Here is a 288,358-nt window from a genome sequence, read left to right as displayed (position 1 = left end):
GATAATCTGGACCATACAGAATCATAGGTGTTTCTTTTCACATATACGCCTTTCTTGGCATTAAAATTCACCAAACTGAAAATCAGTTGTATATGGGCAGGTAGTTTTTTTTTTTTTAACTTTGTTTTACAACATAGTAAACAGCCCCTCCTTCCACTCTCCCTCCCTCCCACCCCAGTCCTGTCACCAGAGCACCAGCAGTTCCTTGTCCTGCTTACATCCTCCCTCAGAGGATCATCAATGTAGATCTATGAATTTGTCTTTGTGGGCACCATTGAATCCTGAAGTCCCAAGTCATGGTCTCGCCCCATTCTGCAGAAAGTTTCACCAGATTGTTGTTCAAGACGTATGTGGCCCATTCCAGAGCCACTAGCTCCCATGTCTTCCTCAGACATTCTTGTTCTGTTGGTATTGTAGGCCATTTCCATCGTTTTGCTATGAGAGCCATAGCTGCTAGCGTAAAGACTACCTTTGCCTTTTCACGACCCCTCTACTCCCTTTCTATGCCAATCTCTAGCATTCCCGTCAGGACTAACCTGGGATCTTTACTTGCTCCCTCTCCAAATGCTTGCTCCTGTGCCTGCTTAACCTCCCTCCAGAAGGGCTTAATCCCAGGGCATTCCCACCAAATGTGTGCTGCAGTCCCCTTTTCCCCCACACCCTCTCCAACATTCCTTGGACACCTCTGGGTAGATAGCGTGTAGGCGTGCGGGGGTGTAATGCCAACCGTATAGGTACTTGCACCATGCTTCCTGGAGTTGTACTGCCCTCGCCATCTTCAGTATTCTTCGCCATAGCCTCTCCCAGTATTCCCTCTCCATGCCTCTCCCCAGCATTTGGTCCCACCAGGCCCTATACGCCCAGTTTTACCTTGGTGTGGCATTTTGCTGTAACCTGTACAAGTCTGAGATCAACACCTTTTGTCCCTTCCTTTATCCGTAGGAATCTTTTGAACGGGGTGACAGGGCTGGTAGCCACCGCCCTGACGTCCACGTTCATCACTCAATGCCTGATCTGGAAGTATGTGTGTCTTTCCCCCTTCCCCTATTCCGAAATCTTGCTTGCATTCCTGGAATCTTTTCACTCTGTGATCCTGGTACACATCCCTGATTTTCCTACAGCCCCCTCTCTGCCGAAGGTCAAATGCCCCTTTTTCCACACCCGGGGTGAATTCTTTATTCTTAAATATCTGGGTGAATGGGGAGTGGCGAGCCAAGCGTGACTGCTTCCCTTCCCAGACATTCTTTCGTTATTGTTGCTAGTTCCCTAAAGAAACTTGGGGCGGGTTGCCAATGGGATAGCCTGAAACAGATAGTGTAGCCAGGGAAGTGTGAACATTTTAACCGCTGCTATCCTCCCCGGCCAGGAAACTCTAAGATTCTTCCACTTCTGGAGGTATCTTTTTATTGTCTTTATCATGGGGAGCTAATTGGATGCATACAAGCCTTCAGTGTTGATGTTGTCCAGCATTTGATCTTTCATAGATTCACATGTTGTGAATATTCCCTGTCGTCGGGCCTGGAATGCTTGGTGATATAGAGCAGTTTTTATTTTTAAACTGAAACTTCAGTGCTTCATCATTGTCATTTTGGGTCATAGCGCCCACAGGTAATGGAAAGGGCTCCCTTAGCTCCACCCCTGGAGGCCGTCTTCAGATTTTTTTACTGCACGTTTCGTGTTGAGAGTACTCAATTTACTCTTTCGCTTCGTTCGAAGATATTATACAAAAATCAGTTTAAAGGTGTTTCGACAATGTTTTTGGGAACCTCGTTCAAAAAACTCCACTCGTCATTCCGGTCTGTGGCTTATGAACAGACCATTTCTCTGCAGACGTATGACTTTGGTCCTACTACAATGTCAGAGGTCAAGAAGAAAAGTCTTTTCACGGCCTGCACCCGCTGTACTCCAAAGAATGTTTTCATAGAAGACCTCCATAAAAAGTGTCTCTACTGTCTCCATTATGTCATTGAGGAATGCATGATTTGTCAGTCCTTTTCAATCACAACCTTATGGGATCTTCATCAGTGACTAGTGGCATGGCTCAAGGATACCAGTGGGGCCTCTGACTTTGCTTCAGTACGGAGTCACGCTTCACTGTGGCAGGATATCTCTACCCAGCAAACCACCTCTTCAAAGAGGTCAAGATCACACGAGATACAAGCAAAAGGAGGGTGCATGGTGCCTTTCCCATGACTTCCCAGTCAGTGTCGGCCATAACACCGACCCAAAACAATGGAGAAATCTCCCACCTCGTCCACGACACTCATACAGGGCAAGCATGTTTCAGGTTTTTCAGCCGGGAGAAGCCATTCACCTGCATCCACACCGCCTAGCTCGTCAATGCCATCGTCGGCCACAGTTGATGCACCACCAACAACTGCAAAAGTCCAGTCTATGTCTAAGACCTTATAATCGTCCATGACACAGTAGACGACCACAACTCCCCCCTTCCAGGTCAACAATACCATCGACGACCAAGACACTGTCTTCGTCAGCTACACAGTCGATAACCAAAATGGCCCCTTTGGTGACCCCAAAATTGTCCAATACCAAAACCCTCCTCCATGACTACATTGCATCCGACAGGAGCATCAAAGACCATAGTGCTGCCACCATTAAAGTCATCATCATTGCTGGCTCTGCCGTGCCCAACTCACCAGTTAGCCCTGGGCTCCATACTGCAACTGTTTTGAAGCTGTTAGAGACACTAGAACCAGAGGAACCACTATCTGCCTCTTCTGAGGGTGAAGAAGGAAAATGTAGACCTTCCAATCTGTCTCCACAGATGAGTCCTCCACCATTGGTGCTGAAAAAGATAGCCTTCACCAGGTGGTCCCAATGCCTATACAACCGGTTCCTAGAGATGTCTCTATAGACATTCGACACACTGAAAGCTCTGGCATCAGAATTTCAGCTATGGTTGCCAGCCACACCGGCTCCATGGCAGGCCATCATGCTCCCTCAACCCGGGCCTATTGGGGTTCCTCCTGCCCCCTGTTTCTCAGGGAATGAGGATTGGCTCCAAAGGCCACTGCAATTAACATGCAGTCTGAACATGAACCTGACGACCAACAGTCTGTTCACACCACTGACGTGTTTGATATAATACTGGCAGATGGCCACCACCAGGGACTCTCTGCCTGATGAAATTGTCTATTTTCATGGTCTTATGGGAAGCGGCACCAAAATGTTTGGGTTGATGCCGGAGGAACAAAAGAGATGTGTTGCTTTACCAGCGGCGTGAGCAGCACAAGAAGTCGGTCCTGGCAATACCCCTCCTAGATGACATATGGGAGGAAGGTGACCAATCTATAGTCAACGCCTCCCAAGAAGGAGCGTTTTGATAAGTACAGGGTACCAGACTCTGCACATGTATGCCTACGTACAAAGCTAACATCAAACTCAGTAGTCGCAGCGGCCGCACACAGAAGATCAGCAAATTTGTCTTCTAGCAGTTCTGTCCCACTGGATAAGGAGGATAAATGCCTCAACGCTTTGGCAAAATAATTGCCACCGCAGCCACTACCAATAAGGCTGCAAATGCCATGCCCATCCTGGCCAGATATGGTTTTTTTTTTCTTCAATTTTTATTAATTTTATAACAACCAATCAACAAAAAACAAACCCAACAGTGCATAACATATAACTTCAAGCATCATATACAGTATCGTACAACATCCACTGCCTCTTCATTACCCTCCCCCTTAACTCGAGCCTACTCCACTTTGCCCTCCGCCGTTGTTTTCTCTAGGGGTGCCTCCCCTTCTATATTACCAGAGGAATCATGATCACTTAGGCAGGCCTGGGTGGACCCTGAGCGTGTGGCCACTAATTGTCTCCAGGCCATCAAGGATCCTGCTTCCTCATCCCCCTCACCTCCTATTTGTCGCTTCATTCCATACCGCCTTTTCCGCTTCTGCCCATTTCTGGAGATCATGCCAGCAGACCTTTAACTTAGGCCTGTTGTTTGCTTTCCACCCCATGGCAATTCTGCCCTTGACGAGTATGTAGGCCAAGTCCTTGAGTTTACTCACGTGTTTCAGTTTGCGCGGTCTAGAGAATCCCACTACCATGCATGCCCACACAGATTCCACATCTAGCATAATCCCCTTCTCGGTCAAGCAGTGGACTATTTTTCCCCAGAATTTTCCAATTTCCAGGCATGCCCAGAACATATGTATCATCCCTACATTCACTTCCCCACATTTGTATTTCTGCGCTCTTGAATCGAGCAATCCTCTGGGGGGTCATGTGCGCTCTGTAGGTAACATATAGCTGGATCTGTTGCAGCCTCGCATTCCATGATACTTTTTAATGGTATCACTGGACCCTCTCCCACAGCCCCTCATTCATGGGTTCCCCGGCTTTCTCTTCCCAGTCCAGTCTCAGCTGGGTCACTTCTTTTCCCACTTGGATATCAGTAGTTCATAGATTTGGGAGACCTCGTGCCCCCCTCTGAGATATCGTAAATTGTTTCTATGGCTGTATTGGGTTGGTCTTCCAGCACTATTTCGGACCATGTCTCTTTCACTCACTGTATTAATATGATGTAGGTAATATACTGTCCTGAGTGTAGGCCTGTTTCTTCTGCCAGTATGCGAAATTCCATTACCTTCCCATCTTGCGATACATCCCCCAGCGTTGCAACGCCCACTGGTTCCCAGTGCATGCAAATTGTCTTCCTCAATTGCTCGTCTCCTCCAGTCAGTGCCACTAACAGCACTTGCGAAGAACACTGGGTCGGGTTCTCCATGGCCTGGCAAGCCTTACGCCACATCTTCCATCCCAGTTCTAACATCCGCGCCCACCCTTTTAGCTCTGGTTTTGGCAGCCATATCCATTCTTTCAAAAAGAAAGTAACACGTTCAGACCCCCACAATCTGGACTTCGACGTTGAGTCGTCTGTTAACCACTTAGCCACATATTGTAATTGGCTGGCCAGATAATAGACCTCAAAGTTGGGCAATTTTATGCCCCCTTTGTCATACATATTCTGCAGTTTCCACAGGGCTATTCTATTCCTGGGATTATGCCATATGAACCCTCTACATATGCACTGAAGTTGTTCAACAAAGAATCGCTTGGGTATCATATATGAATATTCCCAAAGAAATTTAACAACCTTGGCAATACTACCATCTTAAGCAGTGTCACCCTCCCTACCATGGCGAGTGGGAGCTTAGCCCAGAATCTCATGCTATTCTCAACTTTTACCACTTGTTTATATTTAGCCTCCACCGTGTAATAGACATCAATCCCCAGGTATCTGAAGGTTCTGGTCTCCCAGGGTATTTGCAGTACTGGTAGATGTTCTTGTGGAATCCCCTTGTATTTCCCCAGGGGGAATATACATGACTTCTTGAGGTGAACTGTGATGCCAGAGAGCAACACGAATCGCTCCATTACTTCTAAGATATATTGCAGGTTTTCCTCTGGATACCTCAAGTATAACAGCATATCGTCAGCATACATTGATATGATGTGGCCCTCCTTTTGAGTGGATTCACACCTCCTCGTATTGCTGCCTAAGATATATCGCTAGGGGCTCTAGTGCGAGGATAAACGCCATCAGGGACCACGGCCAACCCTGTGTGGTACCCTTACTGAGTTGCCACGTCTCTTAGATGATTGCTCCCGTCTTGACTCTGGCTAGTGGCATACTGTCCAGCAGTTTCACCCACCTCGGGTACACAGGCCCTATGCCATATTCCTTTAGGGCTGCCATCAGCCAAGGCCATTTCACTGAGTTGAAGGCCTTCACCGCATCTAATGAGGCAATTGCAACTTCTTGTGAGTCCCCTTCCGTCTGCTCTATGACTCAGTGGAGCCTTCTGAGATTGTCGGAGATGCTCCTGTGCGGGACATATCCGGTCTGGTCAGGATATATAAGTTTGTTAATAACCTGCCGCAGTCTGTTTGCCAACACAGCCGTAAGTATCTTGCTGTCCTGGTTCAGCATGGATAGCGGTCTGTACGACCCGCAGTCTGTACTCGGCTTGTTAGGTTTGAGAAGCGGGATAATAGTTGCCTCTCTCAGAGATTCTGGCAATATCCCTATTTCTAATGCTTCATTCAACATTGCCAGTAGCGGGGTGATCACTTCCATCTTATATGTTTTGTAGAGCTCACTGGGGAGTCAGTCTGTTCCCGGGGCATTGCAGGTAGGTAATAGCTTAATTACTTCTTCTAGTTCCTCTAATGTGATTGGGGCCTCTAGGTTCTCTCTCTCTTCGCTACTCTGTTTAGGTAAGCCAATATCCTCTAGTGTTTCCATCATCTTTCTCCATTCGCCCCCTTCATCGTTTCCACACAGTTGTTGATAGAACTCAAGGAACCCTCTGTTCACGCCCTCTTGGGTATCATATATCTGTCCGTTCGCCACTTTTATTGCTCTGATCTGTAATCTGGGGGTCTCATTTTTATATAACCATGCCAGCAACTTCGATGGCTTGTCCCCGCCAGCCTGCTGCCTCTCTATGTATTTTTTGGAATTTAAGTTGTTTAATCTCTCCCAGTGCCCTCCACATTCTAGCTGCAGTTGGCTTATGATTTTGGCCTTCTTGAGGGAGTTCTCACCCTGTTGCATAATTGCTTCTAATTTCGCCTCTGCCTTTTACAGCTCTTGCGTAATGCCTCCTTGTAGCCCTTTGGATTTGGAAATAGCTGCTCCCCTCACCACCATCTTAAATGCCTCCCATAGAATGCCAGCTGATTTTATGCTACCAGTGTTATTTTTGACGTATTCTACCACGTCCTTTCTCAGGTCCTCCCTGAACACTGTATCTTTCAATGCCTCGGCTCTAAGCTGCCACGTTGGGATCCTAGCTCTAGGAGGCGAATATTGCCATGTTAAAATCAGTGGCGAGTGGTCTGAGAGGACCCTTGCCTTGTATTCCGACCGCACTAACTCCCCCGTCAGCTCCGGAGTTTCAAACATATAATCTAGCCGTGTGTACAAGTTTTATAGGGGCCAAATAATGAGCATAATGTCCTTCATCTGAATGATGTAGCCTCCATATATCCTCCAGATGAGTCTCCCAGCAGGGCCCTCAAGGTTTTGGCCGCAGGGGTAGGTTTTTCTACCTTCTTGTCTGATCTGTCTATACTAGGATCCAGCGTGCAATTAAAGTCACCTCCCCATATCACCACCCCCCCCCAAGGTACGGACTAACCTTACTATATAAGGTCTTGAATATGTCACGGTGTCTTGGTTCGGGGCATATGTATTAATGACACACAGCTCTCTATTTTCTATCAATCCCTGTATCACCACCATCCGCCCATCTGGTTCCGCGCTGGACTGTAATAACTGAAAGGGGACATGTGGTGCTATCCAAGTAATCAGCCCGCGGGCATATGCAGAATGCCTTGTCCCTATGGTAGTCCCCTTCCATTTCTTTATTATCATATCCTGTTTTTCTTTTGTAAGGTGCGTTTCTTGCAATAGGGCGATGTCTATCTTTTGCCTCTTCAGATAAATCATGATCGTATTCCTCTTCAAGTAGCTATTGAGCCCCCTGACATTCCAGGTTGCTTTCTTGAGGTCTCCCATCTCTTATCCATATCCCATCGCGCCTCTGTCCTCTCTTGTCTTCCGCACCATGCGCAGTAGCACGTGGATGTAAGCTTGTTCCCTGTCCCTAACTTCTCCTCCCCCCACACACCCAACAAAACTCCCCCAACCCACCCTCCTCAACCCCAACTGTTGTTTCCCCCCTCCCTCCCTCCCTCCCTTTAATTCCCCTCAACTGTTGCCCGCATCTAGCCCTTATCTCGGTACAACTGATACTAGGTACTCAGCAGGGGGATACTGCCCTAGTGGTATCCTAACCAAACTACCTCCGGGGGGAATAGTAGCATGTCTCCTGGTGATGTGCCACCTGCATTGCGCTAACCGCATGTTGCCATGTGGGGCCACATAGATTATCGTATCGTAAGCTGTACTTATCTCTCAATTGTCTCCTTATGTGACAAAGCAGCATCACCACGGCGCTGGTTCACTTTTCCTTTCAGCTTTCCGTCTGGTCTTCTGCTTCCCTCGGACAGCTTTGCTAGTCACATCCTCCGGTGTTTCGAAGAACAGCGCTGTATTCTTATGCAGCACCTTCATCTTTGCCGGGTATAACAGCATCTATCAGTAGCCTGCTTCCCGTAGCCTCCTCTTTACTGCCACATAATTCAACTGTTGCCTCTGCACCAAGAGGGTGTAGTCTGGGTATGCAGTGATGGTTGCCGACGCTCTGCTTATCGTTCCTCCTTTGCGGAAATGCTCGAGGACCTTCTCTCTGTCTTTATAGTTCAAAATCTTAGCAATAATAGAACGCGATGGGGCCCCCGGTGGCGGTCTCCTCGTCAGGGCCCTGTGGGCTCTTTCCACTGTGAATCCCTGGCTTAATGTACCACCCGGTATCTCTTGCAATAGCATGTTTTTGACGTAGTTCGTCGGGTCTGATCCTCCTTTGCCTTCCAGAAGCCCCACAATGCGCACGTTATTCTTGTGGGCCCGCCCTTCTGCTTCTTCGGCTCTATTCTCGAGATTGCGCATCTGTTGTTTCAACGCGTGAACTTCTTTCGCATTGGTCGTGCATGTACTTGTGTTGGCTTTCACCTCCTTCTCTAGGATTCCTGTGCGCTTTCAGTTCAGCTATGGCTTCTAGTATCTATTGCTCACTGCGCGCCATAGTCTTGCTTCCTTTCATGCCTTGGCACTTTCTGCTGGCTTCTTCTGTCACCTGCAGAGACTTGGCAAACTCATCTATGGTGGGTTGTTTCCCTTTGCTTTTGGGCAGCCTTGACGTCATCCTAGCGTGCTTGCGGACCCACTTGTCAAGTTACCCCTCTCTGTGGGGTTCCCTCTGCTGTAGGGGCACTTCTCCTCAGTTCGGGGGCGTTGTCTGCTCTGTTTGTTACTTCGGGCCTCGTATTATTTCCCACCCTCTTCTGTTACGGAGCAAGGTACCTCGCCTGTCTCTTCTATCATGCGGCAATGCTTCCGAATACAGCTTGCAGGGCCCCGTTTTGGCATAGCTTGCTGCGTTGTTTCCAGGATCAGCAATTACTTCTCCTCAAGCAGCCAGGCCGCCCACGTCCGTATTCACCTGCCCCTCACCGTGGTTGCAATCCTGCATCCGAGGTGACCAGGCCTTAGGCTTTCCACTCCCACTTTGCGTGCCCCGCAGTCGAATGTCCTTTATTCACCCCTCGGATTCAACTTTGAAATGTTGTAGTGCACTTTAAATGCAATTCTTGGGCCCCTTCCCCCTCCATGGGCTGGGCTGCTGTCTGAATGTGTCTGTATCAGTTATGCGGGGCGGACCATGCTGTTAACCGCCCTGCTTCTTCAGATCTCTCACCTTGTATGAGCGAGGTTTGCAGTGGAGCTGCTGTTGTCCTAGACCTGTGGGTAATATCTCCGAAAGCCGCTTGCCTGTCTCTCCCCTGCAGCAGGCATACCCAGTGTGCCTCACATGCCTCCACTGCGACACAAAAACTCTTGTATTGTGGCTCCTCGTATGTTTCTTGATGCTTTCTCACATCAGCAAATGTTGGGGTGATTACTTGTGTGATGGCTGGAGTCCCCTCCCACCGCTGCTTAGACTACCTATTTTTGCAGGCTTATTATGTTTCTCAAACTCATGTGAGCTGTAGTCGGGCAGTTGTCACCTCGGCATGCCCTTGTATCAGCTGTGCCATCTCATGATGTCTCTTCCTCCGGTCATCTACGACCTCACGCTGCCATCTTCATGCTCCTGCATCTCCAGTTTCGGGCACCGGCCTGCTTTCATCTAGCATGCTGCGCTATACTCTTAAAAGGGTCTAGTATGCTGTGCTTTCCGTTTGGAAGGGAGGTCCAGCTGTACGGCACACAACCACATCCAGACAGTGCTGTACTTGCCAAAGCTAATGCGCATTGAGTCCAACATGAATTGTCCTCATCCGAACCTGGCGCGGTGCTCACTGCTATTCCGCTGCTATTCCGTGTGAAGCCCATGATCCTGGGCCACTCCTCCAGCGCTCGTCTCGCTGTTCTGCTGCATCCATCCACTTGCGTGCTTGTAGCATATTCTCCAGGGTGAGCCGCATTCTCACAGCAGGGACGTTATTCTATTATCTGGGTTCACCTGGACCTCTATACTGTGTATTACGGTATGCAGTTATTTATTGCAGTGTTCAACACTCGGCCTGCGAAAGTCTGCAGCAGGTACTTACGTTGCCTAGTCCCTCTGCGCACCCGGTGTTCGGGGTACATGTTGGTCAGGCATAAACATCATGTATCTTCTGCAGGTTTCTGTGCCGTTTAGTGTATTTTTGCCGTCTGTGCTCTGCATCATTCCCAGGCTTCACCCTCCGCCTGCTGACCCCGCACCATCGATGTGTGGGGTCTGTCTCGGCGTAAGTTGGTCTTGGTGTGTCTATAGCCGCTGCTCCTCCTCCCCCCTCTCATATGCGGCCTCGTGTGGCGTATGCAACGTACCAGCCACACAGAACACTCCTGATATGTTGCCTGGATTCTGCTTCCTCTGTTCCAATCCACTCCTTCGCCACCAATCAGCCAATCCCGCTTCATATAGCCACTCTTCGGTTCTTCTCACGCCGCCTACTGTTACATTGTATCTCTTTGTTCTGCCATGCCCGTCATTTTCTTAGAGTTCAACATCACCGGATACAATCTTACAAGAGTAGTATCTCTCGTGTTCTAGTTTTTCCAGGCACCAGCTTTTCTACGAATGCGCACTGCACCTTCCCACAACCTCTGGTCAGTTCCTAAACCCAAACTCTCAATATTTATTCTGTTCCTCGTAGGATCATCCCGGGTCAGCAGGAGCGCTGCAGCTTAAACACGTCCTACTTCTTGGCCTTGCAGCCACACCCCTGCCAGATATGACTGTGAGTTGTGGTAGAAGTTGAGACCCATCCTTGAATTCCTTCCAGTGAACAAGCAGCAGGAAGCATTGAACATACTCCAAGAAGGTGAAGCATCTTCTGACCAGGCTATTTTAGTTTGTGTCCATCGCTGACAGAGTTTCACTAGCTTGGGAATGGGGCTGTCCTGCATCCGCAGGGTTGGTTAAGGGTGACCAATTTCCATCCTGAGGTCCAAAGTAAAGTCATTGACATGACTTTTAACAGAGTGGACCTTTTTGGTCAGAAGGTTGATGAGACCTTGCAGACCATAAAAACAGACACTAACACTGCACACTCCCTGGGGATCCTGCAACAGCAGTCCTTTCATTTCTAGGATGTCATGAGAATGCAGCCCCTCCTACCAGTTGCATCATCGGCCCCCTACAGACACAAATCAGTCCAACAGGGTAAACCAATGCTGATGCGGCTCGTCCCAGTCCAGAGGTCAGTTGTCCAAAGAGCCCTGACCAGCCAGAGATGGTTTCCTCCCACTTCAGCAGCCCAGAGGGGGAAAAGACTTTCAGAATTTGTCCAGGCATGGAGAAAGATCAACGACGAATGGGTGCTATCCCTCATCCAGCAGAGCCATATGCTGGAATTTATCAAGACACCAACACACATTCCCCTGATCAAGAAAGCCGACATTTTCCACCATCTGCTACAATAGGAAGTCTGGTCGCTGCTTGCCATCCAAAATGTCCCTTGTGTGCAGTGAGGCAAAGGCGTGTACTCCAGATACTTTCTGTTAAGGAAAAAGACAGAGGTTTGGCAACCTATTCTAGACCTCAGATTGCTCAAAAAATATCTGAACACTCAAATATTCTGTATGGTCACCCTAAAGCAGGTACTGTCGCAAACTGCAGCATAAGTATTTCATGGAGTCCCTTGATTTAGAAGGCCCCTACTTCCATATTACTATTCATTGGTCACACCGCCACTACCGGCGTTTTCTAGTAGCAGGACAGCATTATCAATTCAAATCCTGGCACCAGATAGCACATCTACGTAGGGGCGGCATACAATCTTGTTTTCGTATCTCGAATGGTTAGTGAAAGCAACATCACACATAAAAGGCAGTGCACAGCAATGTGATAACAATACAATGTCTACAATCTCTGGATTTCTCCATTAACTACCCAAAATCCTGCCTAGTTCCTTTCCCCTTTTCTGGGGGATGTAGTCGCCTCAGAAATGGAGTCGAGGGACGTCTCAAAGACAACCCTGTGCCACGGCACTGAAGGTGCTGTGTGACACACAAAAAGAAGGGGCCTACTGATGTGGTGTACTTCAGAGTCCACAATCACAAAAACAGGTAGAAACACATAGCAAAACACAGGTAAGAGTGGGGGGAAAAGCTCTCACTCTTACCAAGTGGAAAAAAAATAAACTCCAGAAGTCCAGCAAAGCTGCTGGGGGGCTCACTAGGTTAGAGAAATTAGCCATAGATGAGAATTCTCCCGAACACTCACCCCCGCCCCCCCCCCCAGACTAAGGGACAGGAGGATTTCATCCACTCCTGGATGGACCTCATACCTCTAATCGGTTACAAACATCCTAGAGAGACCATCAGCATTTTGGTGGTAACTTCCTGCTCTGTGCTCAATGGAAAAATCAAACCCTTGTAGGCAGATTGACCATCTGAGTAATTTTGGGTTTTCCCCTTTCATTTGCATCAGCCATCTCAAGGGTTGGTGGTCAGTCTGAATGATGAAGGTAGATCCATACAAGTATGGTCTAAACCTCTTCAGTGCCCACACAATAGCAAAGCATTCTCTTTCTATTGTTGCCCACGTTGTCTCGGGATCCTTTAACTTCCTGCTGATGAAACAAATGTGGTGGTCCCTACCTTTCTCATCCAGTTGACTAAAGACTGCACCTATACCTACATTAGAAGCATCAGTTTGTACAATGGAGGGTTTGTGATAGTCAGGAGCTCTTAGGACTGGAGCTTGACAAAGGGCTTTCTTTAGACCTTCAAAGGCTTGATTGCACTCCTCATTCCACCTGACCTTTTTAGGAAATGTGGGAGAGAAGATGACATTCAAGGGAGAAGCTATGGTCCCATAGTTCTCTATGAAGTTCCTATAATACCCAGTGAGACCTAGGAAGGCTCTCACTTGGGTTTAAGTAGGAGTGGTGGCCCAGTTTTGTACAGCTTGTACTTTGCTAGGCAATGGCCTTATTTCACCTCCTCCTCCCTCATGTCCAAGGTAGACCACTGAACTCTGACCAATTTGACATGTCCTTGCCTTTATGGTCAGATGGGCCTGTTCAAGAGCCTGCAATGCATAACCTAGGTGTTCAACATGGTATTTCCATGTAGGGCTGAACACTGCAATGTCATCCAAGTATGCCATGCAGAAGGCCTTCATCCCATTCAGAAATGTAGCAGGTGCATTCTTTAAGCCAAAAGGCATTACCTTGAATTGGTAGAGGCCAGCTGGGGTGGAGAATGCAGTTTTCTCCTTGGCATGGTCTGTCAGGGCTATTTGCCAATAGCCTGATGTTAGGTCAAATGTACTGAGGTACTTGGATGCACCAAGTTTGTCCACCACTTCATCTGTCCTAGGCAAAGGATGGGCATCAGTCATGGTGACTGCATTAAGATCTCTATAGTCCACGCAGAATCTCAACTCCTTGGATCCTGCCTTTGGTACAAGCACAACTGGGCTAGACCATGGGCTAGTAGAGGGTTTGATTACCCCGAGTTCAAGCATCTTGTTGACCTCATTCCTTATGTGGGATCTGACATTCTGTACCCCCTGCTTTTGACAGGCAAACAGTCACCAATGTGTATGTCATGCTGGCCCCAAGGGGTCAAGCCTGGTGAAAGTGAGAACAGGGAGGCAAACTGATTTAACAGTAACTTGCACTCATCCTGCTGGTCAGATTTGAGACTGGAAGAGAGATTAACTCCTTCCACTTGCTCATCTAAAGGTAAGCCTCTGAGGAGGTCAGGCAGAGGTTCACTCTCCTCCCGAGCTGAAGCTAGAAGCAAAGCTCCTATGTCAGGTCTAGAGACATAAGCCTTTAAACGGTTGGTGTGAAAGACTCTGGGAGCCTCCTTAGAATTGCCTAAATCTACCAGATAGTTCACCTCTCCAAGTTTTCCCACAACTTTGAAGGGTCCTATCCATTTGTCATGCAAGGCCCTCTGCCTTGTGGGGACCATAACAAGAACAAGCTGGTCTTGAGTAAACTCAACCATGTTAGCCTTCTGATCATGCCAATGTTTGACCAGAGCTTGACCAGCCTTCAAGTTATCACTTGCCTCTGCCATCATGTGTGACATTCTCCTCTGGAGACCTATCAATAGTCAGTCGCTCTGCCTGGCTTGGGGGAAGGAGCACTCTCCAACCCCTCCTTAATCTGGGCCAATGGACCTCTGACTGGATGGCCATAGAGAAGTTCGAAGGGACTGAATTCTACTCCCTCCTGAGGGACTTCTCTATATGCAAAGAGAAGGCATGGCAGTAGAAGGTCCCACTTTCTTCTAAGCGGTTCTTCTAAAGCACCTATCATGCTCTTCATAGTTCTGTTAAACCTCTCTACCAGCCCATTGGTTTGGGGGTGGTAGGCAGTTGCGAACTTGTAGGTGACTCCACAGGTTTTCCACATGGTTTGCATGCAGTGGGACATAAAATGTGATCCCCTGTCAGATATCACCTCCTTAGGAAAACCTACTCTGGTAAAAATACCAAGTAGGGCCTTAGTCACAGCCGGAGCCGTAACAGTCCTCATAGGTATAGCTTCAGGAAATCTTGTGGTATGGTCCACTACAACCAGGATAAACCTGTTGCCTGAAGTTGTGGGAGGGTCAAGAGGACCAACAATGTCAATCCCAACCCTCTCAAAAGGAATTCCCATCACTGGGAGAGTCACTAAGGGTGCCACATTCTTGGATCCACTCTTGCCAGAGGTTTGGCAAGTGTGGCAGCTTCTGCAGAATGTGTCTACTTCTTTACCCATCTTAGGCCAGTAGGAGTGTAGAGATAGCCTTTCTTTGGTCTTCTTAAAACTTAAGTGACCAGCCAAAGGTACCTCATGGGCTAACTGCAGAAACTGGAGTCGGTTCACTAGAGGTACTACAAGTCTTTTGTAGTCTCGAGGGGTTGACTCAGTTGGTTCACTGTAGAAGGGGCCATCTTCCCTGTGCAACCGATACTTCCCAGGCTCAGTCCCATTGAGCTAAGAAGCTGCCTGTTCGCGAAGACCTTCCAAGGTAGGACACTCTTTGTCCCTTACTGAAATCTTCTCTGTTGGGTCCACCTTCTGCCAGTAAAGACTGCACCTCAGAATGGTCAACAGGGTCAAGATCTCCTACCAAGGTAAGATCCTCTTCTAGATCTGATTCCTCAGTATCTAGTTGGACCATACAGGGTTGAACCTCACACTCAGCCTCAGCTGGTGTGGGAATCACAGGTGTGACTTTGGACAGTCTTGGAGATTTCCTTCTGGACACCGGAGTGCTTGCTGTTTTCTTGCTGGCAGACTTAGGTTTCCCCTTTCTTTTCTTGTCCTGCAATGGCAGAAAGTAAATCCTGTGGACTTGGGGTGATGGCTTCCTCTATCATGTCGCCAGGAGAGCCTCTTAAGGTTCTCTCGCTTGCAGACCTTGTGAGCTCCTGCTTCCTTCTGCTGGGGACCCTGGGGGCGCTAGACACAACTCCAACAGTTTTAAGGTCATTACCCAACAGGACCCTCCCAGGTACGTTATTTTGCACACTTACAGGTATTCTGACAGTCATGTCATTAGACTGGATGAGAGCTGGTAACTGGGGAACCATTTGCACAGGGCCTCCAGCTAACTTGGTTAAGTGTTTGGGTGCCTTAGCAACATCCTCCACTTTGAAATAACATTAATCAACCACAGTTATGCTGGCTCCAGTGTCTCTGATGGCAGGGGTCTCCTGACCATTCACAAGAACACTATCTTTATAATACTCTTTAGTATTATCGGGGATTGAGTTATAGACATCTAAGTTCTGTTGTTCCCAAAGACCCAAGGACACTAATGAACCACTAGCTGAGACTCTCATGGGCTCATCAGCTAGTAGCTGAAAGTTTCCACTGGTTAGGTACGTCATCCACCTGGGAGAAGGCTAAGGAGACAGTGTTGATCCCTGAAGGTTTACACTTACACTTGGGATCTCCTTTCACATGGCCAGGCAACCCACAAACAAAGCATTTTCCAAATGCTCTCTGGAATGGGGGTTTGCCCTGGCCTCCATCTGGTGTGGAACCAGGTGGTAGACTAGTCTGATTCGGTTTACCTTGTGGCTTACCCTGGTTATGTTTGGGGCCCTCTTTTGGATTGGAATTATTGGAATTCTCTTTGTTGTCTTTCTTTGGCTGCTTCCCCTCATCCTTCTGAGTAGCCCCAGAATCCTTGTGAGTGGCCCTGTTGGCAACCCACAAGTCAGCAGCCTTAGCTAGCTTCTTAGGATCCATCTCCTTTGAATCAACCAAGTGCTGTCTAAGCTCAGGAGAGCAGACATCAAAAATAGACTCCAACATTACAAGATTCCTCAAACCTTCATAAGTGTTCACTTTGTAACCCTTAACCCAACCATCTAAGTGTTTCAAACATTCACACACCCAGGTAGCCCAAGGTGTACCATCATGCTTTTTGAGGGTTCTAAAACTCTTAAGATACTGGGAAGGGGTCTTCCCAAACCTAGCTATTAATGCTAGTTTCACACACTCATAATCCTGTTTATCCTCCTCCCCCAACTCCATTACAGCATCACTTGCAACAGGGGGGGGGGCTAGAGAAAAGCCAAGGAATCAACTGATTCCCTGAGATACCTTGAATCCCATGATTGTACTCAAACATTGCTAACCAATCCAAAAATATTAAGTTTAGTCTCATACATACCAATCATTTCCTTTGGCATACAGGGTCTCTTAGGGCTGGAAGACCTAGAGGACACTGGGAGAGAAGCATTTTCTAGAGACAATTTCTTAATTTCTAGTTCATGGTTCAGCTCCATTTCGCTGAGCCTTAACTCTTGATGTTTCATGGCAGTTTGTGCATCAATACGTTTCACTTCTAATCAAGTCTCATTTTCTCAAGTGCAATAAACTCAGGAGTAAGTGTAGGACCTGTGGGGGTCCATGTGGACAGAGGCTGTGCATTCTGAGCAGGCAAGGGAGTTGCAGGGTTTCCTAGCAAGGACTCATCTACTTCTTCACAATTAACACTCTCAGAATCAGAAACATCAAAATCCACATTTGCTGGAGTGGTAGGTCCTTCTGACCCTCTCTGCAGACTTTTTCCCATTAACTTTGCAACCAGTTCAGATTTCTTTCCTTTACCAGAGATATTCTTATCCCTACACATGGTTCTCAGAACCCCAGTATAGAGTAAAAGACTCTCTTCAGTGTAGTTTTCCATATTTGACATGATTTCTTAGTTAAATAGAATTAGTGGTGTTAGCCTTGTGGTTAGTTGAACCCAAGCAATAGCAGCACTCGTGTAATCACTCTACTTCCAAATCCTCACCGCTGTACACCACTGGTAGGCAGAATCCTGTGCAGTGCCCTTAGGGACCACTACACACAATTAAGACTACAGATGGCAATACAGTTTTACCTTTGGTACAAGCCTGTACTACTATGTCAGAGTGGTAGCAGTGGCGGAGCAGCCAGGCTGATGTCAAGAGTATATGAGCAGTAGCAGAGATTACACAAAGGGACCACAATTACTGTGACTCAAGCAAACACTGACAAGTGCATTTATTTTTAAACCATTTGTTATAAACATAACACTTCTATTAAACTTAAATAAAAACCACACGTTAAATATACTACACCTAACCCATTCACTTTGTACAGTAAGTCTCAAGGTAATTACCCTGTGTTTGAATGAACCGGTGTTACGAACAAAACACGTTACTGCGAATACGATTGCGATCACTTTTTGACAGTTCGGTCTACTAAATAAACGCGTATCCGTGACATGAAATGATACCGGGGCAAAAACACACTTAGCACCTGAGATACCCAGAGGGAGTTGGAGGCAAACATCACAGGCAATATTTTGGTTAGGCAGGCAGAATGAAAAAACACTCAGAGACATGAGTTAAAAAGTCAAAGGGCCGGAGCCAGGGTTGAAAGACACGGGGGCCTGTTGCCGAAGATCACTCAGACAGCTCACGATTCAACGTAGCCAAAAGTACTTCGATATTGTCAATGTTCAGAAGCAAAAGTTATAAGAAGGAGGGAAGACAAGGGCAAGCCTTGGAAATGAAGAAAAGGGGTTCACCCAGTTTCCTCAAATAGAACACAGTACCTTGTTCCAATGGGGCAGCTGGTGCCCTGGCAGTTGTTCCTGTTGGTTTCCCGCAGACCCGTGATTCCTGGAGCTTCGTTGTGAAGGAGGACGTCTGAAGGGGGTCTGCACCACACAGGGATGAGGCCGGCAGCAGTGACGAGGAATAAAAGGTGTGCTCCTTAAAAACAGGAGAGGCTCTTCAGATGGCTATCCGGACCACTACAGCAGCGTGCAGCGATTTCGACCAAGGAAGAAGATCCTCTGGCTGTGGAAGATGAGCTGGTTATCCCCACCAAGCTCAAGGGAAGAAGACTCTGGACTGGATCTTCTCTGAGTCGTTGAAGGGAAGGTAGCTCAGGACTGCAGCAGGGCTTCACCGGGGCGGGGTAGTTGCAGCAGCCGTCATTCTCTCCGCTTCTTTTTGGTCCCTTGTAGTTCCAGTGGCGACTCTCTGACTTCTAGCCCAAGAGACCTGCCTTTTATGCAAAAAACCCCCATTCACAAAACCTGGCTGTCAATCACCCAGCAGGGGGGTTGTTCAGCCCGGACAACTACCCTGGCCAATCATGACAAAGTGCGACTTGGATTTCCTAGGATACCCTGTGCAGGGGGTGACTACACCCCTCCCTCACATTCAGCCCACCTAGACACCTAGGCGCCTTGAGGAGGGATTCTGAGCAGAAGCCTGCCAAAAGACAGTGAACAAAGAAGACAAACCTAGTTTGCCGCGCAAAGTAAGACACATGAAGGACTTTAACAAAAAGAAAAGGCGAATAAACCCAACCAGAGCCAAAAGAAAGACGATTTGGTCAAGCGGGTTTACGTTCGAGGCTAATATAATAGCCAAGAACAGTACCACGTTTATCTAATATAATCGCAGTAGAAAAGTTACGGTAGATACCACTGCCACCAGCCAAGTCTAAATGTGAAAAGAGCAAAACAATGCTCTAGGAGGTACAGATAAAAAGGGATACGAATTAACCCTTTGCAGTACTCCATGGAATATGGGGTGTACTGGATCTGTGGTAGATGGACTAAGTAAAGTTAATGGTAACTTTACCCTTTTCTGGGGGACGGTAGTTGCCTCAGAAATGGAGTGGAGGGAAGTCTCAAAGACAACCCTGTGCCAAGGCACTGAATGTGCTATGTGACACACAAAAAGAAGGGAGCTACTGAAGTGGTGTACTTCAGAGTCCACAATCACAAAAACAGGTAGTAACACATAGCAAAACACAGGTAAGAGTGGGGGGGAAAAGCTCTCACTCTTACCAAGTGAAAAAAAATAATAAACTCCAGAAGTCCAGCAAAGATGCTGGGGAACTCACTAGGTGAGGGAAATTAGCCATAGATGAGAATTCTCCCTAACAAGCAGCCAATGGAAAAGGTTTCAAATATGGTGCAAGACCAATAAACTCAACCCTTTCACCATTCAACTGGCCTTACTCCTTCATTACCTGTTGTCATTGATACAATCCGGATTAGCTCACTCCTCCATAAAGGTTCATTTGGCAGCTATCACATGGTATACCCGTTTACCTGCCTTGCCTTTGCTTTGGTCTCAGAGATTGATCAAGGGGTTTCTCAGAGGTCTCGTCCGTTCTTTCCCGTTCCTTTTGTGATCCATCAGGCTAAACATATTGCTCTGCCTCCCAAACCAGCTGTTCCTCAATGGAGCTGGAATAAGGTCACTAACCAGCAATTAGTCACCTTGTTAACATCCCACTGTAAGTCGGACCTTCCTTGCTCTCTGTCTTTTGTTGAATCCTCATTTATTGCAGTAGCTGATGCACTTGCTCCTCTAAAAACTGGTAAAAAAAAATCTGCCTTCTGAGCCCTGGTTTTCAGAAGGGCTAAAATCTGCTAAACTTAGATGTAGAAAAGCTGAGAGGAAGTGGCACATTGACTACTCCCTGGAAGCTAGGCGTATTTTCCGCCTCACTCTTTCAGATTATCGTAAAGCTGTCACTGAAGCCAAAAAGCTTTCTTCTCCCACAAGGTGGAATCAGCAATAAATCAACCTAGAGCCTTGTTTGAGCTGGTACAGTCTCTTTCTGCTCCTACCAAAACTGGCCCGCAGGCTCCCCCCTGTCAAGATCTGTGCAACTCTCTTCTTTCTTTCTTACCAAGATTAAGGATATTCGTAAGAACATTCAGGTCGGTACCTGCCCTCTTACCGCACCTCTGAACCCCGTAGATTCCATTCCCGCTGGTAATAACTGGTCTGATTTTCCACTTTTCTTTGAGCCTGATGTGCTAGCTGCAATTGGACGACTCAAATCAGCCTCTCCGGCTGACCCTATTCCTTTGACCCTTCTTAAAGAAATCTCGGCTGATTTCATCACTATGCTTACCTCCACTGTGAACGCCTCTTTTCGGGATGGCGTGATTCCTGCAACCCTTAAATATGATTTGGTGATCGCTGTTCTCAAGAAGCCGTCCCTTGATCCTGCAATACTTGCCAACTTTCGTCCCATCTCGATTCTCATGTTCCTCATGAAGTTTATGTAAGCTTTGGTGTCCCCTCTCCTCTCCTCCTTCCTCGAGACATCTGGGTTCTTTGACCATTTTCAATCCGGCTTCCGCCCAGGAAGAGGCACTGAGTCTGTCCTCAATTCTGTAATGGATGACCTGGCTCGTCTGGTTGATCAGGGTGGAGTCTGAGCAGTGCTGCTCCTTGACCTGTCCTCCATATTTGACACGGTGGACCATTCCACCCTGATCTCCCGTCTATCTTCAGCCAGTCTATCCGGACAGGTACTGAGATGGTTCATGTCATTTCTATCTGATCGCTCTCAATCTGTCTATCGCCCCCCTTTCAGTCCAAACCGAGGGGGCTTAACTGCAGTGTCCCTCAGGGATCCGCTATATCTCTGATACTTTTCAATGTCTACATTCACCTTCTCCTGTACCTCATTTGCTCTCATGGCTTTCGCTATTATTCTTATGCAGATGATACTCAGATTTTGCTAAGTTTAGATTTTACCTGCCCTGACAGAGCCGCCCACCTCAGGAAGTGTCTTGAAGATGACCGCAATCTGGGTTAAGCTTAATGGAAGCAAAACAGAGATACTGGTTGTGGGCACCAAGACCCTCCTTCTGTTCTGGACGAATGATTTCTGGCCCTCCTCCCTGGGCCCTTTTTCTCTCCCATCTCCCTCAGTTCGGAACCTGGGGGTGCAAATTACTTCTTCCCTGTCGATGAATAAGCAGGTTGCTGCTGTCTGTAAAGGTGGCCACTTCAAACTTTGCATCCTGTGCAAGGTGCTCCCCCTACATCCAGGAAACATGTCAGTCACCTGTTGTAGCTGCTCTTGTGCTGAGTGCAGTAGACTACTGCAACTCACTATACGTAGCCCAGCCGTGATTCCTTATAAAACGTCTTCAACTTCTGCAGAATGCAGCGCCAGGGCCGTGCTGCACCCCTCGTATAGGGCACACATGACCCGCTTACTCAGACAACTCCACTGGCTTCCAGTGGAGCACCGGGTCTTGTTTAAGTCACTCTGTCTTGTCCATCGTGCCTTTTCTGGGGTAGACTATCTTCAAAAGAAATGCTTACGGTATGTGCCATCTCGCTGCCTGCGCTCTGTCAGCCTGCGTAGTGGCGGTGCCCCGCATCAGACTTTCTCGTGTTGGTGGCCGGGCTTTCTCAGTGGCCGCCGCCAGAGCATAGTACTCCTTGCTTGTGGCCCTTCGCACTACGGGGGACTATCTGCTATTCCATCGCCATCTTAAAACCTACCTTTTCTAGTTCCTTTGTAACATGCTCAAGCGGCTAGTGCCATGATGCCTCCGGCAAACGTGCGCTCTAGAAATTCCGATAACATAATATAACCAGCACCAGCATGGGAGTTCAATGTTGTCCTTTGTATCCTAACAAAACCACTGTTTGACCCAATGCACAAGTCCCAGTTTTAGTTCCTCTCTTGGAAGGCTGCCTTCCTGGTGGCCATCACCTCTGCCAGGCATGTAGGTGAAATACAGGCACCTACCTATCGTTCTAAAGTCCAAGGTTGTTCTACGCACCAACCCCTCGTTTGTGCTCAAGGTGCCATCCACATTTCATCTCAGTTAACCTTGGTGTTGCCAGCATTCTTTCCATCGCCAGGTACCCCGGCAGAACGCCCTCTGCACACCTGAGATGTCATGCTAGCATTGAAGTACTAAGTCTCCCGAACCAAGACCTTGCAGCAAACTTCACAGCTTTTCTTAACATTTGTCCCATCTGGAAGCGGAAAGGCTCTATCTAAACCTTCTATTGCCAGATGGATTAAATCCTGCATCTCATTCTGCCACGAGCAAGTGGGCAGGCCTCTCCCTGGATCCCCTACAGTACTCCTTTCTGGTGTCCCACTTCTGGACATTTTTAGAGCAGCGGCATGGAGGTCGGTGCACACGTTCACAAAGTTCTACTGCATCAGCAGAGATTCTGCTGCAGTGTCTAGAGTCTGCCAGGCGGTACTACCTGTTTGTGTGAGGTTAGTATCTCCTGTGGTGGTTGCTATAAGAAGCTTTTCCTCCACCCTTTGATGGTTATATACAGTGGTCGAAGTGTACGAAAAGAAGTAGTGGAACTATGTTCCCTGCTGGCCTGCCCCTGCTCCCCACAAACCCCATTGCCACAACCCCTCCCACACACAATACACCTGCACCTGCTGTTTAAGGGAACTTTCAGTGCAGTGCACTGAAAGTGAAGGTTTCAACTTCTTCCTAAAACTTTTATTTTAAAACAAAACCATTCTGGAACAGTTTCATTTTAAAATAAAAGTATAGGAGCTGTACAAGGTAATTTAAAAAAGTATAGGAGCACCGCTCCTGACCGCTCCCGCTCACTTCGACCACTGGTTATATAGTACTGCTTTGTAGTCTATTTGCAGTATGTCAATCTATGAAAGATCAAATGTTGGAGAAGGAACTAGCTACTTACAAGGAACTCATGTTCTCCAGCATTGGTATCTTTCATAGATTCACATGCAACCCTCCCGCCTTCCCCACTTATTGCTCTTCTTGGTTCGTACTTCCCCTTTACGTGTGCTCGAACAACTTCTGCGTGCAGTTTTCATGTGCAATACTGACTGAGACACTGCTCAGGCCACGGGCGATGGCCAAGAGGATTTAAGTCCTGATACCATGAGGGAAGCTTTATTGGAGCTTCTGCAGCACTCCAACGTTGCCGCTGCCACCTGCAAGACTTTTCCCGGGCCTTGTGTGTCTTCACCGCTCCACCCCTGCTCGCTTCCGACTGACTACATCCAATCACAAATACAGGGGAACATGGGTGCCGGGCCGGCAGGCAAAGTCGCCCTCCCTCCCCTTCAAGGACCCCTTTTAAGGACCGTAGACCCTGTCTGGGCCTATCCGGGCACGTGCGGCACATCGGAGCACCCATCAGTCATGCACAGACTCCTGCAGTATCTTCCACAAACTTGAAATTTTGTCATGGAAAACGTGAGACGCACCTGTTCACTTCACCGTGCAAACCATTAAACAAGAAGGTAAAGTGTTTAATACATCTGTACCTTTTGTACTGTGCTATTCTTGCCTAGCAACATGTTTCACTCCCCTGACCCCCTTCTCACCTCGGGGGGAGGGGAGGACACCCTAATCACCCTGAAACAAGCCCCCCTCCCCGATGTATATCTAAGAGCAGATGACACACCCTGCAGCAGGCTGCAGGTAAAGAAAGGGGCCCGAGCACAGGGGCCCGAGCACACTATTCATCGACAGCTGCCTGCAGAATCTGATCAGGTCACATCCTCTGCCTCTAAAGGCAGAGGCCCATCCTACATGGCTCGCGCGCATTCCTGCGCCTCTGGAAACCTCAATTCAGGTTGTCATCTAACGACTTTCACATCGATCCTACCACTCTGTCTGTTCATACGGGACAACCTCAAAACGTATGTTAAGACCGCTCCAGGCTGCCTACTCTACCACCTTACCTTTACTGCATAAAATAGGTAGACCCTGCTACCTGTATCTCTCTTGAATGATCACACCTGAATCCTGCCGCTGATGTAGTCCCCTGCCCGAGGCATTTCTGGCTTGTACTGCGGTGAGTGAGCAATGACCGTACTGTTCCTGTTCCCTCTTTGGCTGGATTTTTTTCGCACATTCACTGTGTTTTATAGTCAGAGCTAGCGGGTTTGTCGACAAATTATTTACCTGCAGACTCATATTTGTATCATGCAGTGCTCGTTAAATGCCTTATTATATACTTTTGTAATGGTTTTTCAGCAACGCAACGTGTCAGCATTTTACTCCAACTGTATTTACTTGAAACCTACCTATTATGTATGATGACCTGTCGGCATTTTGCTGCAAATGTAATTTACTTGCAACGTACCTTTTATGATCTGTACTCGCAACCTACCAATTCTGACCTGTCAGTATTTTGCTGCAACTGTTGCTTACCTATTTGGCCTTTCAGCATTGTGCTGCTATTGTAACCTTCCTGCAACCTACCTATTATGTCTTTTCAGCATTGCTGCAAATGTAATTTACCTGCAACCTAATTATTAGGACTTGAATACCATATCAGCTGTAACTAGTGCCTATATGCCTCAGTGCTGTGTGCAATGCTATACATGTAATAATAAATCAAATCTGAATATGGCCACCAGGGGTTGAGCTAAGGGAGACCTTTCCATTGGCTGTGGGCAGTATGACCCAAAACGATAATCCAGCACTAATTAAATTAATTAAACTGTTCAATGGTAATGAGGATTCCCAGTCTGACAACTGGGTATATTCAGAGTATGTGAATATATTAAAGATACCAATGCTGGAGAACAGGAGTTACAGATAAGTAACTAGTTCCTTACAACTGTACTCAAAGAATGTGATGATTATGCCATACAAAATGAAGAGTATCTTATACTGCTGAGCACTATGGACTTTGGATTTTGCCTGATTGAATTTTAGTTTTTTGAAAGTTTTGTATTAGTTTCTGTTTATCGTGATGTTTTTGAATATTTTTTATGTAGGTGTTTGTATTTGTTTTATGGATTCAATGTCCAAAATAAACATAAATTGATGATGTTAGCCATTACACCCTCCTTGAATATGTGTAACAGGATTGCAGTTCCCCTTTTCTCAACACTAGTCTTGTCACTGTATTTCAGCAATCTAAATCTACGATGAAATCAGTTTTGCGTTCCACTATGTCACAATTTGATATAAGACATAAGACTAACCTAAATTACATTTCTGTTTAATTTGTATTCAACCCGATCAGGCATTTAACCACCAAATGTCCTCTAGCTCTGTTGTTACCTCTGAGATCACCATAGTCTTTCATTGTCTAGGGATATGATATTTTCTTCTGACCTACTTTCCAAGGTGCTGCTTACTTTTTTGAGGCTCTTGCTGTTTTATCTCCTCTCCCCATGCCTCATGGTACCCCACTATGTATGAAGGACCTTCACATCATCTAAAAGCTTCTCTGACCTTTCATGTGTACACTCTATTCAGTAATTTCCTCCCCAGCAGAAATCGGACAAGCTTCTGGTTTTGTTCAATGGATTAACCTAATTTTTAACTTTAGCCAGAAATGTAGGTAATTTTTATGAATGAGACAAAAGTGTCTAATCGTCCCAGGGAATCATTTTGCTAATCCATAGTGAATTTTCAGATTCTCAAACATCTTGTCTAGAGATGGGAGATACTACTATCCTGAGCTAGCCTGGGCACTCATATATGTCCTCCGGTTTCCATAAATGTCCCTCAGAAACAGTATTGTGCTGCAAAGCCCTTTGGCCATAATTCCAACTCATTTAAGGAGATGGTGTCTCTTGGCATATGGTTCGGTTCTCAATCTTTTGGTCTCAAAATACATCAGGTACCTGCTTTCCTTGACTGTTTTTGTATATCTCTGATATTTTCACACACTATAGGGAGTTGGATGATGTCAATGGTCTTCTGAAAATGTCCCTTCATTCTGTGTTTCCCCACTAGCTGTTTTACAAGTAATATAGACAGTGGGGAAACACAGAATGGGTCAGGATAAAAACATATAATTGTATTCAACCATTAAAAATTAGCATGAAGCAATTTCACAGCAACATGCAAATCCCCCAATGTTTCACCACACCATGGCTAAATCATGCAGGAATCTGCTTAATCACAAAGGAAGTTACAAAGCTCTGAATATATTGGGGCTAGTACTGAACAGTTTAACGGCTGCCAAATCTAACCATTTGAGGTCAGTATCCTCATGTCCTGAAGTCAGAAAATGCTAGTATAAGGGAGCATTTGGCCGTTTCAAATGGGTTTTAGACCAATGCTCCTCAATGAGTATGTTTGCTGCTCTGCACACAACAGTCCACATGGAACAATATCCTGTAGATCACATTCTTGGTCCGACAGGCTGTTTTTTTGTTATCTCCATGTCATTTCATGTTTTTCAAATTGCTTCATGCATGCTTATGGTTAGTGAGCATACTCTAATTCCCACAGGGAATATTTCCCACCACGGGGTGGTAGTCCCCATACAGCTGTAATGGCATTCAGCATCCTGTCCTCCTTCCATAAAGAGTGCACTTTCTGGAAACACTTTTGTGAAGGCACGTTATAAATGACGTATCATGTCATATATATCACCACCCAGCCTTGGATTCCTCCCCCTTTAGAAAGCAAATTCAGATTTGTTGTCCACCGCTCCTGTTTGTTTCTATTAGATTTTAATTGCTCAACATCATTTTAAGAATCTTTTGTAAAGATTTGGAAAATGTGGTCTCTCTCTCTCTCTCTCTGTCTCTCTCGTCCTTTTTTCTTGATCCTGCAAGTAGTTCAGGTGTATTTGAAACTTGGGCTCTCTTGGTGTCCATCTGTACCATTCTGGACAGATAACCGCTAGCAATAAGGAATTCTTGCCTTTCCCTAGCTTGATCAATGAAATGCTGTTTATTTGCAATCTTTCTGTTTCATCACACACATTTTGTTTGTATACTATTTTTATTGCTTTATCAACCATCAGCAAGTTACAAAACAAAACCCCCTTTCTCCGTGCGCCCACCACCCCTCCCTTTGTGGTCGGAGAGAGTCAATTTCTTCTTCTTTTCCACATATTCACCACGGGTTCATTAAATGTCCATTGCAGCATATAGTCGCATTGTAAGTACGACAGGACTGAATCCGTAGGCCCTTTAAGACGAGGTAACACTCTACAGGGTGGATGGGGGTGGAAGAATTACTCAAACATCAACAATAAAACTGACTCAGGAAGTTGGCAAAGACTTAATCTATTTTTAATAACAATTATCTAAAATAGGGAGTACAACAGACATCATCGAATGTCTGGCAGTAAGATCTCAGAATATTTCATAAAAAACACACTTGTATACTAAAAACGTGTCATCATTGACCTCACACTATGTGGCAAACTAAGAAAACCTATGTGGGATTGTGATTGGGTAACTGGAAACATCTAGGTATACTTTCTATGGGGGTTGGTGTTGTGAGTGGGTCTCTACTGTCAGGTGGACAACTCTGCCCACCCATAGTGCAAGTCATTGTGAGCGTCATTAAATGCACAACGTCTCAATGGATCTCTAATGTATCGGGCTTTTTGCAAGCTAGTACTCCAGGTGCCAGTGGGTCGGACTTGACCATGCCTCCCCACCCAAATTAGCCCATCATCTATCATCACTTAAGCTGTCTGCGATGAGAATAGTCTTTTGAACTTGGCCTTGCAAGTATCACTGCTCCTTGGAATAAAAGGGAGTGTGAGCATGGCTTTATCTTCTGGTCTCTGTGTAGCTTGCCACAAGTCTATTTTCATCTGACCATGTGACTGGAGACCCCGTTTTGAGCTTCTTCGTAGTATTTAATACCATTTAATGAATAAAACTTGGCACTCATTGTCCTTCCGTCACACCTTAATAGGAGCTCAGCTCTCGCCTTCTCGTTCATTGTATCTTTCCATGATAGATAACCAATTTCTTGGCTGCCCCAATCCTTGACACTGGGCCAGGCAAACCTTCTTGATTCTCCTGCCATCTCCACCCAGGCTTATTCTGCTGCGCCACACTTCGTCCTTCTATTCACAGGGTTTTCAGTTTACTAAAGTACAATGTGGAACTTCCAGATTCCTTTGCATATATATATATATATATATATATATATATATACACATACAACTTGGCGGCACCACCTGCACTATTCATTATGTATAGCCAGCCTTATGATTACTCCGTCTACTTGCATTACTGCATCTGTACAATTATAAAATGGTTTTCATTTTCTTCCGTGCTTTTACACGGGCAATCTTCATTCCGCATATGAAAGTTTACTTGATTCTTAACTTTGTCTTCAGATTCTTTATGGTCTATCCACCTTCTCTCTTGTCATCTCTTCTGAGGTGTGTCACTTTCTTCATGTGACATCACCAGTCTCTTTCATCCATCTTCACATGCTCTTCAGGGATCCTTCCCAAGAGGCTGTCGGCTTTTCGTGGATACATAAAGAATGGTTCCCTTAATGGATACTTTGCTTCAAAGGGTGCTCGTGTTATAGGCATCATTACAGGTGTCGCCTTTATCACTATTTCTGGTTCTCAGCAAATAGGCAAGTTAGGAGCGGAACTTCCGGTGGCGGCTTTTCGCACCTCCTCTACAGGACAATACCCCAATCCTGTTTAAAACTTCATGATTCCCTTGTAGCTTGTATGCAACCCATTTAATTGCTACCACATCCCAAACCTTCTGATGCCACACCTGACTCATAGGTCACTCCTGCTGTTTCCATCATTGAGCTATTGGCAACCAAGCTGCTATTATTGGGGTCATAATACTGTTTCTGGGATTTAGTGTACGCCCTTGACTTTGGGTCCCACATATCACACATCCACTTCCTCTTTCCCATTCCCTCCACCCCTTGAAACCTCCCCTACATCTACCATTTCACCTCCTTCCGAAAGAGTTGCAATACCGGGCAGTCTCATCAAATGTGCACCCAGACCTCCACAGTCCTACATGCCCTCCAGCAATTCCCTGAAACCGATGGGTACATAGTGTGCAGCTTGTCCGGCGTGTAATGCCACTGAAATAAAACTTTAATCCACATCTCCCTCATCTGAACAGAGTGTGTTAATTTCAGGATGGCTCCCTATAGGTGTCCCCAATAACCTTTTTGGATAGTCTCCATCAATGTGTTCTCTCATTTTTTTCATATATTTCCATTGAACTATCTCTTCATGGTCATTGAGATAATTGTAAAGTGTGGCCACCAATTTCCTTGATCCTGTGTGGGTCGTGACATATTCCTCAAAAAGGGTCACCTGTCTTGTGGCAGCAGCTCGAATCCATGGGTCATTAATCCAATGTTTCAATTGATTACTGAAACCTATCCCTAGATCATGAGTGCACTCCTCGAATGTGCAAAGGGTCTGTCCCAGAAGCATATCCCATATTTTCTGACATCTAGACCCTTTAAACATTTGAAATGCCCTTTTATCATTGCCGGCAGGAAATCCGGGTTCTCAAACATTGGGAAAATCAGAGAGGGATTAACTGTGAGAGCCCCCGCTTTACTGCCAAATCCCACACCTCAACTCCCAAACCAACTATTTCACTGATCCTTACATTAGGATGTCTGCATTTTTTATTTAGCCACAAGAGCCCCAAAAAGGATGAGCCAGCCACTACCCTGTCCTGTTGGGCCCACATTTCTGTGGACTGTCTGCAAACCCCTCCTGCATAACCCTCAACTGAGCTGCTTCAAAATATCTATAAAAATGTGGAAACCTAAACCCCCTAAATTCCTAGGTGCCGTCAAGGTAGACATCGCCACCCTCAGTGGTTTATTACGCCATATATAAGAAGTCAACATTTGGGTGAGTGAGCGATAAAAGACCGTAGGAACCCTAATCAGCAATGCTTGAAAATAGTACAGTGGACTTGGATGCACTACCATCTTTATTGTAGTCAGTATTCCCAAACAGGAAACTGTTAGTGGGCTCCATTTCATAAGATCGGTTTTAATCTTGGCCAGAAACTGAGGGTAATTCGCCCCATACATCTGTCCCAATGTTCTGGTGAGAGTTATTCCCAAATATAAAATTCCCTTATTTGCAATCCACACTTGCGTATGAGAACTCAACCTAGTCAGTATGTCTGGATTGACTGACAAGTTCGGCATTTCCAACTTCTGTCTGTTTATTTTTAACTTTGATACTAATCCAAACCCCTCCAGTTCCTTTAGCAATGCCGGCAACAAGATGTCTACCAAAATGTCGTTGCCAAATGCCTTATGCTCTTCTCCTGCCATAGCCCTCTCTGTTACCTGAGCAGTTGCCCAGACCCTAGCCAGCAAGGGTTCTAAATATTGGAGATAAAGGACGTCCTTGTTTTGTGCCCCGCCCAAGATTCACCTTCTTTGACAGAGTCTGATTAACTGCTAACCGAATTGTAGGGAAAATATAATTAGCCCTGATCATTTGAATATACTCCCTACCGAACCCCATAGCCTTCATTTTACTGAATTAAGACGACCATTCTACTCTATCAAATGCCTTTTCGGCATCTAATGACACCAGTGTCACTGAATTCTTTGAAGTTTTCTCTATCAGTACGAGTATTATCGGTTTAGGTGTACTTGGTGGAAAATATTTGACCTTTTCCAATTCGGCCTAATTTGTTTGGGTTGTTTTTTTGGTCGAAAATGCGGGGGGGGGTGCAACCACTCCCCCCACCATAACTATTCACTTACCCCTCCCCATATATTTATTTAATTTGAAAAAGATCAAGAAAATTCAGTCAAATCAAGAAGGTTAAATCTTTTTCGATCAAGTATACTAATACTGTATTATCATGTTTTGTCTCAGCGATCTAATCCCTGATTGGTCTTGTCTTATTAGTTGTGGCAACAGTTCAGTCAACCTGTTTGCCAGGATCTTGGTATATAATTGGGCATCGAAGTTGATTGGTGCTATCGGCCTGTAAGAGCTTGGAGAGGTGGGTTCCTTGCCCTGCTTAATAAGCACTATCATCTTGGCTTCATTCATTGTCTGTGTGCTATGTCCCCTGTTTTGAAGGTAAGGTATTAAATAAGCTTGTAAGCCCGGGTGTAATACATCCTGACATTGTTTATAGAAGCCTTCTGTGTCCCATCTGGGACTGGGGCCTTATTTTTTGGAAGGGACATTATCACTTTTCTCACTCCTTCTTCTTTGATGCCCTCATCTAATTTCCCTTTTTCTACCTCAGAGAGTTGTGGAAGTAAGACCCCAGAGAGAAAAGTCTCCTGCCCAGAGCTCGAGGGGTTGTCCGATTTATACAAGGTTTGGTAGTATTCCTGAAAATGTTCTATATCCTCGTTTGTAGTCCTATCTACCCCCGCTGCATCCCTAGGTTTTCATGATCGTCCTAGACCGGGCCTTACCCATCAACTGTCTCACCAGAAGCTTATCCGCCTTGTTGATCTTAATGAAGTACCATTGCTTCTTATGTAATGGCGCTTTCTCTGCCTGCTTTGTACGAAGCGCCTCTAATTGACCTTAGATATGACTCATTGTTCTCACCAATTTATTATTCGGACCCTTTGTTATTTCTTCTTGAGTCTCCTTTAGTTTCTACTAGTTCCTTCTCCCATTGTAGCCTCTGTTTTTCCCTAACTGCCTTAATTGCTATCACCTGGCCCCTCAGTACCGCCTTGAATGTGTCCCATACCATCTCTGGTGACGAATCTTCGGTCTCATTTTCTTCAAATTACTGTTCTACCTTTTCTTTGATTAGCTCAACCTATACATAATTTTGCAATAATTCTGTTGGGAACTTCCACTTCCATAAGCCCCTCTCGGAGCACCCAAATGTAATCAACATTAAAACAGGGGCGTGGTCTGACATGATATTGATCCCACCTCCATTTTATTTACTTTACCCACCAAACCTGTAGAAGCCCACATGTAATCTATCCTGGACAGTGATGAATATACATGTGAATAGTAGGTGAATCAATGTGCCTGTCCATCTACTTCTCGCAATACATCACGGAGGGCCACCGTAGTAATTTTTTGCTTAAGAGCCCTGGAAGAGGCCATAGTGTGTTGTGTGGATATGGTGCTCCTGTCTATTTGAGGCTCCCACGCCATATTGAAATCTCCTGCCAAGATGATGTCCCCTCTAGCAAACTCCTCCAGTTGGTATAGCACGCCCCTCAAAAAGCCATCCTAACCCGTATTTGGGGCATATATTGTGGCCAGCGTAATGTCGTGCGACTCAAAAATGACAATCATAAATAACGATCGCCCCTCCTGATCTACCCGGGTTTTCAGGACTCTTCCCCCCAGACTATCATGCAACGCTATCAGCACCCCTGCCTTCTTTTTCCCAGAGCTCGCCTGAAACAGCAGAGAAAAACCCCTGATCCTCAATTTCCCTCTGTCACATTTGCATATGTGGGTTTCTTGGTACGTAATAATATCTGGGTTCTCACACTGCACCCATCCTTCTAGTTTCTTCCTCTTGACTTGGGTATTGAGACCCCCCCTCATAAGAAACAAGACCTCCCTATCATTGTGGTCCCTGATTCTCCCCTCTATACCTTGACCATGAAGCTCTCGTACCTCTGACACCTCCCCCACCCCCTTGCCCCCAACTCCCTCAACCAACTTGTAACACCCTAACTTGAATCCCCCTCAATCCCCTACCCTGAGGAAGGCCTGGACATATCATCCACTGCGCCTCGCCCTCAATATTACCCAGAGAAACATTGTGGAGAGTACTAAACCTCACTTTGGATTCCAAATATTTCCCTGGGGCCCCAAGCTTCATGATAACATGTTTAAGTCGTATGCCAACCCCGGGGTTCACAGAATGTCTGCTTTTCCTCCTGTTCTCGCCATCCTCGGTATCTGTTCTTTCTGACCATACAATGGTATTGCCACCAAAATATTCCTAGGTCGCAAGCCTGGTTCCACAACCCTCCTAGACCTATTCGATGTATGCGGTCCATCTGAACGAATTCTTCTGAGCTATCTGCCAAAATGTCTGCAAAGAGTTGCTCGTCTGTACCCTTCAAATCTTTGTCCACCACTGACTCCGAGAGATTCTTTATCCTAATATGTGATCTACATGAGCAGTTCTCCAGGTCCTCCCACTGGATTTCCAAATTATGTGATAAACGAGAGAGTTGTCCCAAAGTTTCATCATTTTTCTGCATATCCTCCTCCATATTTTGGACAACCTTTTCCAAAGTATCTGCCCTCTCTTCTAGCTTGACAACGTCGATTTTTAGCTCTTGCACCGATTGTTTCATTTCCTCTTTCAAAGTCTCAAACTGGGCTTGAAAGGAGGCCATAAACTGGTCCTGGAATTCCTTGAACCAGCTCTGCATACCCTCTTTGCCTAGTGCCATTGCCCCCATCCTCCCTGGTCGTCAGCACAGATGTGCTTTGAATAGCCCCCCTGTTTCTGGTCTGCGAGGATGACTCTGAACTCCACAGCTGTTTGATACTCATCCCTTGTCTCGCCTGGGGTATTCTGGGATGCTGGCAATGCCTTCCCCTTATTTTGGACATATGGACACAACTGGTGTCTCCCCGGGTTGCGGCAGGCACCAGATCCCGTGCACATGTTCTTTACTGATGCAAGGAGTCTTCTTAGTGGTTCCCCCCACCATTTCTTCCAAAAGCCAGCCTAATTCCGTTTTCTGGGAGTGTCCTGAATGCTGTCTCTACTCAGCTCCTTCCACTCCATAGTCTCATGGGACTCCCTTTAATCCAAGCACTAATATATAATTTCAGGTGTGGACCCTCCCCCTCAGTCTCCTCTGAGCTCTCTTGATCCCCAAGGACATCTTTTATGCCTGTGGTGTCTTCCTGGGGGCATGGGCCTCCTCTAGCTCTTCCCCGGACAGTCTCCTCTGACACCCCGCTGTATCGTGGGGTTGTTCGCTTGCTCCTTTCCCTCCTCTCCTCCATCATCTCTGCTCCTTGGTGCTGGCTCTGCTCTAGTTCCTTTTTCCCTCTGCTTTAAAGCTGACTGGGGTCCTCCCCTGTTGTCTCTCATGCCTGCCCGCTACTCATCTCCCCTCTTCTTTTGCAGGGCTCAGGTGCTGCCTCATTGTCGCTCTCCACCTCACCAGTACATGGGTACCTCTCCTCACCGCACCACGACCCAGGAAGATTCACGCCGTCCCTCTTTCACACGGCGTCAGAGCTTCGTCTTCCTCGCCGTCAAGCTGGCCTATTCCTCACTTCACCGGCAGCTTCCTTTACCTTCTTGCAGCCACCCAGAACACTTTGCTTGCTCGGAACTTCACTTTTTCCTTCTCTTGTCCCTTTTGTGGTTCTGACTTAGCACTCTCCTTAGCCACGTTGCAGTATTTACAGCTTTGTTTGTTAGTCGCGCACGTCCTCCTCCACCGGCTGCCATCTTGGAATCCCTAATCACACACATTTGGCATATCGGACGTTGTCAATTATAGTTTAAGTGTGCTGGCTGCTGTAATGAAGAATAATATTAATTTCAATTGTTTTATGATAAAGCTTGTTCTTCATAAATTATTAAATTCAGAAGGTCCACCTGCCCACTATTAGTAGTCCTGGTGAATTCAATGTTGTGATCTAGTAAATTCAAACATGCTAGAAAGGGTCCTAAATCCCTTTTTACCCCATTAGATCAAAATGGCGTAATCAATGTATCACTGCCATAAGTCTAAACGTTGCCCTTGTGCAAAAATGCAGTGAAAAAATACCTATTTGCACATCCGGATGTAATAAAATAATCAATCACTAAAATGTAATCCTACATACAATTATAAAATAACCTTTATGAATCTAATAGCAGCAAGGGTCAATAAAGCTTGGTTACTAGAAATTAGTCTGAGACAAAATTGCTCATTCGTTAAAAAATAAACATCATGTACATAAGTGTCAAAGACTGCGCATCTAAGGACTAAAGAACCATCAAACTCACAAAATAAGTGTTTCCAGGATTCTGGTAATGAGGAGCTTTGAAGAATTGACACTGCACAGTTTCCTAGTTCTGACCTGACCAAATAGACCTACTTTCACCTGCAAGTAAGATTTTGAGGTTAAATATTAGAAAGATCTCTCTATAGCGGGTATTAGGAAATGTGATTAAATAAGTTGGTAAGAAGCACAGCTTTTAAAAAAAAATAAATTATTTAACCTCTAACACCAGATGTTTATACAACGTATACTTTGGAATGGACTCCAGAGTCTCTAGCCAGTCAAGATCCCATAACTTCGTCTTCACGGAACATGGATTGGACATACATACAGAAAACAAGAGCATGGATACATCATTAAGAGTAAGATAAGAATCTGAATCCATGCAAAGCCTAAGATTCTCATACATGGAATTTATAGGTTGGTTGAAGATTTTAGAATGAAGGAGGAGTAGGTTCCAAGACACTTGTGTTTTTAAGGAGGTTATGCCAAGCTCATAACTGATCACGCCACACAATTGGGAAGTAACAACACGTTCCTTCACAGCATTCGATTAAGTTGGGAGGTTCAGCCCAATCACTGAGGTGCCAGAGGTCTAGTCTGTAGGTGATACACAGAACCATCTTACCGGAAAAGAATGTATGGAGTGGTGGTGATGAGAATTGACACAAACTCATCTTTAGGCGCTTGGTTTGGGCTATGATTGAATGATAGGTTATTTATAATGCGCTTATACACAAGTGTTTCAAGGCGCAACCTCTCAGGGAGGGGAGAACAAGACAAAGGATCTTATTACGCCTAGTATTATTTAGATCACTATGAAAAATTCCCAATTTATTTTTAAGAAGAGTATAGAGGAGGGTCAAATTGGGCTTATTAAAGATTTGGGAACCCATATCAATCAAATGAGGGACTGTTTCAGTCTTGTTTCTTGAGAGAACCCAGATGAACTTCTGGTTCTTTTTTATACTCGCAAATTGTATTGTTTTAGTTTTTGTAGTATTTATCACTAATTTTCCATGAAGTAAGTATTTTAAAATATAAGTGCTCATTGTAAACCTCTAGGAGTATGATTGACGGCCATGTCATCAGCGTATGACAACCATTTTTAGGTGGGAAGAATTTTGGTTCTATTAGTGCCATCCGTAGGTCTGAAATTTAAAGATGGAACAAATATGGCATGAGCGTGCATCCCTATATTAACCCTCGAAGGGTAGGTACTTTTTCAGCGTGTGGGGGGAACTTCCCCAGTCAGCAAATGTTTTTCCATAGACTGGAACCGTTAACATGATTGAATGCTGCAGTAAGATCAATGTTAGCTGCGTAAATAGGTTCAGTATTCTTAAGCCAAGCTGATTTCTGCAAGCATAACAGATTCCTATAATCGGGTACCAATCTGTCTCCTAGAGCCTATCTGAAACCGCTCAAGTCTATCAGCCTCTGAGGCCCACGTATCCAATTCATTACGAATCTAACGAGACAATAGCCTTGGGTGTATGATCTTTACATCGAATGAAATGCATCGAAAAACAAATGCATCGATGAAAATCCATTGAATGGAAAAGCATCGAAATGCTCTCTTTTACATGTAAAAGTACATATCCATTGAAACATGTCCATCGAATATAGGGATGGACAAGTTTCAAGGGATATGTGCTATTAAATGTAAAAGATAGCATTTCAATGCTTTTATTTCCCACGGTAAAACATTAAATGGAGCTGTCCAGTGCTGAAATTTCGCCACTGGCCAGCTCCTTGTAAGGTTTTAATGTTTATTGTATATTGGGGTGGGGGAGGTTCCCACCCAACCCCCATAACCCCACCCTCCCTTAACCCTAACCCAACTCCAACCCTAACTGTAACCCCAACCCTAGCCCTAACCCTAATTCTAAACCTTACCCTAACCCTAATTCTAACCCTGCAGTAACCCCAACCCTAATTCTAACCCTTGCCCTAAACCTAATTCTTAACCTTACCCTAACCCTAATTCTAACCCTGCAGTAACCCCAACCCTAATTCTAACCCTTGCCCTAAACCTAATTCTAACCCTTGCCCTAACCCCAACCCTAATTCTAACCCTAATTCTAACCCTTCTAACCCTTCCAATAACCTTAACCCTAACCCTAAAATTCTATCGAATTTTATTCAATGAAAATGCATTTCGATGGAAAGTATTTTCAATGAATAAAATCCGATGGAAATGAATTTGATGAATTCATTTTCGATGGAAAGTCCAGATACCATAGTTTGTAATTGGAAGCAACCAACCTTTTGCCTTTTATTAAATATAGGTACAATGTGGGCCTAATGCCAGGAGACTGGAAAGGTCAGAGTGCCCATTATCTGTTTGAAGAAAGTTATTCTGGACCAGGGGCACAAAAAATGTTTCAAATTTTTAAAATTAGCTGTTCAGTGACATCACAGACAATCGGTAGAGACCAGGGAGCTGACAACCAACCTATGGTAAGTTAAAAAGTATTTGAAGGTGAATATGATTCGCGAAAATGAGCAATAACAAGCTTCCTCTACTATAGAATTGGTTTGGAGAGTGGGTTGGAAAGCCGCCTCTTTATTTGTAAGCAGCCAAAAGTCAGAGAATTGTTTGCCAATAGGTATTCTAAGCATGCGCTTCGACTGTCCTCATGTAACATTTCCATTTTATGCATCTTTAACACATTTGTCTAGTGTTGGTTTAAGGGGGAATCTGCTTTAGGATAAACCAAACCCTTGAGGTTTGAGAGAACTCTCAAATTTCTACATAATATTCCTTTCCTGCAAGCTATTTCTGTGTCAAATGTGTGCTTCTCGGTTAGTTTAGTACATTTGATTGATTGTTTGTTTTATTTGTACGGCGCACCAAACCTGGAGGTAAATGGGCGCAACGAATACAAGAATACTTTAAGCTTAGGTTACAAGGTACATCATATTGCTAACAGGATTATACAGGCAAGAATGCAAAATGATACAGTAGGTGAAAAATAGTAAAGTGGATGATGCATACAAAAGGACAAGGATACAGCAGAGTCAAATGTCGTTGGATCGCAACCAGTTCAGGGTATTGCATCTAAAGCTAAGGAAGGATTGGTCCACTCTGAGTGAAAGTGGAAGTGTGTTCCAGGTCTGTTCAGCTTTAACTGGGAAGCTACTGCCACCAGATGTTTTTAGTTAAAATCTAGGTATGTTAAGTCAAAAAGAGTTTGCAGTTCTAGAGGGGCGGGTGGAGGATCTTCTGACTATTCTCTTGGTTAGGTAAGGGGGTGCCGCTTTGTTAAGGCACTTGAAGGTAAAGGAGGCTGTTTTAAGCAAGATTCTGTCATTTATCTTCAGCCAATGGTATTCCCTCCTTAGCTCTGATGCATGTTCTCTATTGGGAATATTCATAGCAGTTCTTAGAGCATTATTCTGTAAAATTTGGATTTTGTCCAGAATATACTTATTTGTGCCTTGGTAGAGGGCGTTACAGTAATCCATTTTTTAGATATTAGCGGTATTGGAGTCCAAATATGCAGAAGTTCTCTCAAGAAAAAACAAATTAAACAGTTTGGGTGATGGATAGCAAATTGTTTTGTTGTTCTCTCGTAAGGCTTGACAACATTTTAGAAACAGGACTGTTATACGAGGTTACCTTTTTAGAATGCCAAATAATGCACTTTCCTTTCGCTGAAGCTGTCAATAGAATGTTGTTTTTAGTTACTGTTTTACATTGTAATCTGAACATAAAAGTTGCTTCCAGATAGTTGTGGTCACGTAAGGAGGTATCCACTATTTCAAAAAGGAAATAGCGTGAATGCAGGTGGGGGTTACAGAGATGTAGTCAATAAAAGAGTAGTCATCACCGTTATGCCACATAGGGACAGGTGGACAGTCCCCCACTACCGTCCTGTTCAGTATCTTCCAAGTATTGAAAAAAGATATCGGTTGAAGGTCATGAGACGGAAAGCCCTTATCGTACCTGTAGAAGTGTTGTGAATGACACAGCCTATCATCAAAGTTGGCAAAATAATAATTAAAATCCCTTTCCCCCACTATGATAGAAATTTGATGCCCATCTGCATACCATGCACTTAGGGTATCTGTTGGATGTTCCAAGAAGCTTGCAAGTTAAATTAGAGCATGATTTTTAAAATGACATTACTATTTAGAGAATATTTAGTAAGTACGTTCACAGAAAGTAGGCACGGACAAAGGTCAAACCACTGCACTGTATCCCAATGTGTGCTTTACTGCAATTAATGGGCCTTAAGAAGGGTGGCCTCTAGCATCGCAGGAGGCTGCCTGGAGAAACAAAGGCTATCCATGTGCAAATGGTAATTTGATAAACCACACCTCTTGGAATAATATTAAGTCATAAGGACGAAAGTCTGGTCTGTTCTCCAGGTGATAGTAGAGACTCGGATAGCCTCTGAAATTCCAAAAGAGTACCCTCAACATTGAGGTGCTTAAGAGAATTTATTTCTAACTGAGATACTGTTCCTTCTAGATGAAGTGCAGAAGGTAACCATGACCAGTCTCAATGAATAGGATGTTCGTGAAAGTGAACCACTCTTTGATTAGAGGTTCCAGCAAGACAGGACACTTGGCGACCACTTATAGACTGATTAATTAATCAAATGAGGATTAGCCAAATGCTTTTGCACATGAGAGGGGCTACCTAAAGGAGAAAAATAAAGCTAACAGCCCAAAGTAAGCAAATTATTTGCTTACTCCCACAGCATATTAGCAATTATTCTAGATTTTAAGTGAATGCAAACAATGTCTTTATGAGTATACTCTGGGAATAGTACTTATTGTATATATATAGAAACCAAATTCCTTGAATGTGGAATTTCATCGAATATTCCCTCTATTTAGAATGACCAGGACTTTGTTTGAAAAGATAGTCCTTGCCAACTTTTAAAGGAACAGAGAGTTGGTTCTACGGACCAATGTATGGCTTAAGACATGGGTTCTATTTCCAGAGGAGTCTGATGAGCTTGAGGGCTTATAAAAGTCAGGTCGAACTGAGAGATGCTTGTGCCCCCTTCATTTGTAGGTGTTATGTCTCCAGTAACAATGTCCCGAGTCTCCTCTGCATCACAATCCGACATGTTAATATCAGTCTGGTGTCTTCCATTAGTATGGTGTTTGGGGTTCTTGAAATATGCAGCAATTCTGTTAATTGGTTGGTTGACCCCACCAATTTGTGAACTGTTCTTATTTGAATTTTGTTTATTTTCTAGACTTCTTTTTCTTTCTTTCAGAGACCCTAGTATTGGAGTTTGGTTAATGTTCTCAGAAATGTCTGAGAAATGTTGTTTTGTGATGATCTAGGCAATTGGTTCTTCCTTTTTATTTTTGCCGTTTCCTTTTATGTTTCAAGGGTCAGATGGGGGTAGATTCAGGGGACACTACAACTTAGATGGGTGGTTCTTGAGTTATGCAGCTCACCTCCAGAGGAGAGGAAGGGATCCACAATAGTAGCTGTCAGCAGCTAATGAAGTCCTGCTTATAATGAGCTATTTAACTCCACATGGGGGTGAATCGAACCGAAGAAGAATGGGGAACAAGAGGGCTCTTGTACCAAAATTCTAGTCTCTGTTCAATTTCGCTTATACTGGACGATTCAAGTTGGAGCTCATCTCATATTTTCGTGCAGCTGAACCAATGATATTAACAGTAGATTACGTGCTAAAAGGAAGTGCATCCCAATTTTAGCGTATCCTGAAAAGACTCTATCATGCACACAGGGAGGTGTCAGAAACTAAGGCAGCATTAGAAAGGTTGTGTGTGCGCCCCAAAGAAATAGCGGGTGTAAGTGAGAGGGAATCGCATATGTGTTTACCAGGGGGCAACACTTCATCCATTGCCGAGTGCAGTTCCAGAATTTCGTTAAGATGTTGGGTGATAGTTGGAAGCGTGCTAGAAAATGTAGGAGATTGAGCCTCAGTTATGTCCAGGGCAGTGGCGTACCAAGTGGGTGGGGGGGGGGCAGGCATCCCTCCTCCCCTGCCACACTGTGGCTCTTTTAGAACACCACCTGGAATTTGGCAGCGTGACACCTCTCCCTTTCAGCACTCTCATAGGATGCTGAATTTTAGCACCCTCATAGGATGCTGAACGGGAAAGTTGTCCCGCTGGCAAGGAAATGAGTGTGCCGAGAACAGCGTTCCTGCTCTGCACCCTCATTGTCCTGGCACAGATCATTACAATTGGAGCCATTGGACATTGATGGGAAGGGGGGGGGGGCTATTAGCAAGGACTTTTGGCGCTTAAGAAATGTGAATGGGGATGATCAGAAGTGAGAAGGGTGCATAATGCTGCATGCTTTATGAAATAATGACTATGGCTTTGAAATGCCTGGGGGATTTGTTAGGCTCACGTTAATCTGCATGATGCTATGGTGACTTTGCATGCAGGATGGGGCGAATAAAACTAAAGCCATACTCTTATTGCTCAACATATTTCTATGATGATGTATTTAGTTAATTATTAAATGTGGTTTGCTTCCAAGGCATTGATATAAATAAAGTATTATTTAATCACATGAAATGCAAAGCCCTAATAAATATCTAGATCAACTAAACATGGGAAGATGGGTTCAGTTGCTGAAATTGTCCACATCCCGGTTTCACGATTTATCAAAAGTGTGTGATCCTGGGCAAATCATTTAATCGCAATGTGTCTTATCTGCAGCTGTGTTAGTGATTCACTTTATAGTTTATGTTAATATATCATGCTGTTATATAAAAAAAGCCTAAGGACTATAGATTTGCTAACGACTGTGGAGTTGCTCGATATATAATAATAGTGCAATTCAGGTATTTTGCGCTACAAAGTTATTCACCAATTGGCTTACTTATGGCAACTTATTCTAAAGCCACTTCCACGGTACATCCAAATATCAAAGACGTATGATGCTCCTTGCAATGCCCTTTCCTGTGAAGTCACTTCTGTTTGCACAATCCATATGTAAATTTGGAGGTTTGCATGTATTTTGTTTGCCCCACAGAGCCTGGGAAGGGACCCAATAGATGAGTTTCCTGCATCTGTAACAGTCCTGAAGTTTTTTTCTTGTGTTATAATCCTGTATCCCACTAATGTCACCAGAAATGTTGATGGTGGAGGGGCACGAATGAGACCATATGGAATCATGTGCACTGCATTTGGAGGGGAAAGTAGGACTTTTTTCATGGCTTGACCCCCTGCACTCTTGCAATGCCGGATACTCCCCTGGTCCAGGGGCCTCAAATTGGAGGTGCTCGAAGTCAAGGAAGCCAGCTACACGTTGTCTCTCGAGAAACAAGACACGTTAGTTGAGAAAATGTTAGTAATTTTTAGGGTCTGGGGACCCTTAAGCAACTTAATCGGCTCCCCAGTGACTGGATTCTTCTCAGTCCAGCCAAGCTCCTCGATCGAGTCACATTGTAAAATGCAGTCAGTCTTCCAAGGGAATGGATGCGGAGTGGTTTTGTTTTATGCCACATGTTTTACATTTTACAAATCAGTATGAGGTGGAGGCTGATGGGGCAGACAATAGAACAGATAGACCGGTAGATGTGATGGTGCCCCTTTATGAGTGTGTCATGACTTTGTCATGACTAATGGCAATAAAAGGAGCCTCAGCCGGATGACGAACCATCAGCTACTGAAAGTGGTGGACAAAATTACCCATGGATTCAACAGCCACAAACGTACCGTGATTGTCTTCTTGGATGTGGCCAAAGCCTTTGATCGAGTATGGCACAAAGTTCTTGTGCACAAGAGGATTCACCTCAGATTCCCAGACTATTTGGTGAACCTGATTGCAAGTTACTTGGATGATCGATCCTTCCAAGTGACCAGGCGGGCAGAGCTCTCAACAACACGCCATATCCGAGCAGGCATGCCACAGGGATCAATCCTTGGACCATTGCTGTTTAACATCTTCACCAACGACATCCCTGCGGATCTTCACAAAACAGACCTGGCATTGTATGCAGATGTTGCAGTCATCTCAGTCTTTCAAGGAAAAGGAAGTGCTGAAAAATCTACAAAAGTCCTTGGGCAAGATGTCAACCTGGTACAGCGACTGGCAGATTGCGCTGAACAACACTAAGACGTCTGCTACGATGTTCACGAAAAAGAACATCAGGGAGCACCCGCGTGTTGGCATCAACGGAGAGAACATCAAGTGGGAGAGCAGCAGCCATTACCTGGGAGTGACCCTGGACAGCAAGCTCACCTGGAGGAGCCACATTGAAAACACCCAATAGAAAGCTTCCGGCAATCTTGCAGCACTGTACCCACTCTTGAAGTCAAGGTCCATGCCTATCTGGAGCAAAGTCGACATCTACAAGATGATCATTAGGCCCACCCAGACTTATGCCTCTCCGGTATGGAGCACCTGCACAGAAAACCACCAGAGGTTTTCTTCAAAATGTGCAGAACAAAGCACTGAGGATAGTGACTGGAGACCACTTCAAGAACAGCCGACCTGTGCCGGGATCTGGGAATCGAGCTGTTGGATGAACATCTAGCGAAGCTAAACAGTAATTTCTGCCAAGGATTCGATCAGAACGCAAACCCTCTGATCAATACACTTGCTATGGTTACTGCAAATCCTTTTGACCGCTGCCCGCGGCCCGTCACAGAGTCGACCCAGTGAAACCATCTCTACTGGGACAAGAAGACAGATCACAAAGCATTTCAAACCGCAACTACACTCTCAAACAGAGAAATTGGAGTAATGAGGCCTCTGTATCCAACATCCCCCACTGACAGATCAAAACTGTCAGCCAGATAAAGTTCTCTCGAAAACGTGCACCAGAACGGCAGCAGAATCCAGGAATGGCACTTCTGTTATATTTCGTTATTGGGCCTGCAGGCCGATCTACGACCCTGCTAGGCTGGCCTGCAGGCTGAGGCCGATTCACCATGGTACTACAGCCCTGCTGATCTGGGTGCCCCGGATCAGCATGTGTAACTTGGGAGCCCCCATGCCACTGTCCTGCTGTGGCCACAGCCCAATTTCTAGACCGGGAGCCTGCAACAACTGATGTCCAGCTGTGTGATCACAGCAATCAGGGTGATCGCTGCAACTGTCCATTCCGTTTGCCCACTGCAATATGGTTATCTGCTGGGTGGCCCAAGCAACTGTCTGACTGGCCCGCATGCCCACGAGCCAGTCACAACAGATGTCTTGCTTTGTGCAACAGGTCTACTTTTCCTTGTTAGTTAAATCAGTATTCATTTCCTCAAAGAGAAATTAACCATTACGTGCTGGGAGAGCAGATTGCCCTTGCCCCTTCTCCTCTGCTCAATGTGTGCTTTGCTACTGCAAACTCCAGCGGTCCGTTTGTGAGGCAAGCTCTGCCTCCAATAACGTCCTCCAGCGGGGGATGCGTCAGGAGGCTACAGCTGCAAGCGTTCGCCAGGGAAGGAAACCAGCTACGCTCTGTGCTTTGCTAGTATTTCTGTTCTGATATTAAGAAACCCTAATACGTCTTGCAGGGAGTTTTGTGGACGTTTTTGAATGTTCCTTTTAAAAGGTGAATGTTATGTGTTGTAATTTAGGGGGTAATTCATAGAATTCGGCGCACAAGAGGCGCACGGGGCTGGCGCACAGTCTGCGCCAGCCGCGTGCACCAAACCAATTTCAGCGCATAGCGTATTCATGGATCCTAACATCCATAACCAGCCGTGGCGCAGCGACCCTGCAGCTACGCCAGTTACGCCCCAACCCCGCCCCGTGCGCCATGAACAGCGCACAAATCCAGGACATGGCGCAAAGGCCAGTGGACCAGAATACAGCCCACCAACTACGAAATTGCATGTAAAACTCCCTGCGCACCCCTGGGAATACATGTACCCCGCTCACGCTAGCGAAATCACGTCTAAAACTCCCCAGGCACCCCTTGGAGTACACGTACCCCACTCGCGCTAGGGAAATCACGCGTAAAACTCCCAGCGCACCCCTCGGAATACACGTACCCCGCTCGCGCTAGTGAAATCACGTGTAAAATTCCCTGCGCACCCCTCGGAATACACGCACCCCACTCGCGCCAGGTAAATAGCGTGGGAAAAGTCCCCACTGTGGTGTGGGCTGCCTCTGGGGCATGGCCAGGGTGGATGGGCGGCCTGTGGGGCATGGTGAGGGTGGATGGGCAGCCTGTGTGATTTTCGGGGGTGCGTGGGAAGTTTCACACACGATAGGCCCTGTGCGAGCAGGGTACATGTATTTGTGGGGTATGCAGGGAGTTTCACACGCGATAGGCCCTGTGCGAGCATGGTATGTGTATTTGTGGGGAACGCAGGGAGTTTCACACGTGATGGCCCTGTGCGAGCAGAGTACATGTATTTGTGGGGTACGCAGGGAGTTTCACACGCGATTTGACATCGTAGGCCCTCCCGGGCATGGGGTTTCCCCCCCTCCCCATGCTCTGCAGGCAGCCCACACCACAGGGGACTACCCTACAACCCTCACCATACCCTGCAGTCAGCCCACATGGCACCATGCACTTGTGAGCACACTTGTGAGCCCCCGACTCATGTCCCCCACCCATCCACCCACCCAGCATTGACGGGCACCTGCCAGCAGGCCCCAACTCATGTCCCCCTGCACCCACCCACCCAGCATTGACGGGCACCTGCGAGCAGGCCCTGACTCATGTCCCCCTGCACCCCCACCCACCCAGCATTGACGGGCTCCTGCCAGCAGGCCCCGACTCATGTCCCCCTGCATCCCCACCCACCCAGCATTGAAGGGCACCTGCCAGCAGGCCCGACTCATGTCCCCCTGGACCCCCACCCACCCAGCATTGACGGGCACCTGCCAGCAGGCCCTGACTCATGTACTCCTGCACCCCCACCCAACCAGCAGTGAGGGTCACGACTCATGTCACCCCCCAACACGTCATCACGATCCACACTCATGGTGCTTATGGCCACCCAAATCCCACCCTCCCGCCACCCCAGTCCAAACACCCTACCAAGTATTCCATCCACCCCACATTGAAATCCCCATCACATGATACATCCCAAATGGCAAGTATGCAAACAATACATGTCCGTCACACACACACACAATGGGTGCAAGTGAATGAGAAAACCCACATCGTGTCATGCATGAAACCAATGAGAGAATAACACACAAATGAAGTATGAAACTAAAATGTATTAAATATAAAAGCAAGGGAATGAAAGAAAATCACACAATAATAGAAATAGTAAACAAAAAGCTGCATGTCCAAAATAAATGAAAAAAAATATATGAATGCAGAATCAAAATAAATCCAAATCAAAATGGCTCCAAAGGGTTCGTCCATCAAACCAAATCCAAAGGAAAAAAAAGATGAAAATCCATTGATCCATGGTAAAAAAAAGAAAATATTGAAGTCGAATCCAGTCTTCAACTATATACAATGTACAAATCCAGGGTCCATGAGCCCAACAATCCAAATGAAACCTACAAAAAACCCTACCTAATAAACAACTATATACAAAAAGGTGGGGCATAGTCCATGCACTCCAAATGAAAGAAAAATAGAAAGGAAACCTAACACTAATTAACTATATACAATGGCGGCGGGAAAGTCCTACGGCTCACTTGTTGATTTCCCGGGCCAGGGCATCATTGAACTCCTGTTCTACGTCCTGGAGGTGGGCCTGTTCCATCGCCCAGAGGTTTCGCAAGGATAACGCCATGTCCACCTCCAACTCCCTGCGAATTTCCTTGAAGCACTCAGCCCACCTCAGCACCCCGCGCATGGAGTTCTCCGCCCTGACCATAGTGAGCTGTGCCTCTTCCGCCCGCTGCCGCTCCGCATCTATCTGCTGGCCCAACCGCTGCCACACAGAAGACACTCCCAATCCAGGGTCCTCCTGCCCTGTGGCCGATGCCTGCCCTCTGATGTTGATGGCCCCAAACCATCATCGCTCCCGCCTTGAGTCTGCAGCTGCAGTGCATGTGCCCTGCCTGTTATTGCCTGCACGTCCTCCTCCTGCTGGGGTACAGTTGTTGGGGTGGCCACCCCTGCTGGACCTCTGACTCTCGACTGTGGCAGGGATGTTGCCTCCACCAGCCTGGCCGCTGGGTCAGGGGAAGCTCCACAGGGTGCCCAGGTGATACTTGGGCAGGAAGATGGCACAGAGGATGACTGGTGCATAGGGGGTTCAGATGAGGAAGGGGTCGCTAGAAGCTCCAGCACACAGAGGAAACCAGCACTGGTGACCCGTCCCAGTAGGTCGAAGCGGTCTGCGATGCATCCGAAACTACGTGCATTGGCCTCACGAGAACCCTGCACATCATCCCGAATGCCACGTACATGCAATGCCACCCCAGCCAGGACAGGCTCAACACGGTCCCGGATTGCCACGTCTGCAGGGAGAGGAAGGCCAGTTGTTGTGCGTGCATTCCCTCCCTGAAAACAGGTCTGGACGAAGGCATCCCTGCTGGTGCCAGATGATGCAGTCACAGGATCGGGGACAGGATTACACACAGGCACCTCTACGGTCACCTGTGCTGCCTCCTGTCCCTGCCCCTGGACTGCACCACCAGCACCAGTGGAATTCCCCCCTCTAGAGCCCATGCATGGGCCTTCCACGGCCTCCTCCTCAACCAAAGCACCCACCAACCTAGATGACTCCGTGCCATCTTCCTCCATGGGCCCCTGTGGGGTCTCAGATGCCCCTTCGGCTGCCGAGGAGTCCACCTCCGCCTCTTGGACTTACCCCCGGCAGCTGTGGCCGCGGACGCGGCACCAGACTCCTCACTCCCCAACGAGATGACAACATGGGAGGGGAGCTGGGCCATGCGTCTCCGGCTGGTGGTGGGATCCCTGCCGCTGTGCTCCACAGCACTGTCTCCGCCCTCTTCATCAGTTGACGCTGCAGACAGGGAGAGATAGAACACAGGCATCAGGGCACTGTACAATAGTCTGATACACAACTGATAGTTGCACATGAGTGGCAGTGTCAAACTTCCCACATGGCATCACACTCCCCAACACACATATCATTTGAACCCACACACAGCGCAAAATAGCAAGCAACACCATCCATACACATACAACAGTATGAGCATCCAAAAAATAGCCTGATGTCACATGCAACAGGGGGAGTGCCGAACACATGCGCACACACCACCAGATATACATGTATCTGTACATCTACTACACCTGTCACAGTGAAATCATCAACATCCATGTCACAACTGCTAATCGGCCTCCTACATGTTGCCATCCAATGCATCCATGGTGTAACACAGTGACACACATTTCTAATACACACACGCACATTGTACACATACATGAAGGTGGAACCAGCATCCATGTGTCACACCACAACCATGCCACAGAATATACACAGAAATTCAAACATGTGTGCACCCACACATGCATTTGTGCCCCAGGCATTTCAAGACATACGTCATTGATATGCCTCACACATGACTGGACTCACATGCGGCAGGCTCAGGTCCCTGTACATGCACATCCATACATGGGCCTTCCAAGACATATGTCCAACCTGCACACTCCTGCCACACCTCAACATGCACAGCGTCCAATCAGTACGCATGGACACTTACCGCTCGACTCCGGACGGGTCTGCCTCTCAAGGATCTGGAGGTGGAGCGCTGGGCGTTTGCGTTCCAGGACCCTCATCTGGATGTTGGTAAGGCGGACCTGGCACCCCGCTGCATGCGCTGCCTTCAAGAGGCGCCAGGCCTTGCGAGGGTCCTGGACCTGAAGTCCTCCCAGCAATTCCAGACGTGTTGAATGTCGCGGGCTTCCACCCCCTCCACGTTGATGGCAGACCTGATGTCCATCCAGATCCTCTTCCGTCCTTCATTGTCGGTGCGTGAACTTCCAAAGAGGGCATCATACTGCCCCAGGACTTGCTTCACCAGGATACCAACTTCATTTTACTGCAGTTTTGGGGTTCCTGAGCGTTGCGTGACCCGTTACTTTATCATCGGGGTCACATACAGCCTTGCAGGTGCAGGGGTGCTGTTAAAATCTTGTATCCCACCCCCTTCACCCCAATTGCTCAGGACAATTGTCATGTACACCTCCCACTGGCACTACTCCATCTGTGTCGGCACTACTCCATCTGTGTCATGGCTGGGAGGCCAGGAAAGGTGAGGGGTGCCTCAGCTGAGCGTACTCCACGTGGCGGGCGTGGTTAGGGACGTGGCCGGGGTGACCAGGGAGTAGGGGGACTCCAGGGTGTCCAGGGTGGCTGCAGAGGGGGAAGAGGCAGGGGTGCGCCAGCTCAGCACAATGTTGTGCCACGTGTTGGTGCAGTCATGCCACCACCCCCTGCGGCTCCGGGAGATGCAGTTCTTGCATCTGGCACTGGCGCCCATGTGACCCGGCAATCCGTTACATCGACTGCCACGGGCCCAAGGGTAGGGCTAGCTGCAGGTGCAGCTGTGGACACCACCACCCAGGCTCAGGGTCTGCCAGCGCAGGCTGCGTTGGCACGTGAAGAGTCCATTGAAGATTTCCAGGAGGTCAGGAGGCACACCGTAGGTGCACGCAGGGCTGCCCTGACCGAGGCACATGTCCCTGGGGCAGTAATGTCATCTGCTGCCCCGACCAGCGGGTGTTGGCAAGTGCATGGACAGATGCAGCCGACACCACCCCGGCTGTGAGTCTACCAACCAGGAAAGTCCCAGTCAATTACCCTGGCACAGCGGATGTTGCTGCGCAGGGTCCATTCCAGGGCACCCAGCAGCCACTGATGCAAGTCAGGGCTTCCGTCCATGTTCCACCTGCCACTCCCTCGGCTCATTCCACCAGCGCCACTGCCCATACTGATCAGGGTGGCATTTGCCAGCCAGGGTCCGGACCAGCGTCCAAGAGGAGGAAGGTTGCAACTGCAGTAGAGGCTGGGACCCCAGACACAGCTACGACCTCCGGCACGTCGAGGAAGAAGCCTTTCTGCATGCAGGAACTGGACTTCCTTGTGGACTACATGTGGGAACACAACCGTGACATGCTAGTGGGGCCGAATTGTCAAACTACGGCTGCCCATCGTAATACCCACTGGAAGCAAGTTGCGGATCATGTGAGTGCATTCGGCCATGAGGTGCGCACAGCTCAAGATTGCAAAAAGCATTGGGATGACCTTAAACGCAGCACTACGGTGAAGCGTGCCTCTAATTACAACATGACTCTGGTGACTGGCAGTGGGCCACCACCTGAGGAGGAAGACCTCACTCCGCAAGAGTCAGTCGTTGCGGAGTTCATACCGACAGGAATGGTCGAAGGAGTGGGAGAGATGCTGGACTTTGATGCCCCATCCAGTGAGAGTTTTTGAGTGTTTGTCGAGGCCATGTTTGTTTTGCTTGTGTGATGTGTTGTGCTTGACTGCCACTACATGTCATGTGTACATGGTTCTCATGTGCAAGTCATGCAATGCTTCACTGATGCGTGCCTGCTGTGCAGGATAGTGGACATGTAGAGCAGACGGGGACTGTCCTCATCACCACACTTGCACCCTACTCACATGCTATTCACCCGGCTGCCCCTCTGGTCCATGTACCAGCTCACTGGCCCTTCTGCATGTAGCCTGGGGTGTCTTTCCTCTCAGCACTGGGACTATGTCATGCAGAACTGACGTGCATGTGTCCTCTGCCTGCATGCGGGTACTCCACGTAGGCATGCTCCCTTGCCCCTCCACCTCCCCTGCACAACAATTTGACCATGGCACTGGTGTGCATCATGTTGGCGTACTGCCCTGGCCTATTCAAGGCTCCTGTGTACATGCAAACCTCTACCAGCCAACCTGCCCGACACATGCAGTGGGTACATCCTCTGTCCTTGATGCAGGGTGTCTCACTTGGACTGTGCAGATGGCAGATGCTCTGCAGGGACATGAGTGCCCATTCATGCTCCATGTGCATTCCATGCATGCCACTATGTGTCCTTGACAGGATGATCATAGTAGTACGTGTCCAGGCTGACCTACATTTCATGGTATTTGATCATCAATTCCATGCCCACTCTGGCTCAGGCCAGCATCACCCACAGGTTTAGGGTGTCACAGTCTGTGTCGGGCACAGGCCTCACCCTGTTTCTGGCCCACTGACTCTGTTCAACTGGTGTAGTGGCTTCTGCACACATGGGTGTACTACTGAGGGTTCAACATGTGTCCAGCTTACTGTCCCATCATCATCTGCTGTGTTGTCAGTTGACTCAGATGATGCAATTGACGCTAGTCAACACTGTCCGGCAATACACAGGTCTCTGTTCACCCTTTTGCTGCCATGCAATGCCTCCCTGCATTTTCACTTAGTGGGGGTGGGGGGTTTGCCTGTAGCCATGCAACCAATTGCATGCACATTGCACGTGATGCCTGAACTTGCCCTTGCACTGCCTACATGTGTATTGGTAGACTGCATAATGTACTTGTTCATGTAGATAGAGGGAAACGTACACATGTTCTGCACTGCATCAACCCACTTCTGAGCCGGGTTACACCCTTCTACATGACTACTCACTGATGCTATGTCAAAGTCACCTGGCATGTATGGACTGTTTTTCATCCCTTCTCTGTCATGTATGCGACGGGCACAGGTGCATCCTGTGACACATGTACTCAGTGTTAGGACTACCTACTGGTTGTTTAGATGAGTTTATTGGTCAATGTGCGGCCTATTCCAACTGCCATAGGGCACTGGTTGGATGTAGCCTGCCAAATGGGTTGTGATGACTGTGGAGCATCCTTCACGTGTGTATTTGTGCACTTCCACATACATCAAAGCAGGCAGCGTTATAGCTGCTTGCTTTGGTGTATTGGATGCTGGTCATGTTCACAATACAGGTGTATGGAGAAATGGGTGTTTTTGAACACTTTCACATGCACATATGCAAGCAGCTTCAACGTTGTGTGGTGCAACATTGCGAGTACTCACTTATGTGTTTGTGAAAGTGTCCATTTACAGATGTGTCTTCCGCATCTTTATTGTTGACAGAGTAATATGTAGTTGATAGACATTTCTGCTGGTGAGATTTCTGCATTGTGCACGTTATGTGGAACTGGCATGATCCCAAAGGTTCACTGTTGTGCAGTATGTGTATGCCCAGGCCCACTTAGCTACTATGGTGGTTCCTGGGTGTGTAGATTTCCACAGAGAATGATGTAAGAGGGCACATTCATAGCCCAATGTGGACAATCAGGACCTGAGGGGTGTTGTAGAGGCCTCATGTTCTGCAGGTCGGACAGTATAGAGCGTTATGGTCCCTCATGCCTGGTTGCAGGCCTTTGCTTTGCTTGTGACATTCACTATTTCTACATGGCCCATGCCACCCGGTACGGGTGAGCTGCGAATGGATGTAGCTATATTGATGATGATGCTTCAGTGATGCATGGCTACATGCACGTTACCTGTGTCATTGTGTGTTTGGATTCACTTCCAGCAGTGGTCAATTTGCAGTTCAGGCATGCTTAGGGTGTGTTGCATCTCTTAGTTGCCATCTGTCTTTTCTGCCTGTGACATGTGGCGGACAGAGGTGGTGTCTGATGGAGTTCATATACTACATTTTGTAATAGTGTAGGCTTTGCTATTTACACACATCCATTTCTGCTTTTCCGATGTGTTTGCATATCAAGGCCACTGGATGCATGCCAGGTTGTCATTTGTGTGTGACATGTCTGCTTCATGTGTTGGCTGTGTATGTGATGTCTATGTGTGTGTGTTTCATGTGCTTCTGACATGTGTACTAATGTTAATCTGTTCTCCCCTTTCCATATGATGATGCAATGGAGCCAGAGGATGGTGTTGTCATGCCAGACACAGGGTTGCTATCACACCAGCAATCCAGCACAAGTGAGAGTCGTAGGGTGGTAGGCCAGGAGAACCCACTTGTGTTCCAGACCATCTTGTCTAAGGCTGGCAATGAGTCTAGCTCGGATGATTACTCTGACGACAATGTCGAGTTGGATGTGCATCGGGTCCATTCATCAGGGGTGAGTGATTCTGATGTGGACGCTCCTCTGTCTGCGTCATCTGCACTGAGGGGCCAGACGGTGGTGGGACCTCCGCCTGTGGTGGATCGGGACGCAGGGACACCCTTCACTCAAGTTGCTGATGTGCCTGGGGCATTAGGTCGACGGAGGAATGTAGTCCTGCAGCCGCGGGCGGTGCCAACCCAACAGGTGTCAAGCCCAGCAACGTGGTGGCCGCGTGCCACTGGGGTATACTGAGTGGGAGCAAGCCATGGTTGCCAATTCAGAACACCAGGGGGCAGCAATTGATAACATCACTGAGAGCATGGAGCGTGCGGCCAATCCGTGCTACCCCCTGCTAGGCAGGTGGAACTCCAGCAGCGGGCAGCACAGTCCACGGCCCGCTCGCTCAGGCTTGGCATGGTGGCCTCAGACAGGGCACACCGGGCTGAAATGGTGTCTTTGCATCAAGCAATTGCTGCTCACCCACAGGCACACATGGATGCCATGAGGGTTGAGTATGATTCTCTCAGATCTACTCTGGGTGTGCTTTTGATGTCCCAGAGGAAGCGGTCAGAGAAGAGGTTGGAGCAGCTAGAGAGTACCATCTCGGCTGAGCTACGTGCTTGCCGGGAGGTATACCAGTTGTCCAGCCAGGCCATGCAGGAAGAACTCTGTGTTACACGTGCTACCTTACAAGAGGAAGCATGTGTATTACGCGAGGTTCTACATGCTGACCTACGTGTCATCGCCGAACAGAACCAGGCTCACCCGTCCCGCAGACTTGCTGCCGACGAGGGGCAAGCTGCGCCTAGGCATGGTCAGGGTACTGTGCCACGTCAACCTTTTCAGCCAGAGGGTGATTCGAACGGCGAGATATCTCCCACACAGGTCGAGCTGTGCAGGACTTGAGCCCATGGAGGATTTTATTTTTGTCTCAACATCATCGCATGTGGGTGTTGAGGTGCACCCTTTGCCTCCCCCCTTTGCCTCCCCCCTCCTGGGTGCCCCCCCAGGTCATTTGTGGCCATTTTTTATTTTTCTTCTTAGTTTAGTTAGTTAATATGGTTTTTTATAGTTAGTTTAATTAGTTAATATAGTTTAAAATTGCTTGTCTATTGTGCATTCATGTGACGGTGTGGTGCTTTGTGGCTTTTGAAAGCATCCACTGTCTGTTCCGACTGGGCCCTTCAAGCTTGTCTCGTGTATGTGTTTGCAGCTTGGGGTCCTGACTCACATAGGCCACTCCTGCTTCCCTTATTCATGGGCCCGCAAGGATGGTTCGGTGTAACAAACATTTAAACAAGGGCTTTGGACTGTCATATCTGTGGCCTGTCTGCTGCTGTACTATTTTTGTTAACACCCCTAGTGGGGATAGTGGGGGTTTTATCCACGGCATGTCTGTGATCAATTTGGGTGGGTTCATGATTGATGTGTCCATTAATTGATCTAGATTGTGATGTATGTTATTTTCTTTCCTGTATATGTGCTTGATGCACTTCATGCTGTAGACAGTAGCCTGCACCCTTTGCCTGTCAAAGTCACACTGATGATGGGAGGAGTTCTGATATAGCCCAGTGACAACCAGCATGAAGACACACACACAGGGAACTTTCAAGCGTTATTTATATGTTTTATGCCCTTTCTTCAGGACAATGAGCCTCCAGACCACCTTTGCCAGCAGACACAGGGCAAAGTACTACAGAAACCTGGCTACGTTTGGTGGTGCAGACATGCGCATGTGTGCACAAGCAGTAGCACAGGGCTTGTGCTCGGACGTCCAACAGAAGCAGACGTGTTTCCAGGAGCTCCAAGCAGGTGAGCAGCACAAGGGGGCCACACCACAGCCAATCTTCTACCAGGCCACTTGCACATGCATGCTAAGTAGCGCCACTGATGGGGAGCTTGGCCAGATATTGTTGTAGAACCACACAGTACAGCTAAGATGCGTTGAGGGACAAATGCTAAGTAGCTTTACAAGTTGTCAGGGGAACACGCAGGGGCTGTCGCACATATCCTCCAGTCCCCCCTGCTCCATAGAAGCTGAGTTATTAGCACAGTAGCGTTCCGAGCCAGAAACGTATACAGCGCACAGGGACACCTAGCGAGGCACAGACTTGTGTACAGTGCATATCATTTGCATGTGCAAATTGCCACTTGCACTACCTATTGTAATCCACGGCTGCCAGAACACGACTTGTACTGAAGTCGTACCTCGCTATACGCGTCTAGCAGGTCACCCAGGGACCATTCTAACATGTGTGATTCTTGACGCATTGGTCTTCCATTTACCGCGCGCCCACGTGTGCCTGCCTTACTGCATTATCCGTGTATGAACCATCACAGGGGCAAGCTAACGTATACGTACATAGCAGCAGGCAAGGGTGTTTGTTTGTGGAGAAGTCACTTACTTTGGGGCAGGAATGTTGTGCGTGTGTTGTAAACACACACAGATCAGTAACTCACGCTCTCTTTGCAGCATTGAACTGATCCTGTTACCGGACATGAGAGTGCGCAGGCAGGAGGCCAGCACTCACCCCAGAGATAAGTCTCTCTTTGTCTTGCATTTCACTCATTTCGTACTATGTGCATGTAGAACATGGTTTCTCTGATTGAGTATCTGTTATTGTCAATAGTTGTATTTTGCCTACTTTCCCTTGCAAATCCAACTCCCCTCTCCTGCCCCTCTTTCCGGTTATCCTGAATACCAATGCCTGTCCAACCAACGGATCCCTGACCCTCTTTCCCTGCTGCGGTCTGAGCGGCCTGTGTAAGTTTTACCTTGCAGGCGCCCAGACCACGGAGGGAGTGGTTTGTTCGTGCCACTCCTGCGCCTGGAGACTGGAGCTGTGACACTACCCATCAGTTGTTGCATCCTCATTGTATGTTGTTTCCGGAAAAAGGTACCCTTCCTGTTGAACCATTGTTGAACTGTGCTACCTTGGTAGTTCGATCATTCTGCTTGTACATGTGCCAGGACTTTTTTTTCCACTTCGAGTAATCTACTGGAGACTCTTCCAGGGTTTTTTTGTGCCGAGAGGTGTTTACCTGGTTTGGGGGTTTGGCTCCTTGGAGTTCTCTGCGATTTGGTATTTTTACCAGTCAAGGAGGCCTCTGAGGGGGCTGGACCTTATTTACATGCAAGGTGGAACATGAAGACCAAGGGGAGGGGTATCATGTAGCCAGGTAGACTAAAAGGGAGAAGGCTACATACCCCAGACAGAGTTGTTCAGAAGGTCATGGTGATGTGTAAATGAGGGAGGGCCTTTTGTTGTTCGACAGTAAGCATGGGCTACAGTGTTTGGGCACTCTCTGACAATGTCATTGTGGGGTACTGTGTACATGATGTGTTCTGCTGGTCAATGGCTGTTCCTGTGTTGTATTTACTTTTCAGGTGTCGGGGGATTTTTGTGGTTTGACATGCTGTGCATGTGATGTGTATAGGACACTGAGGGTCACTTGATTTGACATGCATATATTGAGTGCATGTCCCTACTGACACACACAGTTGCACAATGCTCCACCACACGTACAACCACCCTTCCATGGCCACAGGTGCACACATATTGCCTTCTCGGGCACGCTATGTCCCTGCAGCGCATGATCAATTACCATTTGGGGATCCTGGACATGTGTCAATGGGAAAATGTGTTAATTTATCCTTTTTATGTGATGCTCAAGGTGTATCCCCAATACAATGGCTGCTCACTGTGCTCTGTGCTGAGCAGTGTGTAGCAGGAGACACACACAGCACACAGGTTTGGGAGTGGCGATTTTGCCTTGCCCAGTATGCATGTGAACAGGCATTCAGTGCTGTGTTGAAGCTACCACTGGTGTACAGCATTTGTGTATGAGTTGGTATGTGTTGGAGGTTGTTGTCAGTCTTTTCATCTGATTCCATGTCAGGCATCATTGTCTCGGGCCACTTTCCATTCATCACATGTCACTTCGTATATTATTGGTCATGTGTTGGCCTTTTGCTGTTGCATGCCATGTCATGGTGAGGCAGACAAGGGTGATGTGGTTTGTGAGGGGGTTGGGTGACATACCAGGGATTGTCATGGCCTGTTTTGTGGTGGGTGTGATACACACCCTGCATGTGTTCCTTTTGGTCACACGGGATTGGTTATGTTTAAGTAGCTAGGGATGCACACAATGTAGCACTCACATGGCAACATCCTCAGGGTGGTAAGATTGTGACAGTTGACCGTCTCTTTGTCGTCATCGATTGTCACCTGGTATGTGCCAGGCCTGTGTGCACTCCGCAGGGGTGGGAGTTTAGGTGAAAAATGTGGCCACAATCAGGGTCCGGGCTGCCTCACCAATTGCCCTTTCCCCTCCCATGGGCAGCGCCTGTGCCTGTGGTTGGGGATGTGGGGGCACCACCATGTCCACCGGTACGCCCTACCGTGTTGCAACATTGTGCAGGACACGTTGCCACAATGATCCTGCACACTACTGGCGGTGCATATAGTAGGTGGCCGCCAGAGCGGTCAAGGGAGCGGAATCGTGACTTGAGCACTCCGAATGTGCGCTCCACTATGGCCCTGGTTGCAATATGGGCAGCGTTGTATCTTACCTTGGGTGGTGTGGTGGGGTTCCGGATTGGCGTCATCATGTGGTTGCTGAGAGTGTAGACACTGTCCCCTGGGGAGGTCGTAATGGTTGTGATTAGTTGGGTTTGTATATTTGTCTATGTGTGACATGCATGCATGTGCACAGGCATTTGTACTCACCTAGGAGCCCTGTGTCGCCATGCTTCCCAGCTTCCATGGCCCGGCTCAGGGCAGACATTCTGTATATGAAACTATAATGGGTTGATCCAGGGTAGTTTGCATAGACAGAGGTGATGATTCCCTTTGCATTGCATACAACCTGCACGTTGATGGAATACCAGTGCTTGCGGTTTCGATAGATGTGCTCAGTGGCCCTAGGTGGACGTAGGGCCACATGGGTGCAATCTATGGCACCAAGCACTTTGGGGAAGTGTGCCACCCTGTAGAAGTCCTGGACCACGGCCTGCCTTTCTGCGGGTGTTCTGGGCATGTATATGTGCCTGCGGACTGAGGGGCGCGCAGTCATGATTGACAACACCTGGTGTAGGCAGCGTGACTGCACGGCCTGTGAGACCCCCCCCCCACTATGGCAGTTGTCAGCTGAAATGACCTAGTGGCCAAAAAATGCAGGACATTGAGCACCTTCTCCAAGGGGCTCAATGCTTGGGAGCACAGGGTGGGGGATGCAAGATCATCTTCCCACTCCCTGACCAGGTCTAGGATGATATGAGGTGGAAACCTATACCTGCAATAGACCTGGTCGTCAGGCATTCCAAAAAATCTGGTCCGGGGCAAAAAAATGCGGGGCCTGGCTATTCTCCTCCTCCTGCGGTGTCCCACGATCAGTGCTGCGACAAATGGGGCATTCATCGTAGCTGTATATACGTGTTTGTTATTGCGTGCACTTTTATACTGTGCCGGGGACGCTTCCGCCTGCCTTCATGTGTCGGACGTGGTGACACCTTTGCGCTTCTTTTAGCGTGTGCGTGTTTCCCGTATTCGATTCCATGAATACGTGTTGTTCGCGTGCATGTGGGCATTCTGTGAATTTCCCTGCAGTACTTCCTCAGTTACGCCTTCTTTTTCACGTGTTGTTCCCCATTCTGCGTGTTACGCCCCGTGTCCCGCCCCTTTTTTGGTGTGTGCGCCGACATTGTGCACCATCGCTCTGCGCGACGCGCACAGCGTTCGGGATGTTGGAATGACGTGTGCGCCACGCAAGGATTTGGCGCACATCCCGCAGTAAACACGTGCAGGCACTTTCATGAATCGCAGGGTGCGCGTGCGCTTGCTTTTTCACGATTACGCCAGCTTGCGCCAAGATTTTCGGCGCACATTTGTTCCATGAATCGCCCCCATACTGTTTTCGTAGTACACCCGTTGTCGCCCTATGGGGCTTCTGGCCCTGAAGTTTGTCCATCTAGGTTTACATAGAGGAATTAAATGTGGGAATGGTAGGAAAACTGGCTCCATGAAAAAAAATGGCAGTGGCTAAAGACAAAAGTACATTTTTTGAAGACTCATGAATTGGGATCTTTTCTCACAGAACATGAGGTATTGGGCCTGTATCTAATGTTGCCATACATATAGTCGCCAGGAAACGACATAGGCGACATTATATATGGGGACAATACATGGGGTAAATGGCAGCAGGGTTTGTGGGGGTATCCCCTGCATGTTCCTTAGGATAATGTCTCTGCAAAACAACAGCGCCATTCTTGCATGGCGACATTTTTGCGGGAACATTATCACATGGAACCGAACATGATTAGTACGAAATGCAAGTTTCTAACAAAATAAATAAACCTACAACATTGATAATTTAAAAGGTACAGCTTGCCCTGTGTTTAATGCGGGTCTTCGCTCACTTGTCCCATTTCCACTAACCTCGGTACCCTCCTTTTTTTGATAATTAGGTTTTAAAATAAAAAAAATGTTTTTTTGCCTCATATCACCCACTCGGATACTCCTTAATAAACTCCCTCATTGCCAAGCATACGCACAGGAAGAAAACCCACCTTGGTGTTAATCGGGATGGGTGCATCACAGCTGTGCCGCGCTGTCTCTTTAAATACGCTCTCATTAGAAATAGAAACCGTCCTCCTATTAATGGCGCTGCCGCCTCCCGCAGGTCATTCAAGCAGGTCCCCGATCATGCCTTAGTTTGGATTTCTATTTGTTAATCAAACACTGTTTGCTGTGCCCCCTTCAATCCCCAGCCACCATGGCACCACTGAGCCGTGTGGCACATCTCCCCTGAGAATGGACTGGTTGTCTCTCTAAAGATACAGCACCCCCGTGGCAAAGAGCAGGAGGAAAGCAACGGTTTGGTCTAATGTGATTTCTCAAGGAAACGCAGTGCGGGAAATGTGCCAACTTGACAGTGCAGTGCTGCACCTGACCGAGCTAATACATCTGGCTGTGTTTGGGCAGTGCCTCACTGCGATGGGGTGAACCTGCCGTTGGCCTCAGTGGGCAGGGTCGGCTGTAGGCACGGGCAGCAGTGGCTGATGGAACTATTCTGGGATGGCCGCCAGAGGCACCCTTCACGCAGCAATGTGGCGCCATTGCAATGGGTGGCCATTCTTGGAATGTCCTTGTGTAATGTCCTCTCTAAATATTCCCTGCCCACCACAGCAGCGTAGTGGGTAGAGCTCAGAAGGACACAGGGGGTTGAGTGGGGAGGATACCGGTGAGAATATTGTGCAAAGAGGAGAGGGATCTCTGCGTAGAGCACTGCAGCGCGCTAGTTGGACCTACACCTAAAAATTCACATCTAAATGCCCCTTTATAGAAGGTGGCACGAATTCATTATTTGGATCCATGCTTTTACATTCCACAATGGCAACGTAAGGATGGGATCCATAAGAAAATAAAGACAACAAAACATCACACACTGAATTGTTTCAAGCGTTCACCAAAGAAAACCTGCACCATTATAAAGCAGCAAAGCAAGTTACAGCCCCAGCGTCATTCCTGCCAACCCCAGGTACACCGAACTTAGCGTGGCAACAATGGAAAGGCAATTTAGTAGTGTACTTGGAAGCCTTAGGCCCACACAGGAGTGCTACAACTGCAAACAAACAGCCCTTTTGGTTAATGCTCTGGGGTCGATAGAGGGTGTTCGGCGCCCTACCAAATGAAAAACATTGGCAATGCAAACAGTTTGGGCTTTTTTTTTACTATATGGGAAAGGCACTTGCCAGGTGGTTTTAACTGCCCATTGATGATAGCAGGTGCAAAATGGTGCGAGTACTTGAGCAATTAATAGCAGCACCTGACAAATGCCTACTTTTTCTATACAAGCCAAAACTGTTGGCTTTTCCAAATGCTGGTTTTTAACAGGACTTCAGAGAAGGACATGCATAGTGCATATAATTTGAGTGGCTGAATGCAGACCTGGTTAAGACATTTGTATTATACTAGTAGCACATTTACTGCTTCGTTTAAGTCATTAACGCTCAGAAAACTGCTTTGCAAAAACACTGGCAAGAACTTTGAGTGCAAAGTTTGATGGTAAGGCTTGATTAAAGCGAGCAGAAAGAGTTCCCATGATGTGGTGTTTTGGGCGTGGAGGGCCAGGAACTGGGTGGGAATTGCCATAGGGATTAGCATGGCCATGGGCACTCAATGGGTGGGCAAATAACTAAACCACATCCACAAGCTTGGTGTCCCTCCTCATGCCATTTCTCCCTATCTGTACTCTAATGCAATAGTTTCAACGTATAGGTGGTGGAATAGTTTGGCTATTGCACCACCTATAATTTGAAACTATAAGACAATACTATGAGTCTCTGACCCACTGCTTACCTGGAGTTCCTGCTGGAGAAGTGCTGTCCTTCTTCTATTGCTACTATCAACCAGAGGGGTGTGGACTTAAAAACCTCCTCTTTCCGCGGAGCGGCGCGGAGTCGGTGCAGAGTCTCGTGAGTCTCTGACCCACTGCTTACCTGGAGTTCCTGCTGGAGAAGTGCTGTCCTTCTTCTATTGCTACTATCAACCAGAGGGGTGTGGACTTAAAAACCTCCTCTTTCCGCGGAGCGGCGCGGAGTCGGTGCAGAGTCTTGTGAGTCTCTGGAGGCTCACGAGGCTTACGAGGCACCTTCTGCCATCTAGTGTGTGGTAAACATGGACCGCGAAAAGCAGCTACCGCGAATCATCCACCACCCTCTAACGCGTCTACAGCTGCGCAGAACTGAGCGAGGAGTACCTTCGAAGACAACCGAAACTACAAGCCCAAATAAGGAGGATTCTGCGACTGCTCAAGTAAGAAAAATATGCGGCCTTTCTTCCCCGGCCCCTCGTATTATCTCTCTCCCAGACCCCTTAACACTTAAGCCTTGCGAAAATCATTCAAACACGAGAGCTAATAACATTGTAACTGAGGCAACATATATAGAATACTCATTTGATGACCCACCCCAGGCTCACCTCATGTTTAAAAATCATGAGACCTTACCTCACAGTCGGCTGGCTCCATTGGGGGCGGGTGTGGTGGGGGCTGCCGGGGTGTATGCAGCTGCTGCGGTCGGCTGCTGGTGCACCGAGAAGGAGGCGGCGGCGAAGGAAGGGTCAATCAGCCGCGCTCCAAGAGATCAAGGCGTGCAGTGTGCCCGGGGGAGGGAGAGGGGTGACCCTGATCCCCTGGGGGCCACGGGAGGAGGGAATTTCATATCTGAGCCGCCGCGGTTGCGAGTGTTGGCCTTGCAAGCCGTGCAAGTGGCTGGACTGGATGCAGACCCCGTGCCTGTAGTCATAATGCCAAGAGACAGGCGCCTAACTTCAGACTGCACAAGTGACTGGTTAGAATGCGCGCCGATCTGTCCAGGAGTCCCCGTGAGTGCTCAAAAGTTTCATATACCAATTACTCACCCTGCCCTCATACCCGAGCTAGGTGAAAACGATACAGTTTGCACCACTGAGACTCGAGAAAATTATACAGATTGTAATAAGGAGTGCATGGAAGTTTCCCACTTGTTGGAAGAAACAGATGTAAACTGTAAAATCAAGAACCCATCTTCTGAAAAACTGGAAAGATGCAATGACGCCTCTTGCCAAGACGAGGCGAGGATTGCCTCGCCACAAGAAAATATAAATCCTGTTTGTTCAAAGAGCAACATTATGAAAAAAAGCTTGCAATCCCCTGCAAAAAAACAAAATTCCCTGGCCATTGTAAACAAACTGCTGTTAGATTTGACTGAACTGAATGGCTCTCTAACCTCAAAACCAGCCAAAGCCATTGAATCAAAAAGCAATCTAGAAGAAATACACAGTGAACCATGTCGAACACAGCAAACACCACCGATACCAGTTAAAGAATCTACCCCGCGGAATCACTGGCTAGGTGGTGCAAGAAAAAGAAGACGGGTAGCTGAAAGTCTGTCACCTCCGTTCGAATGCTCACAGAATAGACCCAGGCAAATCGATATTACTCCTTCGACAAACTTAAATGGCAATCATCAAGAGAGATGCTCCTCACCTAAGATTATTCTCAGCCTAAGCACAGAAAAACAGCCAGCCTCATCTAGCAATGATGAATCTCTCTCATACTCTCCAGAAGAACAAAGGCATAATTCAAAACCAAAACGATTGAGTAATAGAGTTCCATCAAATAGAAGTAGGAACGATGCAAACGTTCAGAAATTAATCAAGGAGGCTTTAAATGAATTAAGACCTTTTGTCATGTCTTCGCTGACAATAGCGATAGCCCCTATGCTTAAGATGTATGAGCAAATGAACGAGAATATAAAAGATCTCTCAACCCTGTCTGCTTTGATGAATTCGAAACTGCCTCTCGCAGATACCCAGGGAGCTATGACAACTGCCAAACTATGGGGAAACATCCAAAGAATAGACCAGTCCATTAAGGACCTTGCAGGCCAAAAGAGAAATAATACTGAAGACAAGAGGGTTTTAGCTGAGGTGACCAGAGAGGCACTGGGGCTATTAAAACAAAGTCAAAAACTGAGAAGGGATGAAGTGGATCCAAACACGATGACATCTCAGCAATCTTCATCGAGGTCTGTTGTTACCCAAATGAAAGGATTTGAGGGGCTGAATCAACAACCGGTGAGCCGGACCGGTACGGCAATACCATATCTGTCTGGACACCCAGACAAAGAAACAACACAAGTTCGTCCTGGAGTAATGGAAGGCATGGAACCGTCTATCGTGGGAACTATATGTCCCACGTTGATGCAAACTATACAGGTTTCCTGCCCATCGTCAAATGTGGCGAATGTTACTCATAATCTTTACCCTGTAACGTGCCAACCAAACATTTGCAATCAATTGGAAAAAGAGAAGACTGCAGCCGTCCAGGACTCTACCCCCCAAACAGAAGTGTGTCCAACAACTTCTGCCAATGCCGATGGCATCACAGAGTCCGGTGACCTCAATTCGCAAGTTCTACATGTTAATCAAAATCCTCAGTCTACAGGTGACAAGAAAAAGATCGTAAGCATCCTCAACACACCAAATGAAACAGACCTTCCATCCCCATGTCCGACAAATGAAGTGGAGGTCTCTAGTTCAAGTGGAGGAAATATTTCTGGTCAAAATTTAAGTAAGACTAAAACTTACGATATATTTCAGAAATTGAACCTGGCCACTTCAAGTCAAGAACTGGAAAAGAAAACAAAAAATCAAAAATGCAAGAGAAAACGAAATAATCTCGGCTCAAGAAAATTTCTCAGGAATCAGAAGGCAGTGAATGTCTTCGTAAACACAGAACAGCCGAGTGTAAGTCTCAAAAAAGCTCTGCCAAATCCTAAAACAAATGAAAAAACCATTGTTGATGAAACAATTGTCGTAGATGAAAGCGTAGAAATTGCACAGAGCGAACTACTTGATCTCTCTACCTACGAGGATGGTTCATGCTATGAGGAAACTGAAGAGCAAACTGCTGAGGACTCTGCCAATCAAAGTTTTCCACAAATTGAGAACAAGCAGCTGGTAAAACACACACAAGATATGGCAAACTGTGGAAGAATCTGGCAACTAATATTGCCCATTGAAGACTTAAAAGCCCCAGACCCAGTACAACAAGAGACCAAATTCGAGACAATGGGCCTCATTACGACCCTGGCGGTAAGGGGTTTACGCCAGCTTTAGCTGCGCCGACCCCTTACCGCCAATTACGAGGTCCCCTAGCGCCATGGTGCTTTTAACACCTGCTTTTTAGCAGGTGTTAAAATCCATGGCGCTAAGGGACCATGGAGTTAATTACGCCACCGTAATTTACGGTGGCGTAATTAACGCCTTCCCCACTCCCATTATGCCCTATGGGGCAAAAATGGGAATGGGGAAGGGTAAATGGGGATTGGGGACTTACCGCCCCGCCAAGGTCGGAATGGGGCGGTAAGTCCGCCAACCACCATGGCGTAAACGTAGTTTACGCCATGGTGGTAAAGTCACGGCCCAGGCGGTAACTTACCGCCTGGGTCGTAATGAACCCAATGGATGAGAAAAGAAAACGGCTAAGAGCTGGTAACGGTTTGATTGAAATATCACACAACAGAAATGATACAGGGTCTATAACAAACAGTCTAAAGGTGAAGGATGCTGCTGGAACACCGAGATGCCACACTCCACCAGGTAAATCCTTACTTAAAACATGCTCAAAGGATCTTACAATAGGATCAACCGCCAAAAAGAATGACGGAACCTGGAGGCAAGCCATCCAAAAAAATAGCCTACAAAACGGGAAACACAAAAAGCCTGGGAGGCACGTATTGATCCTGGAACGAATTTTAGATACAAAAGATGGCCTAACGTTAAATAGAAATAACGTATTACGCCTATTACATCATGTGCCCGGCCTTCGCTCCATAGAGTCAAATGATATTCAAACAGTCGAATTTGTAAGTGATTATCGAAATGACAAAGTTCGGCTTCACATTGACTCCAGATTAATAAGTGACCTGCTCATGAACGCAATCCAGTTTCTGCTGTCCATGGGATTTGACATTCATGAAGAAAGAAATATGTCCCGGGAAGATATATTTTCCATCGATACCCAAAGTGGAAGTCCGGAAGACTCCAAAAGTCAGGATAGACATGCCGAGAAATCTGGTGTGGCCCAAATAGGGTCTACAAGCGAGCAGGCAGCAGAGCGACCAGTAACACTCCAGATTGAAAAGGAGTTTAGTGATAAAAATCACGCACGCTTTACACCCGGCGAACAAATAAAAATTACAATAAATGGAAACATAAGCACTGCAACAAATGAAAACGATGCAACACAAGACATAGAAAAGCCAAATAAGAGATCAAATTGGAACTGGTTAGCGGGTGCCCTAGGCAGTAAATCGAGCTAATGCCAACAAGGGCCAGTCGGCCCGACCATTAACATTCTTTCTTGGAATACAAGAGGCTTCATTCACCTATTTAATGACCCAAAAAACTGGAGCAACGATCAAACCGTTATCTGCTTGCAAGAAACATGGATGGCAAATTGTCCTGTGTCCGACGTATACGAGATAGCTATAAACCCGGCTATTACAAGAGCCAAGGGACGTCCATCTGCCGGTCTCTTAACAATGATAAAGAAGAACTCTGGTTGGAAATTAGAGAAAACAATAAACGTATCACCCTTCATACAGTATTCTGTGATTGCCGCGAAAAATGAGATGAACAACAACAGAACCCAAATTCACATCATCAATATCTATTGGCATCACAAGAATGCAGGAAAACATAAATTTATAACAATGGTGTGTGATCTAATTGATGGAATAAACAGTGCTCACCATAATCCAAACATTATCTGTTGTGGTGATCTTAATCTGGACTGCGTGAATGAGGCAAAGACGCCTGGGCCTAAAACCCTGCTACAAAAGCTGGCAAAAAAATAGTGTGACGATCTAGAGGAAAGAAATGTCACCATCTTAAATGGGAACATCACAGGGGATATTCCGCCAAAAAAAACATGGAGATTTCTGAAGCAGTCCTCCACTATAGATTATTTCTTCATATCTGATAATCTGCAACAACGCGTCATTGCTCTCAACATCACAGCAAACTTAAACAGTGACCACAGCCAACTAGAATTGACAATTAAAATGTCAAACATTAAGAAGCCCCAACAATGGCACAGTCATATCTCTGTCGAACCTAACAGATCTCGGCTGAGAATAAAACCTCAAGAAGTCAAGACATTAACAAAATCCTATAACAAGTATGTACTGAGTGCAACAGAATCGAGAGCTGAATATAGTTGCCTTCTACAACAATTTATGACGGTAGACTTGGGGCTGAGAAAACCCTCCATTCTACCAATACATCGTTTTGATAAACAAGTTCGGGAAAGAAAACAACAACTGCGAAAGGAATTGAGGCAACATAGAAACCTGAATGTTGAACAACGAAAGAAGGCAGTTAAAATCAGCAAACAGAAATACAAAAACTGGCAAATCTTGCATAAAGCAGTCATGTACCAAAACGACAGCGAAACAATGGTTGCAAGCCTTAACAACAAAAATTCCTCAGAGTTTTGGAAACTAATAAACAACCTTAACTGCACGCAAGACGCAATTCAATCAAATATGGTGAATGAAAAAGATTGGATCAACCACTATAACTTGGTATACGAGAAAAAAAGTACCACCATCGACCCGATACTCCCTGAGCTCTCAAAATGGGACTTGTACTTCGATAAAGAGGACATCCTACAGAGTATCCAAAGATGCTCCAACTCCAGGGCACCGGGACCAGATGGCCTGACGAACTTTATTCTCAAACAAAACCCTGAAGAGTGGGCAAACTTCTTATCAAAACTGTTTTCCACAATTGCTAATGAAGCAAAAGTCCCAACCAGTTGGAAAACTGCAATTGTCATTCCAATCTTTAAAAAAGGCAATAGAGCTGAACCTAAAAACTACAGACCCATTGCCTTGCTGGACGCTGTGGGAAAAATATTCGCGACTCAAATACAGAAACAACTACAAGAGTGGATCCAAGAGTCAAGTCATCTGGACATCCGTCAAGCGGGTTTTGTCAAAGGTGTAGGCTGTGGCCTAAACCTTTTTCTGCTAAACCTACTTAAGATGGATGCAATACAAAGAAACAAAAAAATCTATCTGGCATTTGTGGACTTATCGCAAGCCTTTGACAGCATAGACAGAGAGTTACTTTGGAAAAAAATGTTTGATTGGCAATGTCCAATTAGTCTACTTTCAGCAATAAAAGCATTACACACCGATACGGATATAAAAATAAAGCTAGATAAAAGTGGCACCCTATCGGCTCCAATAAAAACATATCGAGGAGTAAAACAAGGGTGCCCTCTGGCTTCTGTCATCTTCAATCTGTTTATCTCAGACTTGGGCGATGCATACAAAGGTGCAAACACTTTTCCTCCAAAAGTTAATGGAAAAGATCTTCATTGGCTTCTGTACGCGGATGACCTTGTTCTCTTGGACTTGACGCCAATAGGTCTGCAACGAAAACTCAGGATTTTAGCACAATATATCCAGCTAAACGGCCTAAATGTGAACACACAAAAATCAGAAATTTTAATCCTGCAAGATCTGCAAAAGAACAAAGATCCTATTGGGAAGAAAAAGTTCACGTGGAAACTGGATGATGGCAAAATTGAGCTAAAAAAACAATCACTGTACTTGGGTATGTTGCTCAGCTCAAGTATAAACGATGCCCCATGGGTAGGAAAAGTCAAGTCAAATGTAAACAACTGACAGCGCAGGCTTGCATTGTAAACGCAAAATTCGGGAAACACTCATTAACACCTGTTTTAAAATTCTATAAGGCAAAAGTCATACCGGCCTTGATCCATGGAGCTGAATGTGCCTTTGGCTGCCCAGCAGAGCTATGGGCCTCTTTGGAACACTCGTTTTGGTCGAAAGTCTTGTGTCTACCCCCTGGCGTACCAACCGCCTGTATAAGATATGAGCTGAGCCTCCCATCTATTAATGGAAGGATAACGTGGAACACCCTAAATGAATTCCGCAAAGTATCTGCTGAAAAGCCGATCATCCAATATAACATCTTAAAAACTTCAGTTATAGAGCATGATAATTCTGTGCTCTCAATGTGGCTCCAACGTTGTGAAAAAATCCTCAGCGACATAGGAGCAGACAAAAATCTACTGCAAGAAAATCCGAATAAGGTCAAATCCTTGTTGTGGATCCAAGACTGGATTGACACGGGTGATACATGCAAAAAACACAGAATAATGAAGCTGATGCCAAACGGAGAGAGAAAATTGAACATAACCCAGCCATACTTACACAAATTTCCAGATAAAAAACGTAGAGCACTGTTCATGAAATATCGTCTCAACCAATTTCCAACCAAAGAAAATCTAAACATACGGAACGGCATGGATCAAACCTCCACAACGTGCCGACTCTGTGGGAAAGATACTGAAACGTTGAAACATCTGACGCTGGAATGCAGTCACCTGATACAGGAACGCACAAAGCATTTCGGAAGGTTTATAATGGCAAAGCCTTCATTGTCCGCTGAAGAATGGTGGACACGACTCTCTCAAGACTCAGATCGCAGCCTAACAATTGAACTAACCTCCTTTTTAGAATTAATGATGGAGAAGCTACTAAAGGCAGAACCTAATTTGGAAATACAATCGTCGAAGTTATCAGAGGCGGATGTTTAATCAGCATCAGTGAAAGAACTGTCCCTTTCCTATAAACACCTAGCTTTGAAGTTTTGACGAATGTAAAATCAACCCAAAACATTGTCCCAACAAATCTATGTCGCATGAGGGACTCACTGACTGATTCTGTCCTTTTGTGGGCGCTCTAGTTTGGTGGCTTTTTCTAGTCTTCTCCTATGTATTTCTTTTCTTATTTTTTAAAGGTTTGTAACAAACCAATAAAAAAATTAAAAAAAAAAAAAAATACTGTGGAGAAATATAAGACAAATACCAAGTGACACTAAAAAAGAGTAACAAAGCACTTTGACTTCAAAGGAGACATACCCAAGCACCATCTGCTATTCCACAATTGCCTGCAAAAACCAGGCGAGACTGCCAGTTTGGAAGACAGCAGGTAAAATGCAGAGAGGCCTTTGAGTTCTGCGGTACAGGAGATGGAAAAACGGATACAGACAACCTCTGCAATGTGTGGACGAAGCAACAGTGCGCTGGGTAAAAAAATGTACAGATGACCCGCAGAAACAGAATGCACAAAAATCAACTTAGTGAGGAGAATGAGAAAGTAAAAAGGGCGCAAATACTGGATACACCAAAGACAGAAGGCACAAGAAAGGGAGCGACCCACACATCACAGGCAGTGGAGAAGTCCCCGCCAAAGGCAAAACTGGTGCCAACTGCCAGAAAGTAGGACATTTTACCAATGTCTGCAAAGGAGTTTCCGGGGGGAACGTGAAGCGTTTCCCTCCGGGGATGTTTTTGGCACTGCACATGGCCAGCGAGTGGCCGTGGGGGGGCAGAGTGCCTCCGCAGAGTATTTAAGGGTCCAGGGAAGGTTCGGGAGGCAGGCGACGGTTGGACTTGGTGATTGTCAAGTCCTGTTGCCTGCTCCCGAGCCTTCCCTTTAGTACCTGGGCCTAGGTGTGCGAGATAGAGCAGGTGAGGTAGGGGAGTCTTAGTAGAGTGGGCGGTTAGGTAGTTTGTTAGTTTATAAAAAAAAATGTATAATAATATATATATACTTTGTGTGCATTTGTAGGAGGGTGCCGTAGATAAGACACCCCTCGCTGCTTACCGTTGGGTCCCTGTGTCTCCTGGTTTGCATCTTGGTGGTATTGCAGGAAGTTGGGGGCTTGAGGGCTCTGGGGTGCCGTTAGGGAGTTTTTGTTGCACATCCTTTCTCCGTTCGTGTGCCAGCGGGGTGTGGGGTTAGGAGAAGGATTGGGAGCACAGGGTTAGCGGCTTTCCCGCAGCTCCTTAGTGGAATTCCCACTTAGTTCGGCAGTGTTTGTCTCCCGGCGCCTGCGTGTGTGTGGGTGCAGTATCAGCTCCGTGTAGGAAGGGGGCAGTGCAGCTCCATTAAAGGGACCGCGTTGTTTTGCTGAGGGAGTGGTGCGGTGCTGCTTGTGCACCGCTAGGTGGCAGTGTGCACGGCAGTTATCTAGCACTATTTTGTGCCTGTGCTGGTGGTTTGGAGCTCCCTTTGCTTCGGGGAGTTTACCTAGGTAGAAGGGAAGGGGTGCTTACAAGGGTAGAATATTGTAATAGGGTTTTAAAAAAAAAAATATATATATATATATATATATAAAAAATAATATAAATAAAATAATAATAGCGATAATACTAGAAATAAATCGGTAAGCATCATTTTGGGGAGTAGTTTTCTGTCATTAATAATTAATACTATTTAGGTTAGTTTATTGCTTAGCCCCCCCTGTGTGTTTTTGTTTCTAGGGGTTTTAATTTTCTTGTTCACGTTACACAGTGCTAGGGGTACTGGTCCACGGGTAGGTACTAGGGGGCTTAGAGTAGGTAGTTTAGCTTCAAGGGGCATATTTTAGTGCACACTCAGATTATTGTGCACGATGGTAGGCCAGGGAGCAAGCAAGAGGGGGCTAGTGGATGCTAGGGCTCTGAGGGAGGCCCTGGAAATCATTAGCAGGGCATCTAAGGCCCAATTGGAAGGGGCGGTAGCGGAAGTAACGGGAGAAGGGGAGGTAGGAGGGGGCAGGCCGCAGCGCAGAGTTGCGGCTGATGGGGCTCTCGCGGCAGTGGTGGCTTGCACCCCCGCGGCGGCGAGAGGGTAGGTTTGGGAATCCAGGGGCAGGAAGATGAGGAGGGAGATAGACAGGAGGGAGTCCGGGGGAGAAATGATTTCGGGTGGGGAGCCAGTGAGGGAGGGAGTGAATGATAACCCTAGGGAAGCTAGGAGTGCTCAAGAAGAGGTGGGTCAAGGGAACCACGGTGGGGGCGGTGATGGGGTGCAGAAGGGGTGACAGGGCAGAGGGGAAGAGGGGGTAAATACCTGCAGAAGAGTGCAGGTGGGAGAGGGAGGGAGAGGTCCCCATTAATTGAGGTTAGAGTGGGGTGCGGAACGCCCCCCCCGGGTAGGAGTGAGTGCGGAGGGCGCTGCGCAGCCCCCGCTGTTCAGGTGGAGGTAGAGGGTTTTAGAACGGCTCCTCCTCGGTCAGAGCAAGGAGAGTCTAGAGGGTGCAGCACGGCCCCTAGCGATGAGGATTCCAGGGTGGAGGATGGCACGCCTCGCCCGAGAGAAGAGGACCAGGCAGGGGTTTCTGCGGCCCCGCCGAGAAGACGTCAAAGGAGTGGCGGGGCGGACGCCCCGGGCTCGCACGAAGAAGATCAACTCAACTTGGGCATGAGCTCGCACCCACAATGGGATTTAAGGGGTGATGAAGTTGGATTGGAGGATTATGTGGGGCAGTTGGAGGTAGAAGGTTATAGGGCTGTAAGGGAAAGGGGGGGGAGAGAAGAAGTTTGAGGTGGGATCGGGAAAGGCAGGTGCAGGGTGGTTGGGGGGCAAGAGGTCGGGGGAACTATTGGCTGGGTGAGTCTGCTGATATGTTTTGTCCCCGCAGTAGGAGCCCTCTAAGAAAAGAGATGAGGAGCATCGGTGTGGACGCCAGACCGCAGACGGCCTGTGTGGAAAGAGGTGAGCGGGAAAGGGAATGGTCATCTGCATGGCAGAGAGGGGACACGAGAAGGGGGTGGGAAATTAAGGTTCTGGACTGCAAGGGGTAAGGAAAGAAGTTGGCGTACAGGCCATTCGAGCCTTGGGGGATGAGAAGAGCATTTGCTCAGTGGAGGTTCAAACGGACAAGGTGGTGGAGCCATTGGTGCTCGAGGTGCAAGTTTGAAAAGAAAAGGAGGTTGAAGTGAATGGCAAGGGGAAAAAAACTGCCATACATGGGTATAACAAAACCGTTGGGGGCGCACTTGATGGCAGCGACCAGGGAGAAGATTCAGGCGGGGGAATTTTTAGATGTTTTTAAATTGCTCTATAGGGAAGTGAGAGCGAAGGAGAGGGGTCTAAAGAAGAAGAGAGGGAACTGGCTTCGCGCCCAAGGGTCCCGGTGACTATTGAGAATTGGACGTCGGCATTTATCATTTATGCCAGTGTATATTGTGAAAAATTCCCGAAGCGTTGTGTGGCCCTGCTTAAATATATGGACGTAATTAGGAAGGCTTTCACGAGTTGTTTTGCCTGGGTACGCTATGATGAGGAATTCAGAGCGAGAATGGCGGAGGACAGTCAGACGGTCTGGGGGGAGATAGACATGGATCTTTGGCTGCAATGGATGGCTCCAACAAGGCCTGCCCCAACTTTGCACACAGCAAATGGGCTGCCTGTGCCTTACCGGCCCTTTCTTGGGCCACCCGCCCATGAGGGGGTGGAGGGAGGAGGCAGAGGACAGCAACCCAACAGCATGTTGGGCATTCAATAAAGAAGGCTGCACGAGGTGGATGTGCAAATTTAAACACAAGTGCAGCAGGTGTGCGGGTCGGCATCCGGTTACAGATTGTTTTCAGGCAGGGGGCAGGGGGTCAGGGCGAGAAGCGGGGCAAGGAGGTGGGGGGAAGGACCGCATGCCAGGTAAATTGGGGTGTTCTGGTAGGTCGGGCTCAGTTTATCGGAAAAGGAGGGGGGGCACAAGGTTTGATGAGAGGTTTTGGAGGCGATCCAAAGGGGGTAGGAGAGGGGTGAGGAGGAAGACGCTTGGCAGGGGAGGGCCGCAGGGGGGATGTAACTGTGGAAATTGTTAAGGGGTGGTGGATGTCATTTGGAGGGCATGGACGATGGTGGCAAAGCCCTCATGCTTGCCGCACGACAAGGTGAGTAAGCTTTAGGCTGCATGGACGGGGGTGCGGGAGCGCCTCTGGTGCAGCAGGGGGAAGTGATGAGATGGGTCTGCATGGACGGGGGTGCACTAGGGCCCCTAGTGCAGCTGGGGGAAGAAATTGAGCAACAAAGCAAGGTGCTGGAAGGGGAATTTATATGGAATGGACTGCATGGACGGGGCGCAGGTTTGGCCTCTGGTGCAGCGGTGGAGAAGAGTAAGGCAGAAATGGGGCCTGCATGGACGGGGGTGCACTAGGGCCCCTGGTGCACGTGGGAAACAGGTGGTAATGGAAGCAAGGAGCTTGAGGTTTAGTTATATGGAATGGATTGCATGGACGGGGGTGCAGGTTTGGCCCCTGGGGCAGTGGCGAAGAGGAGTAATAAAGAGAAGGTCCTGCATGGACGGGTGTGCGCGTGGGCCCCCGGTGCAGGGTGGGCAACGCAGGGCCATATTAGTAAGGTGAGGGAAGGTGGGGGCAAGGGTGAGCAGGAGGGTAATAGGTTAGAGGGAAAAGGGGGTCTAAGAGGTATGGTTTAAAGGTTAGGTGAAAGGTGCGAAATATAGGGGGACAGGTAGGACAGGACCGGGGTTGTGTCCGGAGAGGGATACAGAGAGGGTCAGGAAGGATAGGTTACTGAGGAAGGTGTTACTAGGGGTGTGGGAAAGGTTAGGAGGTTGGAACTCATTCATTTAGGAGGGGTGCAGCATCTGTAGGTAGCAGGCTGGGCTATTGAGAGGAGTAGGTGAAAAGTTTGGGACGCTGGAAGTAAGGGAGATACAAAGGGTATGTCGGGGACCGGGGCAAACGGGATGTCTTTAAATAATTTTTCAGTAGGTAGCAGGAGTGTTGCATTTAGTAGGATGATGTTGTTTTGTAAGTGATTTTGTAATTTCTTTTTCAGGTGCTGCTAGGAAGTTGGGTCAGATGTCAAAAATCTGGTTTGTGGGATATGCTATGGTTAAGTGGGCGGGGAAAGAAGCTGAGAAAAGGGTTTTTGGCAGGCAACTGGGTTGTAGCTATAAAGATGATGTAGTAAGTTGGTCCGGGTTTGGGGGAGGTGCTGGGATCAGTTGTTTCCTATGTTGGCTGGGTTGAGGGAAAGCTATGGGCCTCCAGATGGGGTGATTATTGATGGTGTGGAAAATTATATGGTAAGGAATACGGGTGTGGCTCTTAGGAAAATATAAAGCGATTTTGTTATGGGTCCCTGAAGGGTGGCCTCAAGCATCTGTAGTGGGGACTAAGTGGTTGCCGCGGAGAGTTTGTAGGGGAGCGAGAAGTGAGGGAAGGATAGAACATGCTAGGAAGGGGACAAACAGAGAGATGGTAGAGGTGTGTGCATCGGTGGCGGTACAGGTTTTGGACCGTAAGGAAATAGTCTTTGAGGGATTCATGATCTTTACAGAGGATGGTTTACACTTGTCGCTTTATGGAAATAATCATTATATGGCGGACTTGGGCTCTTGGCGGGGAGATTGGTTAAAGAGTTGGAGTTAAAGAAAACTGGTGGGGGGGTGGGGCAGAAAGAACACCTCGGTGGAGGGTTTTTCTGGTGCGGGGGCATGGCCCCTTTAGATGTGGAGGGAGGGAAGCACAATGGGGGAATGGCACGGGAAAGGATGGGGTGGTGCTGTTTGCACGAGCGGGCCACCCCGGGGGAACAGGTATTGAGCCTGGAGGGGCATGGCCCCCGGGGAGAAAGCGGGACGCCTGGAAAAGGGGTAAGGAGACGGTAGGGTCCAATGGATAGTTAGGGAGGAAGTGGCTTTATTTAATGATTTAATTGTTGGGGGGAAATGTAAATGTTTAATTATTTAATTGGTTGTTTAAAATATTTTAGTCTGTAAGGCCATGGAGCCAGGTAAGCGTTTAATTGTAAGCTTTGGCCTGTCACATTAAAGCAACCTTTTCCACTTTGAAATGAGTCTGGGTTTTTGTGCAGTAAGCCAAAAAGCAAAACAGTGGAAGTAGCAGCAGCTGCAAACAAGATGAAGACAGTGGCAAATAACCACCATGTAGTGTACTAAGAATACAGGCTGTGAAATCCCAATGCAAGTGCACCAAACCCATGTGCTGCACAGTATTCAATAGGCAAGGGCAAAATGATGGTTCACTCCGGTTCAGACCCCACCCTAGGTTCACCCCTCACTCTCAAAAGCGAAATCTGGATTGGAAAGAAGCCATATATCAAAATAAACTCTAAACCTGGTTGCGCACCTAACAGCAAAACTGCAAATACTTTAAAGACATGGTGACCACTGGAAAAGTACACATTGGGACTCTGTAAACTTGGTGTGGCAAGGAAATCGGACATGAAACTAGACCCAATGTCACAGAACAGGCAACGTCAGTCACCCAACAAACATCAGAAGACCCAGGACCACATTACGAGTTGGGCAGTATCCACTGCCGGAGCTAATAGTGTTACCGCCAAACCCCCTGCGCTATTAGCACCGGAGCACGGGTTTGGCAGAACAGGAATTCCCCATTCCTCATTGGGCCGAAAGGGGAATTTTCAGCGCGACTACCGTCAACGGCATTACTGCGCTGTAATTGCACTGAAAATCGTCATTCGCAGCGTATTTACCCCCAGCTAAAAGCTGGGGGTAAATCCTGCCAAACCTATGATTTGGCAGACCCTTAAATGCAGTCGGTGATAGCGTTACCACCGCATTTAAGGGTTACCGCCAAACTCGTGATGACCCAGCTAGTCATGAAGCAGGACAACGTGTTCAGACCCATTGTTGGAACTTTAAAAGTGTAAATGCACAACATCAAACAGAAGAAAATGCAATAACCGTAAAACAAAAGGTGAGACCAGCGCCAAGACAGCAAAGAAGGAGCTTGAGTATTCACTCTCTGAATTAACTAATGACAGCATCATCAAGACAGTGGAGGTCACCAAATGTCTGAGTCCAGTGGGAATCACGAGGAAATAGGCCTGCAAGAAATTCAGACTAAGTATAGACTTAAGCGGTCTCAACCAGCTGACGAAGGATTAATCCCAAAGAACGCACACACTGCTATTTACAGTACTGCTCATTGGAGTGACTTTACTGAAAATGTTAGGGGGGGGGACATGATATCTAAATAAAAGGGGCACTTGCCAAATGAGTGGGACAAAATGGTGTGCCACAAAATTTGGGTGGGGGCCAAATAACCTTGCCCCTCATAATTACGCCCATGGTACTGCTCTACTGTTAAAAGATGCCAGCCCAAATGCTGCCTACCCACACCCTGCACAGCGCTCCACTGCTCTCGAGCTAGGTCCTCGCTTAAACAATCAAATAAATACATAAAATGGGATTCCAAGATGGCGGCTTGCTAGGGTGGAGGCGTCTGAGCGCGCTCCGTCCCCCTTCTGCAGCACCCAATCGAAGCGAGCATGAATACCGGGGGGAACGCATGTCCAAGGCGCCCAGCTGGGAAAAATCTGAGCCTTACAAGGGATCAGGGAGAGTGGGACGCGGGATAATGGGTGTAACGGGGAAACACTGGGCCTTCTGGATTGCTGCGACTCTCTCCCACAACACTTTGGAGCCCGGAGGCAATCGTGCCGACCCGCAAGCAGCAAGACCACAGCCCAGGGGCAATTCGGCTGCGTCGCCCCATACATCTCTAGGTAGCGAATCTGACAACAGTCCCGGATAGCATTGGGCAGCAACACGGAAGCAGCGAAACAGAGGCCCCACACACACCGGGGGCACAGTGCCAATGCATGACGCCAGGCAAATCCTACCCTTCACAAAGTGACTGCGGGAAGCAGGGTGCCACGGGCTGAAACTCCACATAGCGAAGAAGTGAAGCACTAGAAGAATAAGGCCCTACGGATGGTGGCAGCCCTCATCTGCAAACGAAACCGACCCACAGGCAGGGAGAACTCTACGCCAGAGGCGATATGGCTATGCAGCCCCCTTTTACTGCATCAGGTCCTCAGCCCCAGACAGCAGAGGGCTGTGGCGCCCCTTGCCCCGGAAGCTTTGAGCAGTGCTAACATCGCAGTGCTAACATCGCAGGGGGTGAGAGGCGGCGCCCAGGAGGAGGGACACTGACACAAAAGTCTAAGTATCAAAAATTCTTCCTCTATGGTATGGGTGACCTCACCAGTGAGGTTGTTAAATATGACTTTAAGTGTTCAAGAATGCAATAGAACTTAGTGGGTGTTTGCCGATTGTAATTAAAAACCAGTGCTGTGCTATTTGGGCGGAGCTTGAGAAGCTTACAGTTGTGATTTCAGCCTTCAGGGCGGAGAGCCGCAAGAGGGGCAGTGCACGGAGCACATCTGTGTTTTTGGTAGTGAGCCAGCATTTGTGCAAGTCCCTCCCACAGTATCCAGACAAAATACAGAAGTATAATGTGAAATGGACTTGCGACACAGAGGGCAAGTTGGCTAAGCCATGGCCCAAAGACGGAAGCTTTTCCAAAATGTGTGCAGCAACAAATGACCACTTACTTGCAGGCAGTTTATAAGGAGAGTAAACTAAGCAAATGATTGACCATATTAGAGTTATGGAAAATGATTCAGGACGAAGAAGGGGATTCGGTTCAGCGTCATTGGATGCTGAGCCAACGGGACACGGGGGGCGAACAGCCCTTGCTCTCCCTCCGCCTCATCAAACAGAGAACGAAGACACAGCAACAGAAAGCAGGGGATTTTATCCGATGAAGGAATTAAAAGCAGCAGCGGGATACACCAATCCCACTTTTGCACCTCCCGCGTATAGTGACGAAGGTGCAAAGCAAGTGAGTAAAGCAGCGCAAGACAGCAGCAGCGAATATAATGAGCACAGCCTGATGCAAGCGATGCTGAAAGAGAATGACTTGGGGGAAAAAAGGGCTTTGTGAAGGCCAAGAATTGCTAGTACCAAATTAATGTATAGACGGACAGTTATTGCTTAAACCGCAAGTGAGACAGGGCACATCAGGAAGGAATTACTGAGTAGCAAAGATGTGGAGGAGGAAGCTAAAGAATGGGTTATGATAATGGAGGAAGTGCATAGAAGAGAAAGGGAAGAAAAGGAGGAAAGTGAAAGATTGCAAAAAGAAAGGGAGCGCCCATAAGCACGAGAGAGAAAGGGAAGGAAGAGAAGAAAACAAAGAGAGCTAGAAGGCATAGCAAGGAGGAAAGCAGAATAGCGGAAAGACAATTGCAAATAAAGAAGGAGAAAAGAAAGTTAGAAGTCGAGCAGCTTGTTAAAGAAAGCTGACACAGTGAAAGAGAGGAGTGCAGAAGCGAATGCGACAGAGACAAGAGCAGAGAAAGACGTTCTTTGAAAGCAGTATAGATTATGATGGACTTGCCACGTTTAAATGAGGATGGAGATGGTATACAAAGAAGGATAGGGGAAATCTATAGGAGAGCTACAGACAGACAGGACTGCTGAACCCTCAGTGAGGGGGGAGCGCAGAGTTACAGACCGAACAAAGGGAAAGCAGCAGGAAGACACAACATTAAGGACACTTAGCTTCATTGATTACAGAGAAGGGGACATTGACAGTAGTATTGGGACCATGGAGTCAAATGAGGATTCACAAGGGAGTGAGGACGATGAGGAAAGAAGTGTATGTTGACCACACAGCAAGCCTCTGGGTACAAGGTAATTATCTTGAATCCAGCAATCAAGGTAGTGAGGTGCAGGACCGTCAATCCAGCAATGTTTTTAGTTGAACCAGAAGAGGAGAGAGGCTATGTACACGTCTCTCCAACATACATGGAACAGTATGATGACCTTCGCAAGGTGGGGCAAAAGCTACTTGAGGGGAGAGAAGTGCTCTACATTGCCTGGTCATTGACAATAGACCTACCAACAGGGTAAAGACATACAGGGCGGCAGTGTTGAGACTAAGAGCAGACGGTACAGCAGAAGTAATAGCAAGCGTGAGATTGCCTTCACATTTTTCGGCGCAAGCAGCAGAATTAGTGGCTCTCATAATGGCATTGGAATCGCGCAGGGACCAGGAAATTACAGTGTATTCAGATATGCCTACGTGACGTCTACAATCCACTCTGGGCTCTCACGATGGCAGAGGAGGGGCTTCAGACAAGCTGACGACACACCGGTGCAGCACATGCCCCTGTTGTGTAGGCTCATAGACGCACTTCAACTCCCAGCAGCAGTAGCAGTTGTAAAGCGTCAGGCCCATGTGGGGGGGAGGATGCAGTCTCCCATGGCAACGAAGCAGCAGATGCAGAAGCAAAGTGTGCAGCATATTTTGTAGGAATAACAGACTTTGATACCCCATCAAACAAACATATCCTTGTGCACTATATGATTCTAAAGGAAGGCTATAATATGTTACCAGCCACACAGATAATGGACTTTCAGGGAAGGGTTCCAACAGAGGGGAAAGAATTATTGGTGAGAAGGGGATGTTCAATATCTCCTACGAATACTTTGTTGTGACAGGAAAGCACAGGCAAGCTAGTACTCCAAACATCATTATTGCAGATTGCCCTCCTTCAACTGCATTATCCTATCAAACTGGGTAAAGAGGTACTTGCTGCTCACATTGGGGAAGATTGGTTCTGTCCGAATATAGCAGAGCAGATAGCCGTGTTTATGAAAATCTGTGTTCCATGTAAAAAGTTCACTGCAGGACATACTTTACGTTTAGTGAGAGGAACAAGACACTGCCCAATTGGGCCTTTCCAACATCTCTACATCAACTATGTCAATGTGATACAGGTGTGCCAGGGCTACCGCTACATGATAGTGGTCGTATGCCTGTTCTTCCGATGGATCAAAGCTGGTCCCTGTTCACTCCCTGATGCCCTCAGGGCAGCAAAACTCCTCATTAGAGAGGTATTCCCATGGTGGAGGGTATGTGAGGTCCTGCGGTCAGACAATGGGCCTCATTTCGTAAGTGAGACTTTTGAGCACATTGCAACCCTACTGAGGATACAGCACAAATTCTCCTTTGCCTATCACCGGCAAGCAAAAGGAATGTGTGAGCGCCTCAATAGCCTGCTCAAAGAAAAGATTGCAAAGATAAAAGACACTTTAAAAAAGGGATGGCTTCACTGTTTGCCCTTAGCACTGTCCACATTGCGCAATCAGCCCAGATCTGACCACCACTTAAAGCCCCATGTGGTGGTAACAGGAAGGTGCATGCAACTACCCCTGGCTCCTCCCACTAGCGTACTGACAGATGCAAATGCAACCTCTGATGTCCTTGGAAATGAAATGTATGAATATGTGGCTTCTTTGATGTCTAGTGCGTCTTTTATTTCTCGCCAACTGCAGGCGCAGGGAGAGAGGTCGAATCCGGGAGTCACTTCAGAGTTTTGTAAGGCTCTGGTGCAAACTGAGATTTGATGGGCCCTGTACAGTAGAGCAAGCAATAGATCATGCAACTTAAATGGGAAGAAAGTATGGAATTACATTGGCGACGTTAAGCCCTGCCGAGGCGAGACCTCTTCCCATCTAAAAGAAGACGATTTGATGCAAGAAGAAGACATAGACAAAGTAGAAGAAGAGCAACCGCAGATAACACGTTCCAGAGCGAGAGAGTTTGGGAAGGACAATACGCACATTTAGACAAGGCACACTAGATTTTCCTTACAATAGGTATTAATCAAGAAAGTAAAGACTGTCCAAGCCATATGGTTTTCAGTAGATGTAACTTATTTCAGGATTGTTTCATCTGCTTTGGGATACAGACAGAAACTGAACAAATGATTCCTCCACAACAGTTTTTTCATGCCTTTCTCCTTTATGTAACCCTGATATAGAAACAGTTGACCCGTGGAAATCCATCTATCATTACTGTGCTTGGTGATTCATGAATCTGTATAGTGTGGGAGCGATTGCTGTTCACAGCTCTCGCCCAATACTATAGGCGTAGAGCTTAATCTAACATACTGTTCCAGGTGAGTTGCACAAACCGTTGGACCAACACAAAGAAACATCCAAGGATAACAACATGGGAAATGTAATTCGTAGTATTGTGATAATGTTTCATGCCTTCTGCTGTCTCTGCCTCTTTACACTCCTTGTTCTACGCAGATTGTTGTTTTCCCAACCACAAACTCTGACCCTTAGTAACATAACCCTGATCCATGCTGTTACGGAAGCCATAGCTGGACAGGCAATAAGCACTGCTGAGGAAGTAAAGCGAGTAAGGCGCAGTGTAGTAGTAGACTTTAACCATGTAAATTCCTACATAACTGATTCAGCCCGTATATCAAACATGTGTTATAGCCACATGGCCAAAGTGGGGAAACAAGTGACAAAAGAGAGCTGTTATGTCTGCTCTCTCATTCCCCTATGCCCCTATGCCATGAATGCATTCAGAACGTTCGTGGCAACTGAAATTCCAGCGGCAAGAGCACAATGCCTCATGCATTTTTCGCTCTGCACCACAAGGGGATGATTTCAAGGGAAGCGTGCCACACTAAGATGGATGTCCAAGAAGATGTTCCCCCACGAAGATAACTACATAAAGACTCAGGAAATGTTGGACGATTACTGGAATATAGACAAAAGTATAGAGTACATTACAGAGGGGCTGCGTAAGGGGGACGTATAGACAGTGACTCAGAAGGAGCTAGTGTCTCAAGACAGGACCCAGAGAAATAGGAGGAATGACAGGATGCTGGGAAAGTCTGCAGATGCTGGGAAAGACAGCAGATGCTGGTGTATGGATAAGTATACAGAACAGATGGATGGAAAGAAGGAGTGGTTGGGAGCAAAGCACATGCTCTCCTAACGGTTCCAGTGGAAGTAGTACAGCAAGAAAATGACAAGTGCCTCAAGGAATGGAAAGCAAGTGCCAAACTGCTCACATGGGTAGAAAACAAAGCAGGGCAATGCCCATCGTACCGCTCAAGGGAGCAGATTTATGTTTTCAGAATGATGGCGAGGTAGAGGTTGGGGAAAATGAAGGATTTAAGCAGATTTCGAAGATACCAGACATGAAGGTCAGAACAGCAATGCTCATGGACCTCTACTGGGCCTGCAGGTCAAAGGCATACTTGCAACTGCCACCCAACTGGGGAGGAATATGTTCACTTGTAAATCTGAAAACCCCAGCATTAGTAGTGCCTCGGAAAGACATACAAATAGAAAGGTTACCTAAAATGGATACGAGCAAAAGAAAGAAGAGATCTGTAGGGTTGTCTAGAGTGAAAAGAGGGAACTATATACAGATATGGAAAAGGCATTGGAGGCGATACTACCAGAGCACAGGCTGTTTAGCAGAACGGAGATGTTCTTTGCATCTATCGTTCCAGCAGTCTAAACAAGCACAAATGCCAAATGGCTTGAGATTACGTGGTGGGAGCTGATGCAGACAATAAACTCAACCGTCAAAGGGTTCAACGCCATCAAAGTAGAGCTGAGAGCAGTTAGGCTAATGGCACTCCAGGATAGATACATTCTAAATCTCCTCCCAGCCATGGAGGGAGGTGTTTGCGCCTAGATCTGGTCTTCTTGCTGTACATTTTTTTAAATTATTTTTTTTAAATGTTTTGTTTGGTTTTACAAACTTGTCATTCAAAATTTTCTGTCAAATTCGTACACCGAAATTACGTTAAAAAACAAGAAAGAATTATTTCTTTTTGGTTGTTTCTTTCTTTTGTCCAATTAAGTCTCTTTTGTAATCTCCATCCAGAATTTAATTACTGTAATAATGGGCAATTGATCTTTTCCTTGTAGCAAGTTTGCCCATCTTTCTTCTGTCGTCATTAGATTTTTCGAAATCTTGAAGAAATCTCTGTGCAATTCTCTTTTTTCCCTCAGCGCTGGGCAAACCATGATCAGATGAAATAAGGTTTCTATTGCTTTCGGGTCTTCACAAAATCGACAGACTGGGGATACATTGGCTGTTTTGTCTATCATCGATAAATATTCACGTGTTGGTAAAATGTTCAATCGAAAACGCAAGAAAAGGTCACGGATCTTGCTATCCGGAAATTGAATTAGATATTGAGGTAATTCATTACAGGCTCTTGCCTCATTCTCACATTTATGGTAGCGTTTATAGCTTGTTTGAAGATCTATCGTTTTTATCCAGTCATTAGTTTTAAGTTTTCACTTAGCCTGCTGTGGTCTTGTTATCAACATTTCGTCTGTGATTTCTTCAATTTGCATTTTTCTTTTAATCTCAGTTTTCCATTTCGAAAGGGCTGAAATTTGAAAGGCTTGTTCTTTTTCTTTTATTATTTCCAGTGATGGTATCTTATCGTCCAAAATTATTTTTCTATGAAGATCCATCTGTTTCCATAAAACTATGGATTGTATAGACTGTAGTCCCAGTTCAAATCAAATTCTTGCTATAGGAAATGATTTTGGAAAGAGCTAGCATCTTCCGCCAATATATTCCTTCGAAGTAGGACCAATTGATTGCCTTCTGATTGACTAATGTTTTACTGGCATAGGTTAATATCGGAATTACCTTTTGCTTATATAACAGGGTTGTTGCTTTTGCCGAGTATGTTCCGTATTTTAAAGGAATGGTTCGGTAACATATTTTATTGCCCCTACGGGTCGGCCATGTGTTTTTAAGCCTAAATCGCTCGATTTTAGAAAAATTTCCTATGGACCTTACTCGAGTTTTCGTCCATTAAACACATGCGAAAACAGGCAGTAGGGCGCCGCCAGTTTGTGATAATCTTATCACTTGCCGCATCGCCCTGGCTGACCTGCTTTTGCAGCACTAAATCATATCCCCGGCCCATGAGCCTGACATTATCAAAACATTCATATTCCCCGCCTCTCTCCATGATGTTTCTGTGCTGCGTAGGCAAACGCGCCCAGTCGTCTTCTACGCGACTTCACACAGAACCCGGAAACCAACACAGATCAACTCACAACACAGCGTGCCACAGTTCGGAATATGAAACTGTACTTTAAAATCAAACAGCAACACAGTACATTTGGTAAAGTACATTTATTTGACATTAAATGTTTATAGAATATTCAGCAATTGCCATATGAACTCGGAATGCCATTTATTTTCTTTTATCTCTATCCGCAAATCCGTAAAAGTTTATCATGAGTCACGCGCTGTTCCTTTATGGTACACAGGGTGTTGGTTTTCGTTAAAAGAAGCACTTTGGTCGCACAGTGAATCACAAGGCTGTTCCATCAAGTAGGCACTAGGCCAGCGTAAAGGTTGATATGTTGCTTCTAGCAGCTAGTACCGCATAAGGGCATATGGGCCCTTGCCGATCGTCCCATAAGATCGTCAAAGTGGTGCAGTTGTTTACGATAAGCTGTAGCTGGCGGTTGAAAAAACCATCTGCCGGGGTCTGAAACTGGTGGCAGTAGCAGTAGGGTAGGATATACCTGTTTTGAAAACATAAAAATTATAATTAGTCTCGCCAGCCGATCTTTATTAATATTATTCATTTTATTTATTACGGCCGAGCTGAAACTATTTGCTTTCAAGTAATGTGCAATGGAGTATGTTCGGCTCTAAAATCAATGCGAAAAGTAACGAAATAAATCGAGGTTAGCACACAATGAGAAACTACTGTTTGTCTACATGCGTGTGGAATGTGGACCTGCATGCACATGTGCCCGCTACAAGGACAATCCCACAAACGTTTTCCTAGATCTTCATTCATTCATTTATTCATCCATCCATTCATTAATTCTTCATTCCGGTATAAAAGCGTCTAAAGAGTTACTTACATTATATTTGCAATTTCCATTGTGTCTCTGCGTAATGCAGTCCGTAAATCCCACTGTGCTCTTGACAACGATTTTTCGTATACTGAACTAACATGAAACTCGGTCTAGTTTCAGAATTTTCTGCCTTATCATCTCTTACGTTATTGCACCCCCCTCCCCTTCAAATTAAGTTCTTTTGGCATGGTCCCTGTCTCTCAAGGTCAAAAAACAATAGAACCTTATACTGCCAGTGTGAGTTGTGGGCCTCTTCAGTGCGCGAGCTGAAAATCAAAGCCGCTGACCTTCACTAGAAATGAGTATACATTCTTTCTTTGTAACATCCCGTAGTAAAGCCATCTGTGAGAACTTGAAGTTTCGAATCCATCTATGTACTGCGCCTCAATGTGCAAATGCGAACTGACTTCTCTCCCATCTGCAACGGCTCGCTTGACGCGTTCTAAGGCCCCCAATTTTGTCCTCGTTGTCTGTGAGCTTTGAAGCCCCAAAGAACCATAACTATTGAGACTTTTAATTTTTTGGGGATGGTCAGGGAAAGTATAAAGTACCCGAGGAGTTGAGTTGAAAGTGAGATTTATTGTTTGTTTTATTATTTGCAATACGCAAACCTACCCTCGGTTAACAGTGCACAGCATTTACATGAGATTGCGAAAATTAGTTACATCAACAAAAATATATACATAAACATATAGACAAGGTCAGCAATATGAGGTGAATAGACAGAGAATATAAAGATGACACTCAGGTTGTTCGCCACTCAGGATGGTGAAGGTAGGGGTTAGGGTTAGCATACTTTGTATGTACACTGCACAATAACATTTATTAACAAAAAGACAATCGTATTACAATTATTTAAACCGGGATTTGTACTTCACAACCAGCTCTCCTTTGGGTGGACATGGCACAGTGGCAATGTTGGGTGGCAATGGATCAGTGCTCTGCACAGAAACGTTCAAAATTCCATATCTGTGCTTCTCTAATACAGCAACAATAAGGCTTTTGACAAAGTCGAACTCCATTTCCTCATAGACTGGTTTGATCACCCATTGCTTACTTCTTTTTGAAAAGGCCTTAGTGTAGCGAGGCATCCTTACATTACCTGTAGTCCTAGATTGTTCACGGCCGAGATTCTCGTTATGGGCCAAGACGGCAAGTAGAGTCCTATGTCTCATGCCCTGTATGCTGAAATGCAAGTGATTTGGCCTGTACTTTAGGCACATATTGTGGAACACCTCCAAACCTCCTGTGTGACAGAATTCTGTCAGTCCCCTCAAATCTCTTGATAGAGTTTTATCGAAAACAATCTTCTCAATGGCTTTGTGTGTCAGTGAAGATGGATTCAACCACTTCTTCTTCCATGCCTCCACTGGGGACAAAGGGCCATGTTCACATTGGTGGAAATGTAGGTTTTCTGACCAGCGGTGCACGTTGGTACAGTGGTGCATCAGTGACCGCCATTTTTCAAGTAGTATTTCCACTGACCCTTCACAAGTTTTGGAGCTCCACCAAAGTATGGTTGCTGATTGACTGGGACCACTCTGAAATACTTTCCAAACCTTTTTTTTTCCTTGCAGCCGAGATTTTCTTAGTGATTGATTTAACAAGATGCCATACGTCAAATTGATGTTTAATATGTGGGAACTGCTCTCTCATTGTCTTGGCAATTGAAACGTGTCTGTGCGTGGCTATGTGGTCGATGTGCATTCCCCTCGATTGTAGATATTACACTGATTTTATAAATCCTAGTTTCTCCATGGCCACTGAGGATGTATATTGTGTTACCTGCACGACCACCGAACTCACAATTTTCTTACTATCCATGTCCTGAAAGTGGTAGGTGCAGTACTTGGCAGAAAATCCAGGGCTGTCGCACTGTCCAGCGCCGGCTAGCCTGAATCGTTTGCGTACTTGCTAGAGACAATTGTTCAATTTTCCAAGCATCACTAATGGCCGGAAACAGATAATCATGTTGGTATTTGTAGTACTGCGTTTTTTAAATGAAATGGAGTCCCACAAACTGAAAGAAAGACTCTAGCTTCCTAAAACTGGGCCCAATAACAAGTGAGGCAGCTGCACACAGTAGATTGCCTGCTGGCAGTTTCCCCAGCATCGGTTGTGCAGACCATGAGAACGTATGATTTAATCTACAGGTGGCATGTATTTTGACGTTACTGCCTTGTTTTTGACGAGTCACATGAATCAATGGCTTCCCACATACTTTCCCTCTAACTGAATGCCCACATTTCAGCATACTTATAATATTCATCAAACAACTGTTGAATACTATGTATTTGCCCTCTTTCATTAGACTGTCATCCTGCGTCAAAGTTGTTTCGGCCTGTGACGTTGAGGACATATCACCACATTTGAAAGAAATATCGCTACTATCAAGTTCTGATGCGTCGGTGAATGCTGCTGCTGGTTCATTCTCTGTCATTTCCACATCTGCTACTTCAACATTGATGGGAGAACAGAACAATGTCGACAGCTTTTTTGGTGGCAATTTTTTGGCGGGTGTAGATTGTGTGAATTGATCTCCGACTACTTCAGAGCTATCTTCAATACATCCAGTATCATGTTGTTGTGGTGGTGCGGTCGCACTGTAGCAATGGTCCTTTACAACTTTACTGGATTCTCCGGACACATTCATTTCATGTTCTGGCCATTGGTCATGAGCATCTCTAGTCTCAACACGCGGCGTCTGAATTAATAGTTCCTCCATAGTGTAAATGGTCTGGCAAGCAATATCTCTCATTCGCTTCACTGTCTGTGTATGTATAGTTTGGACACCCATGGGTAACTAGAGGACAGATTGGAAAAGGGATGTTCAGTTTAAACACAAGATAAAGTATAGTACAATTGACTGGAAAAAAACATAAAATAGTCCCCAGCACAAAAAAAATTCTAAAGTTATGAACTGTTTGTAACTAACCTTATTTTTGTTTCTTTTCTTTGCAACTTTTTTGACTCAACCTTCAACATCTGCACGCTGTTGCTCCGATTCGTAACCGCATGTCTCCCCTTCCTCTTGCGCTGCAACGACTATATTTTCTGTATCCGCATAGACAGCACGGAATGAGGCTCCATCGACTCCCTGAAACATAGTATTTTCATTACTGTGTATCAAAATATTGTTAGCATAAAACACACGTGAGGACGAACACACAGGTACATCTCAATAGCCAAACACGATTTAAACATTGTGTGGAACAATCAAACGACAAGTATTCGAGCTCTGATGACCTAGTTCGATGGAGCTGTCAGTATCCATACCTCTGGCTCTGCATGGACTGCCACCAATGATTGTATTGAAGAGGAGGCATCAGAAACTCCCTGAAACACAGTACTTGCTTTAGTATGGTTTTCAATATTGTAAACATAACACACACTTGGGGCCGACGGCACAGGCACGTATAAAGAGATAACCACAAATGTTGCATTGTCTAAAAGAATCAAGGAATATTTAAATATGATCAGATTTGATCGACTTATATCTCCGATTTCTTTACATCTGCATCATCTAAATGGGATCTTGTGATTGTAGTGGAAGCTCCATCGTTTCCCTGAAACACAGTACTTGCGTTAATAGGGAAGAAAGTATAGCAAATGGAATCACGTTATATGATCACGCTTGATGGAGCTGTCAGTATCCATACCTCGTGCTGCTGAAGAATATCTATGGCTGTTGTAAATGTGGTGCGCACTTCCGAAAGCTGTTGCGCCGATTCGTATCCGCATGGTCCCGCTTCCCCTGGAATTACTTGAATGTCAGGCTCCGCATCAAGTGCGTGGGTTGACGTTTCAACAACTGCCTGAAACATAGTATTTGCATTAGTAAGGATTACAATATTGAAAACACAACACACACTTGGGGTCGACCACACAGGTACATATCAATGGCTAACCACGAATGAAACATGGTGTAGAACAATCAAACGACAAGTATTCCAGTCCTGATGATCACGGTCGATGGAGCTGTCAGTATCCATACCTCGTGCTGCTGAAGAACATCTAGGGCTGCTGTCAAGTGGTGGACGCTTCAGCATCTCCCTGAAAGACAGTACTTGCATTAGTATGGATAACACTAATTATAACTGAAAACAAACACCAGGGGACGACAACTAAGGTGTATATCAATTGGCAAGCACTAGCCAAACAATTGGTAAAATAATCACACGACACATAAAAACTATTACTTGACATGCATAAAACAAGTCTGTAGCGGAATAGCCAAGTATGATTACCTGATACGCGCTAGAAGTGGTTGATAACTGCAGGCACGTCACGGATGTAGAATGTTCTTGCTTCAGATTCAGTGGATAGTCAAGCAGTTGTAAAGGTAAATTATTGTTTGATGATGAAATGCAAATATTAAAAAATTGCCATGTAAACCGACAGAATACTTGTGAATAATGCTATTGAAAATGCGCAATATAGTACAGTTCCCTGTGCCCATAAATAGAATTCCTTTGGGGGTTATAAAATCGAAAAATAATGTATTGATAAATGTCATTATTCAAAAAGCTATACACTCATATCAATATCGAAAGTATTACAAGGGAGTATTACAAGGGACACAACACCTAAAATTTCAATTAATCCATTCGGCTACCTTCACACTACGGCAAGGCCTAAAGCTAAATCCGGACACTTGACTCACCAGTGGCGGAATGTGGACGAATAGAGTTGGAATAGCATTTGCGAGCAATTTTCGTGTTGTTCGCCGTTTATTCTTCTTTGTTACCCAAGATGTGGCGTACATGTTTGATGAAAAGTGCCGGCTGCAGATGCGGTATCGATCACCCCTCTTGTCCTCTAAGACTTGTTGGACTCTACTTTCCAGCTCATCCAGTGGATATCCGCAATGTCTGACCCATTCTCTTATTCGATCAACAGTTTTCAGGAATACATGCATTGTAGTGCCTTCAGATTTAGCATGGGTCTTCGAAGGGCAACCGCTAATCGAACAGGCAGGCATTGTTGAAAATTCTGAAAAGTAAATATCAAGATTATTATAAAACATTGATGAATAAAAATGTCATAAAAAAGTAAATGAACCATACCATGCTCAATGCAAGGTTTGTTTTGGTCGCCGGAACTATACCAGTTCATCATGTGAGGCTTAGTATTTGAATAAGTTACAGACATTTTTTAAATTATGTGTCTAAACTCTGAACATGTGACTCGTCCCTTGGATGTTCTGTCTTGCACGAAAAGGAAACATGCTTACATTATAGACTGGACCCCCGAAGGATGCAATTCGATGACAATTGACACAGATGAAAATAAATAGATCTATTGATAGCATAACAATTGAAACTCAAGTAAATAACAATGAGAACAATGACCATAGCTCTATTGGGTACTGTAATCGCAAATAGATAGAAATGTAAAAATGACCGAAATATGACTAGGATACATGGCCTTACCTTGACCAACAAACAGTTGGATTCAGCAGGCCGAGCAGTATGTTGCAGGAGAACAGGTAGATGGCCACAGGTAGCACACTGACGAGTTTGCTCGAAGCGGTCACAGATAGCACGACGACGAGCAGATTAGCATAGATCTCAGTGCTTCTCAGGTAGAAGGTCCAGGAGTTGACTTGCAAAGCACAAAGATGTTCTCATGAGACATATCAAGTGGTTTATAAAGTATTAGAAACAGGGGTGTGTTTGTGAATGAATGACGTGTGTATGTCGTGGTATTATGTGGTTTGCAGGGGGGCGGCCATGTGAGCTATGGCCCCTGGGCGTGGGATACCTTTTGAAGTGTACATGCTGTTTGGCACCTTGGCCGTTTGCGCCCGTGACAGCCCCCCATGCCAGCGCTCATCCCCGGGTGCGAACCGCCCTTGATAGAGGGGGGTGGGATGTATGGGCCTGGGGCGTGCAGATAAGGCACAGGAAGACTGCTGAATGGAGACACACTTATGTGGATTGCAGGGGGGCGGCCTGCCTCAGGGGAGGCCTGCCTGGAGACACGGGTCTGAGGAGGCCATGTGAGCGATGGCCCCTGGGTGTGGGATACCTTTTGAAGTGTACATGCTGTTTGGCACCTTGGCTGTTTGCGCCCGTGACAGCCCCCCATGCCAGCGCTCATCCCCGGGTGCGAACCGCCTTTGATAGAGGGGGGTGGGATGGATGAGCCTGGGGCGTGCAGATAAGGCACAGGAAGACTGCTGAATGGAGACACACTTATGTGGATTGCAGGGGGGCGGCCTGCCTCAGGGGAGGCCTGCCTTGAGCCACGGGGTCTGAGGAGGCCATGTGAGCGATGGCCCCTGGGCGTGGGATACCTTTTGAAGTGTACCTTGGCCGTTTGCGCCCGTGACAGCCCCCCATGCCAGTGCTCATCCCCGGGTGCAAACCGCCTTTGATAGAGGAGGGTGGGATGGATGGGCCGGTGGGCATGCAGGCAAGTGTGTGGGAGCGAGTGTGTTACTTCTCAGTAGAAACTCGGACCAAGTGCCTCCAGTAGTGGGTTCGCCCCTTGCCCTTATGTGATGTTAACTTTGGTTGACATTTGCGTAGATGGGACCACTGAGCAGGACACGGGGCATCAATTTTTGTACCCCCTTTCCATTCCATCTTGGTGACCAGGCCTCACTGCGCACAGCACATGGCCCCCACCCTCGTTCCCACTCTGACTGGAAAACTCCAGAGGTATTTGCAACAGCTAATAAATGTAACACATCACTCTTCCTCTTCGATCACTGTCCTGCATGTGAACCAGCCTGAACTAAGCACATAGCTCGTTCAACTCCACAAACGTGTCCTCAATACCTGCATGCATTATTGAGAATATATTGTGTTAGCTTAGATAGTGACCACCCTGCTTCACAGCGACCTGACCTTCACTCATTCGGAGCACAGATGTCTGACGTCCATCCTTGAATGGAGACACACTTGATTCATTTAAAAAATCGAAACAACCATTGTTAAAATATATGTGGTGTTTTATTTTGTATCTTATTTTGATGACACAAAAATACAAGACTTTACACATTGTACAGGTCAGGTTGCAGCACAGTGAGAGAAAATCCCCTGTACTGACCGCTGTCACTCGGGAACGTTTTTCTTATGGCACGAATGGCACAGGCGGGTATTACTCTTAGAACGCGGTGTCCAAGCCTCCTGTGAAGCCACCATGTAAAAGAACGATAGGCCACCAGCCTGTACCACCTGTGAAAAGGAATGAAACAAACTGTTTTTAAATGACCAAGATCAGTTTAATAAACGTTTGTTGTCAATGACAATTCTTGTAACTAATGGCATTCTGCTCAGACAAATGCTATCTAGACACTGCACACTATTGAACGACTTTCATGCGTTACAATGATATGTATATGTAATTTTGGATATAGTATAAGACCACGAAATAGGAGTGGCATGACAAGCAGAGTATACTTACTCGTTACTCGGATTACGAGGACGAACAGTTGCGTGAAGTTCGTGCATTAGCACCATCATTATCCTCAACACGGACCGTGTGAGGCAGGCTGCCCTGAAGTCTGGCAGCTCGGTGATGCATTGCGGTCGTGGCTCGCCTTCCGAAATGTAGGCCACGCATCCCGAGTTTTCACAGCAGCAGCAGTTCTCGTCCTCGGTTGGCATTAGCTCGCATCGATTGCATGTGCACCAGGTGGAAACACCGTCCATGTGACTAGGTCCAGGCTCTTCAGCTGTTGAATCGTCCTCCAATTGCCGTCCGAAGACCCATCGTTTTCGCGTGTTTCCCTTTCCAGTAGTTCCTCCTCGGTATACTTGGGCTCGTACATGTAGGGCATTATTGTAGCCATTGTGTGTTAAACAAACTAAAATAATTTATAGCGGTGGTACTGGTATCTGTTCACACGGGCTACAAGCAACGAAGGTAGCTGACCAGAGCACAGAAACCAGTCACAGAATACTCAAAGTAACACAGAGAGAGGAATGGAATCGAAAATCTGCTGCTGTGTGTTGTGAAACGGTCTGTTTATACTTATTGAGGAAAGAGGCGTCCTGCCATTTCCATGGTGACACGTCATTAGCTGAAGCTCAGCGAATGTTGACACAAGACGTGCTTTGGCGTTGTGAAATGGGCTCTACGCGTCTGCTGATGACAGGCTCAGGGGCGGGGGATATGATTTAGTGCTGCAAAAGCAGGTCAGCCAGGGCGATGTGGGAAATGATAGGATTATCACAAAATGGCAGCTCCCTGATGCCTGCTTTCGCGTGCGTTTAATGGACGAAAACTCGGGTAAGGTCCATAGGAAATTTGTCTAAAATCGAGCGACTTAGGCTTAAAAACACATGGCCGACCCGTAGGGGCAATAAAAAATGTTTGCCGAACCATTCCTTTAAATGAAAAAAACGCCCTGGTCTTGCCAAGGATCTTGCTTTCCCTTCGATGTGTTCATTCCATTCTTTTTCGTTCTTTGAGGGGTTGATCAGAGCACCCAAGTATTTTATTGTCTTTGTTGTAGTAATTCTTTGGCTTTCTAGCAGAATTTTTGTGGTGTGTTGAATTTTACTATTGTGCATAAAGAGTTTCATAACTTTTGTTTTGCAGGTGTTAATTTGCAAATCATTTTCCAACATATATTCTTGGGCTTTGTCCAGAGTTTCTTGTAAGCCTTTTACAGTTTTATCAAGTATGACGATATCATCAGCATAAATTAGCGTTTGAATTGGCTCGCTGTTAATTTTAGGTGGATTCTCTTTAGTGTTTTGTATTTTTTCTTCAAAATCATTGGTATACACATTGTATAAGCAAGCAGCTAAAGGACATGCTTGTTTCAACCCATTCCAGGTAGGAATGGATTCTGTGACCATACCATCATTTGTTAAGCACACTCAAACAGATGTATTCGAATACACTTGTTTTATTGGATTTAGTATACAAGAGGGACAACCCCATGAAGTTAGTTTGATCCAAAGTTTATGCCTGTTCACAGAATCAAACGCCATACTTAGATCTATGAAAAGGGCATAGACTTGTTTGTTATTGGCAATTGCTTCTGATTTTAGGATGTTCAATAACAAAAGGTTTACATTAGTCCCAATGTTGGTGACAAAGCCTGTTTGTCTTTTTGCTTGTTTTCCAGTATTTGTTGCCCAGTTAAGTTTTTTTGTAGGTAGCCAGCAAATAGCTTTCCCAGGGGGTCTAAGAGGGCTATAGGACTATAGTAACCCGGATTCTTTCGATCTCATGCCTTAAAGATTGGAATCAAAATAGCCACTGTCCAGGTGTGTGGAATCTCCTTTGTCTTTTCCATAAATTGAAGCAGATAAAGAAAAAATGTTGCCCATTCTTCCGGAGCTTCTTTGAGAATCGCATTTGATAGGCCATCCGGGCCAGGTGCTCGGGATGGATTTAGGGCCTTGATGGTGTTTATTATGTCATCTACGTCCCATTTGATGTTCCAGGGGGACACGTCATTTCCATTAACTTTGGTTGAATTCTGCATGTTGTTCTTGTACAGTCCTGAAAAATGCGTGACCCATTTGTGAGATTCCACTTCTTGGATCATAGTTTGTTGTTTTGAAACGTCATTCATCATAGACCATAAGTATCTCGTATTTTTCTTTTGTAGTGCCACAAGGATTGCTTCAGCATCCTTTTGTTTCATCATAGCCTTATTTATTTTTAGAAAATTAGAGTATTTTTGTTTTTCTTTTTTCATTTGATTTTTGAAATCAGGTTCTTTCTTTTTTTTCAATTGTTGTAATTGTTTTTGCTGTTGCTGTTTCATTTGATAATTTCTATTTTGTATTTATGGGTGTGGCTATGGTTTCTATGCTTTGTTGTGTAGTTAGTTCTTGATTTTGCATATTAATATTTTTCTAGGATCCATCCGTAGTTCAATATTAAATGATCTTTAAGAGGCGCCACTTCCATAGAGGAAAGGATTTCAGATACTTGATGTTGTTGGATTCGAAGTTTGTTCAGCCCATTTGTCACCTCAAGTTCTGGTAAATTCAGACGATCCGCTTTTGTTCTTTGAGCGATCCATACAATTGATATTTGGTGGTGATCACTTGCACAATGTGGTATATTATTGGTTGAAATTATTGATTTCTGCAGACATTCTGAGATGAATATATAATCAATGATTGAAGTGGAGTTTTCACTTGTCCAAGTCGGGTGTGGTAAGCCTTTATCATTTGTCGGTTGTTCGCTTAAAATGATATTACGAATTCTCAATTCTTTGATCCACTTTCTCGCTCGACTCGACATTTCTTGAGTATTACATTTCGTTCCGTCTTTGTTGAATAGATGTATATTAAAATCTCCTGCAATGATGAATTCGCTTCCGCTGTTAGAAAGAGCATTTATGTCAATTTCGTCACATATCAAATCTATTAGTTTGTTATCACAAATGGCAGCTGGATTCCAATAGATGTTGAAAATCGTTATATAACAGGGGTGCACACACTGGGTTACACTGTTGTTGTTGGAAGTAGTCCTCTGAATGGTGATATATTGAGCCCATGGATGGATGTTTTTTCTTGCTGTTATTGACCATGTGGGCAAGATTTTCATTAAGATCACCATTCCCGATGCAGGTCTACCTAGAGTCGAAGTTATTGCATGATTCATCCAAGTTATATAACCTTCACATAGCACCTCTTCAGCCAACCAAGTTTCTTGTAGACAGATTATTTCCGATTCTGCAAGGGTTAATGACGAATCTTCTAGAAGATGTTTATGTCCCCCCGTGTTCCATGAAGTTAAGGTTATTTCGTTTGGCTGGACTTCTTTCTTCTTTGGTTGTTATAGGTATGTTTTCTTACTCCCTTGGTTTTGGTTTACTTGTTTGAATTCAGCTCTTGTTTTTGGAGTACGTGTGGACTCTCGCCAATTTTTACTTCTATTTGTCTTGTCCCTTTTTTTGTTAGGTTTATTTTGGTCCAATAGCACTATATTATTGGATTTTTCTTCAGCCATAGTTCTAGTTACAAATATTTCTTCTGTTTTGAAACCTAGTTTTCCTAGTTGGTAATTTGTCGCTAGAACACGCTGCATGGACTCTTCAGTATAGAAATCTATGTGGACTTCTTCCATGTGACTTTTGTTTGGGAAAATAATGACTTCAATATCATCCGTTCCAATTGACTTCAATTGAGGTATCGTTTTAAATAAATGCAATGTGTTAGATCTATTGATCATTACTGTTTCTTCTGAACTTGACGTCGTTTGAAACAATGCAATTCTGTAGGCGTGCGTAGCACTCAGTGGATTATGAAACTTTGGTCTCATAATGGGTGGGCTTCCACAAGACGCAGGTCTTTTGTTTTTTTTCCTCTGTCTTGCATTTCTGAGGATAACCATATTTCCTCGTTCGATACCGATGAGTATGAGAGCGAGATGTTGTTTGCTTGTTCGTCAGAACATTGAATATTTATCGAGTTGTCCATGGATGTATCATAGCATTCATCTATGATTATTAGTGCCTCATCTTGTGAGTTTACAGAAATTGCATTGCCTTCCGTCGATTCATCAGTTATCAATATCTCTTGGGTTGAAGACTGTTTTGCTTGCATATTTGTTGAATCCAGGTTAATTTCTGCTATTAATTCATCCAATGGTTCAAGCACTGCTTGATTTACTTTTTGAGGTGTAGTTGTTGTTCTGTTTGTTATTGCTGCGTCTGAATTCAATCCCTGTTATGCTATGTTCTTCGTAGCAGTTTGTTGCTTAGTTGGCTGTGTTTTTTTCGCCTAATGATTTTTGTACTGTTTGCATTTTTCTAAGGAATGCTCTCGATCCCGTTTGCGTCTTCTTAAGTGCTTTTTTATGGATTGCTTTGTTCAAGGAATCTTGCCCCACCGTTCCTCGTTTGGCTAAGTCAAAGATGTCAAAAGGTGTGCACATCGGCGGTTCATTAGTCCCTGAAATTGTTGGGATTGGATGATTAAGTACTTCAGTAGTGGACTTTTGCATTTCATATTGTGTTGTTTGATCAATGTTCGTGGCCTTAATATCAATTTCATCCTCCGTTTGTGTTTCTTTCGGGATTAATTGCAATTGCAAAAGCGTGTTTGGTTGTTTTTTAGCTTTTTCATCTATCACTTTTTTTGTTATTGTCGACACTGTTGCCATATCCGCTAAACGTGTTTGCCACATCCTGGACATTTCAGCTTCATGTCTCAATTTCTCTTGTATGGTATTTGTAAAGGATTCAAGCTGAGTTTGTTTAGTCATGATCATCGCAAGGAGAGTCGATTGGTCTTTTGTTGCATCGACCAGGGATTCCTGGATTTTTAGAAATGGAATCATTGCATTTGACAAGACCGCTACCAGTGTGTTTTGCAGGTCTAACATCGTGGTAGGCAATCTATAAGGAGATTTAGACGAGTTCCTCAGAGGTTCAAATTTCATAGATGGAGATTGCGAATCGTATTCCTCTGTTCTTTTATTCTTTGGGAGGTTATGAAGTGTTTCCAAAGGGGTTTTTGATGGTATGTGATTTCCTTTAGGTACGATCGGCGTAGAAGTATTGATCTGTTTACTTTGTGCTGGTGTACGGGCTCCATTAAACACTTCAGATCTTTTTTCTTGGGAGTCCATTATTCCATCTATCTCTGTGATGTCCAGTGACAGCCGTGCTATCCGTACCAGCAAGGATTTCGCATGGTCTTCATTAATGGAGTCCGTAGGATAATATGTTGACTGCCAATGTTGTTTGGCTATCTTGGCTCTCTCTTGCAATGATCGAGAAAAACAAATATCTTCAGATGTTGCTTTTCGTAGTTTTTTATTTGAGGTTTTAACTTGATCTGACATCAGTATAACTGGTGTTAAATGATCGCCTGTTAATCTGTCCTGATGTGATTTCCCTTTTTGTTAAAGTCAGAATTATCAGACTGATGGTTTTAGAAGTTTTGTTAGAAGCCTGTGTCTGAGATGGATTCATACTCTTCTCCCTATTAATAGTTTGGGGTACAGTTTCAGTTGGTAGATCATTTATCAGTTCTACTGATTTTCTAGATGTAGAAGGGACTTGGTCTGTCATATTACAGTCCATTGGTAAGGCTTCCTTGGTTCTGTGTTCACCGCATCTGTCTCCTATCTCTTGTTTCTGAATGGGACACTTGTTCTTTTTATGAGATCCAGTCCTCTCAACTCTGGTTTTAATGTTTGTCTGAGGTTTCGTATTTAATTCTGGTTGACTTATAATTCGATTAACCAAGGCTACAGATTCTTCTAATTTCTCTTGTAATCTTGTTTGAGGTTTAGAAGTTTCCATTTTGGGAATGTTTATGGTGGAATTTTTACAAACAATTAGTAATTTGAATTCAGTATCTTGTTTTTTTTTGGGAGAATTTCCCTATAAATACTTACCGCTCAACTCCGCCGACTCCAGCCGCAAACAGCAGTAAACAGCACGCGCCCTTATCTCCACGCGGGCTTCACGCCGCAAGGGTCGCGCTGCTGTGGTTTTAACTGTTCTGTTCAGAGGGAGTGGCCGTCGAGTATCACGTGACGCAAGTCACGTGTTGAGGCAGGAAACTCCTGTCGTAGTCCCTGTCACTTCAAAAGCTATCAGCTCCAGCTGATAGGCTTACCCGAGTTGGAACGGGTAAGATCTTTCAGCCTCTTATGGATTAGAAAAAGCAAATGTTCACTCTCCAGCCGCACAGCAGCAAACAGCAAGCGCCCTTATCTCCACGAGGGCTTCACCTTTTCAGCTTTTCTTTTGTGCTCCAAAAGCGGGCCTCATGGTGAAATCATGGTCATCCACTCGCAGCAGCTGGTCACTCTTCCCTCTTCGGGTTTTTGTCAAGTCATGATTCTTCTTATAACTATGGCTTTAGCATGCTAACATGTTGATCTGAAGTGTCTACTCCACCAAAGGGCGAATCCATTGATTCCTGGCAAATACGAAGCCAAAGGGAGGCTGACAGAGGCATCACCCGGCTCTCTGAAATGCACATGAAGATGGAGGCAGAAACGAAAATCGTAGGAAATGACGAAGGTTGGCTGTCATATATATTCTCATGGATACCAACACGAATGGCCTATGGACTGAAAGTACTGGCAGCAACGTTGATATTAGTGTTGCTGACATTTTGTGTCATCAGGATAATCATCACACAGTGTAGAAAGACAACTAAGAAGACTTTAGGGATGAAAGTGCTGATAGAGATATAGAAAAGAAGATGAGGAGGGAACAAAAACACAAAATGCACTGAAATCACAATCCTCTGTTGCAGACAGGACCAGTGTTCCAGTATCCATACAGCACCGGTGATTATTGGGAAAAATAGGTTTGGTGCAACCCTGATGGGGACTGCGGTTATGTGACATGGAGCCTTGGTGATCATGCAAAATACTATGGATATCTTTGAAGGATAACAAAGTTTTGACTCCCGAAATTACATATAAACGGAGGGCTGGTAGGTAGTGTGGTCGACAGGTCAACCAGAGGGTGGATTGTAGACAGGGGGCCAAATATGACCCTAATGCTGGTCACACAACGCTCAACATGAGGGCAGAGAAACAACAGATATGCCTCACTCTTAGGCCCATCACAGAGATCCTAGATGTATCATAGGTGTGCAAAATGTTACTCACTCAGACAGCTGTTCAGACCATACCCAATCAATGATTTGAATGACATGGAAATGACATTGATCGAGCAAGTTGACTAACTGCAAAACCAAGGTCAATTTCATCATCACTGACATTACGACGTAGCCGCACTTATACATGAAGTGCATATTCATCCATTCATGAAGTTACACAAACATGCACTAGTTTATTGCATATAGGCACAAAGCACATGCTTAAGACCCACATATGTAGAGAACGGACACACATACATATTTCTTTATATTCACATCCTTTGCCAAAGCTGAAACTGCAAGATAAAAGAGTTCATATATTTAGCTGGCCCATGCTTGACTGCTACTAACATGGAGAAGCCATAAGGAATGTGTCATGGTCATGAAGTCAGGGGCACAGGCATGCAGGGGTCGCATGCACAGGAGACCTGGGTGGACACTGTCCTGGCGCCTTTGGCGCCAGGCTCATGCACAAAAGTAAACAAGAACATCCATTTAACACCAAAAGACTTTTATTATGGACATAGCACTTCAAATGCATTAACCTTGATCATTCCATCCATTAAGCAGCCCCAAGTGTATTCTTGGGTGTGGCTGCTAATGGATTGCCTTCACACGTGCTCACTCTCTAGGAGTGGCAGGGTGTGGCTGGTAAGCCGGCCCTAATGGGTGTGCCCATGATCTCAGCTATACAAGCTGCCCCGATCCTCTAGACAGACGCTTCGCATTATTCTGCACTTGCAAGCAGCGTAACTGTCATGATCTCTGCTTCCAAAAGGTCAGGGTTTTCCCAACTCCCTTGGAAGCAGATCCATAACCCAGGTTCTGAGTGCCAACCAGTCCCAATTGGGACCTTTTGGACCCAGTCCTGGCGCCAGTGGCACCAGGCTCATAAATATGCCCAGTCCCAGTGCTGGAAGCGCCGGGCTCATAATGCTTGGGTGGACTTACCTGCAGCAGACCATGCTGCTTACTTGCCTGCCAGTTGAGTCTCTGATCCTCTTCTGTTTGGAACTACTTTTCCTGTTGGGTGGGGCAGGAGCCACTCCCTAGATTCAGAACACTGGAACTCTTCTGGAAAGCAGGAACTCTTTTCTTAGGCGTGGCTGTGGAAGGAGACACCTAAGCACTACAGGAGGCTATTAAAACCACACCCGATGGATGAATCTTGCTTTGCGTTATTCTGCATCCTCAGCAGCAGAACGCTCATCGTGTCTTCTGCATCTGATCCTGGCCCTAAGGAAAAAGGCTTACCATTCTGAATCCAGTCTTCAGCAACACCTATAAAGACAAGAAAGAACAGGTTAGCATTACGGTCTTCAGTGACAGCTCTTCACTTACCTGGTCCATCGGCTGTCACCAACGCCTCGCGCTGCATTCCGGCATCTGAAAGACAAAAGCTTACCAACTCTTCGCACGCTCCGGAGGCCTTCGGCGCTGCATCCCGCATCTGAAAGACAAAACAAGGTGCGTTTAAAGACATTGGGGAACTTTAATACTCACGGGCCATTACTCCTTTCCACATCTAACCCAGTGGGTATTCCGGCACCCTGCAGCCGCCCCGAACTTGTACCTGCAAAATAAAAAGACAGTTAGAGCACATCGTGAAGCAGGCAACAAGCGCTTACTTACGTGCTTCCAGGCGCTTCTATTCATCACACGGGCTCCATCTTCAACTCACTTCAGCCCGCCATCCGCCATCGCCGGAACCCTGCAAAACAAGAGACATCATTACTAAAGACTTTAAAGACATTAGAATTACTCGAAACTTACCGTTCGTGCAGTAAACGACGGACAGCAGTCCTCTGAAGTCAAGAGGCCTGCTCCCCTTATCCAGTGAAGAAACTGGTTACAGCACCCTGCCTCGAGGCAGATGGAGAGCACGGCGTTCACTTACCTAAGACATCTTACCCTTCGAGCCAGACATACAGTGCACAGAGGTCCAGCCCAAAGAGCCAGCCGTGTGTTACACATCACCTTTGAAGATACGGTATACGCCCAGTCAAGACCGGCGCCTCTACGGGAATCAGGTGAGCGTTACAGAACGCAAAGACTACCACAAAACTCCCGTCCAGGTGCTATGGAAACCTCGGATACCGACCAGCTAGCCCAGTTACTTGGGGAACTAAGGGCAGAAGTGCATGCAGCCCGTCAGGAAACAAACGCTCTAAGAAGGGAACTGATTATTTCCAAGGAGCGAACAGATGATCTCGCTAGACAATTGCTACAGTCACAAGCCGGACAGACCCCGTTACCCGCATCTCGGGGAAATCTTCCTTCTACATCCTCTATGAATCCAGTGCAGATCAACCTACCTGGGAATGTACCTCTGGCTCCGCCCAAACGATTTTCTGGTGACCCAAAGAGGTTTGCAGTATTTATCAATCAGTGCCGGTTGCATTTCTTATGCCGGCTAGCAGCCTTTCCAACTGATCAAGCTAAAGTAGCTTTCGTGCTTTCGTACCTTAGTGGCAATGCGGCAGACTGGTCGATCCCTCTAGTAAATCAAGATGATCCGGTCCTCCATGATTTTCAAGCTTTTCAGCTCAGTATGGAAAAACTGTTCGCAAGACATTCACAGGGGCAGGCCTTGGACAATGAGCTTCTTTCGTTGCGACAAGGTAATCAAGACCTTTTGGCTTATATTGCGTCTTTCAACAGACTGATAGTGGAAACTCACTGGCCTGAGGACAAAAGGATTACGCTGTTTTATAGAGGTCTACGCGGAGAGCTCAAAGATGTGTTAGCCCAAGTAGTGAATCCCCCACAAGATTGTTCGGACTATATAGACTTAGTCGTTCAAATAGATCACAGACTGCAGAACAGGAAGGCCGATCGTTCCAAGTTTGATGCTCGAGTATTTTCCAAACCGCCAACTCCTTCCAAAGGAGTAGACTCCGGGGAACCCATGCAAAAAGGGGGTCTGAAAGGTCCTCTAACACAAAAGGAGCGGGAAAGGAGAAAACAGTTGCAATTATGCCTCTATTGTGGAAACTCAGGGCACTTTCTTCGAGACTGTCCGGTGAAACCTGCCAAGAAGGCAGTAGGAGCTGCAGTTACCAAAGTTACAAGCTCTGAGCAGGGAAACGACCTCGCCCGACAAGAATAGAGGTCCTCTTGCCGAGCGTGAAAACCAGTTCCGTGACCTCGCATTTCGTGATACCTATGGTCCTCATTAGCGCTGATAATCCGGATCGATTACATGCAATTGAAGCTTACGTCGACAGCGGTGCCATCGGCAATTATGTGGATCATGAAATGGTTTTGAGGATGAATCTAACTCTTTGTCCCAAGGCTGTAAAGGACGTCATTACTACGGTGGATGGTACGGAGATAGCCTCCGGGCCAGTAACGCATACCACTCAAGAAGTGACGCTAGTAAGTCAAGATGGACACCATGAGAAGATCGTGTTCGATGTGATCAAGGCCCCTCAGTTTCAGATTATTCTAGGAATACCTTGGTTAGAGAAACACAATCCTCTGATCGATTGGCGAGCAAGAACGGTCCAGTTTCCAGAATGTGTCTCTACTTGTCACCCTCCATCTGGTGTTGCACTGGCAGCAATTTCTTCAGAGACTCCCCAGTTACCTCCCGAATACCTAGAATACCAAGATGTTTTCCGGAAGGATCAGGCTAACTCTCTACCTCCTCATAGGTCTTATGACTGCCAGATCGACCTGATACCTGGATCTACTCCTCCTTGTAGTAGAATTTATGCCCTCACCGAGCCTGAGAACCTTCACCTTCGACAATACCTGGATCAATACCTGGCAAATGGGTTTATTCGTCCTTCCAAGTCCCCTGCTTCTTCAGCTTTGTTCTTCGTTCCAAAAAAGGAAGGAGACCTTAGAACTTGTATAGATTATCGCTCCCTGAACCAGATCACCGTTAAGAATAGATATCCGTTACCTTTGATCCCTGAACTCCTGGACCAAGTCAGAAAAGCATGCATATATACAAAGCTGGATCTTAGAGGAGCTTACCACTTGGTACGAGTAAAAGAGGGCGATGAATGGAAGACGGCCTTCCGCACCAAGTATGGGCTATTTGAATATCAGGTCATGCCCTTCGGACTTTGTAATGCCCCGGCCGCCTTTCAATATTTTATGAACGATGTCCTCAGAGAGCTCATAGATGTGTGTGTTGTTGTTTACATTGACGACATCCTCGTTTATTCTTCATCGGAATCTGAACATCAGAAACACGTGAAAATGGTCCTCGAAAGATTGCGTCAACACAAACTTTTCGCTAAGTTGGAAAAATGTGTTTTCAACGTGACTGAAGTTGAATTCTTGGGATTCATATTATCACCTGGCGGAGTGCGTATGGATTCAAAGAAGGTCGATGCAGTTCTCAAATGGCCATCACCATCCTCCGTAAAAGGTGTGCAAAGCATGTTAGGCTTCGCTAACTTTTACCGCAGGTTTATCCCCGAATTCTCTCGAATAGTCCAGCCCATCACTGCCTTGTTAAAGAAAAACAAACGTTTTGAATGGTCTACCGAGGCGGAACAAGCTTTCCAGGATTTGAAGACTAAATTTATCTCTGCACCAATCTTAAAACACCCTCGCCCCGAACTCCCCTACATCGTGGAAACTGATGCTTCAAGCCTTGCCATGGGGGCAGTTCTATCACAAAAGGACCCGGTAACCAATCAGTTGCATCCCGTGGCATTTTGGTCCCGCAAATTCTCGCCTCCTGAAATCAATTACACGATTATTGACAAGGAACTTCTGGCTATCAAGTCTGCCTTTAAGGCTTGGCGGCATTATCTGCTGGGGGACTGACACACCGTTACTGTGATTACGGATCACCGAAACCTGCAATATTTGAAAACCGCAAAAGCCCAATCCTCTAGACAACTCCGTTGGGCATTATTCTTTGCCGAGTTTGACTTCATAATAACCTATCGACCTGGTACAAAAAACGGTAAAGCTGATGCCCTTTCTCGGATGGGAGTGGAAGAACACTTGATCAACCCTAAACCTGTACCAATCATTCCCGAACAAAGAATTCTGGGTGTAATCGCCACAGAATCCATAGAGGAAGTTAAGGATAAAGCCAGGCAACTTGTAACTCCAGCAGACATACAGAATTGGCATCTGCAGGGAAAGGACTTTGCAGTAAAGGACAACTTATTGTATTTCCAAGAACGATTATACCTACCCAGCACAGATTTACAGAAAAAAGTAATCTCTTGTTATCACGATTCTTTAATGGAAGGACATCCCGGTATAGCCAAGACCCCAGAAAAGATCAAGCGCTACTTCTGGTGGCCGTCTTGGAAAAATGATATCAGAGACTTTATAATGTCCTGTGGAGTATGCGCCCAAAACAAGAGTCAAAAGGAAAGACAAGCAGGCCTCTTACGCCCTATTGACATCCCACCTCGCCCTTGGCATACGCTTTCTATGGACTTCATCACCGATCTACCTCCATGCTCCGGATACAATACGATTCTAGTAATCGTTGACTTATTCTCCAAGATGGCGCATTTCATTCCGCTCAAAGGCTTGCCAACAGCAGCAACTCTGGCCCGAGAATTTCTCGAAAATATCGTCCGACTGCACGGTTTTCCATCAGTTCTAATTTCGGATCGAGGTAGTCAATTTATTTCTCATTTTTGGCGAAGTTGCTGTCGGTCGGCTCAAATTGATGTGAGACTATCGACCAGTCACCACCCTCAGACCGACGGACAAACCGGGAGGACCAATCAAACTCTGGAACAGTATTTACGCTGCATGCTGCAACAAACTGAAAAAACTTGGAAAGACATCCTTTGGATAGCCGAATATGCCTACAATAACTCTGTCCATTCGGGAACTGGGAAAACCCCGTTTTTTCTTTTGTACGGCCGTCACCCTCGAACCTCGGAGTTGGATCCCCTCCAAGATCTTGAAACACCAGCAGTAGACTACCTGCATTCTGCAATCACCCAAGCCTTTAAGGAAGCTGTTTCTCACCTTCAAAGGGCTAAAGAACAATACAAGAAAGGAGCAGATCAACATCGGAAGGAAGCCCCTCAATATCAAGTAGGGGATCAAGTCTGGTTATCCACCAAATATCTACCTCTAAAAGGGCCACGCACATTCAACCCAAGATACCTTGGTCCCTATTCCATCACTACCATAGTAAACCCAGTAGCGGTCAAGTTGGACTTGCCCCCGCACATGAAGATACATCCGGTCTTCCACGTCTCTCTATTAAAACCCGTGCAACCTCAAACCCGACTAACCAAATCTCCAAAACCTATCCTAGTTGATGGAGAACTCGAGTTTGAAGTCAAAAGCATTCTGGACTCCAAGATCTCCAAATCTAAACTATTCTACCTAATTGACTGGAAAGGCTACGGCCCCCAAGAGAGATCCTGGGAACCTGCTGAATATGTCCACGCTCCTCGCCTAATCAAAAGATTTCACCGAACATTTCCTGACAAGCCAAAACCCCCGGAGAAGCCCGGTTTGGGAGGGGGGTACTGTCATGATCTCTGCTTCCAAAAGGTCAGGGTTTTCCCAACTCCCTTGGAAGCAGATCCATAACCCAGGTTCTGAGTGCCAACCAGTCCCAATTGGGACCTTTTGGACCCAGTCCTGGCGCCAGTGGCACCAGGCTCATAAATATGCCCAGTCCCAGTGCTGGAAGCGCCGGGCTCATAATGCTTGGGTGGACTTACCTGCAGCAGACCATGCTGCTTACTTGCCTGCCAGTTGAGTCTCTGATCCTCTTCTGTTTGGAACTACTTTTCCTGTTGGGTGGGGCAGGAGCCACTCCCTAGATTCAGAACACTGGAACTCTTCTGGAAAGCAGGAACTCTTTTCTTAGGCGTGGCTGTGGAAGGAGACACCTAAGCACTACAGGAGGCTATTTAAACCACACCCGATGGATGAATCTTGCTTTGCGTTATTCTGCATCCTCAGCAGCAGAACGCTCATTGTGTCTTCTGCATCTGATCCTGGGCCTAAGGAAAAAGGCTTACCATTCTGAATCCAGTCTTCAGCAACACCTATAAAGACAAGAAAGAACAGGTTAGCATTACGGTCTTCAGTGACAGCTCTTCACTTACCTGGTCCATCGGCTGTCACCAACGCCTCGCGCTGCATTCCGGCATCTGAAAGACAAAAGCTTACCAACTCTTCGCACGCTCCGGAGGCCTTCGGCGCTGCATCCCGCATCTGAAAGACAAAACAAGGTGCGTTTAAAGACATTGGGGAACTTTAATACTCACGTGCCATTACTCCTTTCCACATCTAACCCAGTGGGTATTCCGGCACCCTGCAGCCGCCCCGAACTTGTACCTGCAAAATAAAAAGACAGTTAGAGCGCATCGTGAAGCAGGCAACAAGCGCTTACTTACGTGCTTCCAGGCGCTTCTATTCATCACACGGGCTCCATCTTCAACTCACCTCAGCCCGCCATCCGCCATCGCCGGAACCCTGCAAAACAAGAGACATCATTACTAAAGACTTTAAAGACATTAGAATTACTCGAAACTTACCGTTCGTGCAGTAAACGACGGACAGCAGTCCTCTGAAGTCAAGAGGCCTGCTCCCCTTATCCAGTGAAGAAACTGGTTACAGCACCCTGCCTCGAGGCAGATGGAGAGCACGGCGTTCACTTACCTAAGACATCTTACCCTTCGAGCCAGACATACAGTGCACAGAGGTCCAGCCCAAAGAGCCAGCCGTGTGTTACACATCACCTTTGAAGATACGGTATACGCCCAGTCAAGACCGGCGCCTCTACGGGAATCAGGTGAGCATTACAGTAACGCTCACCATCGCCTGAGGTCAGACTTACCTTTGAAGATCCTGCTTCCTAGACATCCTGCTTCCTGCCAGCATGCTTACCAACTGAGGAAAGCTGTTCTTACCTGTACATCTCTTCGGCGAACCAAGTATTCATCTTTACACTTTCCGGAACGCCGGTATCTTCATCTTGGCACCGCAGCACGACACGCTCCCTCGTCGACAGCAGCGACTGCAAGGAAAAACAGAAGACAAGGTTAGACATCGTAAAAGCAGTCAGTTTAAGGTTGTGCTTCACCATACTTCGCACTTTCCCTTAAACCATCACTTACCTGCTGTCGAGCATTGCGGTTGCATCCATCTTCCATCTGGCCACGTCTCGCGTCTCACAGCTGCATTGAGGCAGCACTTCCATCTAAGGGAAGAAAACGGAAGAGAGATATTATTGCGGGCATAAATAGGAGCAACATATACAGACATTGAAGAGAACGAACAGCATCACAAGACCTCAAGAAAGACTTACCAATCATAAGAAGAAGCATAGTCGCAGCTGGACTGGACTAATCCTTATCAGGGATCAGTGAAGGAACTAGATCCCATTTGACGCGCCCCTGCCAGAAGTAATAGGACGGAGAGCTTATCTTCCATAATTCACAGGTGAGCTTTATGGGCCGGCGTATGCTCACAGAAACCGTACTTTGGGGTGAAGGGTTCGAGAGGTACAACAATCACAGATTGGTGCACTTACACACTCTTATCTCCACGCAGGAGCAGTATCACCACGTACCACTGCTTACAGCTTTTCTACTGCGGGAAAGGCCTAAAGGGGGTGATTCAAGTTCAGGGAGGGCTGCAACCATGCCCCAACGCCTCTGCAGAGACCAGGTGAGCATAACAGAACACAAAGTCTCTAATACTCTCTGCCTGGGTGTTATGGAAACTTCAGAAACAGATCAGTTAGCCCTCTTACTAGGGGAATTACGGGCTGAAGTACATGCTTCAAGACAGGAAACCAATGCATTACGGAGGGATCTTATTGTAACTCGAGAAAGAACTGACGAAATGGCAAGACAAATGCTGTAAGCACAAGCAGGACAAGTTCCACTGCCTGGAGTGACCCATTCTTCTCATTCTTCCACACCACAACAATGAACACCGGTTCAGGTGGTTCTTCCAGGAGCAGTGCCTCTAGCCCCTCCCGAATGCTTCATCGGCGACCCAAACAAGTTTGCTGTATTTATGAACCAATGTCGCCTTCATTTCTTGTGCAGACCAGGAGCCTTTCCTAATGACCAAGCCGAAGTGGCATTTGTACTCTCGTATTTAGGAGGTAGTGCAGCCCACTGGTCCATACCTTTGGTAAATCAAGATGACCCTTTACTCCGGAACTTTGGGAATTTCCAACGTGAGATGGAGAAATTGTTTGCCCGTCATACTCATGGACAAGCTCTGGACAACGAGTTGTTGTCACTCAGACAAGGGAGTCAAGATCTATTAACCTATATTGCAACTTTCAATCGTCTCATAGCCCAGACCAAATGGCCCGAAGGGAAGAGAACTACATTCTTTTACTGAGGGTTACGTAGAGAACTTAAGGATGTGTTGGCGCAAGTGGTGAATTCCCCTGAGAGGTGTGCAGACTACATAGACCTGATGGTGCAACTCGATCATAGGTTGCAGAATCGGAAAATGGATCAAGCTAGATCAGAGGGACGGTCAGTTTACGTACGACCTCATGACAATCATACTAAACCACATGAACAGTCTGAGCCAATGCAAATTGGTGGATTACGAAGTCCCCTTACGAAAGCATAAAGGGGAAAAAAGGAGACGACAACAGTGTTGCTTATATTGTGGACAAGCAGGTGCCTTCATCTGTGACTGCCCGGTAAAACCACCCAAGAAAACGGTTGGGGCAACAGACAAAACTGATGAAGAAGAAGAACAGAACTTGGGAAACGCCAATGCCCGGCAAATGTAGGGGTCTGCTTGTCGAGCATGAAAAAGGAATCCGTACAGACCTCACATTGAATCCTTCCAGTGCTTTTGGTGCATCACAAGCAACCATCAAAAATACATGCCTTGGAGGCATATATTTACTGTGGAGCTGTGGGTAGCTACATTGACCAAGATTTGGCTCTCCGAATAGGCCTTCCTCTCCGACAGAAGCAGAAATTGGAAAACGTCACTGCTGTGGATGGTTCTCAGCTATCATCTAGCCCAGTGACATAATACACAGAGAAAGTCAAGCTTCTGTGTCAGGACGGGCATCAAGAGGACATTACTTTCGATCTCATCGGTGCTCGTCAGTTCCAGATGATATTGGGAATGCCCTGGCTGGAGACCCACAATCCTAGGATCGACTGGCAAAAATGAGTTCTGACATTTCCTCATGATTGTGCCGACACATGTTGCAAAAAAGATGGCACCAATCTGAAACCGAAGAAAGGAATCATGTTGGGTCTCAGCAGCTCCTTACCGCTTGAATACCAAGATTACCAGGATGTATTCAAAAAAGAGCAAGCCAACGTTCTGCCCCCGCAAAGACCCTACAACTGTCAAATAGATCTTGTACCCAGAGCCCAGATCCCTTGCAGCCGAATTTACGCTGTGACAGAACAGGAAAATCAGCATCTTAGAACTTAGGTGGATCAGTACCTGGCGAACGGTTTCATTCGCACGTCCAGGTCACCTGCCTCCTCGCCCTTATTCTTCGTGCCTAAAAAGGAGGGGGATTTAAGAACTTGCATCGACTATAGAGCCATCAATCAGATCACAGTAAAAAAATCGATATCCTTTACCACTTATACCAGAGCTCCTGGACCAAGTGAAACATGCTCAAATCTACACAAAACTGGATTTAAGAGGAGCATACCATCTTTTAAGCGTAAAAGAGGGAGACGAGTGGAAAACGGCCTTCCGCACGAAGTACGGCCTCTTTGAATACCAGGTCATGCTCTTCGGGCTATGCAATGACCCAGCGTCATTCCAAATCTTTATGAATGATGTACTCCATGAACTACTGGACGTTTGCGATCTTGTTTACATTGACGACATTCTTATCTACTTAAATTCCATGGAAGAACATGTAGGCCATGTCCGGGCAGTCTTAGAGAAGTTTCGACAACACCAATTGTATGGCAAGTTGGAAAAATGTTTTTTCCATGTAACAAAGATTGAGTTTCTCGGTTTCATGCTCACACCACAAAGCGTTCATATGGATACACGAAAGGTGGATGCACTCCTCCAATGGCCCTCACCAACATCCACGAAAGGAGTGCAAAGTGTGCCCGGATTCACCAACTTTAATCGTCGGTTTATATCTGGGTTTTCACAAATGGTACATCTAATTACCTCCTTGTTAAAGAAAAATCAAAAGTTCCATTGGTCGACAGAAGCTGAAGAAGCCTTCCAGAAGTTGAAACTAGCATTCACTACAGCACCAGTCCTTCGACACCCACAACCAGACCTACCTTATATAGTTGAGACAGATGCTTCAAAAATAGCCATGGGAGCAGTATTGTCACAACGAGACCCTGAGACAGGACAATTACACCCCGTCGCATTCTGTTCCCGTAAATTTTCAGGCCCCAAGTTGAACTATGCCATCACAGATAAGGAATTACTGGCGATTAAAGCAGAATTCAAGGCCTGGAGACATTACCTTCTTGGGGCGAGACATACGGTCACTGTGATCACGGACCACTGTAACTTGCAATACTTGAAAACTGCCAAAGCACAATCCTTGCATCAACTTTGTTGGGCTCTCTTTTTTTGCGGAATATGATTTTATTATCACTTATAGACCTGGAGTACGCAATGGGAAAGCAGACGCTCTGTCACGCATGAGTGAAAAAAAAGAGGCTTTTACAGCATCCAACCCCGTGGCCATAATTCCTGAGGAAAGGATTCAAGCTAGAATAGCTGCCACCACGTGTGTGGATGACCAAAGAACCAGTTTGCAATCCCCGATGGATCAATCAACACAACAGGAATGGCTGTTAAAAGGTGACCATTACACCATCGAAGACAATCTACAGTATTTCCAAGGACGATTATATGTCCAAGACCAAGAACTGCAAAAGCAAATTATCACAGATTACCACGATTCATTAGTGGAAGGACACCCAGGAATAGCCAAAACTCAGGCTAAGGTAAAACAAAACTACTGGTGGCCAACCTGGCGAAAAGACATTGCCCAATTTATTGAAACATGCAGTGTTTGTGCACAACACAAGTCTCAGAAACAGAACCCTGCTGGCTTACATCACCTAACAGTACCGCCAGCACCGTGGCATGCCCTGTCGATGGACTTCATCATGGATCTTCCACCCTACAATGGATACAACACCATATTAGTTGTCGTGGATTTATTCTCCAAAATGACCCATTTCATCCCTCTGAAGGGACTCCTAACTGTGTCAACTCTCGCTTCTGTGTTTCTAGAGCAAATCGTTCGATTGCATGGCTTTCCATCAATATTAGTATCTGATCGCGGAACTCAGTTTGTTTCTGCCTTTTGGAGAAAGTGTTGTACGATTGCCAAAATCGATCTCTGGTTGTCCACAAGCTATCACCCTCAAACTGATGGGCAAACTGAACGAACCAACCAAACTTTAAAGCAATATCTCAGGTGTATGTTACAACAGTCTCAGGATTATTGGAAAAAATATACTCTGGATAGCTGAGTATTCATACAACTCAGTTCACACAAAAACAGGGCAAACACCATTCTACACTACGCACAGAAGACATCCGAGGACATCAGGATTTGATCCACCGGATACCCTGGAAATGCCAACCATAAAAAACTTGCATAAAACCATCACTCAGGCTCTTAAGGAGGCGACAGAGCATCTGACCAAGGCTAAGGAAAGACAAAAACTGTTTGCTGATCGACATCGGAAGGAAGCTCCCGCCTACCAGATTGGAGAAAAGGTGTGGTTAGCATCCAAATATATTCCCCTGAATGGGCCAAGAGCTTTCCGCCCAAGATACATGGGCCCCTATACTATAAAGTCCATAATCAATCCTGTCGCCATGAAATTGGAGTTGCCATCTCACATGAAAATTCACCCCATATTTCATGTGTCTCTCATCAAACCAATGAAATCTAATACACAGCCTAGTTCTCTGCCCGAGCCCGAAGTAATAGATGGAGAACCAGAATATGAAGTCAAATCCATCCTGGACTCCAAGGTGGTTCCATCAAAATTGTATTACCTAATTGACTGGGAAGGTTACCGACCTCAAGACTGAATTTGGGAACCCAGTGAACACGTCCATGCTCTGCGTTTAATCAGACAGTTCCATCGCAATAATCCCACCAAACCAGGACCGGGAGGAGAACCACCTTTGAGAGGGGCCTTGAGGGGGAGTGCTGTCATGGTCATGAAATAAGGGGCACAGGCATGCAGGTGTCGCATGCACAGGAGACCTGGGTGGACACTGTCCTGGCGCCTTTGGCGCCAGGCTCATGAACAAAAGTAAACAAGAACATCCATTTAAAACCAAAAGACTTTTATTATGGACATAGCACTTCAGATGCATTAACCTTGAACATTCCATCCATTAAGCAGGATGCATTAACCTTGATCATTCCATCCATTAAGCAGCCCCACGTGTATTCTTGGGTGTGGCTGCTAATGGATTGCCTTCACACGTGCTCGCTCTCTAGGAGTGGCAGAGTGTGGCTGGTAAGCCGACCCTAATGGGCGTGCCCATGATCTCAGCTATATAAGCTGCCCCGATCCTAGACAGATGCCTCGCGTTATTCTGCACCTGCAAGCAGCGTAACGCTCACCGTTGCCTGAGGTCAGACTTACCTTTGAAGATCCTGCTTCCTGGACATCCTGCTTCCTGCCAGCATACTTACCAACTGAGGGAGGCTGTTCTTACCTGTACATCTCTTCGGCGAACCAAGTATTCATCTTTACACTTTCTGGAACACCGAAATCTTCATCTTGCCACCGCAACACGACACGCTCCATCGTCGACAGCAGCGCCTGCAAGGAAAAACAGAAGACAAGGTTAGACATCGAAAAAACAGTCAGTTTAAGGTTGCCCTTCACCATACTTCACGCTTTCCCCTAAACCATCACTTACCTGCTGTCGAGCATTGCGGTTGCATCCATCTTCCATCCGGCCGCGTCTCACAGCTGCATTGAGGCCGCATTTCCATCTAAGGGAAGAAAACAGAAGAGAGACATTATTGCAGGCATAAATAGGAGCAACATATACAGACATTAAAGTGAACAAACAGCATCACAAGAGCTCAAGAAAGACTTACCAATCATAAGGAGAAGCATAGTTGCAGCTGGACTGGACTAATCCTTATCTCCACGCAGGAGCATTTTCACCACGTACCACCGCTCACAGCTTTTCTACTGGGGGAAAGGCCTGAAGGGGGTGATTCAATTTCACGGAGGTCTGCAACCGTGCCCCAACGCCACCGCAGAGACCAGGTGAGTGTAACAGAATGATATGGAAGCTATAGGTCTCGGAAATGGAGGACAAAGGATTGACAGGCTTTGGGTACATGTAAAGGCATGTCGGAGCCAAAGGCGAGCAGAAACGAGGCACCCAGCCAAGGACAAGTGCAGATGGGGATGTTCCAGTTACCAAGACAATGAGCCAACTGCACGAAATCTGGCTAAAATCTTCATAATTACAAGCAGGACAGCTTCATTTTGTCGACTCATCACACGTGACCCGGCCCAACAGGACAATGCCCATTCAATCGAAGTAGACGAAGAGGACTGTTCCCATCGAACCAGAGTGGAAAAGTTACAAGTGTTGTCCACAAACTAAATGCACTCTCCCATGCTTAGGTGATCAGAGAAGGCAACATTAGGGAACACTTCGCACCTGCATGTTCATTCCCATTGCCTTGAAAAGGTACACTCAGTCTGGTAACCGTCCAGGGTCCCAGGGATGGGAGGACACATTCTGCCCAATCCAGATTCACCTTTCATATGGGGATATCAATTTTTGTAAGGGCCAATAGTCTCTCTGTGACCCTGCAACATTGTAGATTGATACTAGTAGAGGTGATCCTAGGAGGAGCCACTAGATATGGCTATCCAATAGTAGAACCAACCCGTATAGCTCCCATATGTAGCTTACCCAAACTGACCAATGGGAATGTCTGATAGGTGTCTGTGATGGAACCTGGATTTGTGATGTCACACCAGTATAAAACAGGGTGGCACATGCTTTGAGGAGGAGTGCTCCATAGGACACTTGTTTTTCTGGTGTGAACCCTGTCATTTTGTTTGCTAATAAAAGACAGTAACTTTGCCCCATGTCTGAATCTTCCATTCTTGTAGCGTGGAGTCAGTTCACTGCTGATAAGTGGGGTGACTGCTAGAGAGCCCCGGGCACATCTATACACTGTGTGTTGAAACACCTCTGCAGCTGAAGACACTCCGAAGCTCAGTCGTTTATTCTGGAAGAGCACAATGTGGGATGAGAATGTGTTTTTGGGCTTCAATGCCATATGCAGGAGCAACTGATATTAACTGGTTCTCATATCGATGGTGGAGAATACCCCTGCACTCTGTAGGTCTGCCAGTATGTTGTCCAGTGTGGACATCGGGTGTTGCTCCCTCTTGATGGCCCTGTTGGGCAGGCGCATGTCCACGCAGATTCTGACCTCTGCAGGTTGTTTTGTTTTGGGAGCAACTACAATGGGTGACATCCATGGAGTGGGTCCCTGTATGTGTTCAATTATTCAGAAAAACAAGGGTTGTGCCCTCACTTTTTGTTACCTGGGGGCTTATACTCATAAGTGGGGAGAATACATATGGAACTAGAAGAGAGTAACATGCTTCTTTTGTTGCATGTTTACCCCTTCTGCTTGCTGTTCTTATCATGGTTTGAGGATAACCTCTTTCTTTCAGTCTTTTTCCAGAATCCCTGCATGTTTCACATATTCTCCTATTTGGGAACCGTTTCTTCTTATTCGGAGGGATTTTCCATATGGGAGGTTTTTCTTTAGGCTGAGAGGGTGGTAGCTCATGGAGTGTAGTGGTTTATGCAATCAAGTTTTCTCAATTGTACCCTGTTCGTTTGTCATGATCAACAGGTCTAGAAAAGGAACTGTAAAAAGATTGTACATCATCATGAATTTTAGAAAATGATCACATCCATTGAGCCAGTCGAGGAAGCTAATAAGTTCTGTAAGTTATCCCTTCCAAATCATCATGACGTCATCGATATAGTATCTCCAGATCTTAACATGTTGCGACCATGGTTAGAGTCTTGGTACAGGAACCGATTTTCAAAGTTGTCCATATACCGATTTGCTATATCTTGGGCAAATGTAGCCCTCATGCTGGTTCCATGTATCTGTTTGAATAGAGTGTCTTCAAATAGGAAGACATTTTCTGTGAGTGCCAATCTGATAAATTCCAGGATGAAGACTGTAGGAACCTTTACGTTTGTATCTGTTCGTTGTTTTAGGTATCGCTGCATATTCTCTATGCTTGCAGCTTGCAGAATACAGAGCTTCTACATCGAATGTAACTAGAAAGTCATCCTGTTAGATTTTCATGGTGGATAATGCTTTTATAATCTGTGTGGAGTTCCGTGTAGGATTTCATTTTCATAACAAAAGGCCTTAGAAAAAAATCTGAATGTACGGTTTCTCCTCCTTGTAGGCATCAATGTATTTCTTAAACTTCCAGATTTTCTATTCTAGGTTGAACTGTTTGAATTTTTTGATTCAAGAACCTGACGATCTGAAAAGTGGCAGAAATAGATCAACACTAAAAAATTATTCAAATAATTAGAAATTTGTTTAAAAGAAGAGATGGAGAACGTGAATATTTTCTCGTTCACGGACGAACACTTCCAAAGGCTTCTAAGTGCACCATCCCTACTGCCCTCCTGTGCAGGCTCTTCTGTCCCACCCACTAATACCAACGATTTAGAATAAATAACACAAAAAAAGAAAAGGTTAGTAAGAACAGAACTACATGGAAAGATCATGCTTGAATAGCTCAAAGCAGGAGTCATCGCAGAAGGACTACCAGTATGATATGTCACTCTGTAAAGGGCTGAGTCCTTATGTGGTTGGATAGTAGCCTGCGATTAGTTGAGCTTCAGATGCTGATGCAAATAAAGTAAGTTGTGCAGTAACCATCAAGCACACAGCTCTTAATGGCACATAACCGCCCTCCCTCACGTACTTAGCCATAGTTAGGTACCTTCAGTAGGGATTTTGTAGCAATGATTGTACACACATTCACATACAATTCCCCTCTTTCAGTGACGTAGGCTAGAGAGTGGTAGCAGACAAGACCAGCACCCAGCTGACAAGATTCTTTCAACCTGCAGAATCGCAAATTTGTAAAGGTCAGTGAATCATGGTGGAACAGCCCACCGTGCATTTTTAGCAGGACATGGTAAGTGCCACAATGAATATATATCTGTCATTATTATAGGCTTCATCTCATTAAATGAGGAAGGTATCAGACTGGGAATACTGCAGTGGTTGCATGGAATCCATATCCATCTCAGGAAATGATTTCCCCAGTGTCTGAGCAACCGCCAGGTCAGTGATCCCCCCTAAATCAGTTGATTATTAAATACAACTTCTACATACACCATAAGTATCCTCACAATGGTCTTTTACTATTTTGATGTCACCATTTTAATGTAGATCCAACAGAAAGAGTTAGGTGAACGACTAAGGTTCCGCAATCAAGTAATTGGCTGTCCTGATGAAGGCCCTCTAGAATACCCAATAAGGTGATCTCTGGATGTGCGAATCACCACCATAAGGACCGAAACACCCCGTGTCAGCGCAATTTCATAAGAAACATCCTGTGCTGAAATAAAAAAGTGGCTAATATGTCCAGTCTTTTATTGCAGTTGGGCAATGCTTTGAACAACCACTGTCAAATAATAAATTACGCCATCCAGACATGGTAGAAATGTATAACATCAGCTCCTACTAGATGCAGTAAATTGTGGCTAACAGTGCATACCCAAATTAAAACTATGTGAATTTGATACAATTATACCCACTGCTTATGAAGCACACCCAATACTAACCCCACACTGCATCATTCTATCCCAATGAGTTGGGCATTTTGTCCTGTGTTATTTCAGAAAAACGAGACACACCTTTTTATGGTTCCATGTAATAATGTCCCCGCAAAAGTGTCCCCTGACAAAACACGTCGCCTTTTTTTGCGGAGACATTATTACATTGAACATGCAGGGGACCCCCCCGCAACCTCTGTGCTTTTTTTATTTTTAAATGGGAGCAGGGGACATCCCCGCAACCCGTCCCCATACATAATATCACCATATATAATGTCTCCAATGGCTTTTCCCGGCAACATTATGTATGGGGACATTATGTATGGGGACATTATTTCCTGATACACTTTTTATTTGTTTATTATATGTATCTGAATTTGGTTATTGGTATCATGTATGACATTTAATTATGTATGATGAAATGTGAACTTTTTTAATAGAAAAGGAGAAGCACTGCGCTGTGCAGTATTTACTTCACATCTGCAAAAAAGTTAGAGGTCACACTAGGTATGGACACGTGAGGGAGGGGTAGCTACAATCTCTCTTCTAGTTCAATATGCATTCAATTATGCCATTATTTTCCATGCAGAGTATTTCGTCTTCTACCTTTTTCCACAGGTAGAAGGGGATCCGGCGGTGGCAAAGCACAACAGGCTGTATGGTGTCATACCTCTTGGCCTTTCAGGTAGTTTGTGCCTTGGAACAGCTCATCGTATTCCATACATATGAGCGCTACATTGGTCAGGTACTAACTACACCAGTCCCAGGGGCTCTGCTGTTGTGCATCTCAGGAGGGTGTCTAGCTTCCCTGGTAACATTGAACATCGCTTTGGCCAAGAGCTCACTGTGTGTGATCATCGCCTGGAATGCACCTTCCAAGTGGATCTGCGTCTTGCCCCCCTACGTGTATATCCGTATTCTTGGGGTTGTTAACATTGGCCACGTTTGGAGCTGGAACTACTGGACCAAGGGCATCACGTTTACTGAGGTGCTCATATCGATCAGCACTGGGTGAAGAGCATTGAAATCTTGCAGCTCAGTTGACGCCTTTTTTGTTCCTAGCCCAGGGCCAGTGCAGAGATGAAGAACACCTCTTCCTTGTCCCTGTCCTCTATGGCTGTGATTTTGGCATCCTGATAATATTCTGTTCCTCCCGTCGATTCCACATACTGGGCCTCCTAAAAGACGTTGTCACTCTAGTTGTCCATCCTCTCTGTGGAGGTTGTGGCCTGGGGCCTGGCATTATTGGTCATGGGGCCCGACAAACATTTGCAAAGTGCCTTTTCTTACTGCACCTCCCGCACTGGCAGCTGGATGCTGGGCATCCATCAGCTTGCGGTAGAGTGCCTCCACAGAATTTGCTTGACCACCCTGCCTCTTCCTTCTTTCTTGGGCCATGCGTTGAACGAGGCTTCGCCCATTTGAATATGGAGGGCTGTGAGGTTTGCAAGATAATCGCTTGGGCCTCTTCAATCTTTAGGCCCTTAATTGCTTCCTCCATGCGAGCCGATCTTGACGTGGCTAGCTCTTGTGCCCTCCCCAGCTCCACTATCTGCATGAGTAACATGCCGGTGTCCTTGAGGATTTTCTTGAGCAACTGACACAAGCTGCATTTCTGTCTAATTTGACCACTCAGCTTGCCTTCTTCATCAAGAAATACGTGCTTTGCTGCCAACTGACGTGGCCGTGTAAAGAATCCGTTGATCAATTCGTTGGGCCTTTCGCCCCCTGCCTGAACTGATAGTTGACGTTTACGATTATCATAAAATAGTTGATCAGCGCCCTCCCTGCATTGTGGTATGAGCTTGGGGTAGTGTCTTAAACAGCTTGTGTACATCTTTTCCTACATAAAACAAAAGAAGTTGTTTCCTCCTCGCGTCTTCGACCACCTCTGTTGTCGTCTCGTGAACATCGCCAGGCGATCTAGCCACTTTGTCCGCTTGGGACCCAGGGACCCTGGCGTACCGTGTATATTGAATTCCGGGACTGGGTTACTGTGAAATAGTGGGCTGTGTTGGTGATGGAGCCCCCTAGCAGGTCGACTGCTTAGCCATGTAGCACTCTGGCCAGGGGTGATAGACGTGGACACAATCACGTCGCCCTTGCCCCCATTCCTGCTGAATCTCTGGTCTCTATACATGATGCGATGTATTTTACTTCTAAAGTGACTACTTTTTGTGTAGCGATTGCTCCTTCCTCACCTTCTTCTACTCATCTTCTTCCTCCATCTTCTTCATTATCAAGGGTTGTTGCCTCTTTCTCTCTGACTTCTAAATCTGATTTTCCCCTTCTTCTTTGACGGGCTCACCCTACTGCTTCTCTTAATGACCCTATTCCCTCATTCCTTATTTCTAAAATCTATCCTCTTAATTATTATCTTACTAGTCGTTATAATATCTCTCTTCATACCTCTATTTTTCCTCTTTCATTGAAGCATGCTTCTATCCTACCTACTCTGAAAAAACCTTCTATTGATCCGCCTTCTCCCTGAAATGTTTGCCCTATATCTCTTCTTCCTTATCTTTCTAAGCTTCTGGAACAACTTGTTTACTCTCAGCTAACCTCTTTTGTCACTGAAAATTCTCTTCTTCCCTGTTTTCAGTCTGGGTTTTGTCCTCTTCACTCGTTCTAAACGCGTGTCTATTCTCATACTATTGGATCTTTCAGCTGCTTTTGACATGGTGGATCATGCTTTACTCTTACAGACCTTTTTTTCTTTTGGATTCTCTGGATCTGTGCTATCTTCGTTTCGCTCTTATTTCTCTAACTGCACTTATTCTGTCTCATGGGCAGGTGCCTGTTCGGCTGTCTCTCCTCTTCTTCATAGTGTGCCACAAGGTTCTGTTCTTGGTCCTTTCCTTTTTTCTCTTTACACCTCTCCTCTTGCTGCCATTATTTCTTCTTTTGGGTGATCTCATTTTTATGCTGACAATACCCAGATTTTTTTTGTCTTTTTCTTCTTTCACACCTGTTAGTCATAGGAATCCTTCATCCTGTCTTTTTGTTATTCAGGCTTGGATGTCGGATTATTTTCTCGCCCTTAATGCTTCAAAAACGGAAGTTCTCTTTTTCCCAGCTTGCACTATTCCTCGTCCTTCCCCTCCACCCTTTGTCTTGTTTCCTGCTTCTCGTCTTCCAATTTCCTCTACTGCTCGTAATCTTGGTCTTTATCTTAATAGAGATTTATCTTTTTCTTATCATATTTCTATCATTTCTCATTCCTGTCGATATAATCTTTTCAATATTCTCAAAATTCGTCAGTTTCTTACTTCTAGTGCCACTAAACATTTGATTTCTTAGTTTATTTTTTCACGCTTATTTTGCTGTTCTGTTTTACTTTTTGGTCTTCCTGTTTCTCGTCTGGCTCCTTTAAAGTCTGTTTTTAATGCTTCAATTCGACTTTTGTATTTGCTTTCTCCTCATGATTCTATTTCTACGTCTTCATCCTCTCTTGGATGGTTATCTTTTCCTTCTCGGCTCAAATGTAACTTTCTTTGCATTGTGTTCAAATCTCTCTATGGTCTTGCTCCTAATCTTACTTCCCTTGTTTCCTTTCCTTCTCGTGTTCTGCAATCACAATCTCAATTTCTATTATTAATTCCCAGTCCTCCCTGTGCTCAGTCGCATTTTCGCTCTTTTTCTTTTCTTGCTCTTCATTGGAATAGTCTTCCCCTTTCTCTTCGATCTATTATTTCTTATTCTTTATTTCACTTTTCCTTGAAGAGAGATCTTCTTCAGTCTTGTTGAGTATTTTATGATTTTTTGTTTTCTTATTGCAATGTTAATTATTCTTATTCCTTCACTATGATAGATTTTGTATTCATAACTATTGTACTGTAAATTGGCATATATACGGCCCCATGGCATAAGGCGCTATATAAATAACAAATAGAATAAAAATACAAAATGTTGCAAGTGCAATGGGGCTCATTTGGCCAGGAACAACTTTATTCAATATTGGGAGTGCTGATGGTTGGCTGAGGGTTGTGTCCAGAAGTGGGCCAGTGAAGGTATTAGGCAGGTTAGTGAAATGCACAGCGCCTCCAGGTGGTGCAACAGTGTGACTAGTCTGGGTGACTGGCCTGGACTGTGGTGTGCCCTGAGGCCTCGGCACTGGGCACCTGGGCAATGTGGACTGGCCTGGCTGTGGTGTGTCCTGAGGATTGGAGTCAGGAGTCCTCCGGTGGCAGTGTTCTTGTTCCTTTTTTATTTTTGTGACCGGGCTGCACAAGCACTCTCCTTACGAGAGCCAGGTGAGCAAGTGCCTTTTGCTGGAGCGGGTTTTGCAGCCTTCTCTCGTCAGTGCGAGCACCAGGTGGGACTTCTGGGGTAGCGGGACCAGCGGCCTGTCACCGGCGCCATGCTGACAGATGGGCCGGGCCGCGGCAGGCAGGCCGTGTTCTGGCAGAGCTTTTCTCCTGTCCAGCAGATCTGGATGGGCAGATGTGTTGTGTCCCGCTGCAGCGGGTGGAGAGTCTGGTTGTGGTTTGCCTGCCGTGCATTAGCAGAACTCTGCAAAACCGGGCAGATTGAGTGCACACACCGGCATACATGCCAACATTCTGTGACCAAAAATCTGTAGGAATCTTAAAGTTTCAAAAATTTGAAAAATTCAGTATTTGTTGCCACTAAATCGGTAGGCGGTTGGACTGCTTAAAAGCGGTATCCTACTACCTAAATCGGTAGGGTTGGCAAGTATGCATCAGGGGCAGTGAAGGGGGTGGCAGCATAGCGGGGTCCTGCAATCCTCATCGCCAATTGGTGTTGGCTCCACGAGGTAGGCCTCCTATCGCTGGAGCAATGATCAATGACTATACAAACTCATGACTCGGTATTCAACTAACAGGCGTCACGTCGCTTGCCCCTTTTATTGAACTCCTCCATTTGACCTGACACGCACCACACTGTGATGTGCTTCGGTCACCACAATCATCTCTCAGGATGGCAAAATGGCCAACCAGACTGCTTGTCTCACCTTCGGTACAGACCAAAGAGAACAAACTTACCTAAAGCACAAATGTATCGTGGCAACAGTGATGGAGATTGAAGACGGCAGAAATGGAACAATCACAGAGTAAGAAATGGGAAGAAAACTAACAGCAAACACAACCCTAAAAAAGGTAACACACACTCATGGGATGGCCAGAGAAAAGGATATGTCCTCCAGTGGTCTAGGAAGGTGATTGTGGAAATGTGCTTCCAGGACATGTCATAAGGAACTCAGCATTCAATCCTCCAGCCAGCTTGAGACAAATCTAGTCAGAACTACAGGCCATGAATGCCACATGGGCATGACACTGAATAAAAAGCGAATCAGACAACCATTCTGGTGGCCACAAATAGGTGCAGACATAGAGAGACTGGAAGATGCTACGTGTCCAGAGACATTGACAAAAGGATTACCACCAGGAAGCACCACTACGTTAGGTGGACGTGACTCCCTGAAAAATGGTTCAAAGTAGTTGTTGATTTCATTGGCCAATGCAGGAAGTGGAAAAACACACGATAGTGATAGTAGACTACATTGCTTAATGTCACAAGGATTTTCACAAGACTATAATCGCGCTTGGTTCATAAATAAGTCAAGATATCTAGGCGAATCAATAGAAAATGTAAGTATCAGAATCAAGTTGGAATAGAAACAATAACATATGTTTGTATGTATCAGAATCTTGTTTATTTCTATTGATTCGCCTCGATACCTTGACTTATTTTGGAACCAAGCGCGATTATAGTCTTGTGACAATCCTTGTGACATTTGTAATTTTTCAGAACCACAGTGGGGGGTTCTTAGTCATCAAGATTTTCACAGCTGGTGATAGAATCCATATTTCAGTTTGGAAAATAGCGCCCAGTTAATTGTATCTTACACACTGCTGGTCTTTGAATTCTACTACATTGCTTAATGGATTGAAATCAAATTTCTAGATGACATAACCAAGCCCACTGTCACATTCTCCCAAGAGGTCTTCAGGATGGAAGGAAATACTACATGTTTAATTACAGACAATGGATTGCAATTCACATCAACGGAGCTGAAAATATCTACAGCCAGCAGGAATAAAACGCTATAGATCAGCCCTCTACCATTCCCAAGGGAGCAGACCGTCGAGTAGGCCAACCTGCAGAAAAAGGGGATCATTCAAGCAGCGCAGCTACAGCAGGAGGTATAGACTGCTGTGAAGAAGTATACAAAGCCATGGCATCACACAGGGTCACACCTATCAGTGCCACATGTGTTTCACCCGTCTCATTGATGTACATGAGAGCAGTAGGCACATCACTTTCACCCGGATGGTAACCACGAGATGCAACGAGCCTGAGATTTGACTAGAAGAGATACAACAGAGAGTAAAGAAATCAGAAAGCAAATGGCAAGAGCTACATGACGCCAGGAAAGCAACACTGAACCGTAACCAAAATAATCATGACTGGATGAAGATGACGCTGCTGCGCCAAAACAGGCATAGCCAGTCAAAACACAGCAGACTGAATCTCAGATCACAAAAGCAAGAGAAACCCTCATCACCATGGAACAAACCGCGCACTACCAAATGCACAGAACAAATACACAATGAAGAACAAACTGTAGGAGTACAGAATGACACTGACAGTGCCTCAGGTGAACCACCCTTAAGAATGATCAACAGTGATGAACTTCTCGCCAAAACAGAAGGAGAATGTCACTGCACTACACAACAAAAGGACCATCAAGGTAATGTAATCCCATCTCACAAAAGCACCAGCCCAAGCCATCATAAGAGACACCAGGGAGTGACTATACCTCCCAGAAATGTAATGGGTCGTGGCCTGCGGCCTTTGTGAGCTCCTGCCAGATCCATCATTGATTGTCCCGTAACACTGCCTATATTTCTATTTTGTGATGATTTTCCTGCTCCGGAACGGGTCTAGAGTTGACTGAGCTGGCTGGTGCTGTATGGGAGTGATTCAAGACGCAGTCCGAGGCAAGACACAGGGGCCTGGCGAAATGGCAGCTGCCATCTGAATGAGTGCAAACAAGAGGCTAGCAGCCTGGTGTTGCAACAGGTGTGGTGATACCTTGGCAAGCTGCAGGGGAGACCCACGGCGCTGGCAGCGATTGGTACCCAGGAGCCAGTGGTGGAGAGGCGATTCATGCAGCGTGTTGCAGTGGCAGGACGCTGGCGGCGGGCTGCCCAGTGGGCTGTCTGTGCGGTGGCCTTGATTAGGATATCACTGGCGACACACTGGTAGGAGGGGAGGTGGCTGGTTGTGCTCTCCCATATCATTGGGCACCAGGCACTGAGGGGAGCTGTCCTGGCTTTCACTCACCTCCTGTCCAATTACAAAGACTGCTCCTATGGGGAAAACATGCTGGTATGAAGAGCAGGGGTACGGGAGTAGAGGCAAGAAGTGGCCCTGCTCTGAGCCAGCAGCTGCTGCAGTGAGAGGAGCACCTAGGCCTGCTGCTTGACGTTTGCAGCTGAGAAGAGCCACAGGTCTGGTCCAGGTTCTAGCCTGGGGGCTTGTTCTGTAAGGCGACAGGGAGTGAGGGGGCCAGTTTTAACCATGCTGGTTGCCTCTGCTAAGGGTTAACACATTGGAGTGTCATGTTTTGGGCCTCCACCTGACTACTGCAATTATCACCATTCTCATTCCTGCACCGATCCTTATGCGGTCACGCCTGCATGGGATGTTGTGGCATTTTCATCCTTATTGCTGCCCCTTTAGGGCCCAGTGGGGCCACAGTGAACTGGGCTGGCTGCAGGGCTGCCGTGGAGAGATCTGAGGAGACACCTGTCTTGCTCCGGATGGTGGACACCCTGTGTGCCGGCGCACTGCAATTATTTGTGCGGTCCAGATGTGAAGAAATACGTGTGTGGGCCCTCTGCTGAGTTAGGCTCCTTAGCAGTGAGAGGGTACATAAATGCTTGCAGATGCCAGACAAGCCCTGCAGGGGCAGGGCCAAGCAGACGGCCATGGAGGACTTCACTCAGAAGGAGGGTGGTAGCATGGCACAGTCATTGCTGCATAAGAGTGTGGAACCTGCTTCTGCGCCCATGAGCCAGCAAGGTGAAGACTAGATATTGGCGGCAATTTGAACACTACAAGCATCCCTGGAACATGAGATTGAGATGATTACCATTGATGTTGGCCTTTTGCGACAGGGTGTGCGCTTGCTCGTGGATCAGCTTAGCACCACAGATGTCCAGGTACAGGAGAACAGTAGTGGTCTCGCTGGGGCACAATCAGAAATCGATATACTGACAGGAAGGGTGCGAGAGCTGGAGTGATGTGCTCAAGACGCAGATAGCAGGGCAAAGAGGAATAATGTCCACATCCTAGGGCTACCTAAAGGAGAGGAGGTTCAGGACCCCACTGCCTGTCGAGAACTTGCTACTGCAGGAGGTGGGCCCTGGAGCACTGACACAGGGGTTCACGTTGGAGCAGGCCCACAGGTCACATGCTAAAAGGCCCCCGCCGGGTGCCCCTCGAGGCTGCTGATTGCTAAGATCCTGCACTATAGACATAGAGAGCAAATATTGGCCTTCTCCAGGGATGATACCGTAATAGAGTGAGCGTCCTCCAAACTATATATCCGGACTACACACAGCTGGTGCAGAGGAAGAGAGCAGCGTTTGTTCCTGCAAAGGAGCAATTGCGCAGGGCCCACCTTCACTATATGCTGCTTTATCTGGCAAAGTTGAAGGTGTTGCAGAATAGCCGGTCGCACTTCTTTGAGGACACTATAGGGGCACACGCATGAATGAATTCTATTTGGAGTGCGAGGCTGCCAGAGAGAAGGAACAATGACCCTTGATGGCGGTATGTGCAATGTGCGGTTGAGCGAACTGTTAAGAGTGTACAGTGTACTGATGAGCAAATGACAGGAGGCTGCTGGCTGACCTATTGGCCCGCTGACCTTGTTTATCTGTATCTTTCTTTATTTCTAGTTGAAGACTTGCTGCTGGCGCGCTACTATGGACATTCTACTGTTTGGTCCCATTTCTAAGATATCCGCTGCTGTTTGTTACCAGGGAGGTGGGTATGGGGTGTGTGAGAGGCAGTTAGGCCTGAATATGCATATAGATATTAGACCTGTATTGTTTGGCTGGGGCGAGAAAGGGTGTTTGGGGGGATTTGGTTTTGTAGCTTTTTTGGCTTTTTTGGCTTGTGGGAGATGTCTTGATCGCGGTTGCACCCATATACTGTGATTGACTGGATGCAGGTGGTAGCACTGGTCTGAGGGTTGTCGGAAGGGTGAGAGAGGTGGGCATGTGGGGAGGTTGTAGGTGGTCGATGGGATGGAGCAAGACCTGGGAATGTGGAGGCATGGCTAGTAAGGTGCAGGTGGTCATGTGGACTGTCCGTGGCATGAATAGATATATCAAGCAGGTTCGGGTACTTGCATATTTGTGCAGGAAGGAGTTTGGGATCGCCCTGCTTCAGAAGACACATCTCACAAGGGATAGGCAAATCAAGCTTGCTAGGAAATGGGGATTACTACTGTATGGCTCCCCTTTCTCTGTGTTTGCTAGGGGTGTTCCTGAGTTGATCGTGCCAACTGTCCCTTTTAGGGTCCTGGAAACCAAGGGGGGTGATGAAGGTAGGATGGTACTGGTTCTTGGGCTTCTGGAGGGCAGTGAACTATGTATTATACAGTTATATGCCCCTAATCACGCTGACACATCATTTTTTACTTTGCTTTATTCAAGACTGTCACTGTATTGGGGTGCCCGTTGAATATGGGTAGGCGATTTTAATTGTACCCTGCACCCGTTTTTGGACAGGTTGGATAATACATTTTGGAAGCCAGCCCCCCCGTCAAAGGCCCTGAATGGACTGCTGAGGGACTTTAGGTTGGCAGACATATGGAGGGGGACTCATGAGACAGGCCGCTCTTATTCACATTTTTCTGCCCCCCATGGGGTGTTTACCCGCATTGATTACAATTTCACTGGACGCGAAGGGCTCAGGGAATTTGATGATGCTGATTACCAAGCTAGAGTTCTTTCTGACCACCCCCTGCTGATGGTTACATGGTCGGGGAGACTGGATAGGTCTCTGATTCCCACCTGGAGGTTAAGAGCAGAGGCTCTGATGAATGGTGCATTTCAGGGAGTATCTGGGGAATGCAATTAAGACTTTCTTTGATAATAACGCTGGTAGCGCGGCTGGGATGGGCTCCCTGTGGGAAGCCTTTAAGGTGGTAATGTGGGGGGGGGGCAATAGGCAAGATGAGGTTTTGGATAGGGCTATTGGATACCCTCACGGGTACTGAGACAGACATTGGATTATTAGAAAGAAGAGATGATGGAACCGGGGGAGAGTCAAGTGATCGGATTGTACTGAGGCAACAGGGCCTGCTGGCATGGGAACGGTTGGGCAAATTTGACTTCACGGAGTACGCATGAAAGTTGCATGCAGAGGGCAATAAACCTGGTCGGCTGCTGGCGTGGTTGCGTGGCAGGGAAGAAAAGAGGCAGATGATCAGTGCCATAAGGGATGGTCAGGGGGTTGTTTGGTATGGTCAAGTAGAGAGTAATCCAGTGTTCTCTCAGTTCTATGAAGCTTTATACTCTTCTGAAAAGAGTCTTGTGGTTCCGATGTTGGGGAGGCTCTGTCTCAAGTAGCATTACCTTGTCTTGAGGTGGGACAGAGGGAGCTGCTGGATGCCCTACTCTCTGTTGAGGAGCTGTTGGCCGCTATGTGTACACTGCCATCTGGGAAGACCCCTGGGGCTGACGGCCTTCCAGGGGAATTCTACAAAGAATGTCCAGAGGTATTGACTCCTAGGCTCCTTGACACTCTGCAGGAGGCCTATGAGATAGGACTCTTACTCAGTAGCCAGCAGGAATGAATAGTAATCCCAGTGCTTAAGCCAAACAATCACTCTTTGATTGTAGCTCCTACAGGCCTTTCTCTATTGTTAATCAAGACAGTAAGATCCTTATAGCCTTACTGGCAACTAGATTAAAGGGAGTGATCAGTACCTTGGTCCACATGGATCAGACGGGGTATGTCCTTGGTGAACACCATGTGGAATCTGAGGAGACTTCACCCCATTATTGATAGTACAGGGGCTCTGGATTTGGATTGTGCGATTGCCTCCTTAGATGCTATCAAGGCATTTGATTTGGTTAGGTGGGACTGGCTGTCTAAGGCTATGCATCGTTTTGGTTTTGGAGAGGGCTTCTTGCTATGGGTTCGCCTGGTGTATACTGGACCTAGGGCTAGAGTGAGAACGGACAAGCAGATTTCCAAGGTGGCTATTGAAGAAGCCACAATGCTGGGCTGTCCGCTGGCCCCTATGCTGTTTTTTATGGCCTTGAGCAGCTTGCGGTATATCTGAGATCCGAATATGAAGCGGGCATCCTGATTGATGGTGTTAGGCACTTGATTTCAATGTACGCGGCGACATGCTTCTGTACGTTGAACACCCAAAAGAGAATTTACAGTTCCTCCTTGACGTAATAGACTGATTTGCTGACCACTCCGGCATACATATCAGCAGGACTAAATCATGTTTGTTCCCAATGGCCGGGTTGCGAGGTCTCAGTAGGAGCCAGCTGCCCCACTTAAATTTGGTTTGGGAGCCAGACACTTTCAGATATCTCGGGGTAAATGTGTGGCACGACCATGAACAAAGCACTCTGAAGGTCCTTGGACGGTATAACGAACCTTGATTCTATTGTTAGGAGTTTCATTTGGAAGGGTCAGAGAAACAGGATCACACTCAGTACCTTGAAGAGGGATTATACTGGTGGAAGGATCAGACTCCCAGATTTTGGACTGTACTTTCTGGCGGGGCAGCTGCAGTTCGTTTTGGACTGGCTGCCAGATGAGTCATTTCAGGACACTGTCCTACTGTAGCCCTCCCTAAAAGGATACATTGTGAAGGAGGTCCAGTGGATACATGAGAGTGCATTCTCGCATATGCCTTATCATTTGGTACTGGGGAAGACACTCTGGCGAAGACTGTGGCGACTCCTGGGAACCCCAGATCCTTGTTCTTTGGATATCTCCTTGGTGGCGGTGGCGGGAGTGCGACTCAAGGGGGTCCTGGAGGTTAGAAAACACTGGGAGACCAATGGGGTGGGTACAATAAATGACTTGATAGCTGAGGGGAAAGTGACGGACTTTGAGTCCTTAATACAGGTATCAGGGTCAATTTCTATTGCACCAAGGCCTCCAGAAAGAGATTGGCCCACTTTTGAGGACACACAGTCGGACCTGGTCTTGGATACCATGTTATGATATATCAGAGAACATGTGGTCCCCAGAGTGTATGATTTAGCCCCTGGAAAAGAGAATGAGCCTGAGCTGAAAGTCCGGCTGCAATGGGAGTCGGATGTAGGTAGGCCCTTTACAGACGGGGGAATGGGCTTAGACCTTAATACCCGGAGCATCTCTAGAAATGGCTAATTTAAATTATCACACCTGTATGTCATGCACAGGGCGTACATGACCACTCATAAAATATGTCAGTTCCGCGGAGCAGCACTGCAGGTCTGCCCCCCGAAGTGCTGACGCAAGAGCTGACATGTTGCACATGTTTTGGAGTTGTCCAGTGGTCTGTAGATTTTGGATGGCAATTGCTGATACGGTTGCCCAGAGAGGTATTAAGATGCATGCGTGGCCTCCAGAAGCATACCTCCTTGGGATGCTCCAGAGAAGTAGGAAACAAACATACTGTGCATTTTACCAGGATGAAAGATTTGGTGTGTGTTCGCTTGCTAAGAGCAAGATTGCGATGGCCTGGAAGGCAAAGGAGGGTGGTGCAATTTGAAGAGATGGGCAGCGGCTGAGTCCTTGGTCTGGAGTAGAGCGGTATATAGAGGATTGAAAGAGGTGAGTGATGATGTGGCGGCCTGGCAGGCCTTGACTCGGGCAATGTTGACTCCTTCTGACGACATGCCCCCCCAGTAGCAGGCTTATTCTGAGCATTTACAATTATGGTGCTGAACTTCACGCCTATGCGGCCCCCCTGGGATACTTATGTGGACCCATCTTCCGGACTGGTGGTAACACAGGATTGAACTAGTACGAGCAGATGTTATTGTAGGTTTTCTTTAGTAGCGGTTTTTGTTGGGGGGCTAGGAGGGTGCTGTTTGCTTGTATGTAAATGACTAAGCTTTGTTTTTCATCTCGATTGCTTGCTATGCTGATCCTTATGATTCTCTGATTAGCGGCGAGTGTCAGTCGTTAGTTGTTTGGGATGTAAGCCCGTTTTTTGTTTGTTCTTGAAATAAAAACAGTTTTAAAACAATTTTAAGAAATAAAAACTCCCAGAAATACTCACAAAGGATGCCATGGACAAAGTGTCGTGGCAGTTATGAAGAGCTGATAATCCCCATGCATTACACATGTGCACCGCAGCAGTGTAGAGGGTGGAGCTGTGGAGGACACAAGGGTGGGGAGGAAAGCAAGCAAAGAGGAGAGTGCGGGCAGTTGGGTAAGGCCTTCTGTGCACAGCACTATGGGGTGCTTGCTGGCACTGAACCTAAACATACAAACCTGAATACACATTCGAAATTGCTGGCAAGAATTTTGTATTTGGTCCCACAATGTATACGTTCCACTACTTGCCCTTTGCAGGATGTACAAATCCACACAAAGGAAAGTGGTCCATGCAATGAGATGCACCAGGCCACCCCATGAATATTAATGCAGCATCATTTATGTCCCTATGTTTGCATTCACAAAGCACCTTTGTTGCATCCCCATAAAGTAAACTGAACAAGGGTCTGTGGTGAAGAACTCTACTGAGTTTTTAGGGCATAGAGCGCCTCTTTGCTACTCAGATAGCTCTGCCATAGGTTGACGAATATGCTGCCGGAGCTATGATCAAGATCAGCTGGCAACTTGGTTTTTCATTCTCTACATGGCTGCAGACGTAGAGTTCTCCAGTGTGTGTATATCGGGTCATTCTTTTGAGGTGACTGTAACTTCATTGAATAAGCATTTCTTGATATGTGGTTTCCTGTCGTTTCTGCAGGAAATACTATTTTCTGGTCACACCAGGTCTTTTCTAGATTTTGGCATTATTATGAAAATGTTCTCTTGGTGATCGGTACACTTCAAATTCTGCTACCCTTGTGGTCCTAGTAATACCCAGAGTTGGGAAACACTGTACAAAAATATCTCATGGGAGGTCGAGGTCTGGTAACCACCTTATAGGGCAGACATTAGGACTGGGATGCTTGCGGGCTGGCTATGTGTCTGGAGACAAATTAGACTAAAGTGCAGCTCAAGACCATCGAGAGTATTTATATGCTGAAACTGATGTATATATGTAGCCAAACTCTAAGACCATCAATGTTATTATCATGTTGAAACCTAAGGTATGTGTGTAACCAGTACCTTAGATCGTGACTATCTAAGTTTTCTCTAAGACCGTTATTGTTTCTATTATGTTGAAACCTAAGATACGTAGGTAACCATTACCCTAAAACTGCTAAGATTTCTCAGTGACCAACGCTGTGCTACCCTCGGGTTTGGGCGTGTAACAAATGCAATAAATAAATATATTACTCATGCATGGAGACTTTTCAAAGCAGGCAGGAGCACATCCATGGCCAAAGTGACCAGCTGCAGCCAGATTGCCAGGGTATTGTGGGGTAGGCCAAGGGACTCTGCTCAGACCGGCTTTGGGCTTGGCGTCACATAGCATGCAGCGGCAACCAGCCCTTGTGGCCACTCTCAGGAATGTCATGGTCCAACCAACCACCCCTGCTATGGTCTCGGACCTGCAAGTCAGAGCTTACACAGGCTTCCTTGACCACTGCAGGTAAGGAGGGTTAGGGTATAGTTGGTTGGATAGGTTTGGGGGTTGTAGGAAAACCGGGAAGAGGGTTAGGAAGAGGTTGTGGATAGGAAAGGGTATTTTGGGAAAGAATCAGATCCTTGCACACGTTTATTCAGCTCCTGTAAACATTGTTGTGATGCACCAGCAATCCCCCCTCAGACCTCTCAAACCTCCTATCACAACAGTTCACACACACACAAACATTAGAAGGGTGAGAGACCCCTAGTAACATGGGAATCCGGCTCTACCACTAATGTGGTTACATACGAAAGCATGCAAGACTTAGCTTTGAGCAATGTGGTCCTTGTGGAGTGTTCCCCTATTTTGTCCGGTGGGCCGTCTAGTCCTGTGGTGCGCCAGGCGATTACAGGAGCAGTTTCATGCTGAAAAAGAGCGACCGCATTAGTGAGTCCTGAACGCTATGACACACGTAGTAAATACACACATACACTCATTGCACGTATCTATTGTCTATGACATGCGCTGGCGCATGTGGCTTCCAAGGGCCAATGCAGAGTTATGCGGGAGGCTCAAGTGGCCTATAACATGAGGTGCCACATGTGGCTTCCTGAGACAATGCAGGCTAATGAGGGCTGTTTTTCCGTAGTATAAACATGCGTTACGCACGTGGCTTTCGTTTTGCTTAGTGAGTTGGGGTCGTTGTTTCACAATATGCGGCTGTTCGTTGTTCGAATGAGATCTGAAACACCTGACTGCACTCGGTTAAATGCGGACAATTAACAAGCTGTAGTTCTGTTTTCCATCAGGTAAGTAAGTGTTAAATGCTTGGGTACAGGGACTTAGCTTCGGTATGGGCGCAGGGGCTTAGGGGTGGTCTGGAGCCCCCTGCGCGTTTCCTCCTGTCTGTGTTGCTCTCTGGGGTGCTGCAGCACTTATCTGATAACAGCGAGGGGCTGGGTCCCTCATGTAGGCTTCTTGAGCAGGAGCTGCTTGGCACACGTCCTATTTGCGCGAAGACTCAAGCACAAGCCCAGTGTTTTTTGTTGCGCGCATGCGCGTTGGCGTGCCCCACCCGGTCAAGCCTCTCTTTGGTGTCCTGGGTAGACCCAGGCCTGCTGGAAAATGTGGTTCTTGTAGGCTCTTCTACTGCACAAAGGGCAAAGCAGTCTTCTATAAGGCTGAATGCCCAATGGGGCTGGGTTTTTCTGATTGATTGCTGTAAAACGTGCTCAACACAATCTACGGGCATGTACATGATGGGATGGTTCCCAGGAACGATCGTCAGGTCCGTAGCCCACCCAATCTATCAGGTAGTATAACTGCCCATTCTTATGCTATTTGGCATTTAGAATAGCCTGGATCTCATACTCGGGTTCCCCTTGTACCAAGATGGGTGGTGGTTTCTTGGTGCGGATATCATGTGTTTTTAGGGTTTTAGCAAAGAAACATGAAAAGTAGGGTGAATTTTCATCTGGGCAGATAGTGCCTACCGGAAAGCAACGGGGTTAATGATTTTATTGATGGTGAATGGACCTAAGTAATGTGGTTGAAGTTTCCTTGGTCCATGTAGCTGTATGTCTCGGTTGGAGAGCCAAACCCGATCTCCAATGCGGTATGACAGACTGTTCCCACAGTGTTTGTCAGCATATGCCTTATAGGTGGCCTTGGCTCAGACAAGATTGTCTTGGACTTCCTTCCAGACTTGCTGGATGCTTGTTTGTTCCCCTACTAATGTGGGCAATACCATTGAGGGAGATGAATCAGCGACTGGAATTATCCGGGGATGCAGGCCATAAATGCAATACAACAGGTTTTTTTTGGTTGAAGTATGCATGGCATTATTACATGCCAATTCAGCCAGCCAAGTATGCTGGACCCAAGTTGACTCTCTGCAGGTGGTAAAGCAGCGCATAAACTGTTCAAGCCCTTGGTTCCCTCCTTTGGTTTGTCCATCAGTTTCTGGATGGTAACTTGATGACAAACATACCTCCATCCCTATGATTCTGCAGAACTCACGCCAGAATCTGGAGGTGAATTGAGGTCCTCCATCTGTGATAATTCGGGTTGGGAGCCCATGTAGATGAATCACATGTTGTAAGAACGGTTCAGCTATGTCACTGGCTGTCGAGACTCCCTTGCAAATGACGAAGTGGGCTATTTTTGAAAAGGCATCCACAACAACCACTATTGAAGTGTAACCCTGCACTGAAGGGGGGTCCACAATACGGTCCGTGTTGACTGTGTGCCATGGTGTTGGAGGGGTAGTTAAAGGTCCAAGGAGCCCTGCCGGCTTCTGGTGATCTGTCTTATTTCTGGTGCACACCTCACACGTAGCTACGTGTTGTTGGATGTCGCTCCGCCACATTGGCCACCTGAAGTGCCTGGCCACTAGCTCCTGTGTTTTGAGAGCCCATCGTAACTGTCGTGGGCTCAAGGTTTTAGCAGTCTTAATAAATTGAAGGTTGCGATGATCTGTTATTGCCATCACAGTGTGACGTGCCCCCATCAAGTAATGCTGCCATTTGCTAAAAGCGGCCTTCACAGCCAGCAACTCCCAGTCGGCTATGGTATAGTCTGCCTTGGCTGGTAGTAACTTTCTTGAATAGTATGACACTGGGTGGAGTAACCTGGTCTGGGGATCTCTTTGAGACAAGACAGCTCCCAGCACATAACTGGAGGCAACGGTTTCATCCAAGAATGGCTGAGACAGATCGGGATGTCTCAGCACTGGTGGTGAAAGCCTTCTTGAGTTGTTGGAACCCTTGTTCGGCTAGGGTATCCCATACGAAGGGGCACCCTTTTCAAAGAAGTCTTGTGATCGGGGTAACCCACTCTGAAAAGTTCTTCACGAACCGTCTGTAAAAATTGGTGAAGCCTAAGAAGGACTTATGTCCTTTACATTGGCTGGGGATGCCCAGTCCAGAATGGCCTGCACCTTTTTTTGGTCCATTTGCATGCCGGCCGGAGTTAAATAATACAGCAGGAATTCCACATTGGTGCAGTGGAATTCGTACTTCTCTAGTTTAGCGAAGAGGTGGTGTTCCCTCAATCGCTGTAAGACCGCTTGCACGTGTTGGATATGTTCTTGAATACTACGGGAGTAAATTAGGATATCGTTGATATAGACGATGTCACAAACATCCAAATACTCGTGAAGGACCTCATCCAGGAAATGGTGGAAGGCGACGGGCACGTTACAGAGACCAAATGGCATCACCTGATATTCATATAGACCGAACTTAGTTCGGATGGCGGTTTTCCACTTGTCTCCTTCACACCCGCACCAGATGGTAAACCCCTCAGAAGTCCAACTTCGTATAGATGACTGCATCCCTGACTTGGTCTCAAAGGATGGGGATGAGTGGGAGCGGATACCGGTTCTTAACAATGATCCGGTTTACCCTGCGGTAGTCGAATCAAGTGCAAAGTTCCCTGGACTTCTTCGGAGCGGAAAATAAGGGCGAGGACACCTGGGAGTTGGCATGCCAGATAAACCTGTTCCATAAATTGGTTGCTATGTATTCCTGTAGGTGTTCATTCTCGCCCTCAGGCAGGGCATAGATGCGGCTACACGGCAGCATGGCTCCTGGCTCTAGATCTATCCAGCAATTGAAAAGACTGATGCAGAGGTAACGTCTCTGCAGCCTGTTTGCTAAAGACGTCTTGGAAGTCCTGATATTGAACTGGTAAGTCATCGTGACCTATTTCTGGGGAAGTGTCCGCCGGAGAATCAGTGGCTCCAACGACACATGGAGAAGGCATTGTTACCCGCTGACAATATTCCTGACAGCAGCGTGAAGTCAATTCTACCACGCCAGAAGTCCAGTGGTTATGAGGGTCGTGTTTTATTAACCAGGGTGGCCCCAGGATAAGCCCGAACTGCGGGGCAGCAATTATGTCAAGCTGCACTGCAGTGTTACCAGATGGGTACTATGGGTTATGGGCCCTGAACAGAGGGGTGTACCATCTACAGCCCGCAGCGGTTTGGGTCTCTGTTTCTGGGGCACAGGGACCCCAAGTTTGGCCGCATAGTGGGCATCTATGAAGTTCCCCGTTGCGCCCGAATCTACCAACATGGTCACTGCTTGTTCTTGCTTTGAGAAGCCTAAAAGGCCAGGCAAAGCAATGTGTGGGGCAAAATTGAGATATCCAATAATTGGGGCCCCTCTGTTCGATAGGCTCGACTGGGTGACCCCTATAACTGTCAAGCCAAAGCGTTTCCCTGGGTTTCGAGTTTAGTGGGGCACTCACCCATAAAGTGACCTGCGGTTCCACAATACATGCAGAGTTCGTCTTTACTTCTCCGCTCCTTTTCCTCCTTGGTTAACGGCCCTCGGATGGAACCTATATACATGGGCTCCTCTCCACTCGACTTCTTCAAACCCTTGCAAGCCCCCCCGGGACTGATCTAACCAGGCTATGGAACGTGGGTCGCTCCTTCACTTATCTCCCTGCCTTTCTGCCAGGCGGTGGTCTATCTTGGCAGTGCATTCCTGAGGTTGGGGGTCGACTTGTGCTATCAAGTCCTTTAGATCATTGCGAAGCCCCTGATAAAATAAGGACATCCTTTTTTCTCGTGGCCACTCGGCTTCGGCCACCAACCTATTAAATTGGGTGACATAGGTCACTAATTCCTTACCCCCCTGCCTTAATATAAGTAGTTCCCGGTCTTTGCGCAGAGTGGCAGCTTGACGGTTAAATATTTTGCCGAATTTGCTAAGGAATTCCTCCCAATCGTACTAAACAGACTTGTCCTTTTGAACCAGGGGATTCGCCCATGCCACTGCATCTCCCATTAAGTAGGAGATCACAAAGGCAGTTCTGGCTTGGGTTGACCGTAATGCCCCTAGCTTGGTCAGAAAATGGAGGTGGCATTGTGTCAAAAAGGTCAGGAACTTTTGAGGGTCTCCTGAATACTGCTTGGGCAGAACAAGGGGCACTACAGCTTCAGGGATTACCTGAACTGGTACTGGGGCAGGGCTGGGCAATGGTGATGCCTGCGCAACCAGGCTGCGCACCTTTGAAGCCAACAATGCATACTCTTGCCTTTAAGCAGCTAATTCCCCTGCAGGTCCTGCAATACCTTCGCTATATCTTCCATATTGGTGGTTGGCCGCGCCACCCAGGCGCCTGAACAACACATGGGTTTGTGCTTCTGTCGTGGTCTACAGCTCCAAGGTGTAGGAGCGGCATGAACCAACCACCCCCGCTATGGTCTTGGGACCGGCAATTCAGAACTTACACAGGCTTCATTGACCACTGCAGGGAAGGAGGGTTAGGGTATCGTTGGTTGGATAGGTTTGAGGGTTATAGGAAAACCTTGAAGAGGGTTAGGAAGAAGTTGTGGATAGGATTGGGGATTTTGGATAAGAATCAGATCCTTGCGCATGTTTATTCAGCTCCTGTAGACATTGTTGTGATGCACCAGCAATCCCCCCTCAGACCTCTCAAACCTCCTATCACAACAGTTCACACACACACAAACATTAGAAGGGTGAGAGACCCGTAGTAACATGGGAATCCGGCTCTACCACTAATGTGGTTACATAAGAAAGCATGCAAGACTTAGCTTTGGGGCATGTGGTCCCTGTGGAGTGTTCCCCTGTTGTCTCCAGTGGGAAGTCTTGCCCTGTGGTGCGCCAGGCGATTACAGGAGCAGTATCATGCTGCAAAAGAGCGACTGCATTAGTGCGTGCTGAGGGCTATAACACACGTAGTAAATACACACATACACTCGTGCGTATCTATGGTCTATGACATGCGCTGCCGCATGTGGCTTCCAAGGGCCAATGCGGAGTAATGCAGGAGGCTCTAGTGGCCTATAACATGAGGTGCCAAATGTGGCTTGCAGAGACCATGCAGGCTGATGAGGGTGGTTTCTGTAGTATAAACATGCATCGCTGCACGTGGCTTTCGTTTTGCTTAGTGAGTTGGGATTGTTGTTTCATACCATGCATCTGTTCGTTGTTCGCATGAGATCTGAAACACGCGCCCGCACTCGGTCAAATGCGTACAATTAACAAGCTGTAGTTATGTTTTCCATGAGGTAAATAAGAGTTACGTGCGTACGAGCGGGTACTTAACTTCGGTATGGTCGCAGGGGCTGTGGGGTGGACTCCCTTTTGCTCCCTGGGGCGCTGCAGCACTTATCTGATAACAGCGAGGGGCTGGGCAGCTGCTTCGGTGGGACTGGGCCCCTCGCGTAGGCTTCTTGAGCAGGAGCTGCTTGGCACATGTCCTCTTCGCGCGTAGGCTCAAGCACAAGCCCCATGCTTTGAGCTGCGTGCATGCGCGTTGGCGTGCTCCACCCAGTCCAGCCTTTCTTTGGTGCCTGGTAGTCCCAAGCCTGCTGGGAAACGTGGTTCTTGTAAGCTCTTCTCCTGCACAAAGGGCAAAGCAGTCTTCTATAAGGCTGAATATCCATTAGGGCATGTTTAAAGGCATTTTTGGGTTTGGTGCAAGTTATTTTCGCCAGTGCTGCTGCTATTCCTCCAGGACTTGCTGGTTTTCTCTTCCCTTTTGCCTGTTTTGTCTGTTTTCCCCTGACACGGAGCAAGCACATTTGAACCAATCAGATCAAAAGCATAATCCTGATCCACACTGGAGTGTGTTTAAAAGTGGGTGGTCCAGGGGTGGGGCCAAACTCCCACTAACTCTCACTAATCGGAGCTTTGTGAGAGTTAGTGGGAGTTCCTGAGGAGAGGGAGCTCTACCGAGAGTTGAATGTGGAAGAAGAAAGTTTCCAGCGAAGCAAGATGACAGAGGTTGGCGATGGGGGGTAATAGAAGCAAGAGGAGTGAACAGGAGAAGAAGAAAAAGACCAGACGGAGGGTGGTGGCTGGAAGAAAAGCTAAGGAGAGAGAAGGGCAGAAAAGGATACAGTATGTGGAAGGAAACAAGGGGTTAGAAAAAGAGTATGTTGAAGTGGTGGTTACAGGAGGAGAGCAGAGGAGTAGGTCGAGGAGGTGGTTGGGGAAGGCATCAGGAGGAATTAGGAGGGCTTCATTGAGGATGTGGATGGAGGAGATGACTGGTGGAATGAGGAGGAGGATGTGGTTTGAGAAAACAGAAGGGGGTTGAAGAGAAGACCGTGGAGAGTAGGAGAAGGTGAAGAGAAGCAGCAGAGAGAACGTTGGAAGAGAAGAAGCTGGCACACTACAAGCCTGAGGGGAGCGATTTAAGGGTCGAATAAGCAGGTATCGAGGGCACTGAGAAGCATAACAGATGGGGAAGGAGAGCATCACTGGCAGGAGACTGAAGAGCTCCTTTTCAATACAAGACCACCGCAAATCTTCCAGGCGGTAGACAAGGATGGAGTGCCCGAGGTTGCATACAGATCATGCTACACATAGGGGTATAAGGAATACTGAGCCACCCTCCAGAGGAGTTCAGCTGACAGCCGCCTGGTGGAAGCTTTGGGGCTTAATCTTGATACCACCAAGCCCTATCTTCTGCTGTTATCTGGCATAGCTTGCAAGCCTACATGGGCCTGAGACCCAGCCATCGGGGTCTACGCAGGAATCCAGGACGAGAAGAAGAGGGTGTGTTTCTAATGAAGGAAGAGCCAAAAGAAAAATGTGGGTCCGCTCAAACCCCCAACACGGCCAGTCACTGAGAAGTGGGGCTATATGCCGCGGAAGGAATCCCTGGATTGAGAATTAGGATACCCATAGAGTTTGTTTTTAAAACCTCAAGGCAAAGACACACCCGTTGTTGAGATCTAATTTCCTGAGTTTAGTTGTCCCACTTATGTAACATCCTCAAATAAAATGTGTATTTTTCATGTCCTAACTTCTGTGTTGACCGTATATTGATCCTATCTGGCTGTGGCACAAGACCCATTATAAATCAATCAATGCATTGTGAAGCTGTGTGTACAGGCAGCAATCTCCGTGGACCCTTTCCTGCACCCATTGAAGGCAGCTGCTCCTTTAAGCATAGTTTAAGTGATCCTCCATAACGAATAGTTATTAATTGCTCAGAGCAGGTGGCATCTGTTCCCTGCTTTTGTACTGAATGAGGGGTTGCAAACATTTGATACATTTTGATGTGAGTTGCAACGAATGAGGGCACGCAGTTTCAAGTTATCTGCGTGCCGCTTTTATGAACAGTCCAGCACCCTGCCCTTTATGGCAAGGGTGCATTATTACTCACATTTTGTTAAATGTGGTGTTTTCGCCCACCGACGTACCTCTTAGACCTTTCAAAGTACTGCTTTGCACTTCAAAAGCATGCTCAGTGCCCTCCAAAACCCCCTAATCTCTTTAAATCCTGGACAGATAACTGGAGTTCCCATCCACTTCCTTATATGACTAGAAAGAGGATTCAAATGGCGACTTTAGTTGGGCTTGACATAGCACATAGTTTAGTCCTTTTTTTGTTTTGGCTAATTGGTGAATTTGCACATGAAAAGGGCTGAGGGGATTCACTGTACTGAGGTCTAAATGTCAGATAGTCTTTGCTTTGAGAATATTCTGCATCAATGGTACCCTGAGCATCACCTCAGGGCCCTGCAGGAAAAGCAAAGCTCCCCTCTCCATGTCTACTGGCAGCCATCTTAGGCTCGCTGATTGGACCCCAGAGGGTCAAGAGAACAAATCCTGACAGAAAGTGGCGATGTAACATCCTGTTTGGGAGTCAACGGAATGTGTGGCGGAGGCGGAATCTGTTAATGTTCATATCCAGTTTGCTTGCAAGGCGCTGTAAAAGTAATGAGCGGCATGCGTTTGAACATGCGTTCAGTTTGAGGACTTGATATGTTTCCTCCAGCAACATCCAAGCAGATTAAAACGTGCCAGTCCTGGCGTCTTTGAGAAACTGGGTGTGGTGGGCACAAGATTTGGTCTCTGACAGGAGCTGACATTGAGGGTAAAGGGGGAAGATTAGATCTTTTGGCAGTTAAGGAGAAGGCAGAGCTCCTGGATGTAGGAGTCAAGCTAAGAGGTCCAGAATTGTGAATGGTAGCTAACTGCTCAGTGAGATAGTTGAAGGAATCATCTCGGGAGGATAGCTCAGGGGCAACGTGCTCGCCTTGGAAGCAAGAGGACGCAGAGCAACACAGGTTCGATCCCCGGGTGCGCGCTTAGAAACCTGTGGGTTTTAAGCGTGTTATAAATAACCTATCATATCATATCACTGTAGCTCATAAAAAGAAAGGGATCAAGCAAGATATGTGTGCACGGGGAAGGGGTCAGGGAGCCGAGAGACAGTCGGCTAGTATAGATACTCATGAGGACACTATTCTAGCATCCGTCTCTTGTTTAACTTTAGAAATAGCGTGAAAGAATTACTAGGATGAGCAGTGGAACACGGTACATGAATATTAACATCCATTGTTCTTGCACGGCTCTGGAACATGGATGAGGGTCAGCCTGGATGCGCAAAAGAGAGACATACAGAAGGTGTCACATGTGCATTCAGTTTAGGGACTCCATACGTTGCCCCAGAAGTAGCCAGGCCCAAAGTGTAAGAAACTGTGTGTGGTGGCCAAGCCCCTACTGTTGGACTCCTGGGAGAGAGGAGATGAAAGTGAGGGTAGAGTGGGAAGGAGAGGAGAAGTTAGATTTACTGGACGTTGGAGCAGAGGTAAGAGGCCCATAATTAACCTGTGACTGTAAATCCCTATGTGATGGAGCACTGGGGGGGCCCTTTCATTCTGGAGCAGGCAAGTGCCTGCCTTACATGGTATAACTGAGAGAATGACCTGAAAAGCCATGGAGAGCCACTTGAGCGAGAGAGGGATGGATGGAGGTTAGTTCAGTCTGACCCTCTCGAGTTGTTAGTACACCCAGGAGGGTCCACATATTATGGGATGGAAAGATGACTGAATCCTTGATGAAATACGAATACCCTGTATATTTTTCCAGGTGAGTCTGATACTGTTCCCCAAATAAGATCTGGTCTACTGTATCCCATGCTTCTCTGAAATCAAAAGGGGCCACTTTTTATAGTTCTCCCTCACAGGCCCAAATGCGGGGGACTTACCCTCTCCAAATCTTTCCTCAAGAACAGTCATACTGAAACCTCTCAACTAGGATCCATGCAGGAGCCTGCTCCATAATCTATATGTTAGATACAATTGTGTCTCCCACTGAGGTCGGTAGTTTGGCTGGTAGTGTCTTACCCTATCACGAAGGAAACCTCAGTCCGAAGTAAGCCATGGTCCTCCATGCTGAGAAACCTCTGGTCCTATTTTGTGTATCCTGGATAGAACACACTCTCTCAGAAGTCACCAGTGTGTATAGAAAGTGAATATTTATTGTTTAAAAGGAACTCAGATAGAAAAATATTTTTGATAAACACTAGGCTGTTTAGACTATAATTCAGGATGGATCTCTAATAAAGAGTACAGTGACATGGACTGCTCAGTTAAGACTAAGGCAATGAGACACACAATCAGTACTGATGTGATATAGTTTGGTGCGCAGCGTTATAATTTGTTAGCCCATCATCATTAGCCCATTCTTTATTAGTCCATTCTGTTGTAGTCCAGTGCAAATACATATGAAACAATCGTAACAAAAATACCTTTTTTGCCACATCCTTCCATTGCAGTGGGCCCTGGCTACTATCTAGGGGTCCTTCAGCAAAAATCTAAGCTTCCCTCACTCTGCAAAACCCAAGGACCGGCAACAGCTTCATGTAAGTGCTGAAAGGCATCTGGGGTGCTCTCATTGTCTCCGAGTCATGAGTTGTATTTCCTCCCCAGGTTGTCAGCCCAGGCGTCTGCAGTCAAGGGTCACAAGCAGAAAAGGGCATCTTCCTGTTTACAGCTGGTAGTGCCAGACCCCTGCTCAACAGATGACGTTCACACCCCGTGGTGGTCGGACGGGGATCATCTCCTTCTCCTTGCTTCTTGACTGCTCTTTGGCACGGATAATCACCACCCCTCTGTGCCTGCTTGTCTCAGCCTACCAACATGTAGTTACATCTACCTACCAAGGTACGTTTCTTGTCTGTCTTCCATTTTATGTGTGTCTGCTCCGGCATAGCCTCATACTAACCATACTCCGTCTACCTTTGTCACTGGGGCTGCATGCACTTCTACCCCTGGTCCCTCTGCTGCTACTTGGCTCTCCCTCTTCTCACAGTATCTTGACCCCTCACCCACGATGACAATCTGGTTGCTCAGCCTGCACACAAACCAACCTCAGTGACTCCTCTCACCCCCACACCCTTCCCTTTAACTCCTGATCCTCCACTGAACTCCGTATGGAACTCTGGAATGCCCAATCTCCCAGTAACAAAACATCCTTTTGCAGAACCCACTTTGACTGCCACCCATCTCACCACGGGGGCTGTCACTGAAACATGCCCCCCCCCCTAAATCGCAAGGCTAACTTTGCATGTTCTGGTACCTTTCCCACTCATCTCATCTGTCTAAAAAAGGCAGTGGCGTTAACCTCATGATCAGCAAAGGGAGCCCATCTGCCTTTGCCGGGGCATTGCTCCCCCCCCTCTCTGCTTTTATGCAGATTATGTTTCACTATTTCGCACCAAACTCTTTTACTGTTATCCTCATCTACCAGATCCCCAGCACCCCTTTAACTTCTTCCGTGATATTGGCTTTCTCATTGAATATCTTTACAAGGGCGCCCCATTAGCGCACATGGGAGTTTCCAACCTCCCCACCATGGCCAAAGCCCTCAAACTCCAGCCAGGCTCCACTCCCTAATGGCAACTCACCCGATCGGATCTTCCTCACTTCCATGCACAGTGCTACTGCTTTATGTTGGCCCATCACCCTCTGACAACACCCTTCTAAATCGTCTTTGACCCAGCTCCATTCTCCCACCCTCGTCGTTCTAATCCTATGTCCCCTACCTAGACCAACTCAGGGCGTTCTACTCACTATCTTGCCACCTCTTGCAGGCTTCATTGAATTTGTATTTCTGGAGTTCAGTTTGGCACTAGCAACTCAATTTGAACATCATCCTCTTATTTTCTACTCTACTCTCTCTTACCCACAACCTCACACATGGATCTTCCCAACCATCTGACAACTGAGGACAAACACCCATAGCAACGTGTTCAAGTGCCACTGTCCATCTCTCCTGGCTTCCTATATGGAATTGTTTCTTGCTCCCACTACTGTTCTGCCAAGTGCAACTATTATACTAATCTCATGTCCTCTCTCCTCTATCGTTCTCACAAACTGTCCATGACTCTTCAGTCAATGCTTGTCCCCGGACTGTCAGGTCATCGCCCTCATGCTTGTTTCGAAGAAACCCATTACTGACCCTCACAACTACGCCAGCTAGAGGTCTGTCTCTCTGTAACCCCATACACAATTAGGGGCCACTAATTCGTAATGCTCTTGGTTGTAATACATGTATTTTTTGTCAGCACATTTTCCATTTGAGTGTAAAATAATGATAGACACAATTCATTTTGATAAGCACTGTATGTACATGGAAAATGTAAATTGTAGGTACTGTGCCTTTATTTGGAATTATAAGAATTTTATTTGGTGTGCTTTTACAGTGGATTATTCATCACCCATAGTGCCTGTAACCGTATACATCACCTGGTTTAAATTGTAAACATACATTCCCTGTTTATATATGCATTGCTTTTTGTGAAAGAAAACATCTTTTTAAAAATCATACATTCAGACACCATTTTAGATTTCACTATTACCTACTTCAGATGCCACTTCATATCATGGCTGCCTTTGATTGCCCAAGGGGGAGGAGGTAGCGGTGGAGGAGGGTGCAGGTGAATTCCTGATGTAAATTGTGTCACATAGGCTATCATTCCTCTGGAAACAATGCAAATGGTTAAGCCACCTGGCTGCAAATAATAAGCCAAATGGGAGTGGAGAACTGAGTGGAGATCTGAGGGTGCCTTGCTGCTAGGAGAATTGTTGCCCTTTGAAAGGGCCTGTGAGCTCTTCTGAATCTCTGGTGTAGGCCTTTCTGAACCATCACATGCATGAGTCAAGTAAAGGGGACCTTATGTTCTGTACACACTCTAACTCTGGTGTGGTTGAGTTAGAGGAAGAAGAAAGGTAGCTCCTCTGTGCCACTGGCTGATCTGGTGCTATGCAGATGAGGTCATCTTCATTGGGCTTTATCCCTGTTGGGGGATGGTGACATCCCAACATGTGGTCCCTGACGTCTGACAAGCAGAGGAAGAGAATGTCCGAACCAGAAAGTCCATCAAAGTCCTGGTCTACTCTGAACTTGTGAGCCTGGTTGAAGGCTCGACCAGTTCCTGCCTTAAAAGAACTGGCTGTCAGGTAGAGCACTGCTCCAGTAACAAACCACGCCCATCTTCCATTTATGTTCCATCCCATATTTCGGGTCTATGTGAAAATACCTCTTTATTAAGGTCTCATGAGTAAAAGACTGATTTATATTGGCCGTTTTTATGTAGGTCGTACATCATGAAACCTTAATTTTGAGGTCTTTTCACATAGACCCGCCTCTTTCAGAGTCATTTCACCAAAATTCCAGGGGGAGTGGAAGTGACATCACATGACCCTTGACCTCTGATGACATCACAGGAAGTGATGTAATTTGACCCCACCCTGAAGTAACATCACAGGGTGCGATGGTGCATGACCTTTCACTGCTTGCCAAAACAGGAACTGGCATCACATAGCATTGTTCTTAAGTACACTACGAAAAATATGGTTTCGATATCACTGTAATATGACATACATTTCATACAAGAATGGATCACCATATGTATCATTAACAAATTACTGTGAATGCAAGCAGACATCCAAGGTCAAATGATAATGATGTGTTATTGTATAGCACTTATGCTTAAGCGCTTTATATAAAACAAATGTACATACAATATCACCCAACCTGTGTTGGTACTCATGTATTGACCTCAGAAGGATGAAAAGCTGATTTGGCCTTGCTAGGCTTCGAATCTATAACCTGCAGATCACACACACATTGCAGCAGTAAGTGCTCAACCCACTGAGCTATCTTACCGGCTATAGTAAAATTAGCAATTACATGCCTGAATGTTCTCAAAGTCAGAAAGCAAATTACACCCTGCAATGGATACAATTGAACTGGTAAGTGTGTACAGCAGGCCAATTCATCTGCAGGTCTGGTGCAAATATGGCCACATGTTAAGCTAGTGTGATCTACTTTTCAGGCTTCATAGGTTGGCGAAAATACATACCATTGGGAGGGTTCATAACTGTGTATTAAAGAATTTGGAGAAGTGCAGGGAAAGCAGCACACTCACGCGGCTTCTCGTACTTTGGGCACTCGTTACCTCACACATGCAAATAAACATCCTGAACAGCATGCCAGGGAGATAGGAAAGATAGACGCATTACAACAAAACATTAATTGTGGCACAATGAAATCAAGGGCCACTTTATGTGCTATGGTCAAACATTTCTAAAGTGTACACAAGATTTTAGGCACAAGGATTTTGTCAAGTGACCGAGGACACAGAGATGGAATGTCTTGTGATTATCGTAAAAGAGACAACGGCAGAAAAAAACAGGCTATAACTGCAACCTGCGAAAGCAAAATACATTATATGATATGATAGTTTATTTATATAGCGACTAAACACAATATGTTTCAAAGCACTTCAAGGCAAGGGCTGGAACAAGGGAAACTACAATTACATTCTTACAGGCCATGAACGGTAAGGATGTGAAATTAACTATCATACTCGGCCTGACGACATTTCATTGCAAAAGCTAAGCCATAGATAAGGAAGGGAGGGGGAGAATGGGAAGGAAATGGAAACAGACAGGCGACTACTGTACTAGGCCTGATGACATTTCTGGTAGAGCCAGAGAAAAACAAAAGGTGAGGGAGAGAGGTGCAGAAAGGGAGGGGAGGAACAAAACAACTGACTATCGTACTAGGCCAGATGACATTACAGATAGTGCTGGTAGGTGGTGGGGGGCACAACCTAAGGGGAGGGGGGTGGAGACAGACGAGGTTGCTACCATGCTAGGTCCAGGGACAATTCTGATAGAGTAAGTGCATAGAAGAAAGTATGGGGAGGAGGGGAGGAGATAGGAAAAGGGAGAAAGTGAGAGGATGAGAGAACAGAGAGTAAGCAGTCAAAAAGGATGCTTATTCTACTCTAAATGCTTTTTGGAATTTTTATCTGCATTGTGAATTTGAGGTGTTTAAGAACAGACTAAATCAGTGTCTCAACCCCTGAAGTGTGCCTGAAATAAACCTTTAATGCGTCTAGCAATTATTGTTTAGAATTCCAGAAAGACACATTATTTACTATTCCCACTCTTTCTTATTTAGGGTCACTGTTACATTTGTGGAGGCCTGAACAAGAAAGCCTGCCACTTCAGAAACAAAAAGCCACATGGTGCTGGCCACAGCCCAGGAGCTTCCGTTTGTTAAAAAAAAAAAATGAGACCACAGGGGTAGTAAGGGAGACCACAGGGGTCACAGATGCGACCCCTGGCGACCCCCAAATGACATCCCTGGCCTCCTTTTCTTTTTTTTACAATTGGGGGGCTTTCCCCCGAGCCCCTTTTGCTCCTACCACCACCCCACCCCCAACCGCCCCACTTTCTGATGCTATTACGTCACCCCCCCAGCTCTCCCACACCCAAGACTCTCCTCAGCCGAAACACATACATACATACACACACACCCCAACACCCACACCTACACACTTACCCATTCTCATCATCCTGCACTTCTGGGCCCCGCTGAGCCTGTCAGCCCCTGTACACACTCGTGTGCGGCAGGGGCATGACAGTTCGATTAAGAAAGACCGCTCTGTGCAGTCATGGAGCAGTCTTTCTAAATCAATTTTTATTTTAAAAGATCTTGATAAAAAGATATTTCCACCTAGAACGCATATTTCACATTCAATGAAGAAAGAAAAAAGGCCCAATGTCTCCTGTTTTTTGGCAGTGGGGGTCTACTTCACAGGTGGGCATTGTTGTTCCGCAGCCGGCCTGTGCAGAAGAGGACAGGCTTTACCCCACTATATGGAACTTTGCCGAGCATCACAAAATCCGAGGTAGAGAAGATAGAGTCAGATTGGCCAGGCACACAATATCAATCCAGAAAGGGAGGAGGGAGATTTTTTAAAAAAAAGGGTCAGCAGGAACTAAGCGTGGGTTGTTCGGGTGACGTCATAGGAGGAACAGGTAGACAACCAAGAGACTAGCAGGAGGAAGGAATGAGCAGTAGAATATGGAGGTGAGTTCTAGAGAAGTTGAGGTATTGGATAGTGCAGTGATCCCCCAATGTGTAGCTCAGGAGCAACATGTTGCTCGAAGCCCCCCTAAAATGTTGATCGCCAGTTGCTCTGGGCTATTGTGTGGAGGCCAAGAAGGTGGAGGTACTAAAGAGATGGGAGAAGAATGGCACTGTAGGATGAGCCAAGAAAGTGAGTAAAAGCTAGCTAACCAGTCTGCTCTGGAAGACAGTCATGACATATTAATTGTTGTGGATGCATTATCGCAGTAGGCTGAAAGGATGGGGTTGGGTGGTCACGTGTCTGTGTAGAGTAGGGAGTCTGGTAGGAAGCTCCTTAGGTGAATATTGAGGCTGCAGATTAAGGAGGCTGCATGAAGATCTAACTATTAAAATCAGAAGTAGTAACCACACTCTGCTGCACCCACACTGCCTGGGCCATGTGGGAGTGCAGTGTACATTGATCTAATAAGGTGGCCATTCAGGAGAACATGGGGCCGAGAAACAAGACCAACATGGCAAGCACAGGGAATAACATTGTTAATGTTGGTGTAATTATCAGTAAAACTGTCCTTTAGACCCTAATTCATAAGACCAGCCCACCTTAACAACACTCCACAAATCGCTACACCACTTGGAGCCGGAGCACAGGCTTCAGCAGGCACTTAATTTGTCCAACAAGCACTGTAACCAACTGGACTTCCCCTTTCTGTACCGTGGTAGGATGAAATAGGAATGCTAGCAGAAGCTTAGCAGGTACATAATGGACAAATGAGGGAACCTGAATACCCAACTGACCTTGTCGGGGTGGTCAGGAAGGGTCCCCATGATTACGAGGGGTTCATCTTGCACGTGCCGTATTGATGCCTGGGGGTGCCGGCGAACTGGGCACAATGTTGCAATGTCATATGTATCGAGTATAGTTAATTGTGAATGTGAGATGTTATTTTTTAGTGTTACTGTTGTCTAGAACTGATACATATTGGATTTGTATACACATAGAAATATACAATGTTAAAATCACAAATACAACATGAACATTATCTACACACTAGGTGCTCTGAAACACATGGAAACTGGGAGACAGAGATGGTTTCAATGCACATTCAGAGGGGAGCCTGTCCCCAGATACTCTGGTAAAGAACGAATAACATTTATAAACATACTCATGGGGAAATAAAGAAAAGGAGTTTTTGACTACATAGAGAAACACGTGAAAGAAGGAGTTTATATAAATCTGCATGTTGTGGGGTTTTGTGAGTTTATGCAGACTTTGCTTGTTAGCAGTTACACAATGCATTTTAGGCATGTAAATGCAAGCATAATTGTGAGTATGTGGCTAGACTGGCCTACATTGGTACAGTCAGTATGGATATGCTTTCTTTCTGTGTTCTTGTCATTTTTTACTAGCTGGAAGCGCTTATATGGTAAAACTGGTATATATATATGTGTGCAGCCTGCATGGCCATGTATTGGTACTGCCAACATGACAATGGTTTTTATACTCAACATATTGTGGGCAAAGGCATCATGAAAATGCATTGGAAAATGCTACTGTGCACTGTTGGTGGCTTGCATCTATTTTTTTTATGTTCCTTCATACAAAACCAATTGCAAATTGTGAGGCATTTCATCAAATGTTTCACTGGAAAGTATGCTGCAAAATGCACCATATTATCCCCTTATTTTCTTTAAACCTTTAATTACGCTTGGCAGTCAACGAGTACATCATTATGACGGGATAGTAACCAATACATATATCAGGCCCAACATTGTCGGGAGGTAAACTGCATGCACTTGCCCACTGCCTATGGGACCATCATTGTAGCACAATTACTATTTTCACAGTAGGCATCACAATGTGGCCCTTTGGGCCCTGTACCTTTGGAACTTACCCCATATATTTTTGGGCCTTGACATATTCGGTAGTGTTCCTATATAGGTTTCCTCCCAGTTTTCGGCCGACTTAGGGTCTGTGAACCAATCTTTACTCTGCGATGGGGCTCTGTCCTGCCACTTCGGCAGCATACACTGGGCCTCATTCCGAGGTGGGCGGTAAGGGGTTAATGGTGCCGGTAAGGGTGCCGGTGCCGTTAGCCCCCTACCGCCGCATTACGCGGTCCTTTAGCGGGTCCCACTAAGGTCGGCCTGGTTTACCAGGCGCCCTAAGTGGGAGCTGCTAAAGGACCAGCATGTTATCAACGCGTTGTTAGCATGGTCCCCATTCCCATTGAGCCCTATGGGGGCTTGAATGGGAATGGGGATGGGTTCCCTGAATGGGGAAATACCGGGTCCTCGAAGGTTGGAATGGTCCGGTAACTCCCCATTCAGGGGACACGGTATGCGGTAAGGGGGTAGCCATGGCGCTAATAGCTACCTCCAACCTCGGAATGAGGCCCACTGTTTAGCTATTATACAGCCAATATTGAGGAAAGATCTAATCCGTCTTGCTGGCATATCTGTCCACAGCCCGGGTGAAAATGGAACTGGCAAGCCCACCACTGCAGAAAGCATATCCATCACACATGTCCAGAATTCACATACTTTCCTACAGCATGTGCAAGTGGTCTGCGTTTCAGAGTTTGCATCTTGGGCATCTGTTGTCTGCGGACAGGTATATCTTGTTAATCCTATTGGGAGTATAATACAGTCTATTGAGAATCCTGTATTGCATCAGTTTAAACCTGGAATTCAGCGACACTATTTTGGCGAGTGAGTGCATCCTATTCCATTGCTCATCTGAGAAGTCTGCACCTATATCTTTGTCCCACTAGAGTCTTACCCTGGGGTTCAGCATATCTACCTCACTCATTTTCATCTTGTACAGTGTGGCCAATAGCCTACGCCCATCGTTTGAATTAGAGGTGTATTTGAGGACTTCATTTTCAGGGGACTCAAGAGGGTAACCCTCCCAGAATGCAGAGACCACAGCTCTAAACATGTAAAATTGTACAAGCTCTGTCGCCGTACCCTTGTATTCATATTTCCATGTTTGTAGTGTAAGAAATTTCCCTTCAAGGAACAAGTCCCCCACAGCCATTTATCCCATCTGCCCACAGTGTGCACTGAGTGACCCATCCCAGGTAGGGGAGAGGCCGGGGAACCTCTGCAGTGGTAGGCACTTGTAGTATGGCTGCTTCCCCCTGCCACCTGCTTTCGCAAAAATGGCATGTTACATTGTGACTGTAATGAGTACTGGGTCATAGGGACAGTCATCCTTATACCCTGTGGCCCTCATTACGACCCTGGCGGAAGGGGTATTACGCCAGCGTAATGCATGGCGTACCCTTCCGCCTTACTACGAGTTCCCGTAGCGCCATGGCGGTTTTCACGCCTGGTTTTTCCGGGCGGAAAAATCCATGGCGCTACGGGACCTGTTGTTAATTACGCCACCGTAATTTACGGTGGCGTAATTAACGCCTTCCCCACTCCCATTATACCCTATGGGGCAAAAATGGGAATGGGGAAGGGTAAATGGGGATTGGGGACTTACCGCCCCGCCAAGGTCGGAATGGGGTGGTAAGTCCGCCAACCCCCATGGCGGAGTTGGCAGCTCTGCGCCATGGTCCATGGTGCAAATTGCACCATGGACCTCCGCCAGGGTCGTAATGAGGGCCTGTGTCTAATATCAATGTTCTGGTGTCTTGTCTCCTGCCAACCTTTCGAGTCTAACATGTAGTGGTGAGCCATCACACCCGTACAAATAAGAGTCAAATTGCGCCTGAGCCGCCCGCTTGTAGTATATTTCTAAAAGTGGTTCTGCAAACCCCCCCAAACCCCATCATCGCAGGGCAGCATCATTTCTGTTCATTTTTTCTGAACTGCGTCTGCAGCCACAAGAATTGGAAGAGGGACCCATGGAGCCTGGTGATGTAGGCTTTGCCTGCCCAGAGGGAGACATTGGTGAAGATGTATAGCAATTTGAGAAGAAGTATCAATTTAACCAGGGCCAATCTGCCTGCCAACAAGATGGGTGCAAGCTTCCACTTAGTTATTTTCCCCCCACAGAATGTTCCTGGGCTGTACAGTTATCTTGAAGGAGTGAGCTCTTTTCCCTTGATACAATGACCCCCAGGTGTTCGATACGATCAGGTGCCCATCTCAGAGGGATGTCCCCATTCAGGCTTCCCTGTGCTGGCAGTTAGCGGGAAGATTTTGGATTTGGTGTAGTTCACTATAAAGCCAAGTATTCTCCGACGTGGGTAATATTGTGCATTATCGGACCTAGATTCATTTTTGGGTCTCTGACAAACAGCAATTCATCATCCGCATAGAGGGACATTATTTCCAGGGGTCCCGTCAACCATAGTCCCTGTTTCCCATGGCATTCCCTAATCAAGCATGCCATCGGTTCAATGGTGATTGAAAATAATATTGGTGACAGGGGACAGCTCTGCCAGGTGTCTCTGCCAAGGGAGAACTGCTGGGAGACTTGTGAGTTCACCAGGACTCTTGGCACTGGGTGGGCATATAGGAGTTTGATATATATACATGGTGAAGCCAAATCCCATCTTCCCCAAAACAGTGAATAATATTCCAAAGACACCATGTCAAACACTTTCTGTGCATTCAGAATTGCTGCTGCAACAGAAGCCTCAGGGGACAATCGCGCCATGATGTTGAACAAGTGGCAGATATTGAGCGCCATTGATCTACCAGGAATAAAGCCTGCCTGATCACTATGGACCAGGTGAGGCATCAGAATGAGTAAATGTTCGCTACAACATTCACAAACATTTTAGTATCTACGTTTATGAGTGATGGGGGCCTGTAAGACCCACATCAATTACTAGGTTTTTCTGGTTTGACGAGTACAGTTATCGTGGCCTCTCGGAGCGACTCTATGCGCACAGAGGTCTCTAGTGATTCAGTACAGAAACGCAGGAGGTGAGGGGCCAGTATAGCACCATTTTCTGTATAAAACTCTGCTGTCAGTCCATCTAGGCCTGGAGCTTTATATCTAGGGAATTAATTACTGATATAATGTCCACAAGTGTGAATGGTGTATTGACAATCTGGATAAAAGGATTTTTAGGGAGTGTATAGCTTGCTCGCCCTTTGACGGTCTGTCCTAAATAGATCTTCATAGAAGCTGCGAAAGGCTCCAAGGATATCTTGGTTGGTCCATGTACAGTCCCCCTGCCGATCCAGTATACAAACTATCTGTGTGGGATCCCTCTCTTAACACAGATCTAGCTAGGGTCCACCTAGGGTCTGCCCTGGATGGTCTCCCTGGACATATTTCCTAGCGGCTATAGGCTGGGCGAAGTATCTTGTCTCCCTCTGTGCTTTTTCCCAAAATTGCTCTAGAGTGATGTGAATGTCTGCCAACAGCACTGGACTGGGTGCTGTGGCATATGATGTCTCTAATGTCTTAAGTTTATCCCCAGACCGCGCCTTATAAACTTGAGGACCCCAAATTCTCCAGTGATGGCCATCCATCTGATGAACACTATAAATGCTTACCATATTGTTCTGTATGACATGGCACCTGGGGTGTTACAGATGAAGAAAGTCTTTATATCATCTTCTATAGCAGCTTTAATAAGGTTCATTAAGGGTCATTACAAGTTTGCGGGTATCGAAGTGGTAATACCGTTGGGATACTGGCAAACTGTAATACCGTTACCAGCACTTCTCTGTCGGTATTACCGGCAGATTACAAGTGCCCATTTAAATGGTAAATCCCCATTCCATGGAGTCTGATGGGACTCCATGGTAGATTTTGTCAGTATTACCGGAAACAGTATGACTGTGCTGGTAATACCAGCAGTTTTTTGACAGTAGGGGTCAGATTTACCTACAGCTAGAGGTAAATCCTCCATCACTACCAGCAAACTTGTAGTTTGCTGGTCCGGTACAAATGCCGATAAATGTTATTACCGGCCCTTTATTACCAGACTGGCAAACTTGTAATGACCATCAATATCTTGTAGTGCCTCTGATTTGAGTCTCCATGCCCTGTAATTCACGGGCCTTGCCCGCCATCTTCATCAGCAACACTGTAGGAGATTGGTCTGAGAGTGTGTGCGGGATAATATCCATGGATAACACTTTCCCCACAAGGGGCTGAGAAATCAGGAAAATATCTATATGCGATGCCATGTTGTGTGCTGAGGAGTAGAAAGTCTAGTCTCATGTCTGCGGGTGAAGCATGCGTCACACATCCTGTATGGCCAGCCTTTCCATCTGGTTCTGCAAGCTGCACGCTGCTCTAGATGGGGGCGTAGGGTCTGTGCCAGCCCTAATAGCCGAAAACTCAGTAAACCAGTTTCTCACAAGGTGCTCTTATGTAAAAGCTCCTGTTCAGAAATATTCACTTTATTACTCAGCTTATAGAAATATTCTTCATATGTTAATCCATGTTTGAAGAATGAAGTATCAGAATTATATTTAATAAGGATTAAAGAAAGGCAAACAGCATGCTCAGCCATTTGGGCTCATTAGCCAATGCATTTCGGAAAAACATCTGTCATCAGGGCTGAGCACTACATCATTGTGCCACATGGATGCAGGGTCCTCTGTTACGCCAGTGCTGTTAACCCTGGCAGTGGCACGCATCTCCTGTAGGAATAGCACATTCATCTTGTGCCTGCTAATATATCCAATTATGTTCCTGGTTTTGGTATAACTAGCCATCCGCCGGACATTCCAGCTGATCAAATATTTTGCGGCCATCCTTGGATGCAGCCATATCCCTTACCAACAGCGGTTGTCAAGTGGCACCTTTGTGCCTGGAACAGCGTGATCATGCCTGCAATAAAACAAACCTCTGTCTGCCAAGACAATTCTTTGAAACCTTTAACCCCCAACAAACTACCCTCACCACCCTCCAACCAGGGCGATGTAGTCCCCCTCCCTCCCTTCATTCCCCCACCAAAAATAGGGCACAATCGCAGCAAGGTTAACTGCTACTGCACATGGTGCCTTACTTCATCTTGACACACTACTATCTAAGCAGGTGCAACGGAATACACACAGTATGCTTTACCATCAGCCAATTGTCTAGAACGAGCAATTGCAGTCTTTAATGGAACAGCAGGTCCATCTTCAGGTTTTTGAGGAACCAGACGCCATCTCACTGTTGGGTAGGGCGATCTTAGCTTCAATACATTTTATAGCCTCCTCGGGTACCGTATAAAAGTACAGCTTCTCCTTAAATTGAAAGCACAGTCTGGCCAGGTATAACATGGCGTATTGGACATTAGTACCCGGCGAGGGCGCAATCAGAATGAAAGAGCCATTGTGATTGGCCCTCGCCTCGGGATTCCACAGCCTTTGTCCCCAGCGGGGGTAGTGGCAGCCCCTCAGCCAATGAGGATGCTCGAAGTGAGGCCATCCCCGCTCCAAGCCTCCCCACGGCTGAGAGGCTGCCTTTGCCCCCCGCCGGGGACTCTGGTAAAGCTTTGGTTTATTTTTTCCCCCTCCCTCCTTCCTCCCCTCCCCAGCCCACTTACCTTCTATCCTTTGTCCCCGGTGGGGGACGATGGTAGCCTCCTGCCATGTGGAGACTCAGAGCGGGCCCATCCCCGCTGCGAGCCTCCACACGGTTGGAGGCTTCTATCATCCCCCGCCAGGGAACCAGGTACTTTTTTTTTTCTTCTTTTTTTAATCCCCCACCCTCCCTTCCCCGTCCTCCCAACCACACTTACCTTCTTTTTTTTTCGGGAGCGGACGCGCTGCAAACGCCTCTGTTTCCAGCGCGTCTGCTCCCGATGGCAACCATGGAAAGGGAAAACAGACTCCGTTTTCCCTTTCCATGGCGGCCATTTTCTTTGAGGTCTTTTTTTTTTTCCTGAATTGCTGCAGCGTTTTGGGACAAAAAAAAAGCTTTTAGTGCCCCGGTCAAGCAGTTTTTGCGGGCCGGGGTACTAATAGCTAAATGCCCCTCGTGGTGGGGGCATTACCGACTCTGGTAATACCCCGGGCCCTTTGTTCAGCTAACTATGGGCCCCAGGGCATTACCTGAGTCGGTAATGCCCCCTCCGCTCGGGACATATTGCTTAATTACGCTCCCGGAGGAGTTTCTTCACCCCTAGGAATTGATGCCATTACTGTTGGACAGCAATCGAAAAGTCTGGGAACAAATGGACCACCTGGGATCCCAGACGCAGTTCCTGCTTGTCCCTGACAAGCTTCAGTAGGAGATCACTGTCCCAGTAACTCAGGATATTGGCAATTATTGGTCTCGAGAAGACACCTGCTTTCGGTTTTGGAGCAAGAGCCTTATGCGCCCTCTCCACTGCAAAAAAAGGAGATATGGTAGCTTTTCCAGTAACTGCCGAAGGAGTGCCTTGATTGCCTGTTCCATATTGCCTGACAATGCATCCTCTGGGACCCCAACTATACATACATTGTTTCTATGGGATCTCGACTCCAGATGATCATACTTTGATTTGATAAACTTAATCTCTTTCACTAGAGTCACAACTGTGGTTTGTAATTTATGCACATTGTCTTCCGTCACGCCAATCATCTCTTCTGCCTCATGAATTCACTGCACTTCTTCGCCAGCTGTACCCATATGGCGGTGACGTTCACAGTAATGTCGTCACGTTTTTTGTGGACTTCTGCAAACCTTTTCTGCATCGTTTCAAGAATTTGTTGCATCTCTGTAGGTGCAGGTTCCAGCTGTGCACTGTGGGGGTAAGCGGTTGCTGTGGTGGGACTCCCCTGTTTGTTGGGGAGTGGGCTTAGTGAATATATTCATACTGCCAGGCTTCTTACCATCCCCTGCTCCTCGAGTCATGGCACCACAGCCCTGTGCAGGCGAAGGTATTAAGGATCCCCTCCACGGCCTTGCTCCAACTGTCAGCACAGTCCTCAATGCTTAGCCCCCCTTCTTGTCTTAACACCAGTATTCTTGTTTATTGTCCCTTTATGTTTGACTGCTAAAAACCCTCCAGAAGTTCACTTAGCGCAGAGTGCACACAATCCCCACAGAGGTGGTCCAAGGACAGCCAAGGTTGCTGTGCGAGTCAATTAGTGCAGTGTGCCACCAGCCTAAACCTGTCCAGATGCCCCTCTGCTTCTCCTCTCCTTCAAAGTATTATGTTGTGGTCTGTTGCACAACTGGCCAAAGGAGCACTGGCCCCGGCATGATAAAACAGCCTCTCCTGGATAAGTGGCTCACAACAAGCCTTTCCTGTGGCCGCTGCTGGCCACCATCCACTCCAGTGCTCCTCCTCCAGCTTCAAGTAGAGCCGGAAGACTGCACCAGCCTGTCACGGTCCCAGGTTACTCACCACAGATGCTGGATGATGAGGGGACTTCCAACCGCTGCTATGTCCATGTGGCAGTGCGACACTGCAGTGGTCCCAGCCTGGCTGAAATGGCCTCCACCACAGTGAAGCTCCCACTGCTGTTGCTGTGCCACTCCCCACTACTTTGCGCCTCTGCCACCGGAACTCTCCACCCGCTCTGACGCAGGATCAAACCCTCCAAAAAACACCAGAGCTTGGGCCCGTCTCCTCTCCTAGGCCTGCCCTGGCCGCACAAGACACAGGGCCTCATTACACGGAAGGCAGTAAGGGTTAACGGTCACCGGTAAGGATACCGGTCACCGTTAACGCTTACCGCCTTACTACGAGGTCCCTTTGCGGGACCCGACCTTAACGGCTGGTGTAGACCAGCTGTTAAAGTTGGGACCCGCAAAGAAACCATGGTGCTTATTACAGTACCGCAATTTGCGGTACCGTAATTACCGCCTTCCCCATTCCCATTATGCCCTATGGGGCAAAAATGGGAATGGGGAAGGGCCATGGAGAAAGGGGGAATTACTGCCCCGCCAACCTTGGAATGGGGTGGTAATTCCCCTTTCCTCCATGGTGGTACCGGTATGGTACCGGCGGCAACCATGGTGCTAACAGCACCATGGTTTACCGCCTTCCGTGTAATGAGGCCCACAGTCTCTGATTTCAGCCCCACAATTACTGAAACAAACCAGAGTTTCAGCACGGGACTCCGCTTCTAATCTTTGTCCCTTATCGACCAGCAGGCATGCCGATGCCGGAGATTAACAGGTGCATTCGCCAAAGATTGAGGAGCCGTTCCACAGAGCCTCTAGGCTAAGTGGCCATATTGCTTGGCTGCTCCACAGCGGACCCATTTTATTCCCTATTGTAAACATCTTCTCAAGGGGACAGCCTCCCACCACTAACTCCATTCTTTGGTTTGGGCTCCCTTGCTCGATTGCTCCCTAATTTGGGGCAAGCATTTACGTGCCTCCAATTTCAAATATACCAATTGACACAATTCATTGCGGTGCATGTGATACTTTGTCCATCTGCCATTTGGATAATATTCCAATAAGATTAATGCTTTCCTAATTGTCTATGATTGAATACATTACATATGCAAATGACCTTCTTGTTAATAATTTCTAATTAAAACGGCAATACATTCCTCCAAATATCAAAGGTGGAATTGCCAAGCCACTCTGTACGGTGGTCTTTGAATGCTCCACTATTTGACCATTATAACTGGCCCAACATGCTTACATATGCATAATTTGCAACAGTTTCCCAAATATTCCTTGGACAATCAAGCCCCACAAATGTACACTTTAAATCCTATATGTTTTGATACGGGTTAATGGACTTGTGTGATTACAAGCAATCGAAGTGGTAAACAGTGCATTTGTAAACACCTACTTAATCTCCAATTTAGTTAAAAACTATTACAAATTCACTTTGCCTAAATTTTCACCTTGACTTACCCTTTAATTGCTGCATTTTAACATGTTCCATTTGTAAAATTCAATGTACTGCCATTATGATTTGCGTTGCATATCATCATGCGCCCACCTGAAAGACTATGTCCCAATGAGGTTACGGCTGGCTGTTGCTCACCATTTCATTTGATGTTGCTCATTGACCACAAAAGGTTGGGGACCCCGGGGATAGTGATTGAAAGTGGCACTGCATTGAGAGTAGGCAGGAATGCATGGCAATTGTGTTCAGGAGAAGGGAAGTATTGTTTGAATGTCAATTGAATATGTGAGTGAAAGAAGGTGGGTGTAGTAGCACAGAGGAGGGAGTTGTAGTGGGGGTAGTAGTAGTGTGAGGAAAAGGGATATAGTGAAGTGCTAACAATAGTGTATAGGTAGGAGTACAATGAAGAATGGAGCTTAAGTTTGGAGGGAGGAGTAGTGTGGAGAGAGAGTAGTGGTAAGAAGGAGAGTGGTGTGACATGGATTTGGGTTGGAAGACCGTGGTTGAAATGTTCGAGGGACAAAAGACCAAAAATATTTTTTTTTAGAAAATAACTTTCGGTCTTCTCTCCCCTGAACATTTCAGACTTTTCCCTTGCCCCCACCCCTTACTTACCTTGCGGCGGCACACTTCGCGGTGTACTGCCGACTCGCTCTGTCCCTGCAATGCCAGTTCCCTTTCACTTCCGTGATCAGGAACCAGCGCAACAGAGTCCTTTCCTTTTTTTTTTAAACGTCTTATGGGAAAGGCTGCAGGGGACACCCCCACAACGCCCACTCACTGTATAGTGAACAAGCATGCGGGGGACAGCCCCCACAGCCTTTGCCACTGAATGGGGGATTTAGTCGAACTTTTCTGCTGTTTGGAATTTTCGAACAGCCGAGATTCGGCCAAATCTCCCATTCAGGTTTTTAAATACGGTCTTTTTGGACATTTCCGTGTAACATAAGGGGGTTGAGGCGAGACCTTGAAGGTATGAGAGACATTCAAGGGCTAGAGGAGGGATATGGTAGAGATGGATGGATTGGGGGTAGCAGTGTAGTATAAAGGAAGAGAGAGGAGAAAGTAGGTGTGAGAGGAAAAGACACACTCAAACAGTGTGTCTGAAAGGCACAAATACCACATCTCTCTCCGTACCATGCACCTTGCAGTCAACGCTTTTGGGAGATGCCCCTAGTATATATAGCCCCCTGAAGATTAAAGCCCATCAAGAAATGTACTTATTGAAAAAGGTGAGAAAGTTCCCCATCGTAACACCTTAAATAGGGGTAGTGTTAGGGGAAGAAAACCTCAGAAAATCGTTAGCAGAAACTGTTTGTACCATAGGTGGACTGGGAACCAAAATAGACCCTGGAAATAATGTTCAAAGTGGCCCTTATTGCACATTTTCAGCCTAATCCTTTGCTTTGAAAGAGTCCGTGCAACGTTGTGCCGTGCCCTTGAAGATGGCAATGGACTCCATGTGGTCGAGTTAGATTTGGAGGTCAACAAGGTCAATGATCACCGATAGGCCAGGGAGTATCAGGGCATTGATGCCATCGGAATCTTCAGTCATATAGGCATCATCTATTATGGATACAAAACGAACCCTGTGCTTTTTCCAGGCTTAAACCTGCATGCCAGGAGATGTGCATGGAGTTGTTACTCTTAACATTTTGAGTACACAGTGTCGGCATTCTAGTGACTTGCTCAGGGAGACATTGCGTGGCAATAGTTTGGAAATGATGGTACTACCTGGTCATAAGATGTACTCGCTGTCACACGGTGTCCTGCACCTAGATATGTGATATCACTTCATAACAAATTCTAACCTAAGACCAATACAAAAGGCTAAACCTCTGCATTTGCAGTGCTCGTTTGTTCTGAATTTAATTTCCTAGACTTTGGTCCATATGCTCTTGGTCGAACCACAATATTGGCTCCCAATTGACCCCGCACCCAAACCACTGCTGGGGATTATTTCAGCATGTGCCAGATCCCTTTTCAAGTCATAGGAATACATGTGATCTTCCTGGATCCTCCCGATCAACCATATGAACTCCCTTGTTCTGAGGCATTGCGCATTCACACTCTTTTTCACAGGTTGCTCTTAACATGGGACTTTTTTTCCGATTGGATTGATCTTAGGGATCGCAGAATACAACCCTTCTGATGGAACCATAATCATCCATTTGTAAGTCTTCCACATTTTCTCGAAGCCACCAACTTACTATGTGGTATTTTCAGGGGTCAATAAAGAACCTAATTCCTCTGTTCTTTTAATCACAGTCTAAAACTCTGCCAGCAGAGCATTCTGGGCTCAATTCACTGAAGAATTGTGTATGCTTGTCTGTGCCCTCTACACACAGAAGTAGACTTAAACCTATATGTTGCACATGTGCTAATCCACAAAAGTAAATACCTGCCTGCAGAAAAGAATTTCGCGCGGGTAGATTCCTTTTTTGAATCCGCATAGGTGCACATTTGCCCAGTGAGCCAATAAATATTCTAGCGTTAGGAACATGCAGGACACTGGAATTTGCATGGATGAGCTGGCTGCAGGCCCTTGTGCTCAGAGCCAGGCCCTCCTTCACACAGTCCCAAAGTGAACCAGGGAATTTTCAGATGAAATGTGCAGGTGCAGCGTTGAAAGATTGCCTGGAGGTCTTTCTGAATTACCCTCCATGTGCTTCAAACACCAGCTTTATGCGTGTAAGGAACATGTTAATCAACGAAAAGCATCATACATTTGGGTTCAACCCTAAACCGCTGTAAAAAAAGATTCCTTCTCTATTAACACACCACTTCTTCTTCGTAGAGATAGTGGGATAATGTGTCATTTTCCCTTATCAATACCATTGTCCAATCCTGCTGTCCATAATTGTAGCACCCGACTGGAACAAATAAGTTGTACCAATTTTATTTATGTTTAATTTATTTGAGATTTGCACAAAGATCAATCCTGATCATGTTTTTTCTGAAAATGGAAGATTCTTTCTTGTTTTCATTTTGTTCGTTTTTCTGTGAAGATACTTACGTTTTACATGATCTATTCACGGAAATTAGCATACGAAACATCACAAATATATGGCCACTTAAATTCTCCAGGAAAAACATCTATGAGATAATTTGCAGGATCAACAAACTCTAGAGACTATGGCCCAAATGGTTTAGCGTCAATGGTCATCAAACACGACCAAATCATCTGGCCCGAGATAATATATATACTATGCAAGAAAGTATGTGGTGAAAAACATATAATATATTCTTGGAAGACTTCCATTTTAATACCAGTGCATAAAGCTGGCACGAGAACTGCTCCAAAAAATTACCACCTACTTTCCTCCTTGACACAACCAGTAAAGTTTTCACAGCCATAGTGTTGGATCATCTACAGTGCTGGACTAAAGCTAACCACCTCCTTCATCCATTACAGTCTGGTTTCAGACCTGGTGCCAGCACTACGCATAAGATTCGTCTGCTGGATGCTATTATAACAAGAGCAAAGATCAGTACTAATCCATCTGTCTATGTCACGTTCATAGATTTTAGTTCGGCATTCGATAGTGTCAACCGACAGAAGCTATGGGAAATACTATCAGAAATGAATATTCCTAGCTGGCTATTGGAGATCTTAATAATGCTTCACTCCAATAATATTGCTCAAATATGCCTCGATAACGAAGGGCACCTGACAAAACCTATCAAGATCAATAAAGGCATAAAACAAGGTTGCTTGTTAGTGGCCCATTTATTTAACCTCTACTTAACGAAATTAATAAAACGCATTGAAGCTAAGGCAAATTGTCCAGCTAAATTTGAATCGACAAGGGTCACAGCATTACTTTATGCTGATGACCTAGTTATTGTTGATCATACACATAATGGCATGAAAGCAATACTGGAAGAGGTTGGGCTATTTGCTGCTGAACATTCTCTGAGCATTAACTTAAAAAAGACGCAATTAATGCTGTTCTCTGCAGAAAAAGCGAATAAGCCCAATATTGAACTAACCTGGGGGAATATTGAGTATACTGAAACCCACAAATATCTGGGCGTGGTTATGAACAGTAGAATTGGATACTTGGGATATTGTCCTCTCATTGAAATAAGATATGAAGAGCCAAACAGATAATGATGCTTGTGCGTTGTTTTGTCTCAAACTGTGCCGGTTACTCCATGAAGGGAATTATGATGCTATACAGACAGTGGCTGGTTCCGGTGATAGCCTACGGGTTGGGGCTCTATCCATCAAACATGTCTCTTGGCTAGATAAAATAGAAGGGCTTTTTCTGGCGAACTATACACAACCTTCCGCCTTCTTGCTCTATTAATTTTATTAGAGTAGAACTCGGTCTATTATCATTAAAAGCCACCGGCCTGTAACAGAGAGGCCTCCTTCCTTTGAAGGCAATTTGTCATCCCGGGAGCAATAAGTTACGAATTTGATCAAATTGAAGAAGGCCAATCGTTCTAATAGATACAATAATGCATGTACAGAACTATACACTGATCTAAATTGGTCAGTTGACCGTGCCTGTTGTGGCCGGTACACATTTGTCAAATGTGCATTTATAAAGAAACTGGGGGAAAAGACTGGGAAAATAACTTTACTTATATGAGTTTGCTTCATAATTACAAACAATTAGAGGGACAAGTGTACACATACTTCCACCCACACATGTATTTGCTACACTGTCCAAATCCAGATGTATGTAGATTCCGCTTATTAATGAGAACCAACCAACTGTCGGTTAGAGCAATACATGGTGCCCAATGGCAATTGACTAATATCGAACACTATTGCCGCATCTGTAAGTTAGAGGAAAACCTTGAGACAGTAAGACATGTTCTGAATGGGTGCCCAGTATTTGCATCATTATATATGTCTACATATGGGCGATATTGAAACACTTGTGTATAGGCGCGTTACAAATGGCATATCATATCATATGTAGACATATATAAACCTTCTCCCAGCACATCTCCCTCACCTCTCGCACCTGTCACTTCCACCTCTTCAACATTCGCAAAATCCGTCCCCCTCTCACTTTCCACGCCACTAAACTCTTAATCTCGTCCCTTATCTTCTCCCGCCTTTTCTACTGCTCTTCCTTACTATTTGGACTTCCTACTACTCACCTTGCCCCTCTTAAATCCATCTACCACTTTGCTGTTCGCACCCTCTGTCTCCTCACCCCCCATGACTCCATCTCTACCTCTCTCTCCTACCTTGGCTGGCTTCCCTTTCACTCCCAACTTAAATTCCAATTCCTATGCCTTGTCTTCAAATCTCTCCATGGTCTTGCCCCCCTTATTTCTCCTCCCTTCTCTCCTTCTACTCCCCCTCCCGTTCCCTTCGTTCCGCTGACCATTTCCTCCTCACTTCACCCCACCCCCCTGTGCCTCCTCCCGTTTTCGCTCCTTCCAACTCTTAGCACCCCTACATTGGAACTCCCTTCCTCTTGATATCCGTTCTTCCCCCACCTTCACCTCATTCCGCACTTCCCTTAAATCTCTCCTTCTCCATTCCCCGCCTTGAAATCCCTCCCTCTTCCGCCCCCCCTTTCCCACTCTTATCCCCAACTTTCCCCCTCCCTTCTCCTACCTTCCCTCCTCCACCCTCCCCCCTCCTTCCCTCTTCTTCCACTCCCCCCCTACCCTGTCCCTCTCCCCGTCCTCCCTATCCCACTCAGTTAATCGCTCTTCACACTGTTTTATTGCTTGATCGATTCATATTGTAATTGCTTCACTGTTATATCGTTCATGTTTCATGTATTGTTGTTCCATGTACAGCGCTTTGGCGTAAGGCGCTTTATAAATAAACAAATACAAATGCAAATATGTACATCAATATGCCACAATTCAAACAGAGCATTTTTGGCATTATTGCCTAAATACGCCCACTAAATTTATGCACACTGCACTTTATAGTGTCTGGCTTAAAGCTGTGTCTGTCTTTGAATCACCAAAATGAGAAAAGATGTTAATCATATGATGGAAGTGTATTTCAGAAACAGAAAATCTAAGCGATTTTAATAAGTGAGTATCTATCTGTAACACCAGCTGTTTGCTAAAACTGACTAGTAAGACTGTAATGTGTTGCTGGCTGCTGTAGATAATAACAAGAGCGAATGTAACTTTGCTGAAGTATTAATAGTAAATGTATGTATGTTCGGTGTGATATGTGGATTGTTAATGGTCTAAGACAAATTGAATGACATTTTTGGATATGCCTTTTTATGTAAAAGATAATTGTAACAGTTGTGGAAGCTCCTTGGAACTAAAGACAACTATAACAATAACATAAAATGAAAACAATTCTCTATACTCTGCTTAGTTTTTGTCACAACCACATTAATATGCCCTGATGCCCACTGTAATAATGCGAAAATGGGTAGAAACATGTCAGTGTTTTCACAACATAGACTGTGGATGTATTTGTAAACTAGGTTTTAACCCAGGCACTTGGTAATCCTCTTGCTCCTGTGCACTGATTCCTCCTGAAACACTAATCTCAGCATTTTTCCATTTGTACTATTGATATAGCTCACAGTGCATCTTGTTGAACCCACCAAATTGTAAAACCAAACAATACATTCCTTATCTTGAAAGGTTAACCTAAATAGCAATGAATCTTCATCTGTATGGTTTTAAAAGTATTCACGCTAGTTCCGAACATCCTAGACAGGGAACACGACTGTAAGTCACATAATAAGTGAGTATCAATGCTTCGCCTTTACACACATTCTATTGATGTCTCTAGGATTAAGACCATTCGACGTGTGTTGTTCTTCTCTATCTCTCCTCTCTGAAATTGTCCCCTAGCACCCACCTGTTTGGGGTGAAGAGCATGGGGCTTAGCCCAGAAGCAAAGTGAGATTGGCCCAGAAACTCTCATGAGATGGTGAACCTAATATGCACCCTCTTGACTGCCAGAACAGGGAGAATTGAAAGGGGGTTTCAGAATAAAGCAAAAGATTAGACATTCACATAGACTTTATATTACCTGCTAATTCAATTGTTGAAGAAAGCGTGCCCTGTTACTATGTTTGAAAAAAGTGATGTCTATTTACTAGCCTCCTCATGGCCCCTTTCACTTGCTTGTTTCTCAAACTGTAGATGAAAGGGTTCACCATAGGGGTCACAACTGTGTACATCACTGACACCACTTTGTCCTTCTCAAGTGAATAGCTGGATGTTGGCCGGATGTAGGTGAAAAGAATAGTTCCATAGTATAAACTGACAACAGTGAGGTGGGAAGAGCACGTGGAGAAGGCCTGGCGTCTGCCTTCCTTGGAGGGCATTCGCAGGATGGTAGCAATGATGTAGACGTAGGAGATCACAATGGACAGGATGGACACCAGGGCCATCATTGTCGCCTCTGTTAGGATCAGGAGCTCATTGGTGGAGGTGTCCGAGCAGGACAGCTTCAGCATTGCCGGGATGTCACAGAAGAAGTTCTGGATGAGGTTTTGTTTGCAGAAGGATAAAGATGAAATCATCACGGTGTGCAGCAAGGAGTTTAGAAAACCAGTGATCCAAGAGCCTACTCCAAGCAAGGCAATCCCAGACTTATTCATCATCTGGAAATAATGAAAGGGATTACATATGGCAACATATCGGTCAAAAGCCATGACGCCGAGCAAGTAGCTCTCTATGCACAAAAACGCCACAAAGAAGTACAGCTGTGTGATGCAGTTGTTGAAAGATATGGATCGCCTCCCTGAGAGGATGCTCGCCAGCATTTTGGGAATGGTGACCGTTGTGAGGCAGATGTCAACCAGCGACAGGTTGCAGATGAAAAAATACATGGGGCTGTGGAGTTGCGAATCGGTGATGATGACGGTGATGATGAGCATGTTCCCTAGCACTGCAACAGAATAGAGCATGAAGAACAGAATGAACAGCGGAAGCTGCTGGGCTGGATCCTCCGAGAGGCCTAAGAGCACAAACTCTGCTACCAAGGTCTGTTTACCATGCTCCATTCTTCCCCGGAAACTCTACGAATAGAATGGAATATAAGGAGGTTAAAATAGCATGAATGCATCATCACCAATAGCAATATTCTTCTATCTCTAACGTCCTAAGGATCACCACCCTCGGGAGGATAGCTCAGGGGCAACGCGCTCGCCATGGAACAACACAGGTTCTATCCCCGGTCCGCGCTTAGAAACCTATGGGTATTAGATGTTATAAATAACCAATTACATTACATTACATTACACACCCTATTCCATCAGCCTATGCCCAAAAGAAGGTCAACGTATCTCTGGAAAAAAAGGGCTTGACTTAGTATCCAGCCATTTAAGCATGCCATTTAAAATATTACCGGCTCCCCGACCCATTGAAAGTCTGCACACATGTGAGTGAATGCATTCACCTTAGCATTTCTTTTTAAATTGTAAGACTTAACCTATAAATCCTAATGCGACCCTCTGGGAAAGCTGTGCCAAGTCATTATATTTCTATCGAACAATATTGCATCGGCACACCGTTACTTTGAACATGTCATCCACATTTGTACACACAGTAAATCAACGTGATGGGCAGGGGCGTTGCTAGGGGGGGGCTAAGGGGGCTATAGCCCCTGATCTTTTGGCTGTAGCCCCAGATAGAATCTCAGGAGCTACAGCCAAAAGACTAGCTAGCCCCCAGTCCCAACAATTCCGACATTAGCTTAGCCCCGGGTCTTTTCCAGACCTAGCAACTCCCCTGGTGATGGGGGAGGAGGTTTGAAAGGATGTCCCTTTTCTACATCTTTATTTATTTTGAGGTTGTGTTGTGCCCTAAAATGCAAACAAAGTCGCCCAAGAGCACCGAGAAAAGAGTCAGGCAGAAGCGAGGGAGGGAGAAAGGCTATGGAGTGGGAGGGAGAAAGGCTATGGAGTGGGAGGGGACCAGAGAGGCTGGGAGGATTTAGTGCAGGCTTAGGATAATAAAGCAGGAGCAGCCCTTCACGGATTTACGTTGTAATACCGAAAATAAAACGAGGCTGAAAAGGTCGAATTATTTTTTTTAATAGAATTTCGCATTTGTTCCAAAACATTTTGCAAATGTTTTCAAAAAGGTATGGGGGAGACCTCCAGCAGCTCCCTCATCCTCCTACACCCCCCCACCTTAATTAATTCCCTAACCCAACCCCTCATCTATAGATTTCGAAAACAAAGTGCAAAAATACTGCAAAATTCGATTACAAAAATGTGGTGTTTTCAGCCTCGTTATTTTGCACTTCGTTCTTTTTACGCCCTTTCACAGAACATATGCCTTTCATTTGCTCCTCCAGTACTGTCACTCTGTTGCACGCTCTCCATGCTTTGAGCTTGATCACAGTTTCCTCGAGCCGTCGTTCAACTGCCCTTACCTCTTTGTTCTGACCCTCTATGGATTACGACAGTTCCTCAGCGTGACCCGTGTTCTCGTGCTTTAGTTCTTGCAAAGGGAGCTGCAGATATTGTTTAGTTGCTAGTGAGCCCATGGATTCTGATTGTTGTGCTTCCTTGTGGACCTGTGCCACTATCAAAAGCTGTCGTTTTTCAATGGGCTTCTCCAGAAAGGTTTTAATGTCCGGGGCTTTAGATTTGGCAGAGATCTTCGACATGGTAAGGGAGGGTCTATGCATAGATTGCGTGGATAGTCATAAATCGCCAAAGAACCTAACCGCCTCCAGTGCAGCTAAGTGCGTGTCCTTTCAACCGCAAGTTGCTGGGCCACTCAGATATCAGCCAACCGCTGGGTGTTTTTGTGTGACTTGTACCCGGCCAGAAGCAGAGGAAAGCCAGAAACTGCTAAAACATAGCAATGTCTTTATGCAATATCCGTCACGTAAGCTTACTGTCATCGTTGGGGCTCTGGCTGCAGGCTTGAATGAGTTTTATTTACTTCATTTATGTATTGGACATCTGCATGGCACCTATACACAAGTGTTTCCAGGTGCAACAAGACAATGGGGGTAGGGAGGGCACAGGAGAAGAAATAGCAGTAAATTGTTCTACTAGGCCTTGTGACATTCGGACTATCCACGTGCAGCGACAATAAGTGGGGGTGGGGGGGGGTGGAAGTTCAGGGCAGAAGCACTGGGAGGAGGGAAGGGGGAGGGAGAAGTGCAGAAGGCAGGTGCCCCAGGGGTTGGGCAAGTGTTGAGGGGAGCCAAGGAGGGCAAGTGCCAGGGGGAACCAGGGGTAAGGGTCAGTTAGTACCAGGACGGGCTGGACCAGAATCTGGCTAGTCAGGGAAGGGTGCCCAAGGGCAAGCGCTGGTTAAGCAGTGGTGGAGTAGACTAGCCGAGAAGGGCCGGCCCATGAAGGCACCTAAGGGGCCAGGCACCAGTCACAGTGGCAGGGGGATATTAGCAAGGGAGGGGGAGAGGGAAGGAGGAGGAGAAAAGGAAAGTCTTGAAAAGTTTCCAGAATTTAATGAGATCCGGCAGGAAAGCAAGTCTGAGTGGGGCAGGAAGGCTGTTCCAGAGGGAGGCTCCTGCCGAAGAAAGAGATATACCACCTACTCTATGCTTGGAGAAACATCTGATCTACAGAGAGCTAGAGGTCCGAAGGACTTTAGCAGGAAGGCATTTAGGGAGAGAAAGTTGGATGAAGCGGGGTCCCAGGCCCTAGAAAGCCTTGTGAGTGATGCAGATGGTCTTGCAGCCACTGGGAGCCAGTGGAGATATTTTAGGACTGGAGAGATGCGGTCCCTGGCCTTGAGGCCAAGGATAAGTCTCACAGCCCTCTTCTGGATTAGTTGAAGAGGGCGAACGGAGGAAAGAGGCAGATTGAGGAAGAGGCTGTTGCAGTAGTCCAGCCTAGAGAGAACCAGAGCCAGGGTCAGACTGGGACAAGAAATAGGCCCGGTCACTCAATAAAAAGCAGCCCACCCCTCGCCTCACGACCCTTGACCTCAGAAGACATGACGGGAAGTGATGTAATTATACCTCACCCCAAAGTGACATCCGGGCAAGCGATGAAACACAACCTTTCACCCCTTGATAAAGCAGGAAGTGGCATCAAATGGCATTGTTCCTAAGTGCACTAGGAAAAATATGGTTATGATTTCATTAATGTGATCTACATTTCATACAAGACGGATCACCATATGTATCATTAATATCTGTGTGCATAGATCCATATTGTCAAATTAGTGTGAACCAAGCAGACGTCCAAGGTCAAAAGATAATATGTTATTGTATAGCACTTAGGCTTAAGCTCTTTTTTATAGAACAAATATGCACACAATACCACCCAACCTGTGTTGGGACTAATTTATCAACCTAAGACGGATGAAAGACTTTTTGTAAAAAAAAAAATGTAAAGTTGAAAAAAGACATTTTTTTCCAATTTTTTTTTCTCCAAACCAGCCCATGTGTGGCCAGAAACCGGCCCCCCGTCCCCAGGGACGATTTCGGCCCGGCGACGGGCCGAAAGGCCAAGGGCTCAATCCGACCCTGATCAGACCAAAATTTACCACCAGCATGATGCTGGAGGTAAAGCCCCCACTCCAGGGCCATACTGGCGGTATGGCGGAACGGGAAAAGTGGCAGTAATTTTGTTGCCGGCAATTTTTTCCCGCACCGCTATACTATTAAAAATCAAAACGTGAAAGCAGAATAACCATTTGAGCTAAATATGCTCTATGATTCTATGTTCTATGATTCTGTGGCCATGTGTGGCAAAAATCGTGCCTCCCCATTTTTATTAGAACTATTATCATTGATAGTAATGTCACAAAAAGTAACATTACAGAGAGTGTCATCACATGTTGATGCTCAAAGGAATCATGGGAAGTGACATTTCAATATGTTTTCATGAGCAATCCTAGAGTCAAATAGCTTTGTAGTGAGCAATATGTGAATTCCCATTGTAAAATATTATTTCAGGAGTCACACTTCTGTCTAGTGAGGAATGAGGGATGCTTTTTTGGGATGCCGTACAATGTGAACCGATACCCTTCTTGGGACTACCAATTTTGGGAGATAAACCACAGTGAGGTTAAAGGATTTTCCCAGGATCACACACTTGATAAGTGGTGAAGCCAGGACCTCAGCCCAGCATGCAATATATCCACTTGCCAACCTATCTAGTTGGTACACATATTTGTTAATGTTTGGGTTTTGAGTCCTCAACTAATGCTCATTTATAGTGATAGCCTGACAACTACACAGATAACATATCAAAACAACCTGACAATATATAAATATATAACATTTTGAGCAAAAAAGACTGTTGCATTATTTTCCTAATCTTGAATGTGCGTTTACAAGTTCCACCATGCAAAGAAATGTGAGCTTATAAAATCTAGTTTGGCTTTTACAACTATACTTTTAAGAGCCACAGACACAGTGAAAAAAAATTATGACAAGTTCACTGGCTTTGAATCATAATTTCACACCCCTACATTTCTAATCACTCAAGATTGGCACTACCTACTGACCATGCCGCAGACAATAGTCACTCCTAATGACCCTTTCCTGGTTCATTGCTGTATATGCAGCCATCAATCGACAATGCCAGTAAAGTGGTGGTATGTTGAACATGTTGGAAGCATACTCTCACTGCATAATTTCGGGTGTAGGGTGGATGACTGTCTCTGCTGTACCTCAGGATCTCAGTGTGGCCAGAGGGCACTGTCTGCCAACGTGGGCTGCACACTCCGAGCTCCTAGGCAACAATGTCTAAATACAGGGCAGAGCATGAGCCTCATCCTTCCTCGTCCAGTCTCCTGCTACCTTCCTATTTCTCCTGCTCTTCTTTTCTTCTTCCTTTGCTGTTTTACCCTAGGCATAGCTATGCCAAAGCCACTCAATACTGTACTAAGTGCCACACCCAGCTCTGTAAATGCCCCTCAACCTCAGCCTCCTAATAATCCTGTACTAAGTGCCACACCCAGCGCTGTCAATGCCACTCAACCTCCTACTAAACTTGTACTAAGTGCCACACTCAGCTTTGTCAATGCCACTCAACCTCCTACTAATCCTGTACTAAGTGCCACACTCAGCTCTGTCAATGCCACTCAACCTCCTACTAATCCTGTACTAAGTGCCACACTCAGCTCTGTAAATGCCACTCAACCTCCTACTAATCCTGTACTAAGTGCCACACCCAGCTCTGTCAATGCCACTCAACCTCCTACTAATCCTGTACTAAGTGCCACACCCAGCGCTGTCAATGCCACTCAACCTCCTACTAAACTTGTACTAAGTGCCACACCCAGCTTTGTCAATGCCACTCAACCTCCTACTAATCCTGTACTAAGTGCCACACTCAGCTCTGTCAATGCCACTCAACCTCCTACTAATCCTGTACTAAGTGCCACACCCAGCTCTGTCAATGCCACTCAACCTCCTACTAATCCTGTACTAAGTGCCACATCCAGCTCTGTCAATGCCACTCAACCTCCTACTAATCCTGTACTAAGTGCCACACCTAGCTCTGTCAATGCCACTCAACCTCCTACTAATCCTGTACTAAGTGCCACACTCAGCTTTGTCAATGCCTTTCAGCCCCCTAATAATCCTGTACTGAGTGCTACACCCAGCTCTGTCAATGCCACTCAACCTCCTACTAATCCTGTACTAAGTGCCACACTCAGCTTTGGAGCAGCTAATATGCACAATGTTTTATCATGCGCTTTGTAATGGAGAATGAGAGTTAATGCCTACAGGCATGGGAAAACAATAATTGGATGTGACAATTATCAAGTCGGGAACTTAACCTAATTTGTGACATGGAAATGATTGATCAAGTTAATAAGAGCCCTGAAGAAGAGCTATAGGCTTGCAACACGTGTCAGCTCGAGAAACTAACAAGAAATTAGAGGAGTGAACCTAAAATTGTTCATTGACTTTATTACTCGTGTTTTTGAGATCGATCAGAGGCTTGTGCGCCAATTGAATCCTCGTCTTCTACTTTTGTCTAGCTCAGTGAGGCCCAATGTACCTCAGTCCTTACCAAAAGAGTCCCTACTGTTCTAGTACAGCGAGAGATACAGCTCTGTCAATATATCTCACTGCAGACTTGTAGTAATGGGGCCCTCGTGCACCTCTAACACTAACAATGCACCTTTTTCATGACTGGAAGAATGTACTGGCAAATTGTGTTAGTACCCAGGCATATTATGGTAGTGTATGGCATATACCTACCTTATGCACATATAAGAGCCAAAAGCTTTGCCTTTCAGCTTATAAATCAAGTGTTTGAAGACAAACCTGGTAACAACACTTTATCACAACAGGAGCTGTTTTTATAGCTGCGGTTAACCAGAACCTTCGGAAGAATGATTAGAAATGACATTGGCATTCTCTTCAAAGCACAGAGCTAGCTCAATGAGATCGAAGGCATGTGTGCTTAAGCTGGGCCAAGTTAGGTAGTGAGTGGGAATGGGTATGGTGGTCAATCAGTGGGTGAAAAGCCAGAGGCTCTGTGACCCTCCTCACAGGTCGCCTCTCACATACCTCTCACCTGAAAGTTTGGTTCCTCCAGGTAGATTCTTCAGATCTATGACATTTGAGCAGGAGCCACCTCATGGCAAGCCTGCCTCAAAAGCAACCATTTCAATGCAATCCACCTAAAGGACATGTTTCATTTCTTCCATTTCACTGAAAGCCCTCTGACCAAATTTTGGGGATAATCTTTAATTTTTCTTTTAATTACTTTTTAATTACTGTCTTTATTACGCAATGGTGAAACCTCCTCGCCTTCGCCCTTTTTGTCCCTACTGACCTTTCACTCCCCCTCACTGCATTCTTCTTCATTGTTTTTCTTTTTTATTCAATTTTATTTAGTGTGCCTTATTCCCTCCGACTACTTATTATTTGTGCAGTTGAACTTTATGTTCAATTTGAAGATGCTTCATTCAAACCTTTTTCAAATTTCTGTGACTTTTACATGGAGGTAAAAGTACACATTTTGGGGAGATGGCCTTGCAATGAAATGGCTTGACAGCGAGTATCCTCAGTGGCCACCGCTTGCTTCCTGCGCAGAGGAGATCAGGATAAACACCTTTGGCACAGCTGAGCTCCATCTTATACGTTTGTAAAAACATGAACAGTTCCCTGCTGTGGCTTTCCAAAATGGATATACATTTCAGTGTACGAAGTTGTCCTTCTCTGAGAAAGCCCCTTCCCGCAAAGCCTCTACTATATTAGTGTTTCTCTTCCAGCGCTCTGACCTCCCAAATTGTCACATAAACTCTGTGATTTCCGCCATCACATCACATCTGCATGGCCCCCATATATTGTAACCCCCTTACCTCATATGTTAACCTCAAAGACATGGTAAAGAGATCTGTTGCTTCCTATGTAGGTATGTGCTCTATAATACCCCTAATACAAGTAAGCCCCCCTCTTTATCTGCCCCACCAATCCTTATGCCCTTTACAGTTCCATTTTCAACCCACCACTTACCAGGGCCTAGACAAACCCCAAGATTTTTCAAGCACCGTTCATAGTACATTGCTCCGGAGTTGTGGGATGAGGGTGATTTTACCACGGTCCGTATATTTGCGTTCAGTGTCCCCGCTGCCCGCTGCCTTGCGTTCTTTTTGCACACTGCTCACCCATTACAATTTTCCAAGCACTTTTCATAGTGGTTGCCATTCTTTGGAGTTGTGGCCTTGGGGTCACCTTACTGCGGATCCTTATGCACCGCACAGCCCTGCATTGATTTCACACAGTGCACACTTATTCTGATATTCCACACTTTTCATAGTAGTGGCTAATCTAAGGAGTTGTGGGGGTTGGTGTCATTCTACTGTACGTTCTTTGACCCCAGTGCCATTGCTTTCTTTTTGCACAGTGCTCACTGATGCTGATTCTCTAAGCACTTTTCTTGGAAGTGGCCATTCTCAGGAACTGTGGGACCCGGGTCAGCCTATTTGAGATCCAGTGCTCATGCTCCCTGACCCTACTGCACTGCATTCCTTTCACACACTACTCACTCATCCTGATTTCCCAGCCACTTTTCGTAGTAGTTGCCATTCACAGAGGTTTTGACACCCAGGCCATCCTACTCCACATCTAGTGTTTACATTCATGGACCCATTGTCCTTCATTCCCTTCACACAGTGCTGCTCCCTGGTCCCAGTGTCAAGCACTGGTCATTGTAGTTGCCTTTCTTTCCTCGGGAGTTGTGGGATATCTTATCACAGAACCTGTCCTTAGATTCATTATCCCATTGTGCTGAATTATCTTTGCATGGCGCCCCTTGTTATGGTTCATTTTCATTACTACTGATCGTAGTAGTCGTTCTTGGGAGTAGTTTATTGTGCCCTGGATCTATTTATATGAAGTTGTAAAGTGCTGCTTCACCAATTACACTTCCAGCTTGCTTGAGATGGAGGCATGGCATAGCTGTCCAGCTAGGTCTTCAAATGTGATGATTGATCAATAAAACATTTTTTTTTAAACGTGCAAGTGACTGCCATTGAAACCATGGCATTGTTAGCATGAAACACTATAGACTTTGCCATCAGGGCAAGTTTTATGGCACAACTGGCGACTGCTTAGGTTGACAGGAGAAGAGGGAATTAGCATTGTACTGAAGTAGTTAGACTGGTCTTCTTATCAATGAGAAGTCCCAACACTACTAAACATACCCCCTTAAGATGGGTCTGCCATAATCTCCTTTTATCCCAAGTTCAGAGGGCAGCCCCCATCTAAAAGCACCCGCAACCCAGATCAGGCCCACCGGCAAGGCTACACTGGATGTATGCAAGGACCAAACAAAGCACGTAGATGATCTCTCTGCTCTCCCAACTGAATGGACTCCTGGCCCTGGAACATGCTGCAACTCCAAAGGTAGGCGAAGCTTTGCAGGTCAAGGGCCCTGCTGGTGGACCTCCTTTGCCAAAGACATGTCTACTCAAGTCAGTCATCCATCCTTCAGTGTCAAACACACATTAAAACTCTTCCTCAAACAAGAAGGGACAGAGACATTTGCATATGGGGTCCTGCTCTGACTTAATTCACTTTTAGATACTGTTGAAAAAGTACTATTTTTGTACTTTCCTTTTTTAAATAATTACACATTATTTGGCATTATTTGTGCTGTGCTTTAGAACGTTTTTGCATCTAGAAATGGTATCCAAATGCGTTTTATCTATAAAAGTGTGTCAAAATAATTTAATTTGTTTTTGAGAGATCCAAATAACAAGGACTGTTGAGTTCAATAACTGATTCAATACCGTTTGAAAAAAAGATATACACATCTGTATATATGCTAAACTAAGCACATCCCACCAGGGACACTTCTTTTTGACAATACACATCCCCTTTGGGCAATCAAGTAGCAGATAAATCAAAATGGTAACGTGTATGTCAGGGCGCTATGTCATGACACGGCATGGCACAAGGTTTTTCTCGCTCTCTTGTTCTTGACCACATGCTGCCTGGCTTTAGGTAATGGGGAATCATGCCTTGTTTTCATCTGTATGCTGATGACGCCCAGATGCTACACAAGAGACAAAGTGAAGTTTGGAGACATGAGACACTGCCATTACTTGTGCCTGAATGCAGGCAAGTCAAATGTTCTGCACCTAGTCTTTGGTTTTAGCCCCAGGAATCTCCTCTTCTCTTGGCCAGCACCTTATGGGCCAGCTAGCTCACCAACCTCTTGCAGTGTTTCACAATCTAGGGGCCCCATGTTTGCTGTGTCATTTGGGACACAGATTAACGCTACAATGGAGTATGATTGCTGAATTCCGCCCTATCCTGAGGTCTGCACTCTAAACGCTATTACTTTAACAGTAGGCATTAAGGGTTTCTGGAAAACTGACGAAGAAGGTGCAGAAGGCTGGAAACAGGGCTGTTCCGCAGTTACAGGATATTTAACTGCGATCAAGTTCTGCTGGGGAGGACCTCCCTGGTAGGCTCAAGTTGAGCAGACTAATGAACCTCAACAAGGTCAGTAGAAGGTAATGTTCCTCTTGATGGAAGACCTCTAGATGACATGCCTGATTTGTCCTGAATGGCAGTTCAGTATCCCTCTGAAAATGCTCTTTGTTCACAGCACTCTAGAGTGCCCCCAGGAATGATGTCTAATGAGGTATGCTGTGTAATGCGGTATGGCATGTACTGCGGTATGGCGTGTACTGCGTTATGGTTTGCCTTCCATGTGTCAACAAAAATAAGAACTCCAGGACCAGGCAAGTCTCTCCTCACCTGGATTAACATAACTTTTCGAAACACACAGGGCAGACAGTATAGAGATTGATTTGACAGTAGACAATGATTGAATCAGAACTCATATCAACCATACAGAAATAGGAAATATTTATTCAAATAGAAAATATGATGTGATCATTTAAAATTCATTTTGCTATTTAATTTATTAAGTTGTGAAGTTTGTACAATTTAGTATTGTTTAGATATTCAGTTGACACAAATGTCTTTTTGTAACGTTTTGTTAGCAATGTATTGTGTATATGTAAGCTAACTCTGGTCCTTATTGGTTACTGTGGACCTTCTGCATCTCATGCCCTCATTTGTTTTTATGAAAGAAGATAATTAATTCTAAATTATCCCATGATATTTTATATTTGTGTTTGGTGCATAGATGTTCTTATTCAATCTGTGTATACTTTCATAGCAATGCTGTCTTTTCTGGATGTTTAGAACCGTCTTCCAAGTGGCCACCGGGCCTCTTTCTATTCAGGCTGGTTTTCAAAAGAAGATACAGACCGTGTCTTGTTACCTCATCGGTTATTTGATCATTATGCACTGTTTTTGTGCAATAGATTTTTAAGTTGTTTATGGTTCATTGAGCTGTAAAATATCAATAAGGTAAACCACATTAAATGAATGTGAGTGTTTATTTCAAGTGTACTTTTATCAAGCATCCCTTCTATACCATCTCTTGCAATGAGCTTTGTTGATTGTTCTGGAGGGGTAGCAAGATGACATCATAGGAGATTCGTCCAAATCGAATTTGTTGCCTTTTTTTTAATCGAATATGGCTGAAAATATATTTGGGTGGGATGGGTAATCGTGATCATTAAGATAGGAGTAAGTCGGGGGAACTGGGTGGGGGGATGCAGGAGTCCTCCCCGCATATATTTGCAGCCAAATGTAAAAAAAGAAGAAGAAAGAAAATTAGACAAACTCAACAATAATAATCTCGACCAGAGCTGCATGTGCAAAAAAAAAAAGAAAAGAAATGGATGAAATCTCACTTGAACCCGAAAATGCATTTTGGTTTCAAGTAACGAAACACAAAAAAGCTAAAAATAGTATAAGGGTGAAGGAGGTAGGTTTGGATGGCAGGAAAGCACCCCCATGATAATAATGGGAAGGAGTATAAAAAGGAGCTACCCCTTGCTTTCCCCCCCAGACTCATTATTGGAAGCAAATCAATCAAATAGAACATGATTACTAAGAACTACACATTCCTCTGAAAAAACACATTTGTCCGCTTTTGAAATTCACCTATCCCTTGTTTTAACAGCAGTTGCCACCGTGCACACGTAGATTTCCCATTCCCTCTGTCACATCTACCCCAAAATCAGACCGCTCCTGCTTATTAGCTATTTTTCGCTTATAAAAACAAAATACACGTCTGTCCTCCAACCCCTCGGTCGAATTCATTCACTCTATAAAATATGCCACGTGACATCTTCTCTTACCTTTTTACTGCCCAGCAGGATAGGAAGAAAACACAGATTCATGTTACTCAGTATGGGTGCATGTCATACCTGTCCAGTTGCCAATCAAGCAAACCCACTAAATAGAGCCACTCAGACATGAACTGTTAACCAGACTGTCTCTTTAAATACGCTCTCATCGGAAGTGGCAACGCACATTTCTCACATTACATTAAGGATGCTGCAACCCCTTGGGGTCCATCCTGCAGATTCCTCGCAATCCCTTAATTTGTTGTTCTACCTGTTCATTAAACACTGTTGTGCCTACGTTAATCCCCAGCCATCACTGCACCACTGAGCAGTGGGTATAGCTACAAACAAATCCAGTTTATTTGTAACAGGTTAGAAAACCGATACAAAAAAAAGAAGAAAAAAACAGGTGAAAATATTTGACTTAATGTGCTGTGTTGTTTGAAAAACAATTAAATATACACAAAATCACATAGTATAAAATGCCAATACTTCTACTCTTAATTTATTGTAGTATAAAATACCATCATAAATGTAACCAACAGGAATCAGATTACATTGGAATCACAATGGTCCACTGAGTTGCCTCCTGAAGCTGCTCATTGGATTACAGGCAAATAAAAGCAATGATTTCAATCATGATTCACAGATTCCACCTGCTTGCTTATTTTTTAGGTCTGGCTAGGGAGAGATTTGCTCTCTGCTGCAACTCTTTCGGGTACATGTTTAGAGATGCCCAGGTGCGCATCAGCTGCTCCTTCATGCACACTGAGTGCATCCTCTTGACGACTCCATTCCAGTGGTAGCCATTTTGTTGGCATGAGTGGAGCTGTCTAAATTAGGTTGGGATGTGTGACTGATGGATTCCAAAGCATGTTTTGGTGCTTGGTACATTGATGTGTTTTCTACTTTAGTGCTGCTTCACATTGTGCTTGTATTATTATTATTATTACTCATATTGCGTATGGCTGCCACTGTTTATGTGGTTAAACTACGTATGAACGAGGTTGCACTCATTAGTGAACGCCATTGGCAGAGCAAGCAATGGAGGAGTTGAGGGATAGTCCTACTTTTTGTCTTCTGGTGTAAAACCAATATCAAATGGCAGCTGTTCTGAGCAAGCTTGCAGAGCCCTCAGCTAAAGAATTCTGCAGCAGGTGCCGAGACTTGGCGCACCATATGCTAAAAAGCCTATTTTGGATTTGTTAGAATTTTATTTGATGTAGATTCCTTTTGTGAAAATAAATCTAACAGATCGTTTTATAATACTGTTGATTTCTTAAAATGTTTGATTGTGTTAATATGTTTGATTTGCAATTGAAATTGTATTGTTGTTTTTACAAAAAACTGTTGAAAAGTTGATTAATTTCAGCTAAATCAATAAAAAAGCCTATTTTTGTTTTTTATGAGGTATAACGACAGCTCAATGGAACAAAACATTCAACAGTGAATGGTCAAAAGATGTGTTTAAATAGTAACTTATCCATGCTATTGCACTCCCTCTAAAAAGAGGAGTCATCTAGTGAAACTCTGTACTCCATAGCATCTTTCCTACAACTCCACTATAAAGACACAAGCGATGCTGTGCCAGTAATTATCCACTGAATTATGAAGTCCCGCGATGCTATCATATCTCTGTACCACACTCCTAAGTGCCCAGTTTGTATGCAACACTTAATAAGAGGCCTCAGGTTGTCACATGGCATGTGTAATTGGCTTGTTTATCTTTGCTTACTATGGGCCTCATTACGACCCTGGCGGTATGGAGTGAACGGCACCGTAAAAGGTGCCGGCGCCGTTCACTCCGTACCACCGCATTACGAGTTCCCCTCGCGGGACACGGTAAGCACACCTGGGAAAACCAGGCGTGCTTACCGGGTCCCGTGAGGGGAAGAGGGAGCAAACAACTGGCCCGTTGTTTGCTCCCTCTCCCATTCCCATTCAGCCCTATGGGGGCTGAAATGTGAATGTGGAAGGACCGTATCCGGGTCCTTGGAGGGAGGAATTACCGGGCCTTCCGAACTCGGAATGGCCCGGTAAATCCTCATTCCGAGGACCCGGACCCCGATAGCGCCATGGTTACCGCCGAACTCGTAATGAGGGCCTATGTCTTTTAAGCTTAATTTCATAAATGGAACACCCACTTGCAGAGTTGTGTTTTGTAGGAACCACATACAAAGAACTGGTGATGTCTTGCAGGTGCAACAGATGAGAATCCCTGGTGTTACTAGATTTGGCTTCTTTGGATTCCCATTGGCTTGTCTGTGCTCAACCGATTTGGCAATGAGGAAAGATGAGTTGTTTCTCACTTTTTATATTTTTTATTTTTATTGTGTTGTAGTTTCTTAAAACGTTTCACAACAAGAGAATAAACGAAGAAAAATAAAAATAAAACACAGAGAAAAAAGAAATAATAAAAAGCATTATACAACCATACAGTAGTTAATTACATTTAAAAAAAAGACAATACATCCAAATTAAAATCATCAGATAAGGACAGTCTCATCATAATAAAGCAAGAAGAGAAACTCGCACATACATTATGAAGTATTTTCCAATTCTCACTCAACCGCTAGCCATACATATGAAAAGGTAATGGCAATAGCCATACTACATCCCGGGATGCCGTTTTTCCCAGAATAAATCACTCCCGATATCCAGCAGGCCATCTGCAAAATGTCTATTATATTGCATATAACATTTATACATCCGTTTGCATGTGGTCAAGATATGTCTAAGTGTCGCTGTCACACCATGATCGTTACATAAACGACAGTAACGCTCGTCCTTCGATATTCGCAACCATGATCCCTTGACTGCCAAAACTGGATGTTTATTTAGCCTGATCTTCATGAATCTCCGTCTAATCTCAGGGATAGTGAATTGTGAGACATATTTCTGTGCACATCAATGCAGAAAGTACAAACCAGCATAGTCTCTCAGGGAGAATAGGCGACCCACATGGTCGTGATAGTGGGTCCAGTCTCTTAGTTGCAAGTTTTTCTGACATAGACCCAAACGTACGGCCAAGTTCTCTTCCAGATTTGGAGTCCATGCAATCTTCTCAAAATAATTCTAATGTATCTTTTCAAATTCTGACATTAGAGGGCAACCACCATTCAACATTACATCCTGAAGTATAGAATTTCCCTCGGCACATCTAATTTTTAAGTAGAGGTTGCCTGTGTTGATACTAATTATAGTACTTAGTGGGGTTAAGGCAAGCTCAATATGGCTCGCTTGTATGGAGGTCACTATGGATAACCCCACACAAACCTTTTCAATGAAAGCATCATAGACATAGCTTTCGAGTGTTCCTTTTTGAACAAACCCAATTCCTTGCTTTAATTTACCATGTCATATCCCAGATATCAGTAGCTTGAAACTTCATACATGGTACTGACAGGAGTAGATATATATTTCCGATTACCTTTGGTAGTCCCAAATCTCATTAATTTGGACTTGTCAAAATGTATATTCAAATAATTTGCCTTTGCATAAGCAACTATTGCAGATGCACTCCTGCTTATTCCTATGCATGTAGAATCAAACTTGCCAAATCATCAGCGTATGATCGATATGGGATTACTCCCCTACCCAATTTCGGTGCAAAATTAAGACCCCCCTCCCCCCACCACCCTTTAGAGCATTGCCTACATCAGCCAGGAAGAGGTTGAACAGGACACGGTAAGGACACAACCCTGTTTAACTCCTCTACCAATTTCGATATGTGCAGTCATCGTCCCAGTACTGTAAAACAAAAAGATGTGGATTATCGCATTCGAGGTCTGTGCGCTAGTATTCACTGTTTGTGTTGATACTAAAGAAATTGAAGTGTGAGCTGCACTACCACCTCCCAGTAGTAGTAGTCCCAGTACTGCCCAACCTCAGCTGAGCCGTGGTGTTCTCTCGTGTAGTAGTGGCATGCATATATCAAATGTCCTCGCATATATCAATTTTTGTAACTTTGCCCACAGCTTTGCACGATCGATAGTGTCAAACGCTGCAGCAAAGTCAATAAAGAGGATGTAGAGAGGAGAGGGGGATTTATCTCCTCCTTGGTAAATAAAAGAATTAGCTATGAATATATTATAAATACAGGATAGGCCCACTGTAACTTACAGTGGTGTCTTCTTACTTAGATTAACAATTGTTTGGTTTTTGCTCAACCGAGTTGGAGATGTGGAATGTTCCAAGTAGTCTCATTATAGCTTGCAGGAAGCAATTTTCCAGAGTGTCTAAAGATGTACGCCACCTTATAGAATAATTGCCTTGCTACTTTTCAGTTCTTTTAACCAATGAAGATTGCAGCTGTCCCCCTTTCTGTTGCTTTCAGAGTCTAAAGAGAAAGACAAGGAGAACCAGGATTACTCCAGCTGCAATCATGAAAACAAAGGTGAAATGCCAGGGCCCAGTCTTGATAGCAAGTCAAGGAAGCCTGCTCCTGTATTAAAGACAGAGCGTGTGTTATAATCTGTGGCTGTACATGGAATTTAAGTGATTCAAAACAAGGTAGAGCTTTCCGGGATTGTGCTCATGTCATTTTACCAGGTTTGAGCCCCCTCTAGGACGTATTTGGTCTGATACCTTGCTTTCTCAGCTGCTTCTTGAAATTTCTCAATTTTTCAACAGTTGTTACCTTCAATTTCTTGTGGTGTGCCAACATGAGCAACAGCAGTGGAAACTGGAGATGCCAGTGTTTGGCTTCACTTCAAGCCATTGCTTTTGCACTGGTTCAGCGTTTACTGGCAGTTGGAGAATGATTAGCAATTAACAACTTCAGTGACTGTGATCAGCCTGGCAATTCCCACAGGCACAAAGCATGTTGCATGGAACTGAACTTTGTAGGAACCATAGGATAGCAAGTAAGATCTGCTCACACATTTCTCAAGCCTTACTGCATTCATGTTGCAGATTATAGAATTTGATGGCAGTTGAATGCCTGTGCTCTTGTGATGATTTGGTGCCTAACATAGAATGTGGCAATGCAGTTTTACAGGCATTCGACTGATGCTTCAATCCCCTTGTGTCACACATGCGTGTGTGTCGGGATCTTCACAGGAAGTCTTTAGCCAGTCTCTCTCTACTTTGTGTACTCTACCCTGGAATAGTGTGCGTGGCAAACCACAGTGGGTTTTGTAGGTACTGGAAGGTTTCTGACCCCATGGATTGTCTAACATGTTACATCGACACCCAAGGTTGATGGTGCAAAAAAGGCTTTGCTACTACATTCAACAGTGTGTATGTCATGTCTGATAGGACCTGCCTTCTTGCTTGTGCAAACAGATTACGCTCCCCTAGTTCAATGGGAGAAATGAGGGAGTTCCAGTTTGGAATACCCCTTGGAAATGTGCCTAGCAAGGCAGTCACTTTACAAATATTTGCAGAGGCCTGATGGACAATTCTTATTTTGGATAGATCATGATGTATTGTGCCAGTCATATCCAAAATGACATCTCTAATGAAGTAGAGGTATTTTTGTAGTGCATTACAGTTGTCATCTATAGCATAGAAGCCTCTCTCTATATGGTATGTTCTTCTACATGTTGCTGTCAGGATTGTAAAGACTTTGTTCACACAATGCTTATGATGGGATATGATATAAGTAATTTATAATACGCCTGTACACAAGTGTTTCTAGGCACGACAAGACAAGGAAGGGTAAGGGGAAGGGGAACAAATGATCTTACTAGGCCTTGTGTCATTCGGGTTGTGCAAGTGCAAGGGGAAGAGAGTGGAGAAGTGCCAGGCGGAGGGAAAAGGAGAGTGCAAGCAAAGCTCGAGTAAGTGCCACCGGGGTAGCCAGTTCTAAGTAAGTGCAAGGAGGCAGCGGAGTGTAGAGTTGCAGATACAGTCCCTAGTGTGCGGTAGGTCCGCAGGCAGTTCATGGGAATACTGGTCGTGAAGGCGCCTGGTCCCCATAAGGTTCAGAGGGAGGCCAGGACCAGTTAGTGCAGCAGACAAGGACATCAGCAGGGGAGAGAGAGAGAAAGCAGAAGTGAAAAAATGAAGGTCTTGGGTTGCTTCCGGAACCTGAGGTGGTCCTGTTCAAGTCTGAGAGACGCAGGGAGGCTGTTCTAGAGGGAGGCCCCAGCCAAGGAGAGAGATGGGCTCCCCCCCACTCTCCTGCCTGGAGAAGCATCTGACCCTCAGAGAGTTGAAGGTGGATGAGCGGAGGGCTCGAGAAGGAAAGTGCTTAGGAAGAGAGAGTTGGATGTAGTGTGGTCCCAGGCCCTAGAAAGCCTTGTGGACAATGCAGAGGGTCTTGCACTTGATACTTGCAGCCACCAGGAGCCAGTGGAGAGATTTCGGGGCTGGAGAGATGTGATCCCTGGGCTTGAGGCCAAGGTCAAGCCTGCAGTGCCGTTCTGGATTAATTGCAGAGGGCGGAGAGTAGAGGCAGGCAGATTTAGAAAGAGGCTGTTACAGTACTCCAGCCTAGAGAGAACCAGGGCTCTAGAGACAGTGAGCTTCCGGAGGAAAGTGAGAAAATGAAGAATACCTCTGAGGAGGTGCAGCTGGTAATGGGACTTCTCAGAGATGTCCTTGATGTGAGGAGTGAAGGAGATGGTGAAGTCGAAGATGACACCAAGGTTTTTTGCCTCGCAGGAAGGCACAGGTAGAGGTCCTAAGGAGGGCGGCCAGAGTAAAAGAAGGAAAGCAGGAGCAGGGGTCCCAATGAGAAGGATCTCAGTCTTACTGGCATTCAGCCATAGATCGTTAGAGGCACACCATTCCTGTATCATGGATAGGCAATCAGAAATGAGCGAGAGAGGAGGCAGAGGGGAGCCTGAAGGAGAGCTGAGTGTCATCTGCATAACACTGAAAGTTAGAGGCAAAGGTAGAGATGAGGTGTGGGTCAGAGGTGCCAAGTAAAGGTTGACGAGTCAGGGTGAGAGGTTAGAGTCATGGGGAACACCACAGAGAAAGGTGGTGGAGAGAAAGGACCCCTGTTGGACCTGGGAGGGTCGATCAGAGAGGAGGGAGGTCCACCAGGCTGGAGCCTGATCCGTGATGCCCAGGTTGTTACGGAGTCAATTGATCAGGATGGCATGGTTGATTGTATCGAAAGCAGAGGAAAGGAGGATGAGGACAGAAGGAAAGCTAGAGTCGAGATTTGAGAGCAGGTCATCACATGTGTACAAGAGAGCAGTTTCTGTGCTTCAGGCTGCTCTAAAGTCAAACTGATGGTCATGGAGACAACCAACAGTTTTGGTATGGAGAGCAAGCTGGGAAATGGGCAGCTTTTCCAGGAGTTGGCCCAGGAAAGGAGTGATAGAGATAGGGCGGTAGTTTGCCGGAGAGGAAGGATTGGCAGAAGGCTTCTTCAGGAGGGGGAGGGGGTGCTTTAGGGGGATGGGAAAGTTCCAGTGGCAAAAGAGTGATTGCTGAAATCGGCCAAGGCTGGAGAAAGGGTGTCGATGTGGTCCTTGATGGTTCTGGAGGAGCAAGGGAGCACCTGCTTGGACAATACTTTCATAGATTGGACTTGTCTAGAAACATGGGGAAAGAGGAGAATAGAGGAGGACAGGGAGAGGCGGCCGGGTAGGGGCCAAGAGAGGTAGAGGGAGAGGAGAGAGAGGATAGGATGTCCTGAGTTTTAGTGGAGAAGTGAGAAGCCAGTGCCATGCAGAGGGTCTGGGAAGGAACAGGAGAGGTGGAGACTGTGGCAGGATTGGCCAGCTCCTTGCAGATTTGGAAGAGTTCAGTCATGTTGTTAGAGGCCGCAGAGATGCAGGCTTGGATGTAGACTCTCTCCTTAGACAGGACAGAGAGTCTGTATTGCCTTTGGAGCAGGTGACAGACCAGTTTGTCAGAGGGTGCGCCTGAAGCCCTCCACTTCCTCTTGGCCACACTACACTTGTGTTTAAGGGTGGCAAGGTCAGAGACATACCAAGAGTTGCACTTGGAGGTGACCTTCAAATTGATCCTCATGACAGGGGCAAGGACATCCAGACTGTTAATAATAGAGAGATGCAGGTTAGAGAGGGCTGTGTCAGAGTGTGAGTCAGCCGTAGGTGCAGGAGGAGGTGAGACATTAGTGGCAAAAGCCTCCACTGACACACGCTTCTTGGGCCGGATGGCCGAGAAGGTGGGTGGCAGTGCTGGGATGTTACGCTCACCTTGTCTCTGCTGAGGCGTTGGGGCACAGTTGCAGCCCTTCCTGGAGTTAGATCACCCTCTTTTGGTCTCGTCCCCTGCGGATCAGCTGTGGGTGGCGACAATCAGTGGCACTACTCCTGCGTGAATATGGGAAAATGTGAATGGGCTGATAGGTGGCTGTGGTATCTCCCTAACCCTTCGACCCAAGGTACGATTTCAGTGGGCACGTACTGCCCCATAAGGCTCACCCGGTAAGTGTGAATGATGAGCTCTCCGTCCTGCTACTTCTGGCAGGGGCGCTTGTTGATGGAATCGAGTTCCTTCACTGATTCCAGAGTAATAGACCAGTCCAGCTGCGACTAAGCTCCTCTTTCTGCTCTCTCTAAATGTCTCTTGTCTTTTCCCCTCTTTCTGCTTTCTCTTAATGTCTCTTGTCTTTTCTCTTCTTTCTGCTTTCTCTCAATGTGTTGATGTTATTGCTCTCAATGTTGTTGTTTTCCACTGAATAACGTTCCTCTGTGTTTTCTCCCAAATAGATGGAAATGCGGCCTAACTACGGCTGTGGAGGCACGGAACGCGGCTGAGCGGAAGATGGATGCAACCACAATGTCCGGCAGCAGGTGAGTGATGGTTTTAGAGAAGGTGCGAGGTTTAATGGCAGCGCCCCCTTAACAAAATGTATGTTAAGTGTCTAACCTTGCCTTTTGCCTTTCTTTTGCAGGTGCTGCGAGTTCGGATGAAGCGTGTCGTACCACGCTGTCCAGATGATGCTGTCTGCGTTACAAGATGTTTGCAGGTGAGCTACGGTGCCAGGAAGAAGATGTCTGTGCTCCAAGATGTTTGCAGGTGAGCCGTGTGCCAGGAAGATGCATACAGGTGAGAGCAGGATCGTCCAGATGGTAAGTATGAATGTCGATAGCAGATCTCTCCAGGTAAGTTGAATCCCAGGCGACGGTGAACGTTACGCTGCACGGAGGTGCAGAATAACGTGAAGCGTGTGCCTTGGGGTTGGGCTGGCTTCAATAGCTGAGCTCTTAAGGCCATGCCCCCTTAGCTCAGTCCTGCTTGCCACACCCTGCCACACCTAGAAGTTGCACGTGCAGATGCAGACGGAGGCCACACCCAGACTAATTACACACAAGTGAGAAGTTCTTGAGAGTATTCCTGCCCATAGTAAAAGAGTTCCGTTCCCTTCCAAGCACTTGTGCCCATAATGAAAATGTCTTGTTTAAGTTCTTCCATGAGCCTGGCGCATCAGGCGCCAGGACTGCGTCCAACCAGGCCCCCCATGTATAAACATCCCAAAGGGACGGGCGTGAACCATGATGCTCCCTCCACTTGATGGTGCGCTCCTGTGATCCTGAGCAAGTGGACATGACATGGGGTCATCTTCACCTGTGGGACAGAGAGCATCAGGTGGGAAGAGAGAAGAAAGTGGTCAGTCAAACAGAGAGGAGTGGTGAGAGGGTAAGAGAGGGGATGTCAGAAGAGATGAGAACATCCAGGGTGTGCCTGGCGGAGTCAGGACCAGGGGGTAGAATAGAAAGAGAGAGTTACAGAGATTGCGAAAGAGCCCAGAGGAGGGGTTAAAAGCATCCAGATGACTGTTGAGGTCTCCAAGGAGGAAAAGTTGAGAGGTAGAGGCTAGGAGAGAGGAGGATAGGTCAGCCCACTCAGCGGAAGAGGGCAAACCGGCCTGTTGGCCTGTAGATAGTGACCACAGTAAGAGAGAGGCCAGGAGAGATAGAGAGCCTGTAGACCAGGCATTCAAAGGAGGAGTAAGCCTGTGTAGGAATGGCAAAAGCAGGAAATCACTCCGGAATAATCAGTGGTACTCCACCTCCTGGACGGTTGGTTCTGGGTTCGGAGAGGATCTTGTAACCATTGGGGGGGAGAGTGTCAAAACTCGTCACAGAGCTGGCTGTGAACCATGTCTTGGTGAGACAGGGCATCCAGATCAAGTTCTTCAAGGAGACAGCAGATGTCGCATTTGACAGCGGAGCTAGAGTTGAGAGTAGCAATGTGGAGCAGATTGCCACATTTGAAAGACTTCCGTGGAGGGGTACAGGCAAGAGGTATGCCCTGCGGCGGTGGTAGAGAGGCACGAGAGTGGGCAGAGGAGGAAGAAGGAGACGGCAGAGTACACAGGGAGGCTGGAGAGGGTGCCAGAAAGGTAGCGTATGAGGAAGGTGGCGGAGTGGCCAGAGAAGATGAGGAGGGTGCCAGAGAGGTGGCGGAAAAGGGAGGTTGTGTCGGAGCCAGAGGGGTGTAGGTAGGAGTAGCAGGAGAAGGAAGGAAGTTAATAAGATGAAGGAAACACCTATCGAAAAGGAGGAGATTGGGCTCAGGACCCTGGACCAAGACGGTGCCATTCAGATAGACATTAATGATGGTCTTGGAGGAGGACCTCCCAGCGAGTGCCACCATGAATGGGAGAGGAGGAAGGGAGAGAGCAGAGACCATATGGGGGGTCCATAGGCCTAGAGAGGAAATGTCAAAGAGGTTGTCAGTAAGGGACTGTCTGGAGGAAGCACAGGTGTAGGTATCAGCGATAGGGAGGCCTGAGTTGGAGACCATAGCATAGATAATGCTGTCTTGCGTTGAGATCTGAAAACTAGATCAAAAGCAAATGAAATCGACAAATAGTGCTTGTGTCAAATGAGTCCATTTAATTGATACAGCCGACACGGGTTTCGACCTATGGGTCGTTCTCAAGGCCAATCTTGAAGTCAAAGCTGAATGCTTGATGATTAGAAATTATAATGTGCTAATTCACGTGCATGTCGTTACAGTCCATGGGTCCAAATACCAGCTGCGCTAGAAGATCGGGTAAAATCCCCTTCGGTCTAAAGGCTTTAACACATTATAATTTCAAATCATCAAGCATTCAGCTTTGACTTCAAGATTGGCCTTGAGAACGACTATTTGTCGATTTCATTTGCTTTTAATCTAGTTTTCAGGTCTCAGCGCAAGACAGCATTATCTATGCTATGTTTATCATGAGTGTGTCGGTTTAGGGAGACCGCACGTGCTGTTAGTTGCAGCTATTAGACCATTAACCTTTAAACAATAGGACCAGCGCACCACGCACTGTTGTTCCTTGAATTTTATTCTGAGTTGGAGACCAGTATGTCCCTTTTGAACTTCTTCCTACCAGACTTAGTGAGAGGGATAGTATAGGAGATAGAGTAAGAGTTAGAGAAGATGGGAGAAACAGCGAGAATCATAGAGGGTGTGAAGGAGGGAGGAGATGGGCCTAAGGGAAGAGAGATGAACAGCCTGTGGCACACAACTAGGGATGCACAGTGGGGGGAAGAGGGCAGAGGCCAGGATCACAACAAAGGGGAGCACAAGTAACACACAACAGTGAACGGCACACCTTGCGGGGGATCTAGGGTGGGTGGAAGCCTAAGAGACCCAGTGACAGTGCCACAGTTACCAGAATGCAAAAACACCCAGATTCAACTTTCCTAGATGGGGGAAAAAGGCTCTGTTTTTCAATACAGCACAATGCAAAACACCCAGATTCAACTTTCCTAGAAAGGGTAAAAATGCTCAGTTTAACAACACAGCACAATGCAAAATACCCAGCTTAAACTTTCCTAGAAGGGGGCAAAGGCTCAGTTTTTCAACACAGCAATGCAAACACCCAGATTCAACTAACCTTGGCAGATGGCTGCAGGTCTCATGCTACCACGGAGGACACTGGCAGACACCACTGGGACTTCCCTTAGCCTCAGGCCCTTCGCCAAGGGGGCTGCCTCGGCAGGGGCTGCCTAGGATGGCTGCTAAAAAGGCCAGACAACCAATGGGAGTGCAGTGGGAAGGATGGGTATAGGGCAGTCCAACAACATGAAAAAACAGTACAAGGGGCAGGGAGCGATGGCATAGGTGCTGCGGCACAGAAAAAAATAACTTTGACAAATAAATGCTTAGGTGATTTCAGAGCACCAGACCTCGCTCTGCCTCACCCCAGCAACAGCGTGGAAAAGGTGCTGGGGGCAGCGATGTTACCAGGCAGCGGTTTCCAAGCCAATGGGAGCACGGATTGAGGGAGGCAGAGGGCAGTCCAACAAAATGAAAAAACAGCACAAGGGGAGGGGGAGTGGGGGCACATGCGCTGCGACACGGCAAAAATAAACTTGTACAATTATGTCTTGATTTTCCTAGTTGTCTAACCATTTGTGAGATTGCAGTCCAATTGCTGGACGATTTTCATGTGTCAATGTCATTTATGACAGAACTTAACTTTAACTTTGCATAATTAACTACTGGCTGGCATAGGTTTTCATTTAAGGTAGCAAAGGTCTCTGACGTGTTGTGTGAAGCCCAATCTCTGTAAGGACCTACAATGGATCCCAAAGTACATTTTATTGTACTCAATAGATTGTATATTGCATGGTGCTAACATACCTGAAGCATATGTAATGTGGCATTCTCTGTAAAGCGTCGCTTCCTTTACTTTCTTTTCATCCCAGACCTTGCTCTGTGTGGCTTCCAAGTCACGGTAAAAGGATATATTGTTCTTGCTACAGATTGCCTGAAAATGGGTATAATTTAAAAAGGAAAACTACAAGCTAGGTCTCAAGTTTCATATCCATGCACTTGACAGGAATCACCCCTAATGTTTTGATCAATGTTATAGACAGAACATGTCATCATTTCTCGGTCCAGTCATTGTTATAAATGTGTACACCCTTTTTGATGATCTCCCATTGTTAAATAGGGAAACTGTACTTGAAATTTAGGAGATGAATCTGAAAATAGAACTGCATAATGTTCCCAGTGGGACTTGTTAATCCACTGAATTGGGATATGTTTCTAAAACAATAATGTGTCAAAGTATCTAACAAAACAGACATGTTCAGCCATGTCCCGAAACTCTTCTGTGTCATCTTCAGGACTGAACAAGGCTCCTTATTTAAAAGTCTCAAGTCTCGTCCTTAAGATAGCCCTATATGCCTCTGAAACAGGGACACTAAGAGCAAAGAGTTGTTGTTCATCTCTAATTGATAGTGTGTGTGCCTGAATTTGCATGGTATGCCCAAAGAAAGTGGGTGAATGCTTATGGTTGCATAGACCCTATCTTGCACACCTGTCTTGTGATGGGAGCATGGGTAGGCTGATGTCAAACTAGCTAGACTGTTAGCAGGGTGTGTTGCTGCTGGTGTAAACAATGTTTCAGTGGTTAAGTAAATGTAAAAAATGATGAAGCGCATCCACAGAAAAATATTATAGTCACAGAAATGGGTTCCCATCCTTTGCTCCAGAATTGGCTGCTGGCAGAAATATTGTGTCTTTGTTTGGATCTGGAAGCGTCTCTGTTATTGTGTCAATCAGAGAGGAAACATATGAGGATTCTTCTTTATTCTCCTTCATCATTAATCCCGCCCCACCATCTCTTGCCTTCTGTTTAGGTTGTTCAAGAAATACTCCTCTACTAACTGCCTGCAGCTGGTTTCAGGTGGTCAATTGAAACGGACATCTTCTTTTTTTATGGAGCAGAGATGGTAGGTCTGCTGTTCTTGTACCCACCAGCTTAATAACCTGCACTGGTGTCATGCAGCTTCTCAAAAACCCAGATAGCCTCCTTAATTATTTTCTATTCAGCCAGGGGCTCTCTCAAAATCTTCAATAAATCTCTCAGTAATGTGGTGGCAAGCAGTTGATATGGCCTATGAGGGAACTGGAACGATTTTATAAGTCAGGCATGTACATCTTTTTGCCATACAGCATGTCATGTGGTGTTTTACAGTCATATTGTGTTAAGCGTGGTAAATTATTTATACTTTTCATTACCAGAGGCAAGTGATAGTTACCCCCAGAGGAAAGGATGCATGTCTGCCAGGACCTGTTTAATAACCTCTTGCACTCTCCCAACATCCCATTGGACTCTCATCGAAACAGGTTTGAGAATTACAAGAGACACCCCCAGCATGACAGGGGTCCTTCGAAGGCTTTACCTGAAAAGGCTGGCCCATTGTCAGCCTGCGGTGTTTTAGGCACTATCACATCTACTTGAGATCCTTAATCCTTTGCCTTCCTTACGGTTAGTTTTCCTATGGGGAATGATTCAGGTTAATCTAGTGCATTAATCTAATACAAGCAACACGAATTTCTATTTGTTTAATTGCTACAAAAGGGCCAATGTGATCCATGGATAGGCTTTTAAAATGCTCCACAGTGGTTTTCAGACAAGATAAGCAATTAGCAATGTACATCTTGTCTCCGGTCTGACCAGCAGTGTCTGTCCAGCAGGGTAGTTGCTAAAATCCCAAAGTGGAGCTATTCCTGCATGAGCAGCAGATATTACTTTTAATCTGTCATGCTTGTTTGAAAGTACAATTTCAACAGGGCCAACTTTCTTAGGAACTGTGACTGTTACTGTGCTGCCTTTCAGACAAAGGTTATCTGCGTTAGGTAATCCTTTCGGGTTAGGACAGCTTACTTCAAGGCAGGCTTAAATGTCCTCATCAATGTGTCAAGCTGAAGGTTTCAAAGCTGTTACTGTGAATCCTGCTGTGTGCTGTCTAGTGGACAGGTCTGCTAGTGTATTACCAGCACTGTGCACAGAATCTGTTCTTTGTGCCTTCGTGTGTGTTACCCAAACTAGAGGATTTACCTCTTTGATGTTCTAAACATTTTGCCAAAGCTGTTTAGATACTAATTGTTTCACTTTAGAGTCTTTAAAAACATTTTGCACCCACAATTATAAGTTAAAGTTGTATCCCCTGACTATGCATTCTGAATTACAGACAATAAGTATGGGCTTGTACAATAGATGTCACGTATGTACTGCCAACAATTTGTAATGCCTTCTAGTAGGCTCTGCATTCTGCTTGTTAATGCGCCTGGTTAGTTTTTGGAGCCCTGGGGAATTATTTTGAAGCAGCAGTGCTTCCCTTGGAAGGCGAATGCAGTGTAGTTGAAACTCTCTGGGTCTATGTGTTATGTGAAGAACCCATTACCCAAATGTACCACTGGGCCTCATTACAAGTTTGGTGGTATCTCAGCAGTAAATCCGCAGAGATACCACCAAACGGAATTACCGTTACAGCTCCTTGGGCCGGCGGTATCACTGCCGGATTTAAAGTGGCAGTAGGCTGTGTTAGTCCCCATTAATTGGAGTCCATAGGACTCCATGGGTGATTTCGGCAGAAGTACTGCTGGCGGTAATTTCACCAGAATGGTGGCGGATTTACTGCCAGTCCTTGGCTGTAGGTGAATCCTCCACCTCTCCACCAGATGCATAGTTGGGCAGTGCATTAATGCGTCGGTAACTGTATTACTGCCGCATTTTTATCGCACTGCACAATTTATGAAGCCCACTGTTTTGTATTTGCACCTGTGAATGTTACTCAAAAGTCCAGAGCAGTACAGATTTTAAAGTGAAAAAATAGAATGAACAAAGGCAGTTATCTACAGTGCTTTATTTGTCATTAATGTGAGGGAACATGTCATATTTGACAGTCTTATTGTTCCTGAAGTGGTTCAGACCTGTATTCATGACAAGTTGTATTAGCAATCCTCAAAAAAAGTAAACACTGTTCAAAGGGCAGAACAGCCAACATGTGTTTCGACCAAAAAGGGTCTTTATCAAGGCATGAGGGATGGCTTAAGGAGTCCACTGCTCGTAGATAATTCAGAGGGCCAGGGGACCACGAATAACGTGCGTTAAAGATGCAAGAAGACCTAAAAAGTTTGAGTAATGAAGGGTGATTGATTGGGGTCTGCGAGTTTCTGTGTGAACTGCAGGAGCAGGCTGCTGGTTCAGTCTGGCTCGTTACAGCATTTTCCTACTATTCTTGGTGTGTGTCTGTTTTTGGACAGGCTGATGTCTTGTAATGACGCCCGGTGTGATCAGTCGATGCAGAGCAGGTTCTCTGCAGATGTTTCTTCTTAGGTTCATCATCCCTCCCCTCAATTTCACGTGTCTGAGAGAGAGAACGAGAGACAGAGAGAAAGAGAGACAGAGAGAGAGAGACTATCCACTATGCACTTCATTTGCTTCAGAGTTTTAAGAATATTATGTGTTTTTATGTAAATTATGCATTTTTGCCTTTAATCTTATATGCTGCCAGCAATATGTTGCACTATGCACTTTATTGGCTCTTTTGTATATTGGATTGGCCAATCTGCTGTTGGCCAATCCAACATTGCTGAAGGCCTCCAATTGTATTGACATATGTGTGTTTTCCAAAAATTGTATTGTGGCATGCACCAGTGCAATGTGTTCCATGTTTCGCATATATGTTGCCCTTGTAATTATGAGGTGATTAATGCACACTTCACTTTCTTTTATTTTTTTTTATTTTTTTACAGAGTTTTGACAACTTTATTTAAAGATTTATCAAAATAAATACATATCATTTCAAAACAACAATTATGATAACAAGAAAACGACAAATAAAACGAAAAAAGCATTATACAAGTTGATACAAATAGTACAGAATAAATAAGAAAAACCTATCAATTATCTCTACTAATCGCAACAAACCTAATTTGAAATGATAACTAGCCAAAAACCAGAGGAAAACAAGAGAAAAATGTTTTTAAAAAAATTAAAAAAAACACAAACACACAACCACACAACACAAGACAAACACAATAAAAAGAACACAATAGTAAATTAACCACTCTGAAACAAAAACCATCGCCCATCAGCACTTAATTCACACATAGAGTTCATTAAAAGCCTCCCACTGTTCCTTATAAAATTCTTCTTTATGTAAAGCATAATACTTAATCCTCTCAAATATTGAGAGCAACTGCACCTGCGATAACCATTCATCAATACTTGGTTTCTTTCTCGTCTTCCAGAGGCGTAAAATTTGACGAGTCGCCACCAAAAACACCTTATTAGCCCAACACAGAGTCGCATAGCTAAAGTGACGAGTGCCCACTGGTGATTTCAAAAGAACTGATGATGGTGTCCTTGGAAAAGAGATGTTCCCGACCAAATCAACTCTATCCAAAACCTCACTCCAAAAACCTTTAACCCTCAAACAATTCCATGTGAAGCAAAGTGCCTTCCTCCATAGAACAACTCCAACACATACTATCCTCCCTTAAGCCAAATCTGTGCATTTTAACTGGAGTCCAAAACAGACGCCCCAAAATCCTCTGTTGAATATATCGTAAATTTAGATCAATTTTCATCCTAACTGGAACCTTCCATCGAACCTTCCAATCCTGCATAGAAATATCTCCACCCAGTTCAGCACACCACATAAGTCGAAGAGCATTCCATGAAGATCTAAATTTCTCTTCTACCGGGAACAACCTCAAATAACTAGACACTGCACGAGGCGCAACTACAATAAAACTACACCTTTCTGGTCTTTGTAACAAAGGGTCAGTAAGCATTAATACTCTCTCAGAAATCAAATCTCTCAACAATCTATATCTCCCCATTTCCCTATTATGTAGCATAAACTTCCGCTTCAGAGACTCAAAAGATATCACACCGTCATCATCCCATATGTCTCTAATAAGTAATATACCCTTGTTCATCCAACTCCTCCAGCATAGCATCTTATTATTGATCTGCAACCCCGGATTCTGCCAAATGGAGGCCTCCCCATAGAAATGAAGTCCCTGCCCTCCACTTACAATCAATGATGTGACTGCATCTTTGGAAGCATGGACAGCCTGCAATGTACTGACCGATTTAGGTAACTTTCCAAGAGAGTACAGTGATTCAATTCGGAAGGGTCTCATCTTAAACTCTTCTATCTGTGCCCAAACTGGAATGTCTGATTCATTCAACGAGAAATAGGATACACATTTTTTAATCAAAAAACTTTTGTAGTAATTTTCAATGTTAGGATAACCAAAACCCCCCTCATGTACACTCCTAACCATTAAATACCTGGGTATCCTTGGTTTCCTTGAAACTCCCCATAGAAACTCCTGAAAGACCCTATCCACATGGCCCAAAACTTTTTTCGTGAACCTTAAAGGTAGCGATTGAATAATGTACAGAACCTTAGGTAGGAGCACCATTTTAATAGCATTAACCTTTGCCCAGATGGATAAAGAGAGTCTACTCCACCTACAGAGCATAGTCCTCATGCTTTCCAGAACTTTATCTATATTGAACTCCGCCATACCTTTCACATCTCTAGACAAAAAGACACCTAAATATTTCACCCTACAGTTTTCCCATTTACAATTCCAATCTAATAATCGTCTACACACCTGAGCGTCTCGAGCTGGAAACACAACCGTCTTCTCCCAATTAACTTTATAACCTGAGAGCCACCAAACTCAGAAATCATATTCTTCAAGATGTTTCCCCCCTCTACAGGATTACTAAGAACAATAACTATATAATCAGCATACGCCAAAACATTAACTTCAACTTCATCAACTATAAAACCGGATAGGCAATCCGACTGCCGAATATAGGACAAAAATGGCTCAAGAGCCAAATTAAAAAGTTAAGGTGATAGTGGACATCCTTGACGTGTGCCTTTAAATAATCTAAAAGAAGATGAAAGTACCCCATTCACCCAGACCTTTGCACTAATACCCGACCGTAATGCCCCAACAGCATTTATAAATAGGGGACCAAAACCCATCTTAACCAAAGTAAAATTTAAAAAAGCCCAAGCCACATTATCAAATGCCTTCTCAGCGTCAAGAAATATGAAAATCAAATCATCAATTCCTGAGGATGACAAATTCAAAATATCCAAGAGAGTCCTAATATTATCATATCCATGACGTTGCTTCATAAAACCCACTTGAGACCTACCAATTAACAAACCCATATATTTATCCAACCTGGACGTCAAAATTTTCGTAAATAATTTTGCATCCACATTCAAAAGTGAAATGGGGCGATAATTACAAAAATTCAATGCATCTTTCCCCTCCTTGGGGATTACCGTAATCACTGCCTCCCTCATTGAAGGACATAAAACACCCTCCATAAGAAACCGATTTTAGAGTTCACATAATTCTGGAGCTAGCTGCTCAGCAAAAGATTGGTAAAACTCAGTCGGCAGTCCATCTGGGCCAGGTGACTTACCAGACTTCATTTTAATAATGGCCTCTATCACCTCTTCCACTAAAATAGGAGCATCCAGAAATTCTCTGGCCTCATCAGACAGACAAGGAACTTCAATGTTATCAAAGAACTCCACCAGATCACTTTTAAACAGCACATGCTCTTCAGAGTATAACAATTCATAATAATTGCGAAAACACTCACCAATATCCTTCCTTTTCACAATAATCCTACCAGACTCATCTTTTATTTTCTGGACAAAAGACCTCTCGCACAAACACTTCAACCTATTTGCAAACAATTTACCCCCAGAATCCCCTCTCTCCCAGAAGCGTTGTTTAGAATAAAAAGTCCCATGGTCTGCTTGAATCTCAGACTCCAGACGCAACTGCTCATACAACCTTTCCATCTTTAAACAATCCCTCACTGATCCAGTACGAGCATAAGCCGATTGTGATTTACCCAGATCCAGCTCAAGATCTCTCATTTTTGCCTCCCCTTCCTTCCTCACTCTAGATGTCCAAGTAATCAATTCACACCTAGCTGAGGCCTTAAACGCATCCCAAACCATTAAACTATCAGCCGAACCCTTATTTACAGCAAAATAGTCTGACACAAAACCAGAAACCGATTGTAATGCTTTTTCCTCTTTCAGAACAAATGGTTTTAGCCTCCACCTAGCAAAATCCAGAGAGTGCGGAGCAAGACACAATCTAACCAAAACTAGAGAATGATCCGAAAGATGCCGCTCACACATTCTAGCTTCGATTATCGTCTCAGCCATATGATCTGATATAAGTAAATAGTCAATCCTTGAAAAGGAATCATGAACCGGAGAGTAAAATGAATACTCTACTGTCTTCGGATGCAAGACTCTCCAAGAGTCAATCAAATCAAAGGTATCCACAAAATCACAAAATTCTCTACTAGATCTGTGGCCAGTAAAGGAGCACACTTCACTTTCTTAATTATTTTATTCTGGAATTAACCTAATGCTGTGGACATCTGTGGACTATTTGTTTTAACACCATACCGCTACATGACTATTCATGGTTTTGCAGTGAGGCTATCCGAACAAAACAAATGTGGGATTTCAATCAGCAAACAAAGTATTAATAAGTTAATTACGTTTTCTTTTGTTATGTTTTCATTTATTTAAATGGCATCATTATTTTGTGTATGCCTTTCTGCATTTGCTACGTTATTTACACTTAGTCCCTATCATTGTTATTTGTTCTAAGATGTCTGCCGACCTGTTTCCACCAAGTCCGTCATTTAGCTGGTAGTGAGGACATAGCAGTAGGACTATTGTTTGTCCTTTTATTACTGCAGTCTGCACTACATCCTCACGAGTGAAAAAGCGCTGTGTGGTGCGCGAAACGTGTCTTTTGTAGCAGGATGACATCCTGCCTCTGTTGACCTTTAGTCACAGACCTACTGCGTGACATTTCTTTAGTCTTTTTTTAAAATAATAAACAGCACGTCATTTGATACGAGCTGAGTCAGTGTTTTTTTCTTCCTCATACTGACCATCATTTGTGGAGATTTATGTGTTTGCCTGGAGTGCGGTTTGTTCTCCTTTCCTTTTTTGGTATATAATATATATATATATATATATATATATACGACAAACAAACAAGAGGATAACTGCCATAAACACTTAACAGTTTAGCCCGCACTCCAGGTCATGGAAAAAAAGCCAGAAGGTCCCGTTCATAAAAAGTGAGCCAACTACTTGTAGTATGAAATACTTGCAAGTTTATTATTAGAAAAAGTATAAAAACCACCATAGACTGTACAACAGAGACAGGACACCTAGAGAACAGTTCAGTATGGACGCGTTTCGCGCTCTACACAGCGCTTGTTCACCAATGGGAGGAAGTGGTTCAGCATAGTATAAATAACAATGTAAGTCCCTTCATAGTGTCTATAGCTCAACAGAAGTGTATGTGTATAGGTGGAACGGTGGCAGACATCTTGTAACATCTTGTAACATACTAGCACAGTGCTTAGACCCTAACAGGATACATGAATATAATCCACAACATAGGGACCGCCAGAATGGTACATAATTAAAACAAAGCCACCTGCATAACCAAACACACACAGACTTGAAATTAGAACAACCTGAATAAAATACATTGTAGTTAAATATGTGTTAAGATGTAAAAAAAGTCAGACAATATTTGACAAGGGCAATAATGTTGGCCAGTCGCAATATAGTATATAAGAAGGCCAGAATAACCATTAAGATGAAACTATAACAATACTTACAGCATAAATGAGAAACAAGGTGCTGGTGCTAAATAGCAGCATAGTATTGAACAAAGTGCAAAGGCTGGATAGCAACATAATGAAAACATTTTGCATAGATGAACCAGTGAAACCATCCAATGGCATCAGTCACAGTACTAAATAAATAGTACAGAATTAAGGCACAGGATAAAAGCAAAATGCAAAATTTGGAAAGCAGCTGAATATTAACAATGTGCAAAGATGTTATATAGAAGCATAATGATCATATATATAAATATTCAGTAAAAAAACTTTGTTAACGGGACGTTATGGTTAAGTTGCGCTACTAAAAACCTATGAAATTCAGTAAAAAAACTTTGTTAACGGGACGTTATGGTTAAGTTGCTCAACTAAAAACCTATGAAATTCAGTGAAAAAACTTTGTTAAAGGGACGTTATGGTTCCAAGTAAAACCGAAAAACCCCTGAAATTCGCCAGTTATGGTAAGCTAAGCAACCATAACTTGCGCCACCACCGTGCACTGCTAAGCCTAACACCCAGGACATCAAAGATGACATCACACATGTCATTAATGTCATCACTGATGACATCACATGTCTGACTCCCCCTTTTTTCCTTTCCTGACATATCTAGGGCACATGATTTTCTTCAGTAACAGTCAGGAACTAAAAATTGTAAATTACTATATTCGTAGACTTATCCTTCAAGTATGTTCTTAGAATAATTCCCTTATGGTCCAGTCATATCATATGAAACATATACATAGGGGAAGACACAACCTTGAAAGACAGCAATCCTTTTTGTGCATTAAAATTATCAGTAGATTTATCAGCACTTTCTGATACTTTTTATGTTTTTTTATTACTGTACTTTCCCTGTACATGCTCATATTTGTATATGTTGTACTCAGACTATTTTCCTAAGGGTCCAGACACATCATGTGATATATATAGATAGGGTAAGTAACAGCTTTGAAACAGAGCAATCATTTCTCTGCATAAAGGTAATCAGTTAGGTTATGAACACTTCCTGCTACTATTGCTGTTTCTTTTTCTTACTTCAATTCCCTTGTATATATTCATATTTGTATGTGGTGTTGTCTCTAAGTGATTTGTCTATAATAATGCAATTATGTAGTAAGTGGGTTTTATTACCTACTTATCACAAGTTTCACTGTACGCAAAACTCTAATATGAAAACAGTTATCATTTCACTATTCAACATGGCAAGCTTATGAATATTGCACCTCCATCATGTATGCTGCACACAATGCCTATGTTTCTACATGAGTACCTTAGTATACTGGATTGAAGTTAATAATAGAATGCTATTTATATCAATGCATAGCTTAATACACTGATTAGCACTTGATATTTATTCCAATAATCTTTCACACTTTTTTTATTAACATTACACTAAGAATCCCTTGTACAGACTTTTCATGAAAGGTAAATGCACATGTGATGTCATCAGTGATGTCATCAATGACATTTGTGATGTCATCTTTGATGTCCTGGGTGTTAGGCTTAGCAGTGCACGGGGGTGGCACGAGTTATGGTTGCTTAGCTTACCATAACTGGCAAATTTCAGGGTTTTTTCGGTTTTACTTGGAACCATAACGTCCCTATAACAAAGTTTTTTCACTGAATTTCATAGGTTTTTAGTTGCACAACTTAACCATAACGTCCCGTTAACAATGTTTTTTTACTGAATTTCATAGGTTTTTAGTTGCGCAACTTAACCATAACGTCCCGTTAACAATGTTTTTTTACTGAATTTCATAGGTTTTTATAGTGCAAGTTAACCATAAACTCCCTTTAACAAACTTTTTTCATTAGCACACAGACAATATACAAAGATGGAGTGTAAAAAGCAATTTCTAAGGGATGGCTTTACACAGAATGTTGCAAAGTAAGAGTGTATGCTCGTTCACAGTGAAGGTCAGCTGCTTCCATTTTTTGCTCGCTGGCCAGAGTGGCCCACGACTCGCACTATAAGGTTCTATTGTTTTTTGACCTTGACAGACAGGGACCGTGCCAAAAGACTTCTTTTGAAGGAGGGGTGCAAAAACGTAAGCGACGATAAGGATGAAATTTCTGAAACAAAACTGCTTTTATATATTATATCATTATGAGAAAGATTGTTGGCACAGACGGAGTCGTATTTAGGGACTGCATTACGCGTAGACAATGGAAAATGCCAATATAATGTAAGTAACCCTTTAGATTATTTTATAACGGAATATAATAACAATAGCGTGGCGTTAAAGCCCGGTTAAGTTGTACTTGTTCGTTCAATGTGGCATATTGTTTTGTACCGCGCACTATCACCGCCGAAGTGGTCCCCCGGCGCTCAGACGGCTCTGAAAAAGGCAGAGGAGAGAGGGTGGGTTAGTGGGAATAACTTAACATACTCCTTTGCACTATCCTCGCTAGCAAATAGTTTCACGCCCTAATAAATAAAATGAATATTTTTAATGAAGATCGGCTCGTGAGACTAATTTATGTTTTTAAAACAGGTACATCCTGCCGTACTGTCAATGCCACGATTTTCAGACCCCGGCCGATGGATTTTTTAACTGCCAGGTGCAGCTACTTCTAAACAACTTCATGACCCTCACCATTTTATGCGACAATCGCCAAGGACCAATATGCCCTTACGCGGTACTAGCGGCTAGAAGCAACATACCAACCATTATGGTGGTCTAATGTCTCGTTGTTGGAACAGCCTTCCGATTATCAGTGCGACCATAGTGCTTCTTTTATCATAAACCAACACTCTGTGTACAGCAAAGGAACAGCGCGTGACTCAAGATGAACTTTTGCGGATCGACAGCAAAGACAAATGCAAATCGCTGAATATTCTCTAAACATTTGATGTCAAATAAAAGTACTTTACGAAATGTACAATCTTGCTGTTTGCTTTTAAATCACAGTTTCATATTCCGAATTGTGGCGCGCTGTGTTGTGAGATGATCTGTGTTGTTTTCCGGGCTCTGTGTAAAGTCGCGTAGGACTGGAGACGACTGGGCCTTAAGCGGTACTAGCGGCTAGAAGCAACATACCAACCATTATGGTGGTCTAATGCCTCGTTGTTGGAACAGCCTTCCGATTATCAGTGCAACCATACTGCTTCTTTTATCATAAACCAACACCCTGTGTACCGCAAAGGAACAGCGCGTGACTCAAGATGAACTTTTGCGGATCGACAGCAAAGTCAAATGCAAATCGCTGAATATTCTCTAAACATTTGATGTCAAATAAAAGTACTTTACGAAATGTACAATCTTGCTGTTTGCTTTTAAATCACAGTTTCATATTCCGAATTGTGGCGCGCTGTGTTGTGAGATGATCTGTGTTGTTTTCCGGGTTCTGTGTAAAGTCGCGTAGGACTGGAGACGACTGGTCGCGTTTGGCTACACACCCTGTAACGTCACGGAGAGAGACGGGGAATATGAATGCTTTGATAATGTCAGGCTTAGGGGCGGGAGATATGATTTAGTGTCGCAAAAGCAGGTCAGCCAGGTCGATGGGGTAAGTGATAGGATTATCACATAATGTCGGCGCACAGCAGCCTGATTTATCATTTGTTTAGTGGACAAAAAGTCGGATAAGGCCCATAGGAAATTGTAATGTCAACGGACATAAGGAGGGTTCTTAGAACACTTTCAACCTGACAACGAACAATACGAACAGCGTTCTTAGAACATCCCCATTTTGTTTAATTGCAAACATTACCTCCACGTCCACTCTTACTCGTCCCAGTACTTACTTCATGAGGCCCCTGCCTCCGACACAGGACCTTCTTCTATTTCTTTAAATTCCTATAACTCCTCCCCCACATCCATATCACTCAGTTTCATATTACCAAGCCGGAGCATGGGACCTTTCCCCGCAGGGAGGGTGAGGAGGGTCGTCAGTACTGTAACGAGGAAGAGTAGGACTAGGAGTAATGACGATTACCAGTAAGTAATCGGAGCATTTCAGGACACCGCAAGTGTTCTTAGAACACATTCAACTTGCCAGAGTACAATACTGTGAGCGTCCTCAGGACACCCCCATCTTGTTTATGTACGAACATTTAAGGACACCGCGAGTGTTCTTAGCTCAATTTTAGCTTGCTTGCGAACAAAACGGACACATACTCCGTCCTCAGAACACCCCACCATTTAGTTTATATAGAACATTTCAGAACAGCCGTGTTGTCTGCAGACAAATCGAACACAACAAAAGTGTCTAGCATATAAAAAAAACAGAACATTGAACCTATCTCATACTCCCCCACCCTCCCCAAACACTCTTACACACCAACACACTCCACTAAATACAATTTTTAATCCAAGTTTCACCGCGCTGTCTGGCGAATGGAAACCAGATAATCATTAGAGTTATCAGCACTTTCTCATAGTTTTATTTTTATAACTATACCTTCCCTGTATATGCTCATATTTGTATACATTGTACTCACACTCCTTTCCTTAGGGTTCACTGACATAATTTGATACACATACATACAGTAAGTAGCACCTTTAAAACAGAGCAATCATTTCTCCGCATAAAGATAATCAGTTAGGTTATGAACTCTTTCTGCTACTACTTCTGCTTTTTTGCTTACTTCTCTGCCCCTGTATATACTCATATTTGTATGTGTTGTTGTCTCTTTGTGTTTTGTCTGTATTATGTGTAATTATGTATTAAGTGGGTTTTATTAGCTACTTATTACATGTTAGATTATGAATATTGCACCTTCATCATGTATACTGCACACACTGCCTAAGTTTCTGCATGAGTTGCTTAGTATACTGGATAGAACTTCATAATAGAATGCTATTTATATCAATGCATTGCTTAATGCACTAATTAGCTCATGATATTTATTCAAATGATCCTTCACACTTTTTGGTCAACATTATAAGAATCCCTCCTACAGAGTTTTCATGAAAAGTAAATGCACATGTGATGTCATCAGTGATGTCATCAATGACATTTGTGATGTCATCTTTGATGTCCTGGGTGTTAGTGTTAGCAGTGCACGGTGGTGCGAGTTATGGTTGCTTATCTTACCATAACTGACGAATTTTAGGGGGTTTTCGGTTTTACTTTGAACCATAACGTCCCTTTAACAAAGTTTTTTTTACTGAATTTGATAGGTTTTTAGTAGCGCAACTTCACCATAACCTCCCTTTAACAAAGTATTTTTACTGAATTTCATATGTTTTTAGTAGCACAACTTAACCATAATATCCCTGACTTTATATACATGTAACATAGAACATACTGAACCCCTAGCTAGTGATTTCGATGTCCGTGGACTACCGCCATGTCCGCTGACATATCAAAAATCTGAGCGTGGTGAATGTAAATTTAAATACTGTGCCCCATTTCCCCCTTGAGGTTGGCTCTGAAAAGAGCCGTTTTTTGGGGGCTTTTTGCAGATGCTTGACAGACACCTGTTATTTTGTATATTTTTTTTTTCTTACTTTACTCCTAAAATCTTCACATAACCTTCTCCAAAGCAACCCTTACATTACAAAACAGAATGGCATTTCCCATAAAAGATAAGGAAATGCCATCTTCTTTAAAATAAACAGCATTACTGGAATCAATATTCTCATTATTACAGAAGAACACACCAGCTCTAAGCATGAAGACACACATGCCTCGGTTGATTACACACCTAGCATTGTTTTGCTGAGGACAAAAATCTGAACTATTGTCCCATATTGCCCTAGGTACTAATCCAGAAAAAATTACTTTGGCATTTGGAAGGATGTTCATTACTGCTTGAACCAAGTGTTCCAAATCTGCCAACAATGTAGGGGCACTGACATAGCCCAAATGGAAAGCACCATAGTGCTAAACTACCACATGGGGACTGCTGATCCTGCCCATATCTTCACCAACTTGTACAATTCCCTGTACATTGCAATCAGGCACAGTGCTCCACACCACCTCCACTCCTTTAACATCAAAATTCTTTGCAACATGCCTGCATTGAGCATACTGTTGTAAACCATGCACAAACATATCTCCGAGCACCAACACCCTGACTTTCTCCACTTCTGCCATCTTCACTACACACAGTCTCTTTGAACACAAATCCACAACCTCAACATCTGATTGGCTGATCCCTACAGTCTTCTTTCCATGCTGGATTTGCCTGAAAACCCCAGATGTAGCACGCCCTGTCCGCAGACCGCATAAATCTTAGACAGCCCTTCTACCATTTCCACTTCATTCTCTGTGCCATTCCCTCATTGGTTACAGCTAAGCAGGCACACAATACGGAGAACGTCCTCAGAACACCCCCAGTTTGTTTATTTTCGAACATTTCAGGACACCGCGAGTACTCTTAGAACACATTCAACTTGCCAGCGAACAATACAGACAACGTCCTCAGAACACCCCCATTTTCTTTATGTATGAACATTTCAGGACACCGCAAGTGTTCTTAGAACACTTTCAGCTTGACAACGAACAATACAGACAACGTCTTCAGGAAATCCCCTGCGAACATTCCAGGACCCCACGAGTCTTCTTAGAACACTCACCGAATCCATTCTGTTTATTTACGAACATTTCAGAACAGCCGTGTTGTCCGCCGAAAAATCGAGCACAACAAAAGTGTCTAGTACATAAAAAACAGAACATTGAACCTATCTCATACTCCCCCACGCTCCCCAAACACTCTTACACACCAACACACTCCACTAAATACAATTTTTAATCCAAGTTTCACCGCGCTGTCCGCGGTCGTCCGCGAATGCAAGATGGCGGGTGCCACAGAAAATCTGACGCACTTCACACACCACGCCGTCCAGTCAGCGAACACGTTGCATGTCTGCGGACATCGTGCAAGCCGCTCAGCCAATCAGGGCACTGTCTGCGGAGCGAACCGGGAAGTCCGTCCGCAAAGCGAACAGAGATATCACTAATCTTTTTGCCTTACATTTTGGTCATTTTAAAAAAAACTACTGGACGGATTTACACCAAATTTGCAAAAGCACGCTTTCGGGACCAAGCCCCCGCTCCTGCCACAAATTTGGTGTAAATCTGTCCAGCGGTTTGGGCTGTAGGCGTGCGCAAAAATTTTTCCCATTATGTCTATGGGAAAAAACAAAAGTTGTGGGACCCCCCCTATAACTTTGCCCCCCCTGGACCAAACCTCTCCAAACTTTGCAAAAATATAAATATTCAGAGTGGGCCATATATACACTTTGCAAAGTTTGGTGAGGATTCGTCCAGAGGGAGCGAAGTTATAAGCCGGCCAAAAAATGCTCTTCCTATGGAAACACCAACTTAACCATAACTACATGGACGCTATCGCGTCCATGTAATGTATTGGTTTTCTGTAATCCAAAACTGAACCATAGGTGACATCTGGTGCGGACACTCGAAGAATTAGTGTAATGTATGGACTTGCCTATTGTATTATGATTCCTTGGTCTAACAACTGGTCTACTATCGCAAGTGTGTAAGGGTGTAAGGGATAGGTTGTGCTTTAACGTGGTATTGTTTCTGAGAATTAGCACAGCGATCATATAGCACTGGGATTAGGATGGTACCCCTGTTATTGCTTCCATGTCGGGTAAGTTTTCTATATAATAATTCAATGTTACAAACAATGTGATTTTGTGTTGGCCAACCATCTGATTAAAAACATGTTCCTCAAAGAACCTACAGCACGTAGCATGTTATAATATCGATATTGTGATGCAAGAAACTAAAACAACTGTTAACAAAGTGACAGTATCTTCTGCTACTTTTATCAATAGACTACACCCCGTTTAGATAGCTACTATCCCTATGTTCCTATATTGCTTGTGGGTGCTTCCACTGGTTATGTCTAGTAAACAGCTAAGATTATTAAAAACTATTTTTTACACCATTCATTTGGAATCAGCTATTGAAACCTCTAATCAGATGCTTGCAGGCTTTTTTCCCCAGTTTGGCACATATATGGTATTGGTGCTTGAACAGTCTTTAGTGGAACAACCCAGGTCTGAGACCCTTAGGCGGGGACAAGGCAGTATGAACCTCCAGATTGATGGCCAACCACCACCAACTTCACCCATGTGTCTGGTAGGAATCCCTGCAGGCACCCTCACAGCAGTGCAGTGCCAGGCCATCTTTCACACTATCAGACATCTAATTGGCCTACTAAAGGTCTTCCTTTTACCTGCCAAGCACATCAAAAGAACACATGAAGAATTTACGATTTTGTCTTTTTACATTTTTTTTATTGGTGCACTTGGTTTATAAAAGAAAACCTTACACATCATAAACAAAAATCATCATTATAAAACATCACTTTCTCAATCATTACATCTTTGCATTCTTATATTCCCTAAACAGAGCTCCTTAAGACATGCATACATGATATCTAAAATCATAAAAGAACCAACTTCTTATGCTTCTTGTTCTAAAATCCATTGCTACGACAGTAAAAATCCCTCTTCCTTTAGTCCATTAATTTAATAAAGTGCAAAACCTGAAAAAGTGTATTACATATGAAAATTATTTAGCATCATACAATCACTTCCACAAGCTCTCTCATGGCTGATGCCTAAAGTCTCCTAAAAAATGTACAAATTAAAACAGACAGAAAACCTCTAATCCTCGACATTTTACCACTAGATGTTTAATTGTTTCCACCTCGGTTCTATAAAAATGATACATTGGAGAATTGCAGGCTTCTTTTTTCCATCTGTGTTGAATTTCTCGTGCCTGAATAAGATTCCATCGAAATCTTAATATTGTGGACGAAACTTCCAGAAAGGGAAGCGCTCTAAGTAAGCTGAGCATACCCCCAGTTTTTTTGTGGATATTCTGTAGTTCTGTCAAGAGTTTATACTCTCCTATGACATCACAGGTAGAGCTCGCATCAGGGTGCCAAAGTACAGGTTTGAACATATAAGGATTCTGAAACACCTGTAGGGGATCCAATCCATCCAAACAGAGTTAGACAGTGCAACTAAAAATATGGATAACAGAAAAACCTGTTGTATACTTATTCGAACAGCTCAAATAAAGAACCCCTAGGAGGATTAACAAACTTGTAGCGGCGTTATATTCTTCTCCACCAAACTTGTAAATTTAAGGAAGTGAAGCCCAGCTCAAATCGTACTGCAGCCATCGGTAGTGACTTTGGGAAAGAAAATACATATTTCCAGAACATGCCCTCTAAATAAGTAAAATCATCATCAATCAAAAATGGTGGATTTCAAGACCACATACAATTGCAGGAACCACCTTCTCATTGTAAACATTTAAAATAGGTACAATTGAAAACTTTTCATACCTTTTATTAACATTTGTCATTTGCAAAATCAAAGGTCTTGCTTCTGCATACAAATTTGTCAATAACTCCTTTTTGCATGGAGTGGAAGAGACCTTAAAACCCAGATATATAAAATATCCGACCAGATCTAATTTTCTGTCTTCTAACCACCAATTCTTACACACCTTTCTTCGTCCAGCTGTAAAAGACAGGACTTTAGTCTTGTTCACATTAACCTGTAATCTATTCCTAACAGCAAACTCCTGGAGCGAGTTCAACAGCCTTTGTAGCCCTACTTGGGTATGATCCATTAAAATAATATTGTCGGCATACATCCAACAGTGTATCCTGACCCCACTTATAATTGGAGCAATACAAGATGCTTCTCTAAGATATTAACTAAGAAATGCCAAGTATACATTAAAAAGAAAAGGGGCCAGGATGCACCCCTGATGCAGGCCTCTAGTGATAGATATTGGTTTCGTTAAACTCCTCTCCAGGTTAAGACAGACCCATAATATAGTACCAGATTGTAAGTATTTAGCTATATTCAAGAGACCCCTATGTACTCCCCCAGCATTCCATCTTAGTCCACAGAATTTCACGATTTACATGATTGAATGCTAGGGATAAATCTATTGTGGCAACAAAAAACATTCTGGAACTGCCTTCTCCCATGTCAATCTCTGAATCATGTCCATGACCCATCCTGCAAAGGAGGTGCCTACACCAGCCCTAAAACCCATCTGGTTCACCTTCAGGATGTCATTCACATGTTCCCAATTTGGTAGTTGCCCCAAGAACAATGTCAAAAAAATCTTAGAATCTACATCTAATGAAGCAATTGCTCTGTGATTCAATGGTTCGCTATGATTACCTTTCTTAAAGATGGGAACCATGTGGACTAATTTCCAAATGGCAGGTGTCTGTTTAAGTTCTATGATTGAGTTAAATCATTCATTTAATATGAGTGCCCACAGATGAGGATTATTTTTTAGGACCATATTGCACAGTGCATTCAGCCCTGTGGCTCATGAGTTACTAGACTTCTTAATTAATTACCTCTTCTATAGCACTAAAATCATACCGTGTAGCCCAGGCCTCTTCCCCAGTATCCGGACCACCTGTCATAACTTGAGGTGCACCATAAAGATGTGAGAAATATCCGACCCACTCAGATTCAGGAATTGGGTTAATTTGCACTAGGGCTTGGAGGTTGTACCGATTATTCATTAACTTCCAGTAGTTTATATCAGTCTTCTCAAGAATAGCCATTAACATGATGTCCCCCTCTTTTTGATACATAGTGCATGGTAAGCTTTTACTTTTTTATATTTTAGTTTTTCTCTCCTTTGCAATTCCATTTTATGATCCCCTCCTGGATAACCCTTCCTAATCCATTTCATACCAATTTGCAGGAGTTTCTTGGGATCTTGTAGATCTTAATTGAAGTGCCAAGGACGCGTGATTTTAGGACTTCTAAAGACCTTGTGATAGAATAGCAGATTTTGTACCATAGCAGAGAATCTTTCGATTATACTTGTCTCTATCGTAGTACTGTCTTTTTTGCTGATCCATCACTTCCTTCACTTGGTTTTTAAACCTAGTAGGTTTGCAAGAAGTCCATGCAAGCCTATTCTTGCCTCTCACAATATCAACTGAATAACCAAGTTGAGGATTATTTTCAAGTTCTAGGTTATGGAAGTTAACTCAATCTATGATGGTCACTAGGAGAACCATTTATGACTAAAAATCCCTAAACTCTGTCCATAAATTCTCAAAGACAACAATAAAAGTGCGAGATGATACCCGAGCTGCCTGCTTCATTGAGCCTTTTTTTAAATTCCTTTTTTATTTAAAAATATAAACAAGTTCCAACTTTTAAAACAAAATGCCCACTGTCTTCCTTATTTACCCTGTTTCGTACATTATCCTGATCTTTTGTCTGTTGAACAGGTATGGGAGAGGTCATCATTATCTAAGCAGTCTGTGTTAAAATCCCCTTCTAAGATTATATTGCTCATATTTCCCTTCTCTGACCACGCTAACAAAATGTGTGGCAAAGTATCAAGCATTTAATTTGTCAGAACATCCTGATAATTACAGTAGATGTTAATAACTAATAATTTACACCACATTCTTTCCAATTCTACCTGAGTAGCTAGAATACCATAAGTTCTCTCATTCTACAGTTGAGCATCTCAAACACCTTTTGAACGAATTGCAGTCAACAATTCACCTTTAGCATCCTTCAAACCTTTTGTTGCTTTTGTTGAAACAATGAGGAAGGTTTCCTGGAATAAAATAATTTCATAATTCTGCAATTCTGCACATAGTGGTTCATTCTCTATAGGAATTTGAATTGCCATATGTTGCATGAGCAAATGTTAAAAACCTGGCCTCTTTGCTCCTAAAATAGACAGAGACCCTGGTAACCAGGACCGATATTCTGCTTGATTGACCTCCCTTGTTGAACTCTCATTTACCGTTACCTATTGAGAGGAAGTGTCCCCTGTTGAGCAAGTGATAGTAATAGTGGGAGAAGAGGTATTACATTTCCAGGAATTATGTTGCAATTTATTTCTATGGACATAGAAGTCAAATCTGTCGCCAAAACAAAATCTTTAACTATACAGGATAGAATAACAATTGCCACCACATCTGTTCTATATTCATTATGGAAGTCCACCAATGCAATGACTTTGACGGATATAGTCCGAACCCCTAAGTATATCATGAAGAATCAAAAGATTGGTGCTTCTGTTCAAAACGATCTTATATTCATGGTTGAATATTACCTCCATTATTAAACATGAATCATCAAAGCTACCAAACGCTTTTCTATTAGTCATCCTTTTCGCACTCATGAGAGGAAGTGGAAACTATATCCTTGAAGCCAATGATTGATGATGTTGTTATGAAGGTTCCAGTACTAAACAATGAGCCAAAGAGGTTTCTTCACCATAAGTCATAGATTGGTGCTTTTGTAATGAGGTTACCAATTCAGAGCTAGGGACAAAAGAGGTGGTTAATAGTAGCCTGTATTGTTTTGGCTCCTTCTCACTTACGGTCTGACATGCTCTTGATACACCATTTATTATCATAAGCAGAAGGTCACCACCTCCACTTCCACAGGCGCTAACGGACAGGTGTTATCCTCATTGCAGCTTTGATTCTTAGCCCCAGTTTTAGTTTTTTTGTTTTAAATGAGGGAAATCCATATATTGTCATTCACTTTATATGTCGCCTTCACTGCAGTTTCAACACTTGCTCCGGTTTCATACAAATTAATTGAACGGATAAACTTCAGAGAGGAATTACTATACATTTTATGACTTTTCCGATTTTTAGTTTTCTTCCCTTTTCTCCCCACCCCATTTCTCTTTTCTTTTCTCTGATAAGAAGATTCTTCATGGTCTACAGGGGGTATAGTGCACTCAAAATAATCACTTCTTTCCGCAACTCCTTCTATGACTCCCAGCCTCTGTACCTCATCAATACAACACTGTGAAAGAGGGTGGGGGTATCCAGACTACCTATCTAAATTACACTAAATGGCAGTATTTCTATTTCATAATTAATCCCCTGATTCACTTGAGAGACCAAAACTAGAGGCTGTGGATTCAGGGGTTGTACTCCCACCTCTTATTCTTACAATGCAACAATCATTTCATGAATAACAGTCAATTTTAAGGAATTAGTTTGGATTCTTCTTTTAAAAGATCAAAAACGTTAACTAAAGAATTAAGAACAAAATGTAAAGATGCCAACGTTGGTGGTCTCATTTCTTTAATGCACTGAATAGATGGTTTGGTGGAGCTTGAAATAATAGACGAGCCATCTGACTCATTTGCCAGTTCTGCCTCCATCTCAAGCTCTGGCTCTAATGACTGAAACAGAGCCGGAGTAGTAGGCAAAGGAATGGGCTCATTCAATTGCACTTCTCCTGTTATTTGCTCTGGTTCAATTGTGGCAGAAATCAAAGGGACGCCTGCTACCTTTGTTGAATTTTTTGAAGGAACTTGGGGTTGGTCACCCTAGGTTACCTGGGGGCAACCAGACGTGGACTCCCTGCTCACTGTGCTTAGAGAGGCTCAGCTTCACCTCACTGATGATGCCCAACAAGACTGAAACATGTGTATGGGGTTGCTGTAGGTACTCTTGTTCAGAGAGGAATTGCCATATCATTTCGGTGCTGGACTGCCCATGTGGGCGGGACAAAGACTGATATGCAAATGGATATTTCCCATCTGTGAAAGGTACAGTGAGCAAAAAGCAGATGGCTGCGAACTCTCAATGTGGTTAACAACCACTGAACAGGTTATCATGCCTTGTTCTTCCGAGAGAGGGGCGTCTGCTACCTTTGTTGAAGTGATAGTAATAGTAGGAGAAGAGGTATTACATTTCCAGGAATTATGTTGCAATTTATTTCTATGGACATAGAAGTCAAATCCTTGTTCTTCCGAGAGAGGGGCGCCTGCTACCTTTGTTGAGCCATCTGACTCATTTGCCAGTTCTGCCTCCATCTCAAGCTCTGGCTCTAATGACTGAAACAGAGCCGGAGTAGTAGGCAAAGGAATGGGCTCATTCAATTGCACTTCTCCTGTTATTTGCTCTGTTTCAATGGTGGCAGAAATCAAAATCGGTTCATGTTCTTCTACTACTTGAGGTGACATATATGCTAAATGGTTCAATATACCATTAGCTGAAACAGGATCAGGGAAAGGCACAAAGAGGAACATCACCCTCACAAGAACTCCTTCAATAGTGAAATAAGTCTGCTATCTTCCTCCTAATGTTGGTTGACATGTTGTTAGATCTCATAATGGAATCCTCAGGACCCTCAGTACCCTCAACGGAACATCTATGGCCAAGGGAAACAAGGAGATGAAAAGGCACATACTATGGTATCCAGTCATTTTTTCGAAGCCCAAAGTTTCAAATGTAAATCCTGAGAATACATCTTTTCGAAAAGCCATTCTTTCGAAAAGACATTCTTCCGAAGAAAATTCGAATATGGTATCTAAATGAAGGTACGTATTAGGGCTGGGGCCAGGGTTAGGGTTAGGGTTGGGTTAGTTTAAGGGTTACATTGGGAGGTTAAATTAGGGTTAGGGTTAGGGTTGGGGCTAGGGTTAGGGTTTAGGGTTAGGGTTGGGATTGGGTTTGCGGCTAGGGTTAGTTTAAGTGTTAAAATAGGGTTAGAGTTTGGGTTCGTTTAAGGGTTACATTGGGGTTAGGGTTGGAGCCAGGGCTAGGGTTTAGGGTTGGGGCTTGCATTAGTTTTGGGGGTGGGAGGGGTGGCGTGGGGGTTGGGGGGAACCCCACCAAATATACACAAAAATTTCAGCACTGGACAGCTCCATGTAACATTTTAAAGTTCCAAAAAAAGCATTGAAATGCTACTTTTAACATGTAAAAGTGCATTTCTATTGAAACCAGTCCATGTCTATTCTCGATGGATTGGTTTCGATAGAAATGCACTTTTGCATGTTAAATATAGCTTGTGAAAGCTTTTGTTTTCAAAACTTCTGTTTTTCGAGGCTTTAGTGATTTGAAACTTTTTTTCGAAACAATCACTATAAATCCATACTATTCCTCAATTTCAGAGGAAGTGAGTACTTCTCTTAAATCTGTGGCCTCTACTCCCCCTCTGCTCCTCAAATTGTACATAATTATAGCGTTTAATTTACTCGTTTGACTTACATGAATCAATAAACGAGGCACTCACCAACATATTGCTGCTCTCTGTGAGAAACCTGAGGGTATCCTCACACCTACTCCCCTTGGATCCTCTTCTCAGGTGGCAAGGGAAAGGCCATTGCTTTTGGATCCTGACCTTAGGAGTCGAGATGCGAGGGAGGATCACCTGGGTGGAGGGTGCTTGGGGATTGGGGAGAGGATATACACAGGTGAGCCATGGTATCCCCCCTTTTCTGATGAGCACCAACCTTTCCCTCCCCCTGCCTTTATAGGCTGTTGTAAACCATCTCCCCTAATTTTCCCACATTCAAACAGGATGGTACTGAGACAAGGAAGAGGCCTGGGAGTTGTTGTGTGGGTCAGGCATGTCCCAATAACTATGGGTCAGGCAGTTGGAATTAAGTGTTCACGCCTGCAATCTGTAAAATGCTTGCAGGTGTATAAAGGGAGACCGATATAGCAGAGTAAGTAAGGAGCTAGGCCGGAAAGCGCTGCCATCCGTGGTGGAGCAGGCAACATATGGGCCGCTGAAAAGGACACTGAGAGAAGGAAAGCCAGGAAGACGCCTAGACCATTGCATGCTGCAAAAGTGTCTGAAGCTGAGTGAAACCCATTGCCGTTTGTTCCCCGTTGGGAGTGGCGAACATTGAGACACCACCAACTGCTGCCGGAAAGGTTGAAGAGAGCAAGCTCTGCTTGCTGCAGCTCCTTGCGAGTAAGGGAGGAGCGAGCAAGAACCCAAGAGCGAAGCCAGTGCCTCCAGAGGAGCAGCCACGCACCAGTGAGTGACAGGGAAACTCAGGCCGGGGCGCTCCAGGGTCATGGTGTGAGGGAACGAACAGGATTACACAATAAAGGGGTCTGGATACCAAAAAGTGAATTATTTAATTGCCAAGCACGAAATGAGTTTTGAATAATGATGAATGGGTCGGAAGACCAGAGATGAGCTATGGAATACCGAACAAGCTGACAAGCATATAAGATTGAATGCTGAATTGAACAAAAGATATGAGAATATTGCATGAATAAAAACAGAATGCATTTGCGAACGCGATGAAGTTGAAGAGACAGCATTTGCAAACAAAGTGAAAAGCAAGCAAAGCGGAACACGATTAGATAGTGTGAAAACACGTTGGTAACCAGGAGAGATACCAGGACGGAAAGTGTGTGATAGTCACATGTTGGTAAAGGCAATAAGCCATGAAAGTGCACCTGAAGGTAAGTGGACTTATAGCACAGATGCAAAAAGGAAACCTGTGTTGTCAAGGAAGTCCTATGAGAAAGTATTAACTGTTGTAAAGCACCAAGGGTTATCGGTTGTGTGACCTGTGGTGGGTGGACCGTGTGGTCCGACAACTGCACCTAGATCGATGAACTCTTCCTTGGAGCAAACCAAGAGAAGTCAAGAGACCTATTTGAGACCTATATCTGGGTGCCCAACTCTCAAGACAAAGAAGGAGTATGGCACATATCACTTCATTTACAGCTTTTTGACATTGGAGGAGCTCTGACTGACCAAGTGAAACAATACAAATTGAATTGCATCCAATGGACCTAAAGTACCAAGAGGGCACTTAAGGTGTTGAAGAGGACCCTTTGTCATCCCCCCTTTTAGTAATGCCCAACTTTAACAATCTGTTCCCCTACAAACGGATGCCTCATGAGTTAGGTTAGTGGCAGTTCTCTGGCAAGTCTAAAATGGTCTTCAACAACCCATCCTCTTCATCAGCACTAAGCTTCCTCCCCACAAAAAGAACTATGCCACCGTTGAACTCAAGTGCCCGGCCATAGGCGAAAGAAGCCATCAAGTATTACCTGACAGGACGCAAATCACTTTGGCCACAGACCATGCCCCATTCACTTAGCTGCCTAGCAGCAAGGACACCAGCCCCCCGAGTTATACAGTGTTTCCTGTCTCTTCAGCCCAATGCTTTTGCAGTTGCCCATAGGGAGGCCAAGCTTCCAGCCAATGTGAATTATTTAAGCATATACAATGTTGCAGAACCCCAGGGGTGTCAGGAAAAAAAGGTGAACCATATGTGGTGTGATCCCCTCCCTAACTATGGTGAAAATCTAGTGTCGTATCGATGGAGCTGGGTGCCTCCAAGCTAGTAGACTAAAGGCCCACGAATGGTATTAGAAGGATATCCTGGTCACCCACGATTAGTCCACAGCTTAAAGCAGAGGACCATCATGTGAGGATATTTAAGAACCCTGTCCCTAAAGGAAACAGATCCTACACCTGGGGGGCTGACACAACATGGAATCAGTATGGCAATGCTCTTCCATTTCCCCAAAAATAATAGTTTATGTTTTCCTGGAGCAGAGGAATTTGTGAACACTGTCTCTTTAAGTGAACAGTACTCTTCAATCAAAGAGAACCATGCAGCAAAGGAATGAAATTCCTTTGTTCCCAGTAGAGAACGCCAGCTCAAGCATTTGAGTCACACCCCACTTACATGCAAAAATCCTACTGCACGTCTGCTTCAGGAATTGATGTATAGTTGGTTTCCCTGCAGCTCAAGCACCCTCATTGTGGACCCCTCAATTACCCAGCACTCTTTATGGGAATCACTAGCGCATGCATGGCCAGCTCTCCTTGCATAGGTTACGAAATCACATTCATAACTAGTTTTTATCCACTTGCACCACTGAGTCTCAGGGGGTTAAGTGGGACCCAAACTAAGGCAGAAATCTCCAACAGTTAACCAATAACCTTACAAGATCTACACACAAATAGACATACGGCTACTACTAAGTGAGTCCACCCTGAGTGTGGAGCAAGTTTGCGGCAAGCATATGGAAGAGCCCCCATGTGGAGGGATAAACTAACCCCCAGATCCATATCAAAACTATAAACCATCCCCAGGGGCGAGATCCATCTGCCAATCCCCTGTCAGATTATGTAGGGAGGCGCACCTGTGTTCACCTAGGCCAGAGAAAGACTGGAAGCTTGGGCAAGGCCTCAGTAGAAGGGGCTATGGCAGAATGCTGTGGGAGTCTGGAAAAAGAGTTCATTTGAAGATAGCTGGTGAAGAGTGCCGCAGGACCTGGGGCAGGAGACAGGAGCCCAGGGTAGAGATCTATGAGGCTGGTAGAGAAAGATCCGGGAGGCTGTGGTGAGAAGGGGTTATGAGGCTGGAGGAGAAGCCTTATGGTTGGGGGGCTGTGGAGAGAAAGATCCCGGGGGCTGAGGTGAGGAAGACCCAGCAGGTTGAGGAGAGAAAAATCTAAGAGTCTGGGAAGAGAAAGATCAAGGATGTTGGGAAAAGAAAGACCCAGAGTGCTGGGGAGAGAAAGGCCCGGAGTCCTGGGAAGAAAAAAACACATTAGACTGGAGAGTGAGAGACTCAGGAGCTTGAAAAGAGGGGAGGGAGAAAGAGAGAGAGAAAGGGAGGGGCCCAAAAGGCTGAAAAGGGAGAGAGAGAAAGAGGCGGGAGGGATAGAGAAGAGTGAGAAATTACCCATTAATAGCGGAGTGCCTACAGAGTAGGTGCCTAAAGAGAAAGTGAACAGTGAAGAGACGATTAAAGAGAATGATCATCAGAGTGGAGCAGTAAAGTGGAGAATTGGCTGGAGTAGGTGAGCAGAAGATTAAAGGAAGGTTTGGGAGAGAATTGAAGAGCAGGAGGAGGTGAAAGAGAACATGCAAGGGGAAGCTTGGGACGGGTAGAGAAACAAGCCTGAGGAAGAGAATCAAGGCGGTGCAGTAGAAGCATTAGGACAGACAGAAACAGGGAAGGGGAACAGGAAGGCCCCAGAGCTAGGAAGTCAAGGGGGAGAGAGTTTGGAGGCTTCAGAAACAGGGAACCGGGTGAGGGAGGTGAGTAGCGACCTAAGTAGGACCCTCTAAAGACCTTTAGGTGGTGTCCTTTGATCCTATTCATCCAAAGACCTAGTTTAAGGCCAGATTAAATTTGATGCCAGCTACAGAATCAGCAATTGGGCTCCAGTGTAGACTTGAGGCCCAGTGGGAGGACCACACCCCATGTGCTAATGACACAAGACCATTGCCAAGGTTGCTAGACACTTTGTGGTTGTGGATTGATACAACAAGAAATGTTTTGAGAGACAGTTTAATCTTGGATTTCTTTGCAGCTAACTTGGGATACTCTGCACATATCTTACATTCGATTTTGATGAGATGGCCTGACCAGACACTACTGTGTACTAAAAGAACTTTCAGTGTGGACCCTTCGTTTAACCTTTCTCGAGAAACCATTATACATACTTTGGTCAACAAATATCCTGGCCATGTTTGAGTTACATTTATGCATATTCTTTGCCCTGAGGGAAAAGCTTTAATGTGTTATTATAAAAAAAGACTGTTCCATGTCTGGCCTATGTTCGATCCTTGTACACTTCATGTCTTCCCAAACCAGGCTCCTTTCCAGATGTGAGTCTACATAGACTTCATCTCATTTTCAATGTGATCCCCAACAGACTCCGGTTTCTCCTTCTCAAGTTCTTCATTATTCCCAGGGTCTGGGTATGTGGCCCAATGCAGGCTTAGCAAACTCCTTTTCAGCTCTGTTGGTCTTTGGCTCCCACAAAGTTCTTAGCCATCACCCCAAGCAGGCTCTGTGCAATGGTCTTCCTTGAAGGATCAGCAATTGACCTCCACTACTCAGTAACCTCCTCCTCCCACCACTCCTCTCTCTTTTTGCTAACCTCCTTCTACTACTTAACAAACAGGACTACCAGAACAGGATTCACTACAGTGAGTAACTTGTAATTTTTGATTATTCTAGTTCAATACCATGGCTTAGCACTTTACTGCTACTAAAATTATACTATTATTCAAAGGAACGTGTAGCTTTTTCATTTCTGATGAATTCTTTGATTAATTTATTTCCAATCAAATAATTATTACACTGACGCGTGCTTTTTTCTTGACATTTTTATTAAATTGCCAAATGGCAAATTGCACAATTAGAATTAGGAATCAACCCACAGTTCAGAAACATCACCATACCATAAAGTGCAAAGTTGTAGGAAGGAAAATACAATATTGAAATGGGCATAGCAAACTCAACATTTAAAGTATTTGGTTGGTGTATCTAAAGAACAGCATAGTTAATGTACAGCAAAAATACCAATGTAATGCTATCATGATAGAAAGATATTTACTAAACAAAAGTGCTCAACAGAGAGAATACATTAGAAAGTGACTTGTCTTAATACAAAACATACACCCATACATCACAAATGATACTGCTGATCAAACAAGTCCAATTATTGTGTCCAGCTGGAGTCAATAGTTATATTTACATTCTTCTGCGATAGGTGACATTCTCCCAATGTGCTAAAGAGGTACATATAGTCCTCTTTTTCTTTTTTTTTAGTTTTCAGCCAGTCTTCTATAGCCTTAAAACTCTTAGACAATCGTCTCAAATAGAAGCTCTAGTATTCTGGCCCATGCTGGAAGTGATATTCTTCCACAGCAAGGTTTTCTTATTTGTTCACAAAATGTATCATTATATTCAAATGTGTATTGGCAATACCGAAAAATATATTTGTGACATGAGTGCATACTATGGTACTAGATTTGAGGGAACTCATTTTTAATAGCATCTCTATGCAAAACTGGCAAAATGTCTCAAGCATGTTAGTTGTGCCACAACATTTTAGACCTTGGAAGACAAGCCATATTTTTGCTAATACTATACTTTATAGACTGATGGAGGGATTATTATTGCGGGATAATGACCTGCCCCCAAGTAGAAGTTGAAAAGGAGTCATTTAGATTATCCATCCCAAGGTCGATAAGGCTATTAGCACATTGTTGTAATATCAATAGAAGTGTTGGAGTTGTGGCGGCAGAGTAGAAAACAGTTTATTAGCGAGTAAATAGGTACAACGTGTTCAGCACATATGGCTTTATGTTGTAGCATTTACGTAACAAGGTTGTCTTTGCATGGGAAGCCTTTTAACTGCAATCTTGGTTGAAATGTAACAGTTTTGCTTAGAGAATACAATAGGTGTAAGTTAAAATAAATGGTTTTTATGAGACAGTGACCCGTTTCTGTGTTTTAGCTTTCCCCTTTGTGTCTTAAATTGGATGTTGCCTGTCACATTGAAGGTGCCGTCAACAAAAGATCCTCCCATAGACTTGTTGAAATCTTGCTGGGAAATTGCGTTGCAGTTTTTCCTGAGTGCAGAGAAATGCGTTCTGCTCTTTCTCTGTCTGCTTCTTAAGTTTTCCACACAGTGAATACTAGTAGTTTGATTGACTTACAGTCCGTGAGTGTCCGGTTTCTCCAGATATTAGGAGCAGCCGAGATTGCGCATGGGTGCGTACATGATGGTTACAGTTTCAGACTTCTGCTTATAGGCATTACGATTGGCTTCCCCAGATCCTAGGAGCAGCTGAGATGATTGAGCATTTACATGTGCTTCGGTGCGGTAATGATGTTACACAATCAGACTCCTGCTTACAGGCATTTAGGATAAATGGATATTATTAAAGGCAATCTCTAAGTATTTGAATATTTCCCATTATGCTGCTTACCAAACAAGGAGTTGGTAGTGAGATGAAAATGATCACAGGTGTGATTGAATCATTAGATAGATTCTACAACACTGATTACCAATTGGAATAATATTAATGAAAATGATTAACTCATTTGTTATGGAGCCCTGAAGAAGAGCTATGGTTTGAAACACATGTTGGCTCACGGAACTAAGAATAAATCAGAGCACTTGAAAGCTTAAAAATCCCATTTGGTCTAGGAGTTTATCGATGTGAATCATAACCCTGAGGTTGAGCGCTACTTGGAACATAGTATTCCTTTTTTGTTTTTGTCTACGTATTGGGTCAGGAGGACAGTGATACATTTTCGAGGTTTCTATGCGACCCCAGACATAAGAGACCTCCGGCTCCTACCGCGAAGATAGGGTTTGGTTTCCCATTCTCCTTTTGTGTTTCTAATACAAATTGTTATGGACTTTATTATAGGTATCTTGTAGGTATCTTGATTTTCTGGGACAAGATCAATAATGATATCGGTGTGCTAATGTCAGGCAGGTCTTCAGGGTCCTTTACTTCCAGCACAGCCTGTGGCAGCACCTGTTGTTCAGCAGATTCCCCCCGTTATGGCTCAGGTACGTGCACAGGCAGCTCTGCAGCCCATCCCGGAGTTTGATGTATCGGGCCCACCTTCCAGTTTGGGGCCCAGATGGAGGAGGTGGGTGGGCCGCCTGGACATGTACTTTCGGGCTGCCCAGGTGGTGAATGATGATACTCGGCTGGCAACTATGCTGTATTCGGCAGGTCCATCTGTCCAAGAGACTTTTGAATCGCTTCCGCCAGGGGATGGATCCTATGATCAGGCGAAGGCCGCTCTGCAGGCCTACTTTCTGCCTCTCGCCAATGTGGATTATAAACGTTTTGTCATGCTCTCTGCCAAACAGAAAGACAATGAGACTCTGGACACTTTCTATGGGCGCCTAAGGCGTCTCTTGCTGGCCTGCGCTTGGGGTGATGCTGAGGACATGATCAGGACGATGCTGATCCAGGCTTGTTCATCAGGCAAATTAAGGCGCCAGGTGTTAAGGGAGCCTGGAATTACGCTTCAGCGTATCCTTGAACTTGGGAGGTGCCATGAGGTGTCGGAGGCGAGGGCAGCTAGAATGGAGGCCGGGTCGCGCCCCATCAAGACCGAAGAGGTATGTGCGATGTGGCGAGGTGGCAGGGGCACCCGAAGACCTGGCAGCAGTCCCCAGGATCGAGCCGGGAGGGCAGGAGAAATCTGCCAAAAATGCGGGTATGACCTGCCCCACCCTGCTGAACGCTCTGCGGCTGGAAAGACCTGTGGACGGTGTGGGCTACCGGATCATTTCTCGAGGGTATGGAAAGCAGCAATGCCGGTATTGGTACCGAGGGGCCCGGGGCGGTCCAGTCTCAATCGCCAGGGTCGACCATCCAACATCGCTCAGGTGGATCAGACTGAGGAGGATGCCCAGGTGGAGGAAGCGGAAGAAGAGGAGGAAGAGAACATCTTCTTTGTCTCGAGTGTGGGGATCCTGAAAAGTAAGAACAGGAGACAGCCAAGGTGCGTGGTCGAGGTGAACCGATCTCCATCCTCGTGGACACTGGCGCGTCAGTGAATGTAATGGCCGGTGGACACTATGATGCCATGGACCAGCCCTCCAAGCTGGCTGCTCCCAAGGCCCGCATCTTTGCCTTCGTGTGGTGTTGACCCCATCCCTCTGGACGGTGTGTTCGTGGCAAAAGTAGAACATGATGGCTCCCAAATCACAGCACGATTCTACTTGACACCGGTGAGCACCAACACGTTATTAAGTTGTGCTGCAGCAGAGGCCCTTGGCATCGCCAGCTTCGCATACTCTGTCTATTTAGAGGACATTAATGACTTGCTCGAGAAGTATGCCGCACTGTTCAAGGGGATCGGGCAGATGGCCGGTGACCCAGTGAGGTTACACATTGATGAGTCGGTGCAGCCCATTGCCCTGAAACATCGAAGGGTGCCGTTCCACCTCCGTGAACTTGTCGACAGAGAGCTGGACAATTTGGTCAATCTTGACATTATAGAAAAGGTGGAGGGCCCGACGCCCTGGGTGTCCCCGATAGTGGTGGCACGGAAGCCTAAACAACCCGATGCTGTTAGAATCTGCGTCAACATGAGGCTCCCGAACAAGGCCATTAAGAGAGAGAGACACCTCACCCCGACGATCGATGACATCATTGCGGAGGTACAGGGTGCTCGTTTCTTTTCGAAAATGGACCTTCGAGGTACATTACCACCTTCACGACAAACCGAGAGATATACTGCTAGAAGAGACTGAGTTTTGGTGTGTCCTCGGCGGCGGAGGTGTTCCAGAACATTATTTGGGGCACCCTGGCTGATCTACAGGGCGTTTTGAACATAAGCGACGACATCCTGGTGTTTGCAAGAACAGAGGTAGACCATCTGAGGCGTTTGGCGAAGACGTTCGGAAGACTACAATCCTTGGGACTCACCATCCACAAAGAGAAGTGTGAATTTCTCCAACCATCGATAGAATTCTTTGGTTTTGTATTCAAAGAAGGAGGGGTGTCTCCTGATCCCCGGAAGGTGCAGGACATAAAGAAGGCACAGCCTCCGGAGTCCGTGTCTGAGGTGCAAAGTTTCCTAGGCATGGTTACATACTGTGGACGGTTCATTAAAAATCTGGCCTCCAGATCGGAACTGCTCAGGGCACTGACCAGGAAGGAGGTCATCTGGAACTGGGGCCCGCTAGAACGGCGGCTTTGATGACATAAAGGGTGCCCTGGCGGCTGAGGACACCATGTCGTTTTTCGATCCAGCATTACCATCAGAGATCATAGTCGACGCCAGCCCATTCGGCCTGGGCTCTGTGCTAACACAAATTGACAGTGGTGGGGGCGTCCGCCCGGTGGCATATGCCAGAAAGGCCCTGTCCGATGCGGAGCAGCGATACTCGCAGATCGAGCGTGAAGCGCTGGCAGTACTGTGGGGATGCCGGCACTTCCGGCTCTACGTCCTTGGACGCCCGGTGACGGTGGTGACAGACCACAAGCCGCTGCTTCCCATCCTCGCAGGGTCATCATCCAAGCCACCGGCACGCATTGAGAGGTGGATGCTCGCCCTTTTGGAGTATGGAGTCACCTTGGTATACCGGCCAGGGGCGAACAACGCTGCAGACTATCTCTCCAGACACCCTGGGGCGTCCGCAGGCAAAGTCCAGGATGCCTGTGCAGAAGAAGCAGAAGAGCACGTCCGGGTGGTGGTGGAGGCAGCCACGCCGAATGCCATGCCTCTCCAGGAGCTGGAGGCAGCTGCAGCGCAAGATGAGTGCTTCCAGATCCTAAGGCACTCGATGCAACAGGGCTCCTGGAAGTCGGTGCTGGAGGCTCTGGCGGGGCGCACCCAGGAGGCCAGAACCGGACTTGAGCAACTATGGAAAGTCCGGGAGGAATTATCGTTCTCAACATCTGGCCTTCTGCTCCGCGGAGATCGGATTGTGGTGCCCCAATCGAAGGTGGACGAGGTGATCGCCTTGGCTCACCGTGGTCATCAGGGTGCTGCCAAGACCAAGGCACGCCTACCGCTGAAGGTGTGGTTCCCTGAGCTGGAACGCAAGGTGGATGACTTCGTGGCGGCCTGTGTTTGGTGCCAGGCGGCATCTCCCCTGCAGCGGGAACCTGCAATAGAGACAATGCCTAGGAGGACGCGCCCTTGGGAAATTGTTCATGCGGACTTTGGATCCACCACCATTGGCACCCACTTCCTAGTTCTGGTCGACAAGTATTCTAGGTACCCCGAGGTGGAGTTTGTGGACTCTGTGGCATTTGAGCACGTTGTGGTGGCTGTGGAAAAGGTGTTTGTGGCCCATGGTTTCCCACGCACTCTGTGCTCGGACAATGGGGCGCCCTTCCAGAGCGAACGCTTCTCGGAGCTGATGGAGAGCTATGGGGTGGTGCACAGGAAGATCATGCCCCTATGGCCCCGGGCCAATGGCGAAGCAGAACGGCTCATGAGGACTCTAAATAAGACCTTTAGAATTGCTCAGGGGCAGGGACAGTCACTCCAGAGAGCCCTGTACCAGTTTCTGAGGGTGTACCGCACCACGCCACATGCATCCACTGGAGTGGCTCCGGCTGAGGCATTTTTCAAGCGGTGGCCTTGGGGTTTGCTACCGGAGGTAGGAGAGAAAGAACCTGGGGTGATCAATGACCAACAGGTCGAGATGGACCGGCAGCTGAGGATCGAGCAAGAGAACGTTCGGAGAGGGCTTCGCCCGCAGCGGCTGGAGCCTGGCGATGAGGTCCTCATTCGGAACAGGCTTCCCCATGAAAAGCTCTCCCTACCGTATGAGCCGGAACCGCTGGATGTCATCGCAGTCCGGGGATCCATGGTGACTGCATCGGACGGACGGTCTGCGGTAACTCGCAATGTGAGTTTCTTCAAGAAACTGCGGGATCCAAGAACTGATCCACCTCCTGATCCAGACCCAGGAGAGATCCCTGAGGACGAATGGGAAACAGCCTGTCTGCCTGAGTCCCCGGCCCGGGGCATGCCCGTGGACAGATCACCCGTGCCGGAGGTGAGCAGGAGGTACCCCCAGAGGGCTGGGCGAGGGAAACCTGCTCACCTAAGCGATTACGTGTTGGGTCACCTGGCTGCTTGTCCTGATGATGAGAACTGTTAAGTAAGGGGACCCGGGTGGATGTCAATAAAGGTGTGTTTTGAACATGGGGTTTCGTGAAATGTTAAGTATTCGTTTTGGTTTGGCTTGCAGTGTCTAGTACTAGTATTGTTATTGTTCTCCCGGAAAAAGGAGGATTGTGGCGTGGCCCGATGACTGGGCGCGCACGCGTGCAACATTAATAAAAGGGGCGTTCCCGGCTGCGGCAGAGCGACTGGGAAGCCCGAACCGAGAGGACGTCTCTGCCTGAGTCCTTTGGGGTTTGGGGGCTTACCGAAGGCACTGGGGGTCCCGACCAACCCCCAACAGCCAACAGCTAAGATATGGAACCTGATCATATCCTTGACCGCAGGTGCAATGTAGATTGTACTTAGTCGCCGTCTCTGTCTTTGCTCTTTTAGTGTAAGTACTGTGGCTATCTTTGAAAAACATTGCCAGCATTAGATTTATAAAATACAAGTGCATGCGTTCCTATTCTACCTATGTAAGAAAACAAGCCATGGCTTTAAAAAAATCTGTTCTAGGCAGAAAACTTTCTCACGCCAACTTAATTCTCCAGAAACAAGTACCAAACACAAAAGTGTTTCACTGTAAACGCAAAGCCAGCCCTCTTGGCTTTTTCCAGGTTCGCTGCACTTGATACTGCACTGCTGTGCTGTTTCCAGCTGCACAGGAGAATGGAGACGACCTCCCGTCATGCACACGGTGCACTGTTTCACCGACACTGCAGAAGCTGCAAAGCAGTGCCTACCCGTTTAATGCTGTGTTGGTATTTTGCAAAGGTTTAGCCACCGTGTTGCCACCGAATAACCGACCATGTGCACAGTTGACAAATCACATTACAGCATGTATCATGACTCGCCTGTTTATAGCTAAAATTCTTTGAACATGGAATCGCCATACTCCTCATAAACGGGTGAAATGACCTATGTGGGAACTACTCGGCAGGTCAGTACCCCTGAAAGGCCTGTAAAGTTACGGAAAAGCTATTGGTATGTCTGTTTGTGCTTGCTATTCTGCCACGCCCACCGGTCGGCCAATGAATCGCCCTCCTGCCCTAAAGTCCAGAGGACTGAACTACAACTCTCCTCGCCTTGTTTGCTAGAGTTTGGAAACCAGCACTAAACTGAATAAGACCACTACAATTGCTTGAAGAAGCTCAAATGAGCACTTGCTTAAATATACATTATCTGCTCCTTTGTGACATATACACAAATCCCTCTATTATCATGTGCAATGCGTGCTCCCATCTGGATCTCTTGCAGTAAAGCTTGCTGCAGGTCTTCAAAACTGGGGTCCCTTCATGTGGACATGTTTCACAGATAGCTCCTTGGCCCTAAGAATGAAAAAACAGAGGTTCACCCATTAGTATAGATGAATGATGTATTACATATTAGCAGATGGAAGTCATTATTGACATGCCAGCCAATCAGAATGTTCGGAATGCAGTCAGTAACTACCAGCATTGACTGTGTTCCAGATATTTTGAGTTCCGAAGCAGCCATCGACACAGCAGAGCGCATTTACCTGGATTTGAGTACCAGCCTAGAAATGTTGCTCTAATGTTTCTTCCAACAATACATTCCAACCTAATTTAACACACCAAAGTGGAAGCTAAAATATGGAACCATGTTTAAACATTGCACCTAATGACAGCACATGCTAAAACGGTTCCACTTTGAAATGCTTACCTTATAAAGAGAAGCTGTTGACATTTTACAAATTAAAACCATACTTGATTTACTAACAACTTTTGTGTGCTTAATTACTGTTAATTCAAAATGTTTTACTTCACCACCACAACTACAAAACCATTATTACAGTTAGCACTACGTGCCATTATCTCTTCCCTCCATTTTATGGCCATCAGCATTATCCCACGATAATGACCACTTCCTCAGTCCATATGGTTATGGTTATAGTATTTATCATGAGGATTTAAGGAGATACACAAATACTTGAAAGGAAAAGAAAAGGGGGCTGCACCCGGTTGAGCTGGCTACCACACCTTTAGTATTTTAAAACTCTGTTTACCTCCAATCTTGCTACTATTGTCCCTTAGATATTGGTGGGCAAGCAAGGGCCTAGGCTAGTTGCAGTCTCAGACACAAAGCCTGTAAAAAAGAACTAACCGTCCAACTGCTCCACTATCTTAACACTCGATACACTGTGTAATAACAATAGAGCTATTACTCTAGATTCTGACAAAATGTATTGTGTTGCACACTTTGTAGAGCCAGCCAACACATTTTGTCGACCTTTGAAAGGTCTTTTTCAGGGCAAATATCAAGTTGATTTGGGTATTAATGTCGGATTGCTATTCAGCTCAACATCAGTTTCATGGTCTTATGTTGCTATCTTCTTTTTATACCTGTATTAGCTCTTTGCAATCCCTCCAATGCAAGTCTGCTCAGTGCCACTCCCTATATCTTCAGCTCTTATGCTCATCTGTATTGCTCTTTTCACTGACCACCAATACACCCAAACTGTCCCGTTATAAATACGGGTTCTAATCACAAAGGCCACTGCATGGATAAACTCCATTCTGGATAACAGAACTATAAGAGTCTTCTCACCCTCATCAGCAGCAGGCCCAGTACCCATCACATGTGGTGTCCCACAGGGGTCATGTGTGTCCCTTACTTTGTACAATATATTTACAAAGCCGCTCTTTGACATATTGGACAATAAGGGTGTCTCATACACAAATTATGCAGATGACACCCAGATCCTTATCCCAATCCAGGGAGATTATGACAAAGACACCAACCTCATAAACAAAATATATCAAATTATACAAACCTGGATGGCCACTCACGGATTATGTCTTCATGACGAGAAAACCGAACTCTTAATCATTGGATCCACTAGTAAACTAAAGAAACTCCCTGACCTCTACAAAACCATCACCATTGACGGTATTAAAATCAAACTCGCCAAGAAAAAATCAGTATCAGTTTTGTTTCTGATCTGTCTTTCTTAGTAGTAACCAATCACTGATCTCCGGGTCATACTGCCCCCATCCAATGACTGCCCTCTTCCTAAGCCCTTCAGCCATCCTCAGATTTTTACAGCACGCTCAAGGGTTGGGAGTCCTTGTGTTTAGCTCTCGAGTTTTTTCCTGCATTTTCACGCTTTTTCAGATTTTCTCATTTTTTCGGTCTAATCGAGCCTCAAGCTCCACCGTTTCTACTTCCGATAACGGGGACCTGTAACTCTAACCTTAAAGATGTAGCTGCTGCAAATGTAACCTTTAAAGATGTAATTACTCCTAAACCTTCTAAAGTGGCCTGATGCCTGAAGGCCTGGTGCGCTCTACAAATAAATAAACAATACAATACAATACAATTAGTGCTGTTCAAATACAGCCAAGTGACCCCTTATGATTTAGTTGCGAGTTGGATCTCGTTTAAAATCAGTTGTATACCACAGCATGGCAATTCTACCACGATAATGACCCGTTCCTCAGTCTATGGTGTAGAGAGGCAGATGTTCACGTCATCTCTAGTGCCCGCCCCCTCACCTCTGTCATATTGGAAGAATAACAGGAAAGAATTGTGTATGACACCAGGTATCGTCCAAATACTGCATCAAAGATATGAGAGATGTTACGGATTTAGAAACCGTATCGAATGCACTCTCACACTGATGTGGTGGAAGGGTGTCTGCATACACCATTGGACATAGAAGATCTATAAGTGAAATCAGACCAGAGTAAAGTGATGTCATGAAGTGAAGACACGAGGATGCACTGAAACAATATGAAAATAGTTAAAGAATGAAGATGTAACTGATGTAATAAGAGAAACATGTTTGCAAATACAAATACATCATATATACTAAGAAGAGAATCAGTAAATGTATATACGCAGAAACGCAAGGTAGATGAGACATAGAGAAGCATGAAGCTGGAGAAAATATAACATGAGTAAAGCGGCCATGATGAAAAGATGGACGTCAACTCTGTACAAATAATACACAAGAAGCCTTGAAGAGAGAGACCAGAGCTGCAAAGCTGACTGGTGCTGGAAAATAGCTTTGTGCGAAGAACAAAGAATATCTGTTTGGCTTAGGATAACTTGCAAGGCACAAGGGGAGTCAAAGAGGATAAGCTTCATACGCAAAACATATTTCTCTTAGATTAAAGGGATGGTCTAGTAAAAAATTTTATTTAAAAAATAGATAGGCAACATAAAAAAAAAAACACTAGCATTCTCCGTTTTAAAACTTCCTATGTAAAATTTTGAGCTATTCAAGCTCAAAATTCACAAAAGCAAGCACATGGGCGCATCCATCCCCGTGGGGAGCCCGAGAGCCCCAAATGGGAAAGCAGATTCAGGCAGAAACAACGCGTTGTGTTGGAAAACGCTGCGGTTTTTCTTTCTGAGTTTCTCAGGCTCCTCCGAGCTGGAGGAGCCTGAGAAACTTGGAAAGAAAAACCGCAGCGTTTTCCAACACAATAACGTTGTATTTATGTTTGCGGTCGCTTCAAAAGCGACCGCAAACATAAATACAACATTTTTAAAGCTGCGGTTTTATTTCTAAGTTTTCCAGGCTCCTCCAGCCCGGAAAACTTAGAAAAAAAAATGCAGCTAGTGCTTATTTAAAAAAAATAAAATAAATAGCACTTACCGAGATTCAGCTGCAGCTTTCCTGCTCTGGTCTCCGGTCCCCGTCCTCCGCCTACAGCACTAATGAAGGGAAAGCCACTCAGCGGTAGCCTTTGTTTACTACAGCTGGCTGGCTTTTCCTTCATTAGTGCCGCAAAAGCAAAAGCCAGCACAGGAGGGCCTCCATTTCACAAAATGGATGCGCCCATGTGCTTGCTTTTGCGAATTTTGAGCTTGAATAGCTCAAAATTTTACATAGGAAGTTTTAAAACGGAGAATGCTAGTATTTTTTTTTATGTTGCCTATCTATTTTTTAAATACATTTTTTTACTTGACCATCCCTTTAAGTAAAGGAATAAACTTTCGCAGATGCCAACTATTGTACAATGAAAGATGCAGAAATAATATGCAAGACGGAGCAACCAAGTCTCCAGAGGCCAAGAGGAGTAATAGCACTCAGCATAATTGAATTAAATAGCATTAAATAGAAGGTCAAAATGGACAAAATCGTTGTCTCCTCATGAGCGGTGCAAGACTCAAAAATGAGGCCTATTCATTAAGCTCTAACTGAAGCTAGTGATGTACCTACACTCCCTTGAAAGTCCCAAGGAAGAGAACAGTCAGCAAGGTCCACTACAGAAAAGAAACCTTGGATTAGGGCCTAACTGATGAAAGATGGTAGGCTAATTGACCAAGTGGGCAGTGATCTGACGTTGTTCCCCGCACCCGGGTTTCTTTTTGCTCACGTGCTGCTAACGAGCTGAATGTCCGAGCTTGGGAGAGCATGCCAACCAATCAAGAGCGCCTATGTAGCAGTGTGCTATACACAGTTGCAGAGGCCAATCCACTGCTATTATTCTGCTATTAATCTCTATTATATGTATTTAGAGGTAGTTCAAGGCATGCCTACCAGATGAGAGGCAGCCAATTATGTTACTAACACCTAAACAAAGTATAAGCATATATGTTCTCTTAAACAATCCCTCCTTTCAATAGGTTTTTACTGTTTACCACATAGGATGACATCATAGCTGATGTACATCGAGGTATAAAGCCTTTGTGTAATCAAAATGTAGACAAGAGTGAGTGAGCTGCAATCTGTTTGTTCACCAGTTTTCCCTACTTTATTTGAGCTTATAATAAAGTAGTATTTTGCCATATTCTTTGAGTCTGTCTAGTAATTTGGGTCTGAGATTGTTTATTGGTAACTCCATCTTGCACTTGGAATGCTGAGGTGTGACTGCACATTTTGGTAGCGGTGCAGATGTTTCTTGTCCAGCCAACCGGGCCCAGATCTAGACTCTCTGATTTTTGACGTCTTACACCAATAGCCAGAAGATCGCTGAGATTCCTGTGGAGAATGGAGAAAAGACACGCGTGTGAAAACGAGACGGTCGGCAGGGGCTCCTTTGACAAAATTCCTGTCTGATCCCTGCAGGTACCCCGCAGACAGATGGTGAAGTGGCTGATTGCGGAAGAGTCGATAGTGAGGGACTCAAGATGAGCAACGGGGTGTAAGTAGAGCATCAAAAGTGGCAAAAAAAGGAGAGAAATTGGATTGTAAGCGACTCCACGTATGAGCATACTACGCAGTGCTGCATGGCGCTACGAGCGCTTGGAGCTGCTTGAGCAAGTCCACGAGGCTGTTTACCCTGGATTGCTACATGAGGGGACGCATGTACCCACCATTGGCATCTCCAATACAGACATGCTGGATAAGTAAATTAGCTTTTCTCCTAAATGATGGTCCTGATGAAGATGGCTCATCTTTCTACCGACCTTTAAGGTCATGAGGGCTCTCATGGCCTCATTTGATATCTCCTACAAGAATTAAGAGATACTAGCTGGACAAGTCAGATTGTATACTCACTTAGATGGAGTGAACGCTTTTATAAGAGCCTTTTTATTTTGTTCTCTTTTATTGGAATTCCAACTGTACTTGTTTGATTCCAATACCCTACACCCACGGGTACAATTAAAGATTGCATTTGGTTTGGAATCCAACTAGCTAAATTGTTGATAGGTTGCCACCACTCAGAGCTGGTTTCGACAGAATCTAATGCACAGTTCTGCCATCTTTTCACCAGCCAGTTGGAAGTGTTCTTAATGTATGTCAATGTGCTCTATAAGGGACATGCCATTCTTGTAGACGTTTAGGGACAGCTTCCTTTACTATCTCTATTAGATAGGCGTCGTACCACATGCCACCTAGGGCGAGGCACCCCTGACAGGGACAGGGTGTTCTTCCCCAGGGCTAGTTTGCAGCTGGTTTGTCTTCCTTTTTTAAACTAAGGGCCTCATTACATGGTAGGCGGCAAGGGTTTACCGGTACCGGTATTTTACCGGTACCGGTAAACCCTTACCGCCTTACTACGAGGTCCCTTTGCGGGTTGGTGAATTTAACGCCTGCTTTCAGCAGGCGTTAAAAACCAACCCACAAAGGGACCAGGGAGCTAATTACAGTACCGCAATTTGCGGCACCGTAATTAGTGCCTTCCCCATTCCCATAGAGCCCTATGGGGCAAAAATGGGAATGGGGAAGGGCAATGGGGGAAAGGGGAATTACCGCCCCGCCAACCTTGGAATAGGGCGGTAATTCCCCTTTCATCCAAGGCGGTGCCGGCATGGACCAAGGTGCTAATATCCGTGTAATGAGGCCCTGTGTGTTAATAAGATTAATAAGCGCACTGTATGTTTGAATAACTGCTGTCCTGTTGAACCGTTGTTTTGTGTTACCAGATTTAGAAGACCCCAAAGAAAAAACACAAGAACCAACACTATATACTGAACGACCACAAGCACAATCGCACATCGCAGGGGATAAATTCCCCAGTATGTAAGCATATTGAGGTTGTTGCCAGGACCAAGACAAATAAGCGAAACTAGCCCAACCTGGAAGACGAAAAAAAGAGTAGGTAGGGATGATTGTGGAACCGGATTTACACAATTCCCATTATTAGATAAAGGGGAAGGACAACCATAATATATACTGTGGCCACAAATGGACAAAAATAATTCGAAATTAAAATGACCTAGTTTGACTGCAAGTGTGGGAAAATTGATTTATGAGTTAGAAAGAATGACAGCGGGAATGACGTTAGCAAAACAGACAGTTGATGGCTGGAAGGTTTTGAATTAATCATAACCACGGGCAAAGCTCTGGGCAACCCTCCAGACCATCGTTTTTCAGCCTGCCAAGCCATTACAGAAGGGGAAAAACCATATGCAAATCAGGCTTGGTCCTACCCCAAAAGGGGCAGTCCAGCCCAAACTGCTAGGTCACATCCCTTCTGCACGAGACCACAAGCATCCCCAGACATGTTTCAGCCTTGTTGGGCGTCATCAGTGAGGAGTAGCTTGGGTCTCTAGGCCCAGCAGACTCGGGACCCACGTCTGGGCATACCCGTCCCACTCGGGGTGACTTTAGCAAAACAGAAAGTTGATGGCTGGAAGGTTTTGAATTAATCATAACCACGGGCAAAGCTCTGGGCAACCCTCCAGACCATCGTTTTTCAGCCTGCCAAGCTATTACAGAAGGGGAAAAACCATATGCAAATCAGGCTTGGTCCTACCCCAAAAGGGGCAGTCCAGCCCAAACTGCTAGGTCACATCCCTTCTGCACGAGACCACAAGCATCCCCAGACATGTTTCAGCCTTGTTGGGCGTCATCAGTGAGGAGTAGCTTGGGTCTCTAGGCCCGGCAGACTCGGGACCCACTTCTGGGCATACCCGTCCCACTCAGGGTGACTTTAGCAAAACAGAAAGTTGATGGCTGGAAGGTTTTGAATTAATCATAACCACGGGCAAAGCTCTGGGCAACCCTCCAGACCATCGTTTTTCAGCCTGCCAAGCCATTACAGAAGGGGAAAAACCATATGCAAATCAGGCTTGGTCCTACCCCAAAAGGGGCAGTCCAGCCCAAACTGCTAGGTCACATCCCTTCTGCACGAGACCACAAGCATCCCCAGACATGTTTCAGCCTTGTTGGGCGTCATCAGTGAGGAGTAGCTTGGGTCTCTAGGCCCGGCAGACTCGGGACCCACTTCTGGGCATACCCGTCCCACTCAGGGTGACTTTAGCAAAACAGAAAGTTGATGGCTGGAAGGTTTTGAATGAATGACGTTAGCAGTAGGTGACATAAAAGGCCTGCTAGCAGCCATCCTAGGGCAGAGCTAATGACATTTGGAGACGAGCTGGGTATGCAAGTGTAACAGCGCAAAACACAGTACACGATGGAGCGCCATTTAATAATGTAGAGCAGATGTATGGACGGCAATCAGAGTACAATATCCCGACACATCAGACATGGGTGTGATTATAACAAGGAAAATGGGAGAGGACAAAGATCCTGTTGCCTTTATTCAAGAAAGTCAATAGCGTTGGTGTCTCGAGACGAGGGAACCATGGGATAAAACAGTAGCATTATTATATCATATTTTATGTCGGGGACTGCCTGAGCCAGTGCAGCGGCAGATGAAGAAACAGATAGGGATGGAAGCAAAGCCATGGCCAGAAATACAGTTGACAATTGTACATCATTGTCGATTATTACAAGAGAAGAATATGAAAAAAGCTGACAGCAGAAAGCAGGAGAAGCAAAGTTAGTTCAGAAAAAACGGTCAAAATTTGCCATATAAGGAGCAGTAGTGACAAGTGGTGAAGGTCTGACAACACAAGAGTTACAGCTAGCGCAGCCAAGCAATGTATGGTAACCTATACATCAAAGTGGGTAAAATGTAGATGGAATAGACTTAGAGGAGGATGAGGTGGATTTCAAAACCCTTAAGGAGGAGGAGGATTTAATGGAGGGCAGCCGCAGCTATGCTGGAATTGTGGGAGGATAGGACATATGGGCCAAACATGTATAAGTAGAGTGGGCATGCAGCAGAACTGGCAAGCTCCAAGATGGGGGATGGGCTATTCTCCACAGTATAATACAGAACTGCAAGAATATTATGCCCAAGATCACAAGCAGAAACAGACATGTGCGCCGCAAATACAGCAAGCACAGCAAGCTCCATTGCAATCACAGTCGCCACAAAGGTAACCACAACAAGCACCTATGGAAAAACAAGTACAGACCCAGCAGGTACAGACACAACAAGCAAAGGTGCCACAATGGAATAGAGGAGTTCCACAAGCATCCACACCTAGGATAGGAAGCTTGACCGTGGTAGGAGGAAATCCTTTTACAGGTACATGGATACATTTTTATCCACAATAGGAAAGCCCACAGGGTGACCTGATATTTTCAGTACTATCAGTGACACCAGACCCCCAAGAGGAACCAAGGGTCAGGGCAACGATAGGCGGCAAGACATTTTCATTTCTTGTGGACACTGCAGCGACTCGTTCCTGTGTTCACGTGGTAAAGTACCCAATGTCTGGCATTGCCATGAATTCGCAGGGATTCTCTAGGGCTATGGGTTTAGTTCCTTTTACTGACAAGTTACTAATTCCTATAGGAGAACATGACGTGTCTATGCCACTATTGTATTCTCGGCAGACACCAGTTAACATATTAGGATGGGATTTGATGACAAAACTTAACATGACGATATCTTTTACTGACAAAGGGATAGTGTGTTCCACTCCAGGGATACATTGCATGAATGTAAGAGAGTTTATATTAGCATTTACAGGTCAAAAGGCATTACGAGGAGTTCCTTTAGACCCAGAAGTATTTTTGTATGGAGTAACTGTCTATTAACATGGCTTCCTAGATTGGTAGGTAATATATTGAGAATACCAGATAAATTTTTATTTAGGCCAAAAATACCTACGGATGACAAAGAAGGACAGGTTAACCCTCTAGAAGTAGAGGCAGCAGTGGTCAGAGAGCAAAGGGTGGTTGTCCATGGGGCAGATGATGAGGGAAGAGGATGGAGAGCAGTAACAGCTCTTGGTGAAGGATATAGATTAACAGACTTGACAGACAAAGAACTGTTCAGAGATGATAATTCAGGTGATGAATTTGTATTTTTCATAAATCTGACTTATTGGATTAAAGTAGAGAAAGGCATTGGTAAAAAAAGAAACCATAGTTTTTACAGGAATATTTAGAAAAGGTGTCAAGCATGCTATGGACGAGCAGTCGATATTTCATGGGTCTATTGAGTGGAGCAGAAGCAGTTAAAATTAAGCTCAAGCTTGGAGCAATGTTCCCACGAGCAAAGCAATACCCAATGTCTAGAGAAGCAGGTGAAGATATATTTGAAACCACCTCCTTGTAACACGGCTGTGTACTCAGTGAAGAAATCAACAGCAGGGTCATGGAGATTTATTTAGGATCTCCCCCCCATAAGCAATATAGTCGAAGCAGAGTCTCCTCTGGTTCCGAATCCAGCCACAATATTATGCAATATTCCAGCCACAGCCAAGTATTTTACAGTAATATATTTAATGAACGCCTTTATCTCAATACCCCCTCATGCGGACTCACAAGATTTGAATTCATTTTCGTATAGGAATTAGCTCTGGAAACACATGTAACTGCCTCAGGGGTACTGTGAGACCCCCCCTCAATCTTTAAAGGGTCCTCCAGATGGACCTGAGTAATGTACAACTCAAGAGTATAATAATGCCGTATGTAGATGATATATTGGGGTGCAGTGAGACAGAAGAAAAGTGCAGAAAATACTCAGTTCAACTAATGACCATACTAGCAGAGAAAGGATATAAAGTAGACAAAGAGAAATTACAATATTGCCAGGAAGAGGTACTGTACATATGACAGTTAATCCCTCAAGAAGGGAGATAGGTGACACCTGGGAGAGCAGAAGCAATCATGAAGACTCCTAAACCAGAGTCAGTGAGGAAAATGCAGCCATTTTTAGGCCTATGTAATTATTGCAGGGCCTGGGTGTTTCGTTACAGTACATATATTTGATCACTTTTAAAAGGAGTCAAGGAAGCACAGGTTGGCAAAAGTAAGATAACATGGACCAATGAGATTACTGAAGGATTTGAAGAATTAAAAAAGGCGATCCGTACAGTCTCCAGTCATGGAGAAGTAATGACAGAAGTCCTCACACAGAAAACGACACCAGGACATGGACATAAACCATTAACTTACTATAGTGGAATTTTAGACCCAGTAATGAAAGGACATTATCCTTGCAAGTATTAAAATGGGGTGCTCAATGACGTTATTTGTCGAGCATTCATTACTTGCCATTTTAGTGAAGCCCAAAAGTATATTGACCGCACAGAGAGCATCAAGATGTGAGGTAATTATTTTGAACCAGTGATCAAAATTGTTAGATGTGGAGTAGTGAATCCAGCAACATTCAAAGCAGAACCAGTGGGGAAGGAGGATTATATACATGACTACACAACGTAAACTGAATTATATGACAATATTCGTCATGTTAGAGAAAATGCTCTTGGGTAGGGGGGGCAATTCTATTAATTGACGGTTCTTTGAAAACGAGAAAGGCATACGGGAAAGGCAGTAGTGAATTTAAATAGGAGCAGAGAATTTTAAGTAGTGACAAGTGCTAGACTGCCTTCACACTGTTCAGCACAGGCTGCAGAATTAGTGGCTATTATCGCTGCACTTCAGAAATATAAGAATGAGGAAGTAACAGTGTACTCGGACTCCGCCTATGTGACGTCAACCGTACATGCAGGATTGTCACACTTGAAAAGGAGGGGCTTCCTCCACGCAGACAGCATACCAGTTCAACATGCATCTCTATTGGATAAGCTCATTGAGGCACTAAAGCTCCCATTGGCTATCACTGTGGTGAAATGCGCAGCCCATACTAAGAGGGTAGACATGATTTCTCACGGTAATGAAGCCGCAGACATTGAACCAAAAAGGGCAGCATATTTCCCAAACATTTCTAAATTTGAAGTAGAAAGTGCTAAGCAAATATCAGGATGATGTATGATGATAAAGGAAGGCTTTTCTAATATGTTGTCCATTGTACAGTTTATTGAGCTACAAGGATGAGCCCCACAAGAAGAGCAGGATTTATGGAAGAGACAGGGGTGTTCTTTATCCCTTAATGTGGCTTTATGGAGACAAGATAGCACTGGAAAGCCAGTTATGCCTGTAGCTTTATTGAAGGTTGTGCTGGAGCAGCTTCACTACCTCACACACACAACCAGAGAGAATCTTGCTGCCATGATTGCCTCTCACCAAATTTATTAGAGCATGTGGCACAGTTTATTGTGAACTGCATTGTATGCCAAAAGTTCTCAGCAGGGCACACTTTGGGAAGAGTGAAAGGACCAATCCCCAGATCTAATGAGTCTTTTCAGCATCTACATATAGATCATGTGGATATGTTGCAAACATGAAACAGCTACAGGTGTATCTTAGTGGTGGTAAGTCCCTTTTCCAGATGGATTGAGACAGGTCCATGTATGCACCCCGATGCCACATGTGCTGCCAAGGTTCTCGTACGTGAGGTGTTTACGGTTCTATCTAATAATGTCCCCACAAAAATGTCTCCTGACAAAAATGTCACCCTTTATTTTGCAGAGACATTGTTACATTGAACATGTGGGGGCACACCCCGCAGTCCCTGACATTTTGTTTTGTTTACAAGGGGAGCAGGGGACATCCCCGCAACCCGTCCCCATACATAATGTCACCATATATAATGTTGCCAATGGCTTTTCCGGGTGACATTATGTATTGGGACCTTATGTATGGGGACATTATCACCTGATACCTGTTCCCTAGATGGGGTGTGTGCGAAGTCCTGCGGTCAGATAATGGGCTGCATTTTGTAAATGAACTATTTGAACAGATAACTCCTTTATTATGTATGAAGCACACATTTTCATCTGCCTATCACCCACAGGTGAATGGTCTTTGTGAGAGATTAAATGGACTCCTTACAGAAAGGATAGCAAACATCAAGACAACTTAGAAATCAGCCTGGCTCAGATCACCACCTGACTCCTCATGAATTAGTGACTGGACACCACATGAGAGTACTTCTTGCTTCTCCCAATCAAATAGAAACTGATGCCCACAGTATAGCAAAAACATTAGGTGATGAGATGAATGATTTTTTAACAAATATGACCGCTAGGGTTTCTTTTATTTCTCTACAGTTCAAAAATCAGAGGGAAGTGTCGAAGAAGATTGAAGAAGACAGCCGAACAGTTGATCCCAGTGACTTGTTAAAACAGCCTAGTGTGTACCCAGGGAACCAAGTGCTTGTAAGATGTTTTGTACACACTTGGAACAAACCCCACTTTGAAGGACCGTACCTACTAGAGGGGGACACTCCCACCACAGTGAAACTTGCAGGAAGAAAAGCCTGGCTATATCTGAATGACGTAAAGCAATGTAAAGGAGAGACCCTGACCCTTCCTGCACCCACTGACAGTGAAGTAAGAGAAGAAGCTCCACGGATGACGAGATTGGCTATCAAGAACAAAAAAAGAGTTATCAAAATAAAGACACTTTGAACCTTTAAAATTCCCAAGCCTAAGGGGAAAGGAGGAATTACTTTTTCAGCAGTTTCAGAACTATTCTAGATAGGTCAAAGAGACAATGGGCCTGATTCATGGAACATTTTCCTATGGGATTGCACCATTATAAAACACTTCCATGAATCAGGCCCAATGTGTTGATGATTGAAAACAAAGAAGAAGAGCACACTACACTTTATGTTGCCTATGACAATAACGTTGCACACATTCTTGTATGCTGTTTTAACTGACATACTACAGTCTCACCCAGCTTTAGTAAACCGACACGTTGATGTTGTTACATTCTTTGGCAATCCTAAAAACAGTTCTATTATTTTCAGGATCATCATTGCGATCATTTTGCAATTTCTGATATAAAAAGGTGTGGTTTATAAAAGTGACAAAAATTACAAGTTTAATTAAAAAGAATGGGGAATTTTCCAAATTATGAGGGAATCACTGCCAGCAAGAAGATCGATATGTTTCTGTCAGACTTCGGCTCCACCTCCCCCTTCTCCTCACCTGAATCTTCTGATACTGAGTCCTTTACCGTAGTCCGGATTCGGGGACGTTCCTTCTTCTTGGTAGAGATAAGATCCTTAGGTGTTCAAACCTTCTTATCGTGCAAGTAAGGTCTGGCCCCTCCAGAGGCCACCTTGGCAGTAGTGGAAACCTGCCGTGCGGGGCTCCCAGTGGGCCAGCCTCGGTGCCCAAGGGAAAAAGCCGGAACGGCAGAAAAAACCCTTGAATGAAGATCTGCAGGCAAGGTGAGGAGTGGTTCCTAAGGCAAGGTATAAGGCAGGTTCTCCCAGGCTGAAATGATGAAGATTCAGGAATGATGGATAGAAAAGCGAGGGCTTTCTCCAAAGTCAGGACACTGTAGAATGCCTGGAGTGCCAGATGCCTCGGACACAGAAGCTGATAGGAGCCGCAAGCGGTATAAGGTACAGGAAGGTAACAACGAGGAGCAGAATGAGAAGGGTTTCGCAAGCGGAGAAAAAGTAAACAGGAAGGTAAGTAAGAAGCTGAGCGCGAAAGGGATCGCGAGCGGAGAAAAAGGAATCAGGAAGGCAGAGCGAGGAGCAGAGTGCGAAGGGTTTCGCAAGCGGAGAAAAAGTAAACAGGAAGGTAAGCAAGAAGCTGAGCGTGAAAGGGATCGCGAGCGGAGAAAAAGGAATCAAGAAGGCAGAGCGAGGAGCAGAGTGCGAAGGGTTTCGCAAGCGGAGAAAAAGTAAACAGGAAGGTAGCAAGAAGCTGAACACGAAAAGGATCGCGAGCGGAGAAAAAGGAATCAAGAAGGCAGAGCGAGGAGCAGAGTGCGAAGGGTTTCGCAAGCGGAGAAAAACTAAACAGGAAGGTAAGCAAGAAGCGGAGTGCGAAAGGGTTCGCGAGCGAGAAAGGCAGAACACAGATAGTCGGTTACGAAAACCACGTAGAACAAAAACACAGAGCGGACAGAAAGGGGAGAGGGACACAGGAGAAAAAAAAACAAGCTCACGCCGAAAACGAGAGCGAGAAGGTAAACTCAGAAAGAAAGTTACAAGCAACTCTGAGCGCTGGTAGAAGTGTAGGCAATACACAGATACAACGCGCCGAGCTGGAGGCGGGGCCTAGATTTATAGTGGAGGCAGCCATGATGGGTGAGGACTAGAGCGTCCATCGATCCCACAGCTTCCACCCTCGATTCCTGACAGTTTCTTTGGAATACTTCTTGTAGCCTCATTTTGTACAATAATGTGGCTTTTCTGCCTTATTATCATGGCATTTTGTCAAATAATGATCAATAATGCAGATGAAGTACTAGACAATGAGACATCTATTCATATCCCTAACCAAGGCACAATTAATATTTTCGCTGGTGCTTCTAAACAAATTATCCAATTTAAGAGAGTTGCTGAAGATCATTAAGATATAAATGGATATGTTGATAATTCAGCACATTTAAAGAATAACATATGGTAGCAGCACATGAAGGAGATGGGAAGGAGCACATCACATGAAAGCTGCTACGTGTGTTCCCTCATCCCTTATTCCATGAGCACAGCCAGAACATTTACTGCAAGAGAAATACCTGCGCATAATGCGAGGTGCCTCAGCCATCTAGCAGCATGCAAAACATTAGGACAATTTGAAGGAAGATGGGCAACCCTACGATGGAGGTCGAGGAAGACATTTCCACATAAAGATGAATAAATGCAGCAAATGGAAAAAGACCCAGACTGGAAAAGCAGAATGCTCATGTATTCCCTCAGTGGCATGACTAGAGACCAGATAAGGATTTTCGAACAAAAGAGACTGAGGTGTGCAGACGCATTGGAAATGCCAGAATGCTGGGAGAGGCCTCAATTATTAGTATGTGGATGAGTAGGAACCAGCAAAGGATGGGAAGAAGGAATGCTAGCCTGTAGTGCACATCTCTTGATGACAGCACCAGTACAGATGGTGCAAGTAGTGAATGATGAATGTCTGAAATCATGGCCCAAGTATGCAAAATTATTAACATGGGTCATAAATGAGGTCTGACTAAAGTTGGAGAAATAAAGAATGCAAGCAGATAATTGATGTACCAGGAATGAATGGATGAACTGCCATGCTAATGGACCACTATTGGGCCTGTGGATCAAGACCTTATTTGCAACTGCCTACAAATTGGGGAGGAATGTGCTTCATAGTGATTATACATGTTCCTGAATTGCGAATTCCCCAAAGTGATCTCCATATCGAAGACTTTCTGAAAATGGATACACACCAAAGAAAGAGGAAGTCACTTAACCTCCTTCCGGTGAAGAGAGAGAACTATTTTTCAGCAAAATCAGTAGAAGCCTATGATGACATCCAGATGAGCATAAACTGTTTAACAAAATGGCAGTGATATTTACAGCAATATTCATGCTAGGAATTCAGACTCCAGTGAACGCCAAGTGGTTACAAATAACCAGATGGGAGCTGTTACACAATAAACAGGTCAATCGAAGGATTTAATGTGATTCGAGAAGAATTGAGGGATATCAGACTCATGATCCTCCTGAACAGGTATGTGCTGGATTTGATTACGGCACTGGAAGGTGGCGTGTGTGCCAAGATCGGCCTTCCTGTTGCACATACAAATCTTCCCACAATGGAGAAAATGGAACCCTGACAGAGTAAATAACTATGCTGTCAACCCTGAATATGAAGAAGTAGACATGACTTAAGAGGATGACTGGTTCTCGTCCCTGTTTTCGTGGGTTCCAACCTGGCTGGAAAATGCCTTCAAGCTGCTTGAAGCAATACTAGTGTTAGTATTGCTAGGATTCTGTCTTATAAGAATAATCATAGGGCAGTGAAAGAAGACAGCAAAGAAAGCTATTGGGATGAAGATAATGATCAATGTGAATGCTGAAACTGGCGAGCACATACAGGCTGAAAGCACCACTCATGAGCACCTGAAAGGAAGTGCCCTGGTACCCCCAGAAACAGAGTTTTATTACCCCAAGGAACTTAAGAACTATATAGGACATTGGGTAGTCTGTCAACCGACTGGGGGTGTTGCCATATGACTTGAGTTTGGATAAACACAAAGAATGCAGGTGACCTGAGGGGGGTGATGAAGTTATGGATTCCGAAGAAACCAAAATGTGGAGAAAAGATGAAGAAGATTGAGGAGGAGGTGGTCGAGGACTCGACCAGAGGGAGGAATGTAGAGAGGCAGATGCACACGTCATTGCCAGTGCCTTCTCCCCTCAACTCTGTCATATTGGAAGAATAACAGGAAAGCACTGTGTATCACACAAGGTATCGTCTGAATACTGCATCGAACATATGACTGACGTTACGCACTTAGACAACCATATTGAATGTACCTTCACACTGACTTGGTGGAAGGATGTCTGCAGACACCGTTGAACATAGAAGAGCTGTAAGTGAAATCAGACCAGAATAAAGTGATGTCATAGAGGGAAGACACGAGGACGCACTGAAACAATATGCGGATACTTAAAGAATGAAGATGTAACTGAAGCAATAAGAGAAACATGTATGTGGAAAATAAAGAAATAATATATATTAAGAAGAGAATCAATAAATGTATATACACAGAAATGCAAGGTAGCTGAGACATATAGAACCTTGCTGCAGGAGAAAATATAACATGAGTAAAGCAGCCATCAAAAAAAGATGGACGTTGACTCTGTAGAAATAATAAGCAAGAAGCCTTGAAGAGAGAGACCAGAGCTGCAGAGCTGACAGGCGCTGGAATATAGCTTTGTGCGAAGAACAAAGAATATCTGTTTGGCTGAGGATCAAGGATGCCACACCAAGCGGTTACTGCAAGGCACAAGTGCAGTAAAAGTGGATAAGCTACATACGCACAACATATTTCTCTTAGAATATGTAAAGGAATGAACTTTCACAGATGGCAAGTATTGAACAATTGAAGATGCCAAAAGCATATGCAAGACGAAGCAACCAAGTCTCCAGAGGCTGAGAGGAGTAATAGCATCCAGCATAATTTAATTAAATAGCACAAAATAAAAGGTCAAAATTGACAAATTTGTGGTCTCCTCACACATGGTGCAAGACTCAAAAACAAGGCCTTTTTTATTAAGCTCTAACTGAAGATAGGGATGTACCTACACGCCCTTAAAAGTCCCAAGGAAGAGAACAGTCAGCAAGGTCAACTGCAGCTAAGAAGCCTTGGTTTAGGGCCTAAATGGTGAGAGATAGTAGGCTAATTGACCAAGTGGGCAGTGGTCTGACGTTGTTCCCCGAACCTGGGTTTTGTTTTGCTTACGTGCTGCTAACAAGCTGAATGTCCATGGTTGGGAGAGAATACCAACCAATCATGAGGGCCTATGTAGCAATGTACTATACATTGTTGCAGAGGCCAATCTGCTGCTATTATTCTGTATTATATGTATTTAGAGGTAGTTCAAGGAGTGCCTACCAGATAAGGGGAAGCCTATTATGTTACTAACACCTAAACAAAGTATAGGCTTATATGTTCCCTTAACCAATCCCTCCTTTTGATAGGTTTTTACTGTTTGCCACGTAGGATGACGTCATAGCTGACATACATCATGGTATAAAGCCTTTGTGTAATCGAAATGTAGATGAGAGTGAGTGAGCTGCAATGTGTTTGTTCACCAGGTTTCCCTACTTTATTCTAGCTGATAATAAAGTAATATTTTATCATATTCTTTGAGTCTGTCCGGTTATTTAGGTCTTAGATCGTTTTATTGGTAATTACATATGGCCCTTGGAGTGCTCCAGGTGCTACTGCTCAATGGTATTTACCATGAGAATTTAACATGATACACACATATTTACTTTCATTTACCTGTTTTGAAAGCAGGGAAACTTGACCAAAGTAGTCCACAGTTATCCCCTCTGGGTTAATGATAAAAGCATTTCAGGGGGCTCAGAAATCCCCTTGCACTGAAATACTACCAACCAGGAGGTTGAACATATTCCTGATCTGGTGTGATGCCCCATTGATGGCAGAGATTACGTTTTATTTTGTTTAACTAATTTAAGGCACACATACCATCTGCATGAACTCACATGGCTGGAACTGCAAACGAAAAGCTCTAGCAAATCGGAAAGTTCAAACTATCCTCTCAAGCTGGCAGCGGATTGGTTCAGCAGTAGGAGTCTGAAAGGTGGCCAAAATATTAGTGTAGTTAAGGTTTCTGCATGGATTTAGGGATGCAACACCTCAACCTGCTGAATCCTTACTGTTGAGTATTCATCCAGTGAGGTCAGTGGTTTAACACAAAATGTGGGGGCCATCCTGTGAGCAATGCCGAGGGCCCCCCCAAATCGGCAACAATTCACGGGTCGTGCAACACTCTGGGCTGGCCTAGCTTATCATACTTACACAATACACACAAATATGCTGCTTAAGGGGTATGCCACAAACTCTACTAGGAGAAAGATATAAATAGGTGTTTTAATGCAGTATACAACACACTTTCTGAGAAAAATTGGCTAAAAAGCCAGAGTGTTTGCAATTGTTTTGTAGGGTAACACCAATCCAATACATGCAAGTCACCAACAGCGCACAGGAACATTAGTGCTTTGCTACTAGAAATGCCATGCCACATTGAAAACATGTCCCACTGGCTGCACAATGTAGACCAGTGTAGACACGTAATAACATTAAAATAAACAACGCCATACCACATTTAGACATACCTAGACTGGTTGCACCAAAATGCCAGTAGAAGCAATAACACTCATCAAGAAGAGAGCACACATTCAAGCCGGCCGAACTCTTAAAATCTGCAAGGAACTGGTCTATCATGTTGCGGTCTCTACCTCTCCTGTTCCCTCCCAGGCACTCTGTATGGCTCTGGCCTCTCACTCAGGGCATCCTGTCCTCTATCTCCTCTTCCTCTCCCCCTTCCTCTCTCGACCCCCTTTTGGCCATCTCTACCATCTCCACCTCTTCTCCTCCTTTCCCCTCTTTCTCTCGGACAATGCCTGACAAGGTTTCTAGACAAGTCCGATCTATGAAAGTATCATCCAAACAGGTGCTCCCCTGCTCCTCCAGAACCATCAAGGACCATATTGACACCCTCGCTCCAGCCTTGGCCGATTTCTGTAACACTGGAACGTTCCCCTCTCCCCTTAAGCACTCCCATGTGCACCTACTCCTCAAGAAGCCGTCTGCCGATCCTGCCTGCCTGGCAATCTATCGCCCAATCTCCATCACCCCTTTCCTGGGCAAACTCTTGGAGAAGCTGGCCATCTCCCAGCTTACTCTCCACAATTAATCTGTTAGTTCTCTCCATGACCATCAGTCTGGCTTCAGAGCTGCCAGAGGCTCAGAAACTGCTCTCCTGAAAACCCTGAGATCTGATCTCTAACCTTGATTTTATCATTCCTTCTGTTCTAATCCTCCTTGATCTTTCCTCTACTTTGAACACAGTCAACCACGCCATCCTGATCAATCGACTACATGAGAACCTGGGCATCATGGATCAGGCCCTGAGTGGTGGACCTCCTACCTCTTGGACAGCCCCTCCCAGGTCCAACTTTGTGCCTTTCTCTCTGCCACCTCTCTCTCTCTACCTCTGGTGTTCCCCAGGGCTCTATCCTCTCACCATGGTTTTTCAACCTGTACTTGGCCCTTTTGGCCCACCTGATCTCTACCTTCTCCTCTAACTTTCAGTGTTATGCGGATGACACTGAGCTTTCCTTCAGGCTCCTCTCTCACTCATTCCTTACTATCTATCCGTGATTCAGGATTGGTGCTCCTCCAACGATCTCTGCCTTAATGCCAGTAAAATGGAGATCCTTCTCATTGGGACCCCTGTCCCTGCTTTCCCTCTCTCATTCTGGCCGCCCACCTTGGGCCCTCTTCCATCACCTTCCTGCGAGGCAAAAAACCTTGGTGTCATCTTCGACTCCACTCTCTCTTACTCTCCTCACATCTCAGACATCACCAAGAAGTCCAACTGCCAGCTGCTCCTCCTCAAAGGGACTCTTACCTTTCTTACTTTCCTCCAGAAGCTCACTGTCTCCAGAGCCCTGTTTTTCTCTAGGCTGGACTACTGCAACAACCTCTTTCTCAATCTGCCTTCCTATACTTTCCGCCCTCTGCAACTAATCCAGAACAGGACTGCAAGACTTATCCTTGGCCTCAAGCCCAGGGATCGTATCTCTCCAACCCTGAAATCTCTCCACTGGCTCCCGGTGGCTACAAGGATCAAGTTCAAGATCCTTTGCATTGTCCACAAGGCTTTCTGGGGTCAGGGCCCACACTACATCCAATGCCCTCTTCCACAATACCTTCCTTCTCGAGCCCTCCCCCCAGCTACCTCTAGCTCTCTAGTGTTAGATGCTTCTCCAGGCAGAGAGTGGGGGGTAGATCTCTCTCCTCTGTAGGTGCCTCCCTCTGGAATGGCCTCCCTGCCCCTCTCAAACTTGAGCGGACCACCCGAAGTTCTGGAAGCAGCGCAAAACGTTCCTCTTCTCCTCTGTTTTCTCTCTCCCACCCCTGCTGACCTACGTGACCTACCTGTCTGCTGTACTGACTGGTTGCTTGGCTACCCTCAGAATCTCACCGAGTTCAGACTCTTTCTTGATCAGTCACCCTTGCACTGCCTCCGGGCCTACCTCGCACTTAGGGGCTGTAACTGTAACTCTACGGTCACTTGTTCTCCTTGCAATACCCAGAGCAGTGATGCCCTGGCTGCACTTACTCAGAACATTACTGCCCTTTTTTCCCCTGCCCTTTTTCTTGCAGTTCCCCCCTCCTTTCCCCTTGCATTTCTTGTTCTTGCACTTGCACGATCTGAATGACACAAGGCCTAGTAATATTGTCTTGTCCTCCCTCTATATTCCCCTCTCTTGACTTCTCACACTAAAAAACACTTGTGTACAGGCGTGTTATAAATTACTTATATCATATTATATCATCTTATCACAGATGCCCAGATAAATATACAACGCTACAGTAAAAAACAGCTAGAATGGCAGCACCCAAATGCCAGTCTAGACAGGTTTTTACAATGATCAGGACTGCTTTTTCAGAAATGCACAGTTAAAAAAAAGTGATACCAAACTAAGGAATGGCTAGACTGGCTGCACCAAAATGCCTCTCTAGCCACTAATACCAAATATCAAGCCTGCTTAGCTTGGAGATGGACAACCATTATGATTTATCGCACAAACCCGCCTTCCCCCCCACACATCCCCTCTCCCTCCCAACCCCTACCTCAACCTCCAAAATCAGCTCCTTGGCCCAGAATTACTTTCATGTCCCTCTTCCTTGTCCCAGAGCTTTCGTATGAGGCTCCTTGCCACATAGGTAAGCACTGGGATGAGGAAGATTGGGACTAGGAGTAATGAAGATTTCAGGTAGCTAAGTCAGGCACTACCTCCATGTACCTCTACCTCATCCCAGTACATGTGTATGAGGCATGGTGCCTCAGACATAAGTACTGCCTCATACACAAGTACAGGGACGAGGAAGAACAGGGCTAGGAGTAATGCTGATTACCAATAAGTAATCAAGGCATTAAACACAAGTAGTAGCATACCACCATTGAGTTGACTGGGCACACAGACCAATGGCCTGCATCGACAGAGGGAGGTGGAGGGAGGGAGCAGGAAGGTTGGCAGAAACAAAACGCAAATCAACACAGGGAAACAAGATTAGATTCACCTGACGAATCTGTAGCAGAGGAGGCAGGCAAATGGGGCTGTGAGCACCTTTTGGGAAATTTAAAAGCTCTGGTGTACTTTTTTGTGTAATATTGGGCGATATACTGAAGTTTCCTTTTAGCCAATATTTCATATCATCTATTTTAAAGATTTCTCATGTTATAGTAAGCATTGTATATTTTGTTCACTGTACTAAAGCTTGCTCTCTCTATTGTGTTAACTGTCAGTAAGTGATCAAAACTACGTTTATCTATAGTGTTCCTTATTGTTACTTTAGAAAAATCATAATTTCACCAGAATTTAAGGCTGATCATGCGTTTAGAAAGAAAACACGTTCAAATATAAAAATAATCCTTTTGTGCCCAAATTTAAGATACAGAAAGATAATTTCATAACTTCCATTTCTTTAAAGTATACAGTATCAATTGTACTACATGAAAATTGTGGACATAGTCCAATTGGTGTCTGTAGTAGTATATTTGCCTACACCAACCTGATTTCTACTCCCAAAACCTGTAGAGTACGTGCGGGCGGTTCGAGCTTCTCAGCCCTAGCAGCCTCACATTGGAACGCCCTACCTTCACTCCTCAGGGGGATTGACTCTCACCTAGCCTTCCGAAAAGCCTTAAAAACCAGGCTGTTTGTCTAAACCTTCCTGCCTTTATATCTACAGGCTCACGAACATCATTTGTAACTATGTTCCGCTCCTCTCTCTGTAACTAAGTACCTTTGTTTCCTATGTTTACACAATCTTGCTGCTTACGCCTTCATGTAATAGCGCCTCGATGTCTATGGGCTGCAGTGCGCTCTATAAATGTAAATAAATAAATAAATAAATATATTTCATTGCTTGCCCTCTTGAATTGTACACTAGAAGAACATTAAAAGGCACTACCACTTCTTATTACCCATGACCTTAGTGATTACCATTTCAAATATAAAGAGTGAAATGAAAAACCACAGATTATCATTTTCATGACAAGTATTTCTTTTATGTTGAAAGTAAAAAAAAAATGTACACAGCTTTTGAACTGTACATTTTTACAGGTAACTGCTGTATTTGAACAATGCATCATTTTGATAGGAAGATGAGTTGGTGTGATAAATACACTTAATATGTGAAGAATACACAAGGGACACATGCCTAAAGGCAAGATCAAGAAAATAATATTGGAATAAAGCATATTTGCATATGCAATAACGTTGTGTTTCATACGTGTACATGTGTTCCTGCCTATTTTACAGTTTCACAAACATGGACCTAATAGGCCATAGCAAATGTGTTAGGCTATCTAAAATGTGTGCTTTGGATTAAAATACAGGTAGGATAATGAAGGATCTATTTATGATTACTATGGAATCTTTTCAGTATATTTCACTATCGTAGATCTCATTTCACAGCAATAGTTAAGGTAGAGTGAGCAGTATAATGTGGAAATGATTTATGTTACAAATGTTAGTAAAAAAAACGGACACAAAAATTACAAGAACTTCCAGATTGATGCATTAAAAATCCATCAATTGGGCTGCGAAAACCTAATCAGTAGTGTGTAATATTTGTCATGTAAAAGATTTTATTCAACTATTGAATATGAAGGTGACTAACACACCAATGTGTTTTTTTGTTGTTTGTCTGTAACGTTTGTTATTATTATTTTTTGGGGGAATATATTTAGTTTTCTTGGATGAGATGTGCCACTAAATGTAGTATACTTAACGTCAATAAAAGAGAATTTGGTCCACGAGTGAAAAACGTTTTGGCAGATGATAGGCGGCAGATGATAGATGGCACACATTTTGTAATCAATTGAAATGTGTATCAAATAAAATTGACTTGTAACTAAGGAAAGGGATCTTTCATTGGATAAGGAGACATGTAAAGAATTTGTGATTGTATTTAATGTGATAATCGATGTTGAGCATATCAAAAAATAATATATGATGATTTAATGATCAGCGCATGGTTGGGTAGTTCATGTTGTTGGTGATCTGCGAGTGGTGCTCCTGTGGTTGGAAAGTTAGGAATGCATTGTTTCTAATACCCCACAAGACCTAGAAAGGCCCTGATGTCTTTCTTTGTTTTAGGTATTGGGGCATGTTGAAATGACTAGACCTTGCTATTATGAGGAACCTGGTGTCCGTTCCTGACCTGGGACCCCAAGTACTTTACTGTGCTCTGGGACAGATGACATTTTGCAGGATTTGCAGTAAGCTGGCTTTCTAGAGTCTGTTACAGATGTGAGAAACCTGAGGGTATTCCCTCAACTAGACTTCAGGAAACCCTGATTCATGTGGCCAGGGGAGGGCTTGCGCACTCAGATCCCAACCCTGGGGGTGGCTGAGCGAGGGAGGATCACCTGTGTAGGGAAGCCCGGGGTTATGCTCTGGGAATCCCCCCAGGTGAGACGCAGTAGTGTGCCGTGGAACATGGAGAGGAGGACGATACACCTGGGGCCTTTGTAGGCTATAATACATTTACCAACCTTCCTCCTGTTGAATCTATCTTACCCAAACCTACCATCTCCTCCGTATGTAACAAATCCTACAGGATCTCATACCCCGCTGCATGCAGAAACCATCTCTCTCAGAATCCGTTTCCAGTTCCCCATCTGAATACTCCCAGTCATTCTTCTTCCCATCCCTTTGATTATATTTTCCTGCAATCCAAACCTGCTCCGAAAAAATACTACAGTTCCCACAATCCCCCTTGTTCATTTTATGGCTCCGACTATTCCCGTTTACCCTGCCAACCTTACCAATCCCATCCTTCTGATTATCATTTTCCGAATTCTCACAAAACCTCCTGATTATTTCACAAACCTTGCCTATCCCCATCATATCCCATAGGATATTCAAATTCTTTAACTTCCCACCCTTTCCGACATGAACAACTTTGCACAACAGACTTGCAATGTTAAACCTGCGTACCTGAGATGTCCCAACCCGAGTGTCAGGCAAAGTCAGGCAATTAACTTAATTCACACACACCTGACGGCCTTTCTTTTTACCCACAGGGATAAAAGGTGGAGCAAGAGAGTACAGGACGAGCAATGCGAGCACGGCAGACAGCACGACGAGGCGGCTAACACGCAGCAGTTCAAGAGAATGAGAAAGGCAGCAGGAATTGAGAGGGTGGCTAGGAGAGAAGTTTTTTTTGTCTCAGACCCACAGCACCTTTGTGGAAGAGAGCCTAAGACCACGAACAATAGCACAAGTGTCCTGCAGCAGATGTCAACGGTACAGAGGGCAAACCTATGCTTATAAGCAGGAGCAAGGCAAGCTCCCACGCCCGTGGTACCGGCCTTGACTCCAAAGTGGCAACAGCCAAGCGGTTCATCACAGCCCGTGAGTCGAGGGGAGAATTGATAAGAACTGGGCTCTGTTGAATGAGAAACACAAACTAACCTTGAATGAACTGTAAAAAAGGTAGAAGGGGAGATCAGCTGCAAAGGAAAAGTGGCACCACATGGGTGCTAATTCGAGAGACTCTGGTCGAGCCCCATATGAGAGAAACTGCCAGAAGGCCATAGGAGGCCCAGCTAAATAGGTCAAAGTGGTCATATAGAGGGTGAAGCAAAATCAGTGTACAATCGAAAGACGTTGATCTACAAGCACTTTGAAAGCAAGGGAAGTGAATCTCACATTGAGAGAAAAAGGGAAGTGAATCCAATAAACTTGAAAATAAAATGAAAAGGAAGTCAAGAGGGGTACAAGCCCAGCTGAGGGAGATCCAGGGGTGAAGCCATCACCCAAGAAAAAGACATTAAGAAATTGAGGGAGGAGAAATCCCACAAGAGGCAAGAGGGGTACAAGCCTGACTGAGGGAGATCCAGGGGGTGAAGCCATCACCCAAGAAAAAGACATTAAGAAATTGAGGGAGGAGAAATCCCACAAGAGGCAAGAGGAGTACAAGCCCGACTGAGGGCGATCCAGGGGGTGAAGCCATCACCCAAGAAAAAGACATTGAGAAATTGAGGGAGGAGAAATCCCACAATAGGCAAGAGGGGTACAAGCCCTACCGAGGGAGATCCAGGGGTGAAGCTATCACCCAAAGTTGTTTGATAAAGTAACTGTAAAATATTGGGATAAACAATTGGGAAGGGGCAGCACCCAGAAGAGGGGGACCCAGGGGTGAAATCCTCACCCTACATGATACTGTGATAAACAATTGAGAAGGGTCAGCACCCAGAGGAGGAGACCCAAGGGGTGATCCTGTCACCCAGTAAACATTGGAAACGAATTTTCATTTGTTAAAGGAACTTTTGTTTTGTTATTTGAACATGTCAGGTCCTCGAAGGCAAGAGACTTTCAAGTGGAACAAGACTTGGCCACCGATGGTGCCAATAGCTGAAATCTCGAAAGTGTGTCCTGAGAGCTGCCATTAGAACTGTTTTCTCGTGCTGGAGAGACCCGAGACTGTAGTGTGCACCAAGTCTCGTGCTGGAGAGGCCCGAGACCGTACTGTGCTCCCATCTTACCTCCTGTCCAAAAATGTAGGGAAGGGAAAGCCAGGCTACTGCATCCTGACATATTATTTGAGAACACTTCTTTCTATCCTCGAGAATTATCCCACACCTTTTTTGTATTAGTTGTAAGGTTTCTTAGTATAGGCCCTCTTCATTTGAAACAACACCAATATGATTGCCTTATTTTTCATTTGATGGTTGATGCTTGCTTCCATCCTAGATTTAGGTTTAGACTAGGCATTTTTCCAACCCTCATACAGAATTCATTGTTCAATAAACACCCTTCAACTGCGATCACTTGTGTCTGTCTTACTTGTTGTCACCATGGGTTTCTCACACAGACCACAAACAAATGTTTTAAGTGGTCCTTCCCAAGACTTGCCATGGATTACTATATCATCTAGGTAGGTGACTGAAAACCCTTGGCATGGTTCTTGAAAGAGGTCCACGAGTCTTTTAAAAGTCACAGGGGCTCCATGCAAACTGAATGTCAGTATGGTGAAAATAACTGTCACAGGTGAAAAGGCTGTTTTCTCTTTTGCCTTTGGACCCAGGGGCACCTGCCAATAGCCTTTCATCAGACCTAAGGTCGAGAGGAATTCGGCGTGCCCCAGGGTCTCAACCAACTTGTCAATGTGAAGCATTGGATATGCATTCAACTCTGACACTTTGTTGATGCTTTGTAAGGCCATAGAGAATTGCCAGGTCTGATCTGGTTTGGGTATTAACACAATCAGTGAGGATCACTGGCTACAGGACTTCTTGCTCTCCCCTAGGACTAGCATTGTTTGTAACTCTTTTCATACCATTTTCTTCGGAGCTTCTGGTATTCAGTATGGTTTCAACGATATTACTCTTCCCGGCGGAGTCTTGATTTTGTGGGAAAAGATGTGTACTCTTTGAGGCTTTTCTGAAAATACATTGGGGATGTCGAAGTTTTGACAGTTATAAAGGGGTTTTGGTTGGGAGGCCATGCTGGATAATATCTCCATTCACTTGTTTGAACAGAGGTGTGTCAAGGGTGTTCTTCTCATACAGTGCCAGTAGAAGCAGAATTGTATTCTCTCTCCACGCTTTCACTTTGTTAATATTATAGAGTTTTGAGGTTTTTCAGCATTCTCCTTATTGGGCCTTATGGGAACTACGGGATACTTCTGTGACAATGTATGACACGTGCCACCTGCCCAGCAACCTATTTTAGGTTGAGTGTAGGAGCACCCATCACTTTATCCCCCCACCTTAAAGGTTTTCAACTGGGCCTTTTGGTTGTACGTTTTCTCTTGCCTAGCTTGGCCAGTCTGTAAATTAGTTCTCACCATAGCTCCATATGTTCACAGGTGTTCTCGACCAGCGGATGGTCTCTGGTATGTCAGTTTTCAGAGATTTTCTAGCTCCCCCTGCATTAAATTGAGTATATCTCACGGGTTACTGCCACAGACCAGCTCAAATGGTGTAAAACCAGCTGAGGATTGGGGGTTTTCCGAATGGCAAGCGTGACCCATGGTATCAGATTGTCCTAGTTTTTCCCATTCTCATCAACCATCCTTCTCAGAGTCGTCTTCAGGGTCTGGTTAAATCTTTCCACTATCACATCGGTTTGTGGTTGATATATTGATGTCTGAAGGGTTTGGATATTCATACGATCCTTCATCTCCCCCATTAGAAACTGCTGCCTTGGCCATTAGGTTCTCATGTGGGAATTCAACCATGGTGAAGAATGGTATCAATACTTTTAGGATTGCCTAAGTGTGGCTGCTCCACAATGGAAAAGCCTTGGGTTAGCAGGTGGCATAATCCACGATTACAAGGATATATTTGTTCCCTATGCTAGAATTTTTGGAGATTTTTCTTTTCACATATAGCTGTGAGTTGGGGATGAGCTAATTCCAGAAAAGCTTTTTAAAAAGGTTTGGGGACCAGCAGTTGATAATGCTTGGTCCCATCCACTTTTGAATTCACCTCAACTCGGTAAAGTAACCCTCTTCGCTCAATTACATTTCCGGACATTAATTAAGGTATTCCTCTCTGTCTCTGAAACCAAGGCCTTTTCAGGCTTGCTCCAACAAGGGGTCCACTTGCTGGGACTCAGCAAACTCATGAAAAAAAAGCGGCCATTAGAGAATTCTAATTGCAACAATTATAGTTCCAACCAAAACAATTTGATCTCATAGGACACAGGGGAATCAGTGATAATTAATGATGAAGCAATCCCCCTCTCAAACATATTTACTCCATTAATTCCAGGTGCGCCTGAACAAGCAAAATGCCCCCACAGGATTATTAAAGTTAATGGCACTGAAATAAATATTTCAGAGAAAAACAGCCAGCCATTTCCACTGAGCATAAGGTAACAGCACTAGTATTTGCAAAAGCATTGCACAAGAGCTCAAAAGGTAACCCCTCAAAACCGAAACTATCGGGAAGGAGAAGAAACACTGCATTACTCTGTGAGGAGTTCACTGACACCTGGCTGATGTGCATATGGCTGGTCCCCTTTTGCAATGGTTCAGACAGGCTAAAAAACTGTGATGTGGAAGGTTGCCCAGAGCAGTGCCAGTGGTTCAGATTTATTTAAACCCTTCCACCCATCACTTTTTTAGTTATAGTTTGTCTCTCTGTGTGAGATAGGGTATGCCCAGACGTGGTTCCCTTGCTCGCTTTGGCATAGTGAACCAAGCTGCACCTCACTGATAAGGCCCAACAAGGCCGAAACGTGTCTGGGACTGCTTGCGTTTCCATGCAGGCGTGACCTGGACTAGCAGTTCGAGCAGGGATTCTCCCATTGGTGGCAGTACCTCGCTAATTAGCATATGGCTGGACCCCTTTTGCAATGGCGCAGACAGGCTAAAAAACGGTGGTGTGGAAAGTTACCCATAGCAGTGCCATTGGTTCAGATTTATTCAAACATTCTGCCCATTTCTTTTTTTGATTAGCGTTGATAGACAACGACATAAGTACACCCATCAGTTGCTGCTGTCAATCTGCTCTGAGAACCATCGCAAGTTTACAACATGATATTAACAAACTAAGAAAAGCGATGGCCACTGTCAGATTAGATATATAAACCCAGGTGTGTGGCCTCAAAGTGGCTTCACGGGAGATGGAGGAATTTCGAGAATAAAACACATATGAACATAGAGAAAAAGCTCACCCAACAGGAAACTAGATTTAACCCACATAACATGAAGTCGGGAGCGGATCTACCCAAAACTGGAGTTAATAAAACCAATTAATCATGTAATACCTTAAACACAAATGCAAGGGAGGGGGGTTAACACACATAATGAATAAACAAGGGAATTGAGGGATACAAGTTATCAAATCCACCCACCCCAAAAAAACATCAGCACTTATAGGTATAGGCAAAGCAGATCAGTGAGCCACGAATGAGCAGAAGCAAAACCAAAGGAGCAGGATACCCGCAGCAGCACAGTATATACAGCGCTCATCCCTAAATGATTAGGCAGCAATCATGAAAAAGGGATTTGTTAATAAATAAGTGGTCCCATTGGATAAGTGAAGTACTTGAATCACTTGTGTATATGCGCGTTATAAATGCCATATCATACCATAAAGGGTTGTTACTCAATAATAAACAGCAATCTAATGGATGCAACCAACAGCATGTCCTTGTGCACCTTCTGTGTGATTACATAACCCTGAGACTTGCACAAAAGGATCAGGTCACTGGTTTACTAGCTATTGACTGCAGAACCTTTCCACCAAGGGGATTCAAAATTCAAATGATGCCCATTCCATCAATCTCTGGAGACAGGACTAGTGGCACTCGACCAGAAGAGCCATCTCAGTAGACAGGCACTCTAGTTCATCACCTCTGATCTCTAGAAACGTTATGTCCAATTAGAGCTCATAACTCATAGGATGACCTCACTCTACGCAAATACCAACAAAATAATGGCAACTAGTGCTAACGATTCTGCACGTGACACCAGCACCATCGACTGATACCCGCCCCCTCTACAGGGTCCTACAATCAACCCTCAACAAGGGTTGCTTGGAATACAATCACGTGCAATCAAACAGACGGGTATATATCATCACCTGGAATATTGCTGGTGTACGGGCAAAACTAGACGATAAGGGCTGGCTAGATGGCTAGATTTTATCAAGGTATCTGATATTGCATGTTTTCAGGAAACATGGTCTTTATAGCACGACAGCTTAGAGGGGCATATGTGCTTCTGCATACAAACTAAGAAGAAAGGGAGGCACGGTACACTGAGTGCAGAGCTAACAATATGGATTAAAACACATATCTGCTCTACCAGTAGGGATACAAGCTAAAACGAAAGGGGAGGCACGGTACACTAATTGGAGGGCTCACAATATGGATTAAAACACATATCTGCTCTACCAGTAGGGATACAAGCTAAGAAGAAAAGAAGGCATGGTACACTGAGTGGAGGGCTCACAATATGGATTAAAACACATATCTGCTCTACCAGTAGGGATACAAGCTAAGAATAAAGGGATGTACGGTACACTGAGTGGAAGGCTCACAATATGGATTAAAACACATATGTGCTCTACCAGTAGGGATACAAGCTAAGAAGAAAGGGAGGCACGGTGCACTGAGTGGAGGGCTCAAAATATGGATTAAAACACATATCTGCTCTATATCTGCTCTACCATTAGGGATACAAGCTAAGACGAAAGGGGAGGCACGGTACACTAAGTGGAGGGCTCACAATATGGATTAAAACACATATCTGCTCTACCAGTAGGGCTACAAGCTAAGAAGAAAGGGAGGCACGGTACACTGAGTGGAGGTCTCACAATGTGGATTAAAACACATATCTGCTCTAACAGTGGGGATACAAGCTAAGAAGAAAAGGAGGCACGGTACACTGAGTGGAGGGCTCACAATATAGATTAAAACACATATCTACTCTACCAGTAGGGATACAAGCTAAGAAGAAAAGAAGGCACGGTGCACTGAGTGGAGGGCTCACAATATGGATTAAATCACATATCTGCTCTACCAGTAGGGCTACAAGCTTAGAAGAAAGGGAGGCACGGTACACTGAGTGGAGGTCTCACAATGTGGATTAAAACACATATCTGCTCTAACAGTGGGGATACAAGCTAAGAAGAAAAGGAGGCACGGTGCACTGAGTGGAGGGCTCAAAATATGGATTAAAACACGTATCTGCTCTATATCTGCTCTACCATTAGGGATACAAGCTAAGACGAAAGGGGAGGCACGGTACACTAAGTGGAGGGATCACAATATGGATTAAAACACATATCTGCTCTACCAGTAGGGCTACAAGCTAAGAAGAAAGGGAGGCACGGTACACTGAGTGGAGGTCTCACAATGTGGATTAAAACACATATCTGCTCTAACAGTGGGGATACAAGCTAAGAAGAAAAGGAGGCACGGTACACTGAGTGGAGGGCTCACAATATAGATTAAAACACATATCTACTCTACCAGTAGGGATACAAGCAAAGAAGAAAGGGAGGCACGGTACACTGAGTGGAGGGCTCACAATATGGATTAAATCACATATCTGCTCTACTAGTAGGGATACAAGCTAAGAAGAAAAGGAGGCACGGTACACTGAGTGGAGGTCTCACAATGTGGATTAAAACACATATCTGCTCTAACAGTGGGGATACAAGCTAAGAAGAAAAGGAGGCACGGTACACTGAGTGGAGGGCTCACAATATAGATTAAAACACATATCTACTCTACCAGTAGGGATACAAGCAAAGAAGAAAGGGAGGCACGGTACACTGAGTGGAAGGCTCACATTATGGATCAAAACACATATGTGCTCTACCAGTAGGCCATGAACTACTGAATCCCCTGACGTACAGGCAGTACAGTTAGAATGAATAACGGGCATATCAATGATTTCCGTTAGTTTCTATAATAGATCGGGGGCAGGTATGAATATGGACACACTTGTAGTAGAACCCCTACAGAAATAGGAAGAAAAATATGATCTCAGAAGGAGGGCAGTTAAAGTAACAAGAGGAGGCCTAAACCTCCAATAGGAACTCCTAACAAATCTCCATGAGATGACTGAAAAAGAGAACACACTAGACCCAAAAGAGAAAGCTGATTTGTCATACTGACAGCATTGACCTGGGTAGGTACGCCTTGGATATAGGGCATGCGATGGGATGTTAACAGGCGATTGCCAGCCCGCCCTACTTAGCCGAGTGGAGGTTATCGATAGAGCAGAGAGTGACCATGAACCTTTTAGACTACGGTTAAGACTGGGGACAGCTGGCAAAGTGAATTCAAGACTAGGTTTTTGAGACCCCAACATTGCAGGCACAATTGTACAAGCTTAAAACGGGCGTTTATGAAAACAAAAAAGAAGTCCTACCTGGGTTATATTCCAAACTTCTACCTACCTTTGAACAGGTGATGGCACACTGGCCCGCAGGCGCCCCATTGGTGTAGGAGTCCTCGAAATAATCAAATACTTTGTTACTAAACCACAGCCATGGAACACAGAAATAAAAAGGACTAATGGAGCGAACAAATGGAACTGATACGATAAGGAGTCAAGATCGTGTAAAACCTATGTGCTTACAACGTTAAATATAGGGGAAAATAGACTCAAGCTAGCAGAGGTCCACCGTAGTTAGATCATCCTTGTAAATAAAAACAAGAAAGATGCGAGTCTCTCGTCCAGACAGAGAAGCCAAAGACACGAAAGCCGTTTGGGAAATAGTATCCATGCAAATGAATAACAATAAAAACGTATTAGAAGTGTGCATCACTCCTCACGAGTGGTACTCACACTGTCCGCTACGACATCATTCATGTCAGCCAGTGGAGGGCAGGCAACCCTCCCCATACAGTTGACCATGGATGAGGTGGTTACTGCCATAATGTACAAACATCTCACTAAGCATCAGCCCCAGACTGTGTCCTGGTGGATCTTCACAAAAATGGACTATACATTTGGGCTCCATACCCCACAATGTTTTTTAATGTCTTGTTTGACGTTGGCAAGGAGCCAAGCAATAACTGTGCCAATACATAACAACGGTCGTTATGTAACTAACTATCGTCATATTTCTTTAATAGATGACTCAAGTAAGATCTTTGGGAGGGCAATTTTTGCCCGTTTGGAGGAGTTGATAGTCACCAATAACATAAGCTCACACCTTCAAGCAGAGTCATAGATTATACCTGCTGTATTTCAAATGTGTAAGCCTCAGGAAAATTCGATATTTAGCCTTCGTGCCTTTGACGGTGTTCCGCGCCACAATCTTTGGGCCACCCTTGCCCGTGAATACCCCGGGCTATTTTAAGCCTGATAAGACAGCAATGGCCAGGTGGGGTCTTCAGGGGGGCGGAGGGGTGCACCCAGGCCTTTAAAGTAGATCAAGGTGTCCGACAGTAGTGTGTCATGGTTCCCACCTTAATTTCAGGGTACATTAACGACAACAGCTGCACAATTGAAAACTTGAAAGCACATGCAGAGACAGATTAGGAAGACTTCTTTTTGCCGACGATACAGTCCTGATTTCTAGACGCTATGCGGCCTTTGCAAGCAACTTCATCTTTTCCTCGACATGTGCAAAGGAATGGGAAATAAACTACACTAAAGCTAACGCGATGGTGTCAGAGAAATAATAGATTAAAAAAGGAAGAATGGCCATGTAGACATCAACGGACAGACACTAGAGTGCGTTGAATCACATGACTATTTGGGCATGAATTTCCCTGCAAATGGCGGATGGTACAAACGCGTCAAAAAGAGTAACGCCACCTTGACACAATACAGTGAAGCAGTCCCTAGATTTACAGGTGCATGTGCTGCCTGCAGCGGCACTGCAAGAGAACTGAGCATGCGGCTGCCACTGTATCAGCTGAATGGCAATACTGTATTGTTCTGCTTATGGGAAGCTCACGCTTCAAATTGCTGGGATTGAGGAGATTGCAATATAGCTTTTGGAACCAGAAGCAATTCATGAAGGAAGATATCAATTGATGACAATGTTGCCACTTCCAGGAGGGATGTGTGGACACATGTCCTAGGTCTGAAATTACTTCTGAGAGACATCATTCCACACCGTGAAACTCATACTTTGTTCTCCTCCAATATTGTGGTGTCCACCCAGCTTGTCTCTGTGCGCAGTCATGCTAAATGTTGATGTGAACTGGAGTGCTGTGTCCCACATTTTAAGGACTATACTTATCCTGCATATTCCAAGGTATTTTGCCGCCCTCATGAAGGCTGGCCTGTTTAGAAAATGTTTCTGGCCAGAGCGTAAACTCGAGTAGGCGATCAATGAAGGGACATTCGTCCATCCAAAGGATCAGCAAACAACTTTTCAGCCTTAGTGATGAAGTTGAGAGCTGTAGTAAAGGCTTAAATTGTATTATGGGCAAACTGCATTTTTTTTACTAATGTTGCCAGGCTGTAACCTTAACAGTCATCTTTGTTGCAGATACTTGAATTCATGTTGTTTTGCACAAAATTGTGCTATTTTGCACACTTTAGCTAATGTGCACATAATTGTCCATTGTGAATTGTAATATGGAGTTAATCCCTGTTCCAAAGGCTGAAACGGTGGGTAGTGGGCCAGCAGAACACGTTATCGGCCCGAGCGAAGTGAAGGGCGGATAACGAGGGCTCCGGACAATTATACCCCCTTCCAGCCCTTGGAACAGGGGATTAAGGATATTAGCATCCAGTGTTGCCAAAGCAGTAAACCGGGGTGCTAACAAAAAAAAAAGGATTTTCCTTTGTGCGCAGTGTCCCGTTGTATGAAGGACAATCTTTTTCCAAGATGGCCACCATGGAAAGGGAAGAGAGGCTCTGTTACGAGCCCCCTCTTCCCTTTCCATGGCGGGCCTGCAGGAGCGGAGAGGAAGGAGCGGTGGGGAGTTGAGCTGCCCCAGAGACATGGTAAATTGGGTGGGGGAGGGGGAGAAAAAGAACGGACAGAGGGTGTTGGGGAGGTGGGATAGAACACAGGCTTTCACCCGCACTTCAAGCCCACGTTCCTAGTCACTTGATTGGCTGCTCCCGCCCCACCAGGGTGCTAATACATATGCGGTTTTTGAGTCCAGGAGGTAGTGAATATAAGTGAGTATATGGGATTTGGTGTGACTGAACATGTTTGAGTACATATGAAATAACTGTCAGTTGTATTGACTTTTGCACGATAAATGTACATTTTATATAATATCAATAAAAGATCATACTTATAATTAAATCACCTTGTGTGACGTCAAATTGGAATAAATCACGTTGTTGGAATTCAAATATGGTATGGGAGATTGCTATTTGTGCACTGTGTTAGGATCTCCACGTTCCCCCTACCTATAAAATAATAAGTAGTGGAGAACCCCAGGCTTTTGTTTGTGCAAATGGGAATGGGAACATGAGCTCTGCCCTAACTATCTTCAAAAACAAAGCAAGGCAAGCTTCCATCTATGGAGGGGAACATTGGAGCCAGTGAAACAACTGTAGTCTCATCATTTTGGAATATAAGTTCTTAAAAGGAATACTGGGCTTCTCGAACTCAACCTCTATGGGAGCCTTACATAGTGAACTAGGATGGAGTGGGAATGATGAATTAGCTAATATAAAGCCAGCCCTTTATTAGATCAAATGATGGTCCACCCCAAACTGAAGCAAATAAAAAAAGACACTGCTTAAAGTTGTGGGGAACGAGGAGGGCACTAACTTAACATGGTTTATGCATGTAAAAAAACACGTCATACCGGATCGGCAAATATGAAGACAGGCAGAGCTCTGGAAACATTAGAAAAGACTCATGTAGCATAGTGGAAACTGTATACCACGAATGGGCAGATGAGCATTATGGCACTAAGGACAGAGAAAAGCAACAAAAGAGCAGCTTGTGTTATTCTGCCCTCAATATCATGACACTCGAAGACAGGATGAGGAAGCCTGCCTAATAAGCACGGTGTGAGAACATTGACAATGGCAATGGAGTTATGCAAAGGGACAACAAACCCTGCTGTGGTTTTTGCAGTATCTTACTACCTGAAATCCAAAATCAAGTGAATTGTTGAATTTAAGGAGGGGTTGATGCAACCAAAGAAGAAGTATTTCAGATGGCTTTTATCTTGTTTTGTGCGATTTTAAATATAGTGTAGTGTTTTATTTATTATGTTATGGTCGAAGCTTGTGTATTATGTGCATATGTATTTGGTTTTATGACTTCGGTCAAAATATACTTGAAGAAAATACAACTGCTAATGACAGGAATCGATAACTAAAATGTGATCTTAGATTTAGCAGAAGTCAAGACCCTCTCGGGTGTTCACCACTCCACACCCAGTTGGGAAAAGGTGAATCAGATCAAAGGTTGTAGTGACGGCGAGAAGAACTCGAAAGCATGATAACAACGTCTCTCAGAATAGTTCCAAAAGGTGGGGCCAGTCCTAACAAAGACCTAAGGATGGGGAAATTAATCCAAATATGAGAAGAGCAACTCAAAACGAAATGGATAAAAGAACAGTTTCTCGCAAGAATTGTAAAGCAGGACTGAAAATGTCAAGTTGCAAGCTATTAGCTAGGCATGAAGTCACTGACCATCCCTGTTCTACATAACCACACAGCACAAAGTACAAATCTCTAAAATAGAGGACCATGCAAGCTCCATGGGTTGTTGCACTGATGATCTTGCTGGGTCCTCGAGGAGAAGGGGAAGGACCATTGCATCTTTTAGTTTAGGGTTCGGCTCATCCAGGAGTCAGTCATCATGCCATGGGATGTCACAGTCTACTGTTTACCTCCCTGCACTAGGATCCTGTCACTGGGATCACTCGCCTACTTACTGCCTGTGCATTTGACTCCTTTTCCCCCGATTTATCTGCAATTGTTTGTTCCGCTCCTGCCTCTGACATCTTCGCTGAACTGACTCGGTCCGTCAAAACTTCTCTGTTCTTGCTAGCTTGTTGGGGAGCCTGCTCTCTTCCCTTTGTTTTAGGACGTGTAACTATATCTCACCCTCTAGCTAGGTGGTTCACCTCAAAGCTCCTTTTTCCCAATAAGGAGTCAACTCCCATTCCCTCCTCTTCTCTTAAAAACCTCTTCACAATAAGCACCCTCCTCCACTGATATATCCCTCTTCTTCAAACCTCCACTATCTCTCTTTATTGATGGAAACTCTCCTTTACTTCTATGGTTTGCTCCAGAGGCTATCTCTCCTCCTCCAATATGACTCTCTCCTATAAACACTCATCTTCCGCCAGTATAAGTATCTGGGTGACACTTCTCCACCCCCAGTATAATTGCTCTCCTTGATGACAACCTTCCTCCTCCAAGAGAGCTCCCACCTGCAAGAGAACTCCCTCCTGATAACAATTCCCCCCCTCCAGTATACTTTATTCTTAAATATAACCTTCTTCTGATATAATTCCCTCTTGGTGGACAACCTTCTCCTTCAAATGTAATTCCCTCCTCGAGACAACTTACCTCCTCCGATATTATTCTCTCTTGGTGACAACCTTCCTCATCCAATATAAATGCCTCCTGGTGGCAATCTTCCTCCTCCAATATTACTACCTCCTGGTGACAACAGTCCTCCCCCAACCTGCAAATACCTTCTTCAAACCACTTGCATTTCAGTAAACCTCTTGCATACCAATCATCTCCAAACACCCTCCTCCAGCTTCTTCTCGAGTGCCCTACACCCATACAATGAGCAGGCTGGCTTTTATAGTCTGTTGTTTTATTGGTATTTAGACTTTTTCTGTACGTGTGACCTCTTTATCCCAACTTGTGAGGTCATCTGGGATGACCTGCTTTAAACGTGGTTGGTCTATCTCCTTGGTGTGTGAATCCAAAGTCAGCAAAGTCTTTGGTAAATCAGGGAAGGTAAGTGTTAATGGAATGTTTTCAGTGGAGAGCGGGGGGATAGAGAGGGTTTGGGGGGAACAGTATCTTTGTATCCTCTCCAAGCCAAGCGGTAGTGAGAGAACAATGATTGTTTGTTTTGAAGTTTCCGCGGGAAGTGCACGTAAGCTTTCTTTCACTAATGTTGTTAAGTAAGTGACACGTTGTATCCTAAGGACTCCTGCATGGTGTGTCATTGTGGTTTACTTCGAAGAACGATGTTCCTGGTAGCAGTGCCTAATGGAAAAAATGCATCAAAAGACTCACCGGCAATTTTATGGAATTCAACTATGTATTCAAAGGCCTAAGTCCTAAAGTAGTCATTCCTATGCTGGGTTTTTGGGTCTGGCCAGAGGGTTGGAATAGCTTTCCCTGAGTACTGCTGGTACAGTTATTCTTAGGACTGCCCTTCATGTATACGTCTTTGACCCTCTTCTAGTGGTTGTCTCTGAGGGTTGTTGGTGTCAGAGTGCACCTGTGACTGCCCTTGCATTGATGCAGGGACCCAGTGACAGTGGTCTGGTAATCACCCATATACCTCCTCCAGATCTAGCATCCACTAACCTGAAGCGGCCCCAGCCCCTTTGACCACTCTAATGTTGGTCCCCGAGGTTATGCAGGGGACGTTGTGACATAATATATATGTCTTAATGTGAGATGGAGGCCAGTAAGTACTGTAACCATCCACCAAGACCGGGGGACCCCGGGCAAAACATGTTTTATTGTATTGTCCCATAATTCGGGGGCCCATGGGTAGGCACTCAAAGGTTAACAGTTTGAGACTCTTGGAATGCAACATGTATTAGGTTTGAAAGTATACCTCGCACTCTAAAGCAATCCGTTTATTGAAAGCAGTGGGATAAAAAAAAACACCAGCCATGCAAGTCTGCCTCTTGACCAGAAGCTGCACTCCCTTCATGAACATACTTCGAGCCTGGAGGAGCATTTGAACATGCCACAAACTCGCAATCAATGGAAATGTGCTCAAAGTATTCCTCTGCATAGCATCTAGATTTAATTTCCATTAAGACAATAATTTAAAGGGTCTGTGATTTGGAATGTATTACATACCATGCTGTGGGGTGTCTTGCTTCGGCTCCGGTTGGTGAGGTGTAGTCTGGTAAACTTCTTCTGTTGGGTTAGTATCAGATGCCATCATTGGCGAGGCTTCTGGCATACAGGTGTACAGATGAATGTCTACAGAAACAGTGGTTATTCCGGGGCTTATCTGAACGACAGAAGGGAAATATTCCGGGTATATATTGAGGCCACCATTTCCCATAATGGAGGTCCTTCGATTCAATGGAATATTTCTGGTGGTATTTTCAGATGTCTGAAAATATAGAGCGCTGCCAACTTTTTCATGACAAATGCTCTGAGAATGTTCTAATATTTCAACCCCACTTGCCCTTTGGTCGATGCTTTTGGGTGGTGCTGATGATTCTTCACCCTTCAGTATGATGTCGCTCTTCCATTCTTGGTTCATAATTTTTGCATCCTTAAAAAGAAAAAAAAATGTTTAGAAATTAGATGCATCTTCGGGAACACCTTGAATGAAATTTCAAAAGAAACCCCTGATTTTTAAGTAGGAGTGTAAAACATGTCTATCCAACCCTTACCAAACTAGAGAATGTTGGGTTCACCTCAGAATAGACCGCAAGGGGATGATTCCATAGGGAGTAATGGGCATGGCCTGGATGGCCAAGGATAAAGCATTCCTTTAAAATGGTAACTAATAGCACAAATTATTCAATTTATTAAAATGTATATGACATTTCTAGGAAAATTGGTAATTTTCTCGCGGATAGCTTTTTGCTGGCAATCCTATAATGGCAGCAGAGGCTTGCAGCATGGCGATCCCTCGGGCAGAGTATACCCAGAAGGGAGGACGGCAGGGGGAGGCAGGGATAGGGTAGGCTATGGTAGATGCAGAGAAGAGTCTTAGGGGGGAGAGTCATGGCAATAAGGTGTAAACAAAGAGAGAGTGTTAGGGAGAGAGAAACCAGGTATTGCGTAGAGAAGGGAGCCTCGCCATGCACAGAGAATGGTGTAATCCGTGGACCAGGAAGTAGGTTGTGGAAAAGACAATGCATTTCTCGAAGGAACAGGGTGTGAGACGAGTGGCCATGGTAAGCTGTACAGCGGCTAATTGACCCTGATCCATGTATACATGAAGTTTTCATGAGGCACAGTCTGGCTGGTTAACAAAGCTGCAAAGAGGGCTATCCAGTGATGTTATTGAAAACATTTTATTTTGTTTCTTTGTAGAGCGCACCAGGCCCTGAGGCATCTGGGCGGATTTCTTACACAGGCATATGTTACGTAGTTACATACAGATTAGTGAATTACAATAAGTACAGTGACAGTGCAACAAGGAGTACAGGCGAATAAGCAGGTGGAGAGAACAATTTCTAAGTCTCGTGCGTGAAAAGCCACATTTTTACATTGTTCCTGAAAATATGGTAGGTGAGTTCTATTCTTAAAGTTATGGGTAGAGTATTACACAGTTTAGCTGCTAGTAGGAATCTACCTCCTGCCTTCTGTAGTTTGAACCTAGGGATCTTGAGGCAGTGTGCCTGTGCAGATCTGGTGGGGCGATCTGAGATGTTGCGTGAGAAAAGGTTGGTCAAGTATCTAGGTGCTAGATTCGCAAGGCACTTATGCGTGAGTGACAGGGTTTTGAATGCACTCCTTTGATTGACAGATAGCCAATTCAGGCTGCGCCTAGATTCGGAAATGTGTTGAGATCTTGGGATATTTAGCGCTGATCTAATGGCATTGTTTGAATTACTTGCATCTTTTTTATGTTCTGTTGGTTGGTTCCCAGGTAGAGCGCATTGCAGTAGTCAAGTTTTGATAAGACTAGTGCTCAGGCTATGGATATGCAATTAGTAGTGGTTAGGAACGGTCTGCAAGCAGTAATTAACTTGCAGGTGTAAGCCGTGGAAGAGGCTATTGCATTGATTTGACTTTTTAAGGTTAAAGCGGAGTCAATATAGATGCCTAATGTTTTCACGTCCTTAATGATGTTACCGTTGATGTTGAAGCCGTTTAACTGTCCATCTAGTCTATTGAGTTTTGTTTGGGAACCAAGGAGGAGTAACTCTGTTTTAATATCGTTTAGGCAGAGTCCATGCTTAGCCATCCAGGCTTGTATGATGAGATAGATGTCATTAAGTGCTTTGGTGTCAGTTGCATAGTCTCCGGTTATAGGGATGAGTATTTGCGTGTCATCGGCATAGTTAGTGTAGGTGATACCCAAATAGTCATCAAATAGAGGCTTCGTGAACACATTATATAAAGTTGGAGACACGCAGGATCCTTGGGGGACTCTGCAGGTGACCGGTGCTGGCTCGGCAGAGACTAAGGGTGCAAAGACCCTCATTGATCTATTGTCAAGGAATGACTGGATCCGTGCATTGGCTTTATCAGAGAAGTGTGCTGCTCTGGTTAGATGATTGCACAGGACTTCGTGATTTAATAAGAGGAGGAGGGCGAGTTTGCCTTTGTTTTTTAGATCTTCGATTTGTGTCTTGAGGTCAATCAGAGCTGTTCCTGTCCCGTGTTTGGGTCTGAAGCCTGATTGCCTGAGAGTGAGAAGGTTGTTTATTTCTAGATGTTGTTGAATCTGCAGGTAAGCTGCTCGGTCCAGAATTCTCAGTAGAAAAGGTACCGTAGTGATTGGTCTACAATTGGGGGGATCTTTGGGTCTAGCATGGGCTTTTTTAGTAACGGAAGGACCCAAGCATCTTTTAGGTTGTTGGGTACTGTGCTTGTTTCAAATGAAGCGTTGATTAGGGAGGTGATGAATGGCACCAGTTCCTTGGCTGCTTCTTTGATGATGGGAGCGGGACAAATGTCTTCCTGGCATTTTGAAGGCTTTAGTTTGGTGATTATGTCTTCGACCTCTTTGATAGAGAGAGGAGAGAAGTTGAATAATTTGAGGGCATTTGGGTGTGGAGGTGATAGGGTTGGTTGAAATGTGGTAGCGGAGAAACTAACTTTTTTAAATTATATTTTACTTTGTAGCATGGTTATTTTGTCCAATAAAGCTTTCGGAATATTGGTGCACCAGGGGGTATCTTCAGTGCAAGTATCCGGTGGTGAGGCCAGGGATTCCAGCTCTCTCAGTATATTGAAAAGTTATTTGGTACTAGTTTTGGTACTAGTTTTGGCTTTGGTGATACGGTCATTATAAGTGTCTTTTTTGGACTGGAGAATAGCCTCTTTGTAGTTGAGAGATGCTATTTGGAATTTGTCTTTGTTGAGGGCTGACGGAAGACTCTTCCAGAGAGCTTATACCTTTCTTTTGAGTTTGCGTAGAGATCTAAGGTGTGTAGTGAACCACGAGTTTAGGTGCGCGTGAGGTTTGGCTTTGCGTAGTTTTAACGGTACTGTTGTATTAATGGCAGTGAGTAGGGTATGGTTGTATAAATCAACTAAAACAGTGGGTCTGTGTGTGTAGTAGTGGTGTTGATGATCGGCTGTAGCAGTGGTAGTAGTTTCTCAACTGTTAAGTTGCGATTATTCCTAGTACATATGGGTGGCAAAAGGTTCTGATGGTTAAGCTGATTGTCTTCCTTTATGGTGAAAGAGATAAGGTGATAGTCTGACCAGGCACAAGGTGTGTTGGAGAGGATATTTATGTCGTAATTGAGGTCGGCCAGCCAATCTAGCGTCCTTCCTTTGTTATGTGTGGGTTCAGTGATACAATGTAGAAAGCCTAATTCTGAGATAGTATTAGCGAGTGCTAGTGCCTTGAGATCTTTTGGGTCCTGAAATCCTAGGTTCAGATCACCCATTAGGATGATTTGAGAGCCTGGCTTAGTGTTGGCAGTGAGGAGGAGAGTAATGTCTTCTTTGAAGGTCGATAGAAGCCCAGGGGATCTATATATGAGGTGGATGGTGATCGTTCGGGATGCCGATATAGGGAGATTAATGGACAGTAGTTCTGCTGAAGGAATAGACTGACTTAGAATGTGCCCAAGGCCTAGAGTAGTTTTAGCAATAAAGGCAACACCCCCGCCTTTCGCTTGATTAGATTCTCTGTCAAGACGGATGATGGAATACCCATCTGGAATGACAAGAGCTAGTGAAGGTCCCACCGCAGCATGAAGCCAAGTCTCAGTGATTGCTAAAAAGTCAAGGTCAAGTGATGTTATGATGTCGGCAATATCTAATGCGTGAGCTGGCAAGGATCTGGCATTAATGAGTGCGCCTTTGATCAAAGTGGTAGTATTGATTGGGATACATTTTGTGTGGGAGGTTTTCCAGTGGGCGAGGTAACATTGTTAACTATGTTTTTTGTGGTGACAGCTGCTTTGGTAGTGTTTTTGGAGTTGGATGAGAAGTGAGCTGATGAGAATCTGGTGCCTAGTCTTTAGTTCCTCATTTTTATTGAGCATGGTTGGTTGGGTGAAGGTCTTGTGGCAAATAGTTTGATCCATTGGGCTGTTGTGATGAGATTAGGATTGTTTAGCGTAGATGGTGTAGTGAGCAAGTGTGTGGGTGCTGCTTGAAGGCAGGATGGTAGGAATGTTGAGGGTAATATGCTAACAGGTGAGGGTAGTCTCAATGACATGGATAGAGAAATGCTAGGAGTCCTGGGAGTAATGTTAAGATCATGCTTAGTGGGCACAAGTTAATTGCTAACTTCCTTAGTGGCCATGGTAGACAGGTGCATGGCCCTGAGCAAGATTTGAAGGTATGATAACATTGGGAGGAGCATGACCATGACTTGGCACCTTCAGTATTATGCTGGGGTTGGTTGAGTGACTTGGCTGCTATTACAGATTGGTGTGCTAGTCTATCGAGGCTAGGCTATGGATACATTCAGTGTAATGTTATAATTACAGATTAGTATGCTAGCCTGTCGAGCGTATAAACTATAACATCGAAAAAACATTGATTATTTAAAGAAAATAAATATGCTGGTGGAGGAAGGGGTTAAAACACATGGGGAGGTGATTGGGGTGTGGTAAAAAAACACAGGGAAAATTCAGTGATTTTTTTCGATATTATAGTTCCGTTATAAATTACCTCTCTGAAAATGTTTTCAATAAAATCACAAAGAGCCTCAAAGAGGCACCAAAGGCAGGCATGTCACATTTTTCTGATATATTTGGGAGGCTTGTGGGTGTCCTTGATAAACTTTGCAGTATTACGGAGGCTGGAGCACTTGCTTCCAATCCTTAAGACTCAAGACCAAACCTGAGCTCTTAGGCATGACAGAGGCCACAAAGATGGCTAATAGCAACCAAGACTTGTAGGGATCACCCAAGCCTGCACCACAGTACAAAGATTCTCCAGTCTATTAACAAACAAACTTAAACCTGTGGTACGCTGTCCAATTGAAATAGTATAAATGATCAACCAAACCAATACCAGTGGCCTGCAACCCATGGATGTAAAACACCATGTCTCAATCATGTAGTATGTGTCCCCTCTTCTCTTTTGTCTGCCTGCGTCTTAAGTATAGGTCCACACAGTTTTACCAAATTTAGATATTGGACGTCTTCACTGTGGAGAACCACAATCTACTGCTCTTAATGGGAATCTAGTTCACCCTTGAAGGCAGTCTCCCTAATCTTGTTGCACTGTACTTTGCTGAGACTTGACCAGGAAGACAGAGGTAGGGAAGAGGTACCATAACCTACAACACTTTTACATTCAAAATAATCCTGCCCATGTCCAAACCAATTAGCCTCAACATTATCTGCAATACCGAAGTTGTGTGTGAAACAACAAATTGCCCAAAAGAACACTGAACATCTACAACAAACTAACATAAACCTCTAAGGGCCACATCAAGGGAGCTGCATGATCAGCGTCACTAAATCATGCAGTATTTCAAATACCTCATATTCTTACTGCCTGCTCAGTCATGGGCTGGTATCACAGGCGATGTACCCCACATACAGTATTTTAAAATAAATACTACCTGCAGTAAACATATGATAAGCACTGAATGATCATGGATACTGGCCATAAATACCGCCTCATTTTATCATAAAGGTGGAGGTAAAATGAACCCCCTTTTCTACATGCTTAATATACATCTTTTGCCCCATAAGTGAAGGTGTACACCAGTGCATCCTTTCACTTTTGGACCGAAAAGGTGCCTGTGCAGTCACAAAGAGGTTGAGATTGTGATCATCACAGATGTGCAATGAACAGAAGGGCCACTACTGCCCCATCTGACCATTTCCCTGTTCATTTGACAGTAGCATATGTGAACCTTTGATTTCCATATGCATTTCCATTCCTTGAACACAGTTGGAAATGCATTTCTTAAATCTTAGGGACCCTGGACAGGACATATTTCAGGAATATGCAGAATCCCTTCATGGCATACCCCTAATCCCATAATGTCCAGGAAAAATAGACAATAATATTTGCCAGCCCACAATCAGAAAAACCTATTTTGTACCAAACAAAAACACAAAATGAACTTTACTAAATATCCAAAATCAGCATCAAAATGATGTACAATCATACATAGTAGCCTCCCTCAAAACCCAAATTGAAAAACCCAACAACATCCCAAAGAAACACCTTTACTACCTCTCATAATGATCATTCATCTGTGACGATGGTAACCCCTGTGTCAACTAACACGGTTGTTATGAACCTTCTTCGTTATCCCCTTCTCGTGCCTAATTCTTGGATCTGACTCCCGGACACCTGGCTGCTGGAGCCATTTTACCTTAATGGCTATATGACCATTTTTAGAGCTTCTAAAAATAATAAAAAGGCAGGAACTCAGGAGTTTATCATAATGATAGCTATGGGCACTTTAATTTCGTGTTCCTGTTTCATCAATTCAAAGAACATTATTTTAGTTAGGATTAATCTTAAATTCAATATTTGCTGTTAACTGTTACACTCCAGTTTAAAAAGTGATCATAAATCTTTATACCTACAACCCAGGGAAATATTGTCCCTTTATTGTCTGCTGTGATTTTAATGAAAATATTGGTAACTGTTTCTAAGCTAAATTTTATGATGTTTAGGAGAATATAGATTGTAGGATTGTGCCTCTTTTGTTTACTGAACCCATTAAGAAAATGATGTATTAACCCTGGCAAATCACCCCACTGATTGAAATTTAAGACTGGTTAATAGCAGAACTAAGTTTGTCCGACCTGACAAAGTTAAATATTTGGGGGTTTGCGGTTCAGAAACTATAGACTAACGTTTCGTTTCCCTGTGCATTTGGTTTTGGGTTCATGATTTTAAAATATTGCTGAGAACAGATAGTGAGCATGCTTCCATCTCACTTCTACTACTGAGACTGTACATGCACAATTCTCCTTCTCCTCCTTTTGAAGCCACTATTTCTGCTTGCTTTTGTAGATTGAAATGGGATTAAGTGCTAAACAGAAATCTCCTGGAGAAAATTGAATGGGATAGTAAGTGTACGACTGATTTAGTTAATTGTTTTGATTGTAAACTTGTTCATTTAAGTTCTGTTTTTAACTGTTTTTAATTGTTGTTGGCTAGAATCAATGTCACCTAAACAGAAGAAACCAAGCCTAACATTCAGCGGCCTAGAAAGTCCTTGTTGGATGCTGCCTACAAATGTGCCCATAAAAATGTTAATTTCTATATTAAAAGTAATAAGCCAAGATTCCAAAATGGCGGCTCGACAGACGGGACGCATTTCTGTGCTCTCCGTCCCCCGCCAGCAGCTACAAGCAGAAGCAGCACGATTCGCCTGAGAAAAGGTGCCCCCAGACACCTCGGTAACAGCGCAGAATGGGGACAACAATATAAAAGCAGCAGACTGGGCGCACAACACGAGGGGAAAGGCAAACGACCATTAGAAGCTTACAGCAGCAGGATCATGCCGCTCAGGCCACACCATATGAGCCCTCACAGGGAGTTACGGCTAGCAACGCGGGGTGCCGAAAATACAGTCGGAAGGCACACTGCCAGCCGTGCGAAGCCAGGAGCCAGCGGTAACAAGACTCTGCAGGCCCAGGATACTGGGGTCCAGGAAGACTGGCTGTCACCCTCCCCAATCAGCACGGGACAGCGAACCGCCATTCAGGGCCAGTGGCAGCCGCTTCAACAGTACTGCAGTGCGGGAAGACGACACCCAACACCAGCGAGGGCAGTGGACGGTGCACCCCGGACAAGGTGCCCAAGGCCGGCAAGGGCAGGTGAGAGAGGCAGCAGAGATAAGCAGGAGGAGTCCCCATCCCCAGGTAGCATGAAGCTAAGGACACCCGCGCAGCTGCCAGTAGCGCGTACAGGAGGAAAGTGCTCCGGGGCCCCATCCCTCCGCAGCCTAAGAAGGACAGAGATCAGGAATAGGAACATTCCCCCCCACAGAGGTACTCCAACAGGAAACTAGACGGGACCTGGGGCGCCCAGAGGGGGTGACCCAGAAACTCGGGGGAGAGTGGATTGTAGACGTCGGTGAGAGGGATTCAGCCATAACGGGCAGTAATAGCCTTCCCCCCTGCCGGAGAGACTTGAAACCCCTTACCTGAAGAGGCTAGGCAGCCACACTACTGCCTCAGAAGTCCACAATACACATGAAAAAAAAAGCTGCAACCCCCACACTACCCGGCACATAAACAGACCGGGCTGCTCGCATGGAGAGCCAGTGCTCAGGGAAGGTGGGTGGAAGAAGCGGATCCAATAAAAAACGATTAGACTCATGCAAAGAGGGCCTACAGTGGTCCATAACGAAGCTCATAGGGGAATCTGGATCGGAGTAAGACCAGATCACCCGCAGAAGGAATGCAAAACCACGCTTATTGGAACTTCCAGGGGGTTATAAGCCGAGATTCCCCGGTGCAGACACCTGGTTGCCCCCCAGGCTGGTTGAGACTGGGACACCCATACAGCGAACAGAAGAGGGGCCTCACCCCGCTATATATTTGCCACCACCTGGACCACGCTCCCTGCTTGACTCCCTTATACAAGAAGACCAGCTCCAGAACAGACTCCGCGGGATAAGGGGGGCACCTTAGGAGACAGCGACACTAGGGAAGAAACGCCAGAACTTGCGGCACACAGGGGACAAGTAAGACGGCAGGAGCGACAACGGGAGAGAAGGGGACTATGCTGGGAGAGTTAGCACCCAGAGAAGCTCTGTAGAAGCACCCACAATGTGAGGCAACAGAGGGAAGTCAGAGGGAACCAAGAAAACCCTTCAGGCTATCACTAGGGAGGGCTCTATTCAACGCTGCTGGGCCAGAGAGTCCGAAGAAGGTGCCCCCCAAGTAACACTGGTGGAGCAAAACACACAGATGGTGGTCCTCAGCCCTTCATCCCCCTCTAGGGCGGCTACGAAGGCAGACATGGAGAACTGTTTCCAAGATTTTCAAAATAAAATGACCCACGCCTTCCAGACCCAATGCACGACCTTCATGGGGGAAATGAAACAGTCCATAACAGAACTGGGAGGGATATCACGGAGCTGGGGGAACGTACGGACACCACAGAATGGGCCCTACAGGAGGTGGTAGAGGATACCCGCAACATGGACATAGACCTAGAAGCCCTAGCGAGAGACACCCACAACATCGAACAGCAGTGCGAGGACCTAGAAAACAGGTCCCGCAGATCAAACATCCGAATACGGAACCTGCCGGAAGCAGTAACAGACCCAGATCTGAGCAGTACTGTAACCCGAATCTTTGAAAGCATTCTCGATAATGACCAAGTGGCGACATCCCGATAGACAGCATCCACAGAATAGGCCCAAAAAGACAAGAACCAGGCTGAAGACCTTGGGACGTAGTGGCAGCAATGGCCAGATACCCGCAGAAAGAAGCAATCCTCAGGGCAGCATGATATGCAGAACCAATATGCTGTAATAGTGCGGAAGTTCACCTTTACCAAGATCTGGCCCATTTCACCCTACTCAAGAGAAAAGAAATGGGACCTATCATCAGATGTTTGCAAGATAAGCAAATAAGATATAGATAGACCTTTTCATTTGAACTCCTGTTTCACTGGGAGAGTAACCAGCACAGGGTCACAACGCTTCAGGAGGGTCTCCAACTCCTGAACCTGGAAGAAGATGAGGATACAATGAAAAAGAAGCAGCTGCTGAGACAAACCCACCGCCGTAGACCCTGGGAATGGTCACAAGGGAACGGGGGAAGCAGCCAACTACCCTCCCCCACGGGCCCACAGCAGATGACCCCCCAGAAGGACAATCAGGAGTCTGAACTCGCACACAAATGACTCAAGACTGTACAACTACCTAAAGGAAGCGGAAGTGCTTACAAAAACCTCCATCACATGGATGGGGGACGGGGAGTGCAATGAGCCGTTATCTTGGAATATGAATGGGGGTTTTAGGATACCCTGCAAGACAGCCTGCGGATTAAGCTCGACCCTACTCACTGCGAGGGGGGGGCGCATAGGCGGACAGGCCCACCTCAGGGTAAGGGGGAGGGAGCTAAAGGGTGGGGATGGGGGTAGGGGACTAGGACAGTTGAGTGTACAAGGGGGAAGGGGAGGGGCAGGGCTCAAGTTGGGGAAGAGCCCAGGGGAACACCAATCTAGGAGCATCATGAGATCCGAAAACGGGCACACCCACTCAGATGCTTCAAATTCTATCAATGAACATACAGGGCTTAAATACCCCAGTAAAACTGAGATAGTTAGAGAGGCTACTAGCCACCACGCCCCAGACATCATAGCACTTCAAGAAACACATATTAGGAAAGCAGACTCACACCGTTTTCATCAGAGACATTTTCAAACAATCATTCAAGCAAACACTCCAACCAAGGTAGGGGGGTACTGATCGCGATCAGATCGTGGCTATCGGCTCAGATTTTATCCATCAAAGCAGACAGGGATGGCAGATATGCCTTTGTCAGGATGGAAATCGATACAACCCACATTACGCTAGCAACGGTCTACGCGCCCAACAGTGGGTAGGATGGGTTTTTCTGTGCGGTACTCGCAGAGCTTGAGGGGTTCGCACAAGGGAAGATAATTCTCATGGGAGATTTTAATTTAGCGTGGGATCCCCAGAGGGACAGGAGCGCTCCCACACAATGCCCACAAGCCCCACCGAGGCCAGATCTCCAGAGGAGGATGGGACACGTTGCAGTACTAGACCTTTGGGTTTCCCTGAAGAGAACTGATGCAGTATTCAACTACTATTCCCATGTACATCACTCATTCTCCCGCATTGACTACTTTTAGGGGTCAGCAACTCTGCTAGGCAAAATACATTCCATAGACACTCTCCCTATTGCCCACTCGGACCACGTGCCAATTCTAGTGACACTTAACACATTGCGCCCCCGGAAGGGACTTTGGCGCTGCACATTCCCGAAAGAAGCCCTATCCGACGTTGCCCTACGAGCGGAAGTAGAATCAAAAATCAGGGAGTACTTCAAACAAAACGAGGGTACAGGGGTGACAGAGGCGTTCGTTTGGGATGCCTTCATGGTAACCCTGAGAGGGGAACTCATAGCTAACCGGGCCCGGTGGCTGAATCAACGGCAAGCCATGGAGACACAACTAGAAAGTGACCTTCCGGACATATTGGGGAGAATGATGCAGCTGAACATGCTCCAAACAAAAAAAGCTGAATGGTGGCTACTGGCACTTAAACATAGATACTATATACATGCCAATAAGGTGGACAGAATGCTGGCTAGGCAGCTCAAGCTAAAGGCAGCCGCCCAAACGATAAAGGGTATAACCACGCCCCAAGGGAAGAAGGTTCATTCTACTCCTGACATTGCGGCCCAATTTCATTAACTTATATGAGAACCTTTATAGCTTGGATAACCCTGATGAGGAGGGCCAACTAGACTTCCTCAGACCACTTACACTCCCGAAAATACCCACAGTAGAAAGCAATGCGCTGGATGCTGAAATAACCCAAGAAGAGGTCATTCAGGTGATAAAAAGGCTCCCGTCAGGCAAGGCACCCGGCATGGACGGATACACTCCGGGGTTCTATAAGGCCTATCGTCACATCCTGGCTCCCAAAATAGCGGCGCTCTTTAACACATTTGCCTCCTCGGGAGGTATCACCCGATGATGGAAGAGGCAAAAATACTGCTATTTCCCAAATCAGATAAAAACCCTACACAGTGTGGCACATACAGACCCATTGCGTTGATTAATATAGACGCCAAAATCTACACCAGGATTCTGGCCTTCAGGCTAGAAGGCCTACTTCCACAATTAATCTACCCCGATAAATCCGGGTTCATTAGCCAAAGACAAACCCATGACAATATCAGGAGGGTTTGTCACATCCTGGAAAAGACACAGAAGATGGGCACCCTGGCTGTTCTCCTCTCACTAGACGCTGAAAAAGCATTCGACAGGGTGGAGTGGACCTTCCTGTTAAACACCATGGGGAAAATGGGCATAGGGCAGAAATTAAAGAAAACTATAGAAACCCATTGGCCCGACTCCTGGTGAGCAGAGAACTCTCGGCCCAGATACAATTATCCAGAGACACCAAACAGGGCTGCCTCTTATCGCCCATACTCTTCGCTATTTATTTGGAATCTTTCCTGGCCACAATTCATATGAATAGGTACATCACAGGCATACCATTTGGGAAGGCAGAACATAAGGTAATGGCATATGCTGACAATACGCTCCTAACACTGGGGAAGCCAGAGTCCTCCCTCCCAGCAGTGATCAAAGAAATCCAGAGATTTGGGAAGGTGGCAGGGCTGAAAGTGAATCTATCCAAGTCTGAAATTCTAAACCTGACACTATCCGGCGATGAATTGACCCAGGCTCAATGAACGTCTCAATTCAGATGGGTACACACAAGTGTCAAAGTACTCGGAGTCCATCTAACTCCAACCCTGCAGGGCCTCTATGGGGCCACCTACCCTCAGCAGATTGACCAGCTCAAGAAACAACTCAATAAATGGGGCCCCCTAAATACTTCCTGACTAGGCAGAATTAACACTATAAAATGACAGTCCTACCCAGGCTATTATACCTTTTCTAAGCCCTGCCAATAGCAGTAGCAGAAAAATTCTTCCGAGCAATATACAAACTTATACACTGATACATTTGGAGACAGCGGCCCCCCATGGTGGTGACAAAACTTCTCCAGACTCTGGCTAAAAGGGGAGGGCTGGGCTTACCCAACCTACGCATGTACTACAGGGCCGCCCAAATTAGAATCATGAAGGACTGGCTTGCCATAGACTCTGGGGAGATTTGCTGTCAAATGGACCAGGCAGTATCGGGCACCCTGTTGGGGGAAGTCCTATGGTTACATAAAGAAAATCGCCCGACCAACATGCATAGATCAAACATAACTAACCTGGTCGAGCAACAATGGGACTGGCTGGCTCGCTCCAAACAATTCACCACCTTCCCCTCACCCTGCACCTAGATTTTCGGCAACCCCCAGTTCACCCCGGGCATCCCAACAGGTATGTTCAAGAAATGGAAAGAAGCATGATGCACCAAATTTAGGGATATGTTCCAGGGACAGGATATAAAACCCTTTTCTCAATGTAAGTTGGAGCTAGGGCTCTCAGAAACCGATAAAATACTATCAATTGTGTCACCGTTTAATGTTTCCTCGCATGTGGGCAGCGGCTACTAGGGCCCTCACCCAATTCGAAAAAAAAGGCGTGTTACTGACCCTGGGGACAAGCAGCTGATTTCCAACAGCTACAAGTTAGGACTTGAGGCAGAAAGGATCCCCACTACTAAATATATGAGGGCATGGGAAGAGATACTCAGGGAGCTCATACCAATAGAGGATTGGGAGAGGTAATGGCGCGATATTCCTTAACTTAGCCAGGCAATACAAATTAGGGAATTGTGGTACAAACTGATGATGTTCTAGCACTGTAGGAATAGGCCAAAATTTGCAAACCTAAATTACCGACCCCACCAAAAGACCTAAAACACATACCACAAAAAGTTCGAACTACCAAAAGTTCGAACTTTTTGTGGTATGTGTTTAGGTCTTTTGGTGGGGTCAGTCAAATAAAATGTTTAAAAAAGGCTGCTGGGACTGTGGGGGTATCCCCCGCAGCATCCCGCTCACTATACTCTATAGTTGCGGGGGACACCCCTGTAGCTCACCCAACCGAAACAAAAAAAAAGATGCTGGGGGCAGCGGGGGTGTCCCCCGCAGCATCCCGCTCACTATACTGTAGAGTATACTGTAGAGTTTAGCAGTTACCCGGTCGGAAAAAGGAAAAAAAAAACGGGGACTGCGGGGGTGTCCCCCGCAACACCCCGCTCACTATACTGAATAGTATAGTGAGCGGGGTCTGCGGGGGACACCTCTGCAGATGATCCGACTAAAAGTTGTTGTTTTTTTAAAGAAAAGAAAAGGACCCTGCGGCGCTGGTTGCAGATCACAGAAGTTAAAGGGAACCTGTGCCGCAGGGATACAGCGCGTCAGAATGAAAGGTAAGTAGAGGGGTGGGGGTATGTTGAGGGTGGGGTGTGTTGGAGTGTGGGTGGGGGTGTGTGCTTGTATGGATTTGGGGTTGTTTTACAATGGATGTCCACATGGCAAATGTACGAATATTTTTGTATTGTGTACATTTCCCATGCTGTCATTTCCATCGCAACTGTTTCAGTCACGGTAAAACGACCCCAATTCGCAGTGTACACCGTCAAGGCTGAAACAGATATTTCCCAATTCAACAGGGTTTTGCTGGCGGGACTGTGGGGAGGAGGGAGATTGGGTGCACATTTGGAGGGGATGCCGAAGACTGGAGGGTAACTGGAAACAAGTAGACCAACACATACGCACGGTATTTGGAACAGGCTCCCCCCGAGGACTGAAGGAAGGGATATTATGCCAGACCCGCCCGGATGGGAACTGATGGGCGAGATCAACCAAGAAGGCCTATTCAATTCTTTGACTGGCAGCACTACTAATCATAGCGCAGAAATGGAAAGCGAAAGATCCCCCAACAGAGCATGGAACGGATGACATCCTGTGTGCAGGGGGGGCAATAAAAATTTGCAACAGACTGGGCAGAGGTGATGGCCTTCTTGAACTAAGACTTTAGAAAAGGGTTCTGCCCACAAGCCCTGCGTATCCTGGAAAAAGGGTAAAAACCCAACCTACTCCAGAGGATAAGATCAGAGGGAGAGTGGGTGGGGGGGAGGGGTTATAAGTTGAAAGTTCATGGTTTGACCTGTTTATCTCTATTGAAAATCAATAAAAATTGTATTTAAAAATAAATAAATAATAATAATTTTTTAAAAAAGTAATAAGCCAAACAGGTTTGTAATACAATTGAAATGCACACAATATAAGCAGGTGTTGGCCAAACAGAAAAAAGAACTTGTTGACCTGGCCTGAGATGACTCTATTGGCTGCCAGATATACCAATAGTCATCTCTTTTGGGAAATGTTTTAGCCAATGGGCCAAACCACATCCATAATAATGTAATAAAATTGCAAATATTGTTGCTCCAGGAGTTTGGCATTCCCATGTTTTCTCTTTCTATTCCAGGACTCACACGTATATAAAGAACTGTTCCAACTCCCTGGATTGGTGAACCAATCTCATTTTTAGAACAGGGAGGGATGGTCAACTTTTTATCACTCCTTGAAGAAGGGTATGTAGTTATTGTGGTTGAAACATTAAATGCCATTAATTCCAACAAAGCTAACAGTTCCTGCCCCAATAATACAGATTTTTATAAAGGATAAATATGTGGGGCACTGTACCAATCAAAGTATTTAATGTAATGGTTTCATTGAATCTCTTCCTGGTCTTTTGGAAAAAAGCTATTATTTTTCCAGTCTACCAAATTGGTCCAATTTGGGATCGCCTAAACCCATCAAGTTATCGACCTATTTAGCTTCTCAATAGCTTATTTAAAATCTTTGGAAATGCACTATCGAGCAAAGTTTGAACCAGGATCAACACACATAATATTATGTCTCAGGTCCAGCTTGGATTTACGGAAGATATGTGCATACATGGACTTGGAAACGGCATTTACATTGGTAAACAGGACAACGTTACAGGATTTCTTGGATGAATCGGGCTACCATTTAATATTTTCCAATTATATTCTTGTTTTATGAAAATAATTCGTCTGTAGTTCATTTTGGTTTTGATGGCAGGACTACTGATCATTTCCACATAAGTTGTGGCGTACTCAGGACTGTGTGTTGGCCCTTGTTTTGTTTAATCGTTTCACTAACCATCTCTATTCGGCAGTACGTGACTGTAAGGCTGATACTCCCAAAGCTGGAGATCTTAATACCACTATGAAAGCCTATGCCAACGGTAGTGTTCTGTTTGAAAGAACACCTATGTTTCTTGATGCTTTATGCTTATACCCATGATTTGACTAAATTAGGACCAACAATGAATGCCAAATAAATCAGCCATGGTGTATTTCTCATTAAAAGAGGTGCAAACTGGAAGATTGTTTAAAACAGCTAATAGTATCCTCCTGCACGTTGACATATCCAATTATCTTGGGATGATATTTTGCTGCTCCCTATCTGCAGTACCCCACATTAATAAGCAAGTGAATCGAATAAAGCATCAGTAATTTATGGTGCTAACATATGGGGTTTTGGCAATTGGAGGTCATTGTATATATTGCAAAATATTTTTTGTAAGAGGTTACTACGCCTTCCTACCTCAGCCCCACATTTTTCATGGCATAGCGATCTGGTTTTGGCTACCTTGAAGACTGCCTGCACCTGGCGCCTGTTGAGCTATTTCACGAAATACTTTCAAATGCTAACATCAAACTGCCTGAGTAGATCATATTTGCTATAATATGGAAATTTGATAGAGTCGACAAGATACAATGGATTTCCTATATAAAAAAGGTACTGTTTGGTATGGGCAACATGTTTTATGAGTGACTTGTCTTAGTACAAACAATTATATAAAACGTATAGATCCAAATATCAAAGCTTTAGTTTTAGCAAATTTTCATGAAGCCCAAGAGGATGTTGAAATGAGGAAAAGAACCAAAAGGTACCACAAAACGATTACTGTTCTTTTTAACTTTAGGCAACCATAATTTACGTGGTCTCCCTTTCTAAACCACTGAATTTTAATAACTAAGTTAGTTTTTAATTATATTAAATTAAACACAGTACTGGTCCCTTGGAATAACCCCCATGTACTGGGGGATTTGCTCATTGTCACAAAAAGCTAGAAACAATCACACACTATATATATGCAATGGTGAGAAAAAAAGACATTGAAACCTGTCCTCGATACTCTTAATGTTAGGCAAGGCCAACTGGCACTAGTATTCTTACTATGGGCAACGTCACCATACTGCAATTGGGAGTATATGATATTTATTAAATCAGCCCTGGATATAAGATTTGGGTGGTCGAGAAGGTTTTATCACAGAATGTCATTTATTTTGCACCAGTGTAGTTGTGTTATGCTACTGTCCTACAACAGAGAACTTCATTTACATTTTGTGATGGTTTTTATAAATATTGTATGATTTCTATAACCTGTCTGTATTGTATTCATGACATAGTCATGTCTTGTATAATGATTCTTCGCTGCATTTTATGTTAAATGGATATTTATCTGAATAAGCATGATGCAGATGACGCTTTGAAATTATAAATTGTGTATTGGATCCAGCCTTCAAATTATACATTGAAAGCCTCCACTCAACAGAAACTTTGCATAAACTCCCCAACGTATTCCATGACATAATATTGTAGAATCATGAACAAAAGTGGCCTTCTGCTTGGCCCCACCACAACTCAAAAATCCTTACTTGTTGGATGGTTTCACTCACCTTATGAACAAAGTCCTGCAAAGATAAATAGCCACTATGAGGCAACAAGCTACCTTAAGATTCTTTATCTGCATTCATAATGGCATTGATTTTTATCAGCATAAGCCCAATCAAATGTCTTCTCAGTGTCACTATCCTCCTATGAGTTTCACATTAAATGCAGGCTATTTCTCACAATATCCTTGGAATTCCTGCTCCAGACAACCCGACTATGGTGTGGGCATATTAATTTAGGCAGTACTCCCTCTAGAAGTCTCAGCAAGCATTTAGTCAAGAAGCTGGCATGTGTGCTCATTAATGAAAAGGGCTTATGGGCTCCAAACATCTTCAATCCTTTTCCAGGCTTGTATTATAAAATCATGGGGGCATCTATAGTGACACCAGGTGCTGCCCGATTTCAGGAGTGCCCACAAACATAATAGGTTCAAGCTTTGATTTGATTGAAATGATCTCCTCTTTCACGACAAGTGAGTTTAAAAGTTCAGAATCGTCTTTGCCCCCACAGGGAATGTCTAGGTCAAAGAAGAATTGTTTAAATTCATCATTACCCATTTTGGGGGAAAGGGTGGGGTGTTGTAGCTTCTTATAGAATTGTAAAACACTGTTATTGATTTCCTTAAGGCACATTTCCTGCAACCCCATCACTCCTAAAAATTTCTGAATTGGAATTATTTAGTGGCCTATATATCAGTGTATAAAATAACAGGTTGTAAGGTTTATTCCCTTCTATAAAGAAGGATCTCTAACTTTGGCAAAGAAGGATGTCTAACTTTGACCACAAGCTCCAGCTTTCCCTACACCCACATAGACAGCAGTGGCTGATAGGGCCCATACACTAAGAATGAGGGTCCCCAAGATAGAAGAGACACAACATGAGGGATGGAGAAAGCCATAGTGGAATCAAATTGCCACAATGAAAGGGTTGATGGAATCCAAAATGGTGCCCTCTCCTGTTTTTAGATTAGGCCCATCCATTCCCCACATGAAAGAGACAGCACCACGATTGGGGGGGGTTACGCATACCCAACCAATCCCCACACCAGAGCAACGAGCCCTCACAAATGTCCATGGCAGTCCATCCATGCAGAAGTAACACCTGGGCCCAGAGTATGAAAAGGGTCATAATTAGGGAGAAGTGAGGGAGTTTAGAGATTAGTTAATAGTGTGAAGGTGGAGCAGAAGAGAAAGCGAGAGGAGAAATAATAATAATAATACTTTATTATGTTTTAATCCTAAATTTAGGATTTTATACACCGTATATATATCATAGACCATACAAAACTTACAAAACATAGATAGCAGTCATAAAATCAAGTAATACCTCCAAAAGTCTAGTAGTAAATCATAGTACAATACAATGGTATTAAACAATTAAGCAATACATCCAACGCAAAATTAAATTCAATGTATATAAATAAGAATAAATAAAATGTATGTATAAAATAAAATACAGTATGGGAGCACTGAAGTGCATAAGGAATGAACCACCGTATCATGATCATAATTCGTCCGGAAATAGGGTTTTAACATAAGACCATACCCTAAAAAGAGCAAGTTGGAGACCCAAAGACTCAGAGTTAAGGCAGCTATCCCAAAAGGCTTCCTCGGTTATGGCCTCATAATTATGAACCCATTTCCCAAATGCTCACATATATGTTGGACCCAGTTTTGGGCATAGGGTTAAGACATGTCTAGTAGTTTCCAGTACTCCTATGGCCTGGTATATCCGGAAATGTCTAGCCTCAATCGCTACCTTCACGCGGGCCACAATGATCGCTAGAACCGGGAGCTGGTTAGTCCGAATCCTTAATAGGAACTGCCTCACCTCTGGTGCCAGGCACAAAAGCAAGTAAGGCTGGGGCTTTCGATATTTATGCACTACATATCCACTCAGCTTGGCCAGATGGATAGCGTTCATACTCCAATCCCATCTGTTCAACTTTTCCTCAAATTATTTTTTCTGGTGGATATAGGGCAAATGCGACCTATTCTCATAAAACCAATCAATCTCCTTGAACAGGGACTCATTTAGTTCTTTAAAGTTGAGGCTCTGAGGGTGTTTCTCAGCCTCATAATTATCCGCTGCCAGCCTCAGTAATTTGCACCCACGGTCTGCACGAGCTTTAAGATAAAATACACCTCTCGCACGTAGAGCCATACCTTTCAGAGAGATGATGCCCAACTCCAGGCATAAGAACTGTACCGAGCAGGAAGGACCTAATCCCAGCACAGTTCGTCAGTAGTGACCCTCCAAAATATTCAGCCACTTCAGATCTTGCATGGCCAGTGCCTCCAAGCCATAGAGGATGACAGGAACAAAACACTGTTGGTAGAGTTTTAAAATTCCTGCCATGCTAAAGCCAGCCGATCCCTTCCCAAATGTACATGCCTGTAATGTAAGCAGCTTGGCTCAAGGTTTTTTATGCCTAATTATGTCTTCATAATTAGCCAGAGCTTTGAAGTCTAGCCCCAAGTATGGTTAGGAATCTACCACTGCAATGGTCCCCAATTTGGTGTCAATACCGGAGCGACTAGGGCCTTTTTTGGCTATCTCCATTATTTTGGTCTTCTCAAGGTTGATAATCAGACCTAGCTGTCACGACTGCCGCCCAAAACCCCCTCTGGCAAACCCATTGGCCAGGTGGAGTCAGGACTCGGCCCTCTAGAGCCTGGCTTCCTCTTCAAAAGCCCTCATGGGGCCAGTCCTGGTGCCTATGGGGGCAGGCTCATACACCATGAACAACAATGTGCTTGGGAACTACTTTATTGTATTGTGAGCCAAAATGGAGGCATCCACATAGCTTGGTTCCTAAGAACCAAGCTATGCGGTCTAGTGTTTTGGGTGTGGCAGGCCTGGAACTACTTTCCCTGATACTACTTTACCTGCGCTATATAAACCACACCCTGACTGCAGAACATGCTTCGTGTTACTTTGCAGCTTGCAACGTGACGCTCAGCGTGTCCAGCTATTTCCTCGAACCTCGGAGAAGCAGAACCTGCAAGGAGACAAAAGGAACATCATTAGCAGCAGCATCTTACCTGCAGTCTTCATCTTTAAACACTCGCAGCTACTGAGAACAGCTTCCTTGAATCTGCACGCCTCCCGGACAGATCGACCTGAAAGAGGAAGATAGAGGCAACATTAAAGAAAGCTGTAGAGACATTTACAAATTACGAACGGCTCAAAAGGCTTACCTTGCTAGTCGTCTCTCGGCTGGCACCACCCGGGACATTCCACTCGCGCTGAAGAACACCGCGACCTACAAGGAAGAAAAACACAGGTTAGCAAGGGCAAGACTTTGCAGCGCTGCACATAGCGCTTACTTACCGCATCATAGCGCTCTTAATGCGCCATCATTTACCAGCGGGGCTCAACCAAGCCAGTTTGCCGCGCTGAAGCTCTGCATACCTAAGGGAGAAAAAAGAGACATTTTAAACAAAGAAAGGCATGCAGGATAGCAACAAAACTAAAGAACAGCAATAAGACCTACCTGAACAATATCAAACGGGCCGGCGGCAGTGAAGTAACTGGACCGCACTCGCCCATGAAAGACAACACCCCCTGCAAAGAAGGCAGGACGGAGAGCACACCTAATTCTACCACAAGGTGAGGAGAGGGCGCCAGAGGGACTGAAAGCATACGGGGTTGGAGGGAGGATACTTATCCCAGTCGGTCAGTCTTGAACACAGTCCTCCTGTATTTTCAGGCAGAACCTTCCCCGCAGACCACATCAGGGCAAAGCTGAGAAGCATACCAGCGAGTAACCCAGCTGGGTGGCGTCCCTGTGGATACCAGGTGAGCGTAACACTAACTGGGAAGCATAGACTGTCAACTCATTTAGCATGTTCTTTATGTCAGATAGCGTACGATCAAATAAAATGAAATCGTCGGCATAGAGCATGCCAAAAATAGGAATGTCACCCAATTTAGGTGGACAATTGCATTTTAAAGCCATACGCACCAGCAAGTCTGCAATATAGAGGTTATACAGCATGGGCGCCGTCTCGCAACCCTGCTTTATCCCTATATTAGTATAGATTGTAGCAGACACTT

General features: G+C 45.2%; 1 protein-coding gene across 1 annotated transcript; it reads right to left on the bottom strand.

Moving 5' to 3' along the window:
- Window positions 1-165,952: 165,952 nt before the first annotated feature.
- On the bottom strand, window positions 165,953-166,894 carry LOC138471769 (olfactory receptor 1G1-like). The gene has a single exon (XM_069609589.1). The coding sequence runs from the start codon at window positions 166,892-166,894 to the stop codon at window positions 165,953-165,955; it is 942 nt and encodes a 313-aa protein (XP_069465690.1).
- Between the last annotated feature and the right edge of the window lie 121,464 nt (window positions 166,895-288,358).

This window comes from Ambystoma mexicanum, chromosome 8, assembly GCF_040938575.1.
Source record: "Ambystoma mexicanum isolate Mex_15411 chromosome 8, UKY_AmexF1_1, whole genome shotgun sequence".
NCBI classification, from domain to species: Eukaryota; Metazoa; Chordata; class Amphibia; order Caudata; family Ambystomatidae; genus Ambystoma; species Ambystoma mexicanum.
This window is presented reverse-complemented; position numbering and strand designations above follow the sequence as displayed.

What these genes read in the sequence shown, in the direction of transcription:
- LOC138471769 (XM_069609589.1), bottom strand. Translation starts at nt 166,894, where the DNA reads ATGGAGCATGGTAAACAGACCTTGGTAGCAGAGTTTGTGCTCTTAGGC.